The sequence below is a fragment of the Aythya ferina genome, assembly GCF_964211825.1.
Source record: "Aythya ferina genome assembly, chromosome: 4".
Classification (NCBI taxonomy): Eukaryota; Metazoa; Chordata; class Aves; order Anseriformes; family Anatidae; genus Aythya; species Aythya ferina.
The window spans coordinates 72,785,862-73,031,676 of NC_140300.1; the positions used below are offsets into that span (position 1 = coordinate 72,785,862).

At 40.6% G+C, this 245,815-nt stretch overlaps 9 protein-coding genes and 2 long non-coding RNA genes across 17 annotated transcripts; 6 read left to right on the top strand and 5 right to left on the bottom strand.

Moving 5' to 3' along the window:
* Positions 1–13,169: 13,169 nt before the first annotated feature.
* On the bottom strand, positions 13,170–18,522 carry LOC311436689. Its single transcript, XR_014693030.1, has 3 exons — positions 18,213–18,522; positions 16,515–16,600; positions 13,170–14,443 (listed from the first exon to the last, which is right to left on the bottom strand). It is a non-coding gene; the product is annotated as an uncharacterized lncRNA (long non-coding RNA).
* A 1,138-nt stretch (positions 18,523–19,660) lies between these two features.
* On the top strand, positions 19,661–63,347 carry SEC24B (SEC24 homolog B, COPII coat complex component). 3 transcript variants are annotated; one of them, XM_084517249.1, is made up of 25 exons: positions 19,661–19,897; positions 24,634–24,975; positions 25,102–25,341; positions 31,861–32,046; positions 36,968–37,072; positions 40,958–41,038; positions 43,477–43,661; positions 45,175–45,359; positions 46,509–46,611; positions 47,495–47,621; positions 48,197–48,306; positions 49,300–49,412; positions 50,527–50,645; positions 50,998–51,053; positions 51,367–51,573; positions 52,182–52,305; positions 52,939–53,097; positions 53,569–53,742; positions 54,390–54,500; positions 55,226–55,401; positions 57,029–57,166; positions 58,084–58,188; positions 59,245–59,337; positions 60,999–61,102; positions 61,739–63,347. In XM_084517249.1, the coding sequence occupies exons 1-25, from the start codon at positions 19,774–19,776 to the stop codon at positions 61,851–61,853; spliced, it is 3,582 nt and encodes a 1,193-aa protein (XP_084373375.1). In that variant the 5' UTR covers positions 19,661–19,773; the 3' UTR covers positions 61,854–63,347. The 3 variants fall into 3 exon arrangements, with proteins under 3 accessions (XP_084373375.1, XP_084373373.1, XP_084373374.1); XM_084517247.1 differs by having other exon boundaries at positions 24,634–25,341; XM_084517248.1 differs by lacking the exon at positions 36,968–37,072 and having other exon boundaries at positions 24,634–25,341.
* Positions 63,348–69,853: 6,506 nt separating this feature from the next.
* MCUB (mitochondrial calcium uniporter dominant negative subunit beta) lies at positions 69,854–98,269 on the top strand. Of its 3 annotated transcripts, none has more exons than XM_084517251.1 (9): positions 84,368–85,130; positions 85,284–85,560; positions 90,565–90,643; positions 90,936–91,106; positions 94,487–94,591; positions 94,801–94,961; positions 95,779–95,982; positions 97,133–97,249; positions 98,067–98,269. In XM_084517251.1, exons 2-9 carry the CDS (start codon positions 85,471–85,473, stop codon positions 98,142–98,144), a joined length of 1,005 nt encoding a protein of 334 aa, XP_084373377.1. In that variant the 5' UTR covers positions 84,368–85,130; positions 85,284–85,470; the 3' UTR covers positions 98,145–98,269. The 3 variants fall into 3 exon arrangements, with proteins under 3 accessions (XP_084373379.1, XP_084373377.1, XP_084373378.1); XM_084517252.1 differs by having other exon boundaries at positions 84,368–84,641; XM_084517253.1 differs by lacking the exons at positions 84,368–85,130; positions 85,284–85,560 and adding an exon at positions 69,854–70,205.
* A 388-nt stretch (positions 98,270–98,657) lies between these two features.
* CASP6 (caspase 6) lies at positions 98,658–108,168 on the bottom strand. Its single transcript, XM_084517254.1, has 8 exons — positions 107,601–108,168; positions 106,019–106,060; positions 105,329–105,371; positions 103,799–103,945; positions 103,295–103,371; positions 102,690–102,865; positions 100,836–100,992; positions 98,658–100,207 (listed from the first exon to the last, which is right to left on the bottom strand). The coding sequence occupies exons 1-8, from the start codon at positions 107,605–107,607 to the stop codon at positions 99,969–99,971; spliced, it is 888 nt and encodes a 295-aa protein (XP_084373380.1). The 5' UTR covers positions 107,608–108,168; the 3' UTR covers positions 98,658–99,968.
* Positions 108,169–109,633: 1,465 nt separating this feature from the next.
* PLA2G12A (phospholipase A2 group XIIA) lies at positions 109,634–114,483 on the bottom strand. The gene is made up of 4 exons (XM_084517257.1): positions 114,227–114,483; positions 113,487–113,563; positions 112,241–112,406; positions 109,634–111,170 (listed from the first exon to the last, which is right to left on the bottom strand). The coding sequence occupies exons 1-4, from the start codon at positions 114,432–114,434 to the stop codon at positions 111,052–111,054; spliced, it is 570 nt and encodes a 189-aa protein (XP_084373383.1). The 5' UTR covers positions 114,435–114,483; the 3' UTR covers positions 109,634–111,051.
* A 2,134-nt stretch (positions 114,484–116,617) lies between these two features.
* Positions 116,618–129,344, bottom strand: CFI (complement factor I). Its single transcript, XM_084517250.1, has 12 exons — positions 129,210–129,344; positions 127,277–127,595; positions 126,160–126,298; positions 125,579–125,757; positions 124,503–124,613; positions 123,251–123,367; positions 122,045–122,083; positions 121,454–121,557; positions 120,683–120,798; positions 119,918–120,192; positions 118,555–118,656; positions 116,618–117,075 (listed from the first exon to the last, which is right to left on the bottom strand). Exons 1-12 carry the CDS (start codon positions 129,261–129,263, stop codon positions 116,858–116,860), a joined length of 1,773 nt encoding a protein of 590 aa, XP_084373376.1. The 5' UTR covers positions 129,264–129,344; the 3' UTR covers positions 116,618–116,857.
* A 291-nt stretch (positions 129,345–129,635) lies between these two features.
* GAR1 (GAR1 ribonucleoprotein) lies at positions 129,636–138,582 on the top strand. The gene is made up of 7 exons (XM_084517256.1): positions 129,636–129,749; positions 129,936–130,175; positions 130,256–130,410; positions 131,311–131,370; positions 131,749–131,884; positions 132,712–132,807; positions 133,144–138,582. The coding sequence occupies exons 2-7, from the start codon at positions 129,974–129,976 to the stop codon at positions 133,155–133,157; spliced, it is 663 nt and encodes a 220-aa protein (XP_084373382.1). The 5' UTR covers positions 129,636–129,749; positions 129,936–129,973; the 3' UTR covers positions 133,158–138,582.
* LOC311435830 lies at positions 131,789–136,003 on the bottom strand. The gene is made up of 3 exons (XR_014692426.1): positions 135,909–136,003; positions 132,494–132,636; positions 131,789–131,905 (listed from the first exon to the last, which is right to left on the bottom strand). It is a non-coding gene; the product is annotated as an uncharacterized lncRNA (long non-coding RNA).
* Positions 138,583–138,770: 188 nt separating the features above from the next.
* RRH (retinal pigment epithelium-derived rhodopsin homolog) lies at positions 138,771–150,545 on the top strand. Its single transcript, XM_084517258.1, has 7 exons — positions 138,771–138,948; positions 143,453–143,643; positions 144,808–144,907; positions 145,023–145,176; positions 145,624–145,792; positions 148,005–148,183; positions 148,966–150,545. Exons 1-7 carry the CDS (start codon positions 138,843–138,845, stop codon positions 149,069–149,071), a joined length of 1,005 nt encoding a protein of 334 aa, XP_084373384.1. The 5' UTR covers positions 138,771–138,842; the 3' UTR covers positions 149,072–150,545.
* A 274-nt stretch (positions 150,546–150,819) lies between these two features.
* LRIT3 (leucine rich repeat, Ig-like and transmembrane domains 3) lies at positions 150,820–162,877 on the top strand. The gene is made up of 4 exons (XM_084517747.1): positions 150,820–150,999; positions 152,212–152,690; positions 160,329–160,634; positions 161,661–162,877. Exons 1-4 carry the CDS (start codon positions 150,884–150,886, stop codon positions 162,752–162,754), a joined length of 1,995 nt encoding a protein of 664 aa, XP_084373873.1. The 5' UTR covers positions 150,820–150,883; the 3' UTR covers positions 162,755–162,877.
* A 17,858-nt stretch (positions 162,878–180,735) lies between these two features.
* On the top strand, positions 180,736–241,490 carry EGF (epidermal growth factor). Of its 3 annotated transcripts, XR_014692404.1 has the most exons (26): positions 180,736–181,350; positions 190,045–190,176; positions 193,495–193,694; positions 194,658–194,839; positions 197,842–198,072; positions 199,060–199,262; positions 204,126–204,251; positions 205,002–205,124; positions 207,845–207,967; positions 209,180–209,305; positions 210,956–211,092; positions 212,956–213,104; positions 214,737–214,841; positions 215,857–216,080; positions 219,074–219,241; positions 220,002–220,151; positions 221,218–221,367; positions 221,942–222,058; positions 223,039–223,164; positions 225,017–225,136; positions 227,055–227,205; positions 229,487–229,651; positions 233,186–233,288; positions 237,007–237,109; positions 238,652–239,194; positions 239,732–241,490. XR_014692404.1 is itself a non-coding variant. In XM_084517189.1 (25 exons), the coding sequence occupies exons 1-25, from the start codon at positions 181,224–181,226 to the stop codon at positions 238,873–238,875; spliced, it is 3,765 nt and encodes a 1,254-aa protein (XP_084373315.1). In that variant the 5' UTR covers positions 180,736–181,223; the 3' UTR covers positions 238,876–241,490. The 3 variants fall into 3 exon arrangements, 2 of the variants coding, with proteins under 2 accessions (XP_084373315.1, XP_084373316.1); XM_084517189.1 differs by having other exon boundaries at positions 238,652–241,490; XM_084517190.1 differs by having other exon boundaries at positions 238,655–241,489.
* The last annotated feature ends 4,325 nt before the right edge of the window (positions 241,491–245,815 follow it).

A 245,815-nucleotide genomic window follows, 5' to 3' on the forward strand; every position in this document is an offset into this window, starting at 1 on the left:
GATCCGGTAATGAAACACCGTAATGCACTTGCACACGGAAGCAGCCTCAAGGATACGGAGAGTACATTAGCCCCAAATCGTCTGGCCTTGGGCAGCCTAAATCTCAACCTCCCGGATGCTTTCATGTCTTGCATAAATGCAAAAAGTTGTGCTTCTCAGAGGTGCTCCACCTGCTCCTCACTCTACCTGATTTTACCTGTCATGGTTTACAAACAAACATCCTTCCACAAGCACACCGCATGAGTGTTCAGCACTGCTGTGTTACGCTGCAGTTATGTAAAGAAACTGCAGTGTGCCGGTTTGCAGGGATGAAGCTGTTTTGTAAGTGGATGCTCCAATAGGAAACATCTGTCCTTTATTTATGGGCACGCTTTAAGCCTTTAGAGCACTGATTCTCTGCTCCTTCCTCTCTCCTTTCTCATAGTGGCCTATTCTGTGCTTTGCCAACAATTTACAGCCTATTCTAGACGTTCTTCTCTAGTTTCCAGACCTGAAGTAAGCCACGATATTACTCAATACGCTGACATTTCTGATGCTTTGCATCTAAGGGAATGTCTGCTGATTTCTTTTCAGCTCAGACAAGATTAGTACGAAGTGAGCGAATTCCTCAGGACTCCGAGGTAGCCAGGTCACTCAGGCAGGGAATGATTTGGTATTACCATATCCCATTTGCAATGCTATCGTTACATGGTTGAGTTGCAGTTTCCATTATAAGCCTCATTTTCCGGGGTTTGTAGCTCATCCGTAGCTGGCCATTAAGGTTGTCAGCCCTGCAACGAATATTATTCTAAGACCTTGTTAGAAAATTGGCTTAGCTTGCCTTTTTTTTTTTTTTTTTTTTTTTTCGTTTCTTTTAAGAGATGAAGTATAAAAATAGATTTTAGATGTGGGTTGTGAAAATCTCAATAGATCGCAATGCCCTCACCAAAATATCACGGGTGCTTTGACGCACACCCTGGGCAAGCAGAGCTGCACAGACTGAAGCGTGGTTCCTGAATTCAGGTTAATTGAATATCTTGCTGCATCTTGTGTGCCACGCTGCTCCATCCCTGGCCTTCCAGCTCCTATTAGAGACGCTCCCTATATTTAGCTTTCTCACACTAACCCCATTCGGTCTGCCTGTTGGACTCGGGCTCACAGTCTTTATTTGGTTTAGTTTTGCTCAATTTCAAAGGCAGAAACGAGCTGGGTTAAAAGCTCTCAGCACATCTCCAAGGAATGTAAAATAAATTCCACGCTCAGATGGTAGTTCGGAGCATTATCATTGTTTACAGCTGTGAGTTTCATCCTCCCTCTGCTACCAAACTGTATTTGCTTGTCCACCTATGCCTCCACTGAGCAAAAGGGACGGGGAGCAGGAGGTACTTTTTGTTCATGTTGCCAAGGTTGAGGGAAGAACTGTGCTCATGCTCTTGCACAAGAAAGTCGTCAACTTCTAGGATCCCTACAGCTTTGTGAAACCTGTATACAAGAAATGTGAGCCATATTTTTGGATGCCTTTCATCTTTCCTCAGTCTCTGGGGTCCATCTTTTTCCCGCAGCTCTCAGACAATGTGTCTTCTGATGGATTTCTCTAATTGCTTGATCCATTGCTGAATTTCTGTTGTGTGGAAGGGTCATCTGATTCCCTCCTGAGCTTGCCAGAGCTCCACTGCAGCCACAGAAAATTTTCTTCGGATAGCGTGAATGTGGCAAGCTATCTGCATGCTGTTGGAAAAGACCTGCATCCATTTCTTTAGTGAATTCCATTTCATGGTTCGACTGTTAGATTACAGCCACTTCAGAGCTAGGACCTGCTTTTGACTTCTTTGCAAAATAGAGTGAACGCTTGTAACAAAGTCAAGGAAATGGCAAAGATTTTGATACACTGATAGCCTTGGCAATCACCTGTGGAAAACAAAAATTCAGAGGCATTCAAGTGGAATTCCCCTATAGCAGTACCATTCAAACAAGGGGCAGGACAGCCAGCTGGGGCAGTCAGGATTTAGTTGCCACTGCTAGGTCTGACAGGGATCACACACCAGAGCCCTCAATTTCATCTCCATTATTCACTCATGCTGTATTAACTCATTCCTATCATCTTTTACTGCTTTGGCTAACATATGTGGATATCATATTGCTTACTGCTTAGACGAGCTTGCTTCAGACCGCAATTGGAGGGAATTCAGAACAAAGGCAACAAAATGAGTTTGTCACTAACTCTTCCTGCAATGGCATGTCCAGGACTCGGGCATAATTAGTCCAGGATGCTGTAGAGGGAAGTCTTGCTGTCCCCCTGCTCCACATGCACAAGTAAATCACATTTCCTTAAGTAAACTCAAATACACAGTAGAAAACCGAAGCTTTCCCCCAAGTCTCCCTGTTGCTTGTTTAGTTTCTGAACTCTTAAGTTTTATTTCTTTTTGGAATGCCACTGCTAATGTAAAGGAAATTAAATATCAACATTTCTTTCAGCACTTTTTAATCATATGCTTTGTGGCTAGAACGTATGCCGTTAGTAAATGCATGTTAAACCTTGAGAAGACTGCATTGCAGCCCTGGGATTCCACGAAGCTAAAAGAAAATAACCAGTCATTGTCCCATTATTACTTTACAGCTACCTAGAGTGTTTGGAAACAGAAAATTAATCCTGATTAATGCGTTCCTCTGGTTTACTCTCAATGCAAGAATGAACTAACAAATTGAAAACTAAAGTAATTTTGACAGGAATTAAAGTTATTCCATCCAAATTTATACCTAAAGATGGTCAAAGCCACCTGTTAGAAGTGGAGCAAAACACAGTACCTCTAAACCCATCGCTTTCATAGCTTCACAGAACAAAAGCAGACCTGTCCCAGTGAGTCCAGCTCCCTGCAAATAAGAAATAGAAAATTCCTTCCAGCAGGTCTGCAGCTTCGACACATTTTGCTCTTGTTTGAACTTAAAACTGTGTAGACAGTAACCCTGCTTTAAAGGGAAACTGTGGTCCTAAAGGAAATAAGAATAGGGATGCCTCAAAAAGAGCAGCAGCACATATCAGAAAATTAAGCAATATCCTACTAATAACTTGTCCTTTAGTCTGTCCCTGACCAGAGCTCTGAGCAGCTCTTCTTCTCTGGGTGCATGTTAATCCAGCTCCTCAAACACCAGCTAACAATTTAACAAAGTGGGACACTGCCACAGACTTAATACGTCAGCAGAAACCCTTTAACGCTGCTGTCTTGTTGATGTTCACACCTGAGTCATGTTGGATGGGCTGTTTTACAACGGGGCGTGCAGTCCTACAAAAATTACCGTCTCTTTTAATTACCTGCAAAAATTACGCAGCAGCAAGGCTGGTGGGAACCTGCAACGTGCAGCGCAACACCTGAACTGAAAGAAACAGTGACAAAAAGGTTTTGCTAATTTAAGGTGTAAGTCTGCAGAAAAACAAAGATGCAAATAGTGAAGTAAACTTGGATTTGAGAATTTCTGGATGCAAACGACACCAGAACAGATTCTTAATGGGAGACCAGAGAGAAAAAATGTGAAAAAGCAACTAACAGGAGAAGTTGTACGGGCGTCTGGAAGACTAATTTTTTGGAAGGTAATTTCTTCCCCGATTTTCTTGCTAAACTCACCTATCCTCACAGAACCAAGTTAATACTTTTTTCACATGTATTACTGTACAAAACGTGTACTGCAAACAACACTGCTTTCCCACATACACCTAGTTATTAAGCAATTTGCACTTGAGGTGCAATTCCTATCGATGCTGAAACAAATTCCTCACATCTTACTAGTGATTTATTTATTTTTTTCTGGCTTTCAGGGGTTATGACAGCACTAGAATATAATGTACGAATATACCCCATATCAGCGCTAAACTCCGTTATCATGGGACTTATTACAGGTTGCTTTCCACACCTGCTTCTTCTCTTTAGTTATGATTTCAGGACCAAGTGCCAGTAGTCTGACTGTCAACCTTTCCATCGCAGGATCCCTTTAATACAGACTTCCCATCCGCCTTTAAAGCAAAGGCTGCACAATCCCCCCAACACTTAGTCTTAATGCCTCTGCACGACACTCATCACAAGGCAAGCAGCCCACTTATTTTTTGAACCTGGTGGAAGGCAGTTTACTTCTGCGTTTCAGGATATAAACCACTAAACCCAGCACCGCTGGACAAAACAGTAAAACTCTTCAAGGCCCCTGGGAAACTAATATCGGTGCATTCCCAACACTGACTCACGAGGAGAGTCCCAAAACAGAGGAGCCCAAGGCCAGCTGGTTAATTTTACTGAGGTTTGGTGCCTGGAAAACTACTGCAGGTCACCTCCACAGCTGGGAACTGAGGCAGTGAACTTCAGCTGCCCCCTGAGAGACCTACGGGCTCTGGCGGTGTACACATATTTCCCACGTGTCAAGCTGAGACCTCGGTGAGGTCTGGGCAAGCTTTGCTTCAAATCCTCACCCACACCAGAGAGCCCCATTTGAGTGCTCCCGCTCTAAAGCTTCAGACACATCTGCACTAAAAGCCACCCCGCAGGCTCACTAGGTGAATTGTGTTCCTCTGCTTTCCATCAAAGAAGGGGAGCAACTCCCAACAGTAACACAGAAGCCTACATATCCTCTAAAAGCATATTTTTCTTTCCGCTGCAACCGAGATACACTGCCTTCCCCGCTCTCTGTGCGAAGCCAAAATATATGTTATCAATTGGTTACAAGACCAAATTGAAATAGCCTTGCTTAGCAGAGCTTTGCTATTCTGCAGGATAAAGAATCCAAGAAGTATGGCTCAAAGGTGATAGAAGATAATTACTTTTCGGAAAAGAAGTTATAAACAAGCCGTCTGCTATCTGCAACACCTTATTTCCTCATTCACAGCTGAATCCTTCCTCACGAGAAAACTCAGAGGGGACTTTGCTACCATATTTATGGTGAAACCACAGTAAATCCAACAGGATATTCCACTCAAGGGAGAGATCCGGGGGGGGATGGTATAAATTGCCAGCAAAAGCAGAACTATTTCAGGGTGGTCTACTTAAAACTGACTTCTCTGCTTGTTGATTATGTTGTTGACGGTTGGCCAAGAATTTTTTAAGAAGTACCTAAAGTTAGCTCAAAAGATCATGCTTAGGAACGCAAATAAATGGCCCAAATTGCATACATTCTGTGCTCCAACAGCTCAGCAACTGCTTCAGCTATGAAGGAAGCATGCTACTTATTCGTCTCCCAAAACATTTTGAAAATCTCGGCCTTTGATTTTCAACCCACTGCAATGCAGCCTCTGTGTAATCAACAGTTCTTAATTGATTCCGGCAAGAAAATAAGCAAAACCCTGCCTACGAGACTGTAAAAGGCATAAAAGCAATCAGAGCAGTGAAGCTCGTTTCCCCAGCATGGCCAACCCAAGAGCAAGTTGCCAACATCCCCACTTTTTAGGTATCTGTCTGCCAAGGTCGGAGAGCCCGTTTCAACCCTGGGTATAAAAAGTCTAGCGTAGAGGATGTTAGCCTTGCTTGGCGGTGTCGTGTTGTTGAGGGACCTTGCCAGGAAGCAAGTGCGTGGAATTAGATAGCGAAGGAGAGACCGAAGGATCTGAAACACAAGTGGTGGGATCACAGTGGGGTAGCACTGAAGAAGCTGGCAGAGAACCAGAGAGCTGTTTGCAGGAACAGAGGAGAAAATTGCTACAAACCCTCGTCCTCATTCCACAAGAGCAGTTGGTAGCTGCTCACTATGCAGACTATAAAAGGAGAATGGGAACCGGCCACCTTCAGCCAGAAGAATGAATAAAATGCATTAAGTCTCCTGCATATGAAGAATCAGAAACCTATACAAATAAACTATTTCTGCAACAGGCACAGTGCCAGCAGCAACAGTCTGAGCTGCTAGTCTGCTCTGACAGCAATGAGAAATGGCAGCTACTCAGAAGACATCACCTTAAAATAATAACAGCAAAAAGCACCCCAAATCTGCATATGGCGCTCACTGTCTGGCTTTTTTTTTTTCCAAAACAGAAATACTTTGGCCATAGATAGATTAGTTTCTGGGTTTGGATTTTGAGTAATTGAAGGAATCAAGCAGTGATTTAAGAGGAGAGAGTGGATCACCCGAAGTCCATACACGGCTTGGCTGTGTTAGCGGAGCTTACAGCTCTTATCTCATCTCTCTTGATTTGAAAAAGACTAATCATCGGCACAGTGGGGTGCATGCAGAAAACCAAAAGGTCCAATTCTGCAGCTCTGCTGTTTGTAAAAGCCTGAAGTAACTCACATGGGTGAGTGGTCAGTAGAAAACCCATACGAGACAAGGATCTGACCCCTATCTGGAGAGTTTTAAGGCTGTTAAAAGGTCAGAGAAGCAGGACTACTATTAATTTTAACTGCACTTATAAGTCCAGATTCCCCCTTTTCCTGTGAGAATGTGTTCAGATGCACCAGTGTATTAAAAATAATGAAGAGAGCCCTAATAAATTCACACAAACTGAGCTGAACTTTGCAGTGGGGTGCAGTTAAAATAAACAGTGGAGAATGGGAGAGCAGAATGGCCAGAGCCTCCACTTAGCTGTTCTGGTTCCTTTCTCCCTCTTACATTTATTTCATTCCTTCCTTCAATCAGTCTATGTATTTTCCCTCTCCAAATTAATCACTAGGGAAAGAAATACTTTTTAGAAAGGTTAAAGTAGTGCTGGCATTCTCTGACAAGACAAAACAAAAGTGTCCAAACGCAGCTCCAAGAAGTTCTCAGCTGCTCCAGCGAGCACTGAAAACATCGGGATCTGCACATTAATGGGTTTTCCATTCCCCCAGTGCTAGCTTGAAATTAATTTCATACAAAAGACTTCATATAATAGCAGACCTGCTTGCAAGAGGAGCAATGTTGGCATCGCTCTCTATCTTTAGTCTCTTTCTCACTCTCTGTGACTGGAGATTGGTTGATCCAGATTCTTGTCCTGCTGAGTATGTCGCCCATTTTGATGCTCCTAGGAGCACTGCTAATCCTCCTTCCAAAGGAGGGCATACATTTCAGATTAACTTTTGTAAGAACTCGCCGTGAAATGCTCACGAGCAGCCAAGGGACTTTTCGGGCTTGACACTTGCAGATCAAATGTCCTATGGTTTGTTTGGTGAGACTGTCCTGAATGTTGTCCTGTCATTTATGGATCAAGCCAAAACATTTCATCATAACCTCTCACGTGCAAAGCTCCCGCCACTTCCTCCTTCAAATCCCTCCTTAAATGCGTTTCCTTTGAAAGGCTTCCAGTGTTCCCCTGCTCACCAACAACATCTGCACCCACTTTATGGTAAAGTAATAGCGGTGCCTTGTGCCTAACGGAGACTTTGTGCTGCCTGTGGCAGGGCCCACTCCTCCACTTGCTTGGGAAGCACACACATACCTTAAGACCATCCCCTTCCTTCCCCCTGAGAAGCCACCAGACACCGAAACAATGCAGGATCGGGTCCTGATGGCAGAGGAAAAAAGTCCCATATCCCTACTGGTTTCTCAGAGAAAACAAAACAAAACAAAACAAAACAAAAAAACAATTTCTATTACTCATAGAAATGTTTGGAAGCAGCACAGGTACACTTTTCTCACACAGGGGCTGTTTGCAAGTCTTATGAACAGAAATAGCAAAAAAGAAACTATTTCTTGTTAAGCTCCCTGCTCTACACACATACTTTTCCTGGTTGCTTAGGGCTCATCAGCATAGACTTTCCCATCGAGAATAAGTTTTTCAGCTTACCCAACTAAGTGCAAATAGTTACTTTATCCTTTCATTTATCCCCTTGTCTCCTCCCTGCACAGCACCATGGAAGTAGTGGGCTTATTGGCAAGGCTGACCCGGCGCTGTGCTGTAACACCTGATTGCTGCTGACCGATGGAAAAATATCAAATGTCTCATGCTGCACACGTGTCCCCTTCACCACGCCGATTTCCATCCTCCTTGGACCCTCAGCCCCTGCTCCCCACACACGTGCCCACCTTCCACGCTGCTGTTTCTGCCTTGGGCTGATGCCTGGATTCCTATCGCTGCTGCCATGCCCACCTTCAGCAGCAGCTACCAGTGGGATCTGGCTGCAAAAGTGGCAGCAGCAGCAGCAGAAGCAGTGGCTGAGGAATACATTTATTTTTTTTTTTCTAAAATGGTACCTTAAAAAATAAACACTTGCTTTAGGTTCACACTATAGTGTATGCATGGGGAGGGGGAAGCATAAACACCCAGGGAGTTGGGTCTGACTGGGAATTGAGCTACTTATTTATACGCTATTCTAGACTTAATTCTATGTATTTAGATAGCCAAATAAATGGCCTCTTTTTCTGCAAGGCTGAAAACTGCATTTACTAAATATGGAAATAGGGTATCTAAAAATAAACATGCAAGTATGAAGATATTAGCCTTATTCTATAAAATGGGGGCAAGAGAACTGCAGCAGCTTATATGTCCAAAATACCTCTAAAAAATATCCCTTCTCCCACCCGACCCTCAAGGAACCCAGAGCAAAACAAACCAAAAAAAAAAGTGTTCACAAAAATTCCCGCAGTTGAATGAACATGTCAAGAAAGGCACAGAGAAAAAATTGCTAGGGGTACGTGGGCTCCCTGTGGATGAATAGCCATTCACGTTGCCAAAGGGCAATAAAAATTCTGCATTGTTTTACTAATTTTCCCATTCTTCGTTTTATGGCCAAAATCATAATAAGAGAGCAAAAGACAATACTATCTAATGGCAAATGAACAATGCAAGCACTCCTGGAATCCTGAGCCGCTGCAGCGGGTGATAAAGCTACAGAGCATCTGGAGTTTGCTACAGCGACAAGCAAATATAAACACATAAATGAAGTTTACAGTTAATCTTCATATTTTTGGAAGTCCTTCAACACAGCTCCAGCAAAAGCTTTTTCAACACCTTAGATTCAAACTGGAATCACCATTAAACCTATCAGGTTTCTGCCCAGCCACAGGAAAAAATAAAAATAAAAAATGACTTGAATTCCCAGGAGTATTTCTAATTTCTCCGCTTAATTACATCCCTGAATTTTTATTTCATTTTATCCCGCAAGTTTTTTTCAATACACGTTTAAGTCATATAATTGAGCAGGCTAAACCCTTCCACACAGCGAAACACAGCTCTTTTTGTTACCCAAATCCCAGCAGTCAATATTCTAGATCAGAGAAGAAAATTCCTGGTTTAGTAATTTATATGAGACCAAAAGGCAATGCCTTTTCTTAAGTGCTAAAGTGGTCCTCCCGAATTACTGAAAACTGTGAGTTACTGTTTCACTCAACACAACAGTCTTGTACATATTTCTGTCTCAGATTTCCCCTCTAAATGCCTACAAAAAAAAAAAAAAAAAAAAAAAAAAAAAAAAAAAAAGTGCCGTGGCTCAGTGTGTGTTGAAGTATTTCTTCCTTCCTCTCGTCCTTTACCCGTGGCCCTATTCCATGTGCAGCAGCATCTCCTAGCGGTCACAGCGCCCCTGCTCAGTGGGACATGCCATCGGCAGGGGGATTGGTGTTTTCTGGCGCTTCATTCATTACGTTCCCATTTGTTTGTGCAGTAAAGACGGCATTAGATGGGGTCGGGCGTTGGAAATGATGACACGCGGCGGTATTTACCTTTGTTGCCTGAGTTATGAAGGCTCTGGCACTGTGTGGGTTTAATTCCTGCTCGCCAGCTGCGGAGGAAGGCAGGGAGAGCTTTGCCAAATGACCCTTTCCAAGGGTCCTTTGTGGGAAGGGTTCCTCCAAGCCTCAAATCAGATATCGGGTCTAAATCTGCACTAATTTATAGCAGGGTAATGCTACTGACTTCCTGGCTTTTATCAGCAGGCATGGAAAAGGTATCCACTTTCGGTGTCAGCAGTTTATAACGAAGACCTTACTCAGCTGAGCAAAGAAAAGTGCTCGTATGAAATTATAGAAGTACTGCGGCGAATTTCTGGATAGCCAGCAGTTTACAAAGAATCGGGGGAGTACTTCAACGCTTTCTGCGGGAAGGTGAGAGAGATGCAGAGGATTTCAGGACACTGAAGGCAGCAGAGAGATTACAGGCGCTGCTAACACCAGCTCTAATCTCCAGCTAGCAGGCTGGAGCTAGGCTCATCAGTGTGAGCAGAACCACGCACGGTGTTGCAACGCTCCCAGAAGGGACATAATCCTCTGAGCTGCTCAACGCCCACTGAATTCCCTTCGGCCACTGCCAGCACTGGGCACGGCACAAAAGGCCCGTGTTCAAGACACGATCGCTGTTCGGGGCAGCTTAGGCACCCGCTTAGCTCCTCTTGAAGTCAAGATTAAATGTCAGGCACATGCTTCAGCACTTCCCGGAGTCCATCACTTTGAAAGGAACTTGCCTCCCGAATTCATGCCTAACTCTGGTCATTAAAGCCATGCTTACGCTACCCCAACCTGTGCCTGAGCTTCAGTCTTGTTTTTTATTGGAGCTGGCTGAAGAACCTTAAAACACACCAAGTATTTCACCTGCAGTGGTAAAAAAAATATATATATATTAAAAAAAAGGCAGCAAAGTACCATCTAACTTGTGCTCTCATGTGGTTTCCCGTCTTCTGCATAGATAAGCCAGAGCATTTTTTTTTTTATTTTATTTTAATTTCATATGCATTTTGATCTCTGCTCCACTATAATTTCTCTGGCAAGGGAAAACATCCTGCAGCAGGAACCAAGCCAGTATTATTTATTTATTGAGCGCTCCCTGTGTGATTGACATTTACAATACACTCAGGGAGACGCAGGCCCTGTCTCAGGGGTCTGGCAGCCTGGAAAAACAATACAGCTCAGAGTCATTGGCCAGAAGATAAAAGTCAAACAAGCCAACCTCAAACAATTCACCATTTACATCTCAATGCTGCTTTTTTAGACAGATTAAGATAGAAAGAAAAACAGGATCGTGGGGAAAATGAAGATAGAGTGCTAAGTAGAAAAGGCAAAGAAAATGCTATTTTCACTGCATCCAGAAAGGCAAAGTTCACTTGAAGAACTAGGGGATCAAATCCTCAAAAGAACTGAATGATGATCCTTAATAGGTAAAATTTTTAAAAATGCATATGAAAATAACTGCACACATCTTCGGTCTGAAGTGAGAATTAGAAATGTGCTGAGCTCACGTGCTCGTGAAGTCCAGGACCAGCAGCACTTTCCGTATTCCCCTCTCCATCTCTCTCCCCTCAGGACTCCTCTGTTAACCTGTATTGTATCCTCCCAGGTAGGAGAATCCTGCTAGGCAAAACTAGGGAAGAAAAAGCTCTGATGTACTATGTGTAACTAGCATCCCTGGCAATGCTGCTTCAGTAAATATTAATTTGAATGTAGCACATCCTACTGGTTTGCCAATCATTCCACGCCAGCACTGGAGCTATACATGTATTGTACACTGCTTCTGACTTGCTATAAACTAATGGAAACATAAAAAAATCCAGCTTATTTTTTTAAAATTCTGAAAATAAATTATTAATTAACAACAAAAAAAAGTTTGTTCTTTTTTTTTTTTCTTTATAATGTTATTCTCTGACATCAGTGACTTCTTCTAATTAAAATCCACACAACCTACAGACACATAAAATGTGAATCTTGGGGATGGATTCATGTCCATGGTCAGCAGAATGCTTCTTGGTTATGGCTCCTGTAGATGGCAAATGTGAATGCCTGCCACTCTTTTTGGGGATCCCCCTGTGCTTGGCCAGCTCTCTTCATGCCTGTACTCAGGGAAGAGTAAAGTAAAATATTTGAGCACAGGCTTCTTAGGTACTCACAGGAAAAAGGTCCCTCGTATCTCTCCTTTCTCCACTTTGCATGAATTGGTTTTGGTTCTGTGGCACAACCCTGGCCTATAAAAAGCAAAGAGGAACTATAGAAGTTGTCACAGCTCTGGGGAAGCAACAGCGTGAAATTTTGTACAAGGAATGAGCTCTCAGCTTGAGGCCTTGGATCACATGGGGTTAATTTATCCCCTATAAATGCAATCCCCACTCTTACAAACAAATTGTGGGAAAGGTGCCTGTCCAGTTGATTTTTTTTCTCCATACTTTGCCCTCCCCACTTAGACTTACACATCCTCAGTCTAGAAGGTACTTAAAGACACCATTAGCTTTGGGCACATGTTTCTGAAGCAGAATACTGGTTTAAATATGAAAATAAGTACACGAAAATGGTTGTTTTGATCTCCTGGCCAAAAAGAAAATAATAATTTTGGGGGGAACAACTAGGTATGAAAATGTAAAAGGCTTTTTGACATCTAGGAGAAAAAGAAGGGTGACAGGGGCTGAAGCCAGTACGTATCATTCAGTTACATTTCAGGTGATACCCATACTTTCATCACCATCCCTTTATTTTTACATTCTACAAGTGTCCAAAGTGCTAAAGATAATATTTCTGAAACTGAAAACGTTTAATTAAACTCCCAAATGGTGTCAATAGAGAGCTGCCTTTTTTTCAGGTAGAAAATAATTCGCCAGCAATTGTTCATCTACTTCTGTAAGTGCCCCTGAACGGGGATCTCACCTGCAACTAAAGCAATTAAAGGCAGAGGTCCAAGGAGCCTATATATATATATATATATATATATAGGCTCATATATATAACTGAGGACTGAATTTAGTTGTGAGGAACAGTCAAGCATGTGAGCTTGCAGCTGTGTTCTTAACTTTTTTATTTAAATCTGTTTGCTTCAGGATAGATTGTGCTTGAACTTTAAGCACTGTTAAAGCAAGCAAGAGTGGAAATAAAGAAGCGCTGGTCCAGGTACAACCCTTGTAGGGGACGCAGCTCCAACAGCTCCTGAGGCAGAGGCGGTTCTGCAGATGATTTCAGCTGCAGCTTCTATCAAGACATAAACCGGCTGCACAGGCAGAGAGAAAAACCAGGAACTCCTCTCACTACAGGCCAAGAAGTGGCAGTGTCTGCTTCTCCTAAGTCACAGCAAACATCTAAAGAAAAATAGTTCACCTCATAAATTGTGTTACAGATCATGCTACTTGTTCTTTCGTAAACAAAATGCTTCCCCTTTGTCCCTGCAGGTGTGATCTGCTCCTGCACTATTTCCAGTGCAAAGTGAAACCACACCGTACAAGGTGCTCCTAAAAGATAAGATGGCAGAGACCTATTTTCAATTCGTTTTAAAGCAAAGGCATCACACCAGAAGTAAGTTGATCTTTACGTACAAAAAATTGCACCCTACATCAGAAAAATATGTAGACACAGGCACTTTATTCTTGAAAGAAAATCACTAAATTTTTGTGTTGCTGGGTGTTAAATGCTGCAGCATTTAGCAAAAGATGTGCTTAATGGAGGGGCTGACTCCCCTCCTTCCTGCTGAGGACAATTTGAAATTACAGTGCCACCACTTATTTCAACAAAAGTCAGTGGTGTAAAAATAAACAGTTAATCCCCAAACTACTAAACGAATAAATAGATTAGAAGGTAGCTGCTGGAAAGAAGCTACAGATAGGTGAAAAGACACAGTTCAAACAGCTAAAGTAAGACTGAGACTGGTAGGGCTGTCAGAATAACAATAAACACAGAAGGCTATTTTTAGATGGGCAGTTTACATGTCTGAAAAGATTAATACAAACATGTCCTTCTGTGTTAATACTACTAGTTGCTTGGAGATGAAACTATTACTGTTTAATTTCTTTTTTTTTTTTCATGTACATAATGTTACATGACTCACTTTCTATTACTGCAATCTGTAAGCTTTCTATTAATTACGTTTATTTCTTCTTCCACACAGTGAAAGGTACTCTCCTTGCTCCTCCCTTGGTTGAACGCAGTGCAGTACTACTCATTAAAATATCTAACCTTAAATAAGTAGTACTTGATGGGGTACTATAAATACACAACTGTAAAGGGAGAATGTGTTGCTTTCTGTTATGCCTTTGAGTAAAGTCTTTTCTTAGCAGCATGGAGTTTCAGGTGCCTCCTCATTGATAGTCCCACAGAAGAGGACAAGGCAGTAAGAGCAGAATCTAGCCCTGGTCAACCAGAGTCCGTAACATTTAACTGCCATGACATACGTCCCAACTATTGCCAAAACATCTTGTGAGAGGAATTTTTCAATTAGTTTCAGAGGGCAGCAGTCTCTTCAGATAAATATAGAGGCAATTTCAGCTTCTTATGTTGTTTCAAATGTACACAGAAAACCAGAGTTTCTAAAACGTTACTGCAAAGTCGTTGAGGTTTATGGCATTAAGCTGCTGATCCACAGCATGGTACTTTGAAGCTTTAATTGTGCTTGAATGGTTTAATTATCTTCTATTTTAGTTTGGATGGTTTGATCTGCAGTTCACATGAGCCTATCTCACTGCTCTCATTCACATGAGAAACCCTTTGAAGCCAAGGGTGTTACCATATGACTGAGCTCCTCAGGACCCACGGCGTACATACACAGCGGTGCCTGCGCAGTCATGTAATGTAGGGGAGGAACTTTGTCTTCTGGTTCAGGTCAGTAGATTTCTTAGTGCCCCTGCAAAGATACAGTGGGGAGCGGTGACTCAGACATCCAGACAAACAGAGAAACTATTTTTAGACATAGGTTCACCCGTTTGCACCACGTTGCTCTTTTAGATGTAATGGCAAGGTTAGCTTTGGGGGCAAGCTGCACATCTGGAGCCACCGGAGGAGGAAGGGAGCTGCAGTGGTTTAGATGAGTCATTGTTCCATCTTAATGGAAAAACCTATAAAAAACTGCCAGAGAGTAATAGATCTTTCAGAGGTTTATTAGTTTTACAGGTCTTATAAAAATTACCAGAAAAATATAAAACTTTAATAGCTGAAAACTCTAAAGGTTTCATGGGCTTAAGCTCAGTCTGTTTGAATTGAGGCATAGCTACACTTCTACAGCTGGGATGTGGCAAGCACACTAGCTGCAAAAAATCCCCCAGATTCTCTTGCTTTTGTTCAGCTTTCCTCTAAGGTCACACAAAACCTTCTATCTAGAGTTTTTCTTTGTACAAAATCTCATGAAAATATTTAGACCTCTGGTTATAGTTGACTTGTAGTAGGCTCTTCCTTAGCCACAGCTTGCCTGGTGATTTCTAATTATTAATGCCAGAGACAGAAGCGTGCAGCTGATGAAACCACTCAAGAGTATTACAAGTATAGCTACAGATATGTATGTTCACCTACACTGCATACTCAAGGGGCTTACCAGCCATAATTGCCAATTGGGAGTATTTATTCAGAATCCTAGAATCAGAGAATGGTTGGGGTTGAAAGAGACTTTAAAGATCATCCGATTCCAACCCCTCTGCCATGGGCAGGGACACCTCCACCAGACCACGTTGCCCAAAGCCCCAGCCAGCCCAGCCTTGAACACTTCCAGGGATGGGGCATCCACAGCTTCTCTGGGCAACATCTACAACTTCTCTGGACAGAAGTAAGAATGTAGGTCATGTTAAATAAGAATATATGTCATATTTCCTGATGTGAAGAGGTATCACAGAAATTATAGACCAGCCTGTAAACACAAGAGACCCGTCATTAGGTTACAAGAAGGAACTACTCTGACTTTTAGTCTTGTGACTTCTCAGACATAAACGATATAATACACAGCTATATTCAGCAATTATCAGATCAGCTGTAGCAGTTTGCAGAGCTCATAGCCTTGGTCCAGAGGAGAGTGAAATCATCTTTTCATGTCACTTATAGCCACCCTAGGATGATGACAATGTTGATGCCAATGGTGGCTGGAGCACTACCATCATGGTAGTGACAATTCCCTTTATCCTTTAGGTTTATTTGTAGGGACTGGTAAAGATGCTGTCTGTATAGAATGCACGTGTAAGGTTTTCCTGAGAGCTGGTGAAACCACAGTTGGGGAGATCCTGTTGTTCTAAGCCTTTTCCATCAGAGGTACAAATACCCCACGAAAAAGAAAAATAATCTAAAATTAAGCACAGCTCAGTCTTGTGTACCCAAATTGAATATGTCAAGTGCTGGAGGAAGACAGACAGAAGCCCTGCTCATTGCTGAGATAAAAAAATTCCTCTGATGTCCCTAGGTACCCTTAGAAGGGCAACGGCCAGGCAACCACATTCCTCCTGTGGCTGTAGACCATGCCCAACCACAAATCCAAGTGAAGGAAGATCTCTTCACAAAGAAGAACTGGAGATTAAAGAAGCAGCTACAGATTACAAACGAAGATTCTTTTCCCCTGCAGACCATCAGCCAAAGAGAGGGTGAGCAGCATTACTTGAATAATAAAGGAAATAAAACACACGGAAAGGAAATCTGCACGTGTAAGAAAGCTGAGTTGTGTCACAACTGATTTCTCTTTCTCTATTAGGTTTTAGATCTTCCAAAGATTTTTACTTAAAATGGAACATGATTACCCTGGGGCCTCTTATACTAATTATCCAGCTCCAAATGAAGTATAGCACATAACTCACCCAGTAGATCCAGGGATTTATCCTTCAGTCAGATGCAGAGGTCACCCAAACAGAGACACACTTTATATCAAGACTTACATCAAGATTTTTGATATGCCTTTTGCATTCTGGAAAGCAACTGTAGTATGGTGACTACAGGCAACTTACCCAGATACAACAATGGGAATGCAGCTGGGGACTTCTGACTGTGAAAACATAACGATTTTTCACTTTGCACTGAAGTGGCCCACTTCCTGTAAGAAAAGATAGGGAAGATAATTAGAAATGTATTAGTGAACTAGGGTGACCCACAGCTATATATTGTTGATGGAGATAATAAAAGCACCTAATTTTGGTATTCTGCTTCTGAAATGTATGGTAAACTGGAAGAGACTTGGCTTAGTTTTGCTAAAGGTCAAAATTATTTCTAACACAGCTTTAAATGATTTTTGTTCCCAGATTTTCCCCATTGCAAAAATAACTTTTGCTCTCTAGGCTTGGACATGTAAAGCCCCCTTTATCAGATTACAGGTAATGAGATACACTGTCATGTTTTCCTTCCCCAAACGCAAGTGACAGAAGGACCTTTTTGTGTCATTTCAAGACTTCCTGCACCAAAGGTCAAGAGAAATCTGTTAGCAATTAAGCCTCACCACCTGGCTGAAGAAAACACAATCCTTTTTTAACTCTGACATAAAATTTCCTAACAAAAATAGAATTATTCCAAGTAATATGTAAAGTTGCTTATGTCTGCAGAATCACATCTTGAAACAGTAGTTTACAGACTGGTGCATAATGATTGATATATTTCTATTGTTTTAAATGGAGGCTAAGAGTTGTATGGACATTCATATGCGTATTTAGGGAACTTCCGAGTAATACAAAGGAAAATGAGCCATGTGCACCTTGGAATAAAACCATTGACTGGTAGGAGCTACACTTTTTTTTTTTTTTTTCTCATTTTTGCACAAGTGGCTGCATGCGTTACGGCCATTTTCTCATTCCTCAGAACCATAAAGAATTTCTTACTGCTCTGAGCTTGTTACCAGACTAAGTGGAAGCCACGGCCTAGTTGAGCCAGCTCATGTGTTATTCCTTTCATGACAGCATTAACTGCACACATTAATACTCAGTTGTTGCTAACACATTCAGATTCATTATAAATGAGGAAAATGAAATTAATGGATTTGAGTTTATGGTGGATTTCCATTAGGGGCTTGTGTTCTAGCTGCCAACACATCTGGATTTCCTAGGAGTGAATGGGTTTAACCACCATGTAATTATTGTTTGTGGAAAATAATTAATTAACCATGCAAAAGGTTTTGTAAAAGCATTTAAAACAATGGGAAATTTTGCAGTTGCCTCTTCTTGCTTTTAGCACAATGATATTTTAGCCCAGTGATATATTTCCCTTTCTGTTTGAGCAGACATTGAAATATTAAAATAGGCACTGCAGTACTTTTCTCAGATTGTGATACAGGATATATTCACTGTCTCATGGTGCATTTAGGGAGTTAGAGAAATGAGTCTTTGGAGGGGGAAAACCTTTGTTAAAATACAGTCTCACATGTGCTGCATGCTGTGGCAAAGGACAGTAGTAGTATCATGAAGGATTCCTGCACCTTTTAAGATGGTATCGAGAATGAAAAAAATATATATACATATAGTTGTCCTTATTTCTGAATAATTTTGCTGTCATATATTTCATGCAAATATGTTTTGGGGATGGAGGATGGGTTCAAAAGAACTAGCTCCAAGAGTGGAATATGTCAATCCTATCACAACAACACAGCCCTGGCAGGGGCTCCAGCAGGTCACCTGCACCAAAGCTGGATGACAGCAGGACCCTCACCATGTTTGTCTTACCTGTTCAGAGCCCTCTAGTTATGGTAACGTCACACCACTCCCATGTCACCTAATCCTTCAGTATCTTCAGGTAATGTTTTTTCTTAATAGATCACCTGAACTTTGCTGCATGTTCAGCCCATTCTTGCCCTAGCTTATCAGGACGTGGTAAAGAAACTGTTTATTTCGCTAGCTTAAAGAAATTGTATCTTTCAGAGATGGATTTAGAGTCTCTCAGATGACTAATGGAGGCCTGCACAAGTATCTGGCACCTCTGCATAGTACCAGGGGGTGAGCAGGCTGAGACACTTGCAGATACAGTCAATCTCTCCAATACTTAGAGATGCACTGCATGCTTTGAACGAGTAACTGTAACAGGGCTGGATCATATGCTTAGCATATGGGCAAAGCAATTAACCACATATTTAATGACAGACACGCATAACTAGTAGGAAAAACAGCATGCAGCCAGGGAAGGAATTGGTAAAGTGTTTGTAGCAAGTAAAGGTGACTCAGTGTTGTCGGTCTTTATGACAGCTGCTACGATCACCAGTATGTATTTCTGCGCTTTCAACTTCCTTCCAAAATAAAGTACTTGAGCAGTGCACCCAGTAGTGCCTGGGAGAATGACAGGAGACTGGTTGTAGAGGAAGGCACACAGTCAAAATGAATACGGGCTGTGGATAACGCTGTACTGGAAGGAGGTCCTTTTCCAGCTGAACAGGGGTGGCTCAACAACACTTTTGTTTCTGTTTAGAGAATATAGAGCATAAGGTCTATATGGCGAGTGAAAAGCCTTGCCTCGTTATTCCTTGTCAAGGCCTTGATGAGGGAAAGCAAGATGAGGCTTTTCAGCCTTCTTGATGAGGAATAGTGTGGTGACATTTTTCAATTGTGTTGATGAGGAAGGACATCAAGGCCATGGAGCGTGTCCAGAGCAGGGCTCCGAAGCTGGTGAGGGGCCTGGAGCACAAGTCCAGTGAGGGGTGGCTGAGGGAGCTGGAGGGGTTTGGGCTGGGGAAGGGGAGGCTCAGGGGAGACCTCATTGCTCTCTGCAACTGCCCGAAAGGGAGATGTGGGGAGCTGGGGGTCGGCCTCTGCTCACAGATAACTACTGATAGGACCAGAGGGAATGGCCAGGGGAGGTTTAGGTTGGAAATGAGGAGACATTTCCTCTCAGAAAGAGCAGTCAGGCGTTGGGACGGGTTGCCCAGGGAGGTGGCGGAGTCCCCGTCCCTGGGGGTGCTCAAGGACAGGTTGGACGTGGTGCTTGGGGACACGGTTAGCGGGTGACACTGGTGGTAGGGGACGTTTGGACCAGCTGCTCCAGGAGACCTCGCTCTCCCTTCCCGAGGCCTTTCCCCCTCCCACAGCCGCCTCGCGGGGCACTCCCGCAGCCGGGGGAGGGCGGCGCCGCCATCGGGGCGCGGAGGCTCCGCCAGGGGCCGCTGTGGGCGGCGGCGGCGTTAGCGGCCGGCGGCGGGAGCGGCTCTCGGGCCCGGCTGCGAGCCCTGCCCGGTCCTCCCGGGGCCCTTGGGGGCGACCCCCGGCCGCTCTCCGGGGCTGGGCGCTGAGGGGAGCCATGTCCGCGCCTGCCGGGCTGCCGCCGCGGCCGCCCGCCGCCATGTACCCGGCCGGGCCCGCGGCTTCCCGGGAGGCCCCGGCGGCGGCGGCGGCTGAGGGCGGCGCTCCTCGCTGCCACAACGGTGAGGGGCCGGGGGGCTCGGGGGTCGCTTCGTGCGCCTCGGGTGTGGAAATTGGGGGGGGGTTTAGGGGAGGTTTTTGGGGGGTTGGAGGGGGAGGAGGGTCGGGGCCTTGGTGCTGTGGGGTCAGGGCGCCCGTGCGGCGGGGCTGGGGGGGGCTGTGGGTGGCGGCTGGGTGGTGGAGGTGAAATATTCACAATTCCCCAAAAAGCGGCTGGGCTTTCACGCTGAGCTCCTTCCTTTTAAGCCGTGGGGGGGCTGCGAAACCAGTTCTTTGTTAAGTTTTTAGACAGCCTGCCTCCGCTCCGTGCCCGCCTAACCCTGCTCAGGCCTCGTCGTATCCCTCACGGGGCTGGGGCTGCGGTGGGCTTTGGTCTTTTTTTGGGGCTTGACCTCCAAAATTTTCCGTCGTGGATGTTGTTCGTGTCCAAAAGGGGCTCCCTGCGTGCCCCAGAAGGAGGTTTTGCCTGCAGGTAGTGCAGGGGATGAAAAGGGAGGTAAGCACATAATGTAGGGAGAAACCAGTGCCTCGGCTGCGCTCTGCAAACTTGGGTATTGCAAAGCTGAAATCTCTCTGCATTGCTCACGAAATGCCAACTTACGTGGCTTTTAGTCAAAATACCACGCTGTCAGGACTCTGGTACAGCCTCCTCAGTGAACTGGAGGTATGTTGGACAGAAACAAACAGAAACTGACACTGCCTATTCCCCTTGTGTTTTTAACTGAATGAGGCAGTAATTTTGAAGGGCCATCATTAGGATCTATTATTTTAATTAGTTGGTTTTATGCTGCTGTCAATATTCTATCTTTTAAACCTTCTAGTAAACCATTTATTTACTGTGAATCCAATGTATGCTCTTTTTTTTTTTTTTTTTTTTTTTTTTTTTTTTAATTCTGAGAAGTTTTATAGTGTATAGTAATGGTCTTGCATTTTTATCATATAACGTGCTGGCTGTTCGGCTTACCTTTGCCTTCCGTGTTCATAAATCATTAGATATGTACCACGGTAGGCTAAGAAATCTGAATTTGTGATTTTGTGTGTTTTAACAACACTATTCCAAAGCTTTTAGATGAGTTTATCGGCCTTCTTCAAGTACTACTCTTGTGAAGTTGTAATACAGGATTCCTTTTTTTTTTTTTTCTTTTTTTAACAACTGTAATAGGGGGATTAGCAACAGAAAAAGAGTACTGGAGACTTCCATTATGTCACATAGAAGCTAAGTTTCACAAAGAAGGTAGTAATTGCTTTTGAAATTCCCTTTTACATCAGTATAAGGAAGGTTAAATGTAAGATACTTTAGTGAATACAACTATTTCTGTGTTGGCTGTAAAACAGATGGTTTTGGTTGTTTGGAGTGCGCTATACATGTTAGTTCCATAAAATCTAGATTTTTCAGATTAAACCTTTGAAGTTATGGGGATCTGACGAAAGAGAGGCTGCTTCTTACAGAAAGAAAGAAACTCGTTGCGTGTAGGTTGATATTTCCAAGGATGTTCAGCTTTGTATTTAATAGGATTTACCCAGTTCAGTGACCACATTCATTTGGGACCTTTGGGGACTTTAGTGTTAGTGTAAGTTTAAAAAAAAAAAAAAAGAGAGTATTCTTTTCCCTCTCCATGTCTTGGGTTTGATTCCACTTTTAAATTCAGTAATTTAAAAAGAAAGGGGTCCTTGCCTGGTATTTTGTTTGGCAGTCAGGGGCTCGTACCTGAATTCTTCTGAATTAAGTTTTGCAAGTTCATGAAAATTTTACTGTAGCGGTTTTACAGGTAGCTTTATACATAGTCAGAAAATGACTTGTTTCCGAATACCAGCATAATGAGATGTTGCTTGTTAAATTAGTGTTAAAAATGGTGTATTTTCCCTGTAGCCACTGAAGACTTCAGTGTTAATGGTGTAATGGATTGAAGTTTGTAACTCTGAAAGGTGAACTCTTTTGAATTCCCATGTTTCTTGAGACATTTTTTGACTATAGTGTTATCTACGAGTGCTTTGTAAGATTACAGTTAGTATCATCAGGATATTGATGATATCTGATACATTTCAAGATCATCATTTCAGTTATGAAGTCCTTTAGGACTGGTCTGCATCCCTCCTCCCAGGTTGGATCCTTTGGATAGTTTCAGTTTAATTTGATACCGGGGGTAGAGGTACAAAGTTCCTGAAAGCTTTGTGAAACTGGGAAGCTGACTGATGCCATCATGGAGCTGTTTGTGTAGCCATGGCACCTTTTATTTATTTTTTTCGTCCTATAGTGTTGTGGGTTTTTTCTCCTTAAAAAGTGATAAAGCTTTCAGGGTTCACCTGCTAATGTACGTGTACTTACACATTATAAGGTATTAATTTGTCTGTGGAAGGAGAGGTTCCTTGCTTTCCCCTGTGGAGATGGCATTTTAGCAGTGTGCTTTCTGTGTGCAGGTAAGTTTTTCAACTCCTCTTACAGAGTTTTCTGGAAGAGAGTTGTCAAGGAAGGTATGCTGCCTGAGACACCAGCACAGCTCGTGCAGTTCACCAGATCTCAAAATGACACCAAAAACATACCCACATTTCCAGCGCTGAAAACGGCCCAATTATCTAGTCATCATTAGCAGCTTCAGCTACTAATTGCACTGAGAAATTACTTTGTTCACGTTCTTCACGATGAAATGGACAAAAAACTCAGTGCAGATAATGGGAGTGATCTTTCCTCTGGAGTTGTAAAAACTTGCTTTGAAAGGACCGGGATTTTGAAATCTGAAAGATAGCTTTTCAAATGTCAGCTGTGTCTTTCTTAATGAGTTCTTGATGGGATTCATACTCTCTTGTGTCATTTTAAGCTCATAATGGATGTTAGGAATAGGAGTAAAGGCAACTTGGACATTGTGTAGCGTGGTAACTGGGATCTTGTACTGGTAATATAATCTCTCCTCATGGTATGTGTTTTTAAACCAGAGCTGGATACTGCAAGGCTTTACGAGATGATTTGATGTGCAGCCTTTTATTTAAAGTGAGGTGCTCCTAAACCAGTTTCTAAATTATACTTGCTCAGTTAGTTTATTCAGCATACCGTGCCATAGTAGCACAAATGCCCAGCCTCCTCAGCTAAAACAACTTTCCTTGCCACCTTTGACGTCGTAGCTGCTTACAGCAGCAAGCCGTGACAGACGTAAGTTATTTGTGTATTTTTCAGTTTGCTCTTTCAGACTTCCAAAAAGCAGGTTGAAAGTCTGCTAAAGGTCACGTAAGTGCAGCCTGGAGTTAGTTGTCAGTGAGTCACCAACTTGAAAATCATTCTCCCTTAAAGGAGAATAAGCTATGGAGCATTAGGAAGCAGCTCCCACTTTTTCAGAAGAGCGGTGAATCAGAAGCATAAAACTACGTGTGGCTCCAAATTGTTAGTACGTCTCTATTTCTTTATGTCTGTATTTTCTTAAGCTCCTTATGCTTATTCCCTAAAGGCCTTTCTGTCTCTCGGCCCAGCGGTCCAAGTTACTGTTGTTTGTTTGTTTGGTAGCCTTCTCTTCTGCTCAGTGTTCTGGGTTTGTCACTTAACAAAAAGTCACTTTTAATATTATCAGAGAACAATTTTGGACAGTGTGTTCCTTGCTTACAACGTTCTGTTAACAAATCATTATCAAAATTGCCTTGCAAGTTAATCACAGACCACCTGGATGTTACTTTGGGAACAGTGACTTCCCAGAATTTGATTCTTCAACAGAAGCACGTCCAGAAGTAATGCTTGTATTTTGTGATCGCAGTAAGTGCAGGGGGGCAAATCGACAGTTCGTTATTGGCACAGCTGCTGTTTGATGCGAGTGGCACGGTGTCGTGCTGCGGGTTTCTGTTCACTGAGAGCTGGAAAATAACACGGGCACACAGCGGGATGTAAGCAGTAGGGTGTGGTGAGTTTAAAAAAGGAAATGATCCAGGGAAACGCATGTACGGTTCACTGGAAAATAAAAACAGGGTGCAGGAAAAGAAATTGAGGGAGACTTGAAGATTTACCATTGATCAATTTGCATTAAAAAATAAAAATAAAAATAAAAAAGGACATACTTCATGTTTGGTCTCTAGCAAGCAAGTACTTGTTCTACCCTTGCAGGACCAGTATGTAATTAACCTCTAATGTTGCAGAGGCGGTTGCAGTGACAGCTGAGGTCAGTTTCTCTGATACAACTATCTCCCCTACCTGATGGAAGTATCAGGCAGTAAACATAAGTGCCTTGTCAGGTACCTGGTGGTTTCATAAAAATGATGTTTTTTTGTAAAAGCATAAAATAACATAAAGGAAAATAAATCCTCTAAAGCACTTTATCTTGGTCACCATATTGGGGAGTTGTAAAGACAATGTTGATGGACTGATGTGACTGCAGCTTTTCATTTTCACTTTCTGTAGGGTATATTGTTATTTTCAGACAATGAAATACCAGTTTGGTGCTTGACGTTGCTCAGTATTTGCTTAAATATTTTCCTAAAACCTTAAAATATTCAAAATAGAGCTGTGATGCATAGGATCCTGGCATGGAAAGCATCCGTTTTTCTGGTACTTTTGTGTGTATGCAAATTATTTCAAACACGGTATTTTACATGCATTATACTTGGTTTGTTCTTTTTGTTCTGTTGATGGACCTTGACCTCAAAGACAGGGAGGGAAATCAAGGAGAAAGCAGTTGTTTGTTAGTTGCAGTAGGTACGGAGTTCATTGGCACCACCAGCAGATGCACCTTGAATATACTGAGATGTTTTCTCTTCGTTCCAGGTCCTGTGCAGAGTCCGATGCAGTTCCCTGCTGCCTATGGCTCGCATCCTCCAAACTACAGCGCGCCCTCAGGACACTATTCCCAAGTGCCCAATAAAGCTGTTTCTCCCCACGTGGATAATCAGTACAGAGCTAGTTACCCCTCCAGCTACTACTATTCAGCACCAGCACAAAATGTTGTGGCCCCTTCGGTGGGTCCCAACGTGTTGAATACCAGAAAATCGCAGCAGTTCTACAACAAACCTCCCCATGCAGTGGGGCCGGCTGAAGGACCTGTCCAAGGAGCAATACCACCTGCACCCTACTTGCATACGAGTGCTCCGCAGTCATATTCAGCGTTTGGTAATCACTACAGCACTTCTGTCAGCTCCTCAGTGGCATCTCAGGGATTTCCCCTTAATTCTGATCATTACGCTATGCCCGTGGTTTCTAGTGCCGTGTACCCTAACGTTTCCTATCCTCCTGCAGCTACTGGCAGCGTGTATGGGCAGGCGTTTACTTCTCAGAGCCTACCTGCTGCCGGACAGTTCAAAGAGACAAATATGTTGTCTAGCCCGAGTACATCAGTACCTCATTCGCTTCAACAGCATGTTCCTGTGGGATATAACTCAACGTTATCGACCGTTTCATCTGCTCAGCCCGTTCAAGACAACCTCAGCAGGAATCTCACTGGATCAGTTGCTCAAGTAAACAACCAAATAAATACAGGTACAGTATTAGTTGAAAGATAGTGAACTTCCAGATGTGCCTGGGAAACATCAGAAATCACGGTTTTGTTGCTTTGTACTTATTCGGTATGTAAAATTTTGTATCACAAGTTTGAATTCTGTCTTTATTGATTTTTGAGGTGTTTCTCATTTGGTTATCACAGTCTTGACAACAGCAGCTAATTGTATCACTGACAGGTTCCATTAAATGATGCAGCAAAAGACCCTACTGGGCAGATGGTTTTAGGGTGTTGGTTTTTCTGGTTGGTTTGTGGTTGGTTTTTTTGGTTGTGTGTTTTTGCTTGTTGTGTATTTTTGCATTTTTAAGTTGGCTTGGAAGGCAAGTCTTCTGTGCTGTTTTGAAGGAAGGTGTAGATTCTTAGATACATCTATGGAAAATGTACTTTTTTTTTTTTTTCAATCTCTGTCTGAATTTTATTGTTAATTCAGGAGTTAAATTTGTTCATGTGTGAACATGTGTGTGTTCTTCTCTTCAGAAATTTTAGAAAAAGTGGAAGCCTAAATGGATTAGGGGGCAATGTTGCATTTTTTGCTTGGTTGATTGGTTATTTTTTTAATAAGCATTTGAATGAGACAGCCATTTAGGTGTTTTTAGATGATTTTTGTAAGCAACAGCACTATGATTTTGATGTGGATGCAGCAGTAGAGAATTGAGGTTGTGAGGGTGCCAGGTGCCAGACTGAGTCCTTGCAGGTAGCTGCAGCTTCTGCTGCTTTGTGGGAAAACTGACAACAGCTTTGAAGGGTAAGAAAGGTGGAAGGGATTAGAGATGTGGGAGGGCACACACAAGGGAACATTTTGCTCCTCATCTGTATTCTCCAAATAGTGCGTCCAAGCAAATTCTGGTTGTCTTACTATGCTGGTGTTGTGCAGTTCTTACTTGTAAGCTGTGCAAGACCAACAGTTTTTCTTTCTGATGAGACAGATGTTAGAGAATTATAGAATGTTTCTTTTTTTTTTATGCCAGTTATTTCAGATTATAGTTAAGCATTGGAATTGTTTCAGAGTCCTTGTAGCTGAGGTTTTCTAAGACCAAGGACTTATGAAAAACATGGTTTTGATGATGGTAAAGCTTTGACTGGGGAAACCAATAGAGCTTAAATCAAGTTCATACAGTACGTGTCAAGGTTGAATTCATTTTCAGTGTTGGTTGTTTTTTGTTACTGTTTTTTATTTATTTTTTTTTTCCCAAACTGTGATACAGAGTGGCATCCTTTAGCACAGTTTTAGAAGATGAAATAGTAGATTTGAACTCTGTCTTTATATAGTGTTGCAATTATATGGTTTTCCTTATTATTTCAAAAATGAAACAAAATACTGTTAAGAAGAGTAGAAGGGAGAGTTTTAAAAAGCTTCTGAAATTAATGGTATTTCAAGGCTGAGCATTAAAAAAAATATTTCATGGACTAAAGGTTTAAAAGTATGTCTGAAAAATGAACTGTGGGTACAGAATGTATAGCTGGACTTCGCGGAACGCAGGTATCCCTCTAGGCTATTGCAGGAGTTGTATGGAAAAGGTTTCTTGTTTGTTCAGAATCCTTCCAGAATAGTGAGATTTGCAGTGGTGATATGAAAACCATCTATTGGTTGTTCAGACTGTAAATGCTTTATTTAGAAGTCTTTCATTTAAGTGCATATTATTTCTCCTCCTTCTTGTTTGAAACCTTACTGTTTCATATCTTTTGTAGTAAGGAGCAGCTGTACTGAAGGTGAGGCAACATAGCTGGCCAGACTCTGAAGAACAGTCACGGATGCCTTACTCCTGAGCCATTCAGTGCACTTCTTAAGGGAGTGATTGAGTAAACACATGGCCTCGAGAAGAAGTAATAATTTCATGCTTAAATTTCCAAGAACTGATGATAGAACTGATTGTGGTAGTCGTGTGTAATAGGTACATGCTTCGTAGTTATGAAAACGAACACTAGTCCCCTGGTTTTGTTACACTTACTCAAACTCTTTTTGAGCTGGTAAAGCTCTGCGATAAGCATACCCCCTACCTTACTTATTTAAAACTGGGTTGTGGAACTGATTTATCTGGAGCCTAACTTCTTTCTTTTCAGCCTGAAATGATTTCCTGGTTCATGCTCAGCACACAAATGACTCTGGATTTGCTGACTGGGAGAGAGCAAATCAAGGTAGCAACCAGTAGGTAGACTGAAGGGAAAGTGGGGCTGTTTTCCTGGCAGCATTGGTGTGACAGGCTGGAAATCCTGCTCGAAGAGCAGCCTTGGTGCAGTTTCATAGGAATTTAAAGCCTGGATCAACGTGGTTGCATGCTTACGCTAGTACTTGACTGCTTTGTATGTCACTGTAGGCATCTGATCAGGTTGAATTGCCACATACAATTGATAAGATACAAATTTAATTCCAACTGCACAATTAGGATTCATAGAATACCAGCCTATCATGATTTAATTTTCCAGAATGACATCACTTACAAAGTCTGAGGCTAAACAGACTGCCTTTGACGAAGTCTGACCGTTTTTATGTGATTTTTTTTTCTTTTTAAGTGTAGAATTCAATATCTTTGGCTAAAATGCATTAATAATTCAATCGCTACAAAACCAGGCTAATAGAAGATGCCAAATGAATGTTTGGTCCTGATGTAGTTGCGTCACTTCTTGGGGCACTGATATACTTTCTGAATTTCCCACTGCAGTTTTACTGTTCTCAGGTGGAGTGCTTTGTATGGAATTTGAAGCATTAGCACCTTTTAAAACAAACAAACAAACAAACAAAAAAAACAGTAATCTTGAAAATGGCTTGCCATTTCTTGTACATCTTTGGAAAGAGTATGAATGTAACACATGAGGAATTCAAGGAAATTATGATGGTTTGTAAGAAGGAATGTTTCATCCTTCCTGCTGTTTATTCTCCAGGAGGGAAATGATGGAAAACGATTGCAGTCTGTTCTGTGCAAAGTTGCTTGAATGCTGTTTGATGTGTTGAAATTCCTAAGGATGCTTTCTAAAACTCTTCATGTAAAGAAATTTTTATTACCCTCTCCTACTCCTAGAATACTGAGAAGGCAGTTTGTTGTCACTGCTGCTGTGCTATGAAAGAGGACCCCTCGCAGTCCTTAAATTATAAATAAGTACGTTTTGGAAGGACTCAGGATGCTACCGACTTACTGTACTTTTTCAATACTAGTTTTGTGCAGTCAGTGAACGCTGAGAGCTCTCTGGGAGGAAAATGGGGCATGCTTTACAGAGAAGAATGGTGTGTTTTGGATAAAATAAATATTGAATAAAATCCCTGTGTTTACACAGGACTTGCCCAAGAAACTCAGGTTGGCATAACGTTATGAAATGTGGTAATTTCAGTGTTTTTATGCTTGAGTTAAAAAGTTGCAAGTGTTGTACTTCCAATCAGATTTTTAAATAAACCAGTTAAAGAGCGAGTGCAGGGCCTTTGAAAGCCCCAAATTTGCTGATGCCTGTTAAAATCAAACCACTGAGCTGTCTGTGTCATGTGCTGAGGGCACAGGAGATCTTGCTGCATTTCTAAAACTTTGTCAGCCACTGTCTGAGATCATTAAAGTATTTTCAGTCGAGCTTGCTGAAATTTCAGCGGAAGAAAAGAAGAAATGTAAGAAGAATGTTTGTCTGGAAGCTGGCCTGTTTTGATGAATACCAGCCAGTAAGAATAATTTTATTTGCTTTAGGGAGTGTAAATGAAGGAGGAAACAAATATTTGTGATTTTCTTCTTGCTGGTTTAAACTAGTTTCCTCTACCAAAAATGCCCTCGTCTAGTTTGAAATTCTGTATTTCAGCATAACAGTATTGGTATAAATCTATATGGAAACAGTGATGTCCTATGTAAATAACACACGCTGTATTACTTGGGCTTTTTGTTTTTCTAGGTCAGTAGCTTTGCTTATTGTTTTTTCCAGCTGTTTCAGCTGAAATTGGTACGTTCTGACTTCCTTGGTACTTTCCAGTCTGTGGATCCATGTGTTTTGTCAGCAAGAATGCACAAATTTTACTTGAGTCTCCCCCCACTCCTGAAGAGGGGGTGAGAGAGGACTCCTGAGGGTGCCTGCTGTGGATTTCTTTGCTTTATGGATCTTGTCAACTGTGCTGTGGGCAGGCAGCTTGAGCTGGAGACGCTTCCATTTCATGATCTCATGAACGTACTTGTACTTCCCTTCATGTCAGATCAGGGTCTCAAGTCCTCACTGCCCCACATCTGTAGGAATTCAGGGTACAATCCTGTAAATCCAGCAGCAGAGGTGTGGTAGGAAAAAGGGGAAGGGGCTGCAGTCAAGGTGTGCAGATAGGATGCTGCTGAAAACCAGGCTGCGGGGAACTGGTCAATATCTTGGTAGAAATTACATGCTATACTGGGGGGAGATAAATCAAGATCATGCATATAGCAACTCAGGATGGTTCTGCCATCTCTTCTTAAACACAAAGATATTACTATGATTTACTTTACTAGTTTAGATTTCAAGTTGGAAATGGAATGAAGACTTTTGGGGTAGTGCACAAGAAAAAAGGATTTACCTCTGATTTACAGAGCTCTGCCAGTATTTTCATCATTTCATCATTTCAGTCATTTGGTATTTTTCAGTCCAGGAGATTGTTCATGGTTGAAAGGCAGAAGGAAAAGTCAGTGCACATTGAAGGAGGAAGGGAATATGAGGGGAAATGTAGAAAATTCTGCCACGAAGTGGTTGTGTTTACAGCAGCCTGGCAAAGGTCTTGGCTTTATGTGCTTCTTGTGACAGCGATTGTCGGGGTGTGGCATGGGCTAATGGGGCTCGTCCTGGACAAGCTAATGGGAAACTTTAAACTGGTGGTCAGCCCAGTTCTGTCTTGATCTAGAATCCTAAATTGCATCATCCTAGATCGATCAGTACTTGTGTAACAGGGTGCAATCTTGTTACCGGCTAGACGGAGAAAAAACAAAAAACTGATAGAGCGTTTCCTATAACCGTAGATTGTCTGGTGAGATGAGTTACTAACAGTGCATTTCTAGAGATTAAATTTGTTCAAGTTTCCATTCTAATCCTTTGTATTTAGTTATGTATGGCTTCCCAGAGTTTTCTAGGGTTGCAAAATAAAGCTTAGCTTGTAATTTTGTGGGTTGGATTTCTGTAAGAAGAAAAAAAAAAAAATATCTTTTTGGTCAAAGTTCAAAAACATTTTCTTACAGTAACTCTGAAGGAGCCGTGTCATTTATAGGACGCTTTGGATAGCTTATGCTTGAGAATAGCAATCTCCTACTTGGCAAGGAAGTATTTCATCTTCGGCTAATCCAGGTGTAAACAGGTTTTGGCTGTGACACCAGCGTTTGTCATGCTCTGCAGCAGTACAGGTATCTACAGCTGCAATTATCACTCCATTGCCTTGGCGTGGAAAATACCCAAACTCTGTATGCAGCTCTCTGCTGCAGAAGCTGGGTAAAGGCACCTTTTGAAGGTAAGTTAGAAAAGCAGGAGGATCATCTTAAACCTGCTCTTTTTGCCCCTCTAAAGGAAGCCTCAACTTCCCCACAAAGTCCTTTTGAATGCCAGCTCCATTATTTAGGAGGAAGTCTGGGTCTGCACGCGCTGCTCAGCTGTGTGTGCAGAGGAAGCCAAGTTGCAATTGCACATGAATCCTCTGGTGAATTCGGTAACCTAAATTGGGACTCGGCAAATAAAAACATCTCAATCTCGTTGCTTAATTCCTGTGTGTTTGCTGAGTCACGTTGGTCGAATTATTTTCTTTCTATTCTTGTTTTTAACAGTTTGGTCCGTCGGTAGTTTGTAGAAAGGAGGAGTTTTTAAAAAGAATCGTCATACGATGATTTTTTCCAACTTATAAACAAGGAGAGACCCTCTTTAAAGCTAACTTAATTGAAGTTATATTGTCCTTATCTGATAGGAATTTTGACTGGACTGTGTTAAATCTCTCAAAGCACTAATCTGACTTTCTTTTTTTTTTTTTTTTAAGCAGATTATATCTAGTCCAGATGCTTAAAACACACCAGAAGTTCTGTGGCATACTCAGGGCTGATTGAAGCAGATTGCTTAGGATATGGGTCTCATAATTGAGTAACAAAATTGCAAAGCTCCTAGCCTGCAGGGGAGGCAGATTGCTGCTGTGCTACGCAGCTGCCTCGCAGGTTTCCTGCTGCTGGGAGGAGTATTGCTGGGGAGAGATCGTGCATGGGCTCTGTTCCTCTTACCTAGGAAGAGGAACCTGTGAAAGCATCGTGTTTTGGGGACAAAAATGGATTACTTCAGCTTCTGCTTGGTCTTTTAATGCTGCGTTGTGTCTTCCTTTTTTTTGCTGTTGAACAATCTGTTAATTTTAGTGGAGTTCTTTAAATTACAAACCTTTAATGTTAAAAAAAAGATAACCTCCTCTTTCCTATTTACTTACATGACAGCATCTCTCCGAAGTACTGCGTTCTTGTAGTCACTGTGAAACCAACATCACGTACAGTGGCTTGCATTGTGTGATTGCCTGTGCAGATACAAATGGTGTTTGTGCTTTCTTCCCTTTTCAGATGGCGTTGATCCTGTACAGCCTGTGCACTCCGCAAGCCAGAGCGTTCAGTTCACCAAGCCTGGGGTGGGAACATCTGCTTCCCCTGCTGTGATCTCCTCAGCAAGGACATCTGCTTCAGGACTTTCTCCACAGCCACGATCGTCCCCCTCTGTCACACAGTCACCTGAGTCAGCTCTTCAGGAAGGTACTAAAAGGGAATGGGAGGGTGTAATACAGACTTCTGCCCTGTTCCACGTGCACATGTGAATGCTGGAAGCTTTATTGCTCTTTTATGTTTGTCTGACAAGAGTACTGCTCTTGTGTCTTCGTCAGGCTCCTGAGAGCTCTCGTTTTGTAGGTCTGTTGTTCTGTCTTTTTCTTTTTAGCTCTTCTGTTTGATTTCCTAGCTGTACACTGTCTTTGGCTTGCCCACGTCTCTTCCTTACAAAGCCTTTCTCTCAGCACTCTTGTTTTTCTAAAAAGTTTCTCACTATTTTGACTTAGTAGAAGAAGGTCCTAAAAGGATTTTTTGTAATCAGTTTGTTGCAAAAGCAGACTTAAACTAGAAATAATGAAATTGTTGTCTTAATCCCTAGCTGCAAGCTCCTTTGGAAAGCTGCTGCAGGGTTTCTTGTTGGAGAACAGGGGGTTCTTACTGAGCTTCTTCCCATTCTCCCCTTGGTAGCCTGTTGACAAAGAATCAGTTGGGTCTTGAGCCTTCTTTTGCCATGTGAGTTTTGCCCTGATGTTTTGACTTGCCCTTTAGACTGTTAAATGTTTGTGTCTAGTATTCCAAATCTATTTTATTGCAGTGATTTCATTTTGATATGTTTTCTCTTGGGAACTTCAGGATTTAAAATCCTTTTGGAGACATAACTTAGTGTCTACTTGTGCCCTACACACTGATTTTTGTCCAGAGCAAGGTGGTATAGCTAGCCTTCAAAATAATTCTCAAAATCATTTTTGATAGTCACAGTATGCTTTTTATTCTTAACTTTCAAAGCCCCCTGTCATAAATGTCCTAATTTCTCCTTTTCCTCCATTTCTTTTTTTTTTCCAGTGAGTTAGGGACTGTAAAGAAATAATTTTTCTTGTGAATTGGTTCTGTTTATTTTACAAAAATAATTATTCATTGCTACCAAGACCTATGTACAGTGTACCATTTCAAGGAAAACAACTCAGTTTTTCTAATTGTGTTTGTTTCTTGCACAGTTTTATAGCTTGCTTTGGTACAGGGTAGAATTTAGTTGTTCCGCGGATGTGTTTGCTCGAATAAACTCTTGCTCAACTTCCAAAGAAACAGCAAAAATGCTTCAAATGACAAAATGGATTTTAGCTGTTAGATTGTGCTTGCCTTAATGTGCAGTATGTATGAAGATGAATGAGCATGCTTTACAACCAACCCTATAAATATGTGTCAGGAGCATAAAGCAAAGTCAACAAGAGTTGGAATCCATCTGGTTGCATTTAAATTAAACAATAATAAATCCGTATCTGTCATCACACGTGTCTCTGTACTTAGGTGATATTTTTAGAAAACATTAGAAAACTTTAAACTTTTTGCAATTGGATTCTTTTTAGGACTCTGAAGTACATGCTGTATTCTTGTAAAACTTCGTCAACAATTAAGTGTGATAAATTCATTTGCTGAAATTAACACCCTGAAAAATTGAACGCATCTGAATATTTCTCTGGGTTGTCAGAATTCCAGGTGTTTCTCAGTCAATGATGAAATAGACTGAATTTTTTAAAAATTTTGTCTTTTTTTAAGTCATGTTATGCAGTGGTGTTGCCTACATGGAAGCATTCTGGAAAAACAATTTGAATTGTTGGTTTGTTTGTTTTAAGCCCCGGTGTGAGCATTCTTATGCAGTATTAAAGTATTGTAATTATTTAGTTGGCTGAGTCCTAACAGAGGAGAAAAAAAAAAACACTTAAACTGTATTAAACCTGTTTCATTCACGTTCCTTCTATAAATATCCATATTGAGTTAATGCAGATAAAACCTATCCACTTGGAAATGACATCCTAGAGATGAACTTCGGAGTGCCTGTCTCCTATCAGGACCTTACAGACTTCTGTAGGATTTGTGATGATGAGAGGAGCTGTTGAGTAAATGAAAATGATGTAAAGCAAAGAGTTCAAGAGTGGAGAAAAGGAGGGTTCGTTTCGTAAAAATTACTGTTGGGAATAGAATAGTAGGGTGATTTTAATGTCATGGTATGTGCACTGGAAAATATGAGGGTTAATGAGTAGAGAGGCAGTTAAAGAGCTTTAGAATATAGTTTATTGTTGCATGTAGTTATTTCATTTTTGGTGGGGCTTCTATTATGAAACGTAGCCCACGTGAGTCTTTCGTGGTGAGTGATCGTTGCTTAAAATACCTAAATCCTTGGTTTATTTCAGACAAATGAGTCCTTAACACAGTTTGGCCTTTTGCTTTCTCCCACAGACGTTTACAGGTGTCTGTAAAATAAGGTGGGATAAAGCATCAGTGTGCTGTTGCTGTAATACAGGGGCACTACCAACAGGGTTGACAGCTGTTACAGTTTGTTTGTGGTTGCATTTTAAGCCAGATGTGTGAAGTAATCTCATTCAAAATAAATAATGATCTCAAAGTAAGCTTTCACACTTCTAAGAGTGGAAGATTTTAACAAGTTTTGGCTACTGTAAAAGATACCGAGCAGAACTGGGTGATTGGATCAGTGTGGTGGCATTTAAATTGCTGTGTTCAGCCCCCCATGGGTGTCCTTCGCTTGCTTTCTCCCATGTGCTATCCACTGGGGCTGTCTTTGGGCTGCGGACCAGGATGGGAGGCTTCCCCACCTCAGCCTGACTTTTAAAACTAGTTTATTTTTTGGCCAGATCAGCTCCCTGATTTGTTTGTCATTCCGGACAGTTGTGCTAGCAGGATGCTACAGTATCCTAAACGCAGAAATTGGGAGCACTGCTGGCAGCAAAAATAGATACACCCAAACTCCTCAGGCAGCTGAGAGTCAAACCAGTCCTGCCTCCAGACCTCATAATGGCACAGTTTGTCGTTACTTAATCCTGGCACTTGCATATTTTTATCGCTCGTCTGTATTTCTGACTTACGTCTACTTCATCTGTGACCAGTAACTGGAAAAGGCAGACTGTTAGCAATAGGGTTTTCTTTGCTTGCTTGTTTGTTTTACCAAAAAGCATTCCTCCAAAGGGGCGTAGCAGAATGGCTGGTTCACTCCTTTCCTTCCTTTGGCCTGTGCTTGGCACGTTTGCAGTGCTGTGCCCTTTCCAGGCACATTTACTTCTTCTTGCCCTGTTGATGTGCTGTGTCGGAGCTCTGTCTTTGCACTCACACTGGGCTGAGCTTCTTTCACTTGGGCTCTACATTTCTGTTACACTGCATCTCTTGTTATCCTGTTCTGCTCTGAATCTTTTTCCCATTACTTGCACGTTAATGGTTTTAAGTTGATTTTTCTCCTTCACCATAACACAGAATTCTCCTAGGCCTGAGAAAAAATGTGTTCTCTTCAGCTGGGGTCTGATTTGGGGTTGTTGTTTGTTTGTTTGCTTTTTCCAATCCTCTGTATTGAATGCATCCAGTGCCTTTTATAAAAGATGAGAATATGAAGCGGTCGAGTTAGTTCTGTGTGATAACAGCACAGAGAAACTGAAGTATTGTGCCTTGGTTGCCTTCATCATTGTGCCTTGTATTATGGAGAAACTTGACCGGAGTCACAGGAGCGATGTGCACCAGATGAAGTGAAATACTACCAGCCTCTCCTTCCTCTAAACTCTGTATCAAAGTTACGGCTTCCCAAAAATGTTGCAATAGGGTTTTGTTCGATTTTCTCTTTATCTCTGAACAGATGCTCTTCGCCTTGACTGCTGTTTTTCATAAGTGAAAGTAAAGCTGTCCTCTTGGGTTTATTCATAACCATTTTTTAAGAAGACAGGAAAATAACAGCATTTGTAGTCTGTGCATCACACAAAACAAAGATTGGTATAGCAGATATGTTTTGGGTCAGGGGAAGGTGAAATGCCACGGTGGTTTCAGATTATTTGAAGTAGCTACAACACTTCTGTAGTGCATTATAGTGTTAAAATAAAATTAGAAAAAAATACGTCAGAGTGATGCTGACACAGTGTTTCTACAGGGGAAAAAAAATCCAAACTCCTGTATTTTGAAGCCTTAAGATATTTTCTTGCAATCATGGCCCACTGGATTGCTGGGAGAGAAAGTGACATTTCTTCCGAGGATGTCTCTGCCTGACTGCAAACATGTATTAAAATCTTTTCTAACACTGCCCCACACCAAGAGAAGCTTGAGATCTCCTGGAAGTGTTAGGGCTGCACTAGTAATGTCACACGTTAATTATAAGCCATTGCTGTGTGCTTTACTCTGTTTAAAAATGGTATGTGTATGTGCTGCTTTTGTGTGTTGTTCATGTATGTGTTAAAATATATACATGGTTTGGAGGTGCCTGCGAGTTGTCGCCAGTGGGCAGTGTATTTAGGTGCTGAAATGTGTCTATGAGCGTGAATTTAGGCACCATTTTAAAATAACACTAAGTTTTCAGGTTCACCTGATGAAAATTTCACTGGATGTGTAGCTGGAGCGTGCATTTGTACCCGTAACACGCTGCAGCAGCAGTTTGTTTCATTGATCTCTGGCTGTGTTCAGAATTCCAAAGTGAATGCCTGCTGTCTTAGAAGGGCAGGGGTGCCAAGCAGAAGTTGAATGTCAATGTTTTAATAATGCAGTTTAAAGTTACCTGGGAAAGGACACATTTATCCATGCATATCACTTTATGAAAGTATTCCAGTGACCAAACTGATGCATACACATAGACTTTCTACATATGTTTTTAATAATTTACACACACACACAAACTTTCTGCTAACTTCTGTATGCTACTAATACTTAACTAGCCCACTAAAAACTGCTTCTGCCGTACATAGTTCACGTATGAACTATGGGTCTGGTGCTGTAGATGGTCAAGGGTTGTAGAATTAACTATCTGCATGTTGGGATTTTCTCTGGAATGGCTGGTTTCTCTCACTTTTAATGCAATGATTTGTGACTTTTGTTTTTCATCTTTCCTGTCTGTCTGACTCTGATGTTTGTGCTTTCCACTTCACAGGCATGCAGTATGGTGGATATGTTAATAATCAAGCTAGCTCTGCACCAGCTCCCTTGTCATCAAGTTCAGATGATGAGGAAGAGGATGAGGAGGATGAGGAAGCAGGTTGGCTTTAGCTTTACACCAGTATCTTGTTCTCTTCCTACTCAAGTTTTGTTCCATATTTCCATCCTCTGAAGTTACTTTTCCTCCGTAAAGGTAGAAAGTTGCTCTGACTCATCACATATCAAATTAACTAGAAATTTTCCAAATGTTACTAGTAGAGTAAACAAAAAGGGATTCAGCAGTGGCCATCAAATGTTTTGGTGTGTTTTTTCTGTCATATTAATATCAGACATTTTATGTGTCTCATCACATAATATTCACAACCTAAAAGACTCCCTGAGTTCTACCATTTCCATTTGCAGTAGGCTTTAAACTCTTAAGCAAATATACCAAGCCATAGAGGTACAGACTGATAATTGTTTGTTTTACAAATTAATCAACTACATACCATTTTTATCATTACATTAAACAGTGCTTACCTGGCTTCCCATTCTATATATGGAGAAGCCTTATAATTAAAGTAGTAAATACTGGAAGGTGATAAGTGTGTTTGTTTTAAGGCAGTGAATTCATTTGTGCTGCTTTTCTTCCTCCTCCTATGGCACATCTATGCAATTCAGGAAGATTAAGTTTTATCCTGCTTGCTTTGCAGGGAAATTAATAAGTGCATTTCATGTTTTTAAGAAGCAGTTTGTCCTGCTTGATTGAAATGTCATGTTCTTGGCTGCAAGGATTCTGTCTGTATTTGTCAAAATTTCCTGGTTTTAAAAACTAGCTTAGTGCCTCTTGCTACCTTAGTTTCTTGAGTCGTATTGGGGTTTTTGGTTTTTACTTCTGACTAATGCAAAACAAAGTTTGCTTTGGCAGTTTTGATGCAGCTGCCGTTTGGACCAGTTCTTCAGAATAGGTTAAAAGAACTGGGAGAGTTGTGTTTTTTTGGTCTCTTTCTTTTTTTCTTGCAGGGCTCCCTAGTGAGTTTTCTGCAGATAAGTATCTGTGTCTAATCTCATCCCAAGGCTTCTGTCAAAGGAGATGTCCAATTTTTGTCAGCTGCAACCTTTTTCTCCTTACATTGTTCCCTAAACTTACCAGAGACAGTTTTCATGCTTTCTGCCACCTGTATTTCTCAAGTTCTGTACTTCTGCTAAAGTCCTAGCCTTTGAGCTACTGTTGTAGTTGAATTTCTTATGCAAAAGAATGAAAGGGCACCCAGGCAGCCCATAAACTTCCTGGTTCATGCCCAATCACCAGGGGTGAATGTAAATCCTAACAGATTTCTAGCTCAGGATATGCAAGTGGTTTTATGAAGAACAGGTGTTGTACATCTGGTTGTCTGTTTACACAGCTCCTCAAAGCTTTTTTTTTTTTTTTTAGTAGTTACATCTCTGACTACATTGCAAAACAGTTGAACAAACTGTGTAAAAGTGTAAGTCATATTGATGTAAATAATTACATAATCCTAAAAGTATTTTATAAGCATTGTTTCTGTCTAGTCAGTTTTCTATTTTTTTTCCTTTTTAAACCTTTTCTTTCCCCTTTTTCCTAATGCGTTCTCTTGCTTGGTGCTTACAGTACTAAAGCAAATTGACAGCTGTTGTAGTTCAATTTAAGCATAGGACAACTGTTTCATTTTGTGGAAGTTCCTGTGTTTTTTGTCGAAGAAGAATCGGTGAGATTTCAGATATGTGTGGCCAGCTTAGTCTGAACCTAGTGTGCAGGAAACTGCAGAACTCATTGTTTTTGTAGACAACCAGATATTCACCAGGAGAAAAAGGAATGGGGCATAATGTAATTCTAGTAGGCATCAGTGCCTTAAGAAAATAGAATAACCATGAGAAGGAAAGGCCTTATGTGTAAGGTCTTCAGTAAGTATATAGGATGCTCAGTAAGAATTCTTGTTATTTCGTTAAGCAGACCTTTTTATATTTTGAAGTATCTGAAATTTTGCTTTGAATACAACTTATCTGTACGTTAAAAATTAGGCTTGTTTGTTTGTTCATTTTTTTAGTAGAAATACGACTAAGCTGATTAATTATAGCGTGTATTTGAAATATTTTCTACTTCTGCATATTTGCCAGATTGTGCTGGAACTCTTACCTGTTCCAGCAGGACTTGAAGTATATAATATTTCCTTTTTAGCAAGTCATTGTGTCATTAATATCTTGTTAGGGAAAAGAATAAACTAATTTTACATGGAGTTGTGTTAGAGATGGGTAAGATTTTATGAATACAATTTATTGTGGAGAAAACTGTACCCAGTGACACAATAGTTAAATCAGAAAGCTTGAACTAGTCTCAGCTATTCCAAGCTGTGCATATGTCCTTCTGGTATTTTTTGGACATGCAGAAAAATTCTTCTGGTCAGATGAAAACAATTAGTTGGAAACTCTTCAATCTTGATCTTGTTGACCTAGTAAAAATGTATTTTGGCTTTTCAGTAGAAGGACTTTCCAAACCTAGAAAAGCCATGTTCTTATTCATGATAGAGCTCACAATAATGAATCCTGTTTCTTTCACTTCATAGAATAAATAATAATAATAATAACTAAATAAATATTGCACTTACATTAATTTATAAAGCTCAAAACCAAAGGGAAATTTGAGGGTGTGGGGGATACAGGACTGGAAACTGATGTATAAGTTTCACAGTGTTATTATATATATGTGTGTTTCTGTTTTTTTAACGTAAAATCTATCGTTAATTTTTGGACCTGTTTTTCTATTTCTTACCTGAACGCTTTAAAGACAACATGCTCAAAAATATTCTATACAGTCATAACGTTGCCTTGATATTAATAATGTTTCCTAGATTTCAGTGATGTTATATTCACACAGCTGCAGGAGCATCTTTACTTGGAAACATCAGTTGAGGGGGGATTGAATCTCAAGTGTCTGGCCACTGAAGTGTTTCCCTTGAAATAGTTTTGGCTTCACAAAGGGATGTGTGGTCACGGTTGATCCTTCTGAGTAGAGCAGTGTCAGCATCTCTCCTCTGCGTCTGTTCTGCTCGTCTTGCCACAAAAGTTATTTTATTTTTTTTTCTAAATTCTGACGTATTATTTCATTTCTGTTAAATTTCATGACCTGTTTTTTGTTAAGGAGCACGTACGTTTCATCTCCTTGGTCCTTTTTCTTTGGAAATGTACATAAAATGGCACCAGTAGAAATATTTTAAAATATATTTTCATGTAATGTTTTACAGTCAGATATTCAGAATATGTGCATAGGGTGAACTACGAATTAAGCATCAGCAGTCCCTCCAGAACCAATCAGCATGTGCTCATCCATCTCCTCTATAATTTTGACTAGTTATTTTCATTACTGTAGCCCAGGTCCTTCTTATGTAGTTACTTTTGGCTGTACCAGACTTGCTCATTCCATTTCAGTAGAAATTAGCTTTATATCAAAACCAAAAGAAGCTCTGAATAACAACAGTAGAGAAAGGAAGAAAGAATTAAATGCATCCGTTTTGCCTGGAGTGGGAATGGTATGTGATTGTTCTGAAGACAACAGGAATCTTGTGTCGTGAAGGAAATCATGACAGAGACTAGTTTAACAATGTCATATGCTAATTCATTTCACATAGTCTAGAAACACGTGATAATTTATTAGATTTTTTTTGTTAGTTTCAAGGAACAACTTTTTTTCATTGCTTTTGTCCTCCCATTTTTCTTTCTTTTGATTTTTGGTGTATGTGTGTTTGCTTAATACCATGCTAATTGCTTGTCTCTCTTTTTTTTTTTTTTTTTTTTACCCTCTCCTTTTTGCAGTGATAATTGCTTTCAGGTCATAGGGCTGAAGTGGTCTTCCCTTTTTCTTTTCTCCCCAGATCTTTCTTCAGTTTCTTATATAATTTTTTTTGAAAATATCTTGGTCTTTCTTTAATTTTTTTTCAAAAATGTGCTGTTTCTGAGTCACCTAACTTTATTTTTTTTCCCTCCCTAGCAATTGATAGTTCTTCTACTACTAGCAGTGCCTCTCCTGTTCTGAACAATTACGATGCCCTGGAAGGAGGTGGCTATCCAGGTGAGCCGTTTGTTGTTGCATGTTGATTTCAAATGGCTTGTTTAAATTGACTTAAATGTTATGATTTTTTTCCTGATTTTGATGTCAATTATTATTAATTAAACAGTCTAGAGGAGTTGCCTTTCACCTACGTGTGGAAGGGTGCAAATCATCAGAGAGAACCAAGTTTGCTTTTTAAAATCTCATAGTTTTAACGCTAAAGTTGGACAAATAAATTAATAAAACCTCCCTGTATCCTAAGTCATACTTTCTGTTGTAATATTGAGGCTAGTGCTGAAAGTATGCTCTGTGTGAAAGCAGGTATCTTTCTCTAGGTTATGCTGTTTGCCTGATTGTGTTGGCATTAGTAGCTGATAATAGTTGACACACGCCACTGACGTTTTGAGAGACCAAAGATAACAGTTTGCAGAGATGCTTGGATCAGGTTATTTTTTTCTATTTTTTCTACATATAAAGAAAATGTGAAAAATATGGATGCTATGTCACTTATTTTTATCTCTAGAAATATCAGGAGTGTCAGGTTTATACTACATGATCTTACTACCAGACTAACAGTCTTGAAATCTCCTATTGGGAATAGGTGGCAAAGATTCTGTTCCTTGTAGGTATGTTAGTTAATATTCGAAATGATCGGATTAATTTTGGGCGTGTCTGCCTCTGGCATTGCTCTGACCTGGGAAAATGTCACAGTAGTTTGCGTAGGTGATGGGTTCCTCGTTGAAGTGAAGTCTGTCAAAATCTTGATGCCACTGTCCATATAGGGTCTAGCTCTTGCAAGTAAGGGCAGAAAAGGCATGGCTGCAGAATTATGAATTTTAATTTCTTAGCTACTAAGTAAGCTTCTTGGTCCTGCTGAAGGCATATTCTAAAAACAGCTTGTTCCTTTTGTTTTTCTTGAAGAGTAACGGGATCAGCTTTAAGAGATCCCCACCCCAACTGCCCAAGCCAAACCTAGTTTCTGAGAGGTTGGTTTCATGAGTGATCCACCTGCCACTCCCCTGCAGGTTTTACCAAGCCTGAATCCTTCTGAAACTTACCTCGTATTTGAAGGCATTCAATTCTTGAGTATCACAGAATCATCCAGGTTGGGAGAGACCTCCAAGATCAGAGTCTAACCTCTGACTTAACTCTAACAGTCCTCCACTAAACCATATGACTGATCTCTACATCTAAACGTCTTTTAAAGACCTCCAGGGATGGTGACTCCACCACTTCCCTGGGCAGCCCATTCCAGTGTCTAACAACCCTTTCAGTAAAGAAGTTTTTCCTAATATCCAACCTAAACCTCCCCTGGCGCAACTTTAGCCTGTTCCCCCTCGTCCTGTCACCAGGCACGTGGGAGAACAGACCAACCCCCACCTCGCTACAGCCTCCCTTGAGGTACCTATAGAGAGCGATAAGGTCGCCCCTGAGCCTCCTCTTCTCCAGGCTGAACAAGCCCAGCTCCCTCAGCCGCTCCTCGTAGGACTTGTTCTCCAGGCCCCTCACCAGCTTCGTCGCCCTTCTCTGCACCCGCTCAAGCACCTCGATGTCCTTCTTGTAGCGAGGGGCCCAAAACTGAACACAGTACTCGAGGTGCGGCCTCACCAGAGCTGAGTACAGGGGGACGATCACCTCCCTAGCCCTGCTGGTCACGCTGTTCCTAATACAAGCCAGGATGCCGTTGGCCTTCTTGGCCACCTGAGCACACTGCTGGCTCATATTCAGCCGACTGTCCACCATCACTCCCAGGTCCTTCTCTGCCTGGCAGCTCTCCAACCATTCCTCTCCCAGCCTGTAGCTCTGCTTGGGGTTATTGCGCCCCAGGTGCAGGAGTAGTTCTGTCTCTTTACAGCTGTTGAATTCTCTATGATTTGAGGACTATATGTTGCTTCAGTTTAATCTTTAACAACAGTGAGACCAAACTGTGCTGCAGGGATATACTTGAGTTACTTCAAGAAAAGAACGATTTCTACATTTAGAAAATAGTTCTTTCATGTCAACCTTATGTTTTAAAACTATCCATAAGTGGCTAGAGAGACTGAGCATGAATAGTCTCTTCTGCAATTTATGTCAAGGGCAAAACTTGGAATATAAGGTAGTTATAAGGGTGGAGTTGGACTTCTTATATATACATTTACTTTTCAGTTGCAATGGTTGTCTTTTTTTGAAAGCTGTGGGTTTGTTTTGCTTTGGTAGAACAACAACATTTTGAAGTTTATCTTAAGCATATAGGTCTATAGTTATCTTCCCAAGTATGTCCTCCTTATCAGCATCAGCTCCAGTACTCTTACTTGCTAATGGCTTACAATTTTTTATATAGTCAATAATAAGAAAATCTTGATGGATAATGCAAAAAATTATAAATGAAAAAAGTGTTGCTTGTTAAGCATTCGGGAGTTTACATAGAAACTAAGAAATAGAAAGTATATATCTGTGGGATTTTTTTGTCCTTCCAGAGACACGTTCTGTGACCAGCAGCCCAGTTCCTGCTCCAGCAACCCCCCAGACATCAAAAACTTCCAAGCCCTTTGGTTATGGATATCCAGCACTGCAGCCTGGCTACCAAAATACAGCGTCACCTACTCCTGTGCAGCAGCCCAGTAATCCAGGCCACCATCCTGGGTTTCAGCATTATCCACAGGTTCATATTTTTATTTTAAAAGTTACTTGATGAAGTAGTGAAAAGTCTTTTCAAGTGTTATTTTTACAGCTTCTGGACCAATAAATGCTGACTATAATGCTCATGTCATAGCACTAGTGTTAACTTCTTATTAGAAGGCTTCTGAAGTAAGATTTTAAGTGTATCTCCAAATAATCAGGCTTAGCCAGTTTGCTTCACCAGTTATTGATAGCAGCCACAGTTTTAAGGTTTATTGTTTTAAAGACCTGTCCTTTATTGATAGGAAACTGTGAAGAAGTGTCTTATGAAGTTCCTTATCACCTAGCACACGTTTGCTCATAGCAGTACCCCTGGTGTAGAAAACAAAACCTTCCATTTTTTATATCCTGCTCATTCAGAAATAAGGCCCAGCAAGCAAATCCATCAAAAGTACTGCTGTACATGATCAGAATTCCTTATTGATCTGAGTATAATACAATAAGGAAGTATGTAACAGTCAGAATTGAGGGCTTTCATTGCTATAAAGGTAATGTAAAATCTGACCAAGTATTTTTTTTTTTTCCAGTTGAAAGAAATTATTCTGTTCAACATAGCTTTGTCTACCTATTTCTGTCCTTTTTATTTTTCTGATTCCAGGGATAAATGGCACTAACTTGAGTACTGGCAGGTGTTAATTTGGAACACTTTACAGCTTAGCGATCTCTCTAACGCTGTGTTAATCATCTTTATTTATGATAGCATTCTTTGAATTCAAATACTGTGTATAATGAATCTGAAAGTGTTTTAAACTGACAACTCAAAGCTTAACCTAGTTTTGAGCTCCTAAGCTTGTAACAGCTTTGTAATGTTCTTTCATAGAACCAGCAAGGCTTATGATGAAGTCCAAGACCTCTCTTTTATTGAGGAGACATAATGAGAAGGAGGCATCTTAATTGCAGATTCCAACCACGTAGCAGGTGGATGATAGTGAAGATGCAGCTAAGTTGTTTTCCAGAGCGCGCTGTTAAAGAACAAAAAATTGCTAGGTGCAACAGGTGAAATTCCAGTTGGACTTAAAAAGTGCAAATTCCTCAGAGTGTGCTTTTTTTGCTGTGAAATCTTCTGTCCCTGGGGACTTTAAAAATTTGCCTCGTCAAGGCTACGAGCAACCTGATCTGACTTGGAAGGTAGCCTTGCATGAGCACTGCCAGCTCATGTCAAGCTCTTCATCCACCAGAACCCCCAGTCCTTCTCTGCAGAGCTGCTCTCAATGAATTCTTCTCCCAGTTTGTGCTTATGTCTGGAATTGCCCTAACCCAGATGCAACACCTGGTGTTTGGATTTGTTGAACCTCATGCAGTTCATATGGGCCCACTTCTCAAGCTTCTCCAGGTCCTTTGGGTGGCTTCCTTTCCTTCTGTTTTATCAACTGCACCACTCAGCTTGGTGTCATCTGCAAACTTGCTGAGGGTGCTCTCGATCCCACTGTCTATGTCATAAGTTCTATAAACGTGATTGTATATTTATGATTTGCAATGCTCTTGCTTTTTTTCAGCAATATCCAGGTGTGAACCAGCTGTCCTCTTCCTTAGGAGGGTTAAGTCTACAGCATTCTCAGCAGCCAGAAGGCTTGAGACCAGTAAACCTTACACAAGACAGGAATATTTTGCCTGTATCTTCAGTTCCAGCTCCTGTGCCTAACTTGAATTCCGATCTTAGGAAATTAAACTGCAGTCCAGAGTAAGTATAGTATGTCTAGAACTACGTTCAGTCACTATTAATTATTTAAACCATCAAAAAATGTGTAAACATGCTCCTAATTTGAAATGTTAAAGTTAATATAATCCTATTCATCTGAAAATAAGTAATCCTCTGCATCCTTATGCAAAACTTGAAGTTATCCATATGTCAGAATACTTTATATGCAGTGCGAGTATAGTTCACTTACTAAAAAATTAAGAAACCTGCTAAATCTTCATCCTGTTTTATCCATCTAAAAAAATCTGCTAATAAACACTTTCATGTTATGCAGTACATTTCATGGAATATTTTTATAATATTGCATAGGATTTTGTTCCAGAAAACTATGATGATCATGCCTTAATATACTAAATAAACTGTGAGTATGTTCTATCACCATCATACTGTAATTATGATGAATACTTTCACCTCTAATTATCATTAATCTGCTTTCCCAAGTCAAGTGCAGCTAGGTACAGTGAAAATTGCTCTCCCACAAAGATCTTAATTCTAACTAAAAAATAAATATCCGTTGCCCTGGATTAACTCAGGTGACTGCCATACTGACAGTGCATGGTCCCACCAGAAAACAAGGCACAGCTGGGTGCCTCAAAATCAATCTTAGGCATGGAACACTTTGGACCGTGCTATTGATGCCTTGGGTTTCTTTAGTGCCTTTTTTTTTTTTTTTTTTAGCTTGAAGTCAATCCTGCTCTTTACATACATGAATAAAAATAAAAGGCTATGACTCTTTCAGTATTTGAGCTTCTTTTCTACCATTTTCTTACATAAATTTTACTTTCTGAGAACTAGTAAATTTTGTATTTCTCCTTTAGTTCTTTACTTCATTAAAAAAAAATCCTCAGGATGAATAAAAGCTGTCATTTTAAATTGAGCATTGTACCTAAAGCAGTTTTTTCCTTTGTTTTAAGCTTGTTTTTCTGTATTTGCATTGCTGAAATTGGGGAAATTTTTTTTGATTCTTCAGGGGGATTTTTTAATCATTTTCCATACTTTTTGTGTATCTTTAAATCAGTTTAATTAAATATGTGGTTTCTTAAATGTCAAAGTTCTTTAAAATCAGGTGTTAATATGACGTTTTCAGCATCTTTTGAAAGTTTTCAACTAAGTGTTTTTATTTCTTTTCAGTTCATTTCGATGTACGCTGACAAATATTCCACAGACACAGGCTTTATTAAACAAAGCTAAGCTTCCACTGGGTTTGTTGCTACATCCCTTCAGAGACTTAACGGTAAAGTAGCTTACTTTTTAAAAAATATATATGTGCATCAAATATATATATATATATGTCCCATTTTGTTTTAGACAGAAAAAAATGTAATGAAGTATAATAGCTAAATTTAGCAATTCCAAAAAAAAAATTTTGCAAATTAAAAACGAGGCAAAAGAAAGCTTGCAATTGCTACCTCACTGCACTTTGTAAAGGCTTTGGACATGCCTGCCCTTACATTTGTTTTTTTTCTTGGAATGACTAGCCAAGATTTGCTTGCTAGTAGTTCTCTGAAGCTCTGAATTAAAGTTTTGATTGTTGGACTCAGAACTGTCATATACCTCTTAAAAAGGTGTTTACTTTGCTCTCTTGAAAAGAGGTGCTAATGGGACTGTTACTGGCATGATAATTGCTGTCAACAGAATCTGAGCACAATATCTGATTGAAGCCTTGTTCAGAACTCCTAATCCACTCTTTTCCATCTAGTTTGTTTATAATTATTTAAAAGGTGAATATCTATCTAGTGCAACCTTTTTTTTCCATATCCCGTGTGTTCTTTGACATGTAAGGTTTGCTGTCTAGCAATGTTAGTCAAACAGTCATCCTGTCTTTGATAATTTCTCTTACCATAGTAGCCATGTTATCATAACTGTGTAATTTGATTTCATTAAAGATTTTATTGCAATGAGGTTGGATTAAGATAATTTTAAGTATTACTTATAATTTTAAAGGGAATTTTTAATAGGCGTTGTTATTGCTACATGAAAATGGTCAAAAAAAGATAGAATGAAAGATGATTGAGGATCTAGGCTTTTGAAGCTTTTACGCACTGTGCAGTGCAGTGATGTTCTCTGTAAAATGTATTACATTCCTTTTGTTACAGTTTTCCTTTGTTTCTTTTTAGCAATTACCAGTAATAACATCAAGCACGATAGTGAGATGCAGATCCTGCAGGACATATATCAACCCTTTTGTTTCTTTCATTGATCAAAGGAGGTGGAAATGCAATCTGTGCTACAGAGTTAATGATGGTGAGTTTTGTAACAGAGGATGCTTGCATTAATATCTCTTTCAAGTATTTGCATCATAACCATCCATGGGGTACTCCAAGTGGATGCTAGTATACCTCTTAAAATGTTTTTTTAAATCTCTAGGTTTTAAGTCAGACATAGCATGCATTTCCTGAAGGAAAAGGTCTTTTTGCAATTCTGTGGGAGACAGAGAGGACGTAATCAAATTACACTGATTACTTCTGTAACAAAATGAACTTACTCCATCATCTGCTGTTGCAATATGCAAATGGTAGGATGATGACAGCTAATGTCTGCAATCTAAGCCAGATATTATCATAAGCAATCCAGATTGAAGCTCGTTGTGAAATACTCTTTGCATTTCTGTTTTAAATTTGGAGATACACTACTACTGAAAACAAAGCTTTTTTCTTTTCTAGCTATTTACCTTTGATGTTATGTGAGATACTTGAAATGTTATGTATCCTTAATCTTAATTATTTTTCTTTAATTAATTGCAACGTCTGCGTTACTTTAGATTCCATAATGGTTTTTGTTTGGTGGCAAACATAAATTTTGGAAACTTTTTTTTGTAGTTCCTGAAGAATTTATGTATAATCCTCTGACACGATCTTACGGAGAGCCACACAAACGTCCAGAGGTCCAAAATTCTACAGTGGAATTCATTGCTTCCTCTGACTACATGGTAAAAAAAAAAAAAAAAAAAAAAAAAAAAAAAAATCTAATGGGGATTTTCCACAAAATTGCACATTAATATAAATACATTTGAAATTAACATGGCATATTATTTCAGTGGTACATATTAATTTTCCCATGAAGTTTCTGTAAGACCATACAAAAGTTCATATTTGATTTTTGGCAAATGCATATATTGAGAGATTTGTCAGTTAAAGGCAATTACAATGTATGTAGCTGCCCTGTGCAGTTTAATGTTGTATAGTCTGTTTTGAGTCTGATGCAAGCTAGATTTTGGGTCTTTCCTACATTATTAAGAAGTTTTGAAAGACCGGTAGTGAAATAATAAAAGAATTAAGTTGGGTTCAATATTTTAGTTAGTGATCACACAAACATGATCCTAACTAGGAATCGACCTTTAATTGCTGTGGTAGTATCCTAGTTAGAAGGATAAACAAGGCTTGGAAAGAGGTCCTGTTCACAATGACACTATAATCACAGCAAAAATAAATTGTTCTCTTAAATTAGAATTGGAACAGGGTAGCCAAAATGTTTGGAAGTGAATAAATACAGCTTCTTACATGGTTGTAAAACGGTTGTAGGTAGAATATTGCAACTCAGATTAATGGATAGCGTTGTCCACATTCGGAAAGAATAGTCTTGAAGAGCATATTCTGTATCTGACATGAAAAACAACAACAACAAAAAAGCTGTTTGAGTTCACTGTTGGAAGGAGAGACTGAAATATCCGATTTCCACTCAGAAGCGTAACTTGTGCTTATTGCAAATGGGGTTTATTAACCACTGGGAATTGTGTTCAAATCTATTCACATGACTGTTAGTTGTTTAATTTCATTTTATTGCATGATGTGTAGTTTGTATTATTCTAAGTATTCCCTTTGCCCACTTCCCTTTCTAATGACTAAACACTTTTACTATTTCTTTTAATATGATTTTTGAATTATTTTACTTTATTTTTTGTTTGTTTGTTTTTACTTTGTAGCTTCGTCCTCCTCAGCCTGCGGTATATTTATTTGTTTTAGATGTCTCTCATAATGCAGTGGAGGCTGGATATTTGACAATACTCTGCAATTCATTGCTGGAAAACCTAGACAAGTAAGATTATAAATAACCTTTTCAAATTACCTAACAGGTGATTATGAACAATACTAACCTACAGTTTTGAAGAAAACTTGCATATAACATTTAAATGAGCTGTCTCTAAAGGACAGATGTTCTGTTGCATGAGATCCTGAAATGAAACTTACATATCTTAAAGCCAAGAACAATAATAATAATAAAATAAATAAAACAACCCAGCTGAGAGGCATCTTCCTTTTATGTGATTAAAGATGGATCTGCAAAGAATATTTAGCTGTAACTTGTAACAATGTGTTGATTCTACAAACATCTGAAGTGCTCTTTTATGTTTAAGAACAACAAAAATAATTAAATTACAGCAATTAAATTCATCAGGTTTTGTGTGCTGAAGCAGTTGAGGTGCTGCATGCTGGAATGCTGTGACCACTAGTGTGGACTACCCAGTTGAACTGTGTTGTCAGTTGGGTTTTTTAGTTCACTGTTACCTAGATCAACCAGTGCCACTTTCTGTATCTTCCTCATTTTTGCACTGGAACAATATGTGTGGGATTTTTGTTGGTGCTTTTATGTTGAGGATTGATAAACTTCACTATGGTCATGTCTTCTGGAAACTGATTTTTCATCCTGTAGAGGATAAAAAGAGGATGAAACTATGAAAATTATTTTCTAAAAAGTTGTGTTAGGAAATTTTCCTTTCTGATATCGACACCAGCATGTACATATAATTCTTCTCTTACATTTATTATACATCATTTTTTGTTCAGAGTATTACTGGTATTTCGTTAACAGATTTTCAGAAGCATTCTAATTTACTTTTTAGGAGAATTCATGAAATCTCATGCAAAGCCTACGCAAAAATCAGTATATCCAATTAACTTATATCCAGATGGCAAGAACCAACTTTTGCCTCTTACTTTTGTTGAAAGTCAAGGTTTTCAGCACTTCACAAGTCATATTTGCAGTCTACAAATTCTGGAAATCCCATTTAGTTTTTCTGTCTGTGTTTTTAATGCTATATATAAAAATATGGTCCACAGGATAACTAAATATTGCCTTGTAGAGACACTGGATTTTGGTTTAGAGAAATTCAGGGCTTAATGGTTTGGTTTGTTCTGTTTTAATGTTTTAGGCTGCCTGGAGACTCAAGAACAAGAATAGGGTTCATAACATTTGACAGCACTGTTCATTTTTACAACTTGCAAGAAGGTTTATCTCAGCCTCAGATGCTGATTGTTTCAGATATTGATGGTAAGTAACTACGTTTTTGAGAAGCTCCCTTTTTTTTTTTTTTAAATCCAATAGAAAGATTGTGTCTTACATGTTCTGGTATTAGGGTAATTTTATTAAAATGAGAGAGAATATACTTTTCAAAAATAGTCATATACTTTTTGCAGAATAGTTGGTGTTTTAACAAGAGAAATTCAAGTATTAATTTTTTATTTGAACAAAGCAAGCTTTGCTGAGACTGCTTTTTACTCTAATAGTTATCAGAAAAGTAGACCTTATTTAGTGACACTTATATCTATGGGAAATGAGCTGTTATGTTCTATTTGAATGTTATTTTTTATTTACTAAAGTGTTTTTTCCCTTTTCCCTACAGATATTTTCCTTCCTACACCAGATAGTTTACTTGTAAATCTCCATGAAAGCAAAGAGGTATGACTACTCAAAATAGATCACAACATTGAAGCAGTTAAATATTCAAAATAGATGTAAAAAAAACAAAACACTTAATTCAAGACTATATGTAATGTGTAATTCCAGTGTTACTTTTTAATGATAAAAATATTACACTTTGTTCAACATGTAGTATCCATGTAGTTTTAAAAGTTCTAACTGTTTTTCCCAATTTGTTTAAACTGAGCTGAGGTATTTAGTACTGATTTGGTCATGGCACTACAGCTTTTTAGAAATAGCAGAAAAACTTAAGATTGTAAATCTCATAAGAAACTTTCCATCTGTTTTGCAGCTGATAAAAGATCTGCTGAATGCATTCCCAAATATGTTCACCAATACACGAGAAACCCACAGCGCTTTGGGCCCTGCTCTTCAGGCTGCATTTAAACTGATGTCTCCAACTGGAGGTCGGATATCTGTGTTTCAAACACAGTTACCATCCTTGGGTGCAGGGCTTTTGCATTCCAGAGAAGATCCCAATCAAAGGTCAAGCACAAAGGTATAAAAATTTCATTAATTATTCATCTCAGGAGCCTAGGGACTGGACGTTTGAGCCTAGGGACTTGCATCATCTACAGACCAACTCTTGTTTTTTGTTTATAGCAATTCGCTAACTTTTAAATGTTCAGTGTCTGTGCATGTATGATCACTAATTCATACATGCGTGTGTTTCTCGACAGCAAAACCTTTTTTTCTTGACAGCGAGAAGAAACTGCAGGTATCTTTTGACTCAATTCATTATCAAACGAGGCTTTGAATATATATTTATCATGTATGTATGGAACTGTACACCTAAAGCACGATTTCTTATTATTTTTGGCGTTTTAAATGAAGTATCTAGTAAATGTTAGAGTTAACATGAATGTTTATTTGCATGAGGGTGTAAACCTTTTCCAAGGGAGTATTATACCTGCTTGTAAAGATGATCTAAAAGAATGTACAATGTGAAGTAATTTCTGCAGGTATTTTGAAATGCCTATAAAATTTTGCTTAAATGAAACTTGCTTATGATACTTTGCTATTGAATGGTAAATCTGTTGTTCCTTAAATTCTTATGGAAGCACAATCACTGTTTTAATTCTTTCTCATGTAACTTTTTCACCAAAGGTGGTCCAACATCTTGGTCCAGCTACGGATTTTTATAAGAAGTTGGCATTGGACTGTTCAGGCCAACAGATTGCTGTGGATTTGTTTCTCTTAAGTTCGCAATATTCTGATCTAGCTTCTCTTGGTAAGGAGTGCCTAATATATGTATTTATTCCTCCCAAAGTGTTGTCTGTCTTTGAAAAGCACGGGCTACTTCAGAAATTCTTTGATCTTGTAAGTCTTTATGCACTCTTGTAAATGCAGCTAATACTGCATAGGAATTGACTTTGAAGTTGATATCAGTGAAGAGCAGGTGTATTGGATTGGTGGTATCAAAGACAATTTATTTTGAGATTTCAGTTTTAAACGAGAATGTTCTCTTCTGCTCAAGAATAGAAAACAGGTAGATGGCAGGAAACAAATGAAGTTTAATCATAGGAGGAGAACGCAATTCTCACCTCTGAGTATAAATAGGATTTGTCTCTGCACGCACACTTAGTTTTATGCCTACATCATTAAATATTCTTGCAACCACTCTGTGCTACCCTTGGCAGCTAAGACAGGTTATTGAAGTAAGTGTATATTGAGGTAACTGTGTCTTGGAGTGACTTCTTAATGTCTTCAGTGGCCTGAGTCAAGGCCAGCTCTTGTCGTCTTACAGATGCAGTTCATATCAGGAAAAAGGTCAATATAGATGTGACTTGAAGAACATTGTACCCAATCTTTATGTCCTGACCTCATGGTTTACCTTCTAACAACATCTTTTCTTCCTTCACAGCTTGCATGTCCAAATACTCTGCTGGGTGCATCTATTATTATCCATCTTTTCATCATATCCATAATCCTGCTCAGGCTGAGAAGTTGCAAAAAGACCTTAAAAGATACCTTACGAGGAAGATTGGTTTTGAGGCAGTTATGCGCATAAGATGCACAAAAGGTATATTTTAAACACTCTTACAAATGGGAAAACAGATGTAAACATGTTAACTGTCATTTTGAATGTGCTTAGGCTTCAACAAGATTACATTTCAGTCTGTTTCTTTCACTGAAGAATCAGATTTTTGTCACCTTTACATCAGTATGTGCCATTAGCTTTTGCTATTTGGATATTAGTTTTTTTTGTTATATTTTGTTTCGGTTTTTAGTTAGGACTGCACCATTTCATTTCAACCAAGTTGAAATGTGTAGTGTAAGAACATTGTTCAGTTTGGAGCATTCAAAATTGAATATGAAATGTATGGGATCACTCTGAAAGGTGTGATGATTTCTATAACTGATTCTGCTTAATATTTGGGATAAATATTTTTAACTATATTTTTAAAACATAAGGACTGTGGACTTTAATTACTGAAGGAAGTTTTTCATGCTGTTACAACCTCATGGTCTGAATTATTTCATCTGCTTCTAGGTCTTTCTATCCACACTTTTCATGGGAACTTTTTTGTACGATCTACTGATTTATTGTCCCTTGCCAATGTCAATCCTGATGCTGGATTTGCAGTACAAATGTCCATTGAGGAAAGTCTCGCTGACACATCCTTGGTTTGTTTTCAAACAGCTCTTTTGTATACTTCCAGCAAAGGTAAATGCATTCAAATGAATTGAACACTGTTTTTGTTTGGTTTGTTTTTAAGGTAATGTTTGTATAGCTATTTGCGCAGCCTTCTGTTGAACTTCATAACTTTGGGGAATCTTGTCAAAGTTAGGGAACCTGTTTGGCCATTAGTCACATAATATAAAACTTCGTAAGCTCTATTTTGATGGAAAAATTGTATTTATCTCAATTTTACGTAATCTTGTTCAACAACTTGACTTAAAAGGCATATCATTGTTATAAGCAGTAACATATTTTGCACTTAATTTATCCAGAATCACAGAGCTATGAAAGTGGTGGATGCTACCAGGGGGGCATAAAGAATAGCAGCTACTTTCTGTTGTGGAGGATGCCACAAATTTTAGACTGTACTTCATCTGTACAGTCAAAAAAGCTTTGTGTGGACATTATAAAGTAGTTCATGTTATGAACCTGTGTTCGTTACTCAGTTGAATACTTGAGAGCTTTTCAGAATTTGAGACAGGAGTGAGAAATGGTGTTACAGCAAACGCGTGACTGGTGTGTTTTCACCAAGAGTGCTTCTTGGACAAGAGAAGATGCACTGTAATGACTGAATTTGGATACCTCTTCCTACCAAGCAGTACTGTGTGATGATTTCTACGTATTTTTATTAGGTGAACGCCGAATTCGAGTGCACACACTTTGCTTGCCTGTAGTAAATTCGTTGGCTGATGTATATGCAGGAGCAGATGTACAAGCAGTTGTATGCCTCTTAGCAAACATGGGTGAGTTTCAAATGTCTTTTCACATGTTCTCTTTTAAAGTAGCAAATGAAGCCTGGCTGTTCATTTTCCTGTTAGTTTTTGTGTGCTTTAAAAATAAAAACGGAGATGGGGAGTACTGCTGACATCTCCACTTTCTGTGTTAGTTCTCTGTGCTTTCAACCTGCCGTTGCTAGATTGAGGATTCTTGCTTACTCCCTACGCAAGGGCCACAAGCAGAGGTTTCATAGATTGATCTCTGTTTGTGAATGTTATGGCTCCATGCAGGATTTTAGTGTGTGCCTTGTTGTATATGAGTAGTCAAATGAATTACAAGAAAAGAACAGTATTTCTGTATCTTGTCTCAAATGCGCATTCAGTCCAGCAGGTGGCTTCCTCCAACCAAAAGATTTGCAGCTTTTTCTTAGCAGAGAAAGATGGAACTGAAGTTGCACAAACTGTTACGCCGTGGAAATGATGAGAGAACATTATTTTGGATTTTTTGTCACAAGAATTGTTGCAAATCATCTTGGATGTACAATAGCAAATAGTTTAATCAACAGCTAACCTACTTGCATAATACTTAAAACATGATGTGTACGTAGTCTCGGGTTCATACTACAGCTTAAATCAAGTGATAAAACTTCTACTTTTATTTTTTTTAAGCATTGTAAAAGGAAGCTTCTGTATGGAAAATGGAACGAATGAGGTCAACTCTACTAACCTTTTCTATTCTTCTAATCCAACAGCGGTGGATCGCTCAGTTTCATCTAGTCTTTCAGATGCAAGAGATGCCTTAGTTAATGCTGTGGTAGACTCTTTGTCAGCGTATATGTCAACTGCCTCAAATCTGCAGCAGTCCATGCTGATAGCACCAAATTCCCTCAAGCTGTTTCCATTGTATGTTTTGGCTCTTCTCAAACAGGTATGTGTAAGCTAGTAGCAGTGACGTTTGATTCATTGTTCCATTGGAGGAATTGAGCTTTCCTCCTTGATCCTTTCCTATAATTATCGAAATAGAGTTTTCCTTTTTGAAATTCCAGGACAGAAACAAAAAATGACCAAGCTTATTTTAACTGATGAGTGCCTGAATATTTTTTGTTCTGTTTTGTTTTTACTTGAATTTTTAAAATATATTTTGTTACTTGATTTTAAGTGAAAATCATAATGTATATTGTAGCAGCAATTCTTAGATTCTTTTGGCAACTAATTAAAGTTGCCTGGGGGGGTTGTTGTAAGGCTCTTATTAGTACTTAATTTTATTTTGTGAAGAAAAATCATACGGTTTTCAGTGCACGTATTTGTGTTTTCAGGTACTAAGAAGGAACATTTAAATTCCATGGAAATGAAATGAAACATATTAAAGTGAATAGTTTAAAAGTGAATAGTTTAAAGTTCATATAAAAGTAGTTACTGCTTTTTGATTTTCTTTAATATCTTTTGTGTTAACAAAAGTCATACTTAAGTATAATGAGAGTTTACTGCAGGATTTTATCTTCAATAAATCTCATAGCTTCAAGACATTTAGTACTTGACAGTTGAGTGTTTATTTTTTCTTATTATAAACAAAGATTTATGTAAACTCTGTAAGAAATATGATCCTGATCATTTATTTTCATTTGGCTTTGTGATGATTTCAGTGTCTAATATACTGATCAGGACTTCTTAGCAGTCATGTAAGTAAAGCAAGTAATAGGGGGGAAAAAACAACCATGTTTAGTATCAGGAGAATCTGGGTAAAAGATAGCTTAGAGTAAGAGCTGCTGGGAAAATAAGTAATTTATAGAGGTTTTACCTTTATTAACAATACTAAGAAACTAAAACTGGAAAAAGAGGACTTGCATACACAACTTTGGTGGAGAGGTGAATTTGCACATTAGTTGTAGGAATATTCTCCATCAATCAGAAGATGGTGCTTTCTCCATTGTGTTGTTACCGAGAGAATAGTCTTACTGGCTCCTTCTAGGGGAGAGCTGAAAAATTCAATAGGATGGAGAGTTACGAAATAAATCTTTATTCTGTGAGAGCCTGGTTTCTGCTATAAGATACGGAAATATATTTTCATCCCAGAGCTTTTCCTTACCATTTCATCTCTGCTAATATAAAATCAGATTCCATCTTACTATCCACTTGAGTATCGTTTTTGAACCCTGCTGGGCTCTCATCTTCCTGTGTCATTGTGTCAGTGAATTTCAAAGGCCAGTACCACTCATAAAGCATGAAAACGTGTAGTGCTGGTCCCACCCCATTAACGTTTTACACAAAGTGGGGGATTTTTGTAAATCTTTCTTCTTTTTCATCAGTAAGAAGGGAGAATGGATAAAGTTTTATAAGGTATTCAATTTGTATTTAATTAGGAATTTTTCTAGCACAGCGCACGTTTTTATAATAAATTGGGATTTTCTGATGTATCTAGGTAAGATGCATGTCTTTACAGAAGCTTTGTTATCTTTAACTGACAATCCTCCAAAATAAGAAATACACTGTTCAGGTGTGACGTAAAATATAGGTTTCATGATTAACAATATATATATATTTTTTTTTTTTAACAGAAAGCCTTTAGAACAGGCACTAGTACACGTTTGGATGATCGTGTGTATGCGATGTGCCAGATTAAGAGTCAGCCTCTCATTCACTTGATGAAAATGATACATCCCAACTTGTACAGAATAGACAAGCTAACTGACGAGGTAATGTACGAAGCCTGTTTTGTAATATTTTCTAGTTTTAATAGTGTCGCTTAATGTGCTGCAGTAATTAATTTGTGTATATACACACACACACATATATATATTTATATGCAGGTACGATAGTATGTTATGAAGAGATCTGTTTTTTTTTTCACCTTCTTTCAGTGATCACAATAATTTCATGTTTTTCAATAATATAAAGAAAGCAGAGAAGGTTGTATGCCTTAGATGGCTATCCAGTGGTTTTGTGTGTTAGAACTCTCAGTGGGAAATGGATAAAATTTGGTAGAGAATACTAGGTATTGTATATTGAAACCAGATAAAGTTGCATGAAATAACAAACTTTCAGTGGTTCCTCTGACTGATGTGAATGAAGCAATTATACTTCAAGATTGTCATGATCAGACTGAGGAAGTACTTTTTTACAAAACGAGTTTTTATTAGTAAGCCCTTCATGAAGGGAGGCAGCCTATGAAATGGATGTGTTTATTTCTAATAGTAAGAAGTAAGACTAGATACAAGAAGTAAGACTTAATGGTCATTTAGTTTATTTCTGTTATCCAAGAGGGGAGGCAGTCTTGTCACAGCCTGCTTTAATCTGAAATTATGCTGCGAATTTCTTGGTGGTGGTTTGTTTTGTTTTCTTCAGCATTGCTCTAACCAGATTGTTTGATCAGATCAATTTTAGTGCTGTGTAGCCATTCCCATATATAAGTTTGAAAGTGTTTTTAAACAAATTGGTTGATCTAAGTGAACGTTTTAGATTTAACATGGCACTTTATTATATGAGAATTCTCAAATCATTTGTAGAGATTACCAGTGTTTTTCTTCCTATTTTATCACACCTGCTTAAGACAAAAATACCAAATTACAATTTATTATCATTACACTATTATTGACTGTTGTTTTCTTTACAGAGTACGATACATGTAAATGACAGAGTTGTTCCTCAGCCTCCTCTTCAGAAGCTATCTGCAGAGAAGTTGACAAGAGAAGGAGCTTTTCTTATGGATTGTGGTTCAGTAAGTGACCAGTTTTGCACATTCCTGTTTTTAAAAAATAAAATAATGCTGAATTGTTGAAAGCAGCCAACTCAACCTTAGCTGTATAATGAATCAGCATCCTAAGTAACCTGGGAATAGTCTGTGTTCCAGTAAAAAGCTTTCATATTTTTGATCTGTGGAAAATCTCTAATCAAGATTGCACATTAAGGTTTCAGAGGTTCATTTTTTTCATGCTAGACAAATTGAAATATGCCAAGAGTTCATATCAAGCTTTTTTTGTTTTTTTTTCTGGAAGTAATGGATTTCCATTTTTGAAAATTTCCTTTTAACGGTTCTTAAATTGCATGTACTATAATCTGTCGATAACAACGCACTTGTCATTGAGGGAGGAACTTTTTCAGTTACACATAAATGTAAGTAGTCTTATGCCACGTGAGCCATATACCATAAGAGTTGCAAGAGTTTGTAGAGAGTGAATAAAACCTGTAAATGCAGTTTAAGTTAATCATAGGAATTACCCTAAAAACACTTAATGGGTTATAACGTTATGCTACTCTAATAATGCAATAAAATACAGTGCTGTAATGGCACTGTAGAAGGAAAGTGCATTGAAGTTCAGGTGCTGAGTGTGAATATCAAATCAGTTTCTGTCTTCAGATGTCCAAAATAATTATTTTAATGGGGTTTGGTAATTAGTGCTTTACTATAGATTGTTGAGATTGGATGTCGGTGTGCAGTAACTGACAGTGGTGTGACTTTATAAAAATCTAGGTTTTGTATTTTAGGAGGTAATATACATTAATTGTACCAATATAGACATGTCCTGCGTCCTTTCAGTATTTGTGTTTTAACTGGGTTTTGGACATTTTAATCATCTTTTTTCCACATGGTACCAATTGTTACTAAGTCGATGTACAAATAATGAATATAGAGATGTGAATTGCAACTGGAGCTCTCAGGTGATTAATTTGCATGACTGGTGTTTCCTGGTAATATTCCAATTTCATTACTATCTGTCTCTTTCTCTAAAACGTATGCAAGGCCTTTACTAAAAATGATTCTGACATCTTACAGGCTTTTTATATTTGGATTGGAAAAAACTGTGATAACAACTTCATAAAAGATGTCCTTGGATACCCAAACTATGCCTCAGTACCACAGAAAATGGTAGGCGTTTTAATCACCTGTACTGCATAACGCTTACATTTGGAAGCTATTTTTAATCTATTTTTTTCTGAATTGTCAGTTTTTAATTATGTAACTGTGAATTTTTTTTTTTAATGGACACAATCTAACTTCTTGCCAGCTTTATAGAAAACATAAGTTGTCAGTTTTAAGGAAAGAATATAAATGTGTTCACTGAATGTCAAAAAAATGTTCAATAATATAATTGGTTTGGGTTTTTGTTTGTTTGTTTTGAAATGCATTTGGGCCTACAAAAATATTGTGAAGTTGTGTAGATCACGTCTTGATTCATTTCTTTCACAAACAGTAGTTGTTAAGATTGAAGGGTTTTTTGTTGTTACGATTTTTTGAAATCTTACATGCAGTGAACGTGGTGTTATATTACCAGTTCTATGATATTTGGGGGTAGGTCTGTATGTGAAGGGTAATGTAAAGGTCTGTATGTCAAGTAAAGCTAGGATTTGTTCAGCTTCCAGGCTCAAGGCTGGACAAACAAAATGCTTTTAGCTATTAGAACATTGAAGACCCTTCAATATGTGTTTCAGCATAGAAATTTTTACGTTGTAACCTGTGTCTATGATCTATGGGAAGCGAAGCAGCAAATAGAGAGGACTCTCTCTTCTGTGGGGAGCGGTTCCAAGATACCAACAACTGGGGGATAAGGATGAACCCTGTTGAGATACTCTAGAAGAGTTCTGAATTGAATGGTTATATTCAGATAGTACCAAAAATGTGTGAGGCACTGTGGAAACATAGGAAGATACAAAGGGAAAAAGCAAAAGAGAAGCAGTACTTCTGAGAATAGGTCAGAAAGAGTGGTGAGCTTTAACACTACTATAAAATTGGACTGCTTGTTCAAGGTTTTGTATTTTGCTTGTATTACCAAGATAGAATTTTTCCCTCTGATCTACCAGTGGTATTATTAATTGACAGTATTTTCAGGAAAAAAAGAACTTTAATAAACAAAGGATGGCTTTTTTTTTTTTGAGATGTTAAATAGCATTTATTGTAATGAAAAATTAGAGAAAAAAGTAACATACAAAGTTGCCATCTTTTGCTTTTAAATTATATTCCCCATTCATTTACTACAACGGCAGTAACACAAAAAAATCCTTCCTGTTATAGATCTGTGTTAAATTATTTCAACCCTGGAGTTGATATATTTAGTTCAGTGAATGCCTCAAACAAGCGTTTTCGTGGTGGTGGATTATTTTTTAAGCTCATTCCCCAACCAAATAATCCCTTATCTTTGCGTTGAATTTTGCTTACAGTTCAAATTTTGTTTCTTCGCGTTTCATTTTTTCAGTGGTGCAAAAGACAACACATAGGAACTTGATTGATGGGGAAAGAAGGCAGGAAAACTGTGAAAGCGGCATTTTAAAAAGATTACTGTTTACGTGAGCTCACTTTGCAAAATCTTTTGCACGTAAAAGGCAGTTTTAGATAAAGGTGTACTACCTGTAAAACAGATATTATAGAATTGTATTTTAATCTGAAGAAAAAATGTATATATCTAGTACGTGGTAATTCCATAATAGAAATTGTGGTTATTCTGGCATTGGGCCATGTCATGAGTATGAGGATCTGTTCTTTAAAATAGTTCTGATATTAAAAGATCATTTCTTTCCATTACCTTCAACCAGACACAGCTTCCTGAGGTAGTTGCACTTTCTTCAGAAAGGACGCGGTCATTCATAGCCTGGCTGAGGGACAATAGACCTTTAAGCCCAGTTCTTCAAGTAATAAAGTAAGTATTTCTGTTAGATACTGAGTGATTATTGGCAAGGTGTACTTACAGTTTCTAACTGACACTGAAAAGTGGGGGTGTCTAGCTGAGAAGAAACCAAATACCATCTCCTCTACACTTGGTAGAGTGCTGTTATCTAAAACCCCTTTGCAATGGAGGTCTGTATATTCTGTTGTCAAATGAGGAAAAAAGGAAGAAAAAACATTCAAATTCTGTATACATAGATGTAATTTCTTCTGGGTTCAATCAATAATTGGGATTTAATATAACACATTTAATATAACGCATATAACATAACAATGAATTCAGAATTCATTGCCGTCAGCATATTTGCTTACATCTAAACACTAGATCACTTTTATGCTTCAGTTCTTGAGCTTCTACAAGATACTTTAAATGCTATTTCACCTATCTTTCTTCCATGTTACACTTGTTATGAAGATGCTGCTGTTTGATAGTCTTCACAGACTCCAGGATTTTTTTCTTAACTTTGGGTTATTTGTACTATAGTATCTTGGGACTGAATGTAGACTTCAAAACACAATAAGCATTTCATTAGAATTTATGCCTTTACTTGAATTTACAGCTTATCTCTTGCTAAATGACTAAAATACGTTCCTCCATCTATTCTTTCAGAGACGAGAATCCTGCCAAGACAGAGTTTTTTCAGCATTTAATTGAAGATCGGACAGAAGCAGCTTTCTCTTATTATGAATTCTTACTTCATATTCAACAGCAGATTTGTAAATGAGCAAGGAGTAAACTAGAAGAAGAATCCTGACTCCAGATAGAAGCATTGGCTGAGAGAAGTACATGGAAAGTTACAAAAGTGGATGTTTGTTCTTCACAATATACAGTAATCGGCGCTGGTTGGGAAACTTTACAGCTAAAGGAGGAGATGTATACATTTCCAGAAGAGTTTTGCAGATTTACTTCAGTCTAAAAGTGCTAGGGATGATGAAGCTGTTTTCAGTAGTAAACTTTCAATTGGTTTATCCACGTTTCCAGTAGTGCAGCGGTATGGTGCTCTGTTTATTGCAAGCTGGTGATTCTATGTAGCTATGTGGGATGATATTTCTTACTGAAATGTACAATTAGGTAAAGCCTTTTTTTCTTACGTTTGTTATGGTAGCCCTTCAAGATTCAAATTCTTAACAGACATGTCAAAGGGCAGTGCTGTATGTTGGTTGTTTATATGAATTTCTTCTTAAAAGGAATGATTCATATTTAGTAAAGACTTCAGCAAATTCCCTTTGAAAGTTGTAGAATTTCACTAAAGTAAATGAATTGTAGAAATAAAATATATAATGTACATAAGTATTACATTTGTAAAGAAAATGTAAAAATGTAACTAAAAAAAAAAAAAAAGAGACTTAGCTCAGTGTGCTGAATTGTTGAGTGCTCAATGATGAATTGTTTCAGTCCCAAGCTAGACAGTGAAGTTGACTATTAAAACATGCTTAAAAAAATCCATGTAGAAGGAACACAGCTTCTTGTTCTGTTTAATTTGTAGGTGGATTTATTTATGATTGGCTTACTAATTAAAAATATTTTGCTTTATCATGTGTTTTTATATTTATGCAAATACTATCTTTTTGCAACTGAACTATATATTGAAGAGAACATGTTTACCACTTCATTTTGCAAACCTCTGGAAGGGAGGAAAAAACATTGCACTCTCTGAAATGAGCTATCAATACAATACAATAAAGTTCCTAGAACCCTCCTTATGTATTATCCTAACGAAGACATATCTGCTAACCTTGTTTTACATTTTGTAAACTGCTGTAGTCTTGGTCCAGGTTTTCTGTAACTTTTGTCTGCTGTTTAGAGTAAGCATGGGTAATCACTCAATCTAACTTGACGATATGATTTCTGCTGTGATCTGAAGGGGGGAAAAAAAAAGGTGAAGAGGGGTGTAAAAATGAATTAGCTTGCAACAAGGGAAGGAAAGGCTTTAAAATACAAAATTTCAAAATGCGGTCACACATTCACGTTCGTACATCTTTCCAAAACCTTGTTCTTGGTAATGTTTTAGTAACTTAATTGTGAAGTTTCAGATGGATTTAGCTCAGACTTGGAAACTTTGTTGTGAAATTGGGATGGTTTTGTTTCAGTTTTTTTTTTTTTTTTTTAGAAGCACATTAGAAATAATTAACAAATTATAGTCACTCATACATAGTACTTTCTGTTCGTTTGTTTGATGAAATATAACTAAAATGATTAAATACCCAAAAGTAAATAATAATTAGTATGATTACATTTTATTTTAAGGTAGTCTTGAGAATGTTACCATGTTACGTAACTGCCATATCCCCTGAAAACAGAACTTGAGTAGTGGAGAAAAAATGTTCTAGCTATGGTTTGGAAATGCTTTAAAAAAGTTACCCTAGTTAAATTGTTCAAGTGGTGTTAGTCTGCATGTTAGCATCAACTCATTGTTTGGGGAAAATATGATTTACATGTGTGTGGTCCTTAACTAAATGTCCTTAAGTTGCCTAAAAGAAACTTACCTAAAAGAAATTACTTGAGATTTTTTTTTTCCATTTAGTAAATTATCATGTAATAAATGTCTGAGGTGATGTTGAATGTTGTCCCTAAATCAGACCACCAGGATTTTGGTACTGATATGCTTGTTCGTAGATGGCTTCACAGTGGGTGAAAGCTACACGCTGCTGAAGACTGGGGCATCTCAAAAATTATTTGTAATTGCAAAGATGAGAAGAGCGTGTTACAATTTAAGTGCCCCATGACTTGTGAGCTTGGTATTGAATACCTAGGAACATCCTATTCCATGATTAATTGCCATGTGTTCTGTAAAACCATTATTTAAAGCTTTATTCTTCTATCATTTTTTGTATATGAAAAATTATAACAAGTACAGCAAGAGCTATTTGTTCAGTAAAACCCTAACACAGCACAGAATCTAGGGGTTTTGTTGTTGTTGTGACTTATTTAAATTAGTTAGTGGAGCACATGCACTTCCTGACGGATCTTTGTTATCAAATTCAAGACAACAGTCCCATAGAAATATTTGAATTGAAACATCTTTGGATTTAGCACGTTGATTTTAGTGTTTTGAACAACAGAGTATCTGTAGGTATGGAAGTAGCATCTGAAAGATGGCTTCACTTACAATGGCTTGGATCACACTGTACTGAAGGTGCGTGCCAGAAAATGAATCCCCGTGAAGACTCACACTGGGAAACTTGAAAGATTTTTGCCCACTGGATAATATTTTGGTGAGGAGATAAGAGGTAAGCTTTTGTATCTTTTTAAAGTGTTGAACTGTCCCTTGAGGTTCTCTGACTGTTTTAGGGATTGATTTTTTTTTTTTCCCCAAAAAGCTTTCAACTCTGCCATATGAATCACGCCTGTTTCATGAGAAGTTCAAAATCAGCTAGGGGAAAGATATACGAGCCCTGGCTAAGTAAGTCTTTTGGGGAATTGATTCAAATTCTCTACATTTTAAATACAGCTGGCATCCCTTTCCATTTCTTAGTTGTAAAAGCCACATTGTTTACATCTTTTAACGTCAAAGGAATATGTGAACTGCTGATGGAGAAATTACAGTCCAGGAGGCTCTCAGAGTAGTAAAGACATGTAATGTAGCTCCCGGAGAACCAGTAGTAAACATAATTGTGTATTAAACTTTCACATACATCAGAAATAAGCCTATTTGTTAATTTTGATGTAGAGCTTCATATCTCTGGGGAAAAAAAAAAAAAAAAAGATGAGTGGGCGCAGTTGACTTTGGCTTTCTGTACATTTTGACAGATACTGAAAAGATGTTTTTCAGTCATTAGTGGTGGTGTTTTTTTAACAAGCCAAAATGAACTGTCAGTAATCCTGACAGTCAAAAGCTCTTTAGTAATTTCAAATACGAAATATTACTTTGGTGTTGAGCCCAAACACATTTCAAAAACTCCATTTAAAAAAAAAAAAAAAAAAAAAAAAAAAAAAAAACTTTCCAGGATAGTGGGACAGACCTGGATTTTTTTTTAGGGGTGTACTTACAACCTCAATCATTGATTTCAGTAGTTGGTGTTAACTCATGTATGAAGGACTTGCAAGATCTTGAGTAAAATTTTTGACCGTGTTTTGTCTCAGTGCTGTCTTCTGATCTTGGACTGGCTGCAATCCTGCAAAAGCTTGGTGGCCAGTTTCAGTGAGTGACTGAAACAAGAAGGTTTGGAGGCCTGAGGCTCTCGCTGGCAGTCTTTGTCTTGCTCGCATAGAAAATTCTCTACCAAATTCTTTATTTTGGAGGAGGAGAAGTGGCTTTTTTTTTTTCTTTTTTTTTTCTTTTTTTAATTAATAGCATAGGTCATTGATTTGCATTCCTGCTGCTCATCCAAGAAAGTTCTTTATAGATACGGGTAGAGGAAACTGGAAACATACGGCGTAGAGGCCAGAGACCTCCCCGTGGTGGTACTTGCATGGTGTGAGCAGTGCAGGAGCTGAGAGCTGATTTCAAGTAAAATGAGTTTATGCTGAAGCCTATCCTGAATTTTTGAGGAGTGGCAGCAGCCAGCCTAGTTTAGAGAAGCCATCTTCTTCCTCATGCTGCATTTCTAACAGACTTACCTGTGGTTTCATTCCCTGTGCAAAAGCTGTGAGGTCGCACAAAAGATTACCTAGTCCCTGAAAGAGGTCATGAGCGCAGGACCTTGTAGGTCTGTTCTCTCATGCTGGGAGCAAGCAGTGAAGGTAGAGATACTGGGCATTAGCAGGCTCCAGTGCTTTAATACCTCAAACAACAGACCAGAACTCAAACAATTGCTTCAGATCTCCCAGCTGATGCATGGTGTAGATTTTGCTCAAGAAAAAATGAATTTATTGAATATCTCAAGTGTATCAGTTTCTATGTCAAGAATTACTGCAGTGACTTTAAGTGCAATTCTTCAGATTTTAATGCGTTATTTTTCTGATGTGTTGTTTAAAAAAAAAAAAAAAAGTGGGGTCTACATATGCTATCGTGTTTCAGGTTTTCATAAATGAGGTAGAATATGATCACTTTTGCAGAATTACAAAGGTTAAGTTCCAACTAAAAGCCTGCTGGACCCAGGTAATTCTGAGATTTAGTGTAACACTTTCTTCTTTTTTTTTTTTTTTTTTTTTTTTTGGTACAGTGGTATTGGGAATTTTAAATGCAAGGGGAGAGAGAGCCTATGATGATTTATTGATGTATTTATCTGCCAGTTCCCTACAATTAAAAACAGAGCGGCCTTACTTGCCTTTAATTCAATTGACACTGTTGTAGTCAAATGCAGGAGGCTGGAAAGTTTGGCTGCAACTACTGCAAGTAACTGGAATTTGAGGTCTCTTGAGAATATTTGCTTGCAAATTACTGATGATTCATTTGCACAGCAAAATCCAAAGGCATCCTGTGGGGTTGTGTCTCGCAAGCGAGTTCTCGCATGGGTAGTGCTGCATACAAGAGATTGTTACAAGAGCAACGAAAATTCAAACAAACACATTATCGATGATTCTTCAATTTTTACTCCAACCTCGAATTCTGATGGATTACAGATTATCTGCTTGCAGGGCCTTTGTCTTTCCTTTACAATTTTAATAACAAGAAAAAAAAAAGCATTAAAATATTTCACCTATTTTTTTTTTTAATTTTCTTCTGAAGATCTTTAGCAGAAATGATAACTTTTATTGGAGATGCCTAATTAGGAATAGCAACCATACACAAGATTGAGTGGTTGCATGCTTCTGTAAGAGAGAAATTGGAGAGGGGAGGTGGCAAAACTTCTGGAAACACTTCAAAATTTGTACAAAAAAAAAAAAAAGAGCTTCAGTATCGTTTCTCTTGTACCAATTTACCTTTCTGATTTCTGTTGTATGTTTTCTAAAAGTACTGGGTATTTGATTTTCAGTTGTCAAGAGAACACCACCCCCAGAGACATCCGCAAATGCAGATTTCACATTACACCCTTCATCATTAACAGAAAAGCACCAGTTCAAAAATTACATATTTTTTGACTGTTTCCAGTAGGAAAGAAGTTGATTTTTTTTCTCTGTTGGACAATAAAGTAGTGTAATTTTTTTTTCTTGCATTTTATCTCTTTGCCACATGTGTAGGAAGCCCCCCCCCTTGTGAGACACAGGCTTTGTGACTTTCTTGAGTGACGAGTTTACTGTCACAACAATCCTCAAGCATTAGGAAGAGTTGGTGATGATTTACCACCTTAGTAATCTGTTAGCCATAGAAAATGTCATTCTTATCAACTGTTTGAAAAAGAGTTTGTTTGTTTGTTTGTTTGTTTGTTTTTTAATTGTGTTAGAAAATCATTGAAGGGGAAAAATAACATCTAGGAATATGCTGTCGTTTGTTACTAACTTTTCGAGATACCGTGCTTTCAAAAAGCTTGACCCATTGTAAATCCTAACTTTTATGAATACAAAATGTTACTAAAAACTGAAGCTGAAGCAGACAAAAACCTAAATGTGTCCTGATTCTCTGTAGTTAAGGGTTCTTCTCTGTTCCTTGGCTCTTGTGCACCTGAATGTTCTGCCTTTGTTCTGAGCAGAGCTTAGGAGAAGCCAGGAGCAGGACTGGGCCCCCTGCTCTGTGTCGATTCTTGTGCTGTGAGCTGGGGGCACCTGGAGATGCCAGCCTGCCCCTGATGCACTGGTACCTTGTCCTCTTATTAATTTGCTTTTCTAGGGCTTTCACTTTTTCAGTTTAAATTTTTGATGGTGCTCCTCAGATCCATGAAGTGATTCCCATAAAGATGGGATATTGCTGCCCTTTCCCCTATTCTATTCTTTGTCATCCTAATGCGTTGTTACGGTGAACTTTGAACAGTGCTACCTTGGTCTTTTAATAAGTGTGTGTTATAAAATATAAGTTGTTATATGGCTTCTGGGAGAACTTTAAGAACAAAAAGTGAATTATCTCCTTAGTGGTGGTTTCTTAGGTAGCAGGAACAATGCTTTGGCTTCTTCCTAAAGCAATACTTTTGGAGTTTATGACTTTATTATAAAAAAAATAAAAAGTAAAACCTTGCAGACAGTGTGTGTGTGTGGTGGAAAGGGACTAGGCCAGGCCTGCAGGACTCGGCGGAGCAAGAGTTAGGACTTCCATGAAGGATAATGTCAAAGGGAGGGATAATTCCTACCCCAAAAAGACCATTGCCACTGTTAGTGCCTGCAGCATAAGGGGCTGAAACTTCAGCCACTGAAATTGTACCGAAATTGTTAATCATTCTGTAGGAATTCACGCTTCCAGCTCAGCAAAAATGGATTACAATGAGAAAAAAGCAGCCACCGAGGCACAGTACAGCACCTCAGCAGAGGAGGGAAGAGCAATGACCAGATGCAACAAGCTCCTCGCAGGCATGACTCAGGTCCCAGCGAAGTGCTCCCCTGCTGTTTGGACAGCCTGGCAGCTCTGTAGTAAGAGCATAATTTATGATCCTCCCTCCGCCCAGTCGAAGCACTTCCTATTCCTGGAGTAAGAATTTCTCTCTGTAATAAAAGTCCGGCTCTCTTCCCCTCTGGCAGCACGCCTTCCAGCAGCCTGGTTAGCAAATCCTACCTCTCTGACACACCGCTCCATAAGAAATACGGAGCTTTGGTCTGTCCTGGGTGAGCTGGGGAGGTGTCTCACCTCGCTCCTCTCCTAGAGCAGGAGGATTAGTAAACTGACATGTTGCAACGAGCTGCTCCTCTGTGTTTTGAAGAGATCTTTGCTCTCTGTGCCCTGGGAGGGAACATAATTCTCCCTGGAGAAAAAAATATAAAAAAAAATCAGTCTGTCTTTGCACCAAATGATGGCCACGGTCTTGTTACCATGCCCAGAAAGAAGCAAAAGGGTTTTATGTGCTCCCCTCTTCACAGAAACATAGGAGTCCAGGTTTCATCCCTGTGACTATGTGGAAAATTCAGGCTATTTAATAATGGCTCGGGGCCAAGCAGTAGGATTTGTTTTTTGGGAGGTGCATCGGCTCACTTTATTCCATTCTGCTATATTTTCTTTCATCCTAAAAGCTGACCCCCACTTGAATAGCCTGCAGGTCCAGACTTTGTTTTAGTGGTTGTACTAAAGCAACTTTGCTATTTGCTCCATTTTATACCCGTTTTTATGGTATCTGTGACTAGTGATGTTTCACTTGTATATATGCGTGTGTGTATATGTGTATATATATATATGCAATGTTCGAGTGTGAACAGAGAAACACAAGGATGATATTTATGTAGACCTATCCTTGTCAGGTGTTAATGACATGTGGTAGTTTAGAACTGAAGTATTGAGCAGATACCTTTATGAGGTGTAAGATGAAAAAAGCAAAGTTACAGCCAACAGATAATTTTTAATGGAGGAAACTAAAAGATGCAAAACGCGTTGCTGGGAGGACTAAGCAGAAGTTACCTCATGAAGCAATCTGAAATGTGAGAAATGTAAACAGAGGGTAGGATTTTTGAAGAGGCAAAGTCCTCGTTTTAAACAGGGTCGTGACACAAGCCCTAGCTGCTAAAATGTGCTGTTGGCTCTCTTGGCCCGTGGAAAAGACACACGGCTTATTTCCTAGAGCCCCAAAAAGGCTGACATGCACATTTTTCCTCCCCGAGCTGGGGACATGAACGAAGTGGGGGCTTTGGTGACAGAGCTGTGAGACGCTGATGTGGATGGAGCAAGTAGCTGCCAACAATTTCCTGTAGATAGAAGTCTCTGGGAAATAATGAACTTCGCCGGGGCTTGCTTCGGCGTCTGCCTGCTCCTCGCTGGGGCAGCAGAGAGCACTCATCCCGCTGAAACAGCCTCAAAAACAGGCAGGGCGCGGGCTAAACCCTACAGCACCCCAAACCCACAGGGTGCAGGGGTTGTGGCAGGAGCTCCCTCAGCGAGGAGCCGCCCTCCTCCTCCTCCTCCTCCTCCCCGGCGGGAAGGGGAAGGGCGCCGAGCCCCACCGCCGCCCAGCCCCGGCGGCAACGCCCACGGCGGAGCTGGAAGAAGAAGAAGACGAAGAGGAGGAGGAGGAGGAGGAGGAGAAGGAGGAAGGCTCTGGCGATGCTGGGGCGGGCGCTGCGGAGCGCCGAGCGGCGTCGCCGGCTGCTGGCGGGGGGCTTGGCGCCCCTGCCCGCGCCTCAGGTGAGCGGGGCGGGCGGGCGGCGGGCACGGGCTGAGCTTCCCCCGCCTCTCTCCTGCCTCCCCCCCGGCCCTCAGGGGCTCGGACGGGGGATTTGGGGCGCTGGGGGGGCCCAGGGAGGGTCGAGCCGGTGGTGGTTGCTTGGTGGGAGCGGTGCTGCCCGGTCCCGGCCAGGCGTTGTGGTGGAAGTTGGCAGCGCGAAGGGCTGGGGGCTGTGGCTCGCTGGGCTCGGGCAGCCCCAGCAGGTAGGGGAAAGCCAGGAAAATAAAAGTTTGCTGCGACTTCACAGCTCAGAAACCTATCTGCAGGATCCCATAGCCTTAACCTGCCCCTGCTCCGCTAACCTGAATGGCTGCCCTCGGGTTTGGCACGCGTGGTTATGAGGGCGCTGAAGGAAGGAAATTAAAATAATTTAATTTTATGCCTCCTGCATCGCCTACAGCTCAAACACAGAGTGCTAAAAACGTCAGAGAGGGCATTTACGCTGCCATTCAGCACGCTCTGGCGTTACACAGCCAGTGCATCACCCCCGAACTTCCCCGGGGTACCGCTTTGCAGGGCAGCTTCATGCTTTTCGAGGGCTCCAAAATGAGGCTGAAAGCTGGAGAAGATGCACCAAAAAGGAGAGGAGGAGGAGGAGGAAAAGTGCTTGTTTTGGCACTCCTGCCAGCATAGGAAGGAGCAGAAAAGCGAAGAGCTCTGTGACTTACCGGGGTGGAACTTGACATCGACGTGATTCAGGAATTAAATTTGTATGCTGCTTTTCTAGGCTAGGGAGAGGGTGTGGTAGCGTCGAGGAAAACTCTAATTTGGAAAAAAAAAATGTTAAATAGGAAATCTTGTTCGTTCCTAAAGTAGAAGTGTTGGGAATGTATTAATATAGCCTGCTTTTCATATGTGCAGTCCTGAGTTCCAACTTTTCTACAGAGCCATTAGCATGATAGATGACGAAGCACGTTTACTGACTTTGCCCCTTCCTGTTTTCATCTTTGGGTGCCTTTCAGATTTGTGAATATGTCTCTGCAGAACAGTTAAGGCACTTAAAAAAAACTGTGTTAGTATAAAAATTAAATGGATGGCCTGTAGTTGTAACTTCAAGCTAATGGAAAAATGTTAGTGTGCTTGTTTAGCACTTTGGATGTTGATGTCGAGCAGAACGTCAGATCGTGTACATCGTGTCCAGTGCAAACGCTGGTGTGACCATTTGATATATTTCCCCCTGTGCTTTTTCTGAGGGGTTATATTTGCTCATGTGCATTGCTAGTTCTCCTGTTCATCATAATCATTCAGTTGAAGAAGTGTTTTGCCTCCAGATCTGGAAGGAGAGGTTGGAGCTCCTGTGGTCAGCTCGGGAGAGCAGAGCTTGGTTGCTTGTTGCCTTCGCCCTCGATGTGTGCCGGTGCCATCTGTGGCCCCATGACCCATAACAGGGATTGTGCCCCCATGATGGGGATCGGTTTGCCCAGATACCTGCTGGTGGCACCAGCTGGGGGTTTCCACTTGCAGAGCTGGAGGTGATGCTCCTCACAGGGCTGGTCCTCACGTGCTGCCGAGGTGGGTGCTCAGCTGGTACCGTGCTGACAAGCAGGTGTGTAAGTACACGGCGTGTCTGTGTGCTCTGGTTTTGACGAATAAATAAGCTGCCCTGGGGACAAATGAACCACTTTAGAGTGCCGGATTTACTGTAATTTTTCTGTAAAAGCAGGGGTTCTTATCCTAAAGAGCGGGATCCCCCATTGTCGTCTTCTCAGCTCAGTACTTAAACAAAATCCACACCTCCTCTGACAGCTCCGATTAGCTGCTCTGCTTTCAGAGCAATGTTTGTGCGAATTCCACTTAATTTTATAAAGTTGAATTTTCGGTTGCGTGGTTTGATTTGAGTACACGGCTTTTTTATCTTTCTGAGAAGCGTTGGGTGTTTATCCAGGCATGTAGTTCTTCCAGCGAAGTGCGGCGTGTCGTTGTGTTCCTTGGGCAGCCCTCGGTGTTACTACCCATAATATTATTCCCAGCAGGACGTGGTTTGTTTTGGTGGAGTCCCAGATTTGTCATGCTGCAGTTATTTGGTACGTGGTGAGGCCCAGGGGTTGCCAGCTGTTTCGCTTCCCACTTGGCTTGCAGGTTTTAACTCCCGCTGCTCGTGCTGTGCTCAGAGAAACACGCAGAGGCCACAGCTCTCGGCGAGGAAGGGTGCCTCTCACCACGCCACGACGGAGAGTGGATGTGTTAACACAGGATCGAGCTTGAAATTGCCATTTTTCCTTGTCTTTTCATGAACAATTCAAGCCAGACAACATTGCAGGGGCTGATTTATTTACTTTTTTTTTTTTTTTCTTTTTAAGCTGATCTAGTTAGACTCGGCACCGCAGGGAAGCTAAAATTGTGTTGCTTTTTGTGGCCGTTCCTATGCACGAGGCTCGCAGTTCAGTTCGTGCAGTGGGGACCTGCAGCAGGCTGCCTGCAGCACCGGGGATGCTCTGCAGGGAGATGCAGCCTGTGCTGGGCAGTTCCTCCTGGCTTAAAACCAGGTTCATTCGCAAACGCATCTGTGAGAAGTGTTGGGCATTTGCTTCCTTCCCGAGTTAGGATATTGTCCGTGCTTGTTGCTGAGGAAAAATTTCTTCCTAGTGGCAAACTGCAGCCGGTTGGAGAGCCATTGTGCTTATTTATCTGCAAAAAAGCAGGCCAGGGAGCTTTTTGTTCTTGTTTTGTCAGTTCCCAGCGCCATCCGTATCTGTCAAAAATGTTTCTTTTAATGCGTTCAGCTGATAAGTTTGTCGACTGCCCCATTCTTCAGACTGGGTCTAACATTTTCCTGGTCTTCCTTTTAATAACTTTTAGTTGTCCTTGTTTACCCCCAGATTACCATAACACTTCGAGCATTAAACATTTCCAGTTTGTCCTTAGGTTTTAGGCAGCATTGGGAGAAATGCTCTAGATGTGTCCAAACAGCCACGGGATGATTTGAAATGTCCCTTTCCTTTTTTCCCCATGTTTTTCCTTTTACCCCTTCTCATTTGCTCTGTTGGGATCTGTCAGACGCTCTGCCAAGGCAGCCACCCCGGGGCATCACAGGCAGCTACCGCAGTGGATTTATCATTGACTGCGCTGTGCGGCTGAGTACCTCACTGCAGTGTGGTTCAAGTCCTTGCTGTGTATTTGCAGCCTACGCAGGCCCTTTGGAAATCGAGGTATAACTGAAGCCAAGAACGGGAATAATTTGTGGCTGCAGGGCGTATCTTCCCCTGTCTTTCCTCCCCTTTCAACAACAAAAGTTTGCGTCGTGATCCAAACCTGGCTTTCTGGTCAGAAGCCGTGTGCTTGTGCTGGAGGAGAACACACAACCCACCGAGCTGTGTATGGAAGGAAGCTCCCACGTGTGAACTGGTAAACAGGAGAGATTTATAACACGTATGTAGGGAGGTACACGTCTGGATCGTGGAAATTCATCATCCTTTGTATGTAGGTACTCATGTACGGTTTGTAGTTACTCATGTATGGGTGCTGCCATAAATCCCAGCAGTGCAGGACCCGTGTGTGAATTCTCACCCCTTGTGGGGTGAGGAACACCCGAGGCCGGTGCTGTTCCTTCTGGCACCCCGAGCACGGCTTTGCTGTCAGGTTTTCCTGTACGGGGAAACAAACTGATGCTGAACCTCTGGAGGATGTCTGAGAAAATTGCTCTGCAAATGTCTGGGGTGCTCTGGAGGTTTACCACAAATCACCGCTGAAACACTGAGGACTTAATGCTGTTTACAAAACCCGTGTGTGTTTTAGGAGTATCACTCGCTTGTAATAGTGCTTGTTTTGCTTTTGCTGCTCTGGTGTGTTTGTTTTTTTTTTTAATTTGTTTTAAAGCTTAAAGGTCAAAAAGTGAGAGCCTGTTCCAGAGCTCGTAATATCTTCCCGTGAAGGGAAATGAGAGAAAGGGGAATTAGCGGGACGGCCAGGCTCGATGCAGTCCCACTTTCTCCAGCATCTCTTTTTGCCCTGGCGGCGTGCTTGCATGTCTGCAGCAGAGGTGAACTTCTCCTTAGGGTTTTCATTGGCAGGAAGGCTGTTGCAGGTGGGTGAGAAGGCAGCAAGCTCTTCTGAGCCTGGAGGAGGGTCGCTGTCACTTCGGGGCCTCCTTGGAGTACGGTGTCGATGATGAGAGCTCTCTGCTAAGGGCATCTAGCACCAGCTGTCGCTCCGGGTTGCTTGCTTCTCTCTTTTGCTCTTTTCCAGAAAGGTGAAAGGAGGGAGAGGTTCTCTGCGTGTGCCTTGTCTTCAGCCAGGACGCTGGTAAAGACCTCGGCGATGAGGTTTTCAAGGGGAAGAGGTGGCTTTGTTGTGAGATCAGTTCTGCCAGGCTTACGGCTGCTCACCGTGTCCCGGGCTGAAGCGACGAGCCCAGTGTCGATTAATTTCAGCTCTTTGTTCTCTGAACTTGCGTAGGGAGGCCGGGAAGAGGGCGGTTTCCAGCCCTGCCTGTTCCGTGCTCTGACCTTCTCCGTCCTCAGCTGACCCGTGTGTCCTGGCTCATCCTGAAATTGCATCCAGTGCAGGTGCTGCGTGCTGTCCCCGATGCGCTTGGTGTTTGCCAGAGCAGCTCTGCCTTAAGTCCTGCTTGTAACTGAGCCGCTTTACGAGGGCTTTGGAGCCCGATGGCTGTGAGGATAGACGGCCATACAGGGCACGCCTGACCCAAAGTCCACGATCCCCAAGTGCTGGGAAATTACAGATTTAGGCTCTTGAAGGTCAGGTCCATCAGTAGCAGAGTAAATCCCTCACGTTAGAGTGGCAGTATGTGCTGTAACGCTAGAGCTGAAGGCAGCAATAGGAGTTAAAGTGGACGTGGCTGGCTGCTTGCCTGCTGAAGATTAAACCCTTTTTGGTCCATAAACCAATTCTTCACCAGGCTCGTGCTCTGTGAGGACGTGGCACCCGTCAGCAGGCTGGGCAGGCGTGGATAAACAGCTTTGGGCTTGTGTGATGGTGGCCGGAGGGCACGACCTCTGCTGCTGGTGAGGAAACGTTTAGTCCTCCCCCAGACTGAAACCAGAAAAAGTTGTTCACTGTGAAAACAGGAAACTTCGGCTTTTGAGACCGGTGTTTATCGTGACGAGCACAGTCAGAGCGTCTTCAAAAGGGCAGAAACACTGAGTGCATTATGCACAGGCAAGATCATAACTTACTTTTTTTTTTTTTTTTCCTTCAGAGAAACAATTTCGAAGCAATTATCTTCGCATTTACCGTCTGGTCATTTTAGATCAAAATGACTTCAGTCTTCACGTTCTGGTCAGATGGAGAGGGAATAAATTAACTGCATATGAGAGATGTGTTGTCAGTTTGCAGTGCAGGCAGCGATTTTATCCTCTCACCACCTCCCTGCTGTTGCTTAAGAGTAGAGCGAGAGACCACGAGGTCGATTTGGAGATCACAAAAGCATCTTTAAATGTATTTGCCCGAGTGGAGGAGAAATTGCATTACTCTTCTGGCAAACCAAATGCTGTGTGTCGGAAGGAAATCAGTTGGGTCAGACTGCTCTCCTCTGGGTTGTTCTCCGTGGGGGGAATGCTCACCTACCTGTTGTGTGTCACCTGCTGTACCACAGTGTTCACAGAATAACATTGCCATGGTTTTTGCAAGTTTTTTTTTTGTTTGTTTTTTGTTTCTGAGACCTGTCCCATTCTCGGTACCTTCTCATGTTGCTTGATGTCCTTCGCTTGCTTCTTGAACCTGGGTGCTGAAGGTTTGCTGCTGAAGGCTGGGTGCTGAAGGTTTTCCTTGCCCAGAAGTGGGGCCAAGGTTTTGGCTAGCCTGGTGTACGTGGTTGAACAGGCGTGTTTGTGAACGGGCAAATTTTAAGTTAATTGCAGTAAGTGAAGATGGATTAAACCGCCCGAAAAATGGTAGGAGATGACAAAGCTGCTGTGTAACCGCAGGGTAGCTCAGTTTCCTTTTCTGCAGATCCTGTTTCTGCCTTGCCCAGAAGAAGGAAAGAAGATGAAGGTGAAGGGAGAGATTGCAAAGAGTGAAAGGAAAACACAGCTACAACAACAGCAGCCTGGTGGAGGTGGATGAAACACACCTGTAATAGAAATGTAATGCCTGAAGGTGGGAGTTTACTGCACCAGGAGCACAACAAATGCTATGTGAGGAGCTGAAGTCACGATCTGGCTGTGCCCAAGGACAGTAACTCTGAATCCACTGAGCACTGCTGGTCAATGGTTTTGACTCCCACTAAGAGCACGACTCCCACTAAGATTTTTAACTAAAAGCAGCAAGTCTGCTAAATCTGGGCTGGGAGGGGACTGGGACTGAGGCGCAGCAGCCTGTGGTCCCGAGCAATCTGTTTGCTGCTGCTGCCAGAACCGAGAGTAAGTGCATCTCACCCGCCCTGGCCACGAGTGTGACAGGAGGCACTGCTTCGAGCATCAGGGATCCTTCGTGAGGAGCTTCTGTGTGAGGTAACCCCTGGGATTAAACCCCCCGTGGTGCCTGTGTTAGGTGTGAGCTTTATTTTAGTTCACACCTTCCTGCTTGGTCTCTCATGCTGCTGGTTGGATCCCGGATCCGTGTTTGTGCATCCTCCAAGGCTGTTTTTAAGTGAACCCCGAGCTATCCAGGCATCACGGTGCCCATGCTCGTGGCACGCATTTTGGCAGCGTGTGATATTCCTACATGTATGATGATCGGGGATATTCCTAGCTGTAGTGCAGCAGGTAGCTGCACGAAGCAGCATAATAAGGTAGATGCTATCAGGAGTTATTACCAGCCTGGAACAAAAAGCTTCACGTTGATCATTCATACGCTGATTATCTTGGATGCTGCGTAGCACTTAGAAGTCAAGCCCTTAGGTACTGCTCCTGGCTTTTATGGTTTTCCTCCTGGTTTCTAGGGTTTGGAGGAAGCTCTGTGTCAGTGAGCGAGCCTGCTGTGTAGTCCTGCAACTCGAGGGGCTGAGCGTTACGAAAATACTTGGGGCTTTGTGGCAGCTGTCAGACGGGCAGGAAAAACCCAAGTTGAGGAAAATATGCTTGAACCCCGGCAGCACGTACTCGGAGGGAGGGAAATGTTGAACAAAACTGCTTATTCAAAGGTGATGGTGAAAGAACAGAAGTGCTGGACCATCGTGTTGAGCCCAAACTCTCCGTATTTAGCGAGCAGTTTGTGTGCATGGGTCCTGGCTTGTAGCACTGTGCTCTGCTCCGTACAACACCTTCTCTGGGGTCTTTATCTTCCCTCCTAAGTGCAGAGCTGTTCAGGCCATCCCTGTTAGTTTAAATCACTGTTTTGGAGCCTTGATGCCTCTGCTTAAACGTGAGTAGTTGGCAGGTTGCTTCGGAGACTCCGGCTGCAGCAGGTAGACATGGAAGAAGGCAGGTATTGAACTGGACTTCAATTGTGTGATTCCTAGGGGAAGTAAAATGCAGACATGGGGAAAACAAGTACAGAGCCTGATCAGCCTCTTGTGCTCTGCAGAGCCACAGAACAAGTGATAAAAGAGCTTTTTCAGTATGCTCATGAATCCGTAGCAAATGCTCACTCGTGGAGCTGGCACGCTACAAAAGCAGATTGCAGCAAAATATGTTGGTGTCAAAGAGATTGAGATTGCTCTTTTCCTTGTGTTTTTCTCCCGTGATGGCACATTGTAAACATCGTTCTGTGTCTGTATTACTCACTTGTTGCTAATTAGATACTTTTTTCTTCATTTGCTAGGGTGTTAGTAAGCCGATTCAGATGTTCTTCAGCACTCCAGGAAAACTCTCTCCAGTCAGAGGGGTGTTTGGTGTAAGCTGCTGCAGCTCCCTCAAGGCGCTGTTTTCTCAAGGAGCTGCAGATTTTCTCATCTGAGAGATACAGGAGTCCTTTTACTGTGTGTTTGTAGGGAACTTAGCTCAACCTTCTTGAGTATTTTGTGTGTATGTGTTTTCATAAGGTCACAACTTGCCAAAAACATCAGGTACTTACTTTCTACACAAAATGCAGTGGCTCTCTGTATCTGCCTTCCATCGTTACTTGAGGTGCATTTGGGTTGTGTTTTTTTCCAGGCTTTCATAGCCAAGGAGATGTGACATTGTTTCCTGAGAACTGAGATTCATGTCCTGTAGATAAGCAATTCCTGAGATATGAAAAAAAATAGCACAGGAATTTGGAAAGTGCGCCCATCTGTGGGTGGCTGATGGGTCTGATTGAGTTCTGGGACTGGGAGTTTGGTTTTTACCTTGGTCAGATGTGTTGACCAAAGTTAAAGGTTGACTTGGCTGAATGCAGAAGGCGTTGTCTCGGAGGAGGAGGAGTGTCAGCACCAAACTTTTGAGTTTTGTCAGCTACAAAGATCGGAGTTTCTTCAAAACTGAAGGGAAGTCAGCTTTTTGATGCCAATGAAGTAGATGAAGGTCCTAATTTCGCCCAGGTTGCAATGGAAAATGGAGTCTCGAGCTTTGTTTTAAACCTTTTCCAGCTACGAGCCCTGTTATTTACTGGTTGTGCTCAGGATTTTTTGCTTCGTGTTCTGGTTGCAGCTGCAGAATGCCCGTCCTTGCCGTGAGCGTGGCTGTCAGGCTGCAGCTCCCTGTAATGATGAGGGGTCAGAGGTGCTGTAATCCCTGCCCTGCGGAGCTGTGGGTGCTGCCAGGACTCGGGGGCATCCTCTGGGAGCTGCAGAAATCTGGGCTGCTCTGGGCTTGCTGCCAGCCTTCGCCCATAGCCCCAGGGGCCTGGAGTTGGATGACTTTTTCCGTGCCTGTTCCTCCCTGCCCTGCTCTATATCTGGCTGATCCGAAGCTGCAAAATGTCACCCCTCTGTCTCCTCCAAGTAATTTTGAAGAATTGTTCTCCCTCTCAGCTCGCAGAAAGAGCAAATTTTTTTTTTTTTTTTCCTGACGTGGGGAGCTGAAATTCCTGGAGCAACAAGAGCAGAGCAAACAAACATCCAGGCGATGCCTTATCCGAACAGACAGGAGGAGGAACTGGAATTCACCTTGGATTAAACTCTGTTTTAGTCTTCTGGCAGGATCTGTGTGCATCCAGTTGGGAGAATATACCTGCGTTGCTGAATAAGATACGCTACCTGCTTCAGCCCTGTGGGGAAGATCAAAGCATGATGCCAAAGCATAGTTAAGGAGAACGAAGCTGAGGAATAGGCTGACATTATTCCAGTGGTTAATTATTTACCTGCAGCGGGCTGCTCTCAGTCTCCTTTTTCTGCACCCATCAGCATCGTAAGGTAATAAACCACGCAGAGATCACGTGTCTCTGGGGAAGGGGTTGCAAAGGGCCCTGCTTCTTGAGCAAGGACAATTAATGGCTCCTTTAAAAAAAAAAAAAAAAAGGAAAAAGAAAGAAAGGAAGCCAAATATATTGAATATTTCTTGAGAGTCTCCAGAAAACAAAGTTTCTGCTTGAGCTGCACAGCGTGAGAGAGTTTGCTGCCTTTGAGCTCGCTTCTGTGAACGTGAGGATGGGAGCTGGCTGTATTGGGGTGGCTGGTAAAGTGGACGTGAATGTAGTGGTTTGATGGGGTCGGATTTTGCTGCTTAAATTAAACAGCAAGTCCTCTTTAGCCTGCTGTTTGCAAAAAAAAAAAAAAAAAAAAAAAAAACAGTTTTTAAGCCCATTCTCCCAGTGATGGTTTGTGTTCGTGTTACATCGGTGGGTGCAGAGACCAGGCAAGGGCTTCTCTCCTTGTGGTTAACTGCTTTTGCACCATGGCTATGGGTTTGACAGCTTGTTTTGGCGTTGTCACAGCATTTTCACCCCTGAAAAGAAAGGTTTTAATAATGAGGACACTGTGTGAATATGCTGGGGTGCTGGGAAAGACCAGTGTCCTTTCGGGTTGTGTGTGGGGGAGGAATTGTGTCAGGGGACAGGGGGATAAGAGCGCTCACACGGCAGTACCTGAAATAGTCAATTTGCTTTCAGGCTTCTTGGTACCATCAAGATCCCGATGATTGAAGGGAACTCACAGGCGGTGTAAAATGGTTGGAAGCTGCAGAGATTCATTTGTTAGGAATCACGTAGGGATTAAATAGACATAACTGGCCGAAGCAGTGGCCTGAGTTATCAACGGGGTTGATAAATCTCACAAACGTGAGAGGTGAAAGCACAGCAGATAGAAAGGAGCTGCCTTTTGTGGTTTCAGTGCCGTGCCTTCTTCTGGACATGTGGTCTGCTGCACAGACAGCAAATCGGACAGCACTGCAAGCAAACACACACAAAAATAAAACCACCAAGGTGCTTTGATCAAAACAGAACTGAATCAACACAATTATACAGATTTCTTAATATATATATATAATAGATTTAAAATGAAGACAGATGGACAGTCCAAAATGTAATGATTTTGTGAGCTGTTAGTATTTTTCTCTGCTGGGGTGAAGCTGAGGTGCTGGCACGAGGAAGCACACGGTGCTGTTTCATAGGTGCTGCAGACACGGCGCACGGGGTTTGTTCTTTGCTCCCCCACAGGCTTTGTGTGTTACCTTTCTGAGCCTTTCCAGCTGCGGTGCTGTTTGCTTTCTCCTCATCTGGATAAAGGATGTAGTTGTTCTGCCCTGCCTGCAGCGGGTGTCTGGGGATCAGAGACAGAGACGCTCAATTAGCCTGAGAAGAGACTTCTAATCAAATTATCTCTAAGTGCTCTAAAGACTAAAAACACGTTTCCTGCCTCCAACCATTCATCTTTTCCAAAAACATTTAAAAAAAAAAAAAAAAAAAAAAAGGCTTTTGGCAGCCTCAGTGCCTTGTGGTTGAGCCCTGCCAGCTGCTGGGTGCGGGGACGAGCTGTCTGCCGGCTGTGCCTGAGCACCCAGCAGCTGACGGCGAAACAGGAGGCACAGAGACACCGAGCATTCACCCCGTTTCCTCCTGAGGATGCAAACTGTGAGTGCAGATAGATGCCTTAATAAAAATTCGGTCTCTCACTTGTGTTTTTCAAGGGTTTTGGAGCGCCCAGGCTTGTCATCTGACCCCCGTTTCAGTGGAAGCCTGGCTGATTTTCCTTGCAGAGTAAGTCTTTGCCTGCCACTATGCAGTGTCCATCTCAAAAAAAGCAGCTGAATACGTTTCTTGCCCCACTGCAGTAGCTTTAATTTCCTTTCTGTCCCATTAGTGCTGCTTCTGTGCTGTTAGAATAAAATGAAAACCAATGAAAGAAGCAAAAGGTAGAGTGTTTGGGGAGAAAGCTCGGGTTCGGAGGACTCGGATGCGTCTTGGGAGAGAGGAGCAGGCCGTCGGTGCGCCCTGTGGCCTGCAGATGGTGGTTGGCTTTGCTGTGCTCAGGTGTTAGTCAAGTTCCTGGATCTGTGCGTGTCCCAGCCCTCTAAATCTGTGTCTGCAAATCTTCATTTGAGCCTTTTGGATATTTGGCCTGAGCCTTCTGGAAACTGGTATGTAGTCAGCTAGGCCAGAGACTCTCTTTTTAGGAAAAAGGCTGATTTTTCCTTTCAGAGGACACTCGACTTCTACTTACTTGTTGTGTCTATTTTGCTTTTCTGATCTGATCTAAGATGTACAGGTTCCCGTAGGTGACTTCTTCAAGACTCAAGGAAATGCTGTGGAGCACCTGAGGCTGCCTGGGCGAGCCGCAGGAGCAGTGTGGCTGCAGAGCAGCCCTCCCAGCAGAGGTTCCTCGAACCCTTTCTGCCCTTCTCCTGGTGGATCTGTCCCTCTCTGCTGCACGAAGCTCCTGCAGCACCGCTGGTTGTGCTTGTTACGGAAGGTCTGCCTAAAAACAGTAAAACACAGACGAGATCTTAGGGGTGGTTAAAAGGCAAATTGGGAGTCAGGGGAGGGTGTCACCATGGGCACAGTGGCACTGGTGCTGGAGGTGAGATTGAGGCACGTGGTAGTGTGCCTGAGAAGTGTGCGAGACTTGCACTGTGCACTTAATGCCATTGAATTTAATGTTTTAATAACGATGCTGGAACAAACATAGCACATCAAGCACAACTTAAACAACACCAATACATAACTGCGTCCGGCGAGAGTAAATACCTGACATCTTCGATGCCAGCTGTGTAGAGCGTGAGGCAGAAGCCAGATGGATGAATTTGAGCTGGAGGATTAATAGTTGTGCAATGAATTTGCTGCATACGAAGCTGCCTTCCAGCCAAAAGCACTAGGCTCTTGATATTACAACTCATCTCTTGATGATGATGATGATGATGATGATGATGATGATTATTATTCTCACCTACTAAACTCCCATGTAAAGCTACTGGAAATGCAGGAGGAAGGAGCAAGGAATAATAGCACGGTGGAGACGGTGGCTGGTGGAGAAGTGTGAGGCTTCAGCATCTCTTTTGGATGGGTGAGACCGGGCAGCCCCTGCCCAGGGAGCTGACGGTAGCTGCCTGGGTACCTGTGTGAGCTTTTTCCCTTGCTGCTTGGCTGCTGTTTGGGGAGGTGAGGCTGGAAGGCAAGCAGTAAGGCTCTGCAAGCAATGAACACGCTTGTTTGGCAGCAAAACAGGGATGGATCGTGTTGAATAAGCCCCAAATAATGTCACCGTTCCTTACCAGAAGAAAATCTTGAAGTGAATTGGGAGTTGGCTGAGCCCTGTCCATGTGGTTTTCAGGGTTTCATTGACCTGCCAGTTAATGTGAAACTCTGGCTACAAAGGCTTCTTTGATTCGCTGCTTTAATCCTCGAGAGATAACACTTAGTGTTTGACGTAGCCTGGCTGTCCACGGAGGAAAAAATTGAGTCCTGGGTCCCTTAAAGTCAGTAAGTGGTTTTACTTCCGACGCCACTTCGCCTACGTGTGAATGATGAACTGGGAAACAAAAGTGAGCTCTGTTTAAAAACGGCGCTGAGAGACTTCAGAGACTTCACTGATTGCTGGGGAACCGCCTGCAGCTGTCGGCGTAGGATTTCAGACCAGAAAGGCAAGGAAGTCACTCAGTCGCTCGCTGTTTGGCAAAGGCTCTGGGTTCTGCCTGGTGTGCAAGGAAGCAGGTGATCATTCATCCTGTAACGGGGGCATGGCAGAGCAGGCTGGCTTGACCAAGGGGAGAAATAAATAAGCGGTTTTCTCCTGATTGCAGGGAATCTGTAAGCAATTACGTTTGTGCTGTATGAAACCTTCTGCTATTTCATCTGTGATTTATATTCCCGGAGCCGATTCTCCTGGTAAAATGCACTTGAAAAATTGTCTTCCTCCTTTCTGCAGAAGATGCTATAACCCGTTTAAAATCCTGATGCTTGACAAACCTGCGGTAGGAACCAATAAAGCCTAATGGAGCTACTGATACACTGATGGGTAATCGCTACTAAATTCTACCTGTCATATTCATAAATAAGATGTCAGCGAAGTGGGAATCCCGCAGTACCTGAGCTCAGTGCTGCCGTGTGTTTCGGGGGGCTGAAGGAGCGTTTCGGGCAGGCATCTCGCTGCGTTGTGCAGGCAAACTGTGCTGATGTGCTGTGATGCATCGCGTGCAATTCTTTCTAGTAAAAAATGAAAAATGAAAGCTCGTAACAGAGCTCTCTGCCGTCCTCATGTGTGTAATGCTCTGCTGCTTGGCTGATCGAACCAGGCATTTGATTATACTCAGTTTTTATTACTGCAGAGGCTCGAGTTAAGCTTTCCCTGTGGTTGTTTACACGAACTTCAATCCGCGTGTATCCGCGATAGCGCGTTTGGGTGCTAACTCAACAAATTAATTCGCCTGCTTGTTGCCTGTTGAGCTTTCAACCTTTAATAAAAAGTAAGTTTTATCTGTGGCATTTCGAACGGAGGAGAATTAATTCAGGTAACGCTGGCGGTGCTCCGTCACTCAGCCACAGCCAGAGGCACCCGTGGGTCTCTCCTGAACTCACCGAGGTGCTGCTGGCCAGAGGGGTTCGTGCCCAGAGCTCTCATCGTCTGGCACCCCCCTGTGCTCCTCAGCTAGCTGTTAGTGCATTGAGCACGTCACCTGCTGTATCCTTTTGGAAACGTAAATCTCAAACGTCTTTGAAGAGTATTATCAGCAAAAGGCTGAAGGTGGCTCATTGCTTCTCAGAGGGGACGGCTGGGGGAGAAGGAGGGGAAGGAAAAAAAAGAAAAAGAAGAAACAGGATTGTTGTCCTGCGTGCTTTCCTTATACTTCCTTACATGCAAACATTTCTACTCTCCTACGAAGCTGAATATACAGAATATTATCGGTGAGGTTATCCAGTATAGCAGTCATCCAGATTTGACATCTCCATGTATGACCTGTAGCACAAAACCAGATCGTTTCTTCTGGAGAAAGTTCTTAAAATATCTTACTTTTTACAGTAACCTTGAGGATATTCTTTTTTCTAGATAGGTCCCTTTTTGGATTAAAGGAGGGGGGTTTGGAAGTGGACATCAATCCAGCTTGGAGGAGGATGTAACACCTCACACCGATATAAAAGCACGATGCACAAACATATGCTGTTGGCTTCATTCCTCGTCCCATGCTGTAACGAAGCGACCACTGCAGGTGATGGATGTCGCCCAGATCCCTCCAAGTGCCCACACAGAAATCTTGAGGCCTGATGGCTACAGCTGACAAAAAGGAGAAACGGGGTCCCTATTTGTTTTAGGGACTAGGAATAACTTTAAATTCAGTTCAGGGAGCCTGCTGGCCGCAGCGGCCCCGTGCCTCCGTGGCAGCTTGGTGTAGGTGTGTGGGGCTGGAGGAGAGATGCTGCCTCTCCATCACTGCTTTGAGCATCTGGGGATAAGCTGTTCATGCTGGAACAACAACATCTGAGAGGTGCCGATGCTTTGGTGGGCCTGGGGAGAAGGGCAGGAGCCTTCGGCTGCTGCTTTCCCTGCCTGTTGCCCCAGCCCTTCAAATAAATGTCCTGAGTGAATTCGCAGAGGAAGAGGAAGCCGGGCAGCTCCTAATTGCCTGGAGTTGAAAGGCTGCGGGGTGAAGAGCGAGCAGCTAGCCTGCAGATTTGCTTACACCCCCCCTGAGGGCATGGTGAGTGCATCCGAACACGCCATGCAGGGCACACGGGGGCTTTGATCTTCTCTTACTGGGTTTAATTGTTTTTCTTAGGATAATAAGCTTTAGAAAAAGCCTCCGGAGATCTCTACTACAAACGTGTCTTTGTTCTCTTTGCCTGCTCTGCAGAAAGGCTGTGAAGGCGCAGGCTTCTTGTCCACAGCCCAGACTTTGAAGGGTGGACAGGTGTCAGCGGCGTGGAAGCTGGCAGCATCAGCAAAGCCACAGCCTTTTGGTGCATTTAGATGAGAAGTCTTCTCCCGTCACCGTTCCAGAAGCTGAGATTTCCACGAGAAAGATAGAAAAGGAAGCAAAAATGTCTTTCCTTGACATCTGGCAGCACTTCGGCGTGTCCCTTGGGGCAGTGGCAAGGTTGGAAACCTCAGTCCACGAGTATTTGATAGTGGTAGGTCCTTGGAGAGAAGTCCTCATATATTACCATTGTGGCTTTCGTCTCTTTTTTTTTTTTTTTTCCCTGCTGCCAGGATCTAAGAAATGGCAGCTTTACAGTTCCTGACAAAACTTGTTGAAGTTTCTTATTAGTTATATTCTTAAGTTCTCTGGTTTCTGGCTGTGGATGTTCTTACAGTGGCTGCCTCAGACATTTTCTGACGTTGCCCATCCGAAGCTATGGGAAGGAGAAGGAGCAGCCCTCTGCTTCCTTGCCTTGCTATGCCATTGTTTTCTCTGGTTAATTTTTAACGAGGTTAAAAAGTGTATTAAGCACTCCCTGCGAGTAATTTGAGCGTCCACAGCGGAGTAACAGGATACAGGGCTGGAAAATAAACTAACCACTGAGCTCCTCTGGGGAATTACTCTTACAGTCGCCTGTTATGAAGGATGTAAATCTTTGCACGTGCGTATTAATACCAACCACTGACAGAGAAAGGCTTTCGATTTGCTCTAACCTGTCAGTTCTTCCCTCCCTGCCTATTTTTCATCAACTGATCAAAAGAAAATTGTAGTGTCCCTTTGGAAAGCTACCTCTTTACAGCTGCCTGCCCGAAGTCTTTGGGCTCACCTAACTGCAGACCTTTAAAAAAAGTGGATGAAGGAGCGGAGGTATGGGTGTTTGTTATAAAGACGTCTTTTTATGGTCTGTTGTGTTTAAATAACTATATAGACAAGGAAATGCTGCTGCAGGCTGCGTGCTGCTTGGCTGCATCTGCGGGATTTTAACAGGAGCACGAGTTTAACTGATGGGAAACGCTCTTCAAGAGGTAACTAAATAAAATTTAGCTGCTGACGCGTAAGAAGAGTGCAATAAATTATTTTTACGAATGGAAAGAGCAGCTCTCTTTTCTCATTTTTATTTTTTTTTCCTGTGTGCCACAACCTGTCCAGTGCCTTCAATCCCGAAAACCCTTTAAGAGAAAAATGAGAGTTGGCTGCAACTCTGGTAAACCTCTCAGTGTGTAAATCTGGCTCCACATCCTTCTGTTACTTCTCTTTTTTTACCTCGTTTCAGCTGAAATATAGACGAGCTTTTTCCTGGCTGGCAATTTGAAGCATTACTGTTTCTCCTGGAGCTGAGTTGGAGCATTTTTTTGGATGGAGATATGGAAACAGCTCTGTGCATTAAGATACTCTGCAGGATCTTTGTAGGAAGAGATGCAGCAAGCCCACTTCCTTTTCTCATGGGATCTATTATAAGCATATTTTTGAAAGCAAAGTCCCTCTTGGTACCCTTAAATACTGCAGCATTTCCCAGGCCAGGATTTTGGAAGCACGGCAGCAGAGCAGAGATGCGTTACGTGGGACAAATGACAAACCCGGTCTGTGCTGACGAATTAATCTTCGGACCTGGAGTGGTGCTGGCGAACAGACGGCAAAGCTCTCGGATGTGGAGGCCTCTGGGTTACATTTTCAAACTTGGATTTGCCCTGAGGAAGGGCTTAAAAACACTCAGGGACTTCGCAATGAGCTGCGGGAGGTCCCTGGTAAGGCTGAGTCAGAGGAAAATGAGGATATTTGTCATCATTTTTATTTATTTATTTTTTAATTTAGGAAGGAGAAGTACATCCTGAGTACTCCCACGTGTCAGAAGTGCCATCCCAGGGTGAGACGCAGCCTAGCACAGCAGGGTTAGCCCAGAATCTGCGCTGTCTCCTGACGGGGCTCTGCTTGGCCTGAAGCCTTGCAGGGGACACAGCTGAATCTCAGCAACGTGCCTCGGAGCTGCCGGCTGTGCTGAAGCCGTTGTTGCACGAAGAGCTGCGACCAGCAGAGAAGCAATGTAAGCAAGGGGGCAAATCACTGAAAAGTTGAAGAGAGGGAGAGAGAAGTTGTTTTTGCAGCTCAGTCGAGCGCTTGCAAAATGATGGTAGGAGGCTGCTAGGGCTCCTGACACCTCGTTTTCCTGCCTGTGTGATTGCTTACAAGCACGGCACAGAAATCTAGCGGTCGGTATCTCCAAACCAGGCGGTGGTGACTCATTTTAAAAAGGGAAATACATTCTGTGCAGTTATTGCAAACCCGGGCTGAATACAGATTCGTTTTTGGTAGTCGTGGTTGTTCGAGATCTGCCAGCCCAGCGGACTGTGACGGCACCTGCTTTTTTCCTCCTTTCACTTGGTTTTTAACCTTTCTGGAGATAGTTTGGTCTCAGATGGCAGACTGCTACTCGGTGATGAATTAATTGCTCAGTTTGTTTCTCTTACAGTCAGGCTGGAGCCGAGACCATCCAATATGCAGAGAGAGACCTTCCGGGTGCCTTTATATTAGAGATGAAGAAAAAAATCTACATACAAGCCAATGCAGAAGATAAAAGCAGCTATCTGTAGTATGTCTCCCCACTGAACAGTGCCTAACGTGGCTTTTGTCCCCTCCTGGCTCAGACAAGGAGGCAGCAGCTGGAGCGGTGCCTTCGCTGCGCTCCCCATCGAGTCCCACCTTGCCCCTTCTGAGCCCCAGGATTCATCCTCAGGCATCGCAGCTGGTGATTTCCCCCAGGATTTTTCTCTCCCCTCCTGCCCAGGGTAAAACCGTAGCGCTGGGTTGCTGTTGGAAGCCTCGCTGCGAGAGAGGTTTTAATTCCTGTGTGTTTTAATGCAGCATAATTAAAATAAAGGGTGAAAAGCTGATGCTTAGGGGAGCAGCGCGCCGTGTTAGTGTGCTTGTCTCTTTCTTATCATTGCCTTGGAGAGCAGGAAATGAGAATATGGGAGACCACAGCACTGATAATAGCAGGCTGTGGCAATATTTCTTTCCCTAAAGGCTGCCTTGAGGCACTGCCGACCCCACCTCGTGCTGCAAGGAGCAGGAATTGCCTGGCAGCAAGGAGCAGCTTTGGGCAGATAAGCGGGGGCCTGAGCCCTGTGGGAGTAGTACCCCATTTTTGCTGTTGAAATAACAACAGTACCCTATCTTCACAGGTTTATACAAGTGAAGAAAACAGATTTAAATACGTAGTTGTTGGCTGGCTGCATTTTGGTTCAGAGTTTTTCATAATCTTTTGGCAAGAGAAGCCGAAATGGAATAAATCAAATGGTGTTCTCAGAAAGTCCACTGGTGGCATATATATATATATATATATATATATATATATATATATATATATAATTCCTTTTGCAAGGTAACTTTTTCATGCGAAAAATGCTCTTTTTGTTCTTGCTTTCCCTACCTGCGTTGCAGTTTTATGCAGAAGTTACGGGTTGTGTCTGCCTATGCAGTGCTGGGGGAGGTCGGAGGCTTTCCTGCTCCCTCCTGTAGTGGGGGTGACATTAGCTCCGTGCGTAAAACTGGTCACACAGAAATTTGAGCTTGAGTTTTGCAGCAGCAGCCACCCAGCCTCGTAAAAGGTTGCTCACCGGATCAGCTCATTTCAGAAAACGGGATGTAGGTAGGTAGGTTGGGTGGTTTGCCACTCAAAAATAGCGGGTTTTGTTTGATTTTTTTTTTTTTTGTTGTTTCAAATGATGTGCTTGTTGGTTTGTTTTTGTAGTGCAAAGGTATTGCTGTCCTCGTCTCTTCCCCCACTCTGTTTCTGGCTGCTCAGCTTGGTGCTGCTGCTGCTGTGCCTGAAGCTGTGCTGTTAGCCCTGCAGCGAGCTCGGGGCATGGCTGTTCCTGCTGCCAGCAGTGCTGCTGCAGGCGGTGGTGCCGTGGTCCCGTAGCACGGAGCCTTCCTCCCTGTGGCTGCCCTGACAGCTGCATCGATGCCTTTCCAGTGGCACAGCAGCTGCTTGACAAGGGCACGGCGATTTTGCTGTGGGGGACAGGCGCAGGATTTAATAACTCCGCTGAAACCAGAGACTTAAATCTGGAGGCTTAGGGAGAAGGTTAATTCAGCCCCTCGTGCTGCCCCGTTCATCTACCGAGTGCTTGCAGAGAGAGTTCGTTACCAGGAGCTCAGTTCGACGCCTCTGCTCCGTGGCTTTTGCTTTTCTTCACAAATTCTGGTTTTACTGGGTAGCCTGCGTTAACAGACAGTTTAAAAAAGAAGAAAAACTTCTGTATATAAAGAAATATATATATAAAGATGCTTTCAATGGATCATGAGTGGTAAATGTTAAAGTCTACGGAATAATAGGATTAAATACCTTAACAGATCTCATTTTGATAAACCGAATTGAACATATTAAATATTTGTAATTTAATACGTTTATGTTAGTAGCGAAATATGTTAAAATACATATTGATTGTTGAAGGCATTGTCTCCTCCATAAACAAAATAGATGCCCCAATGCAGAGCAAAATAAATGAACTAACCTTTGGATACAGGCAGGCTGCAGGTCAGTGTCTGGGGAGGGCTGGGCAACAGGCATCTAGACTGTGATGGCAAAGTTGCATGTCAAGTGTCTGTGTCATAAAAACAAACCCAAACCTGTAAATATCCCCTGTAAGAAACAAGTGACACACCTTTACAGCTGGATGGGAGGCTGCTGAGTATCACCAGGGGCTGTTTTAACCTGCCTGCTTCAGGGTCTCCTGTGTAAAACAGATCAAATCCTGAATGGCTTCTCCTTGCTGGTAGGCTGCAGGTTTCTAAATTTGTGTGTTTGTGTAATTGCCTCCCCCAAATGGAGCCTGGTGGTAAGTACGTGTGTGCTCTGTTGCAGGGAAACTCGTCTACTTGGGTGAGGAAATGACCGCATTACAGCGTGTGGTGTAGCTTTTTGGCCCTCTTGGGCTGCTAACCCGTGTGTGTGTTTAACAATACCCTTGTGTCTAAGGTATTTTGCTATTTCGTCAAGGTTTCTGACTGCCTTTGTTGCCTGAAGGTTACATCACACAAATTTCTCAGTGTTGGGCATCCCCGGAGTGGTTTAGCGTGGTTCAGTTGATTTATTCCTGAAAAGTGCTTCCCGGAGGAATGCCGGGTCCTGGTCATCTCCGGGCTGGGTGCTGCCTTTGCCCAGACCCTCCTTGTACCCAAACCTTTCTGAAACGTGCTCCCTGTGTTTGTGCAGCAGGTGCAGCTCTGGAGGCAAACCAGGACCTGGGCACGCCGGGAAGGAGCCCTCTACAGCACGCTGGTGCCATCTGATGGTAAGGCTCCCGGCGGGGTCTTGGGCAGCTTCCCCAGGACAAGGGTGCGTGTCTCCATCAGCTAAGGGGAGAGAGAGATGCAAGCATGCATCTCACGAGGCTCGATGGTGTGAGATGAGGTTAGGGGCTTGTCATACGTATGTTCCAGAGGACATCGTACTGCGTGCATTAAGGAGATGCAGAACGTAATGCTTGGTTTTCTTTATTCATCCTGTACTTCAGAAACAACGTTTAACTTAAGCTGCAACTTCCAATATGTTTTTTTTCACTCTGTTTGTTGTTCTTCTCCCAGAAGTGACTATTAATTACAGGCATGGTCTTCCCGTGATAACGCTGACGTTGCCCACCAGAAGGGAACGCTGCCAGTTCGCTGTGAAACCCATGGTAGCGACCGTGGGGGCATTCCTGAAAGATGTACAGAGAGAAGATAAAGGAATTGTGAAAGCAGAAGTCTTCACAACAGGTATCTCCCATTCCTGCCTGTCTTCAGTTGATTTAAAAAGGAATTCATTCATTTTGTACTTCTCACTTGAAACGATTTCAGTCCTCCAGCAGGTTTAGCATCGTTGCTGCTGGGATGGTTCTTGAAAACTTCCAAGGTTTGCTGGTGTTTCAAATTCAGTGTCGGAGTCTTTTTAGAAAGGCTGATTTAAAATGCAGAATTGGACATATTATAACCTCCCCAGTAGTTTCCTAGTTTCCTCTATTATCATTTTTTTCTGATAGCTTCTCTTTGTCCTGCTGTTTCTGAACAAATGAGTCTCTTCTGGTTTCCTTGGGATCTGTTTCTGTCCTTGTTCTCTGTGGCTGTTCTGAGAGGCAACCAGTCTGGCTCCTAAGGACGATGCCTGCCCGTTGTTCCCTGTTCTCTGGAGCTGGAAGAATCTGTTTCCCCTACTGCAAATTTGAACTCGTATGTAAAATGTATTAGGAGCTAAGCAACCAGATAATGTGTGCAGTGATAAAGGGCAGCTTTTTTGAAACTCAGAGAGGTTTCATTAATCAGCTGGAGTACCATATTTCAGGGCCCTTGGGCTTGAAAGGAAAAGGCTATACTCACATGTTAGCATTGATGTGATTTTTCTGCTTGTAGCGTGTTATAATACCAGAAATAACCAAAAATGGTTATTTCTGGAGAGGTGTGCAGCCCTTTAACTAAAAGCATCTGTTTCCTCACACCCAACTCCCCACTACCCCTCAAAAAAAGATGGCCTATCCCTATTAAAAGATTTATTTTCCGTCAGATAACACGCAGAAGAAGGGATGGGGTCAGGGCAGGTTGTCCAAAGGTTCAGAACTGTGTGCACTTTTAACGTGCCCTTTCTTCCTGGCTGATAGTGCAGGGAGCTGCAGGGACTGAAAACAGATTGATGCTTCTAGATTAGGAAGCCATGGGTCTTGGAGAAGCTGTTTTGGTTGTGTTTGGAAGTTGACTTAGTAAAGCAGAAGAATATCACACAGAACAACGTGTTTGCATTCTCTAGATCAGTGGAGGTGTGACCTGTGTGGATCCCAGTGCGTGCGTGAGCTTCATGTATGCCACAGCTTGTGCGTGGTTTTGATTTTATGTTCTACCTGCTGGATAGAAAAAGTAGAAAATTCTCTTTAAAAAGATAACTTTCTGAGGCTGTCCTGTATTTTCAGAAGGCACTGTGACAAATCATCACTGTCAGCAGCTGGCTTTTGCCTTAACGGGCAAGTTTTCACTGAAAATGATGCCTCAGGGGGTTGAAGCAGGGCTAACCAGGAACATGCTCCAGCAAACAGTCGCCTCTCAGTACTGCTGTCTCTGCAGCAGCATCCATGAAATAAGTGTCTGTGACTCACTGATGAATCCCATCCTTCAGTGGTATGTCAGGAAGGCTCCACGTTAACTTCTCATTCTGCTTCAGTGCAAACTTCAGTCGGTTGTGAGGCACAATTCGGGCTGTTTTCACCCAGTGTCATCTGTTTAAACCCCCAGCTTTGGAGTAAAAAACCCATCTGCTTTGATTAAAACTGTTTTTCAGAAAACAACTCTACTCTGTGTTTTCAAGTGAATTGTAAAGGAAGAGATCGGCTCAGATGTTTAATTCATTAGGAAACTGATACTGTAAAGAGAAACAGTTGGTCAAGTGTTCAGAGTTGAATTTAAACATTTATTACCAAAGAAAAATCATGAAGGTTTGATTTAAGGCAGACACTTTTCTGTGTCATTTAGCCATTAAATGAAGCCCGGCCTCAAACACAAGCATTAGCGCTGTCCTTGATGGCCCACTGTCGTTGTCAGCAGATCTGCAAAATTTCTGTAGACAAAAAATATCCTTTTGTCCACATTTGAACACCTGTGCTCGGTGTAGGAATGCCCGTATGGAATTTTCTGAAACTACACAAGCCCTCCTCCCCAAACTTTCCTGCTTTTCAGCTCATGAAAGGTTGGCCAGGTTAATTAATGTGTGTTGTATCAGATCCAGCACAAAGAGCCTGTCTGGCATTTTTTTCCAAAGGATTTTTTTTGCTTAAATGTCACTTGATAAATGTCACCTTAATTTACATGCAAATGAGGTTCCATGTTCTGTTACACCGTTTAAAAAGAAAGGGAGGGGGGCAGAATATGTGGCTGGGCACGTTAACATTTCAGATTTTGGACTGAAAGCGAGAGTCTTCCAGGTTTGCTTTCTTACCCACGTCAGGTGGGTCGGGGAGTCAGACAGTGCAGCAGCTCGTGGAGCTCAGCAGCCTCCATCTCAGCAGCTGGGGCCAGGCCGCAGAGTTACAGTGAATAAATAATTGGAAAAACAAACAAACAAACACACAAAATACAGACAAAAACAGCCAACCATGACAAGTTTTTGCAGACAAAAACCTTCGTCGGATTTTGTAGCCTGATGATAATTCATCTCCAGAATAAAGCCTCTGCTTTCTGCTCCTGCGCACCCCTCTGCAGGGGTAGGGGAAGATGCCACACGTAGGGAGAGGTTTTAAATCCCCTCTGCCCTTTCTTGTTGAATGTCAGGTAGGAAGGGATCCATCTCTCACGTGGATGCAACCTGTTGTTCAAGACACCCCAGGTCTACCAGAGTGTGAATTTTGCTAGGTCGGCTGTGCGGGGAGTGCCAATATTAGTCAGAGCCATAACACAAGAGAACACAACATGCCTGTTTGTATTAGGGGCGGTATCACTACACTTCTATCCATTTTTATATTTTTTATATATTTACATTCAATGAGGCTTTTAAAAGTAAACCCTGAGCCTCCTTTTCTAAAGGCTTGCTCAGATATGCATTATGAAATATCTCATGAGAGACACTTTTTTCATTAATGACCACTACATATGTTTTTATTATTATTTATTATAATAAATAATAAATTTATTTATTATTTAGTATTTGTTGAGTGGGAGTTGCTTGGGGAAATAACTTTTTTTCTTTTTTTTTTCCAAAATTTCCTGCATGCTTCAGGTCCTTGGCTGTGTGCGTGTTTGTGTTTTGAAGGTCTGCAGCCAGATGCGGTCTCCTTTATCCAAGCAGTGCAAATAGAGATGCTGATATTGCAGAGCATGGTGAAATTAAATGTGAGAGATGTGTGTAACACAGAGGGACAGTCGCACTGGGGTAAAACACTGAAGAATACCTAGTGAAATAGTAGGAAAAGTAGCAGTAAAACCTAGTGACACTGAGAGAACTGCAAAGTCCGAATGCTACCTGTAGAGAAGGCATTAGGCACACACTCAGTATTAATGTGTTCCTCCTTACTGTTTAGTATCAGTTACTGGGTAATAATGGCAATCATTAGTAAAAATCAGCTAAGGTTTAAGATTATTTTCAGTGGGAATGCTTTATGGCATAACTCTTTCATCCGCAGATGGTAGCAAGGTTTCTGATGCAACCTTGATGGAGGTCTTACTGAGGAATGACTTTAAGCTTCTTATCAACAGCACAGCGTACAGCGTGTCACCTCCTGTAAAAGGTAAGAGCCGTGCTTAATGACTCTGATTATCTCACTTCATCTAGTGAGAGTCGTGGGAAATCTCAGACAAGTGGAAGCTCTCAGGAGAAAGCAATTTCTCTGTGGTTTTGTACCATTGGATGGTCCTGCTTTGGGGGTTGAGGTGGGGGGAGAGAACGGAGAGGGGCAGATTCTTGAAATGTTTCATATGACAAACACTTTCCCTTCAGATAAGCTGAGTAGTGAGCATGCTACTGAAATGGAAGATGTCAAATCCTTGATTCACAGACTGTTCGTGGCTCTGCATTTAGAAGATCACCAGATCAGGAAGGAGAGAGAATTGCTGCAGAAACTGGACCATCTGAAGGAACAGCTGATGCCTCTTGAACAGGTTGGAAGAAGAGGGTGGGGGGTTGTTAATTTATTTATTTATTTATTATTACAAAAGCATTTCCTCGTATCAAGAGTAAGTCCTGTGATAGAAGAAGATCGGCGTGAAAGGCTAGGGTGTGTCTTCTGTGTTTGTCATGCAAACAAAGTCAATTCAAATAATTTTCAGTTCAGTTTTTTTTCCCTCTGGCTTTCTGTGTGTTCTCTGGGTAGAAACCACAACACCTGGACACATGGCTAGCATTGGGATTGAGCATCCACTTTGCTGGCTGAGTTCTGAGTTCATTACAGAAAAAAAAAACAGAAAAATGGTGAGGTGAAAATCATCTGTGGTTTAGGATAGGGTTTTCTGTGTCACCAAGGCATCAAGGCAGATTGTATGGACTAATGGTTGCTGTAATCCAAGAGGAGAAAGTATAAATGTTGATCTGAGGCAGGTTATGGTAACCAAACTTGAGCTGAGGAAGCCAGAAAGAGCCTGACAGGACGGGCAGAAACTTTTCCTGGGCTTCAGACCTGCTGTGTGAGGACCAGCCTCAGCATCAACCAGAGCTGCCTTGAATGATAAATGGAAATCCAGCAGATGTAAATCTCTAGTAGCGGGGAGGGGAGATTTAACAGCAGCATCTGTTGGTGCACAGCAGCCAGGAGGTCTGGTTGCCCTTGGATTTCAGTCCTTGTCTTACTTGGCAGGTTAAGTCAGTAAAAGGAGAGTACTGAAAAGGGATCCAGCCCAGCAGGAGTAAATACAGTGCAACTGGCGAGCAGCTCCTCAACTACTGCTTGTTTGAACAGGGTCCTGTATTTCTTCTCCCTAGATGAAAGCCAAAATCATGGACAGTGCAGACGCAAAGACCTCCAGGCTTCTGTGGGTTGGCTTAGCTCTGATGTCAACACAAGGCGGAGCGCTGGCATGGCTCACGTGGTGGGTCTACTCCTGGGACATCATGGAGCCAGTCACGTACTTCATCACTTACGGGAGTGCCATGGCTTTCTATGCCTACTTTGTTCTTACTAAGCAGGTGAGTCCTCCTCCTGGAAGTGTCTGGAGTATTGTGAAGAAGAACTGATTCTGAAAATCATCATGTTTTGGGCTCCGATGAAAACATAGTTTGGTACGAAGCCAAGCCATAAGATGAGGGCTTGTTTGGTTTCTGATGGGATCTGAAGTCAAGCCAGGTGCTGTTACACGTGCACTGCAGAGCACCTGTTGAGCAGAACTACTGCTGCCTGTAGGACTTCATAACCTGAGGAATGAGAAGGGATGAATGAAATCTACCTTTTATTTTAGATCTTGGTAGACCATTTTCACTAGTAAGTGGCACCTGGCTTGTAGCTGTAAAGGGAGAGCAGCTAGTAGTGCTGTGCCAGCTCATGAGCACTGCCTTACAGCTGGCCAGGAAGCAAGGCACTGAACAGTAACAACGAAAAATACAAAACACAACAGATGTTAACTGAGCTGCGCAGTACAGGCAAGTCCTGAAACCCTGTAAGACTTGGTTTCTTTTTCCTGTTGTAGCTCTGTACTTTACTCCCAAAGTGGACATCTGGATGTCTGACTGTGATACAAAACTCTGTTTACTAAAGAGTTATGTGGAAGAATAACTACTGCTTCCTTCCACAATACCAGGGGATCCACAGACCTCATGAGATGTCAGCTTCTTTTAGTGAAAAGGGAAGATGTGTCAATTCTTATGACCAGCTGTCTCTGAATTTTACTCCTCACTGATTTTTAAAAAGGGCTGAGGTATTCCTACTTCATGTATGTAGATATACATAAATCTCTAAATACAGAGATTACCACTTGGCTTTTCAGAACAGCTGTTGGCACCTTTTCTTGAGGTGGAAAGTCTTGGAGAAATAACTGTTGAACTTTCTCTGCCTCCTTGGAAAGCCGTGTCCATTCACTCCAGTGGCTTCAGTCATGAAGATCAAGCTGTTATTATGATAGAGAATTCCTCTAGACGTGATAAAAATGATTTCTACCACGTGTCTTAAAAAGGCTGCTAGGGGCACACCTCTACATGTACCTCTTAACAGTACATGGATTGTGTGTGCAGCTGTGCACACACCTGTTGAACTGGATAAACCTTCCTGAAACAGGCTGAACTTTTCTGACCTCTACTGTTTTTTCTTGCTAACCTCCTACCTGTGCCCCTCTTTCTTCACCAGGACTACCTTTACCCTGATGTTAAGGACAGGCAGTTCCTCCACTACTTCTACCGGAAATCCAAAGCCAAGCATTTCAATGTGGAACAGTACAACAAACTAAAAGAAGACGTAGCAGAGGTAATTAAACGCAGTCCTTAAAGAATGTAGTAGCCTCTGGGTTAAGACTTTTCCAGTAAACTCTCAGCTAACAGAAATTGACCTCAAGGTTTGTTGCATTCATTGCTTATCAACCAGTCTGAGCTGTTTAACCATCCAGCGCTTGCCACTGACGTGTAGGCTGCTTCAGTGCGTCAGCAGAAAGGGAGACTGCACGAGTGAAAGTTCAAAAACGTTAGTTTCTGAGCCCTGCACACCTGCTCTTTCCATACTTAACTATATTGCATTCCCAGCAGTTCTAATAGAATATTAGAATTCTAATAGAGTTCAGCATTTGACAGCTTAATGCTACTCCTCTGGTAAAAGATTTCCATCTGGTCTCCTGTATTGTAGAAAAGGTGGTGCGTGTGCTTGGGAGAAACAATTTGGTCTTCGTGAAAAAAAGAAAAAAGAAAAAAAAAAAAAAGCAGATCCTACTCCTCAATTCTTATTTTCCCATCCCATCTCTGACCCAGCGTTCAGTGTGCCATTAAAGAAAATTGAAACTACCCCTAATTTTAGTTCAAGACCTGTGGTTAATGGCATTGTTTCATGAGTCGAAGTTGGCAGAAGGCTAGGTAGTCCAATACTTTTTCAACAGACTGCGAGTATGAGTTTTGTAATTGTAATTTCAGGAAAATAATCCTTTGGGGAGGGTGAGGGGAAGGTGGTGTAACAAGGCATACCCTGCTCTCTGGAGACGGGCTGAGTGACCCCAGTGTTTGTAATTGTTCAGCATCCTCCATTTGATTCATCTGGTTTCTTGCACAAGACCAATGCCTTCTTTCTCGTGCTGCAGGCAGAAGAATCCCTGAGGCGTCTACGCCAACCTCTGCACCTGAGACTTCCGATCCAGGAAATTACTAACAAGGACTGACGTTGTTTTGGTATACGTTAGAATTGTCCTTTCAAACCTGATGTGAACGTTTAGTTACTGTATAGAAACTGGATATTTTTGACCACTATAGTTTTGAAAATTACAATAAATATCTATAAAAATGATTTGTCAGTTGATGGCTTTGTTTTGTTTTCCTTTGTCTTTATTTGCTCTATGTTTTCATTTCCTTAAGGAAGTTGCTGAAGAAAAGTTCTTCAGATATTTGTCAAATCCCTTCAGTAAAATGGAGGTATTCTGCTTCCTGGTAAAAATGACAGGGATGTTTTTTAGAATGAGGGCTGTCTTTTTAGGACCATGACTGTAGCACAGCACTAGCTTAGTAAATAAGTAACTCTTGTATTAAGTATTACTGATTTGCTTTCTCTTTCCTTTTCACTAGCTCTGTTCTCTGATTTTGTTTGTATAACACCACTGGTGGAGGTTAGACTTGTATCCAAAGTAAGCTGTTTGTTTTAGTCAATGTTGCTGGAAAAGTGACATAAATCAAACTAATTTACTGTAAAATTATTTGTTTTATTGTTGTTTTTTATTGACAGGACTTATCAAAACATTCACACATACATGATTTATACAAAGCTTCAAAATAGCCCTATTAAGCCTACATATCCATGACTCAGAACACAGTATGCAGAAGGACTTAAGTAAAGCAGAGCAAGTAAGTCAATTATTTTATACCCAGGAAAGTGGATTAGGCCACTTCGCTCAGCTTGAGCTCTCCATCACGCCCCCGAGTTGAGCACGTGTACCAATAATGTAAAAACTAATTAAAAAAAAATAAATGATAATTTGCTTCCATTATGTATGGAAGTACTTGGTTATGCACAGGATTGAAATTACTGATGCTGCAGTTGCAGCAACCTGAAACATCTCATGGTGACAAACGTGCTGTCGGTTCTGTATGCAAAGGGACAGTTACAGCCGAGCTCTGGAGCTGAGGGGAGGCAGAGGCTGATCCGACACCACGGCCTGAAGTATACAGGTGCGTACACATTGTAATTTACAGAGCTGCTAAAGATATCCAGCAGAGTTGTAAGCGACCCTGGACCCTATAAATGATTTGCTTTGAGATCTATACGAGATGAGCTTTCACCACCATGGAGTGTATTTGTACCCGAAGTTGTGGTCTCACTTCCCTACTGCTTGCTTTACTCCTTGCAAAGCACCAGCAAGCTTTAATTTTAGCACAAATGTAAGTGATGTGCAAGCAAAAGAAGCACTTCATTTGCATTAATAATGAGTTGCACTCAAGGAATTAAGGTCCTTTTTAGTGTTGAGAGAAAAGTGAAACAAAAAAAAGTCTTAAAAAATCATCCTCGATAAATCAATAAAAACTGTAAGGCGGATACAACCGCACACAGATTTAAAAAAAGATGTCTTACAAATATATTCCCTGTAAACAGTGCTCTTTGAGCAATAAAAGTTAACCTAACGCAGTATTTAAAAAGGTTTGGAAATAGTAAAAAATGTGCCATAACAGTAAAAACGTGCCATAATTAGAAAGCAAGCAAGCAAAAATCTTACTTTTTTCTTTAAAAGTTATCTACAGTACCAATTCCAATGAAATATGAGCACCTTTTAATCTGTGCACCAGTCGACTTTTCCCATTTTCCCTGAGAGGCACAGAGCTGTAATACTATCTTTAAAATCACTTTAAGAATTTAGAAACGATTGCATATACCAACTATAAGGTTTGATCTCAGTGTTTTTGCAAATAATTGTATAGAATATTTGTCTCCTGATCTAAGGTAGTGTTTTCCTCACTCCTACAGCCAGTATTAAAGACTGGCATTGTTAATCAACAACCTACTTAGATTTTGGATGAAAATACAATTTTTTAGTTAACATTGAGGCAAAACAAGGAATCTGTTTTTTTCCTATAGCATTGATGTCCTTGCACACATCCACTTTGCGATGCGATACTTTCCTGTTAACCACAGTAAGAAGCTCTGTGAACTCCAAGGAAGAGCCGTGCTTCCTCAGCGCCTCACACAAATCCTGAATGTACCAGGAGCCATTTATGGTTTCACGGTGAGAAAAGTAACCTGTTGTAGAACATAAAATGATACTCGGTTTTAAGTAGCCATTAAACATTAACCCAATAAACATTAACAAGTTACTCCTTGCTATCCCATTAAGTGTAATCATTGAGATTAATAAGGGGTGTAAATCTTATCGTGTCAATTATGCAATTTTTCTAGAAACTGTAGACAGGAAATGTCCTTGAGATCACTTAAGTGCTTAGCCAAGTGGAGTGTGGTTCAGGGACGGGTAGCTCATTGTCCACAGGACTGTATCTGCGAGTTGCAAGAGAGCAGATGGGACCGAGGACAAAGATCTGTGGTGGACAGGGGAAGACAGTCATACTGCAGGGAAACTAAAAAGCCACCAGCATACCACAGTCTTAGAGAAAAGGGAAATGCTTGCTGTCAGCAGACAGCTCAGCAACAAGGCTACGATGAGAACGCCTCTGCTTGGCAAATTAACGGCAATTTTGATGGTTTGTTTTTACTTTTTCCTTAACATATGGGGCTCCTTCTCAGACAGACGTCACTTATCAGATATGCAAAACAGATGACCTGGAACTGTAGTCGTTTTGGCTGCAGAATGAGGAAGTGTTCAAGCTTGTTATTGAAGTACCAGACGCACCCATGTAAAATATTAGAACTTTACCTTGTGCCACAGAATAGCACATGAGAAAGTCTGCGCCAGCAGGCAGGGTGTAGACACCAGCTGCATCCACCTCAGTCTCATTAACAATGGCTTCTTCTCTGCCGTCTACTGTATCCTGAACAATAACTGGATCGTCGTGTTTATCACCTCGACATGCCTGGTGGAGAGAGAAGGGTCATTCTGCTTTCACCTCCGTGAAGATCACTTTTGTTACTACGATGCTTTTAAGTCGAGGGGACACCTATTCAGTATGTTCCAAGTTAACCGTGACTGTGGATCCATAAAGACCCATTTCGATCTCTAGCAATTAAAATCTCGGTGATGAAGCCCCACTAAAAGCTCTGAGATGACCACGGAATCATTGAGATTGGATGGGGGATCTCTTGAGTTCATCTCACCCAAGCCTCTTAGCTCAAGCAGGATCAGCTAAAGCAAGTTGTCCAGGACAGGACTATACCCAGCTGGCTTCTGAGCATCTCCAAGGATGGCGGGAAGCTCTACAACCTCTCTGGGTGACATCTTCTGCTGTTTGACCACCCCACATATTTATTTATTTCTAAACTAAAATTTCTGTGTTGAGATGGGGTTCTGTGCATTTTTTGTGCCCGCTGCCTTGTTTTGTCACTGTGCACTGCTGAAAAGAGTCTGGCTTCCTTTTCTTCCTTCCCTCCCATCAGGTATTTATACACACTGATAAGATCCCCCCAAATCTTCTCTTCTTTAGGCTGAACGATCTCAGCCTCTCCTCGTATGAGAGAGACCTCCAGCTCCCAAACCATCCTCACAACCCTGCACTAGACTTGCTCATCTAGAGAATGGATCACCTCACCTAACCTTTTGCCTGCACAAGCATTGAATAAATGCTCTGAAGCACAGCCATCATCATACACTGTCTAGCTGTTAGTTGCAGGATTATTTTTTTTGGTGAGAAGTCAGTAAATTAACCCGGTATTATCAGTGTTGCAGAAAAAGCTATACAGGGAGAATAAGAAGGTAAGAACACCCTTAAAAGGTACAAAGCAGGTAACAGGCATTAGTTAAGAGACATCATGTAAGAGGAACGTGAAAATTTTCTTTCCTTTACAGTGATGAAGTTCTGTCCTTGCTGTTTTCTCTGTGATTTCCGAAGGTAAATGTTACACTGATTGTTCTTTTTGCTGAAAAAAGAACTCAGTTTATGAACTGAACTAAGTTGATTTGCTTTTTGATTAGTGTATTTTATAAATGTTTCCAAGTACTACTTGTAATATGAAATATGCATATAGTTTCCATCTGTGGCATCAGATTTAAAAAAAAAAAAGCTAGATGAGTCCTAATGAAAAAATTATTATCGATATAGTGATTTTTGTAGCAGCCTTGTGCTTATGTCAGCTTTCATTTGAAAAAAAGGTAATTCTTAAAATTACTCTATGAACAACTAAAGTACAGTCTGATTCTCATTTGAGTTTGCTAGTTGTAACCTGGATAAGGACAGGCTGAAGCCCCAAGTCACTTGGTTTGACCCCATAGCTGACTGCTGCAGACAGGAAGCTGGACCACAGGCCTCCTGAGATCCCTTCCAACTTGCACTATCCCTTGAATGAAGAAGTGAAACAGGAGATTACAAATGGGTTTTATTTGACTGCTTAACACCAGCAGTATTTCTGATCCAATAAAGCCTTAAATTGATTCTTTAAATTCAAATTAAATTCAAATTCAATTTAAAAGAGATGCTGAGTATTGATCGTGGAATGAAAAAAAAAAATAAAAAGGAAACTCTCTCTTATGTAAAGACTATTTCAGGAAAAAACGATTTGTCTATTACAAGAAGATGACACGGGTCAGCGTCAACTCCATTGAATTCAGAAACCTTACCTGAATGATAAATATCTTCGGCTTTCCTACCAGACTCGGGCACTTGTCTCCCCTGAACATGTTTGTGATTGTCTCAATTTTGATTTGGCCATCGTATGCATAAACGTGATCATTCTCACCGTGACTCAAGTATACGCAAACAAAGCAGTCAGCATCGCTGTGGTCATCCTGAGAGGCTGAAATATCAAACAGTGTTTAGAGGACTAAAAAGTAATCTTCAGGTGTAAAAAACATGGCACATTTGTATCCTATGATTTAATCTCAGATCAATCGTTTTTCAAACGAACCCTACTTTCAGATAGTGCAATACTGCAGAGATGTGAAGGTAAAATAATTACACATGGCTGAAGAGTAAGGCCACTGAAAGTAAAAAGAACATTAATAACTTCTAGCTGCAAGTTAACTTCTTTCAGCTCTTAGCAACTTTGTTGGTTCTGCCAAAGATCACTTATATTGCAATAAAAGTGTCTTCAGTCTAACACTTTATGTCCCTTTACTGTTAAGCGATTCCACTTGTGCACAAAAAGTATTTTAAGCTAGATGAACATAATGAATGGAAGAAAAATTCTGCTACAAATAGACATAACCAATATATAGTCTCCTACCTTCACGAACTTTCTGCAGCACATCACCTGCTCTCAGGTTCTCAAAATCCCTGACTTCAAATCCAAGGTCTGTCAAGCTGTTGTTAAAACACATAAGCATTTGTAAAAAAAAAAAAAAAAAAAAAAAACTTTTCACAAATTATATGTCAGTTCCTACCAATTCAACTGCTTTCACTGTGAGAGAACGAATACTCATGTTTGCGTGTTATTTATGGAAAAAAAAGAAAGTGAACTTGATGTTGGTCTCAAACGCGTGTCCAGTGCAGGTGTAGTACCTAATGTTACTTTGAAGACCCTCTCAAGTCACAGGACTTGTGTCAGCAGTTTCTGTGACTAAGAGGAACGTCCCTTGAAGCTTTTTTTATTATGTTTTTCTTTGCTGAGGTCGCATAGGTGCTTATGTCCGCAAAATATTTTCTTCTGTTCTTAAACATAAGATTTAGGTAACTGCTTATTTCTGAAGTTTACTTTTTTAAGCTTTGGTGGAGAAACCAAGTTTCTTACCTGCGTTTCAGATTGTTTCTGTCCGCAGAAGTCCCACGTCTTTCTGGCAGCATTAACTGCCAATAAAAGTGTTCATGATTGAAGATCAGTGCAACTCCTCTTCTTCGATGGGTCATTTTGTATTGCTCTGCAGGGTCATACGTTTGTCTGTTGCCAGGGATGGAAAATTTTCTTGATGAGTGAGTTAGTGGCTACCTGAATTCCCTTCCTGTATTCCTGCTGGCTGAGACTTTTGTAATTGACTAGAGACTTCGAGAATCCAATTTCAGAAATGCAAGCTGTGTAATATTATAGAAAGAACCTAAACCATTAGGTCTTTCTGAAAACCTTGGGCACATTAAAAAGTTCAGTAAAAACTAGCACTGGGTAGGTTAAAGGCTCTATCAGGTAGTGTTGAACAGTTTCTCTACAATTTATTTGCATTTACAGTTTTCAGGAGGCTGTCGTGTTAGTAACACAGTAAGGCATATAAGAGAGCTTCAGATTTGGCTCCAGTTCTCCACACTATATGTTTAGCTAAACATTATTTTAGCATAGTTAGATGGTACATATGTATTTATTTGGAATTCTAACTGTGTGAGGTTTGCTTCAAGATCTAAATAAACCGAGTGCTGCATCATAAGCCATAGACTATGTAGTGTACAGTGGCTGACGAGGTGGTATACACGCTGTTTGCAAGAGGAGAATGAGTTGGTAGTATTTACCCTTCCAAAATAAAGGCTCAGATGATACAAATGTTCATCTAAGTGTTTAGCAATGAAGCAACAATGCACTAAAGCTGAGAGACAGTGCTGGTACAAGCACAAACAATCAACCTAGCTTCTAGGTTGAAACAAATAAATAGAGTTCGGAGCAGCGTTCGATTTTATTGTTTTATGAGCACACACAACATAGGTGTCTGTGACAGCATGCTATGGACTGTACGCCTGGACCCAAAAGGTCCCTTCCAAGCTTTGGCATGGATGTATTTAGAGGGACAAAGCATACAATCTTGCTGCTTCTGTTGACAAGAGGCGGTGGTGCAGGGCAACAGAAGCTAAAGCACTTTTGGTGATAGCCCTGGCAACAGATAAGGCCAGTGATACAGGTGTACAGAATGACACTCCAGGTCATGCTGCCCTAGAACTGTCTGTAGGCAGAGCTTTAATATTTGGCATGTTACTGCTTATTTCCTGCTATGTTCAGTAGTGGTGCAATTTGTGGAAGAAGTTCAGAACACCTGCCTGCAGAAGTTACTTAAAGATCACAGTTTATTCCAAAATGCTTTTGTTTCACTGCAGAGTGACCGAAGTGTTTCATTAAGTATTTCTACCTCTCCACTTTATTATGAGCACCTGGTTAATAAAAATTTTTGTAAGATCTGTGGCAGAACTTAAGAATAGTTCTGCATCTCATGTAGTTAAAACTAGGAACATATTCTATAAATGGGTAGGGTTGAATGAATAATCCATTCACACTCTTAATAAAAAGTAGGCAACTCTCAACTGACTTCAGTGGGTCATTTCTCTATCATTGCCATCATAACTTTACCTTTTATCAAGCGCATCTACTTCGGTGATGTTCTGATTTCTGTCTGTTAGAGAGATTTAAAAAAAAAATCAGTAAGAGCAACAATTTTAAACTGTGCATCCAGCCATAAAGTTTAGCTGTTAGCGTGAACCAAAAGCTCATTCACGCATCAGCTGAGAAGGCATGCAGTTTAACAGCTTCATTAGCATTTGTACCCCAAAATTTTGCAGGCTGCTCTTAAAATTCTGACCCCAACAGTCTGAATTTTAGGCGGTCAAGATGTGAATGTTTTATATCTAGCTATCTATCTTTATAGCTATGTATTCATGTTTGGTTTTGTTTTGTTTCAGTGGTGCTGTTGATGCAGAACTGAGTGTTCTCTTTGAGGTTGGGACGCAGCATATCGGTCACAGAAGGCAGTATAACCATACATAAAGCTAACAACAGCTGAAAAGATGCAAGATTGGTACCTTTTCTTCTGCCAAGCTATATAGATATATGGATCTCCAGTAGAAGAATGCAAATAAAGGTAACGCTGTGGAAACAACAGGGAACATGCACATGTTGGGAGGCTGTAAAACTGAAGACCTGCAGATGTTTAGGCCAAAATATTTAATCTTTTTGCTTAAACATCTCTGTAGGCTATAAAATCACAGCTCCTTCTACTACCACTGGAGACTAACTACCCCATTATGAAAGCTATATACTGACCTGTGGTGGTTAATGTAGATCTGCTATCCAACTGAACATGGCCTGCAATTAAGACAGAAAAAATACATGGTCACACACACACGTGCATATATTACAAACTATTTTGTATACATGATACTAGTTGTTTTTTTTTCCCTGTTTTTTTTGCATCTGACTAAAGTTTTTTGCAAAGTGAACTAACATATGTATGCACTGATAGAGAAGAAAAGTTGATAAAGACATTAGAAAAAACTTGCAGAAATCTAGAACTGACTTTGGAAAGCCCCTATGTTGAACTCCACAGCAAAGGAGACTGGGGCACAGCTCAACGCGAGTCAGCATTACTATTTACTTTAAGCATTGCTATTTACATATAAACTTCCCCTTTGTAAATATTGATTATGCTTGCAAGTGTTGGGTTTTAGAAATATCACCAGTGACCCAATGCAGAAGGAGCTATTTCAGTTTGCTTGAAACAACACCTAGGTCAGATTAACGACAGAAATACTGAGTAATAAGTATAGATAAAGTGTAGCAACAGTACCTGTGGTTTTGTTTATAATATGAGCCAGAGAGCTGTATGTTTAAATTGACGTCATATTTTCGCTTGTGTACCTGAGATCTGTCTGAAGCTTTTGCCTCAACTTAAATGGGGGGGGAGCTAAAGACCCTAACAGACCTTAAAAATGTTACAGTCAAACTTTTAGACAAAAAATGCTGACATACAGATATAAAAAGACCACAGAATGCCTGGGCCAAAGGAAATGAGAGAAGGATGTTTGACTTGTTCTTTTAGTTCCGTTTAGTCGGTTAGCCTTGAGCTTCTTATTGCTGCTGCCACTCTGCAGCTTCACTCAAGTAAATACTACTTAAATACATATATATATGAAAAACTTTCTGCTTGTCTCATGCAGGCTCATTCTAAAAGTTGTTTGTTCTCAATGGGTCTACTCATTTTAAATCTTGTGGACTGTTTCAGGGGAATCCAAAACCAGGTGGGCACTGAATTCACCCTGGGACCTGACAGCACGTTTTCCTGGCTACATTTTAATCTCATAACATTTCAAAGAGACACTTGGAAAGGCACAAAGACTCTACAGCACGCCTGATGGCATCTTGGGGAACACAACACACACTGAAAATGCAACCAAGGAAGAACCAGCATGTTGTACCCCAAGGGGAGCTTTGCCTCCTGCTACCAAAAGGAGAATGCCACAGGCTACAAATTTAAAACATCCAGTGCAAGGTTTTATTATGTGCAGCAAAACGATAGTGCCTTTGTTTAAAGCCTAGAAAGTGTGGAGTATTCCCAAAGAGGGGGGCACCCAGAGGAGCACCCTTCACCCTGAGGGGCGCAGCCCCCTCCTGCTGCCTGTCCCCCCGCACCCGCCCCGGCCCTTCAGGTGCCCGGCTTCAGCCGCAGGGCTCAACACCTAAGCCCGAGCAGTGCAGGCAGGAACCTTTCACGGCAAGCCTCGTCTCACCGAAACCGAGAGCTCCCCTCCATGAGGCTCGGGCCCCTCTCCCGGCTCACCCCGGTCCCCCCCCCAGAAGCCGCTTTAGGGCCCCGGGGCGGGCGGGCGCCATTCCGCCTCCTACCTACCCGACATGGCGGCCGCCTCCGAAGGACGCGGGAGGGGGGGGGAGAAGGAAGGAGAAACCTTCAGCCTGCCCCCGGAGCCCCGAGGATGAACGGGAGGAATGGCTTCCTCGGGATGGAGCCCGGAGTCTGCTGAGACGTCCCCTTCGGCGCCGGGGAGGCTCTCAGGACCGTGCGAGGGGTCCCCCTAAAGGCGCGGGCTGCTTCCTTCGCCTTGAGGCGCCCGACATGCGCCCTCCTCGGGGCGCCCGGGCGTGAGGGGAGCCCTGAGGGGTTAGGTTGGAGTTGGGTTTGTAACCCCGGATTGTTGGTGCAGCAAATCGCCCTGGGTCGTGGCTGAGGAGAGAGCCAAGGGGCTGACAGAGCCTGCCTGGGTACCTCCACAAACGCCCATCTTGTCAGCCCCTTCCTTCTGGGCACCCATCACCGGGTGGTGACAGAGCCGGGATGGTATGGGGACAAAACCAGCCTTCTGTAGCAGAGTTTAGGAGATTTGTAATGCTGTGGGTCTGAATTCACTGACCCTAGGGTATTCTTAGGCTTCTGGAGATCAGCGCTGCTACAGGCACCGAAGGAGGTAGGTGTAAGCGTGAACAAGCTCCTAGGGATCCATGCTGCTACAGGAGGCAAATTCAAAGGGGGATTTGGGGTATTTTTACCTTGTCGGGCTTGTTTTACACAGGTTTGTTCCATGAATAACATGGTTTAGACGACGTGTCTCCCTTTTGGTGGAGCTAGGGGTGTTTTTAACTGCCTTTGCTTATTTTTCCCTTGTTTGGACTTGTCATCCTCAAGCTGCTGTAGTCAGCTAAATCAAGATAGAATTGTTTAAAATGGTTTTGTGTGCACTTCAGTCAAAACAGGATGCTATTTTATAACAACATCTTTCTTACACTGTGAAACATTTAGTCTCTTAGCAAGCAGATTCACTTCTTTTTCAAACTGCAGCCCCCAGACCCCTCAGCTCCCAGCAGAGCTGCCCCTAAGCCCCCAGCTGCAGTAACTGTGTATGAAGGAGCAAACAGAGAGCCTACATTTTGGGCTCTGAAACAGTTCTGTTCAGCAGTTTGCATTCACGTCAGCCATATTCCTTAGCCCTGCAGTTAGCTTAGATCTCAAGAAGCCCATTTTAAGTAAACATTTTTTTTTTCCACTTTGTTTTGCTAGTGGCTAAGATCATACTCAGTCAGCCATTGCGTTCAGCTGAGTCACCAGTAATTTGAGCACACATAGGAAGACGGAGGTAATGTTTGACTCTGGCATGCATCTCCAGCTTATTTTAATATGTTTTTGTTATACCTGCACGTACATGTTTAGAAAGTCTTGGATTGTTGCAGTAGCTCCACTCTAAGTGGGTATTTTTTATTTATTTATTTATTCAGAAAGCATTGTGGAGGTATCAAAACTGCAGATTGAAGAAGGTTGTTAGATTTTGGACGTGCTAGTCCTGCTCAAGTCATCCAGACAGGCAAAAGAGCCTGAGGGACGTATTAAAACCTGTAAAAAATAAAAAAAAATAAATCACAGAGACATTTAAAAATAGTGCTATTGCCTACATGAAAGCACACAGTAACGAGCCAAATGACAAAACTGCAATATATATATATTTAAGTTGTTAAATCACATGAGGGTGATATCTAGGTTTCCCTTTGGCATTGTAACCTGTAATATGTTTCATATAATTTGCAGGAAACTATGAAATGCTTTCATGGTATATTTGCAGGTTAATACAGAAGGGAACAAAGCCCAGCACTTTCCAACAGTTTTTTCTTCTATGTTCATAGAAGCACATAGTTGAAGCTCACTTTTACCTGGCTTACCTAGTTGAACTATGATATTATTCTGCACTCACTGTGATAATGCATCATAGTTTTAATTTTAAGCAATGAGAGTAATTCAGACTCATTTCAATTCCATGACAGAATAAATTTCACCAAATTTGGAGGAACCACGAGTTCTTCAAACACAGCTTTGTAAAACTTGGCAGTAGCATGTCTCTTGCAGCATTACGTAGTAGTCACAAACACAAAAGCATGGCCAAAGAACTTGAACTTTATTCTGAGGCACTTATATTGCATCACGTACAGTAAGCTCTAGTGAAATACAAAAAAAAAAAAAAAAAAGCAAAAACATATAAAAGCACTTCCAGAAAGAAATCACAATCCACAAGTCAGGTAAATTTTAGGCTTTCTACACAGTCTCTGTTCCCTGTTCACCGATGCAGTATCATGATTTTCAGTCATCTTCAGTGGATTTCTAAGGCAAAACAGAGCAGGAGGATGGGATCCAATGCAGAAGTTAACGGAGGTCTGACAACTGGAGATTAGCAACAAAAGATCAGGATGGAGGACAAATCCCAAATACAGACATCTGATGATTTCAGCTAGAGACGCCACAGAAGAAATTGATGACAGAAATAAAGGCTCAGATGTTTGTCAGCCTCACAGAGGTCATGGGAATACACGACAGAAATACAAGCTCAAATTTCTGCCAGTGTCACAGCAGGCATTTTAAATAAAAAGGTTTGTTGGACATGCTGACCCTATCCATGGAACCTTCTTCTAGTTTTCAATCAGAACTAACTAAATGAAAGCAAAGATGAACACAGTAACCAAGTGGTGCCACAAAACAAATAAAAATCAACCTCTTTGAACAATATATCCTTTCTATGAATATAATACACAACACGTTTTATTTGGAAAATAAACACTTGAATCATTTTTAAAATTATGTAACATTACAAATACATTCCAGCAGGTTCTCAAATCAGAAGTATATCCTTAGGTCACAAACTGTTCATTTTAGCAGTCAAGCCTTAGAAGGATCAACTTATTTGATCTGAAAAGTGCTGCAAAAGTAAGTTTGATACAGAATCAGGTAGAAATATATAGTGCAGATATATACCCTTGCTTAGGGCGCTTTTTTTTTGTTGTTTTAAAACAAACCCACAGGACAGAACACATCCGAAAGAACTGAAGGCAGTTGTACCAAAAGCATGGAAGTGTTGGCTATGCAAGATGCCATATTAACTCACACAAAACACTTTTTCCTGATAGATCTTATCAGAAGCATCAACTATGAGGAAACCTAACATTTGACCTACATTAAAAATCACCTGAGAATTCAACTCTTCTGTGCCTCTGATTTACTCACTGTGCATTTTTATTTTAATTTAAAATAGCACTGATGTTTTACAATAGCATACCCTCCGTGTACATCCACCAAAGGAATCGAATTTCAGTTTCCACACTTCTAGTGTAAAGGGAAAGATAACGAAGACTTGATAATTTTTTTTTTAAACATGAGGAAGAATATCACAGTAACTTTCAAACCAGTATATTCACATCAGCATTTAATGTATTACTTGCTGGAAAGTGTAAAGCTTTAGCCAAAGTCTTGCTTCATTCCAGCTGAGTCTTTTACTTCATTCTGAACCATAAGATGTCCGTGTCTTTCAGAGATCTGTCTTATCCTCATACCGACACATACAGGCAGCTCTCTGGCTGTCCAGGTATGGCTTACATCCTAAATGTATAACTGCATCAAACAACAGCTGGACAGTCGATTCACAAGCTGTAAACAAACAAAAGTTAAGTGAGAAGCGGTCTTTAGATAGAATATGAAACTATTAAACATGACTCTGGTAAACTGAGAAGGATTTTAAAAAGCAATCTGTTCTGGGCATAGCAAACCAAAGACTGAGAGTGTCAAACAAAGAGTGTCAAACCAAAGACTGAACCAATACAGAATCATTAACGTTGTGACTGAAGATTTTACTTATGCCAATGAAAACAAGCAAGAAAGTTCATGGAATATGGTAGGTTACCAGTGTTAGAAACATCATTTAGTTCTGGCAAGGTAAAAGAACTGTTTTATCCTTCGCTTTTTGCATCCCAATTTATGCAAAGGTTGCTACCTTTAACAGCAACTCAACAGAACCGAGCAAACATTCGTCAGTTTTGACACAAAGCACTAACATGACAACTCCTTTGCAGTTGTGTGGATCTGAGAAGTTCAAACAGAGGCTTGTTCTAAAAACTGATTGCTCTCAGTGGGACTACTTACTGTAAAAGTGCCATTGTCCACGTTAAGTGTGGTTATGTCATGCACTGATCAGATGCAGGCCAACAAGCAGAAAGAAGCCAATCATAGGATTATGGGCTGTTCAGGAAAAACCTAAAATGCACGCACTAAGGGACAGCGTCAACTGCTTCCGCTGTAACAATGTATTATTCTAGTATCTTATTTCATAAAAGGAGACAATTCAGTATTGTCCCACTGTTTACTAGCAATGACGTGTAGTAGACGTTTAGAACTCAGCCAGCAAAACAGTGAATATTGAGCTACACCACAGCAAATGCAACAATTACAGTTATACTTGTGTTTTGATCAGGTTGTATTCCCGGCTAGCTACTCATACACAGGAATGATTATTTTTTCTCCATTTTCCCCTGATCATTTTCCTATGCTGTGTCATTGCTCAGCTGTACGAGTGTCTGGGCTGCATGACAGAGGGGCCGAACAAGGCATCTTTCAGCAATAGCTTCAGCTTAAGAAAACGTGGCGTTGCTGTGCTGCACAAAGAGTCTTTGCCAAACAAGCTCAGCTAAAGTCAGAAAAACAAAGGCATTTTTCAGGCTTACCCTGCACGCTCTCTGATATTCCAAGTGTTTTCTGCACATCTCTGCAAATTTTGGAGAGGCAGGACTGAAATTCCTCATCACAGTCATTTTTTTTATTGCCACAAGTATCGTAACATCTGTCGTGGTGGTTGCAGCACTTTGTCATCGAAGGGATCCCAATGTCAAACTGTGAAGAAAATCACATTGGTGGTACAATTAAGGCTGGAATCTTGAGATATTACATAAGAAAGATGTGGGCTATGAATCTGATAGAATATGAAAGTTAGAAATTAAGAACTAATGCAACCTATCCAGCTGTCATTCAGTTATCTCTGTAGTTTGTTGTTCACCACGAGTAAGCTGTGCTGGCTTGACCCCGGCCAGCAGCCAAACACTTACACAGCTGCCTGCTTAACCCCTGCCCCCTCGCAGGACAGGGGAGAGAATAGGAAATGCAGAGGCAAGACAACACATAGTTCTAGATAACAGTTTAATAGGTGACCAAAAGAGGGGAAAAAAAAAACAAAGCAGGCTGATGCCTAGCCTGTCCCTGAGCAACAGCCACCTTGGAAGGTAATTCCTTCCTCTTGCTCCCTTCTTTTTTCACTACGCCAGTTTTCCTGCTGAACACGATGCCGTACGGTACGGAATATCCCTTCTGAGTCAGCTGTCCCGGCTGTGTCCCCTCCCAGCTTCCTGCCCAGCTGGGCAGAGAGGGGAAAAAAGAGAAAGCCGTAATGCTGTGCAAGCATTGCTCAGCAAGAGACAGAACCAGTGGCGTGTTACCTATCGATGCTGTTGTAGCCCCACAACCCAAACACTGCGTGATGCAGGCTGCTGTGAAGGAAGTTAACTCCATCCCAGTCAGACCCAGTACAACCCAGATTTTCTTTAAAGGAAAACGGATTAGCATTGGTAAGGTGGGAGCCAAAACCTCCACTCTCACAGGGCTACTGTTCAGTTGTTCAGTGCCTTCAGGACTGTGAGAATGAAACGTTATCGGTTAAAAAATGAGAAGTTAATCATCATCACTATTTTATCCCTACAATATTTATGATGTTGATGAACATGTTTACGTTTTGTTCATTTATAATCCTACTATTTCCCACGTGCTGTTACCAAAGCACGTGCTGGAGCTGATAAAGGCAGGGATGCAGTGCATGGCTGATGGCTCACCCTTGGGATATGGGAGGCAGAAAACACCCGCATCAAGGAAAGTCCACGTGTGAAAATCCACACGCACAAAGAAACCCCAAAATGGACTCACCTGAACCCCAAACAGAGGGGATCCACAGCCATTTGGTGGCGAAGGTTTATACCCGTAGCGAGGAAAGGGCTTTGATCCTGCAAAAGGTGATTTATAATGCCTCAAATATGTTTTTTCCACAGAATTTTAGTGCCGTCAAAACTCACCGCGGCCATCTGCTGGGCTTGAGACGGCTGCATTTTTGGTGTAAGTATGTATTCAAGCACCAGAATATCACCAAGTCTTCCCAAATTGCAGTTTGGGAGCACTGAGCACTTTGTCAGCAAGGGGGGGAGAAGGCACCTGAGCAAATATTCGCTTTAGTTTCCATGTTAAAACAAAAATAATTTTGAGTCACCACAGTCGATGCACGACTTGTGTGCGATGCACGGGATTATATTTAAAAGGAAGGGCTCTCTGAAGCATTAATGAGCTTTAAGGTGCTCCACGCTTTGTACACAGCCAGCACCGCCGATCCTAAGGGTTAAACGACAACCAGGGACCCAAACGGACCCAACAACCCTCAGCGCCCGGGCGTTTGCACCCCCACAGCCCGCTGAAGCCCCGTCCCCCCGGCAGGGCGCAGCCCTGGCGTCCCGACCCAATCCGGATCGCAATCCGGATCCCAATCCGGAGCCGGGAGGCGACCCTTCACCTCCTTTCGCTGCCTCGCACCAACGAGGGAGGCGAGGGCACGGCCGCGGCGCGGCGCTCCCCGTCAGCGCCCAGGGGCGGCCATGTCCCCCCCGCGCCCCCCTCACCGTCGCTGCACTTGTAGTGGCACAGCCCGTCCTCGCCGCCCAGCAGCTCCAGGGCGGCGTTGAGGTACACGTCGATCTTGTGCACCCCGTTGCGGATCGTCTTCAGCGTCAGCCGCCAGTCGGGGGTCCGCGGAGCCTCCTGGCTCGCACCCGGCCAGGCGCAAGCCAGCAGCAGCGGCAGCAGCAGCAGCAGCGAGGCGCCGGCCATGCCCGGGGCCGGCCGCTCGCCTCCAGCCCCCGCCGCCCGCCCGCCGCCATCGGCTCGCCGGGCGCCGCCCCGAGCCCGCCTCTGGGGAGGCGCTGCCAAGGCTGAGGCGGCGACACCAAACCTGAAGGGACACCTCCAAACCTGAAGGGACGCCCCCAAATCTGAGGGGACGCCCCCAAACCTGAAGGGACGGCTCAAAACCTGAGGGGATGCCCCAAAAGCTGAGGGGGTGGCGGGGTAGGGGTGACCGTGCCTCAGCGCTGAGCGCTGGGGCTGTGGCGCAGAAAAGCGACTCAAACGAGGCTGCTATATTTATATATTTATATATCTATATATCTATATTTCAATCCTACGTGCTCCTCAGAGGGGGTGAAGTGGAGCCGTGTGGGAGCTGGTTTAGTTTTTGTAGGGAAATCTTTGTTTTAAGGTGGCGTGGGATTGGCCCCGAGTGTGCCAGCAGCAGGATCTCGGGAGAAAAGTAACTGTGGTGAAAAACGGGAGGTGGAGGGAAAGCACTCCAGATAGAGCGGGGAGATACACGGTAAATACTGTTTTTTCTTTGCAACCTCTTTGGATTTAGTATTAACCAGAGGTAACTGAAGAAAGAGGTGGAAAAAGTTGAAGTATGCTAAGTCAAACAATAGAGGGAGCTCTTCCTACACCTGTCCTGCAAACAGCCTTTCCCTGTGATTACTTCATAAAGACCGTGGTTCAGCAAAGTATTTACAAGGAAGGAATATGCTTAAATGCTTTCCTAAATAGGAAGCTTTGTTAGGGGCAGATAAGAGAAGTAATTAATACCCTTAACTTCAGCTGTTGGTGACTGACAGGGTCCTTACTTGATAAATTCATGCTGATTTTTTCTACGAGACAGTGGAAGATAAAGAAAAGTCAGGGAAAACGTAAAACTTCTGTCTGAAGCAGACAGCAGTGAATTATTAAAAAGCATAACCATCACCAGCAAAAAATGCGATAAAACACACAAAAAGCACCTCCCTCCCCCCATCAACAGCTTGTGTGAACAAATGCTATTGATTCAATGGGATAATTCGTTGAGAGAGATAAAGTAAAAGAGGTATTAAAACTCCTGTAAATTAGAATCCAGTGAAACATGTTACAAAACTCGTTACAGGACTGAGATGGTCCTGAAGTCATTTAACAGTTCTGTGTTGAAACTACCAATCCAAAAAACAAATTCTGGCCCTTTTAAGAGTGCAGTGCCAGCATCTCTTCTGGTTGATTCACAGCCTTGCCCACCTTCTGCATAATTCTTTTTGTGGATAACCCGTGCTGAATGTCTCAGCTTTCGTGTCAGTCAATGCAGTGGCACAATTCCCCCTGGCTGCATCGTACAGGATCTGGCCCTTGTAAGGATGTGGTTTGGTGTTTTTGTTTGTTTGTTTTTCACATTATTGTTTCATGCTTCGGTATATTGCTGTAGGAAGCTTGTGCTAATCTGAGAAACTTTTTTTTTTTTTTTTTTTTTCTGGGTTTGAGTATTCATTTTAAGCTAAGGTCTGTAACTTGTTTGTGTAGAATTAAATCCGTATGCATAACATACAGACTTTTTATGTATTTGTATTGTTTTATAAATATGTACACAAGAAAACCCTATATGATGTCAAGAGTTTGTCAGATGTTGGAAATACACATACACAGGCAACCTAAGACAGTAAAGACACTTTTTATTTAGTTTATGAAGTCTTGAATTTCCTCTGTTCTTTGTGACTGGCTGTGGTTAAATTAATACAAAAATTGCCCTAAGCTAGATGATCAGACACAGAGTACTAACTACATTAAAAATTGTCTGTGTTTTTAGCTGAAAGAACTACCACCAGAGTAATCTTTGAGTAACAAAAACATCACGATCATATTCAATCCGTCAGTTAACAGGGGCTCTGAAGTCTGATTGCTCAGTAAGCCTACAGAATTGCCTGCCAAGCAGAGCAGCATCCTGAGGGTTTCTAATGACCTAGGCCTTGAGATGATGGAATTCCTTTCAAGTTCTGTGCTTGCTGTCCTTTCTGCGATGCTTGCATATTGCTGCTGCAGTTGTTTCCCAAGCACTGCTTTCACTATGGTTGTCCATTTAAAATACATAAATGAGCAACAACTGCAGCTGAAATATAATGTGAAGCATGGAGAGAGGAAAAAAATAATGACAAGAAGACAGACAATTCAAGTTCCCTGCAGTAAGCATGCTTTTATTTGAGAATTTTGCTGTGAAGTCATGTCACCATAAAATTCTTTTCCTACAGGCTTCTGCAAAATTGTGGTATTCACAGAGAATTAAGCATTTTCGAAACAGATTATTTCAAGATTTGTACTCATAGGTGCTAAGGTACATGGCTGCTGATTGTAAAAAAGGCCTAGTGTTCATTATCGCGTGGATGACAACGAGGAAGTATTTCGTTTCCTGAGCTTCAGATATTGTACCGTGAAATGAGACTCCTTGTCACGTGATGGCTAATCCAGTCGTAATAGCTGGCGACTTTGGTGTAGACACCGGGGTGACCAGCCTCCCCGCAGTTTTCACCCCAGCTCACAACACCCCAGACATACGCCACGTTTTCTGCATCAAAGCAGACCAAGGGTCCTCCTGAATCCCCTTTGCAGCTGTCTATGGAGCCATCGTAAGTACCTGGAGCAAAAAAAAGGAAACAAAACCAAAAGTTCATATACAAGCGAGCACACAAAGGAATGCACAGGAGTTTTTTTAGGTCTGTGTCACTGCCTGACAGATATTTGCCACAAATGGTCACCAGTACTGGAGGTTCCTAACCTTTTTGGTCTATTACTTCTTATTTCTTTTCTTTGTAATTGTGACTGGCCTAAATATTCATTTGCTTGGACATCAGTGATATGTTTTGTGGTTTACCCTGTGCAATAGAGAAGAATTCAGCCATACTGCATATTATATCATTAGAAGAAGCGCATAAAAAGTGGAGGAAAGCTAGAACAAAATAGCAAAAAGATTTGTAGGCTGATTCCTATGGAAATTAAGCTATCATGATGTGTGCATGCTGAGGGGTCTGCCGTTGGTGTCCTCTCTACCCAGTAATTCACTGGCCAGTTTCATCTGAGCTACACGGAGAGGTAGGAGCCTCAAAATTCATCGCTGTACAGGCTTTGTGGAAAGAGGTGGGCAGGCCAAGGAGAAACGTGAATGATGGGACGGGAGGGAGCGCAACTCTCTTCAACTGAGTCCCTGTTGTAACAACAAACAAAATGTAACATCTTTCTCGAACCTCTACATTGCCAAGAAAGAGCCTTGTGAACGTTTGAGAGTTGGAATGACTAATCCTATAAAGCTAGATTTTGTTGCCCTTACTCAGTTGAATTAATAACTTGTATAACTAGCTCCAGTGGATACCAGTCCTTAATTCCAAAGTTTGCAGCCGCGTCAGCCTCATGCTGCATTTATAAAAACTAGATATAAATGCCAAATCATTTTTTTTTTCTTGGTAAGTAGTTTGTTTAAATATTGCCTTTACTTTCAGAGTTAAACAACAGTTGAAACTATCTGTCCTGTCAGTTGAATGCTCATCGCTCTTTTAGAAGTGTATTTGGTGATACCTTTTGTTACTTGAGAAGCAAAAACGTGTTCTCAAAATGCTTATTTTAGTACTAGGAATGACAACTGGTTTCCTGGCCAGACTAATCTTGGTTTGAGAAGTTTATAGGATTTTTCCTGGGGTGCAGTTTGCAGGTAGCAAATGTCCAAGCAGATCATTGGTCATATCCCAGTCAACAGAACTACAAATGTCCTCCAGGAAAGGCACTTGCTTAAAGATGTTCCTGGATCAGACTAAAATAAAGGTAGGAAGAAGTTTGGTGGGCTGCAAAGTGCTTGTGTATTTAGAAAACACAACTCCAACTGCAAGCTGAAATTTGCCCACAAGGACCAAAACCTGGCATACTGTCATCAAAACTGTTTCTGTGTAGCTATGGAGCAGCGCTGCAGGTAGGCAGCAGTGGCTAGCGTTTTGCTAGTGGTGACACAGTGGCATTTGGTTTATTGTATCTTCCAAGTCTAAAAGATTTCCCAGCCAGTCACATCAGACCTAGAAAACTGTGGGTTTGATAGCAAAGAAATTATAGTAAGAAAGCTCATGCTTGCCTGCACATGCCATTTTCTTAAAAAATCGTCCTGGATACATTTCAGAACAATTGTGAAATAAATTAACATTGCCCCACTTGAGCACATACTGCTTGGTATAACCTAGAAAAGAAAAGAAAAACCTTTTCTAAGTTAAAAATGATAAATGCATGGGCCATTTAATATCATAAGTTGAAAGTTACATATTTGCTTACCTATTGAATATAACCTTACCTATTATAGACCAGGTATGTTAAACAGCCACTAACACTCACCCCATACGTCATGCAGTACCTTGGCCATGTGTATCCAAATAAAAGCAGCGTGGTTTAATTGCAGCATTAAATACAGTAGTTTCATTTTGTTGTATTTTTACCCTTTCCCTTTTCTTGTCCTCATTTTTTTTCCCATGTTTTCCATATCAAGGTTTCCATACACCAGGAAACCAGTACATTGTTTTCTACGAACTGGAGAAATGCCTCCAATCCTCCTTGTCACCTTTTTTCCCAATTCTACTCATTCTTTTTGAGAAGAGGGGCCCAGACTTTGAAGATAGAGGTGAACAATACATTCCACGGTTAAGGACATTCTCTGTTTTGTTCTCTGTCCGTTTGCTCATAATTCCCAGCTCTGTGTTTGCTTTATGGACTGCTACCAAGTTTGGACAGAAGAAGCCCCACAAAGAGCATGTGGCAGCTCTGACACCGGGCTGCAATCGTTCTGTGACATGAGACAAATCTTCGAAAGTGCGACTGCATTGCAGTGCTCCATCCCCGTGCAGCCCTCTTGGAACTTGTACACGGCTAAGATGTGCTCGGATGTGCCAGGTTTTATAATTGCTGGGATCCGGGGACGGGGCAGTGGCTGTGGGCCATGTGTTCAATGCCGTTACCAGCTCTCCACAGCTAAGGTAAACCTGAGATCCGTGATTTCAGCCACCTCTGGGTGCCTACAAGGTACCAAAATGCTCTCATCTCCTTTGAGCAGTGTGTAGGGGATCAGCACAGCAGTTTCCTTGCTATGTGCATGTCCTCCAGATGCTGCCATCTGACTCCTGCCATCCCGCTCCTGCTCCCACGCTCCCTGCTCCACTCCCGACACCAGTGTATGTGCTGCCAGGGGTCAGCCTGCTCAGGGAACTGAGCGTTTCTTTTGGTCAGGGCAGTTCTCAAACAGAGGTGTTCTCCACAGCAATTTACTTAATAGTTGAGGCAAGAGAGGAAGCAGTGCAGAACGGAGAACAAAGTGGCAGCCCGGTGCCAAAGCACGACCGCTGCTCTCTGTGCTCAGCCTCCCGCAAGCATTTTCAAAATGAAAGCTGACCACGCTTTGAAAGACGGTGATAAAAGTAATACGTTCTGGTGGTAAGCGCTAAATCCAATACCTTTCTCAAGTCCCCATCCAGAAACTTTGCATTTATCACCCGTGTTGAACATATACTCTGACCAGGGAATGCAGGCAGGCGTGCTGTATTTCAGGGAGCATTCTCCTGTCCCGTGACCTTTCAGCTCCATCAGAGCGATGTCGTTTTCATACGTTGCAGCATTGTAATTCTCGTGGATTATCAGCTGCTTTAGCCTGTAGGTGTCTGTCTCTTTGTCGTACCGTATTGTATCCAACAGTCCAATCCAGACACGGTACAGGTGAACTCGAGTTGCTCTGGAAAAGAAACGATGAAATAAAATATGTTTTGGTACCTAGCCCAGGCACTGTGTGCTTCATTGAGCCATAAACTTTTGCGTTTTATCAAAGTTTTTGTAGAATAAAAATTCATATTGCGTACAGATAGTTTCTTTCTGGACTTGATGTCCAGGTTTTCCTGAAGTGTAGCAAACGCAAGGCTGATGACACTTACTGCTGAGTACTGCAGCTAATACAGGACAAAACCCCTAAAGGCCATCCTCTGTGTTTAGTGCTGTCTCGTTAAACTCATCAGTGCTTTTTCATCTTTCTACTCACAGCCAAAATTCTCTTTCTCTGAATCTGTAATGTGAATTTCTCTGCCAGTAATGTGAGCGAGCCGCTGTCTTCAGTTGTTTTATTCAATAGGCAAACAGGAATTAGCAAACAAGCAGCTGAGAAGGGCAATAATGCCCAAATTAATCTTTCTACCTTGCAAAGAAATCATTTCCCAGGTTGTTGTTTTTACCTGACACAGTGTGCAGCAGTCAGAACCCAACAGCCACCAATATAAACCCCTCCACAGTACACTGTTGCACCTTCAGTGCCAGTTTCTTTAATTGCCACTTGCCAAGGGAATTCACCCTATTCAAACAACAAAAACCCAAATAATGTGAAATTATAATTGTACTATTTTTCATGCATTAAGGGAAAAACAATCCTTTGTATCACCTCATCTCCTTGACTAAAGCTGACTGTAAATTCAAAATCTGCTGTTGAGAAATTGCCCATAAATTGGGCTCTACACAATATACAGGGTATAATTGAATAGGATATAGTATAGGATATAAAGGGTGCATATTCTAAATTACAGCAGTTTTGCTCAACCTTCTGACTTTGTGCAATGCCTCCCTCCCCCCAGCTTTCTACCATGAAATTCCTAGTCAGAGGAACAGAGGTAGCATCTGATCTGGTACAATCGGGTACTTTTTTTTCATTTGTCTGTATTCTGTTTTGTAAGAATTGTCATTTTTAGCTACATTTTTAAATATTTTGCTGGATGCTGTAATGCTCCTTTTTGCAACCTGGCATTTTACGTTATAAATTGTGCTCCTCTTCGCATTCATTCAGTGCAGCGCCAGTACTGCTGCAAAACATGAAGCCAGTGTTGTTGCCGATTTTGTTATTTCTACATATTTTAACAGAAGGATAATAATACCCATTTAATGTGATACTGAATGAATGCAGATGAGCACATATTTGTTAAGGTTTGCTTGTTGTTTTGTTTGTTTGTTTTTACCTTGCTTGCAATTTCTCCACCTACGATTCTTTTCCGTCGAGTTAACGTGTGATTAACAACACCACAGTGTATTTGGGGAAGAAAGGTCTTTGTCAGTTTTCTTTCTTTAACAAAAAGGAAAAATGTGTCTCAGAATTCAGGCATTCATTCTCTGTTTGGAGACAGGTTTATCTTTGTTTTGAAATCACAAGTGCTGTGAGTATGCGAGTAGCTGAAGCAGCAGGAAAGCAAAGACCAAAAATTTCAGCATCTTTTTTTGCTTAGAAAATTGCTTATGTCTTAACATCACATTGTTTCTTTTTATTTTCCACTGTTGCTAGTGTTCAGGAAAAGAGAATTAAAGCAGTTCCCATAGATTTGCTTGGGGTTTACCTCTGTCAGCTGCCAAAACATGCAGATGTGGATCCTCGGCCAGGATAAATTATTATGGCATTCTTGAAATTAGTGGAAAGTGAGGCAAATGGTAAGCCCCTGAGTGTGTACTCCTAAATCATCAAGTCCACATATCTGAGTGTTCTGGATTCGGCCAGCTGGCTGGTAGCTAGCAAGCCACTAATAAGCAGGTTTGGGAGGTTTTGGTGAGTTACTTACCTGTATCCATACTGTAATATTCAACACGCTTTGCTTTGCCTGTGGTGGAATAATAAAAGACTAAAAATGTTTGCAAATATTTAAAATTGCTCTGTTACTTAAATGTAGGTTTGTGTGCCAAAATGCTGGTACACTTTTAAAATGTGTAGGTGTGCACTATTTCACATGGACAAAAACGTTGTTCAAGCACAGTGCCTGCTGTTTTCCTTACTAGGCACTCTTTGGCTGCCACAGCCTACAAGTGACCTACATCCAGCAGACAGACACTTGTTTATAACTATATGAAATCTACTCTTATTTTCTAGCCTTCTGCAAAGGAACCCTGTGAAATGGCCTTTCTTTTCTAATCTCTAAAGCGATAGCCCATTCTCCTCCACCAGGAAACACCAGACATTCCTCCTCCTGCCCCATCAACTTTTTGGAGCTTTGTGAAGCCCAAAGGAGCGTTAGATAAAAGGATTATTTTTTTTTTCTTTCTGATTTAGATGCTGCTTCTGTATTCTGTGTACCCCCTTTAATAGAGTAAAGGAGATTACTGAACACGAGAGGTAAATTAAATGCTTCCCCTATCTGGTTTGCCAGCTTTTATTCAAACAAAATGCCCACTGAATTCAGTTCCTAAATAGGGGCTGAGGATTGGGTCTGCTCTCATGTTACTGACGAGTGTTTACCTTTCGAGTTCAGTTTACCTATTACCATGTACCAAAAATGTTTACTTTTTGGCTTTAGACTTTGTCTCTTAGCAGAGCAAGGAAAAACATCTAAGTTCAAAACAAAATCCTTTCGATGGTGAGGAGAACAGCACAGAAGAATCAGTGTATTAACTGTTCGTTACATGTGAGGAAGATATTCCTGCCAACTCTGTCTACATTGTCTTCAGAAATATGAGATATCAGTTTGATAGATGGCCAAATGAGCAAAAACCATAATCTTTATATAAGCTTTATATCTCCTAAAATGTCACCTGTTTCTTATTTCCTTTAGTTTTCTCGCCATTCTATTCTAGAAGGAAGGCAAGGAAAAGTACCTAACCTTCTCTTAGTCTCCTAGTATGTAGAGCATACTGTAACATCAGAAAGACTAATTTTCGCATGCGTTTCGATTTTGCTAATTGTTAAATAATTTAATAATACGCATTGTGTAGTCTCTAGGTGTAACTTAGCACAATGAAAGGAAAAGCAACAAAAACATGTCTCAAATGGAAACCTGAGCACAAAGCTTGAGCTTCATCCTCTCCTGTGAGGCAGTCGACTTCTTTGTTACAGACATTCTTGCTTGGAATACAGATATTTGACCGACAGTGGAAACTGCTGTTCCTGCATTCTGTAATATAGGAGAATTCCAACTTAAAATGTGAACACAATATAATATCCATGTTATGGGGGACTTGGCTGTTCATAAACAGATTGTGAAAGCAGGCTCTGTACGTGTGAAATGAAATGAATACTTGGCTCTCCTCATTTTACTATCTTGATGTTTGTTTTACGACTTAAAAACAAAAGTCTCTCTACAAGTTCAGTACTGTAGGTGTCACTCCTTACCAGTTTCACCCCCATGTGCCTACACTCAACCTCAGCCAAAGGACCTCCAGTTTTACCAGCATTATGGATCATCTCAGATGAGGAATTTGTGATGCTTGGGTCAAAGTTCCCTCCAAAATCAGAGGCCCAGTTAGGCTTTTGACTGAATGGTATACATGTAGCACTAGGAATTGAGTCCTATTTTGAAATTCCTGGCTTTAGTAACTTATTTCTTCTAAAATTCTTCTTCCTTTTCTAAAATCCATACAGCTGAGACGGAACTATTTTGGTCAAATGGAATTTGAATAAATGTCCTCTAAATATACGAAGCCACAGGTACTTACTTTTATTTCCAAAATTCCTGTCACTATGTTTTCATGACTACCAGATTAAATGTACTGACAACGGTAAAACTACAACATCAAGATTATTTAGTGATGGTATTTGTAGCCTGCATTACAGTTTGGCACCTGAAACCCAGCTTCTGAATGTTTTCTCCTGCATTCAGATTATGCCAGATCTGCTTCTAATAAAAGCTGTTACAGCGGGAATTGCAGGTGCTGAAAGAATGACACGCACATGGAGGTGTTCATGAACAAGCTATGCAATGGGAACCGTTCACACACATTCTGTGGATAATCTTGTATTAGTGAGAAATTTAAGAAAGATCTTACTTTGGTTTAGAGGTAGCTCATTGGAAACAAACAAACATTTTTGATTAATTACTATTAATTTTGCCTTCCAGAAAATACATTTCATTCTATTTAACACAGCTCTTCCTTTTTTTTTATGTATTTTTCTATTCAGAAATTATGGTCTGGTTGCCTTAATGTAATGACTTTGCAAAGGATATTTTATTGTTACATCACTCTAAGTATTCTTTGGGTGTGGTTTTCTGCTGAGATGATTTTCCAATAGCTAAGAAAGGCAATTATTACCTTTACAGCACAGTTCATCGCTTAGGTCTCCACAGTCATTGATTCCGTCACAGGTTTTGCTCAAAGAAATGCACTTGGCGTTTGCACAAGTAAACTCATCAGCTGAACATTCTGTGCAGCAGGATGAAAGCAAAGTTAGTGTGGAAATGCCTGTAGGTTCACAACTGCCAAGGAAATTCTCAGCTTACACGTTTTATTCATTCAATAGTTTGGCCTGTCAACAGTTGGCGTTGTGGGACCTGGTAATGTACAGAGGAGTCCTTTTTTTATCCTTTTCATTGCCTCCTCTTCAAACTTTCAATGTGACCACTTATTTTCCACCTCCATATTTCAGTAGCCTGGCAGAAGTGAACTTTATTTCTTGTAGACAGGGATTAAATAAGAGGCTCGAACCCCCTGTAAATGATCTATGTGATTAAGGTGATGCGTGTTCCCCCTCTTGAAGGAACTCATCAAGAGTCTCCAAGCTGCTTCTGTGGCACAATTAAAAGCTGAGACAAATCATAGCTCTTGGGCTGACTGATGCTTATCAATGCCAAAGAAGTCACACTACAGGGACAGGAAAGCTGTTAGAGGTCAGAACAAAGACTCGATTCCTGCTTGTAGCAGTGAGAAACCGAGGAGCCCCAGATGTACCAGGAAGACACGAGCAGTTCAGTTCCAGTCCCACTTGTCTGGCTACATAGGACTGACATCCTAATTGATCTCCCTGATAGACCAAGCAAAGAGGAGGTCATCACCTGTCTCCTGACGAGTTAACCTGAGAGAGGCAAGATTTGCAGGGTATAATATACCTCAGTGCCTTTGGAAAGGATGGGGGAACAACCAGAACCATAGGTGAAATATGTCCACTTTGGGGCATCATCTGCTGAATATCCTAGGAGCAGCAGTGAATTATTTTCCAAGGTCACGAACTCAAGACTGCCTCAGTTATCTTAAATGTTGCAAAGGATTATTTAAAAAGGTTTCATTGCAGGTTTGCGGTGGCTGACAGTTCAACAAAATAGATCCTAAACACAAATACTTAAAATAACATGAAGAACCTTAAATACATTTTAAACCCCGAACCTACTAACCTCGGAGAGCTTTCTGGCACTGGAGTCTAACAAATCCATCACTACTACTCCTCAGTTTCCTCTTTATAAAACATTCGGCAAGACTTGTCTCTAGGCCCTTGCAAGTTATTCGGAAACAGTGTGACGCATTTAAGGTGTATTCTGTGATGTTGAAGACGGTATTGTAATACTCAGCACCTCTGTGAAGAGAGAAATAACAAGTTCTGTAATTTCACAATGGATTAGCCACTGCTTTTATGGTTTAGAATTTATATGATTTTCCCAATAGCTAAGGAAAAAAAGGAAGCATCCTGCATGGGACACCAAAACCAATGGATACTGAGGAAGCTCGGGGCACTGCAAGATTGGCATTATTTTAAAAGTAAGATACTTTCGGCTTGAATAGTTGCTATTTGTGATAAAATAGAGAAATCTGTAGTTTAGCTTTCACTCTCAGGTGTCAATTTAAGAAGGTTTATTGTAGCCAATACATGCTTTCTGATTTTTTTGCCTTAACAGCTGGCTGTGACTGACCCTTATATAAGCATCACTACTTTCTCAAATCCATTGTGGTTACTGAGAGAGAAATTCCCCAAACTTACAATTCAAAGCCAAGGTGCCTGCAGGCCACATTTGCTTCATTCATAGTCCACTTATTGCCACATACAAACAGGTTCTCCATACTCACAGGTTTTACTTGAAGCAAACTTGAATTCTTATGCTCCGAGATTTTAAATGTTTCTACAAAAAAAAAATAAAATCCAAAAAATCCCAAATAAAATTATCTTACATAGATGTATTTAGTGGAAAGACCACACAGGAATCAATGAGACATAAAGTATCCAGTAGCCACCCAAAGTTCAGGTGGGAAGACCAGTAGGTTGGGACTCAGGAGCTTGATTCTTGATTTTTCTGAGGGCAGACTTTATGACTTTAAGCCTGTCACTTTTTCAAAATATACCAGTTTCAGGAGAAATGAGGATAATGGGTTGTGCCATGTAGGAGTATTGGAGCTCTGCTGAGGAGAGGTTGCGTCTTAGTCTAAGGCTTTCATCAGAGAACTTTTTGATAAGCTGCCCCTCCTGCCAGCAGGAGAGGTGGGGCTGGAAGATGGGTAGGAACGGTGCCTGCTGCTGCTGGCATTTGCAGAACCCTTTTTCTATGGACTTAGGCAGAGGCTGAGCTGACAAGGTCAGGGGCTGAAAAGCAGCTTGATGCAGCTTGCCAATCTACAGATCTGCTGGTTTGTAGGGGAACATCTTTCTGTTCTGATGAAATCTGCAGAGTGAAGACTGAGGTGACAGTGCCTTACTTTCTGCCCAGGTACCCCAGCCTGACCTCAGCAGCAGGACTCTGTTCCTCGGACTCTTCCTCCTCAAAATATACCCTCTCTGCTCGTGTGCTCTGCAGGCCCTCTCCCTCCATGCCTCCCACCATGCTCAGCACCCCCACTCGGAGCCTTTGAGCTCTTTTTCCTTTGTCTATTTCTTCCTACTTGATGATTTGAGCAAGCTACCAGCAGCAGCGTAACCTGGGCCTCTCAATCTCTTTATTTTTAAGGAAATCACCAGGTACCGTCAATTTTCAGGACTTGTCACTTCCTGTTTCGTATTTTTACTAGTGCAAGGAAATGAACAAGTTTTCTGAGCTGTGAAAAAGAGCAAAGCATCCCCTTGGCCAACAATGCCTGCTACATTTGGGAAGAGGAGATATTGGTACCTGTAGGCACGCAGCTGCCCTTGTTCAGAAACTTAGCTTCGGGACGTTGGCACTCGTAGCTCTTGAGGTGGCAGTACGTGCTGAACTGCCTTCCGTTGGTGGAACAAACCGAAGTGCCATTCTTCGGGCACTGGTAGGGAAGCTTACAGAGGCATTTTCCATCCACACAGCGTTCCCATGGGTGACAAAAAACTTTCGCACAGGACTTGTGCGTGTATTTGTTGCTTACGCATTCTTCTATGAGGTAAGTGTCCTGCCCAACTGGCTCAGCAGGCCCAACCTGTGGAAATGGCTCTTCTGTAGAGTAAGGTGTTGGGTTCTGCAAGGCACAAAATAAATAAAAAAAAACAGTGAACAGGACTAGGAATCGCACCAACATTTCTGCAGCCCCCCTACCGACATCAACAAAGCGTTTGTTTGTAAACCTTTCCCTATCTTATGAGCAAAGAAATGCTCAATATTCATTATCTCCTTGTCTTGGTGACCTCATCTTTCTCAGTTTTTCTTCCTTTTTTGGATCATTCTGCTGGTGCGACCTTCACTTCTGCTCATCTCCCACAATCTTTATTTTCCTTACTCTTCAAACATTGGCTGAAGCACCCAACAGATGAAAAACATTTTAAGCCAGTAGTTTACAACACACAACAACGTGATTGTAAACAGCTTAAAACATCAGGGGACTTAAACACCAGGAAAATAAATTTTAAAAAAGTAGCAACTTGATTTTTTTGAGACCTTTTCACTGGTCCAGTTGGCTTTGAGTTTAACTACCACCTATAAATATTTAGGAACTACTTAGAAGCGAATAAAGAAGTCTGAAATTAATTATTTGTTTCACGGCAAGACTGCTGAAGCAGTAAGTGTAAGTATTGTCAAGAAATGTGAAAAATAAGTGCTCCTCCTTATCAGTTCCCTTCCTCTATCTTGCAGAGCAGTGGATTTGTGGTGGGGTTGTTCCTGGACAGCAAGCATGGATCCTGATCCTCCATCTGGCTGCCTATGGGAGCCATTGCTGGCCACGTGCTTTTGCTTACTAAGATCTATGAGTAGGAAGAATGTTGAAACTTGAAAAACGCATGGATGGACTTTGCATAAATGTGGGAGAGAACGCCAGTCGTCAAATGGGATTTATCAGCTTTCGCTGTGTCCACCGAATCGATAGAGCCGAAGTTTAAAGTTCTCATGAAGAAATCCTGGCCTGAGTAAAGTCAGCGGGGATGTTGCTGGGGCAGAAATTAATCCTCCCCCCACTGCCCACCCGCCTTTAATGACTGTATAACCTCAATGCATTCTTCCTGCTCTCCTCGGGTGAGTAGAATCCAACGTGTTCTTGCTGGATTCCCATGGCAAACAGATCTGGCTTGGCACAGCTCCCGTATCGCACTAGGCGTTTCTCCTGGGTCCCGAGTGAATGGCCACCCAAAAGCGTTGCTTTCTACCTTTGGGGTTTCTCTGAAAGGCTCAGGGGTTGCTGAACATGGAGCCCACCCGGACTTCAGGACAGACTGCTGCTGGAAGCGGTTCCCCAGCACAACCTCAGGCATTACAACACGCGGCGTTAACACCGTGCAAGTTAAAGCCGTGGTCTCATTCCTCCCAAAAAGGGGGAAGAGGGGAAATCGCTGCACCTTTGTGTGGCCAGCCATGCCTGCAGATTGGCTTTGGGATGGGTTCACGGTTAAAACCTTTTCCAGCAGCCTGCTGGCGTAAACCCTGGTGGGATCAACATGCGAAAGAACAAGACGCAGATACACAGATCAGGCTGGAAATAAAGGTATGAAACACAAAAAAAATGTGAAAGGAAACCTTATAACAACCCAGCTGGCTTTGTCTTCATAGCAATGGCCTCCTGACTGCTCTGTGAGTGCCACGGAATGGGGTTAATGAGGTTAATGAGGTTAATGAAGCTAATGGTCCCCCAGCAGACCCTTACCTGGGCTCCACAGCCCCAGAGGAGGCAGAAGCACGCCACCAAAAGCCCCCTCATGGCCCAGCTTCCCCCCGGAGGAGCCCTGCGGGTGCTGCCGCTCGCCCCCGGAGCAGCTCCCTGTCTAATTTTTAACCACCAGCCCCGTTCCTCGTTTATTTACTCATTTATTTGTTCATTCATTCATTTATTTATTTATTTTGGAAAGCGGCGCATGGGGGAGAAAGTGGGGGGGGAGCCTTAACCATTAACCCAGGGCCCCGTCCTGCCCACGCGGCTCGGTTTGGGTCGTTTTTACATAAGAAAACGCAAAAAAAAAAATTAAAAAAAAAATTAAAAAAAAAAAAAAGGGGGGGGGGGGGAACAACTCCAGGGGAGCCCCCCTCCCATTTCGCGACGCTGTCGCGCGGCCCCGGCTCTCTGCTTTACGGCAGGCGGCGCGCTCGGCGGCCCGCCCTCGCAACGCCTCGCAGCGCCCGCGTGGGGCTGCCGTTACGGCCGGTAAAGACCTTAGGGCCGGTGGGGACCGGCAAAACCGCCCCTGAGGTGAGAGGGGAGACGGCCCTGAGGGAGGCTGGGCGCGGTGGAGGGGCTGCGGGTGGCTGCTGCCGCCTCGCGTCTGTCCCGCGTGGTTTTAGCCGGGGTGGGGGCGGCAGCCAGCACGCGGGGCCGCCGGTGCTGGCCTCTGTTTGTGCTCTGATCCGTAATAAATGCCTTCTGCTCCTTCACCAGGTGGTGCCCTGCCGTCGCCGTTCAGGAGGAGGTAGAGGATGGCTTTCCGCGGGAGAGGAGGAAGAGGTGGCGGAGGAGGAGGAGGAGGAGGAGGAAGAGGAGGCGGCTTTAATCGCGGAGGAGGCGGCGGCGACAGAGGGGGCTTTAACCGCGGTGGGCGAGGGGGCTTCGGCCGGGGAGGCGGCCGAGGAGGCTTCAACAGAGGTGGATACGACCAGGGGCCTCCAGAAACGGTAGTTTGTAAGTTACACGGAGAGATTTTATCCCTTTAACGTAAAGGGGCTATTCGAGATCATCAGCTTGTTTGTCGTTTATTGCAGTGTTGGGAGAGTTCATGCATCCGTGTGAAGATGACCTCGTTTGTAAGTGTAAAACAGAAGAGAACAGGGTGCCTTACTTCAACGCGCCCGTGTACCTGGATAATAAGGAGCAGATTGGCAAAGTGGATGAAATCTTTGGGCAGCTAACAGATTTTGTATCCTTCAAAAGTATGTGTGACGTGGTGTTTGCTTTTTTAAGGGCTGATTGACCGTTCAAGAGGTTTGATGCAGAATTTGGAAACTGTTCATTTTCCTGTCCCTCTCTAAATGGGGACTAAACACACAGGTTTAAAACCTTCTCACAGTCTGAGTGTATTAACTTACAGGTTTGCTTTCTGCATCAGAATTGAATTTCAGAAACTTGTTTTCCTGTTACAGTGTACGAAGAAATAAAAAGGGAGCTAGAGTGCGTTTTGCAGCTCCTTGGTTCTCCATTTAATCTTGAGTTTTACTGAGCAGAGTTGGCCAGCAGCGGCTCATGGTCTTTGGAAGTACACAAAAATGCCCTTACATGTTGAAGAGCCACAGGATAAGGACAGGGTTGCCTGTGGAGCTGCACAGTGTCCACCACATCCTTGTAGGATAAGGATGAGCTTGTGGTTGGGTTGAGCAGCCCCTGCTGCCTCATCTCATCCCCCAGCCAGGCAGTCATACAAGCCAGCACAGCGCTAGCAAAGGCCCTGCAGCATCTCTGCTGTTCCAGATACACCCTGTGGTCACCCTGGAGCTATAGAGATAGGTACTGGCCAAGCAGATTTGTTTCTTTACAATTACATTTTTATATACTCTTTTCACCAGTATGTTCTTTTTTATGCCTCAATAAGTGGAAGAAAAACAAATTTACTACAAAATACGGTGTTTGTAACTATGAAAAAAAGTAGAAATGGTCTCTACAGGTCTTTCAGTTATAACTATAATTTGTGGTAGTGATGTTTAGTTTCTTCTGTAAAATGCTAATTTATATGTTGTCTGAAATGTCTAAATTCTATTGTGTGATAATCAAAAGTGCTATTCAAATGTTCTATTCCTGGTGTGTTCCTTAATGAAACTCACAGTATTTTTCAGTGAAATTGTCTGAGAACATGAAAGCTTCTTCTTTTAAAAAAATGCAAAAGGTTAGCCAACCTCAATAACACAATTCTTGTGTATGTTATCAGTTAGATATGTCATCAGTTAAATAATACTTTATTAAAAGTTTTTATTGACTTTTAAAGCTATAGGTACGTAGAAAATGTTCATTTACTCATCCTTCTCAATTTTGCACCTTTTATGCTCTTCCCTCCTAAAGAACAAAAAAGGAAGATAGATGTAATGAATGAAAGGCATAAAATACAAATATCACCTATATTTTAATAATTTCCTAACATTTTATTATTCTAACAATGGGTTAAGATCAGACTGTGAGCGTTTGTAAAAGAAGAGAGATAGGGCACTTAAAGAAGTGCCCTTTAACCTCAGTATTCTCAAAGCCTAAAGTAACTCTTTTCCTGCAGTTTTACATTGATCCAGCAAAGCTGCTCCCCCTTCAGAGGTTTTTGCCAAGGCCTCCTGGAGAAAAAGGTGCTCCCCGCGGAGGTGGTAGAGGAGGACGTGGTGGTGGACGTGGAGGAGGAAGAGGCGGAGGCAGAGGTGAGATCCCAAAAATGAAAGCTGCAGAACATTTGCTTGTTTGCTTTTGGTAAAATTACAGTTAAATAGTTGAATAAACAGTTGTGTTCATTAAAGAGAAACATTATGCATTTTTCTGTTTGATAGCTCAGTGGAGGAGATAGTGACACCTTTCCATAGGCAGGAGGTTGTTTTTTGTAGCTAGCTAAGTAATCGCTTCAAAATGCAGGAAAGAGAGTACACTGATACATAATGAAGAGAGAAAGCATGAGCACGAATCAACTTGTGGTAAACGATAGTGGATTATACCCACACAAACCAGCAAAAGCTGCATTCGTAATATACTCTAAAAATCTAGTTTGGGCAAAATACTTGAAATGCAGTGTTTTGAGAGAAGAGGTGAAGATACGGTAGATCTCATCCTTCTCTGCTTGTTGATCATGATCTGTAGTGTACTCCTCAGTTTATGCTGGAATTAAGCATTTTCTCTTATATTAGATTTTTTTCTCTTTCCTCCCCACCCTGCCCCCTTGTGTGCAGGGAGGCACATATACTTCAAAATTCTTTGATCTATTGATTTCACATATCACAGTTGTGGTTAACTTTTTTTTCGTGACAGCCAACGATTACCTTGGAGTTTCATTAGCGTGTTTAGAATTCTAGACACTGGATACTCAACAACACCTAAAATGCTGCAGATCTTCCTTCGAAGAGAAGGTACCAGGATGACACAGTTAACCATTTCTGGTTGGGTTTGGTTTTCTTTTCAGAAGCTGTAAATGAAGTAAATTGTTACACTTCTTAGGAGCGTGTAAATTCTTTATGTTTAATTTCTTTCCTCTCTTCAGGAGGAAGAGGTGGAGGAAGAGGAGGAGGATTCAGAGGAGGTGGAGGAAGAGGAGGAGGATTCAGAGGAGGAAGAGGTGGTGGAGGAGGCTTTCGGGGTAAGTGTGCAGTTCTTATATTTCCATAATAAGAAAAGCTCCCAATTTATAAACTTTTAAATATTAAACATATTTTTATTTCATATCGGTGTTCATAGTTTTATACAAAAAGGTTGCTGTGCATCACAGTAGCTAGCTTAAACCAAAGCTCAGTATTCTGTGTTTTTTTGATGCTTTGTAAAAACCATGCTAGTTTCTGCATGAAAAAGGACTATAAGTTGAAGAGTTAACAATGAAGAATTATTTCACCAATTCATATAGATTTGTGTATCATTTATTTGCTTTAAAAGCATTGAGGTTGCGAATTATTCAGTCTATTTTTCTTTCTTAAAATAGGGAGAGGATATTAAGAACAGAACAACGATTATCTTCCTGCTGTCTTACCGTATCATCTACAGAGGTGAAAAGCAAGAAAAAAAATCCTAAAGGATCCTGAAAATTTCTTTTTATAAAGAACTTGAAACTATGAAATGACCATTATTGTTAACGACTATTTTTCAACATGGGAAGAACTGAAGCTTGCTTCGAATATCCTTCAACATTTTAAACTAAGCCAAGATTCAATGTTATTCTTAAACTGTTTGCTTCTGACAAATGACTTAGCCAATGCTTGACTTCGTGTCGGAGTCTGGAGTAAACAATCATTTGAAATCTTTTTTAGAAAAAGAAACACCGAGCAGGTTCACCACATGCACCTTTGTCAGTATGAACCTGTTACCATGTGTGATTGATCCCTTGTTCTTATCCCCTTTTTACATGGAGTCTTCTGGCTTGCTCTAAAATGGACGTGCCTTTTAAATAACCATAGTGAACTATTTTTTACCAACTTAAAAATGTTATGTCTACAGACTTTTTTTTTTATGCGTAGTAACATATATGAGAAAAGGAAGATGGCAAAGAGTATTTTATGGGTTTTTATGTATGGATCTCAATGAAAGCCAAAGGCATTAAGACCTGTTCTTCTCAGAAGATACTGTCTAATGAACAAAACAAGGTTAATTCTATTCTTGTCACCTAATTGTATCTAATTACACCAATACTAAACGTGCTAAGGGTTTTTAACTGTCCTCACCTTCTTAGCCTGTTTCTCTCGAGGTTTTGATGTTCCAGTGCTCTGAGGTCGCGGAGGTGTGAGATTAAATAGCCCATCGCAGGGCTCCTCTGCATGCTGTGCTTTCAGTTAAGCATTGCTTTAAAAAGCCTTGAAAAAGGCTGCACAAGCCTTCAGTACAGATTTGGTCTTTTTAATCGGATGTATTGTGGGGGGTGTTGAAAAGCTAATAACTGTGTTTTCTTAGAGCATGTAGAAGCACCCTGATTCTCTCTATCCTTAGCTTTGGAAATTGAATATGAATAGGGAAGTAGAATCTTCCTCCCTGGATTTCATTTGGAGTGGGGAGTGTTGGCAGACCCTCATAGCAAGCATTTTTGAAAAGATGTCTGTAGAATAATCTAGGTGAAAAATACTTTGAGCACCATGCACAGGGTGGAAAGGAGTACATTTTGAAATTGAACATGCTGTTGCACTTCCCAATAATGAACACAGTTGCAGGAAAATGAGTTCTAATAGCCTTTGTCAGTGCCAGAACTGGGCAAGACTCCTAGTTTTGAACCATCTCTGAAACAAAACTTGAAACAAGCTAGGAAGAAAGCTTCAAGGATTCAGTTACGCAGTCTGAACGCATGCTATGTAGGATAACAAAAAAAATGCTTTTCAGTAAAAGCAAAAATACAGTGAAACTTCTGCTAGGTCTGCTTTTATAAGAAGAATTGGAGTCTACTATTCAACCACAGCACAATTGGGAAGTAATAACAACAAAATAGTCAGTATCCCTTACTACAGACCTAATTTTAATTGGGTCAATTAAATACAGACTTTTAAAGGTATTTAGACTGCTGTTACCATGTGTTGCCAGGCCTAAGCAACTTAGGGCTCTGACTTGAGGCGTGGTAGAATTAGAATTGCCCTTTATCCAGACGAAATCTTGTAGCTATTGGAAGCTCTCTCTGGGATACGACGTTGCAACTCAATGATACTGCCTCATGGATACTGCCTGCTCTCAGCCGGCTGCTGCTGTCACCTTCCAGTTGCATTGATGCGGCAGCTGGGGAAGTGCCAGTACTGCAGCACAGGGCACGAGGCATGTGCTTCGACTCACAGCAGGTGGAGCAGTGAGTCGTGCTCAAGTCTGAAGCCGTGTTGCAAGGCAGAAGAAGACTTTCATGTCAGAGGGTAAAGAGCAATGTTAGCCATTGTAGTTCCAGAGGAAAGATCGGGCTCTGATTGCAGAGAAGTGGATTACCTGCCTTACACCTGTAGGCTAGGTTGGATGGGATAAACACACATCCAGAGAGAATTCGTAATCTTAAATCTTTGCGGAGGTTTTAGGACATTCAAATGCTGATGGAAGAATATCCTTAGCAATCGGGTGTGAAATGAGCTGCCGGATGAGGAAGCAGTGTCTGGATTCCTGTGTTGATTTCTGCTGTGTGTCATACCTGTCTTTTTTACAAGGTGCTGGGTAAGAATGTATTTAGTCTGGCAGGGCCCATCCAGTCCCAAGTCTGCCTTGCCACCTCTGTGCTATGGCACCTGATCCCACCTACCCACTGAGCAGTTGCTAATTGTACTAGAGGAAAAAAAAAATATTACTGTCTGTAAAATGTCATTTCTTGTCTGCAATGTGATGCTGAAATGAACTAAAATACAGGGTCCATGATTTTATATGACTCCTTTCCCCTTCTGAGCCTTTTGTTCCAGTCCTGTCTGTGGTTCTGTCGCTGTGCTCCTGATCCCAGTGTGCAAAGTGTTTGGGTTTTATATTTGTGCAAATCACACTGCAGTCTGAAAGTGGGTGCGGGGAGGGGTGGCTTAATGGTGCTGAAGGCTTTCAGTGACAGTTTGGTGCTCCTTAGATTTCTCCTCCCCAGCAGCAGCCTCGGGGGCAAATGTTCGGGCCACCTGGAGAGCCTCCTGAGTGTCCCTTGCTTTGGCAGCGAGGTAGGACTGCAGAATTCCTCTGAAGCTCAGGAGCAGCTTCAGCACGCCCCGAAAACTTGGCTTCCCCGCCCAGGACCCTCGCAGTAGCGGTGTCCCCTACCTGTGTCCTTGCGTCCTCATCTGTGCCTGCACCTGCTGGCTGGGGCAGCGCATCCGATAACCGAGCCCTGCTCTCCGAACGCGGTTGCAAGTGAGCGTGTTAGTCACTGCAGCATTTGACCCAGGCAGAAGGTTTAACTTTCAGCTGACTGGCAGCTGCTGAATCACTGGGATCAGATTGCTTAAGGTATCTTGAACCTGTTGGCTGTGCCGCACTCGACTTCTGGTTTTATATACGTATAATTTTAACGTGGGATCTAAATTTTTGCTGAACAGAATAACACACGAAGTGTATAGTAAAGCTTCCTAGCTATTAAGACTGAGCGTCTCTAAAAGTCATATCTGGAAGGATGTTTCTCTCCTTGTCTCTTCTGTAGTTGCTGTGGAAGGATCATTTGATACAGCTCACAGATTTATGTTACTTTGACAGAAATTTGACAAAGTCCAGAAGATAACTGGGATGTTTTAACCCAGGGCTGCAGCACTGGCTGTTGTAGAACAGAACGATTCCCTCTAGCACTCACAAGAAGCCGTGGCCATCTTCCTGAGGCAGTACTTGACAGTCACTTTTACAGTGGTGCAGAGTTACTTTCAGTAGTGCCAAGTATTGTCTTGGCAAGAAAAGGTGTACTGGAAAATGGATGGTTAATGGATCAAGCATGACAAGTAAAAAGGTTTTTGGAGTCCCTTACATATTTCAGGGTGTTTTGTTCAGCCAGCTAAAAGTCTTTTGCTTACAGACTCAAACTTTTCTAATCAGCAGTTTAAATCTAGAGACTTTGTGTGGGAAGTAAAAATATGATTTATTACATTGTTTGCCTTCAGTTTTGAACCATTTAAATGTTTATAGAAGTAAGATTAAAGGGAAGCACTGCCTTATACAGCCCTCTAGTGTTGATACACCTAATAAACATGAGATAATTTCTTAATGCAAACAGAAAATTTCTCTACTCTTACTACCTGTGGATTAAAATATGCTTTTGAATACTTTATATGTAACCGAAATGTTTGCAACTTGCTAAGCCCTGTAATGAGTCTTGCATTGCCCCGTATCTGTACAGGTGTCTACAAATTGAAGAATCGACTCAAATAGAAATTGCATTTTGTTCCTACTGATCTGGGCCAATTAGAATGGAAAAGCTCTATCGTTTGAGGTTATTTGTATATTTTAATAGTGAATTCCTCTATATTTTGGCTTTGTTTTATAAACTGTTACTTTTAGGTAATGTCTTTAATTTTGACCGTTTTCCTCTCAGTTCCTGTTACGTTAATATCAGCCGAATTTAAGCAGAGATGGAAACAGGATGGACTGCACATATTAGAAACTCTGATTTTAACCAACAGGTGTGTATAAAATCTGCATGGTCTCATTAACTCTGCTACCCGAGTCCGGAATCCGATCTGAATACGAACAGAGATGCTTTGCTTTTTGAGGCAGTCAGCATTGCAAGCTCCAAGTTCTGTGGAAGTTTTGAGCTTAGAGATGCTTTTGTAAACCTTGCCAAAGTTTCAGGGGAGGAGAGTGAAGGTATAAAATTTTCATTATGCTTTTATCTTTCATGGCAGGACAATGGGGCGCTAGGGAAGTAGCTTCGTTGCTGAACAGGTCATTTCCCCTTTCGATCCGCTCCCACCCTGATCCTGCCTAGTTCGTTTCTGACAGGAAAAATAGTGTATTGATACGATTACCCTGGGAAATAAGAGTGCATGAAGGTAGTTCTGTGCCATTGACACCTTTGCTGGTAGACCTGTGACTTGTGATCTTCTGTAGCAATGACAACAAATTGTCACGACTGCCTAAGTTTTAGATCAACGTTTACTTACCTTTGGATTGAAGTAGCCGAAAGACAGAGGATGTCTGCTTTGGAAAGCTGAGGAGTGGGAGGGAAAGCTTTAGGGGTGTTTCACAGGTTAGAGATGAGTAGCACTGGTTGGTTGTCCTTGTGACTTTTATCCCCGCTATAAGAACAGAACTGTAAAGAGGAGAGCTGGAGGTAAACAGCTTTGATTGCTGAGACTGATGCTGCATATAAGCTCTGGGCAAGGGTTTGTTGCAGCTAATATTTGCACAGGGTTTTGCACAAGGCCTTGAGCATCTCGCTGGTGTGCTGGTGCCTCATCACCGAAGAGAAGAAGAAAATCTCCCACTGCTCAACCTTTTGGAAAATGTCTAATTATTTTCTGCTTAGGAAAACTTGCCCAAGCCTACCTGTGTGTGTCTGGGAGAGGAAGTGTCTTCAGGGTTGTAAGGCGCGTTTAACACCTGTTCTCTGCAGACCCGGCTGCTTGAAAAATATAAAAATTGAATTTTCTGAAAGTCACGTTTTGCTTTAGGAAATACTGGGCTGTTCTTGGGGGTGTTGTCAGTCTGAGTGTTTAAATCAAACCAAGAGTCCTGAAGAGGAGAAAGTAGGTCTTTATGTATTTGAAGGGATGGACTTCAGAATAAACACACCACGCTTTTTAAAGAAATCGCCATTTGTGCTTTTCTGCTGTGTGCTCTCTGGTGACTGGAAGTATTTCCGAGCCAGGCTGATGACCAACTGACCCAAGTCAATTTTTACTGAGGTTTCTGAAGCATTGCACAAGAGGTTTGAAGCAAAAAGTCTGGGGGCATGTGACACTTAATCTCTTTAGCAGTAAGAATAAAGTTTAAGTATCCTGTTGGAAACGTACGCAGTTCTGTGCTGTTCTTTGTTTTAATTAACGAGCTTTTCTCCTGCATAGATTGGGAGCGTAAACTTCTTTGCACTTTAGTCCAATTAAATCATTCTTGGAGGCTGTCAGTGGTGGGGCAGCTCTCCCCCGCCTCTTTTTTTTAATTGTTCAGTGAGTCTGTTGGATAACGAAAGAATTTGCCTGACAGGGCTTTGTAGCGTTTCCTCGTCTTGATGAGCGCTTGCAGAGGACAGAGGACAAGTCTCTTTTGTCCAAAATGCATTGGAATGATTCATCCGGTTCCTCACAAAGTGACAATGAAGCTCATTCAGCCTTTACACAGACTGAGCACAACATAGTTGCAGCTTACTTAATAACAGCAGGTATGGGCACGGGCAAATAACTTTATTTTTTTAAAATAGAACTAGATTTGAATGCTCATTCTGTGTAGTAGCAGCAATGGTATGTCATTTTTGTGTTACACACCTCTGATTGCTTTTATCCGTAGTTTTCTGACAATAATTGGGCTGAACAAAATGTGCAGAAACATAAGTTTTCTGGTCGGTGTTTGAAGGCAGTGTTGTGTGTTGAAAAATACATTTTGTTGATATGTAATTATAGAAGAGTGAGAATTAACTTCTGCCAGCTTGCAAAAGAGATAAAAATAGGACATAGCTGTCACATCTTGCATTTTTCTGTGATGTGCTTGAAGCTATCTTGAGATTTCTCTTGGGCCACATGTTCACGGTCATATACGTGTAGTCTGAGCATGTGAGGGGTGTCTCTTGGGGGGATGTAAGGGGAAGGGTTGGAATGTGACTGGGAGGGAGGGAGCTGGTCATTAATCAGGGAAGAGCAGACTCCACCTGCAGCTGTATTTTTCATTGATGACACGTTGGAAAAAGCCCACTGGAAGGCTTGACATTTTGTGTTGTCTATGACTGCAATGGCCTCTGGCTAAACCTGAATGATTATGGATTTTTTTTTTGAAAACATTCTTATTGTTATAGCTGCAACTGTTTCAGTGATGTTTTTTTGAACCCTTGACTGCTGTAGCAAAGAAATATCATCCTGACCAAATGCTGAAACCTACAGTGTTTTTGAAAACAGGCCTTCTGTATTTTTATTATGTAAAATTAAATTTATAAATACTTTAATTATAGACTGTATTGCATCGTACATTTTCTACATTTTAATGGCCTTTTGAATTACTTTAAAATATTAATGTACTTGGGGTTTATATGAAATAGTACTGATGATGGTCACATTTTATTTAGCATATCTGTTTGAAGTGGGAAGTATCAAAGCCCTGGTCTCATAAAGAGAATGTTTTTGAATGCAAAGGCAGTAGGTATTTTCAGATTTTTACAGAAATTGGTAGAGTAGTTACACAGCTCACTAGACCTGTTGAGAAGCTGTGGAGATGGACGGTGGTGAAGTATTGGAAGACTCGATACACTCTGCAGTGCTACCATACTATTTGCAGGTAACTGGCTCTGTTAGCTGCTGCAGATACGTAGGATACTTGGTTATATTTTAATTACAATGGATTACACCGAATGTAACGAGGTGGTCTTTTCAGGTAGATTGACCATCTGGTGTTAACGATAAAACCTATTGCACTGTTAGCAGTGGGGTTAGCAGTTATGGAAATTAAATGCCTTTAAAAAGTAAACAAAAAAAACCCACCTTGGGCTTATTTCGTATTATAACTGGGGAATCTAATAAGTCTTTTGGCTGTGACTTGACCTTTGCTTTCTTTGTGAGGAATGTTTTTGACAGTAAGGTCTATAGCATCTTTGAAAGTCTGATTGTTTGCTTTTCGAATGCCTTACCATGGCAAATCTCACATCTGGAAAATGTGTTAATAAGGAGGTGTCCAAGAAAAAAGAATGAAGGACAGGTACAGTGTTGCTTTTTAAAAGGCTTGAACATTTCTTTCTTTGACAAGTAATTGCTTTGTTTTCTGAGAAAGAAGTCATTGCTAGGTACCGCAGTCTGCGGTGGTCAGCGTACTAATTTTAGTGACGACAGCAGGCATGCTCAGCCCGCAGGAAGAAGCCATGTGGTTATCTTCCACCTTGTAATGGTGAAGTGCTCTGGTGTCATTTTTAAATGCTAACTGGAAAAGTAAATTCCACGTCACACGTGGACCTAACCTAACCTACTTCATTTTGATGCTACTACCCACATGTCCTGCTGCGCTGTTGGGGCTTGTATTTGCATGCAGTCTACCTTTAGTTTTCATTGCTTCACTGGGAAGAGGAACAATAACAGAATTTTCTGTCCCTGATCAAGTCATATATGAGGTTTTTATCTGCATATTGAAAAAATCACAAGATTTAATGGGAAAAATATGGGAATAGTTGTCTAGCCCTAAGATATTTCACAGGCCAAATGGCAGCATCTGCATGCTGCTTCTGAATCCAATGAGTTTGTCGTGGCTGACAATATCAGGTTACTAAAAGTCTTGGGCTCGCTCTGTGCTCTCTGCCCTCTAAGAAGCGAGCTCTCGTTAACTGCTGCCTGGAGAAACTTGGTTCTTCTATTTGACCTCTTTCTCAGAGGGGAAAAAAGCCAGCTGTTGCATATACATGTGTTTTCTTGCTTTGTTTGAGATTGAATCTTTTTTCTAGATTTTTTTCCTTGTGTTTTTCTTCTGAAGATTATGCTCTGAAGCACTAAATGTGTCTAGCAGGATCCTTCCTTCACCTCAAGTCTATGAGTTTACAGTTCTGTTGTATCCCTGATTTCATTCTTGGGAGATGTAAAATCTGTTAAAGCATGTCTTGTAAGAAGCCTGTACTGTTTTGTAAACTTTTGAGTCGTGTTCTTCCTATCTCCCAGGAGACAACGCTACCTGTCAGCAGAGAACTGGCAGAGCTGGCATTGGAGGTGCTGCTTGATTCACATCTGGTCCCTAGCTTCCTGCTTTTGTTCATTTTAGGGGCTGATGGCATCACAGTGTTCCTAAAATGTGTGAAATACAATAGGTGATGGCATCTGTGTGGCTGTGCACCTCCAGCATCACCTGTAACGTTAGTTTTATGTAGGCAGAGGACTTCTACCTGAGAAAAGACATGCTTGTTTTTTTTTTTAAAAAAAAAAAAAGAATGGAAAAGAGAAATAGCTGAGAATTAATTATAATTTTTCCACTTTTAATTTTAAAATCAAATCAACTGAATCTCTTAAATGAGCTTCTTTTAAGAATGAGCTTCCTTTAAGGGTGGGCAACAACTGAAAGAAGATGGGTGTGCTCTTCAGAGTTGGAGAGGAGGTGAGGGTGTGAAACTCTTACCCTGTGCCTGTCACGGGACCTGTGAGAGCAGTGCAGACCTTATTTCACTCCTGAGGGCAAAGGTTGGGTTTCACTCTGCCGGGTAGCCTGCTGTTTTGATTTCACCGAGCCCGATTGTGTGTACTTCTCTATGTCTGCTAGGCTGTACAGCTGTGGGAATATGGATGAAAAGTTAAAATCCTGTGTAGAGCCAGATGCTGTGATTTTGTTTTCTTGCACTATATCCAGGGTGACAGCTATTCACTCAAGCTCCTTTCAGAATTACCCCTCCAGTTCTGTAAAGCTGAAAAGTACAGTGTTTTGCTTCAGGGGTGAAATGTTTTAACAAAAAATAAAATAAAATAAAATAAAATTCTGAGGGGCATTTCCATGGATACTGTGTTGTTTGACTTTTACCAACGTAACATTCTTCTCTGCACTTGTAATGTAAGGTGCTCAAGTTATACAAGTGTTTGTAAGTTTAGTATTTGGTTCAGTGATATTATGACTGCTGTATGAGACAAGGAAATCTATGAGCAACTTACAAATTCCTGTTACTATTTACATTTTTTTTTTTTATGGCCAGTTTTCTTGAACATTCTGGAATTCTGCTTCTCTGAGAATAAGGTTTATGAGTCTTTCTCTGGTGAAGTGCAAAATGGTATTTGTAACCTTATTAGCTCTTATTATTGTTATTAGTGATGGGCTGGTAAAACTCTACAGGATAGTCATTTGCTCTGAATGTTTCTCAGTCTATAGAGAATTAAAAAAAAAAAAAAAAAAAAAAAAACACCCCATTTTGTGGGATTGCCATGTTAACTTATTTCAAGGGCCAAGCAGTAGGATTTGGCTAGAATAGGGAGGAAGAGACAGAGAAAAGAAGAATGTGGGCTTCTCAATGTAGGTCACTAGGATTAGAAAAAGCTTGGAGGAGGGTGTAGATGCTAGCTTTAGTACTGTATTTCTTTATTATTATTCTTAGGCAGCACAAGAAATTGCCAGTAGACAAATAGTAGTCTTTGGGCACAGTCCAACTGCTCAGTGCCACCTGTGTTGCACCTTTCTGAAGAATTTAATTGTAAAAGCACTTAAATTAGGGATTGGAGAATGCTTATTTTTAACTTTCTGGGGCACATGGAGCTTGGTTTCTGGAGTCCTAGTTCTGCGAAGAAAGCGGAGGTCAAACCTGTGCCAGAAAGGAAAGAAACAAGGTAACAAGACCAAGCCCTGCCGTAAAGGTTTACAATTACAGGGAATAGTGAGGCAGGAGGGTGTTCACAAGCTGGACTTGTGCCATGGTTGTGATGCAGCCCTAGAGCTTGGAGCTGGTCGGGTGAAGAAAACAGCTCTGATGCAGGCCCAGCTAGGCCGCTGCGGCAGGCCACAAGAATCATCCATGTTGCTTGATGAGGCTTAGCAATCATGTGGCTTGCAAGTTAATAAAAAAAGCTTTTCTCTCTTTCAGGTATCTTTCTGCTTTGCAAAACTGTGCCTGACCAAATATAAAACTTGTTTAGGACTTAAATATTGCAATAGGCTGCCTTTTCTTTTGTAAGTGCATTGCTGGCTTGCCTTCATCTTTTGTAAAGTTTCTATTTCTGTTTCTACAGGAGTGATAAGCATTTTCAGTAACATTGTTGTGCTAGGGATCTTTGTTAAGTACAAAGAACTTCGGACAGCAACCAATGCAATTATTATCAACTTGGCTTTTACTGACATTGGCGTCAGTGGCATTGGCTACCCCATGTCAGCTGCCTCAGATCTTCATGGAAGCTGGAAATTTGGACATACTGGATGCCAGGTATTGTAATTCAGGCAGGGAGAAAGTTTTGAGCACTTCAACACAAACTGAGAAATGAATAATAGCTCTACTTGATAGTAGTTCCTTTAAGAGGTGGAGATGCAAAATTTGACTCTTGACCTGCAGCTAATGTTATGTGAAATGAACAATTTCTGCATGTTGGATCTGGTTTTAATTCCATTCCAAAATTATAATTTCAAGCCTGAAAACGTTGACGTGTAACCTTACATTTATCATCCAGAGATATTTTAAAATAGCTTTAAAAAAATCTTAGGACATGAAGTCCTGAAATGAAGAAGGTTGTAGTTTGACTCATTTGACTGAGCTGGTTGTTAAGACTTTGGATATGGCTGCTGTTTTGGTGGTGAGCATGACAGACCTTAATGGGTTTTGCTTAACAAACACATCTTTCTCAGGATGGGACTAGGGATTTCCCAGGTGTAGGCCTGTAAGGCTATTAAAGGGCTCCATTAAAGATCTGGCTTAGTTTTAATAGCTATCTATTTTTTAAAAGTTCAGACTAACTGACAAATTGTGCTTCTCTAGCAGAGAGTGCCATTTGCTCACCGTGTATTGTGATTTAAGTCTACTTTTAAACAGGCTGTTGGGCTTAAGTGCTCAGAAAAATTAGTAGTAATATGAAGGTATATGCTGAAAATGTGATTTGAAAAAAATATTAACAGCACTATATATTTTTGGCCTGCATATAATAGGTATTTATAGCAATCTGACATCACCTGCCTGGGTATCCAATAATTTCAAGCTCAAAATTCTTTAACATTCTTTAACAGGAAGCCTTACTTTTAATATCCTTGGATCAAGACTCACAGTGGGTTGACGTTGATGTGAAATCTCACTTCCAAAGCTTTGGGAGTTCTTGAGGTCATATGAAGCACAACCCATGTCAACATAAACCAGATGAAACCTTCTTTAGGAATTCTGATGAGCAAATAGGAAGGTTGCTTATGAAACATTTAGTTTTAAATGAGCTACCTCTACATTGCCTGCATTGAATTAGTTCATTCTGTACTCTTGTTTACAGAAGAGAACGCTGTCTGAATATAATGTATCATAGTGCTTTAGATTCAGTTCACAAATTTATGTTTGTACCTTTGAAAGATTTCTCAGAAAGGATATGTTGCTTATTTATTTTTTAAATTTCAGATCTATGCTGCCTTAAATATCTTTTTTGGGATGGCGAGTATTGGTTTGCTCACTGTTGTTGCAGTTGACCGTTACCTGACAATCTGCAGGCCTGATATAGGTACTGTATTTTTAGTCAAAAATCACTCACTCGCGGGCTTCTATGAACTAAGACTCAAACTGTATCATTTTATTGTGCGTGACAACAGTTTGTGATTGTATGTGTTCCTTTGCAGGAAGAAGAATGACTACCCGTACCTATGCTACCCTGATCCTTGCTGCTTGGATAAATGCCGTCTTTTGGGCTTCCATGCCCACTGTAGGATGGGCTGGCTATGCTCCAGATCCAACTGGAGCAACATGCACAGTCAATTGGAGGAAAAATGATGCGTAAGGTTCCTTCTCACCCTTTCTTTTAAATTCCTTCTTATTGAGGGTTCAGATTGTTTAATTTACTACTGTATTAAAAAAAAAAAAAAAACAAAAAAAACAACAAATAAACAAAAACACACACACACACAAAAAACCTTCTTGCTAAAGCATGAATCTAATTTATAAAAGTAATTTAAAAGCAATGGAAATAATCTAGAGCAACTCCAGAAAATAAGTTAAAATAAGAAAATGAGCCGTGCTTGAAAACTGCAAGACTTGTAGCTGCTAATAAAAACAAAAAACAAAACAAAACAAAACAAAAAAAAACAAAACTAAAGAAATTTTTCTTAATTCTGTAAAAGCTTATTTTGAACTTCATAATGAAATCAAAATATCATATTATTCAGTAACCTTTCACGGATGGATATTTGCAAGTTACTGTGTTTTGTTTTTCTGTCTTATCAGGTCCTTTGTTTCCTACACAATGAGTGTAATTGCTGTTAATTTTGTTGTACCCTTAACAGTCATGTTTTACTGTTATTACAATGTTTCCCGGACAATGAAAAAGTACACCAGCACTAACTGCCTGGAGAGCATCAACACGGATTGGTCTGACCAAGTAGATGTAACAAAGGTATGGTAAAAGAGAGCATGTTTCATTTTAAGCATGTTTTTTTGCCCCAGAGTTCTGAGGGCAAAGGAACACTGCAGCCTCTTAAGCATTTCTGTTTCCTACATTCTCTCTTTTCCTTCTTTCTTACCAAATATTAACTGAAATTTAGCCTTGGTGAAAACTGGTTTGACTTACACCACTAGATTCCTTACTCTTGGTGTAATACTCCTCCTGGACAAAAATAGCTACTTCGAAGGCTGGGAGCCATGTGAATTTGCCCTGCTGCTGTCCTCTGTCACTGCAGAAAATTGTACCTCAGAGATGTCCTAGGAGGATTCTCTAAGATAGTTTTACTCTTTTTGACTGCGCAGTCTTTAGGCTCTCTGCCAGGTTCACAGGTGTAACTGGTCAGAAATGGATTGGTCAACGCTGATTTACACTTATGGCCTACAAATGAAAGCACATTTCTAAGCTCCCAAGCTGTGCAATTCCCCTTGTTCTTTTCAGTCTGTTGAGCTTATCTCTTTCTTAGGTAAAGAGTAGCAAATGTGATTTATGGCATAGAATGATACATCCTGCCTGGAAAGTTAACATTCTTTTAACATTTAAGAGTCCTTGAGAAATCTTTAAGTACGCTGGCTCCTTTGGTTTTGTGTAAATATACGGTTTATGGTTGGAGACAAGAAAAAAAAAGAATAAAAAAAAAAAGCCAGAAATTAGGAGTAGACTGAAAAGAATGTCCTTAATGTTAAAAACTTAACATTCCTTGGAAAATGTTCTCATTGATAAATTATGGAAAAAAAAAATTGACAAGTAGTACTTACGAACATCTCACATTTCTGAAGAAGTTTCAAAATGCTTTAAACTGAGGATTCAGTTATAAGTTTACACTGACATTTGTGAAGAAGATGCATTTTTCATGCTTTACCATTGACCATGAGTTACATTAAATAAATAAATAAAAAGACTAAATAAAATAAAATAAAAAGACTGAAGCTTTGGAGTTCAGCATTATCCTTCTTTGGAGCTGGATTGCTTTTTTTTTCACAATTTGGGATCTTTTAAGCTTTCTGTGCACCAAACTCTTCTAAATGAAAGTGTTCTTTCATGTGAGAGTCGCTATTCTTTTGTAATTATCTGTAGATATTGTGTTTGTGTTTAAACAGGAATCTTCTGTGGAGAGAGTCACAGCTTACTTGTTGGTGATACTCTAGAACAGCTTGCACAAAATAGTTGTTTATTTCTTGTTTCTCATTCTCCCTCACTGATGGCCAGAATATGGGTGTAGGTAAACAAAGCTAGGGCATCCTGTGCATACAAAGAGCCCTGCTGTTTTGTTTGGTTTCCTGGTGATTTGTTTTGTCATCTTGATTAATTTGTGATTTCCATTCCAGTTTCTGTTACTGATTTATGTCCCTGACAAAAGCCAGAGAATCAAGTGTTCCAGTTGATTCCACTCTTGTCCACTTGTGCTCTCCAGAATGAGCAAAATGTTGTATTCTGACCTCTTTTTCTTGATGTGTATCTCAGGTCTGTTTTGAAGGGGAACCTATCATTCTGGCAGAGCCTTTTATCTTCAGGAAACAACTTGTGATGTTCTCTCTAGCAAGGTTAGAAAGTAAATTTCAGGGTACCTACACCTGAACAGAAAACAGAGGTAGTGGTTGGAAAGTGGTTAAATGAGGGTGATTTATGCAAAAGTTGGTAGCTTCGGTGACTTAGATAATGTTGATTACTTGATCATTTTTAAACGTGGCGTTTTATTTTCATAGATACCTACCCACTGGTGGATATTGGGGCGCACCTCTTTCCAGATATATATGAGAATGGTACAATGGTACAAGGGTACAGTTACTGTAACATGTATTTTGGAGTAGAGGATTTGCTGGTATCATGCAGTGCATTGCCACCTCTGAAGTTGTGGCCGTAATTCATGTGTGAAGTCTTCTGTGTCCCTTTAATTTTTTTGATGGATGAATTTACATAATCATTAATGCTAACAATGAAGAAAAATTGTATGTAACAAAACAACAGTGTGGCAAAATACAGCATAATGTGCACTTAAATCCCCAAAGTGAGATTTTATTATATGTCAAAATTTGTCAGATGTGCTTATTTACATGTCATTATTTGGTTCTGGATAGCTGCATTTTCACACAGGTACACATACTTTTGTAGTTAGGTTGTAAGGTCTTAATATTCAGGTTAAGTGTGTATTCCTCTTGTTTTACAGATGTCTGTTGTGATGATTGTAATGTTCTTGGTGGCGTGGTCTCCCTATTCCATTGTGTGTTTATGGTCTTCTTTTGGAGACCCAAAGAAAATTTCTCCTGCAATGGCCATCATAGCTCCTCTATTTGCAAAATCTTCCACGTTCTACAATCCATGCATTTATGTCATTGCAAACAAAAAGTAAGTGATCCTAAGTTAATAATGGTCTATTTCATTATTTTAGCATACCATGTAGCCATAGAAAGATCATCTGTAAAACACAACAGATTGGTGAAGAGGTGAAAGGGTAAGCTGCTGTTGATTTACCAAAGATGACCTTTTGTACGGGAAAGTCTAAAAAGAAATTGTTTGGATCAGCATCAGAAGATAATAATTGATACAGATTTTTGAGAATGCATCATTGAAGATTTTGTACAGTCATTTTGACCACAACTCCTTGTGGTTTCTCAGAGGGACTCATTGTGGAAGTTGGGTTCATCAGCAGTAGACTCCTTATTTTAAGGATTATGGTCAAAAATTGTAACATCTCAGTGATGTACAACTTCTAAGGAGTTCCTTTCTTGGTTTGGGATGTGCCCCATGGTGATTGATTAGGATGGATTGACACTTTCCATTAAAGTGAATAAGTTAAGCCTATTCTGCTGTTCTGAGCAAGTATATCAAATGCTCTAACTAAGCCATTGCACCCAAGTGGGAACTGGGTTTTGCAAGAAGGCGTCCTTCCTTTCTGTACTACCAGCCTACAAGCAGAGCTTGTGACCTCTTTCTAGGTTATCTGGTCTGATTCTGCTGAACCAAATAAATTACATCATCTTTTTTCCTCAATTTGTAAGTTTTCCTTAGTTGTAGCTATACCCAGTCCTGGGATAAGCAAAAGCTACTTAAGGCCATCTTATCCACTTTTTATTTGTGCTTGTTTCTCCAGCTAATGACCTTTCTGATTTCCCTTTTGTCCTTTGCAGGTTTCGGAGGGCAATCCTGGCAATGGTGCGGTGTCAAACAAGACAAGAGATAACTATAAACAATGCCTTGCCTATGAGTGTATCACAAAGTGCACTGACATCGTAAAACTCATTTCATTTGTCTGCATAGATTATGTGGAATCGAGTCAAATCCGGGTTATAATTAATCTTCTGGAACATCCGTTTGCCTCTTTCATCCATTGGTTTTCTGTTAATAAAATTTTAAAGTGTTTTTTTAGATAGATTAAAAATAATAATAATTAAAAAGAACAAAACAAAGCACTAAGACTTTAGTTATCAAGAATTAGGCTTATTGGTCTGTTATTTCTGGCCCAAACAAAAAAGGCCAGTGAAGTGTTCAGTGTGACTCTTACAGGGTTGGACAAGGTGACTTTGGGCAGAGAGAAACTGAAGCAAGAAGTGCTTAGGTTCAGTAGCATAGGTTTTGCACCTCTAATTCCTCTTGCAAATGACTTTCTCTCAGCTTCCCTTGAAAGTTTCCAGATTTGAATTGCTGTGGATTCTCCATATATGTATTTATTTCTATACCAAGTATCTGTATTGACAAGCATTGCAAAGTTTTGTTTTTGTGAACATGTTAAGTTTATCAGGATATCTATCTAAACCTGATGTCAGCTTTCAGGATTTTGAAAGAGTTTAATGACATTTCATGGATTTTTGAAATTTTGTCTCAGAGAATCAAATGAATTTGTGGGAATTGAAAATGGAAAATGAATTTGTACTGCTTGTGACTGCATAGCAAATCCTGAAAATGAGACAAAATGCACTCTTAAGCTTGACACTCAGATGGCACATAAAACTGAATAAATCTGTACGGTGATTTCTAAAATTTCTAAGTCAATCTCATGATTGTATAAGTCTGTTTTATATTTTTCAAAAAAAATACCTTGCACAGTGAGAGCAATGAATTTATTCAGGATGACTGTGTATAGAGTTATTTATGGATGGGTATTACATGCATTCTTGATGATTCTCAGGTTTTGAGAATAAATATCTTCTCAATGGCCAATCCAAAGTCTGTGATCCTTCAGACAAGTCTCAGCCACTCTGACTTTATGCAGCTAGAATTAGTTTCCCAGGTTCTTGTTCTTCTAAGAGCTCTAGTGTCTGTCTGATGAAGTGCCACGTTAAGTGATATGGTCATTCTGGAAAGCTAAATATTCAATTAATTAATTTGCATCAAATATAGAAAAACAAAATCCAATGACATTATTTTTTTGAGGCCTCCAAAAATGGTGGGGAAATGAAACTTTTTAGAAAGTGTATTTTAAACCTGACCACATGAGATTTAACTTCACAGGACTTTTGAGTACAATTTGCACTAACAGGTGATTCATTTTTATCACTTTATTTTGATATTATTATATATGCATACACTTAAGTGTGGCTTTGAAATGTGTAACCATTATTTAAAATATATGTGTGTTGTGAAAATCCATCTCTACAAGATCTTTAGGAAGTTCTACAATCTAAGCTTCCTTTTAATTTGTACTTTTTAGTATTAAAATAAATGTCATGTGATATCCTCTTGCTGTACTAGCTTTCTTCCTGGAACCTTGTGGCACCTGTATGGACAGTAACTCCTCCAGAAGGAGTAAAGGAGTATTTTACGTACTAACCCTGCAACCACAACTGCATATTAAAATAGCCTTGAAACATGTCACGTATAATCTGAAATGGAGTGCCTTCTTCTGACATGGTAACGAACAAGCAGGTTCAACTGATCCCTTTCAGGATACGTTTGAAGGTTAAGCAACTTCAGATCTCAGCTAATCTGATGTAATCTGCTGTTACTAAATGGATGTCTACATTCACATTTCTAGCACACTGCACATGAGTGCATAGGAATAAAGTTTTCAAAAATTTTTTTGTGTGTCAGTTCTGCTGGGAAGAAGCCATGTATCTGTTTTTTTACTTACACCTCATAATGAGCTTTCTTGAAGAAGCATGTGGTTTTTGTCCTTCACAATGCACTTGCATTTACCATGGCCGAAGTGATGGCACTGGAACAAGGTATGCATTTTATTATCTGTTATACAAGGCAAAAGGATTGAGGACACTGGAAATAACATTCTCTTGTACACTGCAAATTACAGTTTAGCATAGTTACTTAGAAATAATGGCATAATTTATTTTAGTGTTACATGGCTCCTGAATAGATCCTGAATAGGAGCAGATGGTCATTATGCTTTGTTTTAATGGCTTTGTTTTTAACAGCTAGCTACTCTAAATCTTCAGCTTTTGCACAAGGCAATTTTTTTTTTTCTGCTCCTTGATTTTCCTACTCCTTTAATGTCCTTTCTATTTCTGCAAAACTGTTTGTCTACTGTAAAGTGATTCTGGTTTAAATAACTACAGTAGATTCTTCTTTTCTTAATCTGCAGGAAAATCATGTAACTGGGTAATGAAGAATTAGGTTAATTTGATGATGTTGTCATGTCAATTTTGTGAGATACTGTTCCACCTATTTATTGTCACAACATATCTAGTATAAAGCTGCAGGAGAAGAAAGTAAAATAGAAGAAGAATATAGAGGAAAAGGTGGAGAAAATTAAAGATAGATTCTCGTCCCGTCAAGAAACCTTTAAACTAATTGTGTGCACACAACATACCTAAGAGGAAGGGAAACATCCTGACTCTTGAAGATTCTGAGAAATCTCATTTCACTGAAATCATGGGAACAGAACATCCTTAGAAACTCTGAAAAGCAGGTTGTTTCTATTAAGACACCAGAAATACAGCTAGAAATCTCTCATTTAGAGAAATATGCTAACATTCTCAATTTTTGGTCTATTCTGAAAGGTAAAGGAAGGTATGCAAATACTTTGAGTGTTCACCATGTGGAAAAACTAGTATTGAATAATCTTAATTTTAGTAAAATATGCCAAGTAGCTCCCACTTGAGGTACATACATGTATTATTCCTTACATAATTTCTTCTACTTTTCAGTTGCCAGTGAAATGATAGAAGATGGTGCTTATGCGGTTTAGAATAAGACAAATCTTGATTTCATATAGAAGTATCATTGCTATTTATATTCATTTTTCTCTTTAGAAAATCCACATTTGTCATCTTAAATTTTAAATGCAGACTGTTCTTGATTAGTCACTTCTTATTCTGCCGGTAGTGTTGCAGAAATTAATAGCACTTGCATTTAAATCAGAAATAAATTTTGTGGTAAAGAAATGCAGAACCCTCTTTCTTATTTCTGTTGTACAATGCTAGGTCTGTGCTCTGCAATGACCCTGACATGTTTGAGATCCCCGTGAATGTTCCTGTGGACACTGTAAAACTTCGAATAGAAAAAACTGTCATACGAAGGATCCCGACCGAAGCCTTTTACTACCTAGTAGATCTCAAGTACCTGTGGGTAACTTACAACTGCGTGGCCAACATCGATATCAGCAGCTTCTACAACTTGAAGCAGCTGCATGAGCTACGGCTGGACGGTAATCTGCTCTCGACTTTCCCCTGGGAATCTCTGGCAGAGATGCCCAACCTGCGGACTCTTGACTTGCACAACAACAAATTGACCAGCATCCCGGCCGATGCTGGCAGGTACCTGAGGAACCTCACCTACCTGGACATATCCAGCAACAGGCTGACCACCTTGCCGTCAGACCTGATGGACGTTTGGCCCCCCTTCTCAGAAGCTGTCCCCCGCAAGAGCACGGATGTTCTGCAGACCCAGAGGGTCATTTTGGGTATGGTAAAGAGCCCGTCTCGTTCCTTCTTAACATGCTCCTAAATGTTATGCAGCAAGGGGACCCACATGAGATTCAGGAGGGTTTTAATCCAGGTCATCCTTCTGGTTTGCTCTGCAATTAGTTTATTTTCTGCTGGTGACAGAAAATTTTAAAACGAATTTTAAAACACTTGCAGCTGTTTTTTCCAGTGGCTCACAAGCCAAATGAGTAGCTAGAGTCAATGTATATATGAAATTCTGTCCTGAAACACAGTGCTGCAGAGAGTGGTGGTTTGAGAGAGGGCAGCTCTGCGCTTCCCATGACTTGTGTTGGCTTTGAATTGCTTGCTCTAAAGCTGGCTGATTATCCTCAAGTTTTGCCAGTTTATGTTGTGAATACAAGAGGAAAAACAGGACTCTAGTGCATTCCACTTCACAGTACTTTCTGTAGTATTTAAGGTGAGGGTTTAAGAATAGTTTGGCCAGACTGTCATGGTTCATAATTTTATTCCATCTCTAGTTTCTAGTAGACCACCCCATCAGTTTTTTTTTTTTTTTTTTTTTTTTTTTTTTTTTTTTTTGTGGCATTGTGCTCTATCTTACACTTTCTGCTCATTTCCTAGCCTTTCAGGTAACCCTTTTCTCTTCAGTTTTAGAGCATGGCTGGATGAGGTCCATCAATAGCTTTCTTTTTCTGTCTTGTAAGTGCATGTTTTGGCATTTTTGTAGTGTAGTGTAGCAGGCAGAAGGGAAAACCAGCGCCAGGTAATAGCTGGCACCCCACAGACTAACTGCAGGAGTGCTGGACCCATGGGTAGAGGTCTGCCCTGCCCTGTGCTGCCCAGTAGTCCCACCTTCTTGATCTGAAGCCGATACTCAGCAGAAACTGTAACTTGAAGCTCTTTTCCAGACAAGATTGTATGTAATTAACTCAATAGAAGCATGTGGGCTGAACAGGTTCCCCACATACATGGAACTGTAGATCTGCAGCGTTGAAAGGATCTTGGTTTATGCAGTTTTTTTTGTTTGTTTTTTTTTTTGTTTGTTTGTTTGTTTGTTTTTTTTTTAAAAAAGGCTGTAAGTCCAACTTGGTGTCCCTGTCCCCACACTGAAGGCTAAAGGAGGCAATAGCTTCGAAGCTGACTGTGCTGGATCTAATCCTCCTGATGATCTATATCCTCATGTGGGAGTCCCAGAGGTTATTCAGCTGCCTTTTCTTACGTAGCTCTCGCTGCTGCTGCTGCTACTACTAAATAAATAAATAAATATATAAAACAAACAAACAAAACACAATAAACCACACACTCTCCTCCCCTTGCCTGCCTGTCCTCCCCCTCTGCCCACACATCTGCAGGCTCTGTTTGTGCGCACACTTTGCCAGCTCCCTTTAGTCCTGGCAACCCCTCTGGTACAAGCACTGCCTTTTCCAGAGACTTAGGGTGCAACCTTTGGATCATTTTCCTTTATGAACTGCAACTGGGCACAGCTCCGCAGAGAGGAATGCGTGCCAGGCACAAACTGAGCCTTGCTTCTCCTTTTTTAATATTACACTCAGAGGGAGGCTCTGCGCAGTCGTCATAGATTTGGATCTGAGACTATGGTTTGGTGGTACTTCCATTGTCCGTGCGCTGAGTCAGCCTACCTCAGGCAAGCTGTGGATAACTTGGTGGTGGTGTATAGCCTTCATATGCCTGCTTCTCAGTGCAGACATACAGAGCTTGCTGTGTAAGAAACGCTGTAGTGAATAAAAAAAAAAAATTCCCCTCCTCTGGAGATTAGAAAGTGTGTAATGCTTTCAATGTTGCTGGTTATTTTGACAAGTTTAGTCTCGACTAGGTGTAAGTTTTATTATCTATATTAATAGATAATAGTTTTCAATGATGCAGTTATGCCACTCACACCCATAGCCAGAGGCTCATCCTTAGGTTGTTGTTGATGGACAGTTATAGAGGAGTCAGTTTTTTGGAATGTAATGTTGGAAAAAAAAACAACGAGAAGGTTGCCCTGGGAGTCGAGGTGTCTCTGTAATGCTCCAGCCCTAGGAGATGTTGGCTGAGAACAACTGGAGCAAGGTGTGACGTGGCTTCCTCTCCGACACCCCTCACACCTCTGCAGGACTGCTGGAGGCTGAGGGAGGAGGGTCATACCCCACAGATGCTCCTTCCCCCCTCTGAAGTGGAGGCAAGGATCACAAGCACGCAATTAGGAAGGATTTCAAAAAGGCCTCTGTCCTGCTGGGGTGCAGATCCAGGTGAGCTGAGCTCTTGCTAACCTTTGGCCAAGCCAGTGCTGTTCTCCAAGCCTGCCGGCAGACCACTCCAGAGCCTTCTCTGGTAACCTCATCCAGTGCTTATCTAGCAGCACAGTGAGAAAGTTTCTCTTAATATCCAACCCCAATCTCCCTTACTGCAAACTAAGCTGATTACCTCTTGTCCTACATGAGATGGGCATGCAGAAAAACGAATTGCCTTCTCTTATGGTAACCTTTCAGGTATTTTCCATTCCCATTTGCCTTTTCCTTTCTCAGCTAGTCTCACCGTTTCTATCAGCTGTTTCTTGTCGACAACTGTGAGATTTTTCATTTCTTACCATATTTACTGATTCCCTCTAGACTCTTTTTTAAAACTTTCTCTTAAAAACGCAATGCCCACAATTGCACACAGCACTCATTTTGGTGCTCAGGAGTGGTGCTCTGTGGGAGCGTTCGGTCTGGCCCGTGTACCTACCAGGAATGGTAACTGCAGCCAGAGCTCTGCTAGAAGCTGGAACCCAGAGCAAATAAATGCTGCTTTTGTCTAGTCAGGAAAACAACAGTCAGATTCTGCTTAGTGCAAGCAGTTATGGCTTGAACTAGCTCCTCTCCTACTTCTGGCAAAATAAGATTGTCACTTGCATTTAATTAACAGCATCATCAACTGCAAAGCCCCCAAACTCATTTGTGCATACGTATTTTATAACACCAGGAGGCAATTTTATCTGTAATGTCTTGACTGAGCATCAAGATTTGCATGTAAGAGAAAGTTTATGTTCCCCTGTGTGCACTTCGAGGCCTCTTGGAGAAGCCATGGGCTGTTTTTGCCTGGTGACTGGCAAATTAGCACCTCCTTGTGCCAGTTCCTAACCTCTGCACTTCAGGGTGGTTCGATTGCCCCTCAGTGTGGGCACCGTGCTGTGAGGAAGGGGCTCGAGGAGTGATTCCTGGCCCCGTGGCTGGGTGGTTCTCTCTGGCTCTCATCCTTAGGGCTGGCTCTGGTTTTAAAGCTGGTTGGCTCTTCCATGTTTTGTAGGAATTGCCCCTTGGTTTTCTGTGGGCCTGATGGGATGTTTTGGTGTCTCTGAAATGTAAGGGGGTGGTAGTAGTGTCTTTTTCTCAGCTCAGACTGGCTGAAGTAAAGCATGAATGGCATTGCAAACCACAGAGCCGTGCCCTTGTACTATGACACAGCACCTGTGTTACAGGCCTGACGTGCGCCTGCCAGTCCAGCATAGTTTGAAGGCTCAAAGCCTGCTGGGCTTGCACTGGGAGAACGAGCAGGATGGAGGGAGCCGTTCTGGATGTGGTCTCACCCATGCTCCCTTCAGGCAGCAGTCCCCAGAGCACGCTCAGTTCCTGGTCTCATCTTGGAGATCGCCCTTTGGAAGAATTCAAAACAAAGCTGTGGAATGAGCTGACAATAAACAGTGGAAACGATCAAGGGAGCCGAGTGTGAGTTCATCTGGCCCTCTCTCGGTTAGCACTGGCGCTATAAGCTAATTCTTTGATCCAAATCACAGCTAAGTTTCAGCATTGGCTGCTGTACAGAGATTGATATTTCTGGCGTGAATGATAGTAGCAGCGTTTTCCATATGGAAAATTACATCTAGTGAGTCACTGGGAGGAGCGGAGGGGTCCAGGATTTGACAGAGCAGCAGTTAGATGAAATCTTGCCTCTGTTATGTGTAGAGGTGCCAAAAATTGGGAACTCAGCAGGTCCATCAGGATCCCACTGGTTATGCTGGGCTATGGGGTAGATGCCACTCTTCCCAAAATGAAGCAATTCCCTAGCAATTACAGTGTGTTGGATGCACTGGGACACAGTGAGAGGAGTGGGATTTACTGGTTGGAACCATGGATCAAAAATTCTGTAGCTTCAGCTAGAGGATAGCCTTGGGTAGGTTGGCCCAAGCTGTGGTGAATGTTTCCATTGGCCAAAAACGCAGATATTTCATGTACTCCCATTTTGCAGCAACCGAAACACAGTCTATTGTACGAGCTATGGTCTGAGACTGGTTACTGATTTACAAAGGAAATTTTGCTCATAGCTGTTTCAAATGCTAAAGTCCATATTGACACAGCGTGGGGAAATCCTGCTTACTGAGAAGACCACAAAAATACGCGTGCAGCCACATGTATAGACACATACTTGCCCCTGTACAAGCAAGCATACATATAAATCTGGGAGCAAATTTAAAGTATGCTAAACCTAGATTAAAGGAAGGTTGTATTTATTTTTTTTTTAGTAGATTGATTTATGATCCTTATTTGATGTTAACATACATTGCGTTGGTATATTGCAATGCAGAAATATTTATCAACGCTTGCTTTGCCTTGGTTAATATTTCTTACTCAGGTCAGTAAGCTGCCTTAATATTTCTGCAAAAGAAGCCAGAATTTATAAATACTTGGTGTTCTAACAGATACACATGCTGCTGGGGACTTATAGTTATTTTTATAGTCTCTTCTTAGAATTCCCTCAGGGAAATAATTTCCTATTTCATTTCTTTATTAGAGCACCCAAATTTTTTCCCATTTTCTTCAACTTTTGCCTTTCTGTAACCTTTTCTTTATTCTTTCATGTGTTCTTTCTCACTTCTACCACCTTGTAAACACAAGCTGTGAAGTTTACGTTCCCATTTGTTTTCCCTTCAATAGCTAGCTGAAGTGTAAGCAAAATCAGTGTTTTATCCTTGCTTCCAAGTCAGTCATGCTTTTATCTTTTTATTTTGGGAATTTACACAATTCGATGACTTACAATGGCTGTGTATGTTTTACAGCAGATAACGTGTATACTGCCAGGTATTGGCAAGACACAAATAAATAGAAGGAATGAGCCATGGAGGCAAGGAAGGAACTCCAGTGGCTGTTGTGTATTATATATTTATATATGTCCTGCTTCTTCAGCCAGTTCCAGCGGGCAACATGATGGATGGGGAGATGAGACGACTAGCTTGAAATAGCTCTTTCTTTGCACCGAAACACAAAAGTAGTGTCTCCTCTGGGATGACAGCTTTCTTTGTCCACTGAAACCAGGCTTTCAAATGATCTGAGATGATCAAACCTGTATCTTAGACTAAACGCCCACCTATTCTAATGGCTTTGCTTTGCCATGCCTTCTATTTTGCCTGTTTCTGTTACTCTGTTTAGATTGCAGAAGCTTTGATTCTCCTCTTAGACACTGGGAGAACACGAAAGCCATGTATTTATAGCTTTGAAAGATCTTTCAGCACTGCATTAGTATTAGAAGCAATAATAATAATAAAATCCTTTCCTGTAGCAAAGCATGTAGGCGACAGAAGGGTAGCAGAAGAAATATTTTTAGTATCATTCACTGGAAGGGAAAGCCTGCTGCCTTGCATGTGAGATGCGATTCCCTACCAGTGCTGCAGATCAGTCCTGATTAATGCCGTGGACCTACATTTTCCTGCCCTGCCATCCACTTGTAGCCCAGCAGCCCCATGCTTCTGTCCTTTCCAGGCAGTACCAAGGATGTACAGGAGAGTTCCTGTGCTTTTCCCATGTATTTGTTACAGAGGACTCTCAGTTGAGTCCTTGTTTCTGGGGGATCTTGTCTCCCTTCTCATACCTTAAGGGGAGTTTCATTTTCAAATGCACTTGGTGATGAAAATTGGCCCCTAATAAGTAAGTGAGAATGAAAAAATGTTATCTCTAGCTTACAAACTAAAGCTCCCCTAACGTAAAAGATGAGCACAAATAGCTACGCGCATATGCTTGATTGAAAATAATTGATGTGCTTAGACATATGGAAGACATTCGGATGAGATCTCTTTTGCTTGTGAATGTTTGACATTCACAGAAAATCAGTTGTATATTTTGGAGATTATTCTCTTACTTTTTTTTTTTTTTTAAAGAAAAGTGGTTGCTGATACAGTTTTCTTGATTTCTCCTTCTCCGTTCCTGAAAGCAGTAGGTGGTGAATAGATGGATGTAAAATCTCCTGTGTCTGGAAGGGGTGAAATTGGATTGTGACGTCAAAGTCATGGAATCCCTTCAGGTCAGGTCTTGTTTTAAAGAGCGGGGATTAATTGGGGTTTACCACTGCTTTAACCAATCACTGCCGTGATGCTTAAAATAAACTAATCTTGGTCAGGTGATAGAAGGAACTGCTAGTTAATTATTCATGTCCTCTTTCATCAGTAGGTTTCTTCCACAATGAAAAGCAGAGTTTTCCCGTTAGCTGAATTGATAATTCCTAGAAATACCCTGAACAATATTGGCAAGTGTTTCAGTTTTCTCTTTGTTTTGAATTATTTACTGTGACTTGTCTCTTGCACCAATCAGTAAATTCAGTAGCAAAAGGCTCTTGCATACCATCCCTCATTTCAGTCTGTAAGTTCTGCTTATTGTTAATGCTAGAATAAAATGAAGAAGTTATGCCCAAAAGCAGAAATCAAATGAGAAAATAATTGAACTCCTGCGTGAGACACTGGGTGGAGTTCTACCTGGTAAATTGGGTGTTGCTCTCTTGAGGTCAACGTAGCCAAGTAGTGGACACCAGCTGAGGCTTTGGACATATTTCTCAGAAATAGCTACCCTGTTTTGCCATGATAACTTCATCAAGAGGGGAAGTCTCCTGTTCATAGATGTTGGAACTAAGAGGCAAATGTTATAGCCTATAACAGAAGAAAGGGATTGTTCTTGTATGCCATCACAAAAATGTTATAGCTGCCAACTTTTTCCAGGGTCCTTCCTATTTTCCTCTGTTCTCCTATTTTTTTTGAATGTATGTCAGAGACTGTCCTAAACTAAAACCAGTTTTCTAGAATATCAGTATGCTTCAGAGTCAGATAAGAATGTTATTGGCCTAAAGCTTTTTCTTCTTAGCCCATATCCTTTTTTTCAAAGGGCAAATATATCCGTGTAAGCCCTAAACCCTTAAATCATCATGTTCTCTGCAAGCATGGAAGAAAGGGCCTGAGAAGATCAAACTGTAAGAGCCCAAAGAGGCATTAAGAGCAGAGGGGAATGACAAGGTGCAACAGCCTGAGAAGCTCCCTCTTCAGAAGCTGCAGGCAGGTGAAAATGTATCATCAGTCTTAAGACGTCTTTTCAAAGTGCTTTTTTTCCTAGAAAAATAGGAAAGTTAAGCAAAGGTAGTGCCATTTTATTACTACGCTCCTGTAAATTTATGTGAATAAAAGGTTTAGCTTAATAAACATCTGTAATCTTTTTCATATCTGCAAAATGTGCCCCACTAGCTTATGAAAAAAAAAAAGAAAAATTGAAAAAGATTGATTCAGAACAGGCTTATGTCTCTCCTTGATTATACTTGGTGATAGTCGTGTGTCATACTATAATCACAATATTCAGATATTGCCTAACAACAATTTCGGTTTTTGTTTTTGTTTTTGTTTTTTTCCACTCCCCTTCTTCCTTCAGGTTTGCAGGACAACCCATGGTTTTGTGACTGTCGCATTTCAAAGCTAATTGAATTTTCCAAAATTGTGGACACCTCAATTGTCCTTCTTGATCCACTGGTTTCATGTAGCGGACCTGAGAACCTGGCAGGGATCTTGTTCCAGAGAGCAGAGTTAGAGCAGTGTCTTAAGCCATCCGTGATGACATCGGCAACAAAAATCACCTCCCCGCTGGGAAGCAATGTTCTGCTACGCTGCGATGCAACCGGGTACCCAACGCCGCAGCTTACGTGGACTAGGTCAGACAATATACCAGTGAACTATACAGGTATAATAGCTCTTTTATAGGAATAGCCATTTTATAGGAAATGGGAGAGCCTGAAGTTATTAGGTTGCTTGTACTCTGAGATTGTTATCTTAAGTGACAGCGGACCAGGTATCACACCATACTGGCAATTCTTTGTCTGGGTCCAACAGACTGTTCTGATTCTGGTTGTGGTCTGTAATAACAGCAGTTTGTGTTGGGAAGAAATGGGTGAAGGCGGGGAGAATAAGGGAAAATAGAGGTTGGGATAGCTGGGTACCAATTCAGAAGCTGAAAAGCAGAGAGGAACATTCGTTACTGAAATCTTCTTTTTGGTTCAAAATGTTCATGATGATAAAAAAAATAAAATAAAAAAAAATAGTGAGGCTGTAACTGAGCTACTTAAAACACAGAACTGTAAATGTGGGATTTCCCATAAACAAGTTTTCTACGTTATTTGCAAATATTTATTGCTTATTCACAGTGCCTACCTGGAATGCTAATGAGGCTGTGATTGTCTAATACCATTCGTGCTGTGATGTACTGTGGTGGATTTATGCAGTAACAAACAGAAAAGTTTCTTGTTACGGCAAAGTAGTTAGCAGTTATCTTAACTCTTCGTTCTGAAGAGGGTAGTAGTCCAAAGTATTGAATTATCTTATGACAGAGGTAACTTCCCAAAATTCTTTAAATAGTTAGTGTGCTCAGTGTTGCTTGTATTTACTCAGTGAGACTTGTATTTCATAGTTAATTGGCTTCAAGTCATTTTGAATTCTCCTTATTTGTATTTCTTTTATTTAATAAAACTGCTTACTCTCTTGTAATTCCTCCTGACATTCTATTCCATTCTGACCTAAACTGAGCACTTTTCTGCAAGAATATAATATGGCAGGGAGTTCCATAGTTAGTGTAAATTTGTTGATTTTTTAAAAATGTTTAATATATATGATTCCTTCTGGTAGAAATAATTAATAGAAAAAAAATAGTTGAATAATGTTTACTTTTTTCTTTATCTCCCTTTTTATAATGTTTTACTCTGTTTTTCTACAGTAATTCAAGAAACACCTGGAGAGGGTATCAGATGGTCCATAATAAGCTTGACAGGGATTTCATACAAGGATGCAGGAGAATACAGATGTAAGGCGAAGAACTTGGCAGGAATGTCAGAAGCTGCCGTCACTGTCACAGTGGTTGGTGTAGTTACCACAACTGTGTCGCCACAGAAATACGGAAGGAAGCAGGAGGCAGAGAGACAGAATGCCACAGTGGGGGAATCCAAGAAGGGACCTGAGAGAACCACCACACCTCTTCTCACCACGCTAACCACCACAGCACTGATTACCACTGAAAGATCAACGAGTGCCAGGGTTACCGACAAGAAGCAATCCAGGCCCGTGGTTGATGGAAAGAAAATTTCGAAGGCAGTGACAAGTGGAAGCAAAAAGCAGAGTGGGGAGATGAGCAAGAAAGGCGAGGAGACAAAGCAGATCGAGGAGGCAAGTGAAAAAGGTGAAGAGAAGGCAGCAGCTATGGCTGAGCAAAATGTTACTGTGAAGAACCTAAAAGTGATCAGTGAAACAGATGAAAGAGTGACCCTAACTTGGAAAATTGTCAATGACTCAAGCAACGCTGCAGTGACTGTGTTATATTCAAAGTATGGTGATAAAGACATGTTGCCTCTGAGCACGGATCCTAGTAAAAACAAAGTCACAATTGAAGGTTTGCAACCTAGTACTCAGTATATGGCATGCGTCTCACCCAAAGGAGTGCCACCTACAAAAGAGCAGTGCATTATTTTCACTACTGATAGGTTAAATGATGAAAGCACATCTCAGTTTCCTATTTTGATATTGGCCAGCAGTGCAGCATGCGTGGTTGTTTTACCTTTGATAATTTTCTTACTCTACAAAGTTTTAAAACTCCGTGTGAAACCCAAAACTGCTAAGGAAGCTGACCTTGCAAAAGAGACCTATGTAAAGTTTGAAACTCTCTCTCTCAAGCCTCGAGCAGTGAATGCAGGAGGGGAGCTCTGGGCACGAAGGTACACCGATGAATCAGAAAGACTTCTCCTCTGTTCTAGGTCAAGCATGGATTCTCAAATGACTTTCAAAAGTGAAGGCTCTAGATCTGAGTACCTCTGTTGAACACGGGTGCGGATGGAGGGGGTAAAATTAGTCCAAAGTGATGATACTGCATCTGGAAGTGGGTTGGTGCCAGGTGGTAGTCAGAACATGCCATCTGATATCACGGACTCTACTGGATGGATAGAGGGGTGGGCAAGAGGGGGAACAGAAGGAAAATGTTGCCTAATGATTTTTCTTTTTTGTTTGTGACTTTGGATGCGGAGGAATGACATTTTTTGAAAGATGAGTACAGCATGAAATGTTTACTTAGTTAAAGATATTCTATTTCATTGTTTCATTAAAATATTGTTCTGTTTTCTCTCATTTCACTGTATGATGTGCTCATTTGAATCAAATATTAATCACAACTTTCATAAAAACTATGCATTTTGAAATAATAGGAAAACAGCTCAAAGAACTTTGAGGTTGAAGCTTTGTTTAAAAACGCCATGCAGCTCTGTGCAGTACATTGAATCGGAAGTGATTTTGGGCTAATCAAGACTGAAAGTAGGTAGCCGCAGTTCATGAACTTTTGGGAGTTTTGATACATACATCATATCGTCATTTTGGAGATGCTGTGGTGAAGGAGCTTCTTTTAGTATTCTGAAGCTCAAGTAAGCTATCATTATGAGTGACTCTAGGAGAGATACTAGATATTAATTGTGTGAATTTACGGTAAATGATCTTGTTGCAAAATCTCAGCCTTAGAATTTACTTGTATGCAGATGGCTATATACAGCAATTTCAGAAATTTCTGTTGAGAAAATGTTGTGACATTGTGTAATACAAGACAGACTGTTACATGGCTGTATGTTATGTAGATATTGCACAGTATTACATACTACACTGTAGTATTACAGTGTCCTTTGAGATAGAGTAGAATGATGTCGTCAGGTCATGTTGAACGTGTAGCAAAGTTTAACAAGCATAATAAAAGTTAATTATGAGCATGCTTCCCAATCTTTAGAAAATCCAGTGTTAATATTGATGATGATAATGAATACAGAATTGCCTGTTACTGATAATAACGGACTGTCTATTCTGAGGCTGCTTTTTCAATGCCTGAAGTAAATAACAGGATTTTGTTATTTTAGGTTTGGGTATTATGGCCAGAAGTATGTGTGAGCCAGGAACCGCGGTATTTCCTAAAAATGAAAATTGTACTCTTTTCTTGGATTTTTTATACCTAGAAGAACTGTTTATTTTGCTTGGAAATTGGGCATTCCCTTTTTCCAGAGGGAGAAATATTGTTTTAAAGCTGAAAACCAAAGCTTAGTTAGTTAACTTCAAAATATCATTTGTTGGTATCATTGAATATCATATGTTGGTATCATTGATTTAGGATTAATTTTTGCCTGTTGGAATATTGGAGAGCATGACTTGTAAGGCATAGTTTCATGAGGGAAAAAAAAAAAATCCATAAACCCATGGCAGAAAATAAACACACTCAAAAATCTCTATAACATCTACATGTTTGTGCTCAGTAGTCAAGGGTAATAGAATGAGCATCTGAGACCATGGGATATGCAAAGGAAGAAGGTATGGTATTTGAAAGTGCAAAATTAGTTTGTGTGCCCTTTTAGGATTAACCTAGATGTTTCATTCTGTGTTATTAGTATGTGTGTTTAAAAAGTGATCTATCTGTTTTTTTTTTTTTTTTTTTTCCTTCTGCATAATTTTGATTGCAACAAAAACCTTTTTAGTTTTCTGAGTGAAGTATTTTGACATCGGCACTTTTCTTGAAATTAGGGATTTTTTTTTAAGGGAAAATAAATTCTTCTTGTGTCAAAAACGTAGTTTAGTTTATCACAAACAGTTTTTCAGACAAATTTTAAACAGGAGATCTGAAGTGTTAACCTGAAGTGTTACACTATTTGCCTTCTATTCTCCATATAAATAGTATAGTTGGTAGTTGTTGCTGAAGGTGTTCCCCATTAAAAACACTGTGTCATAAATAGGAGCAATTATATTTACTTTTTAAATTTCTAGAGAATATTTGATTTCAGGTTTTAAAACTTTGCAAGAAACTTGAATCTAATTCTGGAGTTCAAAAATGCCATCACCTGTTTTTTAGATGGTGTGTATCAATATATCAGACTGAGGCAGTGCAAAGCTCATTTGAGAGAGCTCATTTGGTTTGAGAGTTCAGTTGGTTTGACTAATCCTTGTGGAATTAATATGTGCTGAAGTTAAGAGTGGATCTCTGTGGCCACATGTGCTATCAGTATATCAAAGATGGAATATATCATAGAAGGCACGTTCTTTCAATAGAACACCATATACATTATTTTTTCCACAGTCCTTGAGACAACGGAGTTAAATAACCTGGATGTGCTTCTGTACCTCATGTCAAAACAGCACTTCAGCTGGGGAATTTTGATAAAAATTGAGTACTTAATAAAGATACGCACCCTGCATTACCCAGAATTGGTGTAATTGAAGAGCTGAAGAAATACTTCTGGTAACATGCAAATGTTTATATTATAAGTTCTTAAGATTCATAGAACCATTATGAGACAGATTTTTTGTTACCCATGATCAATTTGTGTAATGTCTTTTGAAATGCAATACTGACTGATGCATCATGATGAATAGTTGAGGATCATAATCTATGCTTGGCTGGTAGGAATAACTGGAGAGGCATTGACCAATGGTTATCTATCGCCTTTCATATATTTTTGCACTTTATTAGCTCAGTTCATTCTGTGTTTCACTAAAAAGGCTAGATCTTTTTTTTTTTTTATACGTTACCTGCAATGGGTGTGTCAAAATTGGATGGTTAATCAAATAACTGAGCTGAATTCTGAATAGACCCCATTTTTACTGAAAATTTCAGCGGGTCTCAGCACTTAGAGTTGACCACAATCCTGTCTTCAATGTGCACTTACTAAGCCAAACTTTAGGCACATCTCGTTTAGTCCTTGCTGTTGCTTGCAATCGATTCTGCATTTGTATTCCTTGCACTATTGTAAGATTCTCATGCTTTTTTTCCTAATCTCCCACCCAAGAAAACTCTTTCATGTATACTGTGAAAACGTAATGGCAAAACAATTCAGACTTGGGCTGTTTATAATAGATTAAACAGAGGACACTTTAAACTCATTACCTTTTCAAAGAAGTAATTAAAAAGGTAGTTGTTTTGATGTGAAAATAAAGCATTGCTTTTATATATGACCGTGTACTTGTCTGACCCTTCCTTCTTCATTTGTATCTTTAGACTGTATACTATGAGGGTAGCTGTTAAGTATAAGAGGAAGTCGGAGAAGAAATGAGAGAAAATACAAAAAGAAGACTGAGAAACTTGGAGGTGTAATACACTAAGGAATGCTGGTACCATGTATTACAAACTCTTGCTTGCAGTTCTGCTACATACACGGCAAGGGTGTGTGGATATCTGCAGACAGGTAACGATAAAAATACGATGAGGATTCTGCCTGCATATTATGAGTGGAGCTCCATATACACACACAGTTCTGACAAGGTGGGGACAGCTATAAAATTGTAGCATGCAACAAGGGCACTGCGAAATTTAAAGAATTTACTTGAAGCTGGTAAAGCTGGTATTAAAGCCTGTGTCCCAGTGAAAGTTGTGAGAGCTTCTTGAAGTGTATTGCCTATCAACTGAAAAGGGGAGAGTAATTTATGCCTTTTTTTTTTTTTTTTCTTTTCCCCTCAACAAAGAGGGGTATGCATCAGTAGCAATTCTGGCTGGGGTACGAATCCTAGATATGATGTACCACAATAGTCTGTTGTGATCTATGATTTTCTTTTAAAATTCAACCCATTTGTTAGACTTGTGGCTAGAAGGTAGACCAATTTGAATTTCCTCCATGGGCACAGATGAAATGTCAAAACAAACCCTTTTTAGTTATCTAATTGGTTGTGGACTGCTGACGTGGATACCTTCTCTCACAGAATGCATTCCGCTATTTTAGGTGTTCAAGGCAGCTGCAGAAGCTCCAGGCTAGTGCTGTCACTTTCTTTTGCTGAAAAGTAAAGTTTTCAGTAGAATAAATGTTTTCAATTTTCTCTTTAAATCAGTGAGAAAAAAAAAAAACGCAACACCACCCTTGAATTTCAGAAGATCAGAATTTGTGTCAGAATGGAGGCATGATTGTCTCATTTTTTATAGAATATTTTTTACACATCTCAGAGGCTCCCTTGCTAAACAATGGCAAATCCAAGCTGAAATATCAGTCTGAAACAGTGAATGGCAAGGAGAGAAGCCTCTCTAGAATGCTGTGTACTTTTCTTATCAACATTCAGTATGGGATTTTATTCAATCGGTAGTGCAGAAAGCAACTGTGAACAAAAAGATATTGTCTTTCCCAAGACCGCATAAAAAAAAAAAAAAAAAGATATATTTAATGAAATAACATCCCAATCTTGTGTTTAGAAAAGAATGTGAAATTGCTCCAACTACTGCAGGAAGTTTAGTAGCACTTGTCAGGTGTGTATGTTTAATATATTTGGTCTAACTTAAAGTCTGGTATTTTTGAAATACACTTGACTGACTTAAGAGTGTTATGGAAGGAGCTGACTGTACAAACAACTGTAACCTCTCATAACAGTGGAATACCAGTTTACCCACAATGTGGTAATTAACACGTTTTGTAGAAGACACTCTGACAAGAAAATATTTTATTCTGGAAGTGATGAGTAATAAAAGATTTGGCACATCTTTTTAAGGAGGGGTGAAAGGAATTTGCTAGTGGCATAGGGTTTTTGTTTTTCTTTTAATGGAAAGGTGACTGAGAGGACTTGGTAAAATATTTCATGTCCAGAGAAGACTAGAATGGAATGTTTTTGTCTCTCTTAATACAGGAGAGGAAGGACTTTATGCATGTGTGGATTGAGAGCAGGAACAGAGAGTATTCTAGTGTTGCCTGGTTCAGAGCTGAAGTAGTTTCTTCTGAGGCCTCTGCTACTGGCTGTTGGTACCTGGGATGTGCTACTGGACTAGATGGAAAGTAAGAACAATCCAAAATGACAGTTACTAGTAGATTCAGTGCAACTATGCTGTAAATTCAATGGCTTGCTTATTCAGTAATCCAAACAAGTGTTTCATTGGTATGTTTTTAGTTTTTCCATTCCATTTAAACAGGCAGTTGTAGAAATCCTATGGAGTCTTCACACAGCTGTTTCTCTAATAATTCAAAAGGTAAATTCGTAAACAATCTCAAAATCATGTTTTTGCTTAACTCTCTCATGTTTATTCTCCCAGTTTAATATTGTTTTGGTAAACAGGACCAAAACAATATGTGCAGTCTGCTTTGTAATATTTTCCAGTCTCTGAAACAATTATACCTTTGTTGAAGAAAAGGGAAATTAAGTCCAATACTGCTAAGTGCATTTTTCTGTAAGAATCTGATTTAATTATTGACGCTCAAGTCTAATGCCTTGGGCTGATCGGATCAACTTCTGAGTCATGTGTCCTGAATTTTATGCTGCTAAAATGTGGCCAAGCATTTGAGCCTCCAAAAATAACCCATACCAATTATATTTTTTTGTTTCATAGCCCAGTCTCTTGTGGTTAAGATCATGTGGAAGTTTAAATCATGGAGGGAGAAAGAGGTCAATATGAGAGTACGGTAAACAACCAGCTAAAGGCATGGCAAATTAAATTCAGAATAATATCACTCTTTCCTGAAATTATCTCAAATTTTATCTTTATTCAACCTTCTATAGAGTATTCCATGTTAGACTAATCCTGCAGTGTACTGCTAGCTTCAGATTACACATGAATGACATTGTGGGTGTTTTTGCAGAGCACGCTCTTAGGTCTTGAGAAACCTGTTCTGTTTTCTCACTGATTGATTTAGAAAAGGAAAATACTTTGGCATTTCTTGTTCTTTCACATGAAAGTGATGTGGTGGAGCGATTTCCTTCCTTCTGAAGCAGGAGGGTGAACACCGGAATTGTAACACTCCTGCTTGTTCTGGAACTCAAACTTCATGGCTAAGAATCACTTGCACCTTGCGGTTGCAGTGCTTGCTGCCCTGTCTGCATTGCATCAATATGCACAAAACACTCAATTCCTAGAGGTCTTTGCCAATCATTCTGAATTATACTAAAAAGAAAAAAAAGCTCATATTTTAGGCTGATCGAGCCAAATTATTTCTCAACATCAGGAAATAATTTCCCTAGAGGGGTACAGGCACATTTTTCTTCACAAAAGTGTTGCTTTTTTGTTCCTTAGCTTGCTTGAGCATTCTTTACGCTTTGACCAAGGAGCAGACATTCTCTTTGGATAGGGTAATCATCAGCAGAAACAATGCAAGCCACGTTTTTCACAAGCCAGAAAAATAACGTTCTTTGTTTTGGTCAGGCACAATGATTGAATAGACATTGTCCAAAATCTACACGAACTATTTCTTTATAACAGGGAATTCATGAGGAGAGGTCTGGAAGGAGAGCTAATAAAATTCTTTGTCTCTTGATAGAAAAAAGTGACATTTTCCAGTGTATCCAACAATGACTTATTTCTATAGATTGCCTCAATGTGAAGTGTTTCAAAGAAAAGTTTGGCTTGTCACAAACTGAATAAAGTTTTCAGTATCGTATTAATTAAGATTTGCGTAGAAGTGAAGTGTGTGAATCAAATGATATTGGAGAAGAAAAGTTGATTCTTAAAGCTCTCTGGCCTTCATAAAGAAATGAATAGGCATGAATTTTTTTTCAAGGGTTGATCAGCATTGTGATGCCAAAAAAAACCAAGGAAAACCACCAAAAACAGAGTAATGGTTAAATGATTACTTTTTTTTTTTTTTTTTTTTTTTTTTTAATAAAAGACTGGAAAGGCCCAGAATCAGTACATAAACCTTTGGAAAGGAGCTCAGCACAAGCAGAACACACAAACAATAGTTTTGGTGGCTGGGATATGAAACAAGAATTTATGATATAGATACTTACGTGCAAGTCTGCCCTGGAAGAGAGCATTAAACTGGCAACCTGATCAAACAGATCCTTAGCAAAAGGGCTGTGCTGAAGGAGAATGCATGAGTAGCAAATTAAAAATTCCTATAGGAAACACAGAAGTGAAATCAAGTAGAAAATAAAAACACCCTGCTGAAGAGCACTCAGTTCTCTGTGTGGAAATACTTAATATGTCAGTCTTTTGGCTTATAACATTGCAGGCAAGAACTGCAAGGAGGACGAATACTGAGAATGAGCCAGTTCCAATAAAAGGATCCTCTGTGGAGCTGAAAGAAATTTGGTATAGGGGACAAAAGACAGTTGTCTTATACAAGACCTGTGCAGTACATTTAATATTAAATCAGCAGGTGAGGTGACTGCTTTGTAGAAGCAGTCTTTCCTTGTGGAAGGGAGAGCCCTAAACTTGGGCTGAAGGAAAGAAAGAAGTTGGCTACTTGAATCTGATGAAGCTACATAGCCAAAGATCTGTGTGATTGACATCTTTGCCATCAAAGGAGCCTAGCAGAACTAAGACAAATGAGATGGACCACACATTAAGTTAGAACAGCTAGGACAGTATTCAACAGCAACTGCCAGCCAGACAGACAGCTGGAGTGAAAGTGGACAGCGCTGCCTGAAAGATTTTCAGTCTTACTGAGGCTGAAATTGCTTCAGCATTCTTACTGAAACAGAGTAGAGAAATAAACTATCAAGGTGATGTACTTCTAAAGGACCTCTTAGAGTCAAAGCGTATCCTTTTGTATATTCTCATCCTGCGCACTGATAGGAATTCTTGTCAGGGTGAATTCACCAAACTTTTACTTTAGGAACCCTGTTACAGTTTGGATAACTTGTGATTCATCAAAAGGGCAGGGGGACAGGCCTGGAGGAAGTTGAAGTCAAATATCGCCACCTAAAAATATATCTGAAGTGGTGAAGTTTCTTCCTCTGATGAATATTTGGAGTAAATTCCACAAAAGGCCATGCTCTTTTTGAACTGTGTGATGCCGACCTTGCGTGGGCTGGGGATAAAACAGAGGAAGGGGTTCTGAAAAGATGCTCTAAATAACTTATTGACCACATCCTGGGAACTGGCATTTGATGATATTTGTAAGCCCACAGCCATTTCAGCTGATGCCAATAGTTCGTGGAGCAGTATTCCAGTTACAGTGAGACGAATCCCTTTGCACATTGTTTCAGGCAGCATTCAAACACCAAAAATAAATACACACAAATAAGGAGAGTGCCTGCTGAGATGTTGGGCCATGGGAGATTCAGAGGATGCTTCCACGTCTCGATAATTTCAGCATTGTGACAAGTAGATCACAAGCCACTTGCTGCAATGATGGAATAGCAATAGTTAGACAAAATACTCCTTACTAATGGGTTTAAAACCCATCTCAGAAAATGATGATACCAGGAAAGTCTCCAAGTATCACTGACCATCTATTAAGGAGGCTGTAGATGACCAAGATTTTTCACGTGATAAGGGAGCCTGTGCAAATGCAACTGAATGTTGTGTTTTTACCTTGCTGTAAAAATCTGATGTGTGAAAATAATCACTGATATTTACAGACAAATAAAATTATTCACATTTTTATGAGCTGGTCTAGGTACTTACCAGGAACCTGTGTTCTGCCTGGTGTTTGTACAAAAGCATGGAGCTCTTTGTTTGTCTGCAGTTCCACCATCCTCAGAGGTCAGCAGCTTCTGAGAAACACTTGGGGCACTGCCACAAAGCTGCTACTCACAGAGTTTGACATGTCCATTGCCTAAGTAATGAGGCTGCAGAAAGGTAAAGCAACTGCCATTTACAGCGTACCATACCGTTTCCTTCTCTGGCATTGGCTGACTGCATTTTCTAGTTTTGTGGAAATTCTGCTTCTCAGTAACAGAGCTGTTCCAGGGGATCTTAGAAAAGCAGTTGCTCAGGGTTCAGCATTCAAATCTGAAGAGTATTGCTTCAAACCCTTACCACTTTGCCTGAGCACTGGTAGCCAAAGACTTTGCTGCATCAGAAAGACTTGTTTTCATTTTCTAAGCTAGTAAAAGTTGGCCACTTTACTTCAAGGAATAGACCAGCATGTTATTTAGGAGAAGTCGCCACAAATTTGGAGGTAAGTTTTCATCCTAAATTAATCTATATTAACGTGTAAAGCTGAGACGTGGTAGTCTTCTATTTGTGTGTTTGTCTGAATTTGACCATGCACTTAATCTGATGGGTCCTGGTGAAATCACTGTGAAGTGAAATATTAATGTTACCATTTATTCCTCTCGGGTGCAGCTGTAGCAAGTGCTCTTAACAGCCATGCAGCCGTACAGGCTTTTAAACTTAAACATTTATGATGCTTTCCTCTTTTGAATCTTTCTCCACTTAAGAGATCTTCATCTTCTGACAAAAGCATTAGTAATAGCGGAGTACCTGATCCACACAATGCTATGACTTGAAGAGTTTTTAACGATTGATCATTTCTCAAGGTGTAATTGCTTTGCCGTGTAACTGAACAGTGTCTGTCGGTGGTAGCAGAAGACAAGGAGCTTTGATATTGATTGCTGGTTAACGTGTGTTGCTGGGACCTCTCTTGGGTACAAGCTTGAGAAAAGAAAAGTCCGTTTCATACGCTCGCACAGTGGCAATGTGTTTGGGACAGGTGTAAAATTACATAACCTGAAAATCATATCCACAGACTTAATCAAAAGCTCCTTTTATTTTACCTTTAATCTTGCTAATATTTTGTGAAATATGTATTAATATTTATGTTATTTCTGAGTACCAGGGTTGCGGTACATTATACAGGTCTAAAAAATACTTCAGTGGCTGATGGAGACCATACAGTTAAGATATTCTCTTACCCAAGGCCCTGCTCTCTTTTGATTTCTGTGGGAGGAAAAAGGAAATGAGCTTATTTAGAGCTGTGTGGATGTTTTAGATGAGAAACTGCCCCTTCTGTAAAGTATGTTTAATCCAATGGGATTTTAATGCAGTCTATGGGGAGTTTGATATTGACTTCGGTTAGCTCAGGATCAGTTTCTCCTCAGTGTCTGGAAGCAAAGTGCTGTCACCCTGGGTATTTAATCCTGGAACGTGAAGATGAGCCTGTGATCCAAGAACATTTGAGGAGAGTCCCCGCCCTTGGTCCGCATATTTTGCAGCACTGAGCAGCTAGGAGCACTGAGAATTTATGCAGGAATCAGCCTCTCTAACTTCTATGCCAACATCCGTAAGGTAGGTCCTTCTATAGGTCCGTCTAGAGATATGTAGATGGTATTACAATTTTACTGCTTGGCACAGGTATTTTAGGTATTTAAGCTTCTTCATGTGATGCATTCTGCCTTGCCCATCAGCCCAGTTATAAATAAGGCAGCCAAACGCAAGGGCACAAATGGAGAGGTTTCTTTAGCGTTGGGAAACACATGCAAACTCTCAGAATAGAATTCCCGTGCCCCTCTCTCCTTACTAGAGTCTTGTTTCTGGCACCTACGGCTAATTTTCAATACTCTGCCCAAGGGGTACATCAAACCTTTTCATACAGGCGTTACTGAGAAGGACTGGGTGGGTACTTCATTTTGTAATTTTGTCCTAATGCCCAGTTGACCTTAACTGCAGTAGGATTTTAATATCATGGAGAGTGGCCCTAAAGCTCTTTAGTTTTTAATAAAGATGCTATAACAAATTGGGGTAGATCTTTAAAATGGAGATTTTGCATTAACTACTCTATTCATTATAATTGTGTTTTCAGTTTGGTAACTTGTGAAATGATTTCAGAGAGTGAAGCGTTTTTTGGTGTCATGTATAAGGCAATGAGTCTCAGAAACACTCCCTTATTACTTTCTGCAAGCCATTGTATTGCTACTGATGTGGCATGCTAGCTCTAGTAAAATCACAGAGGGCTTCTCTGGGCTTATCTCTTAGCACTAACAGGAATTTTATTATAATAAAACAACTTTGCACTTTGAGAAATAGAAGTTTCTGCAATAGTGTGATGGTTTTCAGTAGAAATGAAGTATAAGCAGTTACCTCTCTCCTGTGAGGAGGAGTATTTTTTCGTACTTTTCTATATAGAAATAGACTTTCATTTGTGTTAAGAGTAACAAATACGTGATATTTAGAAGTTTTCAGTACTTTGCAACAAAACTTGGGAAGATGGTTATTTCTTTATTTCTGATTCAAAAAACATACCAAAACAAATTATTTTTTTTTCTTCTGTTTGATGACCTAATTTGTTCTGTTTGTGATCTTAGCAGTAATAAACAATTACTTTACAATTTCAAATACTACTTTACATGCCAGGATCTCAGGGTATTTTATAACAACTATTAAATTACAAATATCCTTCCTTCAAGCAAAAGAGAAGCATAGATCCTTTTTACTACAAAAGGGGATTAGTGAAGCACAGAAATCATACTCAGTATGCTGAGAGCACTCAGGAAAGCAGTGGCAGGGATGTTGATGGGATGAAGGAATCTTGCAATACCCTGCACACGTGGTCACAGCAGGCACAGTTTGTCTGTACATGCACAGACATTTTAATTTGCAAAGTCTAACTGTGCATGATTGTACCATCGCTTTTTGTGGCTTGCTAGCTGACAGCCTAGCGTAAGTCAAAGGCTACCCCAGCCAATACGTGCTGGCAGCTATGAAGGAGGTAGCTGTATCTTTCAGCAGCCTGTTTGCTCACTCTTCAGCTAGGCAGACATTGCTCGTTGCCATGCTGCTGAGTAGACGTTTTGTAAGAATGTATGTGATTGTTAGTGAACACTTTGCTTGCAGTCCTGTTTGCTGGTTCTGCAATCACCGGTACGCCAGGCTGTTGCAAAATTATTTTCCCCGGTCCTTAATGCTTAACCCAGTGTTCAGTGGTCTCAGTCCCTAAGACCAACCCTCTCCTAGGTTGTGCCATTTTTCTTCAAAAATGATTTTATTGGGAATAATGCTCTCTCTGACTCCAACAGGTTCTTTCGGGGGATTTCTGAGGAGCAGCAGAGTTTTGCAGGACACAGGCGGCTAAGCAATCGATACTAAAATAATTTTTCCCCCTTTTCTGAAATAACCCTTTACTCAAGTCTGAGCTGGAGCCTCTGTGTTCACAATCCTACCAGCAAGACAGGATCTGCTTCTGGGGAATGGACAACCACTATCTGAAACTTTAATATAATGTGGGCTATTGCTTGCGCTCAGTGCCCCTGCCTTTTTTTTCCCCACTGCTCTTCTCTCTGTCTCTCTCTCTAGGTGGAGAACTGACAGCTGTGGCCTCGAGCAGGGTGTGTTTGGTAGCTGCAGGATTTGGATGCCAAGTTCTGGGATATCATTCGCTCGGCGGCATTTGGGTCAGCGATAGGCTCTGGCGCTGTGCTCCCCGCAGCTGCGAGGCTCGCTCTGAGGTGGTGTCGGGTCAGGCTGCCTCCTCCACAGCACAGCCCCATGCAGATCACTTGCCTCTTTCTCTACCAACTTCTTCCTCATATGGTATAAGAAATCCACATGCGGGGCTCTTATGGCCACTGTGAGTAGGGTCTGACATAAATATATATATATGTTTTTTTTTTGCTTTAAATCTTCAGAGTGTCTTTTAAATTTTGCCACCCTGTAAATGCCATTGTATCAAGAGCTAACATTCAGCAGGCTCTGGGCAAATTCCTTGGGAGATTCTGCTACTCAAATATTTATTAATTAGGACATATTTGCTTCTGGAGATCTCCTGAGATGTTCCATGAACAGCAGGGAAATGAACGTTCCCAGCAGTTAGCAGTGTGTTTGATTACACCTGCTCCTGGACACCCACCAATTCAATGACTATCCCCTCTGGCACCAACTGAATGGCCAAACACAGGAAAATGTTAAATTTTTATAAAGGGAACATCATTTGCAGTGTGCTCAGGAAGTTACCTCGTTCAGGCTAACCATGCTTGAGGCAAAGAGCTTCTAAGTCTGGCAGCAACAGGGAGCATCCTGCAGTCTGCTCACAGGAGCTCAGTGCCAGGCACTGAGTGCATCTCTGGTAATTCCAGTCTCTTGAGTTCATCTCAGGTGCTTTTGCTGTGGAAGGCTGGGTATAGCACTGCCTGTTTCTGCTTCTGTTTATTATCCGTCTTGTTGGATCCTGCCTTTGTGTCAGCGGTGTGCAAATGCAAGCTTATACAGCTGTATGTTTATTCAGGCACACCAAACAGAAGTGAAGGTGAAGTTGAGCTAATCTAACAAAGAAAGTGGATTAGATTGGTAAATTGCAGTGATTTTATTCCACATAGCCAGCGGGGCAGCTATAAAACAAATGTATAAACTGTTCCCTGGTGTATTTGCTAAAAAACAGCAAGATCACAAGAGGAGTGAACCAGCTGAAAAAGTCTGTAATGTGGATATGAAAGCTGACTGAAATAGTCTTTTTAATTATTCATCTTGACAGCCAAGAACTCATGGGATAAAAAGAGGAGGCAAAAGTAGCAATATTTCTGATAGATAGGCTTCAGAATAAGAACCTACAGGCTGATATTTATAATCCTGGTCTCTTAATGCTATCACTGGAAACCTTAAGTGCTCAGCAGCTCTGAAAATCAGCGCCAGATTTCAGTGAGTGCCTTTGTTTTGAGAGTTCTGCTGGAGTGCCTGCTCTAATGCATGCATGAAAAATCATTTTGCTGTGGGTGAACTCTCTCTGGGATGGAAAGTAGCTGTGAAGCAGAAAACATGGGGAGGATACATTTTTTTTGGCCGTGATAGTGAAGTAATGCCATACCTATTACTAAGATCTAAGATCTTTTAAGTGTTCTTACAAAAAGCTGCATAGACCTTATTCATGTTAACTAATGACTTGCTTTATCTTCAGTTTTCTCTCCACTTCAGAGAGCCAAATGACTCTTTCAACATGCTATTTTAACCACTCCTTTGTGTCTGCTAACATAGAGGCCTAATGTAGTCATCTAACATTGATAAATGTCATAAGTCAGTAATGTGCTATGTGGCTTCCCCAGAATGTTTCGCTGTTGTTCTTTCTGTCTGGATGCGAGAGAGAGCATATTTAACTTTCTTTCTGGATCCTTCTGTGGATGCCAGTGTGGTCTATCTGGTGAAATGAATATTCACAGCACAGCAGCTGGTGAAAGGTGCCTGTCAAAACGTTAAATGTAAAAGGGCTTTAAAAAGATAGTATTGGTTATAGTAAACAGTAAAGTTTCAGTGAGCCTTTTTTTTTTTGTCTTTTCCTTAAGATCAGATTGTAGCTGGAAAATGTGTAACCCTAGCAGAAAAGATGTGGAATTCTAACTGCCAAAAAATCCAGTGGGTATTTGTTGTAATTTCTGCTGTGAAATAAATTGAGACAACTGGAAAGAGATTACCTACAATAGCACTTGGTTTTCGTAATGCTTTCATGGTTAAAACCCTGCTCTTCTATTAATTTTGCTAATAAATTAAATTAAAACGTTCTGCCAGCCAAATATCATCTCCAAATTGTTGAAGAGAACAATGAGTGACATGCTTGAGGCCAAAAAAAGAATGGCCGTCATACCTCGGGAGGAGATTTCAGGCATTCCTGGCTTTTAGAGATCACTAGAATATGCTGCTCTCTCCCACTGGGCCTCCCTCCCGCCCTGCTTGACAGGCACTTTAACGTTTCCTAATGTTCCTTTTGTCAGAATTATGCACCATGTAGGCTCAACCTGCTGAAATGGTGTTAGCAGTACTGGATGGGGCACTACCATGTCAGAGGAAGGAGGGTGGTCAGGGCAGGCAATCCCCAAACTGACACCAAGGTCAGGCTTAGGTAAGCGCAAGGCACGGCTGACAAAAATGTGGGACGTTATTTTTATTTGTTTCTGCACCTTTTTCCTTCCTGAAGGCTGTCAGAAATCCCCAATGTCATTAAAAGTAGCCTGTGTCTATCAGCTCCTGCTGTGGGGGAGATACCCCTGCCGAAGGAGTCTATGTCTGTGGGTGCTGTGACCAGAGCTGGCGGATTCCCTGGGGCCATTGGGACAGATATGGGGTCTGGTTTTGTGGGGATCCGAGTGTCCCTCTCTGCTCTGCCCTCTTGGTGTAAGGAATAGCCCCTACACGTTTCCTATGCGATTTCAGTGAACTCTCGCATAGAATCGTTAACCTGTATTGGCGGTAATTGGTATTGTGATGGCTATAAAATATAATTTTAACCAGATCAGAATATGCCTGAGGCCAGGATCAAACTTCTAGAGGCTGACAGGAAAAGAAGCTCAAGTGCTGACAAGCTAGCATAATGTCTAGTAAGCAAGAATAAAAGCCAATATATGATTCAAACAATGTGCTAATTAAGACAATATAGATACTGAAAGCCCTGGAAAACTGAGGGAGGGCTCCGTTTCCTTCACAGCTTTGGAACAGCCAGAACATACCGTCCTTGAACTCGGGAACAGCAGCTTTTTGCCAAGGTAGGGGACAAGACCCTCTCCAGTAGGATCGCTAGCTGGTCTTTACCAGCTTTGTTAAAGCAAACCCACCAAAGCTGGATGAAACAGTGGAAAGTCCAAAAGAAAGGAAGAAAAGAGCATTTGCTTATTGTTAGTTCATCAGTCACCAAGTCAGCAGGCCAAATTAAAGTCACTTCTTTGCATTTGATGTACTGGGACAGATGATTATAAGATCATTTGGGCTTGTTGTGTGTTGAGTCTCTCACAAGAGACACTACCCTGTTATTTCAGTCTAATTTATTGTATGAATGCTAAGCTGAAATAAACTTCTGTAGTTAATGCCTGTAGGTGGGCACAATAGCTTGCTTTATTATACCATATTTGAAACGACTTCTTCATTGATGAATGACTTCAGGTGTGAAGGAATCATTGCATGTGGCCTGCTAAACCACTTGGTGAGAAATGGTATGTTTGAAAAGTTTAGCTGTGGTACAGCTGGATGGATTTCATACTTTGGAGAGAAGTTTCTGGTTCGATCTAAGGGGAGGTGGTCAGCTCTATCTACTTTCAAGTAAATTATGCACATCTTCAGGCCTGGATCATATCACACAGTGGGTCTGGGGGTTAGGTTTGGTCAGAGGCACATTCGGCTCATGAAGGTTAAAAAACCAGCTTCCCGTCTTAAGAGTTTTTTTCTGCCTGTTTTTAAACCATTCCTTTATTTCTAGGATGGTGAAGTCTATGACTTTATAAACCAATCTTCATCTGACTATAGAGAAGGGGTCTCTTCCAGAAAAGCTCACCATGGTATTGATGTGTCAGACAGTTCTCTCTTCACTGTTATTTAGAGGAAAAAAAAATAAAATAAAATAAAATAAAAAAATAATAATAAAAAAAAAAAGAGCAGTTCTGGGCCATGCTTTTGACCATGATTTAAGTAAAGGCAAAAAGAGGAAGTGGATGGGGGGAGGAGGGAAGACTCTAGGAGATGTTTGGAAAAGACAAGACATGTAAATGAGAAACTAAGAATGTGAGAGCTTCTGGAGTAACACAGAAATTGCTTCTGGGTTTTAATACGAAAGGGAGATCTTTGTCTCTTTCAGTGCATTTGCCTGGAAGAGGTCAGAGCTGTGCCGGGACTCGCAAACACTCTGCTGGTGGTTACTCACAAAGAAGTGAGACATTCCTTCTGAGCTGTCCAGGTTGCGTGCTCCCAGCTTGAACACTGAAGAAAATCATGTTGGGAGGAGCCAATTTAGCAAACTAGACTCAAGTGGCATGTCCATGGTTCCTGGGCAGGATCCTGTAATCCTAGATGGGATGGCACTGCTGCACTTTCCCGTTGGTTGCCCTTTTGTATTCCAGAGAACTATTTGGAGAAGCAAATATTGTTTGGCATGAGTCTGGCTCTGCATAATTTACATTACTATTATTGGATTTTATAGCACGCAGAATAGAGACTCAGTTCTGAGCACAGTATATGAAAACGTGGCTTCCATTTGTCAGTCCGGGTTTAATTAGTTGCATTAGCTGCAGCAGTGAAGATCGAGCAAACAGAAAGTGGCTACACACAGACCCAAGCCATCAAGAAACAGTTTCTTTTAGTGGAGAGCGGCCCAGTTTATAATCAGGTTTCGTGCTTCTTATTTTCTGTCAGTGCAAGTCTGGACTCTTATCGATTCAGACCAGTATGGGGGGGGAAATTCTCAGGGAGGGAGTTTGCACAGCTGCAGGTTACTCTCTGTACTGTCTGATGCTGCTGTTCCCGGCTGTGATATTAGCATTTATCCTAGTGCAATACTGTGGAAATAATTAATAATAATAATAATAATAATAATAATAATAATAATAATAGAAGCAAGAGAACCAAAATGCATCACAGTAGTTAGTGCAACAAAGCCCAGTGGAGTCAACTACATAAACACCTGCTTAAATCTCAGCACATTCAAAATTGGGCTAATTACTTGCATTAGTGCCTGCTTTGGGGGACTGATGCTCCTGGAATTTCTCTAGTGTATACATATTAGCAAAACAGGTGTAAAAAAGCATTACACCACAGCAGTAGCCTCCTACAACATTGATGTCCCCATACAGATGACTGGGCTGTGGGTGGAAGTTGCAGGCTCATAACAAGTCACCTTGGTCTCTGGCAGCAGGTATTTTCCTGGAACTGCAGAAAGGCCAAATTCAGACCTGAGAGAGGTGGCTGCAACTTCTTTGATATCAGAATCACAGACATGTACCCTAGATCTGAATTTGACCTTAAGACAATTTGTATTTCCCATTACTGGAGAAACTGGAAGGATTATTTTGTTTTCCTTTTTGCATAGAATGTTTTAAAGACAACACTTGTTTCTGGTGGTAAAACACAAGATGATATTAAAATCAGTGCAATCAGATGATATTAAAATCAGTCATGATTGAACAGGCAAAGTATAAATTAGGCTGCAGTCCATGAGAAATAAAACTTAGCTGTCACGCTGTAGGTACTTCTCAAGCATGAGGGGCTGCCTTTCTAAATAGACTGTATTTATTATGGGTGGCTGGGTATCAGCATTCTGGCTCGGTTCCCTGTAGTAAGGAACTGACCACATTACTATTTGCAAACACAGGGTTCACTCAAGTGGTACTAAAAAGAGAAGAGGTGGGGCAAGCAGAGCTTTAAAAAGCAAAGAGGAGTCCGTCCGAGCTGGTACGTAAAAAGCAACTGCATTTTGGAGGACGGTACCTGGAGATCTCACTCCCTGTACTTCACTGAGAGCAGCGGTGAAGTTTTCTAAATTCTTTGCTTTTAAGATTTAAACAGCAGCTTTGCTTGTTGGGAGGAAAATCACAGTGATCCTTGCGAGTGTTGCTTTTAAGCTGTGTTAAATTTGTGGCAAGAGTGTCAGGCATTTCATACTTGGCTTCCAAAAAAAGAAAAAAAAAAAGAAACAAGAGAGAGAGAGAGAGAAAACGACGTGTGTGGGGAAGAAATCTCCCAGGAATTTCTTCAAGGTTGTAGTCAGACACAGTAAGGACTAAAGTGACAAGAAAAGCAAGGCAAAGATAAAACTTGGTATTGTGATAAGATGTCTGAGTGTAAAGCGGGAGATTGCAGAAACCTTTTGGGATTACACATGTTCATTTTGTCCTGGATATGACTGCGTACAAGCTAGTTCTTCTCTAGTGACAGTTTAAAAAAAACCTCAAGATTATGTTTCTCTTCCTTGTTGCTTTTTTGCCAGTGGTTTTTAAAATTGGTTTTGTCAGCCTCTCAGCTCTGCAGCACTGGAACTGTCCTAATGGATACAGATTAAAGACTGAAAACTCTGCCTGTATAGGTAAGTAGCTGACCATTCACAGATAAGAAAACAGCATTTGTATTCTCTTAATTGAATTTCATAATTGTTTTATTTTTTTTGTGTCTTATTTAACCAGACTGCTTGTGTGTTGTACTGGCAGAATTGATAAAGCAACTTTTCAGTATCCCTTGCTTCTCATAATGAACAGAACTCATTTTGTTTAGTTTGTTATTCAAAAATCAGTTGCTTGTGTGTCGGTTTTACTATCAGAAGGCAGGATAAAGATTTATATGATCATTAAGAGATCTGAACTGAATGCTAGTCACTAAAATTCCTTTCCATAACTTTAGTGTGTCTTTATTTTTGACACATCCACACATGTATTTGTGCCTTTATATGTGTATAATTTGTGCATGGGTGTATTTTATATTTCTATATTTATAAAGAAAGAGTACTTTTAAATATTTTTATATGTATATTGGGATATGCTTCAATGTGGGCTTGATAATTTTAAAAACTACTTGTTCTGTGCTCATACAGGTAGGTGTAGATGTGTGCTAATGTATAATGAGGTCTCATACAATACGTGAAACACTGATGTGTTTGATACAGTAGTGCTAAAATCTGAGTGAAGTGATGTTATTATTGGTATAATGATCCTCCAGTGACTCAGAACATGTGAAATGCAGATCTTATTCTTTACCAAGTGTAAGACAAAGCATGACAGAACCTTTCTGTTCACCCTGCTACCTTGAAGGCCAATTTTTTTGTATTTATTTATTTATTTAGAAAGCCAGGGCCAGTGAAGTTGTGAGCTTTTGGGGCAGGAGATGAGGAAATTCCCTGGAAGCCTAGCAAACAGACCTAATACTTGGAGTCAATGCTTTTGCCTTAGTTGCTTGGGCTTCAGAGGCCCTGACTCAGTTCTTGACATGATTCCAGTGATTTAATAACAGGTGCCTCCTCTGTGTACTCTGCCAAGAAATACCAGCTTGTAAGCAGAAAATAGAAGTATGCGTGTTAAATGCCCTCGTATTGAGAGAGGAGGAGCTAGGCATTTTTTGTGTACAAATGACAAACCTGACCAAAGGTTTGTCAGAGAGCCAAACACACCTAGGGTACTTCAATGCTGATGCTTGAATTCAAATGAGGAACACCCTCCTGAAACAAATCTCTGTACTGCTGCCTGTTACTAATGCTTGTGTTAACATTATGGAGTAGTCTCAGAGTGCATGGACTGGGTTCCCTTTAGACCAACATAAACCAGAAGGTGTACCCTAGGAGAGCATCTATTCCCATGGCTGTTGATAGCCATTTGGTCCACAGGACCGGGCTAGACCTGGTTCTCCATAACCCTACACTGAAACATATGCAGTCTGTATGCCAGATCCTCAACAATTGTTGCACTTTACAGAGCCTTTCTATAGGTCCATGGTATTTGCTGATATGAACCTGGTTTCCATGAACTAATTAGGATGTACATTAGTTATGACTTCTACATTATTGGGTTGCCCAGTTGACACCTCATGTATAATAGGACAGTCCTCCTGAAATGAAGTATATTGGTTGGCTTTTTCTGTGGGTCAAAATGAACTCTAAATATTTAATTTCAAAGAGCTACAGGATTATTATTATTTTTTAAATTCAGTTGATTTAACTTGCAAATTAATGTGCAAGTTAATGTCTTCCATTAATGGAGACAAATTTTGTTGAAAATTAGATATTTCATTTGCTCTACTAGTCTTGGGGGGGATTCTAGGTAAAGCACCAAAACTTGAAGGGACAGTAACTCAGCAAACTGTGTAAGAAATAGTAATAGGAGTAGTCTTTTGAGTAAGAGCTGACATTGCTATGAGCTACTTTGTGTAACATATAATAAATGAAAAATGAGGTGTGCTAAGGTATCTTTTTATTAGAGATTTGCAAGGGATTAAGAAAAGGTTTGAAATGAAATATCAAACTTAAGGGATACTTTGATGGCATGGATTTCCCCTCTTTCTTCTGTGTGCTTGATGTTCAAGTTCCCTTCTGACCAGAAGACCGGACGTATGATATTCTAGTTCATTAATTACGTGAGATGGAGGGTGTGCAGTGGAAGCAAGTGGTAGGAAGCTGGGGGCAGGCTTTGAAGGTAATAGTGGGGATAAAAGTGGTGAGTGGGAGACATGACTCATACTACTGAACTGTGAACAATGACAGCAAGCTGAACTGTGGCTTGGCGACCATTCTCGGTGAGCTGTAATAAGTATACCAATTGTAAAGTGCTCTGTGTCGTCCGTGACCGTGGTGGCATCCTGCCAGCCCTAAGGGCTACCCTCAACTGAGAAGGTGCCTGCTCCCTGAAAGAGAGCTGTTACAAGCAACACTTGCTGTGAAGTGTTTTCCTACCTTTTCTAGATTTGTTTTTCCATACTACCACTACAGAAGAAGGCCAAGGCTTTGCTCTTCTTACGTTGTTAAATATCTTGCTTCTTAATTAGTTCCTTTTATTTCTAGGGGTATTCAAAGATCAAAGGCCTTCTCATCCTGTGGAAGGATAGTGAAATCCAACCCTAAATGTTTCACATAATTTTATATAGTTATTTTAAGAGAGATTATTTGAATCCTGACTTGGTATGCCAAGAGAGGAAAGGCCTTGAGGGGGGGGAGAGGGGCACGTAGCCCAGAACAGCACAGTTTATAAGAGACAAAGTTTGGGAGAACAGATCATGAGGTCAAAATAAGGCTAGTCTGGTGCATGAGCATATCCATTTATCTAAAATTTATGATACTATTGGAAGCATTTCTGCAATTCTTGACATTGTCATCTTGATTTAATCATTTATTTTAAGCTGATATAAAGACTAGGGACTCAGTTACCATTCAATGACTTATCTTCCCTAGACTCTAGTGAAAATAGGACCTTCTACCTCTAAAAGAAAAATAGTCTTGGCCACACAGTTGTTCTTCCTACAAGGTAAAGATGCATCCACAGTTGATACTGGGACAGCTTCTGTTTCTAAACTGTTTGACCATCTAAGCATAAATGGTACACCAGGGGACGGGTCTTATGCCTGTTGGAAGTAGTTGATTGTCCCTTCCTGATGTACTGCTTTAACAACACTATATTTGTACTGGTATAAATACCAGTATATATATAAATATACTTCATTCATGGTATATAGATGCTTTCCTTACTTGAAACAAAAAAAAAAAAAAAAAAAAAAAAAAAAAAAAATCCCCAGATGGCAATGTTTATCTGAAGACACCCATAGAGCAGCCCCTCGCATTACTGATTTTAGATTAGACACTAGTGCCTGTTAGTCCTGGGCTACCCAAGGTAAATATATTATTTTCTGAATACTGAAAGGCAATATATAAAAACACTGCATCTTGTCTTCAAGGCTGACTTTAAGTATCCCTTTTGTAAGCTTTCATGGTGAAGAAAGATAGTTATTTAAAATTCAGAAAACAAAATTGTAAAAAACAAACAAACACAACCCACATTAGTAAAGTTGTACCTAACCATAGATCCTTAAATTTTGCAGGTCTCTGCTAACTTCTGACATAATCTGATCAGCCCTTGTCACTTCTTCAGGGCTAGCATGCTACACGTTCCTACAAAGCTAAAGGCTGCAATTGAAGGTGACAACTGCAGCTAAGATCTACTCTTCTAGTCAGATGCTTCTTTCTGTGTCTCAAGCTTTCCTCCTTTCTTTCTTGCTGTTCACCACTCTCCTGTCATAGGACACTGGTTTTATGGAATATTAAATTATTCATATTTGTATTACATCTTTAATTTCACCTTAGTTAGCCAAGTCCTGGTTTTAGTTTGCTTCATACAGCCTTCTGAAGACACACTGCTAAGACCTCTTAAGTTGTATTCTGAAGAATACGAAATGTCAAAACCTTGCTGATTCACAGCTACCCTTTCCCTCCTAGTATTGCATAAAGAGCAATAAGAGCCAGTGAAATGAGGAGCTGTGTTGTCTACCCCTGTCATGACATAGCTTTAGGGATAATCCTTTTGAAACCCCACTGTAACCCTGTTTTTCAGAAGAGCTGCAGTCGAGGCACGTCTGCTTGCTTGTTTTCAGTAGTTGTCTTCCAGCTAGCTCACTTCGTATTCCATTGCCTTGGGGAAAAGAGGGTTGAAAATATTGTTACCAAATAACAGAAGGGAATTCTTCAACACGGGTCTGAGCCCAAAGGCCAATTCATGAGAAGATTCCCACTGAATTCTCTGGAAATTGGATCCAGCTGAATGTGGACAAATACTATCCTTAGCTGTAAAAAATTGCATCAAAATAGAAAGGGGGTAAATATGTCACAAGAAATGACAGAAATGGCATCATACTACACATGAAGTTTAATTGTGAAGTGGGCTGAGGAGTAGACTCCAGGGCCAGTGACTAATACTACAAGACTCATCAATGTTTTTCTCATTGGAAATGAAAAAATGTCTTTTTCAGTGGAAAATAGCAGATATTAATCTTATGTTCTGTTTTGAGCAAAACCCATCTACTTTCTAGTATTTAATATGAAACCTGCTGGAGCTGGATGACAATATTTGCTGATGCCTTTTGAAAAGGGACAGATAACAGCATCATGAAATTCATCTTTGAAAGGCAAGCCAATAACACTATGTTGAAAGGTGAACTACATGATCTGGGAAGTAGAGGTCCACTAGAACTACATTTTTTTTTTCAAATTTTTGCCTTGGATATGATTGAGTAATTACTGATTTATGCATGCAATTTATTTATAAGGTAAAACAACAGCAACAACAACAACAAAAAAGTGTATTTTTTTTCCCATTCTAGTGGCCAAACTCTTGAGATCTGAGTTCAGAAAGGTAGAAAACTAATGATATCATAGTACTTTGGGATCTTTTTTCCATTTTCCTTCAAAATGTTTACAAATGGTTTCTGAATTTGAATTCAACTCTAAATTTGATTCTGCTTTATGCAGAATGGAAGAGTTAAGGAGCTGATAAACACCTTATTGCATGCATATTATATTTCTTACCACAGTATAGAAACACTCCACAGCCTCTACCCTAGCAAAAACCAAGAGTGATTAGGTTGTACTTTAAATCTCATTTAAGAACTTGGGAGCAGAGATACTGAGCTGTGCTATTTCTATCTCATTGTGACCAGTTGGTAGCCAGAGCATCTTTTTCCATTTCTGTCTCTCTTCTTTTGTGTGAGCTGTCTGTCATTAACAGAATAGATGGAAGGGGTGGGCTGCTTTCTTTGTAACCCAGCTGAACTTTCGTGTTCAACCTTGTTGAAAAGATTATGGTGGTGGCTGGGTATAGCAGATTGAGTTCATTCCCAGTACAACTCCACAGGAACCACGTTTGAGTGAGGTTGTTTGAGTGTGTGTATCTGCGTGTGTATATTTTATGTATATAATCTATGTGTTCGGGGCCAAATGAAAGGCGGCCTCTGGCTCCCAGTGGTTTCTCTGTGTCCCTGCCAGGCATACTAATGCTTCACCTTCTGCAATCAGAGCATTTCTCAGGACTCTCAACAAAGTGGCATATTTGTATGCAAAGTCATTGAGGGCTGCCAACATCATGATGACATGATTCATCGTTTTTGCTGATTCTCAAGGCATTTTCTGCATAAAGAAGCCTTTGAGAACTGAGCAGAACCTCATTCTTCCTTTCAGAACTGGCTGTCAGGGCACTGCAGACAGCTTTTGTGTTCCCTAAGCCGATTTCTTTCACAGGGTAAAGTTCCCACTGGGGGAAGTGGTTGCCAGGAGACATAAAACAGCCACAGCAGGATGCGACTGTGTGCCTCGCTTTGGCACAAAGAGTGCATGCAGGTGAAAGCATTGCTACTATTGCTACTTTCACCTGATGGATGGTTTTATGGTCAAGTTCTCCTAAGGCTTTTTTTTTTTTTTTTTTTTTTTGGCCTTCACAAAATGTTAGTTTTGTAGACTCATATAGCCTAATGCTGGAAAAGCCCTCCCTGTAAATCACAGGCCATTGCCCAGTTACCTTGGTACATAGCTCAGTAACTTGTGCTTGGTTAAAACATGTCTCCCCATTCTGGCTTTGCCTGGAGACCATCCACTGATGGTTTTCACAACTTCACAGTTTTTCTTGGTAGCTAGTTCCCTTAGTGAATCACATTTTGTGTTAAATGTGAATTAAATTTCTAAATTGATTTCCCTGGCTTCAGTGCTCAGCCATCAGTCCTTGTTAAGTCTTTCCTGCAGAAGATTAAAGTGAACAAGCCCTCTCCCAAATTTGTTTTTGATAAACCAAACAGAGATATTTGTGTCTCACTGAAAAGAGATTTTTCTTACCCTCAAATCATGCTTTTTATTCTTATTGTATCCACTTTCTAATTTTTCAAGATTCTTTAACAAACTGTTTCTGAGAAATAGGAGCATTCCAATATAGTCTGACCACTGCCATATACAGAAGTAAAATTATTTCCCCACTGTCATTCATTTCTCCTGTGTGTATATGTATCTTGATTTGACTTTTCTTGTCCTGTAACTTGCTAAGCAGTCAGATGTTTGTCTAGAATGAATGCAAATCCTCTTTAGAGTAAGCAGCCTTCCAGATACAATCTGCAGGTCAGGCCTATCTTTTTATTCTTATTTAATGTACTCTTTATTGTGACTGAATAATAGTTCTTTCATTGGTGCTTCACATTGCTTTCTCAAATAACTTCTGTCTTTAATAATCTTACATCTACACCATTGCCTTTAGCACCCATAATTGTGATTTCCTCAAAGGAGTAACATCAGCTTTATTTAACAGGCCGCTATTGCCATAAAAGTTATATTGACTGACATGAATTATATTATAGCCTTCATCAGCTGAGTCTTGCCCTTGTTCATCCAGCTTGGTCACCAGTTATTCCATTCAAAAACCAGTGCGTCAGGGCGAGATGCGAGCCGTGTTCATGCCCATAGACTCCTTCACATCTCTGTTAACACTGACAGCAGCTGTGACAATGAGCTGAGGTAACCAAAGCACTCCTGTATAAGCTATCAAAGAGCTCTTTGGTTTTAATGACATCCAGGCAATGTCAGCTAGGAGTGGCTGATTTTAAACTGGCAAGCTAGAACTCCGGGTTTCTGTAGCCCATTGGCAAACTTCTAAACCATTCAAACTTTTCTGGAGGGCATTTGGAGGAGTTACTCCTTTAATCCATGGAGAATGGCATGTGCAGCCCTAGTATGTGTGGGAAAATATGCTCCTGAAAGCTGATTGTGTGAAGAAGATTGTGGTTTAGAATTAAAGTGCTGTACGGAATTAAGTTGTTGGAAGTGCTTCTGCTTTACCTTCGTATTCTGATCAACAAAAATCAGTTGGACGTGGTGTGATTACATCTTGTATGTTGCCACATTGTTTTGTTAAGTGCTATTATTTACATATTGTTAAATTACTGTTGTTATCTGCTATATGGAACATACATTGTAGAAAAACTCTGAAAATGCCACAGAAACATTCCCTAAACTGTACAGATACATTAAATGGTTGTAAAACATCCACAATCTTTAACAACTTTGATATAAGTCTTCACCAGGAATGAAGACAAAAAATATTCTAAGCTATACTTAGAATAAGTCAATACATATATGTAGTTCTCATAACGATCTGGTGTCATCTAGTGACTTAATCAAATGTGTTTCTTGAAAAGAATTCATTTTGGTTCCTTTTTTCCTGTATGTACAAATGCAGATTTATGCTAATGACAAAACCCATAAGTAAAGCCACTGACATCAAATAGATCCTGGGCAGGGGAGAAGCTGCTCCTCGGAGCATCCTTCACAGTGGTTGTCCAAGAAATACACAAGGGTATGGTACTCCAGATGCCAAGAACCTCAGGAAGCTACTATCAGATCCATTCGATTTCAGTTGGATGTGAAGTTTCTTTAAGCCTTCCAGGCCAGCCATCTGTGGTGCTGAGTACTGCCAAAGGAGTCAACTTCTTTCTCCCTTAGTGTAAAATGTGCTCCTCAATGGTGACATTTTTTGGAAAATGAAGTCCTTCCTTATCATATTTATTGTCTCAAACTCTAATAAAACACCATAAATACATCAAATATCTTCTAAGTTCCAAAGGCTTTAGCTTAATCTATCAGTTAAAAGTCAAATTTCTAATTTTTTTTTTTTTTTTTTGCTATTTGTTTGCTGCCTTGGTCTTACTGCTCTCAGAATGTAGCGGTATTCTTTTATTAATTTATTTACTGTTTTGAATGTGTTTTTGAAACTTAAACAAAAGAACTCAGAAATGAGCTCAAGGTGGAGCTCAGTGTTGTGGCAGTCTGTTTGCAGCTTTGCTGTTTTGCAAAATTTGGTAATTATTTGCAAAAATGTTATTGTGGAAAGAGGGATAACAATAGAAGGAAGCAGCTGCAGGCAGCATTTGCATAGGAAAGGATAATGCAAATAACAAAAATTGTGTACGAGATAAGTCTGTTTCCCATGTTTGGGCAATCAGAGACCATTTGTATAGAGTGTCCAGACACTAGGGAGAACGGTAATTTCTAAAAAAAAATTATATATAATAACTGTGCATGTGACAACAAGCAATGCAAATAATCCTGAGACCAATGCATAAAGTAATACAGATATTCTCCTTTCCTCTTTTAATGATGAGAACTTACATTTTCTAACCAGATGGTTATCAGCTTTCTATGCCAATGGTATTCCTTCTGTTTACTTTGTACTGTTTTTGCTCATCAAGTTGTCCTTATTTGTTCAAAACCACTTTTCAGATATTGATGAATGCCTTGAAGGTGGTTTGGGAACCTGTGGCCAAACCTGTATCAATGTGCCAGGGTCCTATATCTGCTCCTGTTTGCCTGGCTACACCTTGGATATTGACAAACGGTCTTGCTATGCAAATGGTAAGGTCATTTTCTTTTTGGCATTTAAAACAGAGCTTTAGAGTCTTAGATTCATTTAGCAGTTGGCATTATATTTTGAAGTGAGCCATGCCTGTCTGGTCCCAACTCACAATGGTGGGAAGAAGAATGAACAAACAAAACAAAACCAAATGAAGACTTCTTATTCAGTAAAGCTATTCTCTCTCTGTGCTCAAAACTGAAATCTCTGAAGTCAAAACTGAAGTCCTTACTACTTCCAGGAACAGAGGGCAATGCATAAGGTTTTGCTACTGTTGCCTCTTTTGGGTTGTTGGCGTTGATGCCTGTCTAGTGTATTTAGGTTAGGGACAGTGCTGTGAAATATTAGGCAGGAAGCTCTTATTTTTGATTTGGTCCATAGGAAATAATCACAATAAACATGGGTGCTCCTCTGAGGCCTTTCCTATTGTCCCAAAAGTTTAAATTGATTTTTGAACACATAAGCTGCATCCAAATTTTATAAGCTTCTAGCCCTTCTGAGGGGAAAACATCCATAGTTATGGTCTCTGAATAACCTTAATTCTGTCCTCCACTGATGCTACTCATAGAAAAAAGATCTAGTTAGATTTTATTAATTGTTTTAACCTTATATTACATCTAGAATACGAGGTGGGTAACCTTATATTACATCTAGAATATGAGGTGGGAGTGCTTTGAAGTTCACCTCTCCATTTTGGTTTCCTGAATGTCTGGTTTTGGTTCCTGTCTGGATATGCTAAAACTTTTTTTCTGGTCCAGGAGTTCAGGTTTTCTTTTTCTGACTAGTGTTTACCTGGAACTCTCCCTAATGTGGAGATGGGATATGGCAGGACAGATTTTTGACCCAAGGAGATGAACTAGAGTCCCTCTGTGTGTAGCCTTCGGAACCATGTACAACAATCAGAAGTATTCAGTGCAGCTCCCAAATTTTCACCAACACAGTTACCTCAGTCAGCTCCTCGAATCACTCAGTGCTAGCAAAGTATGACTTTTTTTTTTCAGTCCTGCCTAAACTATAGTTACTTAGTTCTTTAAATATTTTTTTTTTTTTTTTTTTTTTTTTAAGAATGTTTTCTAAATATTTCTGCTCAGTTATCTAGTTATCTTTCAAAGCACAATCCTATTTTATACATTATTGGAGGTTTTCAACTTTTTTTTTTTTTTTTTTTTAAAGTTATTACTAATCTTTATAGCACCAGAAGTGATGGATTGGGAGCTACCGTGATGGATAAGGAACGCTGTCCTTATGCTATGTATAAATCTTTCTGTTGGAGGTATACAAAGTGCTATGTCCTTTAAAGACTGGAAGATCTTTTATGCAGGTGTTGTTTATCTGATCATTAAACCCCTGATAAAATTAAGTCCCAGATCTGGCTAGCCCCTCTGCAGTCAGATTTGTTCAGTCCTCATTCACAGGCTCCTGGTGGGAAATTCAGAGAGCAGAAAGGGAAAAAAACAAAGTATAAAATTGTTCTTGGTCAACTAATTGGCAAAAATGCTGGCAGTACAGCTGTCAGATTCCTGAGATAAATCAACCTTGCTACACTTCACCATTCATTTACGTAAAACAAGTCTTCGTAGTTTAAATATTCTCACATGGGGTTGCTCAGAACAAATAGCAGCAGAAAAAGGGAGACACTAACATCCCAGAAGCAGCTGTTATAACTGGGTAATACCTTGAAAACTCCAAATGAACACCAGTGTATTAGTATAGAAATCAGAAAGCTGATCACTGTCCTTGTGAATAGCAGTAAATCACATCCTGGGTGCTTGTCAGAACTTGCTGTTCTCCAGAGAAATCAAACTTGGTCCCTTTCCTCTGCTGTGAAGTGGGTTGCTTCAAAGAACCTTGCAACCATGGTGAAGGTACGGCACCTGCCTAAAATTTGTAGAAATGGTGTCAGCTGAGTTTAATGTTTCATGTTAACAATGAAGGTACTTAGTTAAAAGGTTGCAAAACTGATTCATAAAATGAGTTTAGTTATCAAAAGTATATGTGCAAGGAAATTGATTTCAGGGTCATCAAGGATGCAGGCTATCCCTGGTAAGCAGAGAGTTACTTCTGCATTCCTGGAAAATCAATTCAACAAGTGATTAGATAAGTTTTAAAGCTGTCATTCTGTTGGATCTATATTAATAATTGTATTTCAAAGTTGCCTGACTACAGCATTTTTTGTGTGCCTTGATCTGTTGTTTCAGGCAACCAGGTTATAATTCCCCACAATTACCAACATAATGGGACTTTCTTCTTTGAAAGTGGTTTTAGTGGTAAATTAAAGACTGAGCTGTGTGTTCTGAGATATAATATTAGAAAAGACTAAAATGTGGCTGGCTACCCAAAAACTCCTTTCCTCTGCTACACACCATATAGTTATCCACGATATTCAAGTTACCTAAACAAAAAACATTCTGTTTTGGAAATGCAGTTAAGTTTCCCTGGATGATCTTAACCCTGTCCTGTGGTGATACCCTAAAAAATAACAAATAATATGATAAAATTGGTTTAGTGTAATCTGCAGCCCCACCAACCAATATAACCCACTAACTCCTTCCATAGTTACCACCTGGTTTTAAGGCCATGTTAAGGCTGTTTGGCCCATCCTAGTTGCTCATCCCTCCAACCTGAATTTGATTTATAGTGTTTGGGTCATAAATAGATTGATTTTTTCATTTTAAAATATTTCATGTTAACTTACTGATATGTCTATACCTTTCAGTCAGTGTGAATACAATTTTTGTTTGTAATGAGTTGTTGCTGTTGAGCTGTAGGAGTTTCAAGTAAGGATCTTTTGCTTTCCTCCATCCCTCTATGTCACAAGAAACCTCCACAGTTTGTAGCTTCTTCCTTTGCCCTACCTTGGGATCTTCAGTTTCCCTGTTTGGACAGTTAATGTGAGACTCCAGCCCATCTCTCTGTGAAAAGTTCCTGCTACGGAGCAATAGTTGGAATTGGTCTTCATCTTGGAGATACATCCATGGCATAATTTTTCCACCATCTGCTGGCATGCATGTGATGGTTCTTCTGGCCTCTGACTAGGCTATAGGGTTTGGAATTAGTGGTAATAACTTTTTTTCTGCAGTCTCAGTTACATTACTCGTATTTTTGACCTAAAAAATTCTCAGCAATAAATGTGAAGGGACCACTATGTTTACATCATATTGACACTCGGTGATGTGTTTGGAAAGTCATCATTAAATATGGGAGAAATGGTTAGATCCTGAACTTTGCCTAGTATAATACTGATGAGAATTTAATGTAATGTAGCAGAAGCACAACTTCTATCTATTATTTATTTATTTATTTATTTTTCTCCACACCAGACCCTGTACCATTCCTACTTTTCAGCCATGGAAGTGCCATCTTTAGAATTGACACTGAAGGGACCAATCACGAAAGATTGGTGGCTGATGCTGGTCCATCAACGCTTATGGATTTTCATTATACAGAAGAGAAAGTGTATTGGGTAGACTCAGAAAGACGACTTCTGCAAAGAATTCACCTCACTGGCGCAAAGCGAGAGGTAAAGTTATCAGTTCTCTGAAATTTTCCGAGCTACTGGGCATAAAACCCTGTAAAGAAACTGCCTGCTCTGTAGGTACAGTTTTGGAGTTCCTGTTCATTGGTTGTCACTTCAGACTAATTAAACAGGTTTTGGTGTTGTAATAGTTCTAGTCCTGAGTCTATGCTGTTTTACTCACATTCACAATACACGTAGTGTTTTCCGTGGATCAAATGAAGGGGAAGATATTGAGACAAACCCAAGCTTTGAAGACAATAAAACTTCTATTAGGTTTAAATTAATTGTTATGGAAATTTGTCTTCCAGATTACTGTAACTCAAACTGGCACAAATGGCATGAGTGGAATGTGCTTGAAATCCTACTCTTTTTTTCTCCAATCTTTTAATGGTTTCTATGGTTGCATAAATGCTTCTTTTAGTACTGCATCTTTTGTTCAGAAAAAACTGTGCAGTTCATTGCCTCTGGCTGATTAAAAGGGAAGACAGGCTGTTGCTGCACTTTAGTGCTGTGAGAGCCTTCTTTTGTTGGAGAGAGTTTTCAAGTGTTGTTGTACCCATGTGGAGTCTTAACTGATATATTTGATGCTGATTTTTAAGAATCAGGGTCCAGCACAAGTGTGTTAGGTTTTCCCCCATCTGTAACAGTGCAGGTCTGGGTACTTCCTAGTTTGTGAAATGCAGGAAGAAGTTGTAGCTAAAAGATCAGTCCAGTATGTCACTGATGGAGAACAGTTTTCCCTTTTTTAGGGAGTTACATGGTTCAGAAGGGGTATGTATAAGTGCAAAGACCAAATGAAAGTGATTAAAGAATAAGAAAGAGAAATAACTACAGGTCCGAGAGAAAATGAAGCAGGCAGTGGAATGAGATGGGAAGCCTCAGTCTAGCACAGTAGTCCCTATACTGAAAGTCAAGCTTAGATTAGTACATATGCTTCTTGCAAACTTGCTTTTTGCTTGTTTACAGAGACTGTGTTACATAGACAAAGGCATTTCAGGTTTTGCTATTGACTGGATAAATCAAGACATCCTCTGGGCCAACAGACAGAAATCAACCATAGAAGCGACAGACATGAATGGGAAGAAACGCAGAGTTATTCTAAGAAATGTTGGTCGTCCCACAAAGATTACCATTGATGCAGAGCAAAGGTAATTTTAACTAGGTTAGTAATTTCATGAAAATGGTCTCAAAATATGTTAAGTAATATGATTATTGTTTCTAAGGTTACTCTGTGCAGTGTGTTACCTGTATTCCAATACCTCCTTGACCATTGACAAAGTAGGCTAAAATATTAACAAGTTATGAGAGAACCAGAGAAATGTGTGAGAAAAGCCCACAGAAGTCTAATGCAGAATCTATACCTATTGGTCATCAGGGAGAATTTTGCTAGTGAGGACAGCTGAGGGAAAAGAAGCAGTGCTGGTCATTTCTCAATGAGAGGAAAGTTTCAGGGCAACAGAAACAAGAACTGGAGCACCAGAGGCTATGATGCCTGCAAATGCTGGGAGTCCCTTGTGCTCCAAATGTGGCATGCTTAGAATGTTATTTAGTGTATTTTCAGGAAAAACAAAGTTCCTATTTCCTTTGTTCCTCAGTAGCTCTGAATATTGATTCTGATTCTAGAGTTGCTGTTTTGTGTTATCAGTAATTTGACCTTCATAAAGATGCTTCTTTCAGCTTCAAGCCATTTGCAGTGACAACCATGGCTAAATAAGAGTTTTTGCATCCTCAGAAGTTATTAATATGAATGTTCACAGTGGTCTCTCCATGCTAATTTCTCTTGACATGTAAATCTCTTCAAGTCTGTGAAAATAAAAGACTTTGAAATGCTATGGTACAACAAAATCACATTTTTGTTGCCACTTTTAACTTGCAGTAAGCTTGTTCTGCACTGTGTAAAAGTATTTTAATATTAAGACGTGTATTTTCATATTGCATTTATACATAAAATAGTTTTCTGATGATAGTAATATTAGTAGTATTCATTGGAGTCTTGTCATTTGGGTAGGCTTTAAAGACCTGAACATCAGCCTTTACATATATACACATTATTGATTTGCTTTTAATATAGTACTTACCAGTTTTGGAAATATTCACAGGTCCTTAATCTCACTGTCAAATGCCACAGAAAGACCTGTTACAAATAGCATTATAAGAGTGTATTTGCTGAACTCATGCAGAAGTTTGTGGAGACTCAAGTGCGTATATTCACCTAGGTGTGATTGACCAAGCACTGAAGCTGTACTTATGTGCTTACTAAAAGACCAGTAAGCCAGTAGTGAACTGTAAAGAAAGTAGGCTCCAAGGAGTCTAACATCATTTTTATGTCATAGTGCACTTTGCCTGTATGCAAACTCTAGTGGCTCTATTTTTAATGTGAAGTGAATTTAAAAGATAAAAAGCAGAAGTTTTATCCAGCAGGTATAAACGTACACTAAATCTGATGACAACAGTGTCTTCCCTAAAATATGTGCAACTCTTAAGTAATGAAGGTCAATATGATACACCCTAATAACAGTTTTTCTCAAAGAATGGGTCTGTATAAGATTATTAGCAGTGATAAGATTATTTTGCTACTAATAATGCAACTATAGCTGTAAGATTTATATATATATATATAGAGAGAGAGAGAGAATGGTGTTTAGGAATGCTGTAAAGTTAGGATTCAAAATAAAGGGAAAGAGAGGGCAAAGAAGATAAATGCTGGCAATTACTCAAGCTGGTTTCTAATCTTTTTTCTTCTGTCTTTCTGTTTGTTTATACCATTTTATGTCCACATGCTGACTTGCAAAAGATGTGCACAGAGACTACAGCCACCTTTGTTTCTTAGTTTCATTATTAATAAAAAGTGAATCCTAGCATTTATCCAACCTTCCCGATCACTGAGATTTCTTAAATAGCAGGTGTTATAGAAATGTAACTAGATATTATTGAAGTGCTTAAAAATGGCAGTAGAAAATTGGACTGTTCTTGTGGCCAAATGTTTTTTCCTATACATTAATAATAGATGATAATTGTAGGCTATGTAGAAGTGAGGAAAAGCCATGGACAAGGACTGATTCTTCCTACTTGTTTAGTATAGTCCCTTACCGGTGAGATCTAATCCTTTTTTTGGCCTTATAACAATAGTTTAAATAAACATAGAAAAACTGAATTTATGGCACACTGGTTCATACACATAAATCTTTTAATTTTGTGAAGACAAGGCAAAATCATAAAGCTTCATGGAGTTTTTGTGCAAAAGTATAAGAGACTAAAGCAAATAATCTAAACCCAAACCTTAAAAAATAAAATATATGATAACGATGGATAACCTGCCATGTTGGAAGGAAGAACTCTTGCTAACCTTAGTCACATCAGTAAATCTGGGTTCTGATCCACAAATAACCTGAGCTATAAGTAGCTTCAGTGCATAACTGATTTGGGTATTGGAGCTGTATTTTGACTGTCTTAATTTAATGACAGCATAGTCTGGCTGCTATAACCAGCAGGAAGGTAGAAAGAAATGAAAACAATAATAGACATGGTATTTTTAAGTTAAGTACCACTGCGTGACATGTTGGACTAGAGTTTCTGGAGATGGATTCCTCCCCAGAGGCAGAGGGCAATGCATAGCTGCCTCAAAGACGTGCCTTTTCCTAAGTTTGCAGGAGCCCCCTGCAGATCTGAGAGGTTATTCCAGTTTCCTTCACTGACTGCATGGCTGAACAAAGCAGAGAGAGAGACAATAGCACTTCATGGTTAAGCTGGGCTGATTCCTGCTTGACCTACATGAGATAAATTTCAAGTATCTCATTGCTTCCTGAACGGAGTCACAGAGTCCCTGATAGAAACTTGTTTGTTAAAACAAGAAAACAACTGTAGCAAAATTGTAGTGGTAACTGTACTTCCATTAAACAGACAATGCTTTGTTGTCAGAAACGTTTCCATTCTTAATAGAGTTATGTTAAGGGAGAGGTATATGGGGTTTTCCTGAAATAGGTCAATGTGTGTTGAGAAAGCCTTTTGCTTTATGATTAGTTTTGGTTATGGGAGCTCTGTGGTAAGACTGAAAAATGCTGTATACAGGAGCAACTAAATAAGGAATGTGTAGCAGTGATCACTGATCTTGTAAACATATACATATATTTTTTCCCAAACATGCCTGCAGGTTGTTATTTTGGTCATCTGATGGCACTGTTTCCAGTATATACCGAGCATCTCTTAATGGAAGTGATGTGAGAAATATTTTAAGAACAACAGAAAAGATAAAGACCATCTCACTAGACTTGGTTAACATAAGGCTCTATTGGATCCAGCATGACCATGGGAAGGAGATTTCCCATATTGGATCGTGTGACTATGATGGGGGAGCTGTTCATTTGCTTCAGAGTTCTGGCCGGTGAGTTTTTCTGAGTTTGTCAGAAATAAAACGCTCATTTCCTTGGTATCCAAATAAAAAGAAGACTTTTATTTTTCCATTTTATAGCACCATGAGGAGTACAAAGTGTAGCAGAAATGACATGTAACTGTAGATCTAAAACTGCAGACTTGAAAATGGAAAAAAGACACTGTTGCAGGGATAATACTGCCACTCCATACTCCATCTTCTAAGCTTTTAGCAAATGATAACCACTTAATCCTCAGAAATCCTCTCTAAATGTTTATTAGTGGCCTTTTTCTGCAGATAGAGAAGCCAAAAGCAGAGAGATTAAATGATTTGTCCAAGGTCACAGTAGGTCAGCTCAGGTGTCTGAGCTGTGCTCAAGAGCCTGAGCTCCACCAGGTCTTCCCTATCCTTCCCTAAGCCTGTTGTCCTCCTCAGCTGCTGGTCAGGGAGGCTTGGAGAATGCCCGGTGCTCAGGCTCTCCAGTAAACGTCAGCAGATGTGGTGAAAATGCCCTATACAACCTTCGTGTACCCCTCTGCTCCCCATTGCCTGGCTGACCGCGCTCCTGATGGGAGGGATGCCCATCAAAGAGGGCACTGAAAACTGAGAAACAGGGGGGACTTACCTGGCCTAAATCCTTCAACAAAGCAGGTGACCATTTTAGTTGCTGGGTTCAACAGGCTGCAGGGTGATACCTAGGCTTTCTGTGTCAGTTGGGTCAGTCTGGAACACCAGTTCATGTAACTGGTGAGAAGTGCCCACCATTTTGCAGGTGTTTCTTGCGAATCTGCAGGATTCTGGGCTCTGGGGCTGTCTCTGGCACTTCATCTGACTTTCATATATGTAATTCATATAAGATGACATAAGATATATATATAGGAATACAAATAAAAGGTATTGACAGCAAATTGACTGAACTCAATGGCCAGAAAATGTATAGTGAGTAAATAGATGGGGATAGGTAATGTGCCATCTCATGTTGTTTTCTTTCTGTTGTAGACATCAGTTGCTTGGTATGTCTCTCTTTGCTGACCACCTGTACTATTCAGAGTTGAAATCTGGTATGATATGGAGAGCCAACAAGTATACTGGAAAAGTTGTAGTCACAATTAGCCTGAAACCATCATTTTTTCCACCAGTGGAGATAAAAGTGGTGCATCCATTTCAACAGCCAGGTGCAAGAACAGATCTTCAGGATTTTGGTAAGTAAACTGCAATGATACAGCTATATTTGTGAGAATAATAATGTAATGCACTCTGATCTTTTACAGTAATATTTTATTTTCAGCAAAATGTGTGCTGAGCATGAACTACTCATGACATTAATCTGAATACATGTGTAGATAAATGTGTTTTTCTCCTTGTCTTTTCTTTTTTATTCATTTTTCCTCACAAATGTTTTTATACTTTGCTAGTAAATGCACAGAGAATACAGCTTTTTTTTTTTTTTTTTTTCTTTCTTTAGATTTTTTATGCAGATTTGATCTTCATCAAATGTCTATTCAAATGTCTATTCTCTTCTGGAAGTTTTAATGCACTGCACATCTAAATACCTCTGATTGATTATTATGGCACTGAAGTTTTTTAAGAAGTATGTGGTGTGCCCTGCAAGTGATAGTGTGAAAGTCTCAGCTTCACTTTGAAAAGACTGGATTAAGAGTCATCCTGTTTAAAACAGACCTGAAGTTTCCATAGTAACTATCAAATGAGAGCCTTAGGTGTCTTTAACTGCTATCGGTTGCAGCCTACACTGTGAGGTGTCCATGTCACTGCATTTCACTGTGGGTTCAGATGGTGAAAGTACTTGGCTATGGATAGCTTACCCTGCTTGAGTATTCCTGCTGAGGCAGTAGGAAGTGGGAGGTGCCCAGGGAAAATAATGTCTTGTTCTCTGGTCTCTGAAAAGCAGATGTAGAGTATTATTGATTTAATTGAACAGCCTTTGTCACCCGTTTTGCTTTGACATGAAGAATTGAGCAAACAGAAGGCAGACATCTGGGAGTGTAAAGCAATGATTGCAGAACTCCAAAGTGAAAAGAGTCTTGGGTTGCCAGAGGTAGAGGTGGTATAAAAACATTAGAAGAAAGCAGTGCATGTTTGTATGAGCAAAAATGAAACTGTGTATGTCTTGCTTGAACAATTTCTAAATATCTACCATATAATAGGCTTCACCTTCCTTCATGCCAGCTGACAGCTTTATATGATACTATGCTGTATCTCCTTCCTCAAGTTTGATCCGAGTGGGAAAATCAAATCTTTAAGGGAACTTTCCCTTTCAAATGCTTTGTTTGCAGTGCAAAGATCTGTTGACATGAAGAATAAAAAGTGCTCTTGGAAATCAAACTTTTGCTTGTAAATGCAGGGAGCTTTCATTCAGAGACAATACCTATTCTGTGCTTCATTGGAGGAAAACAGTCATCTTGTCAAACTAAAGCACTTTCTTCAACTTACACCCTTGGTGCTCTCCCACAGAGAAACTAGGAAAGGGTGCGCATGGTGACGCCCACACAAGGCTTAGGGTTGTTGCAAATAGATTTGGAAGGCCCCGCGTAGTCTCAGGAAACCCCCTCGGGTGTTGCCTGTCACCATATTTACAATTACAGGAAGATGGGGAGGGAGAAACAGTGACCAAGAAAGGTAATTCATGATAGCAGTCTCCTGAACCTCAGGGTCATGTTTCATATATTCTCTCCATGAGAGTATGTGTTGTATTGCTCTTTGACTATGGGCACTTAGCTTTTATTCTTCTCCCAGAGGATTAACTCCCCTCTTTCCTCCAGAACGTGCTGCTTTCCAGTGTTTCTCTTTCCACTGGAAAGAGGTGTTCCCCACTTTTCTTTAATAATTTAATTACTAGTGTTTTTAAATGCCTTGCATTATTTAGCCCCATATTTCTAACATGTTTTACAAAGTATGACAGTAATTGTTTTCAGCAGTAGTTCTTTTTTATTCCAAGTACCTTCTTGTAAAAATGTCTGGGAAGTGATGGAGTAGAAAGAAGCTTAACGGGCTGAATCCAGATGAACCTTTTGGACTTTGCATGTACATTACTTGGCTTATCCAGTGCAAGAACTGGGATAAAAGAAGGACTAATGAGCCTGGAGTACAAGTGAGATTTATAGCTGATCTTACAACAGAGAAACTTGGAGATAAAAGCATACCTCAACTAATTGGATGCTCTGTACAAGCTAAGAAAGTGTATGTTTCACTGTAGTGTCAGCTGTGAATTATAAGGCCTTCTTTAAAACAGATAAAAAGTGAGCCCCTTCAGATAAAAAGGGAACTGACAAGAAGTGCTCAACTGACAGGACTTGATTTTTGACAGGAGTTTGGATTATTTACTTTACTACTTAAATTCCTCGTGTTCTCTCTTCCCTTTTTCTCTCAAAAGGCTTTCCTGAATTGATCAGGGCCAATAAATAGATAGAAGAGCATTAATTCTGCTACAGGTTTTCTATAACCCAATATAACTTTGGTATGGCAATATCTGGAAGATGGTCTTCAATTTACCTCAAGTCTCTTCAATAACTAACCCTAGATTTGAAGTCAGTATGTGTATTTATAAATGCCTACTGGAATACTCTTCTCACTTTTATTAATGGCTCACAAGACACCTAAATTACCTTACAATCTAAAAGCCTGCCTCTAGATTTTTTTTTAAGCTTTCTCTGACAGGGTAAAATTAAGAGGAAATGACATTCAGAACACTCAGGATAATATTGTTTTGTTTTGTTTTGTTTTGTTTTGTTTTGTTTTATTTTATTTTATTTTATTTTATTTTATTTTATTTTATTTTATTTTTAACATAAGGAATTACATTGTGTTTCTTTCCAGTATGAGATACTGGTATCAGACTATCATTTGAAAATACCCATTTCCATTTAAAAAAGGTGATGGAGTGGGTGGTAGTGGAGAAAATGTTTCATAGTGGCTGTTCTTCCAGAAAAGATTATCTGAAAGCTTTGGTCAATAACTTAGTCACTGTTCACTTCTAGTTTTGAGATGTGATAGTTTCTTTCTTCTTTTTCCCTTCCCCTTTCCTTCCTTTTTTTTTCTTTATTTTTTTCTCTCTCTCTTTTTTTTTTTTTCTTTTTTTTTTTTTTTCCTTCTTTTTCTGACATACTGCTTTGGCAATACTGAGGTCTAAAATTATTGTGTTAAAGAATATCTTTCTGAGATTTCTTAGATTGCAAAATTGTGTGCTGTGGTATTTCTATTGTAACATCCAGGTTTATTAGGTCTCATTAGACCAATAATGGTACAAGTAAGGAACAAGAAAACATACTGGTGATAAGCATAAGATGATCTTGGTGCTCGTTTGTATTGTTTTGAGGTTGCATGTACTTGCACTGCTGCCTCTGTAATGAGTTCTGTATTTGAAAGTCAGACACCCCGCCATGGTATATGCTTAATTTGGCTACAACAGGGACAAAGATTAAGGGTCCAGTAACATAGATTCAAAACTGGTTCTACAAAAAGAGAAGCAAAGCTAAAACTACATAAAATTCAAGTCTCTGATAGCCTAACATGCTTAGTGACACAGATAATATCCATCTAATCATCCATTCATTATTTTTCATTCAATTTTGTTAGAGAAAAGTCAATCGGTTTCATCTAAATAAGTCCAATGTTGATGCTCTCTGCTGAAATTGTCTCAAAATTATGTCTAGGAAATTATTGCACTCTTCTGTAGATGTGATCTGTCATTCCAACAAATGGCCAGCATTTTCTCCTCTGCGGCTAGCAGAAGACTAAGCACCGAACTCATACATTATGTTGCTTTCTGTCTCTTAGAGGGTAAAGTGGAAATAGTACAAGAAATTTGTTTGCATAAAAATGTTGTCCCTGCCTGTATGAGCCTATGATTTCTTTTGTTACACACACAGCAGAGGGCAAATACAGAGTTGTGTGTGGGTGGCTGCATACCCACGTCCAGTAGCAACAGTTCATCTATTCTTAGCTTGGAAAAGGGGCAAGCAACCCCAGAAGAAGATTAGGAAGATTAAAACAAAAATAATAGTTTGTGAGACTAAAATAAAGACTGTGAGTGTTGCATATCTATGAAAGCACCAGCTGTGAAAGACAGCCAAGCAGAGACACATGGCTCTTCCAGTCCTTCCCATGGAGGATGTTTCAGTACCTATTTGCCTTATTCTATGAAGCAAGAAAAGCAGGAAGGCTTCTGAAAACCTACTGAGTGCTCTTTTCTGCTTCCTCTGAAGAAACTTTGTACATAGCTTTTAGGGCATCAGAAACATTTTGAATTTTAAATTTGACTACAAGATTTATGAGGTGCACATTTCTAACAGTCAGGAACCCAGGATCCATTTCAGTACAAAGATTCTCTAGGCTGTACTAATAATTTTAAAATGAAAAATATGGTCATTGTCATCTATCCAGGCTTTTGTTTTGTTTGCTTGATTTTGGTTGTTGTTGTTGTTGTTTTTCTTTTCTTTCTTTCTTTCTTTCTTTCTTTCTTTCTTTCTTTCTTTCTTTCTTTCTTTCTTTCTTTTTTTTTTTTCTTTTTTTTTTTTTTTTTTTAAGTAATGTAAGACCTAAGCCCTGATTTGTCCTAATTTCCAGACTTTTTCTTTCTCCCCTCATTTTTTTCTTTTTGTGTGCTCTGTCTTCTTTCTGAGTGCTTTACAGAGCCTGATAGCACAGAATATTGTTCATGACTGGCTGCATATGAAGCCTGCTACACAGGTTTTTCCCTTTCATAGCCACTAACGTTACTCACCCAAACCAAGCCATCCCCTGCTCCAAGGCTCTTTCCAGATCTGCCTGTGCTGATGTGGAGCAAGAAATGACCTTTCATAAAAACCTACTCTTATTCCTACACGTACTTTAATTTTATAGTGACATTTTGGCCTGATTTTACCAATCAAGATTAATAGAGATTGTTTTCTAATAATAAGTTCCTCAGGTTGAGCAAATAGCTGTTGAGAAGGAGAGGACATGTCACTGCATCTTTGGTCAAAGTAGTTCCTCCTTGAGCAGAAGATTGACATGATAAGAACTCCATTTTATTTAAATTTACATTTACATTACATTTGTGCTTCCAGAAAGAGGAGTCTGTGATATGACAAAAGAAAAGTGCAGAAGAAGAACCTGCAGGCCAGACTCGAGGACTCATCGGTGTAAATGTTCTAGTGGCTTTATTTTAAGTCGAAATAAGCAGTATTGTGAAGGTAATATATGGATCTACTGTCAGCTTTATTCCATCAGACAAAAATTTTATTCTGTTCTTCTACTTTATTTATTCCTATCTTGAGAAACACTGAGAGGTCTTAAAAATTGCAGTTGGTGTAAATTTTTAATGGGTATAAATGGTTTAATGGGTATAAATGATTTAATCTGGATTGCTTTAATCAAAATTTAATACTATTATTATAGTTACAACTTTTAGAAGCATCTTTTTCACTACAGAACCAGATTTGAAAAGATGCAGAGACATGAAAATTACGAGTTTATAGCATTTAAAACAACCATCCACTTCAGGATTTTTTCTCAGGAATTTAGCCAGTATTGTTTTCTGAAAGGAAGCTTCTAATCCACTTCTGTGGATTTGAGAATTTTACTTAAGTCACACTGGAGCCTTTAAAAAAAAATATTGTCTGAATAAAGTGTCTAATGTGGATTTTTGGAGTGTGCACAGGATTTAACTGGCATTGGATTCTCTATAGGATGGTATACTTTGCTTCTGGCTACCTGTGCTGGACTCGTACGTAATGAATAGGTTACTTGGGATTTTTTTGAAGCTTATTTGAATGAGGTCTGCAAAGTTGATTTTTTTTGGCATTTGCTACTGTCAATATATTTTGTAAAATGAATGGATAAAACAGTCTGGAAGACTGCTAGTTTGCTTCATTAATCCAGTTCCCTGATGCTGGTTGATGACCTTATTCTGACACAGCACATGTTTTATTTTTTTTTCTCAGATATCAATGAATGTGGCTTCTGGAATCATGGCTGTACTTTGGGCTGTGTGAACATCCCTGGTTCCTATTACTGCACCTGCCCCAGAGGTTTTGTTCTGCTGCCTGATAGGAAAACATGTCACGGTAAGTAGCAGTGATGCAAAACCATCTCCAGTATGATATTGGAGATGGTTCTCATATAACACCAAAACCTCTGCAAGTTTTGTGTGTTGCATTGCTCCCTTCCAATCCCTTATTATGTAAGTAGGATCAGCTTAAACCAAGTGAACCAAAGACAGATGGCAAGTTTAAGAAAGTGTAAGTCATACATAAGTAATCAAGTGTGAGCCTCTTGGGGAGCAAAAAGGAGTCAGGTTTAATGCATCCATGTGTCTGGTTCTACATGCCTGCATGCAGTCCTCATGTTGAATTACAGGCCTATGTTTTATGGTGTTTGGGGAGTTGTTTGCCAGCTAGCACCCTCGCCTCTGGGAAACTTGCACTCTGTCAAGGTTTGTCTGTACAGTGACATGGCTTGTGCACTGACTTTTCAGCAGCAGCAAAAGTTAGCAGCACAACTTATTCTGGTATAATATTGAAACATGATACGTGGAGCAAAGAATACAGACTGTCATTTTCTTGATCATCGAGTCATTAGAGATAACTCGACAGTAGACCATTTGGAGATGCTGATAATGGGTGATAATTTGATTAGTCACATACAAGTAATGAAAAATCTGATTATGGTATGAATGCACTTGTAAGTAGGTATCTTATGGGCCTTAAACCCCAGACTAGAGAGACCTCTCTGCTCAGATTCAGCTCTGTGGCACATTCCAGGTGCATAAGCAATTACATCATTTTAAATGCAGTCTCTGAATTTGGCTCACTGTCTAACCTGCATAATGATTTGCATAGTCTCTGAATGAGCAGCTTACAGCATCAACTTTTTTCTTTTCAGATCAGGGTTGATAACTTTGCTATGTGCATGAAATCAATAAAATTAAATGCATAAGCAAGTTTACAATGAGCAAGACACATCACAGTGTTTATTCTGGGTGGCAGCTGTACTTTGGGAGTTTTTTTTCTTTTTCTTTTTTTTTTTTTTTTAATCAATTAAAATGTGTATTAAAAATATACTTGAGAGAACTTACCCATATAACATAAGTGTTTATAAACTAGGAGGCTGTCTAAACCTGGACAAATGTAGAAAAACAAAATGCAGAGAACATAGACAATTCAAAGGAAAAAACAAAGATCTGTGTTTGAGCAAGCTTCAAGGACCATGTTTTAGTCATAGTAAGAGTCAGAGGTTAAAAGTTTTGTTCTTTCATCAATTTTTGTTTGAAACCTCGAGGAGGCACTTCTCTTGCTCTGTTAAGGAGGATCCAGGAGCAGGATTTAGCGGCCTAAGCATGGGTGTCCAGGGTGTGGGAGACAGCTGCACAAGGCAGCCAGATGTGACAAGGACCTATAGGAGACCTGCAGCCAGAGGCTGTCGGGTGGTGGGATACCCCTCTGTGTCCAAAACACCACTTAGACGCTGTGCAACTTAGTCCTATTCTGGATGACTAGATGAACCATCTGCCTACATTTTGGGTGCCTCAAATCAGATAGAAAATAATGTTTTTCTAACACAGGCTAGGGATGCAGCATGGACAGTATAACTCCATAACTACTGTAGCACAAGGCAGATATGTCACCATCAACGTACCTTAAGAGAGAGAGAGATGCAAGGTGAGAAGTCCACGTGCTGACCAGATATTGATGCTTTGTCCCCCAAGTCCTGTACGAAGCTTTTCATCCAAAGCCACAAGCTCTGGTCAGACAGAAACAAACAGTCCATTGAGATCAGTTTCTTCACCCCCTTCACCGTGTTTAAAGGATTAGAGCAACCAGGTTCAGAGTGCAGCTGCCTGGGAGAAGGCAACAGCTACAAACCATTTAAGTTGGTGTATGCAGCTGATTCAAAAAAGCAGCCGTGGGAAACCTGCGTTTATTCCAGTCTGCCAGGGGGTGCTGCCGTATGGTTCTGCAGGGCACACAAGGAGATGCAGCACTGCAGGGCAGAAGGTAGAAGGAGGATATCCTATAGAATTGCATAAAAGAGAAATATAATAATAATAATGATAATAATAATAATAAACCTTAAAAAAGTGTTAACACTACAACTATTATAATAGAAAGTAAAAGGAGACTCTTCCTAGGTCCATGGATGGTTTTGCCCCTATAGCCTCAAAAATTACCACTAAGGAACATGGTTGTATTTCTGGAAGGTTCATCTCCTATTTTTATTGGTTTTTATCTCAGTCACCCTGGGAGAAGTAGGAAAGTAGTTTTTCCTTATTGTCTTTCCATTTAGCACATATTCTTTAAGTCTACCTTCCTTATAATTTTGGATGAAATGTAAAAATAAAAGTTTTGTAAATTATTTCTATTTTGATAACGCTCCCTCATAAAAATTTGGAAAATTTAAAGCTGATCATTATAATGACTTCATGACCCAGCAACAATTTCAGATTTTTCCTTTGCTGTAATTAATAGAGGGTGAACAAAGAAAGGAGGAAAAAAATACCATCAAACAAAAACAAAACAAAACAAAAAAAAAACAGCAAAGAAACAAAAACCCAGAAGAAAAAAAACAAACAAAAAACAAAAACAAAAAACAGAACTGTTGTTCTCTCTGCTATCAGTTTTTCTTTCTTTCTTTCTTTCTTTCTCTCTCTCTCTCTCTCTCTCTCTCTCTTTCTCATATATAAGAAAGTGTATATATGAAAGTGTTAAGAAGTCTTTTAATTTTTTTTGGTGAGGAGTAGTAAAAATGTTTCATTTCTGATTTTTTTCCCCTCTTTACATTACTGTAGAGCTAATTTCCTGTGTAAGTAATGACACTGAATGTAGCCACGGTTGCCTTCAGACATCTAAAGGGCCTGTTTGCTTTTGTCCTGAAGGATCTATACTCAAAGTGGATGGCAAAACATGCACGGGTAAGTATTTAACATTTTTCTAGCTGTAGTGACTGCCAAACTCTGTTTGTTCTTGGCACTGAGAGCCAGAAGTAAATGATGGCATTTTATACTCATTTTGCACAGCTGTAAATGATTGTACAAGATAGGAGGCAATGGAATGTCAGGCTCTTTAAGTGCTGAGATGTGCAATATTCATCTTCATTTTTAATAGATGTTTCTTAGCAACAGCATCCAATATTTACAAGCCAAATTCTTTTGTAGTTTGCACAGACCAAGGCATCTCCCAGATGTTTGTTGCAGAAAAAATCTACCATTTATATTTGAGAGGAATCATAGGACAGATGATACAAAATTAAGGCTTGGGTATAAGCTGAAGACGACTTTATCAACATCACGAAACCCAGGTTCTGACTCACTCTAACTTGCAGCAATTTCATGTAATTACCCACAAATGGAATTTTTGCAGCCAGAGCATTTGGAGCAGTTCCACCTACTCATCTGTCATTCCACATTCCAGCAAGCTTTCCAAATTCAGGAAGCTGTAGGTTTTCAGTTGTATTTCTTCAATCTGTGGATCATGACAGCTCCATTGATGCCAGCCTTATGCCTTGACAAATCCCCTTCCCCTTTTACAACCCATACATGCTTTGGACTGCACTGTATACCTGGATTCAGTCAGTGTTGCTGTTTCACTGGGGACGCTCCACTGCGTAAGTTCAGGTTGGCATTGCACAGCCCCAGGAAGAAAGAATTTCATTTCATACAAAATCTTGGCTTGTTGTATTAGAAAGCCACTGTATTTCATCATTTCGGCATCCTATCCTAATCAACTTCTGGGGAAGAATAGCATTGCCTGGCTGCTGCTTTGCATGGAGTGCAGTCTCTGATAGAATTTTTGTTTTACATTGGAAGAGATTTCCATGGGACAAAGAGTTATCTGGGAGAATCAACACATGGAAGACCTGGTCATATATTCCACTTTCCCTGCATTCTCAGCTTTTGTTATGAATTTTCTGTAAAGGCTCTGGATGAAGCTGAAATTAATTTGCTTTCATGTCACTAGACTTCTGCTTTCAACACGAGACCTTTCAAGAAACCTCTTGGTCACTGAGAGGCTTTACACTGTAGAAATCCTAACCAGAGTGGATCATTTTCTTGCTTATGCTTATGATTTTGTTGTATTTTTTTCTTAGGATGGCAAAGTTAAAATTTTCAAATGCTCTGTTTAAGGTTGCACATCTCCAGATAACGGTGGCTGTAGTCAGATATGTTCTTCTTTAAGCCCATCCTCCTGGGAGTGTGCTTGCTTTCCTGGATATAAGCTTCAGGGAGACAGAAAGCACTGCACTGCCATAGGTCAGTATCTTGATATGCCTATATGTTACTACCATAAAAGCAAAAACATTTCAGAGGATTTCAAAGTGGGTAGCATAACCAGGATGCATTTTTGTACCAGTTCTAGGTTCCTTTGTGAAACTTGGGAAGTATTTTTTTTGGAAAAATAACCTGTTTTAGAAATGTGTTAGAACAAACACCGTAAGTATACAACTCAGTCTCCCTCACACGAGGTTCTGTCCATTATCCAACTTCTGCATTTCACTTTGGGCTCTTGTACAGCAGGGGTGTATCTTCAGTAGTCAAGTGGTTGTGCATTCAGATAAATGTGGGTGTAATTTCTGCCCAGTGACAAAAAGCTGGGGTTGAAGTGTCTACATTCAGAGAACAGGACAGGGAATAGGCTGTTGAAGTACCTTCCCTATAAGGATATTTCTCTCCCATTGACCCCAGAAAACCCAAGTCTTTAATATCCATGTCTGAATTCCAGACCCATCAGTTCCTTCTGAGATAAGGTCAGACCCTGGTGAGCACCAAGATATATGCAATTTCAGGAGAGAGAGGATGAAAAGAGAAGCTCGTGATTTGTTTTAGCAATAGGAGAAAAAATTTATTTGTTGGGAGACAGCAATTTTCTTGCTTTTAATGCAAAAAGGCTTCTCACAGACAATAGATGGGTGTTCTTGCATTTATGGTGATGCTGTGAAATGCAAAGGGATGGCTGTCTTGATGCTAATTCCCTAAGTGTGCCATGCAGCAGAGATAGAGACTGCCTTTATCACAAATTTTGAGGATGATCTTGGGCAAGACACTTGTTCTGAAAGCCTGTTCACACATTTTTCTTTGTCAGAGGCAAGCAGGATATAGGGCAAGGGTATAGGGCGTTTCTTCTTGCTTCTGTTCCCCTTTTGTCTTCTACTGTTACCTGCTTACAATGCTAGCTTTCTGAGTTGAGAACACTTATGTTATATTTATACTGGGTACAATTAATCCCAAACTTGCCTTTAGCTTAGTTATAAGAACAGAAAAAATGTTCTCTTGGGAAATAGTTTTAGACTGCCAAATTAACAAATTAAAGTGATGCATGAGGTTATCTCAGATCTGTGTGAGATTTAAATCTAGGATCCAAAGGTGATAAATCTAATACAATAATATAAAATACTACCAAATTCATTTTGTCCTTCTCTGTTATATGCTTAAGACATTTATCTGGCATTGGAGATGGGAAGATGGCTTAAAGTCTGAATTTTACTTTCAGGCTTTTAAATCTTCTTTTTGTTTCTTTGTTACATAAATCGCATCTTGGTTTGTGTGGTTATTTACAGTTTCACAGAGTCAAAGCTTCCATTAGCTTGCTTGGGGTTTGCCTCCGGTATTTACTATAGTTAAATGAGGATGAAATTAATTTGATCTGAAAAAATGTTCATGGTTATACAGAACAGAAAAAAAAATATGAAATAGGAAAGAAACAAACAAAAAAGCAGCATCCAGAATTTTCCTTCTTCAGTAATTAAGACATTGCTGATTATATTATTAAAGCGGCAAAAAGAACATGGAGTAGCTGTCTGCAGTAGCTGTCACTCCCACTCAGAGTATCCCTGTGTAGCGATGCAGAACAGAGATGACTTTGAACCTGGTGAGGCTAATGCATGTGCAAATTTTCACCAACAGGCCCCAGGCCGTTCCTGCTGTTTGCAAATGGCCAAGATATCCGCCGGATCAGTTTTGATGGAATGGATTACACAAGTTTACTTGACTGGCAGATGGGAATAGTCTTAGCTCTGGATTCTGACCCAGTGGAAAATAAGGTAAGGTATTAAAAATGAGAGGATTTTGAAGTGTTGCAAGGACAAATGGATTGGGCTTTCGTATGCCTTAACCTTTCTGCTGTCAGTGATCCAGATTACACGTTGTGCTGCGTGTTGCTCTTTTGCCTGTGCAGGAGCACTGCTGGTACACGATACCAAACACTAGCTGAAGGGTTTCATCCTTTGCTTGCTAATTTAATGTGCTTTGTACATTGACATGGCTAATTCACAGGAAATTAGGATTTCTATATTCATGCATGACTTAAGTTTTGTGTGATTGATTGTTTCTGCCTTAGGATTTCAGTACTGTTTCCTGGAAATATACTGTTTGTTTTTCCATCGGGTAGCTGTAAAAACAACAGTGCATTTTGTTCTGTACAGCTCCTTGCCACAATCTCTGCTAAACCTAGATGCAATCATAACAAGAATTACATCCTTATGTCCCAACACTACTGAACAAATCTGCTGAACACTTGCTGGGTTTATTGTTCTTATGAAACGTATTCCTCATATTACAAGATATTCCTGTTGGAAAGAGGAGTCTTCTCTGCAGAAAGAGCTCTTTGAATGTGTGGCCACTTCCCAGTGCCATGCACTCTGCCTGCAGAGTTTGGAAGAAGAGCTCAGCTAAACTTTGCTAAACTTTATGTGGCAGATAGTCATTTTTTCCAATGGTGAGATTCATTTACACTGTAAAAGTGATTTAAAAAAAAAAAAAAAAAAAAAAGGTACCGGGTGGTAAAGTGAAAGGCAATGAGGAGCTCAGTTAAGCTGCTGGAAATGTCTCAAGGCCTGGGTGGACACAGCTAAGCACATGGGAATGTCACCAGATCCACGTTACAGGAGGATCATTTCAGGCTCTGCTGGAACATGGCCACTTGCCCCTGAAATAGGGCCCTGCTGGGGAGCTCGCAGTTGTTCTGCACTGTACTGAGTGTGAAAAAAACACTGCGGTGGCAGGGGAAGTGCACATTTGTTGCCCTGTGAGGTCTGCAGTGTGGAGGTGAGGGAATCCAGCAGTCCTGTCCTGGCAGTGCAGGGTCGAGGTTCAAGGTAAACTTGCTCTGCAAAGCTCTGTTGCTCCCATGGTAGTTAACTTAGCTGGTTTAAGGCAAGAGACTTCTCTACTGCTTCCTTTGGCCTCATGTTTTCTCTTTGCTTGTTACTATTTGCAAAGAAAGCCTCAGCATGGTTTTGTATGTGGTTCTGCTGTACAGTGTTTGGAACCCTCTGGATATCAAATACAGGACAAATTTACTTTTTTTCTCACTGGAAAATGTGAAACTAGTTCTCCCCCAGTAGAAATCTTTTATTTTAACCCAAACCTGAGAAGGCTCCTCTGGAATAGTTGGGGCTTTACAGAATCAACACCTGGTAAGAAATGCAGATATACGCCGCCTGAAAGAGACAAAACAGAAGCACACTATATGACTCCCTTTCCCCTTCCACCTCCCTAACACACATACAGTACTATTCCCTCCTCTGACTCCCTTTTTCAAAAGAGCAGGCAGTGAAATGGTAACACGCTTCCTTTGGCTGCTCCTGCTTTTGCTTTCTCAGTGGTTCTTCATGTGAGGTAGCTGCTCACTACAACAAAACCATAGGATATTTAAGGGACTGTATGTAGGGCAGCCAGGATTTAGAGCTAAGCACAAGCAGCCTGTAGAAGTCATCCTGGCTGAAGGATATATGCCCTTTATTTGATCAGGGATCACAGGTTACCCATGCAGCTTTTCATGAATAAGCAGTTCAGGGAACTTCCAAGATGAAAAAGTTCTTTCAGAAGAGGAAATATGAGACAAGGAAAATAAAGCAGAAAGTGCTTTGGGAACTAATCATACATCACCTGTTATTTCTTCACAGATTTACTTTGCCCACACTGCCTTGAAGTGGATAGAACGAGCTGATCTGGATGGCTCAAATCGTGAAAAAGTTATTCAAGAAGCTGTAGATATACCCGAAGGCCTTGCTGTTGACTGGATTAACCGTAAATTGTATTGGACAGACAGAGGGTACAAGCTCCACTGTGCATTTATGTCAAAGCATGCCATAAGATATTTGGAATAAATGACTGGTGATGCAGGAATAGCTGAGATATCAAACTAAATTCAGTAACGCTTCACATTCTGACTGGATAGCTCTAATCTCCAGTGTATACAGTTGGAAGGCTCTCTAAAACTGAAATGCTGGAAGTTCACTTTGTCTGCTATTGTATTTTTATCTTTATCTTTCCAAGGAGCAAGAGTTTAGACTCAGCTGCAAGGAATCTAAAGCATGTACTGTATATATACATGTATGTATGTGCAGATGCATGTGAATGTGTGTATACTCTCAGACATACACACTGTGTGTCTGAGTGTATATATATATAGATAGATAGATAGATAGATATATTATATATACATATATACTACGAGTATTATTGCACTGAGTACATCTTGGGCAGAAGTCAACATTGTTTACAGCCAAACTCATGCCCCTTAAAGCTGATGGAGAGTCCTTGTCAATTATCTCTTATTAAAGGGGAATGACCACTGACAGACAGTATGACTTCATGTTTCAGTCGGTACCTAAACTTACATGTGGAGAGAGAGAACCAAAATTCACCTTTGATGAAAAGGCAGAGTCAGATAAGGACATGCAGTGATGACTCCTTGAAGAGCAGTCATGATGCTTCAGTATAACCCATATTTTATCAGTTAATAAAAGGTGATTTTAAAAGTCCCGAGTGCCTTCCCTCTCCTTGTTAGAGGTGCTGCTAGGCCATTTCCTTGCTGTTAGGTACAAACTTCTCTGCATGGTCATACTCCCATATAAAAGTGAAATGGGAAATTGTGCTGCTCACCTCCATAGGACAAGAGCCAAGGAAGGAGCCATGAATCTGTATCTGCCACTTTTCTTTTCACTCTCTGGGTTTGCTTGTTTGTATTACACATATATAGAAAATGTGTGTGCGCGTGTATATGTGTATGTAAATTTCTCCTTCCATCCTCATGTGGATTTTCTTGACATGGAAAGCTATAGGCTAGCTTTCAGGTAGAGGCTGATATTTATTCAGCAAGGTGAATTTTCTAGCAATGAGCCTATACAGTTTTCTGAAAAAAAAAAAAAAAAATGGATTGGGGAACAGGCAACATAGGTTCTGTATTTGACTGCTGTAGATTAGATGAGTGATCATAAGGACCTTTGCTTCATTCCTCCCTGTAAAATAGATATGCTATGTAAATTGTCTGGAGATTTCTGGATGAAAAATGCTATTGAAAACAAAAATTCTTTACACATTTGATAATGCTATTTAGTTAGGAGCTGGTTTTGTTCTTGACTCCCTTTAAAGCTTAGATTAATCTATTAGTGATCATACTTCCAACTCATTATTTGCCCAAAATAGGAGAACTTCAGGTCCTTGGTAGAATAGCAGGTATTTTATCATCATGCCCTGGACCAGATAATGAAGCTGTAACATGAATTACTTGTAGATAAAACAACTGGACACTCCACAGCAGCAGGATTACTTACTGTCTTTGCAAAATTATTTATTATAGTTTTGTGCTAAATTAAAGCAATGCAAAAACTTAGTACATTCTGCCTGAGAAGGTAATTAAAAAGATATCAGGGAGGACCTAACAGTGCTCTGTGTGTTGCAGGAAGGCATGCATTGAAAGGAGCAATTTGAATGGAATGCAAAGAAAAATGATCATCTGGGAGGATATCTCCCAGCCCCGAGGGATTGCCGTTCACCCATTTGTGAAGTAAGGAGTGATAAACGTGTTTAATTGTGTAATACTTAGGGAGGTTTCTTCAAAATGAGCACACCAGCCTTGCCCTTTTGGCAGACAAAAAATGCATTAAGCCTCAGGTTCAGACAGTGGAGTAATACGAACTGCAGTGCTTTATTGCTAGTTTTTTGTTGTGGTCTGGGACATGTTCATTTCCCATATAGATTTAAAAAAATATCAGAATGGAAACAGAGAAGGAAACATCACTAAAACCTCCTTTATTAGAGTGTTAATGGCAAAAGCAGCAACAATGTCCGTAACAGTAAAGTTCATACTAAAGAGGAATCTGAGACAGATGCAAGACTATCAAGAATACTGATCCCTGCACTGGCTACAGCAAAATTACTTCTGTAAACAAAGCTAAGCAAATCTATGGGTGTCCCTGTAAACCTGACAAAGACATCGAATGCCTTGGAAGGCTGGAATCCAAAATTCAAAATTCAAAAGCAATTTGTGGTTTTGGCTATCTATGATTTGAGCTGCTATCTTGTGTTGTTCCTTGAAAAATATTCAGTGGGATTCAGCATTCCTTGTGTAATACTGATGACTCTAGAGGGAGACCATGAGAAATGGGATTTTATTAAAATAAGAGGTGAGACTTGTTACTGGTTTCTTTTTTAAAAACAAAAAAAAACCACCTGAGGACTATTGTTTGCTTTCCATAGGTGGTGGGTAACTTGGGTTGTGTTTGTGCATTGCTGTCATTTAGCCAAACAGCTGGCTAATGCAAGTCCTGTATGAGGACTTGGTAGAAAGTGTGAGTTGTTTTTCAAAGGCTTTGTGCCGACGAACATAGTGGGGATTCTGCATAAGTTATGGCAAATTTTAAAAGATCAGAAGCTAATATATTTGCTGGAAGCACATACCTTTTCTCCTATGCCTCAGGCCTGCATTGTGCTGTTCTGATCTTCCTGCTTTGAAAGAACTCAGTGGAGCAGATGACAAATATTTCCTTACTGATTTCTTGTGTGCATTTTGTTTTCTAAAGGAGATTATTCTGGACTGAAATGGGGGTCCGTCCCCGGATTGACAGCTCTTCATTAGAAGGCAGCGATCGTCGAGTTATAGCTGGCACTGGGCTAGCATCTCCCAGTGGGATAACTCTTGACTACTTAGCCAACAAGTTGTACTGGTGTGATGCTAAGCTGTCGGTGGTTGAAAGTGCAAACCTGGATGGTTCTGATCGTCGAATTCTTGCACAGAATGATGTAGGTGAGGCTTTGAGGTTGATAATTACCTACTGCCCTTGTCGGTATGCCTGTGTGTGTGCTAATGTGACTCTGCACGTGAATTACCCATCACTGGCTGTGCTTGCAACCCTGTGTTAAGGTTAATGGCATTACTTTATTTTCCATTCTGTCACCCAGATGACTTTTGCATATTCATTTTAGCAAAAGAACACCTTTCTAACACTCTCTGCTTTTACAAATCAGCCACTTAGCATTTATTATACAGAGATTTCCTCTGCCTTCACCAGAGAAGTAAAAAGAAGGAAAAAATTAAAAACGTGTTTTGCTTGTTCCATGCATGACTGCCTAGTTTAATTCAGTTTTTGCAGTGTTTATTATGCCAGCGAGTTATATTGACGTAAACTGGAAGAGAATTGATCTTGGCCGTTAAGGTCCTTGAGCAAAGAACCTGCATCTGCACAGTGCTGAACACTGGAACGATTCTAAATACACAATAGGCATTGAATGGAAAAGTGATTTATGCAATATGCTGGTAGTTGTTATTGCTGATATTGCTATTGTTTGACATGTAATTGTGTTTTTTTGGAGCAAGAAAACAGAAGTATTAGCAATGAAGAACTGATGTTGTATCGCATTTTAAGTAAAACATGTTTAAGGATCTCATACATAGTAAATTAATTTCTGGAGTGGTTAATTCCTTTTTGTGTCTGACATCTCTTTGGGGACCAGACTTGTTTTGTAGGTGTACTTACAAAACATGGGCAGAATGAGGACTCTTGGCTCAATATCATGACTGGCATGGGTAGAGACTTCACAGTTCCTGTTAAGCTGATGCTGTTCTAGGCTCTGCTCTGTGAAGGACTGTGTTCATCTCCCAAGCCAGATGCCCCCTCACTTGTTTGCAGGTGTGCAGAGTGAGATTTTGGAGGGATTATGGAGTGTTCTGCAGTCCATAAGACATTGAGAGCCCTGAGCAGTGACTTGACACACTCCTCTTCCGCTGCTGCACATGCTCTGGTGTACACTCTGCCTTGCAGCTGACCTGTGAGGAGGACCTGGAAGCCTGCTGAATGTTTCACTTTGTTTAGGAATAGGACAGTGTCTTATGGGGAGAGAACAGAGAAGGAGAGCTAGGAGCGCTGGAGAACCACAGGGTACGGGAAAGGTGTAGGTTTTGGACAGTGATACATGGATGACTGGAGGTGGGAGAAAAGGACATCGATGCCTGTATGGAAAGGAGTGAAAGAGAAGAAGTGAAAACCAGCAGGGGAGTGAGTTTAGAGAGGCAGAGAGACTTGATACCCTGAAGTTATGCTAAAGTTGTTAGTGAGACCAGAATTCAGCTTGTGTTCTCTGACAGCTTTACCCTGGAAGAAGGGAAAGCAGCACCTGTTCATACACACACTGCTGTAGCACCAATTTTACTACACCAGCTCCCTCTAGTGCCCCTGTACTGAGAATTCATTCAGTATAACTACATGCAAAATAAGATTAGTTCTGTTCTTCTCCTAACCCCATTTTTAGCTATAAGTAAAACAGCTTGTAAGCACTCGTCCAAGGCATTAAACAACACAACCATTCTTTTTATTTATGTAATGGCTCGGGTTTGCATTGTTTTGGAAAGGATTCTGCTTGCATGTGACTATTAACTCTCCTGTTCCTTCTATTCCATTAATGACATTGCACTTTTTTTTTTTTTTTTTTTTTTTTTTTTTTTTTAATCCTTAATATATTTATAAGTGGAGAGTTTAAGGAATTCCTGGTCAAAATGGGGTGTTTTTTGTTGGTAGTGCAAGCTATAGATCCTCTGAATGTGAATGAATGTTTGGACGGAGACAATGTGTAGATCTTGGACTAGTTGCTCAAATTTAATGAAGAGCTAAGAACCATGACCAGTAACCAAGCACAGTTCCGTGGAGGTGGCGAAGTGCTAGCAGAATAAAAATATGCTCTTAAACTTAATACTTAAGAACATTTAAATAATGTCTTAGAACTTTTCTTATGTAGGATTGTGGTATTTTATCTCATTTGTGGTTTATTTAAAATATACCAACGCATACCATTTCTCCAAGGTTCTAATTTATCAATTTAATTTGTTTTGTTTATTAGCTCTGTTTTTTTGTTTTGTTTTGTTGTTTTGTTTTGTCTTTCTAAAAACTAATACCTTTTAGGGTCTCACATTTATTACTGAGGTTAAATATCATCTAGTTGACACCTACATCCAAATATAAAAGCACTAATCATACCATCATGTGTCTAAAAGACATCTGTAGATTTCTAGTGCAGATAATGTTAGGTTACCAAGGAAAAATTGCTGTACTCTGTACTTGGGGCCTAAACAGGTGTCTAGATTCCCTTAGTAATTAATGAAAAGTAAAGAAGCTTCCCAAATGATCTGTTGCATCCTATGATTTGTATCAGCTGCTGCTGTTAGCTAGCTGACAGTGGCTAACAAGTCACAGCCTACTGCTGCTAGTGGGCTGAAGTAAGGAAAATGAATTTCCCTCTTGAATTTTGCTCTGTGATGAATTGGCTAGTGAACGTGCATGGTTATGTGTATGTGTGGACCTCTGTCTTGCCCTTGCGCGTGCTCTTGGCACTTGCAGAGAAGACATACTGGCATACTGGCTACCTGAAAGCTGCCCGTGGAGACATGTACATCAGCAGCTCTGAGCTGGGCCACTTGTTGGCAGAAGAGGGAGGCACTCCACTTCTGAAAGAACATCCCCAATGCTACTTCAAGAAATTATGTCTGAAATAGAAGCATGCTGTGGGTTTGGTTTGGTTGGAGGTCACCAGCAGTCTAGAGAATGGACTGAGCCAGGCAGGTATTGCAGTCTCCTCTGCTAAGAGCATGAGTGATGCCCATGGTCCTTCATTCATGGATGCTTATTCCACCCCATGAGACATCAAAGTAGAGAAGCCACTGTGATAGAAGTAGATACTGATTTTATTTACGTGGTTTCTTATGTGTGTTCTACAGATGTGGAAATGAAGAATCTTATTTCTTTGTAGGCCGCCCCTTTGATGTAGCAGTGTTTGAGGATCACCTTTGGTTTTCTGACTGGGCTAGGCCATCACTAATGAGAGTGGACAAGAAGACCGGCCAAAACAGGGTACGTCTTCGAGGCAGCATGCTGAGACCCTCATCAATGGTTGTAGTTCATCCTTTGGCGAAACCAGGTATACTGCAAAAATTAAGCAGTCATTCCCTTCCAGCCTCCTCTTGTTCACTGATGTCAATAGAATAGATGTTCTCTTGTCCTTGGGAAGACAATAATTTTTTAGAAAGTGGTTCTTTAAAAGCTTCACGTAGCTCTGCCAGCATTCACTGAAAGCCTCACCTGGGCATAAGTCCAGGAATACAAAATGATTTTGTGTATTTATAATCATGCTCAAGAATGTACACTGACCAATTTCCACAGGCCTACCACAGTCTTGTAATTCCTATTTATCCTACTTTACTAGCACCCCTCTCATGCATGAATAATAACAAATGACATAGGGAAAGATTTTTGTAAGATACATTAATTTGGGCCAAATTATTTGATTTTCTGTTGGAAACAATCTCCCAGTAAGCAGAAAAAAATCAAGTAATTCAATAGACCATGACAGAGAGAAGGTAATCATGGGCTCCCTATGTCCTTGTAATGTTCTTTCAGGGAATGCTAGGACTCTAAAAATTAAAGGAGGGATAAATAAGGAAATTAAAAAATAAATAAATAAATAAAAAGTGATACATTTATTAGATGAAGGGTATGCAAATCTGCTTTCCTGACAGAGGGTAGGTTATAACATTTATACCTGATTATACACATCTATTTTTAATTAAAAAACAAATAAACTAGAAAACTTCTAGTTTTTGTCAGTCCTTATTGTTTTTCCAAATGCTCCAACTTGACTGAAGAATCCACTTGTTAAATTTCCTGTTTTTCTGTGCTAGGGACAAATCCTTGCCTTTATCAGAATGGAGGTTGTGATCAGATCTGTGAAAACAATTTTGGAGTTGTCCATTGCATGTGCCATCCAGGATTTGTGAAAACTCAAGATGGAAAAACCTGTCGTGCACTGGATGCTTCCAACACAACAGCAGGTACAATCCTCCACTTCCAGACAAAGGTCCCTTTAAGGACCCTGGCAGATAACACTGAAAAATATTCACCTTGTTCTACAAAATGAATGACAGCTTCTCTGAAGAATTATAATATTATGTATTTTCCTTTACAGGCATTAGTTTCACACTGCTGCTTACCTTCTTTTTCTTTCCCTCCTTTCTTTTTTTCCTTTTTTTTTTTTTTTTTTTTTTTTTTCATCTCGAGCCTGAGTTGTTCAAGCTCTTTGACATAACTTTCCTATGCATAGATAGTGTCACTTTCATATCCTTGATTGGGATGTCATAATTAGAACAATGTCTGACTTTTACAAGAAACTTCACAAGCTCGGCTAGTAAAACAGACAGCTAATTGATATGATATGGCTCAGGTGTACGTCACTTGAGTTTGGATGTACATACTACAGGAAGAAGAGTAGAGCATTCGATGAAGTGATAAAGCTTGTGTGAGGGTAGAAATTGCTTTACTCTTCCTATGTAGATCTGTCGGAATGAACCACCCCTTCCAACTCTGTCTTTGTACTTCTGTGTTTTTGAACCACAGCCCTGGGCTCACAACTGGCAGCTCTGCTTCTGCTGTCCACCTCTGTCTCCTTCCTGTTGCCAACAGCTGATGCACTGGTTGTTGTCTGAACATACCGCTCCTTCCTGAGGGACTATTGCATCCAAGATGCTTTTTCATGAATGCTTTAGTGTGTTCACCAGAAGTAAATAGAACAAATCTCCTGTGAGAAGCACTGGGGTGTTGTTCTGGGGCAATACCATGTAGTCTGACTATTTCATTTTTCCCTTGACACTGTCAGTGAGAGAGATGCCTGCAGGGCTGACGTGAGTTGCCTTCCTTTTCCTTTGCATTTGAGAAAACCCACCCGTGAGTGTTTTCAGGAATAATTTGAAGCCAGAAACAGGCTAGGCTGGGAGGAAACTTTTTTATTTTAAAATGAAACCACTGTGATTACTGGAAAGTAGATCATAGAGTCACTGAAAATCAAAATGTTCGTTCAGTAGATTTAAATAGTCTGTGTCTTCTTTTTCTTGTCTTTTTCAGGAAGTATCTCTGTGCAGAAGGAGGCAGGGCCAGTGCCAACACCAGAGACCCTGCTCCAGAACACACGAGGCAATGCAATTTTCAAGGATATTGACAGTGGGGAAAAGAAGAAAACCAACATTTTGTTGATGGCTGAAATCATGATATCAGGTAGAGTCTGATGATTTCCTTCCTTCAAATAGAAATTGTAGGTCTCAAAGGAAAAAAGGCTCAATGTCAAGACTGATGGCATTCATTTTACTCCTCTTACAACTTTGGTCTATGTAATTGTGCCAGGTAGAACTGTGTTTGTTTGTTTGTTCCCGTGTTGCTTTGCTTTGTCAACAAAACTTGTTATTATTATCCAGGCCTAAAGAACAAACATTTCTATCCTATAAAAACATGTGAAAGTCTCTCCTTTACAAGTATGTTAAATTCCTCTGAAAAAAAAAATGCAATAAAACCTTTTGAATTCTACATATGTTCAATGACACTAACTCATAAAATTGTACAATAGGTTTTGCATACAATATTCAGAAATCCCAATACTAAATGACACTTCAACTCCGTCTATCCAGACAAAGACAACAGCCTGATGATTGTAGTGGTTTGTCATCATTAACCCTGGAGAGCTATACTTCAAACTAAGACCCTATGCTCTGTTTTTTTTTTATTGATTTTTTTTTTTTTTAATATAGTACCTTCTTTGCTCTGTACAAATACATTTTTTATCTTTGTGCTATAGATCAAGATGACTGCACTGCACTGGAATGTGATGACAATGCACAGTGTGTTTTGCTAGAAGATGGTGCTGTGTGCCAGTGTTTGAAAGGATTTACCAGGAAGGGCAAATCATGTTATGGTAATGAAAAACATAAATAAAACCTTCAGGAAAAATGTAAAAGTGGGAAGAGAAAGAAAATCTATCTTTTTTTCACATTGGCAGCTTTGCTTCATGAGCCATCACAGAAAGGTCAACAGGATTGCTTGTTTTGAAAGGGATGATGAGCAGAGAGCATGTGAGATGAAATGGCTGATTATCACATGGCTTATTTTCCCTTGAGTCATAAGCATTAATCTTATTAATATTAATGAGCAATAATGGGATAATAGAAATAAAAGCATAAAGTATTTATTTGTAAAAATTGTCTTATTATAAATGCTCAGTCCGTAGACCTGATAGTTGATATATAATTTAGAAGTAAGTACTAGGGAATCTTTTAAAGTTAGTACTCCTGCTGTAATAATTATATAAAAGGGCTGCCTTTTTTTTTTTTTTTTTTACTAGCACTTGGAAGAGACTTTAACAATCAGACAGCCCTTTGCTTGGAGTGGTCTTTAAAATAACTTTTTGTTAACATAACATTTACATACAGCGTGAATGGAAACACTTTGTTTTCTCATAGTAATGACCAAGAGAGAAACGCATAAGAAAGAACAATTTACACTTTGGTGGCTAAGCATCAAGACTCACAGGAGTATATGTTGGCATGGAAAGGGGGTTAAAAAAGGAAGGTGGAAGGTGGAATTGGTGTAAATTTTATTTTCCGTGAGCTGTGGTACTTTTTTTTTCCTTTTCTTTTCTTTTTTTTTGAACTCCTATTCTTGCTCAGTATGAAATTTGTCTCTGAGTAGGGTTTAAGATGAGAAGGATGTAAGACTGATTTTGAATAGGATAGTTCCCTTCAAACAGGGGGTACTTCTAATTCTAGGTGTTTTTTGTTGTTGTTTTCTGGTTTATTTCTAGTGATTTTTTAAATTATTATTATTATTTTAGAAACCAAATAACTTTTGTTTCTTTTTAGTGATTTGTCTGATGGTTTCATGTGTCCCTTTTCACAGATATTGATGAGTGTGCTGCGAATACGGACCGCTGCAATCGAAACGTGTCAGGCTGTATCAATACAGAAGGGGGCTATGTCTGCAAATGCCTGGAGGGCTACACGGGAGACGGGCTCCATTGCTACGGTATGGGAGTGTGTGAGGGCTGTGCTGCCTCTGGGAGGCTGTGGCAGGAGGAATGAACAAGAAACACAGCTCATGATTTGGGCTAGATCTGCATCAAGCCGTGGAGCTGACTCGTGTCCACGATGATCTGTTCTGTCTCTTTTTGAAATATTGGTAAGGGCAGGGATCCTTACAGTGGCTCCCCCAGACAGCTGACATTTAGCATTTCTTTCTTTTTGATCCTCTCCTTCCTGTCTGAAGTGTGGCAACCTCAGCAACTGATCAATATTCCGAGCCTCTATTTGTCAGTGGATACTTTCTCTCCATGTTTGCCCTCTTTTTAGTAGCTACAGCAGGAGAGAGAGGATGAGTAAAGAGGAGGAGGGAAATGGAGGTGAACCAGTAGAGCTTTATTGGAAATCGTTGCCATGAATATAAACGAAAGCAGGTATTGAGTGTGTCATAATACTCATCAAATAATTACAGGTTGGTTTAATAGGCATGAGGTTCAGGGTGTTGACACTTACAGCTTGAGTACATTTAGAGTCTTGTTAATAATTCGACCTGCTGATTCTCCCATCCAGCTCTAATGCCAGGTCTTCAGTTCATTCCCTATGTTTCTTATTTTTTAATCCGTTTTAGCAGCAAATGTGAAGGAACAGGAATCTTTTTTTTTCCTCCAATATTTGAGTAGCACGGTATGTTCAGAGCTTCGTAAGAGTCTTGACTTCTCTTTTGTCCTTTTCTTTTTTCTTTCTCCTTTATAGCCCAATTCAAAGCCTGTAAAATTTGACCCAATACTTACATAGTCTTTGCTGGACTTTGGTTCTTCAATGCAGACAAGAATGACTGAAAAATTAAGTCCGATATTATTATGGGCACAATGTTGGAAGTGTCAAAGACAGGGGGTCTGCCTCCAGAGGTCAGAGACAAGTCTTTGGGGATGTTCGGGAGTGCAGACAGAAGTCACAACCTCCTATTGCTGTCCCAACGATCTACAAGGCATGTCCCCAGGCAGCTGTGGGCTCTCACTGTCTGTGGTTTATAGATGATCAGCTAGAATGATTGTGGTACATACCACTATTACTGAAAACCAATCCATTATCTTTAACTCCGGGATATGGTCAGATATGTTTTAACAGCATTTTAGGAATGATGAGATTTGGCTGTGATGTAAACAAAACTGAAACTATTTTTGCATTTGGTGAATTGGAATGTGCTGTAAAAACCAAAAACTGATGTGTAAGGGGTTTTGTACTTCAGTTTTAGATGCCTGCTAGCATGAACAGTGTCTATAAATTTATTGGTACATCCAGAGATGGCACAGGATGAACTCATTTTGTGTTTCATCATTTTTTTTAATTTTTTTTTTTGGAATATACTTCAACAGTTTTGTTCCTCTGGTTTTATTTTTTAAAGTGCTTTGAATTTTTTGTGCTGTTTTGAGCTGGATCCTAAAATCCTCCTGTTCTCTTAATGCAAGAATGCCAACTGACTGTACTCTAGTACACATCCAGGGTGCATGTTGTGACTAGAAATGTCAGGAGAATGCAGATGATTCACAAGTGAATCTTCTCTTCAACTCCTCTGTACCCATTATATTTTATGGTGTGGCTTCTCCTTGCCCTCTCCCTACAGACAGCTTTTGCAGCAGTGCAGCATGTTCTGAGAGGCTTGGTAGGCTGTGATCACTTGGTGTAGAAAACATGCTGGTTACTCTTCTGTTACAATTTCTACCAAATGTGCAGAGGGAAGGTCTATGGTATTTTTCCCCTCTGCCAGGAGGCTGCAATGCAGCTGCTGCTGCTGCCACCCTTTTAAGCGATGCTCTGAGGTGTTTCGTTCTTCTAACTGCAGACTGTTTGGGTGACAGATATTGATGAGTGCAAGATGGGAACCCACACCTGTGGAGAGAACAGAACCTGCACAAATACAGAAGGAAACTTCACTTGCTCCTGTGCTAATGACGCTTCTGGAACTACCACGGGTTGTGGTGAGTAAATGGAGTGAGCAATTAAAATAAAGTGGATCTTAGCTAAGATCTGTGCCCTCAGCTGAATTGTTATACTGGGAAATTAAAGAAAGACCGCGTAGTGACATACCGGGCAGCTTGTGAATGAATTCAACATTACCTTAGGAGGTTGTTTTCCAAGCAGCTGTTCTGAGGTGGGTTAATGAGACTGGATCTGAGTTTAGTTTGGAAATGTCTACGTTAAGTTTCAGTGCTAATTTATACAGTCTAAATGTAGTGACACATCTATCTAATGGCCTTTAAAATCAAGAGCAGAAGTAAATGCTCCTTGGGGAGGATGTTTTGGCGCTGATTTCGGGCTGTGTCATTCTTCAAACTTGGACCACACATAATTTAAGTCCCATTTCATTCCTCAGAATAAGCTAGTCCTCAGATCCAGTAGCTAATTTTTCAGAGTGTCTCTGAAATGCTTCAGAAAATCTGGTTGCTAATACAATGAAGGGAGCAGCTGAAGCTTCAGTACTCATAATATCTGGCCCCTGTTTCAGTGCCTCACTGTGACAGCAGCGTTCTCTGAAAATTCGGAGCCGTGACACATCATCTTCCTCTGTGTCAGCCCTCGTCATCAGGGTGAATTTTACTCCAGATCAAGTGACTGTCTGATGACAGAAGGACACTGTATGATTGTCACAGATATTTTTCTGCAGAAAAACAGAGGGAAATTATGCCTTTTTAAAGTAGAACATCTATCAGGATCCTCACCCTCCTTCTCAGTCATTTAAGCTTTCAGTAGTTTCAAGTGTCACTCAGGAAATGATGATTTTAAATGATGTATGACTTGGAAGTAATGCCTTATAGATCCCTCAGCTGTAAATATGATCCTAGACATCTTTGTGTGTGCTAGCACACTGTTTTAGTTCTTTGCCTAGTAAGCTCTTTTAGCAGTCTGAAATTTTCCTTGCAGAATGCAGAACACTTCAGGCTTCACTGAAATCACTCAGTCCTTTCCAGTTTGGGCTCTTTGCCCTGACAGTTTTCCTGCAAATGACATTTTAAAAAACAAATGTCATTAAAGGTCATGTTGCAATAAAACTGGTGTGAGTCATAAAACTGATCCCATAAATGTGTGGGAGCGATTAGGTTTATTGCTGCTAAGCCACACTGCTAGAAATTCTTTGCCATGTAGATGCGGGGTTCTGGCCTGCCGATTTGGTAGGCAAAAAAGTGCTCCTGCTCTATAAAGGCATCTCTGCAATGCAGGTCATGTTGTGCAGAGATATCAGGGCTACCTGTAAAACTAGCTTGTTTGGATGTTTTTGTAGGCGACAGTGTGTGCAATTCAGAGCAGGCTGCACAGAAGCCTTTGAGGAATTGGGTCAATGGAGTGCTCTGGTTGCCAATGAAGCTGTTACCTGTACCTTTAAACAAGCTAGATCAAAAATGTGGTCTGCACTCATGCACAGGTGCAGTCAGCTGGGTGGCAGAAGAACAGAAACATCTGTGCAAAAATGTCCGTTGGCACGTGAAAACTTTTCAGGCCAGGATCCAGATGCAAGAAGTGCAGTCACCCTTCACCTGTGCATCTGACTCTGACACCTTGTGAATGGTAGAGAGTTACTGTACCCTAAAATTGCTTATGTTGCAGAAATAATCCAATTATAAGCAACTAGACAGTCAGTATAGTTTCATTTTCCAGAGCTGTACTCACACATCTAAATAAACTGAACACAGTTAACCTCTGTGTTTTTCATTGTGTATCTAGAATCAACCATATTTACTATTTTAATCTAAAAACCTGTGTACTGAAATTTGATAAAAAAATTAGAAATTAGAAATTCTTACCTACTTTCCTATCTTGGACTGCTGGAAATCTTTCACAAGATCACATTGCCAATGCAGCAAACAGTTTGAGATGTCCTTGTGAAATCCTGTGTTTCAGAATCTACTTTGTCCCCTACTGCTGTCAGCAATGAATACTCTACACACCCTGTGCAAGGTGATTCCATGGGATGCCCTCCTTCCTATGATTCATACTGCCTCCATGGTGGAGTGTGCAATTATGTTTCTGACCTACAAGACTATGCCTGCAAGTAAGTACAGAATTTTATATTGTCTGTGCTGATGAATGGTGTCCTTAGGGCACAGTTGAGTGGAAGCAATGAAGTGCTTGTCCATAAATTTTCCGTTCATCACCCCCTGCTGGTAATTATCATTAGACTTTGGTCTTTTCTGTAAGCGATCACTCCATTCACACCCAATGCAATTGATAGTAAGATTGGATTTGTTTCCAGAACACTTGATTCTTTGCTTTGGAAATGGGAGGTAAATTGTTAAATTACTTAGGGCTCATAGCATTATAGGTTCCTGCTCTCTCTCTCTCCTGCATGCCTCATGCTAACTTACTCCTCCCTGTTGGCCTTGCTGCTCATTTATATATATTATATTGTTATTTATGTGTCACCTGCTGAAGCACTCAGTGGGGTGGAAGAGGACACCACTGTCCTGTCTTTTCTGTCTGGGAGCAGGAAGGTGAAATCTGGTGTTAGCATTTTCCCTTACAGTTTGAAGAGTCTTTCTCCCTGGCAGAAAGTGCATAATACTGATGGTCCTCTTGAAAGCAGGGAGAATGGCAATTAGATCTGAAAAAGATTTCCTTCCTCCTGAGGATGTTTTGTGAAGCCTAATTCCCTGATCCTTGAATGTAGTTACTGATAAAAGCAAAGAAAATCTTATGTTTCAGAAAATCAGCCTTCGGCTGGTCAATGTCACAGCCTAAAGCCATGGGGTAATCATTTCTTCAAAGCCATTGTTGCTGGAATTTAACTGATTATATCTCAATATTTGTTACACATTTCTTCAAAATCCAGCATAAGTGCTGTGTTTACAGTGGGACAAATCCAGTGGCTGCCCCCTTCCCTGGGGTCTGACCGGGTATGTGAGGACCTGTATAGGGGATTTTCTGTGCTAGGGAAACCTTCCTTTGTGGCTCTTGTGTGAGGAGAGTGAGCTTGGTGGGGAGACGAGAAGTCCTTCATCACAATTCCCCCAGACCCACCTTGTTGTTCCAGGCCATTCCTGCAAGCATCATCAAATCTGAGGCTTGTATTTAATTGATTATAATTGTTATTATTTATTAATGTGAGTGGTTTCCCCTGCCCACAGACCTCTGTACCCACAGGAATAAGTGGCGAGCATATTTTTATGTGCATGCAAAGTAGATGCTTTGTGCTGTGGACTTGCTAAGATCAACACAGCCATTGTAGGAGGTCGTATGGCTTATGTTTATTTCTGGCATGTGTTGTGCTTTTTTTTAGAATAAATTGTAGAGTCATTAAAAGCTATTTTTTTTTCCTCATTGAGTTCCTCATACTGAAACTGCAGAGTCTACCACTGCAGAACTTTTAAATTAGGGTCTATCCATGTTTTCTAAATTTTGTTAAGTGTTAGTCCATAATAAGAACCCAAATTTCCATATTTTTCAGTACTGGAAGTGGAAGCTGTTAAATAAATTAAAGCCTAACCTTGCTTAGCTGTGATCTGCCAGAGAGATTTGTGTTGAACTATCTGATTCCTCACGGTGTGCACTAGATGGCAGCATTCATTCGTGTAGGCTGTGATATATTAAAATAGCAGAAGGAAGTCATGGCAAAACTTTGTTTTTCACACATTTTCACACATTGCCAAGTGTATTAATTAATCAATAGTTTTATGTGGTTTTTCTTGCGTTTTTTTTTTTTTTTTTTTTTTTGTTTGCTTGTTTGTTTGTTTTTTCACTTTATAGTCATTTTGATACATGGGTTTCATGCCCTGAAATTATATTTTAGTGTTGGATTTTTACAGTGTTAAGAAAAACAAAAAAACTGAGAGAAGTAATTTGTAATAAAACTAAATTTTGAAGATATTTCTAACCCATACATTGTTCCTCTTAGTAAGGATTCAGATTAAAATTTGTTTCCTTTAACCAAATCACTCTCAAAAAGTTGATAAATTGTATTTTGTCTCATTGAAAGAAACGGGAACCTTGCTGCTGGAAAGGGTTAAATAGAAAACCTGATGGAAACAGTCTGTGGATTTGTTCTTTTTTTTTTTTTTTTTAATGCTTTATCTACTGATATCTGGGAAGTATAATCTCACTGTATAATTCTGTAGAGTGCTTCAATAGATTTACATTTTAAAAGCATTTAATAGTGAATTTTACAGGATTTGGCAGACATTCCGTGAATGCCATTTTGCCTTTACCCCCAGACAAATTTAACGAGATATTTCCATAGGGGTTGCCAATGACAAATGAATACTCAAGGTGACTGCGGCGATGATTTGGGTTATTTTCTCTGCTGCCAGTTACAAAGTGCCCGTGCTTCCTTTTGGCAGCTGTGTGACGGGCTACGTAGGGGAGCGATGCCAGTTCAGCGACCTGGAGTGGTGGGAGCAGCAGCATGCCGAGAGGGTGAAGGTGCGGAACATCACCATCGCCGTGTGCGTAGCAGTGCTGGTCCTGCTGCTCCTGCTGGGGACCCTGGCCGCCTACTGCTTCAGGTACTGCTCCCAGACACGTGCTGGGAATGCGTGGCAGAGGGACCGAGGTGCTGTCACAGGTGGTTCATGGAGGAGAACATGTGCTGTCCCTCAGCCGGTGGAAATTGCCATCACATCCTCGCTCCTCTTTTGCTTTTCTGTAATGGGGTCTGTGAATAATTCACAAATTTTCTGGCTTGTCCCTTCCCTGCAGTACTCACATGGATGTTAGAGTGACATGTGCCTGAGGAGAAGAATAGACCTGATTAGGTTTGAAGAGGAGCCATAATTTGTATTGATGAGAGAGTTAAAGAGCATGCTATTTACTTAGCTTCCCTTAAGAGAGCTAGATGTCTGAAACTGTTGTGGTAGGGCTTTGCTCTTCTCTGCTAGCTATTATCATCAGTTTTGTTTTACAACCCTTTCAGAGTAGAACTGTACCTGAATGTTTCTTTGCAAGGGAGAAAAGCAGAGCATTACCCTTCCAGTAGCACACTTCTACATGTACAGTGATGTCTGCAGCAATGAATGTGAAAGCAGTTTTCCTGGTAGTAGAAAGTAAAATCAGGGATGTGAGTGTAAGGCACATCTGTTGTAAGAGTACTCCCTGGCATTTTCCATGGCTGTAATGAATTGTGCAGGTTTGAGATTCTTCTCATGGCAAAAAGAATGCCCGTAGTCACTATTTAAGAACCCAGCCTGATGTGAAATTAAATGTTGTTGATGTCCCTTGGACTGGAAAGTATTCAGCATTTAATAAGTTAGTCTTTTGGCCATGACCTTGGCAGACAACTGTTCCCAGAGGCTCTTGTTTAAATGTATGTTTTTATTTAGCAAGTAACAAAGTAAACAAACAAAAAGCCAGAGAGCAGCCAAATTTACAGTTTCCTGCTGCATGCCTACCTGCCTTCCATATGTGGAGGTTTTGGTTGTGGTTTAGACTAATTTTAACATTAGAATCTCCTAGTCATAAAACGTTAAACTGAAAAAGAAGTTAGCTATGAAAGCTAATACTTTCCACTCTTATTTAATGGGTCCTAGCATATTTAGCCCATAAAAGTAGATAAGCTGTTACTTTTCTGGTTTTCTACTAGCTAATGGTAGAGCTCAAGAGTTAAAGCTAAGTGCAAGCTGGTTTGTTCTCATGACCCGGGATTCAGAAGCTAATCACTGGAATGATATATGTGGAATAGACAGATCATGAGACTCTTGTGTTTCCCATATTTGTCTTTTGAACTGCCATGGAAAATAGCCACAGTATGTTGGGTTTTAAGGTGTGAAGATATTCATTCTCTTCCCTTCCTCTCTCTTTTGTCATTTCTCCCTGATTTACTTTTCTTTCTTGCCAAATGCTTTTGATCAATATAACTATTTACCTCAACAACAAGTTTTCAATTACATGCTCGACTGCATTTGTACTGCAGCTATTACTCTCCTAACTAGATCAAAATGAAACCACTGATCTAAAATCCCTATTTAACCAGAGTCTGGAAACCAATATTTGGCTTGAAATCACTCTGCTGCTTTCCCCCCGCCATGATCTACTGTATTTTGAAATGTACCAATTAAGCCTATAACAATCCTGTTCCTTCCCCTGCAAGATGCAGGCTCCTATCTCCTTCTAACTGGAGGAAATGACGTTGGTGAGCTACACCTACCTATTCGAAAGCTGCATGAACTGGAGGCCAAGGGTACCAGAGTGTTGTGTTTGTTCAGTGGCTGTGGCCTGCTGAAGGGCATTGTGTTAATCTTCACGTCAGGTTTACACAGTCTGAATGTACAATATGCCACGTTTCCTTTCTTACTTGGGATGGAGGGAAGCAATTTCTCTTCCAACAAAACAACAACAACAAAAAAAAACACAACACCCTGAACCACAGATTTAACACCCAGAAATTGGCTGAGGTCATGCAAAAATTAGCAGTAGAGCTGGGATTAGGATTGAGAAATTCTTGGCCTGTTGCCCGCATTCAGTCAACCGGATTTTACCGCGGCCTCCCGCTTGTGCTCATGGAGACCCCTGTGCCCGCCGTGTCAACCTGGCATCTGCTGTTCTGCGTGCTCTGAAGTAAGCCCTGGAATTAGAAGGATCCTCTGGGGCAGGGCATCCTGCTGAGGACAGTGCCTATGTGCTGCGTGGGGGGTTTTAACCATTGAGTAACGGGCTGGAGTTGGGTTTTGTCAGTGCTCTGAGCTGCAGTACCGAGGGGGCATATCCAGGTGAGGGTTAAAACACAAACAGGAGACATGCTGCAGTGCCAGGAAGGCCAAAATGGAGTAACTTAACCTTATGGCTCAGCGTTCTGTTCTGGGGACTTATCCTCAGATCTGACACCTACCTGATTTTGTGTCATCAGTCCCAGTCTTACGCTCTGCTGGGAACCATGAGAATCGTTCTTTCTGGTTGAAGGCATAGGCAGGAGTGTGTTATAGAGATTCTGGGGAGAAAATCCATGGAGCAGACAGGTCTTTCTTATTTCTTACAGAAGCCAAATCTTGTTTCTGTTGGCTTTTCTCTAAGGGAATAAGATATGATAATTATGGCATGATATATATTCCCAGTTAGTGTATGACTGTGGCGCAGGAATAAAAGGAAAATTCCTATTTTCTTAGATAGATGTCGATTGAATTTCATTTAAAATAGATCAAGTAAAAGAAAGTTATAACTTGACACTTCTGGAATTTGAAGAGTGAAACATTACTTTTGTTATCTGATGTCTAGGAGATGAATAATTGTGTGTGTGATGTCAGTAAAAATGTACTGATTTGAATCTCAAGAAGTGTAAATGAGCTCTTTTTCTTATGACTGTGTTTTCTGTGTAGGGGCCTAGATCGGATTTTAATACTGCCTTACAAGTGATCACTGTTTAACTTCAAAAGTAACAGATTTTGATTTTATGGAACCAGCCACTTGGAGCTAACTATTCACAGCCTTTTTCCAATTCAAGATTGAACTCTGGCTTTATTTCCCCCTTGTTTGAGCTAATTGCATTAGTCATGCATTTTTATTTTTTTTTTTTTCGAGGAAATATCTTAGTTACAAGCTTTTTGAGGACTTCTATTTATCTATTTCATAGTATTTTCTAAAGTTGTCTTTTGCAAATGATGCAGCTGAATGCAGAAGTGATTTTATAATTGTAATTACCAAATGATGTACAAAAATACAGTCACATTTTTATTTCTGAGCTTCACCCACACTATTCATTGTATTGGTAAACTTAAATCTTTGTAAGGGGAATGTATTATAGAGTGAATAATATAAGAAAATAGAAGGGGTTATTTAAAATTAAATTTAATTATTTTCTTTTCCTAATGAATGACCCTTTACAAATGGCACATTAAAACAAGTATTCACTTCTTACTGACTTCTATTTCTGGCAAGCTGTTTGTTTTAACCACTGTGCTGTAATTAACACTAATACAGCCTTTCAGAGGAATGAAAGAAAAGAAAATGTATGTCCCCTCTGTAAATACCTACAGAATGAAGTGTGAAAAGAAGCAGCATCTGTTCCTCCTGAAGTGAAATAATTTGTTTCAGCTTTTGTTCTGTTGCAGAAGTCAAAACTTGTATAAGAAGAATCTCTACGCAGAAGCGATAAGAGATGCCAGCAGCCACACTGACAATGAGAACGTGACACTTACTTGCAACAAGTCTCGGGTAAGTATATTAATGTGGAGTGGAAAGGGAAGTAGGAAGGATCAAAGAGCGTTAGGGATCCACTTGAGATTATCCATCAAATAATTCACATCTTAAATACATTAAATAAGTGCTAGAGTCATCAAGTGCTTTGCTGTGAACCCTAGTTCATCTTACCTCATTGTTATCCCTCAAAGTTCACAGCTGCCTGGATGTATTGCACCCATTAGCTGGTGTTATTGTTAGCTTTGAACACAACAGTTGGGGAACTGTGTTCTAAATTAAGGAAATGGCAATGTGATGACATGGCATATCACAGAGTTATTTTCACAGGAAAGTGTGCCCTCTGTATAAAAGGTTTCTTGGAAGCCAAGTGCTGTGTGTGCTACCTGAGATGCCGAACTTTATTTTTGAGGGTGGATGCAATTAAATATCTTGGTATTAGAAGCTGCTGCCTTGTAAAGAGAACCTATCGGGATGTTATCAGGAAGTTTGAGAGGGAATTTAAAATACTAATTGTGCACTGGTGTAGGTAGAAGAGCCATCATGATCTGCTTGCTCTGGCCTGTTTCTATTGTCAGTTTTGAATTTGCATTAGAGATTTTGGCCCCATGAGATCTGATCAAGGGACTTGATTTTCACTGGCATTAAAATGTCATTATGCTGCTTGGTGACTGCAGTTGGAACCTGAAGTCAGCAAAAAGGACGTAGTGAGCATCTGTGGCTACTTCTGTGCCCAGACTGAAGCTGCTCTGTCAGAATGGCACTGCTTACCCTGAGATCGTCTGTACACTCGCATCATGCAGCACTGAATAAGCTGCTGTAATGCAGGTGTCACTGTACATGTCTAAGTAGCATCATATAAGCTCTCCAAAATAAGCACAGTTACGTCAGTGGAACGGACTTCTGGAAAAGTCTATACTTGCACAGGATTGGAGTTAAACTCCAGTGATGCACCTACCTTTTTACTGTGGTAACTGCATGCACATTTTTCTAGCATGGGTATTACTGCAAGGATTTAAAGCCTTTCACAACCAACCATAGCTGGAAGGGTACAAAAACCATGCAGAATAGTCAGGGTTGCAAAAGAATTTGGCTTTATACATTTACTTTAATGATAATGGATACTTTAGCTTTAAATCTAGATTTTATTCATCTATGCTTAAAGTTCAACTCTGCTCCAGATCTTTGGGTCCAGAAAGGGATGAATTTGCTCTGCTTGGGGGTGGCTGTTTGAGGGGCTGAATATCATGGAATATCCATAGTGCAAATTGAGCATTTTTAAATCAACCAGAAGAATGCCTCTCAGATGGTTTAGATTGAGTATCTGGCAGGATTTGTGAGTGGGTAGCTGCTGAAACACACTATTAGACATGTGCAGGGAATACTGAATTGACTTGACCCCAGATATAACATGAAATAGTTCCACTGATGGTCTGCCACATGGTCTTGTGGACCTTTTATTACTAGCTGCTGACCTGGCCAGCACTTGTTCCTCCAGATAGTAAGCAGCAAATGTGCTGAATCTTAGCGATGCCATCATTTGTTCACAGCAGAGGCAAAAAACATGGTTTGCAAAATATCTGTGGCTGGCAAAAATCAGAAACATTTGTTGGGACTGAGAACAGCTTGTTGCCTGGGAGCAGTGCTCTAGGAGGCCTGCAGCTCATCACTTCTGTCCCCACCTGCTGGTGTCCCCACAGTTAATGCTAGTCGTTAATGACATTTTTGCTGAATATAGGACTAATTAGACAGCTAAGCAATGGACTGAGTCAACAAAAACAAATCCTACCTACTCATCTATTACACACTCGGGTTGAATTTCACCACGCATTCTTCTACTGGGAGACATCAAATACATTAATAAAGTAATTCATTGCAAATGGCTTGTTGCAGACTGGAAGAGGAAATCAGTGACCCTTTGCTAATTATTGCTTCTCACACAGTAATGGATTCCTGTGGTTTCATGCATGTGATTTTCTCTGTGCTGATGCAGCCATGAGTGTTAAGTTCACTGGGGCTTCATTCATGCATGCACTCAAGTTAGAAACTGTAGAGCTGCCAAAAAGCAGCAGGAAGTTGTCTACTACTGTTCACTTTAAGTGGAGATTACTGGGGAGCTTTGTGATGGAAAAAAAAAAAAAAAAAAAAAAAAGAAAAAGAAAAAGAATATAACATCATACTACATTGGGGCAGAAAACTGTAGCTCCTCAACTCTTACGGTACTTGTGTAGGTCTTTGGGTGCTATTGATGTACACAGCATTAATAATTGTAATGAAGGATTTCATACAGGACTGGGTGAAGTAACTGGAAAGAGCTCATTAAATTCTCTCCTTTTGTAACCTGTAGTATGCTTGCTCATTTGTGTAGCTAGGGAGAAGTGCAAAGACTTCTTTATAATGCCCATCTAGGCTGATGTAGAGGATAATGAATTTTACCCTATTGCACACACCAAACGCCAGGTATCATGATACCAAAAGAATACCTACAATTTGCCCAAAGGTCATTCACTTTTTAATTTATTTCTATTTTGCCAAAGGAAGCTACATTTGGGTAAGAGTATGTGTGGGTATTTTTCTCACATTTGTGTTAGAAATCTGTAAGCAAGGCTAGGCTTGTCCCAGGAATACAGAAACCTTGGTAAACTTTTGCACATGCCTGGATGCACATGCCTCAACCATTGGGAAGTGGTTGAATCACCATCCCTGGAGGTCTTTAAAAGACATTTAGATGTAGAGCTCAGTGATATGGTTTAGTGGAGGACTTGTTAGTGTTAGGTCAGAGGTTGGACTCGGTGATCTTGGAGGTCTCTTCCAACCTAGATGATTCTGTGGATTTTGAGGCTGTTCTGAGAGTTGTCACTCAGCAAGTGTTGAGGTTTGCATAGTCAAAGATGTTTTGCAGAACTGTGTGTAGCTGGATCTCCTCTGAGGGTCTGCCACATGTAGGCTAGCAGTTGTAAGCATACAGATTTTATGCAAATGAACTGATACGTAAATATTCACAGCTGTTATATGTGTGGCCTGTTCATACCATTCCCCGGTTCTCCACCTAGACCATGAATCTGCCAACAATCTTCTGTTGGAACATCTTACTTACGGACATTTTCTCTTCTTCCTTGTGTTTGCTCTTTAAATGCCCCCTTTTAACTATTCCTTAGCTGGGTTTCTCTGTTCCCCTCTATCCTATTTCAGCACATTGCTTTCCTCTTTTCTTCTCTGCTCTTTTCAGCACAGTCCCCCAGAGGGTGCTGGCTTCAAGGCATGGTGTAGCTTGTCTCCCACTGTCACCATGGGACGATGGAATTACACCCCTCAGGTGCTGCTCAGATCTGGGAAAGGGAAGCTTGCTTCCTTCCCCGTGTCTGGCAGGGTTTCCTGCTGTCTGGTTATGGGCCTCTTTAATGCTTTAAAAGTGGCCCAGATACTGTGGAGAGGGTTGGTTTTCATGTACTTTTCTTCTTGCATCTGGAAAGGTTGATTTGCAATGCAAGAGTGTGGGTGCTTCTTTACTAGGCTGGGACTGCACGCTTCCCAAAAAAAGACTAGGGCTGTCATCAACTGCAATGTTTAATTATCTGCAGGGGAAGGGTCATCCCAGAAGCCAGGATGACCTTTTTCCCCCTCCTGTGGTTGGAGTGTGTGGCCCTTCCAGTCTGCCTCTTGGGTTTCAGAAAACTGGTTCATTTTATATTAATTTGGGCTCTCTGTGTTTTGTGCATATTGTACATATTTGCAGTTTGCGGTTGTCAAGGAGTGTAACAGTCCTCCGGAGACTAAAGCGGTTGATCTAATTGAGTGTGAGACAGCAGACCCTCATCCTGCCTGTCCTTCAGAATATGGTGAGTAGGATTTCCTTCCCTATTATATCTCCCCTTACCTTTGCACCAGAAGCAGTGGTGGCTAGTCCAGGAGACAGGGAAACCAAAGGATACCACTGGCTTGTTTAGAGCTCTGTGCAACGCAAGAACCATGTCTGCATTGCTGTGAAGAGACCATTCAATCCTTCACTTTGCAGCTTATTCATGAGAAATTACAGTACAACAGTGCTTTCACAAACATAAGGAGCCAGATGCTTCTCATGATAGCACTAATATCATGTTTTTGTGTTTTTGTAAAACTTCATAGTTTCTTTCTTTTCTTTTTTTTTTTTCTTTTTTTTTTTTTTTTTTTCTTCATAGCAATGAGTTATGTGCATCATACTGATTGGAAAAGTGTGTCCCTGAGAAGATATACTTTGACAGTCCTTATGCATTCAGGCAGGAAAACTATCAGGGTGTGAAGAGTCCAGACCTTTTGCCTTGTAGAAGCAACAGCAATTCTGCTTTTTCATTTTTTTTGTGTGTTAAACAAGATGTTTGACTGCCTGGGGAGTGTTTGGTGCTTAAACAAAGAAGAGATGAGTGAAGGAGATATTCCTCCCACCATTGATGCAAAGTCAGCAGGCAGCACAGAACACACAACAGGTTTCCCTGGCCCACAGGTTACCAGCTGGATCACTCTGAGTTTTAGCAAATCCTGCCTTGTATAGAGGCAGCTGAATTTCCTAATGGCTCACATGGTGAGAAGTGATGGGGAAAGACTGATATCCTTTAGCAATTTGTCTTTAATGTGTTTACTGCCTGTTCTCAGAAGTTACCAGACAGCCTGGTTTGCATCGGCCATTTAGAAATACCCAAAGACAAATGTTTAAGGATATTGAAATGGGCAGGCATCTTGCAAGATTTTCATAATTGCCCATCCTGTCCTTAGATATATGTTGAATCAGTTTATTCATCAGCAGAAAACATGCCTCACGTTTACTTGGTTGAACTAATACTGTGAACATGTGCAGAACCGTATTGCCCAGTGAAAGAAGCCTGATGTTTCCCATTAGGAGACTCTGTTCTCATTTATAGGTTTATCAGATGCAGCTTTTGGAAGAGAAATTTCCCCTGACAGGTGTCTTTTTTTTTTTTTTTTTCCCCTAATTGAAAATTTTAGTGAAAGTGGTTCAACTGCCTTAGAGAACAAGACTGGTAGATAATCTGACATCTTTTCTAAGATGTCAGTGAATAATTCTAAGACCTTTGACTTTGGAGCAGGGAATTTAATTTCACCAGGCAGGTGGTCTTCCTGTCTCGGGCATGCCTTTTTCTTGTTCTTAGGTGTTAGAATAGAAAAACATGACATTTTCCTTGGACAAGTCACTTCTTAAAATCTGAAGCAAGTTCTGTACTGTCTCTTTCTTTCCTTTTGACATAAGCTGTTTTTGTAATTTTCTGTGTTTGATGCCTTGCTTCCTTTCATAGCTTTCCTCTCAAAGCTGTCATTAACTTTCCTTTAGCCTAGTTGTTGTGAAGCTTCCCAGATGGCTTTCAATAACATATATCCATTTTGTTCAGCAGAAGAACAGCCTATAACATATGACAAAGCGGCAGAGACTTTGGCAGAAGAGGAGAAAGAACAAGGCTGCCGACAAGAGGTTCCTGGTGGTGAGAAATCATTTCAGCCCCCGGGAGCAGAGAACAGTCCCCCCCAGGCTCCTTGGGGAGCCCACCCCAAGCCCCTGACGGGAAGGGAGCCCTGCCTGCCTGCCCCAGCCAGCCTGCTGATGCAGCCGGACTAGAAGAAGCTTGGGCTGAGCAGGAATAAGAGGAAGGATGAAGTCAGTGGAGAATGGGAACTTGCAAAGCACTGAAGCAACCCTCATTTTTTACTTCAAGCTATGCACTAAAAAAAAGAAAAGGAAACAAAAAACACCGAACAGAGCAGGGAAGATCTTGCCACTCCTTGCCTGCCATCTCTGCTTGGAAGAATTGCTGTGAGCAATGCATTAACCACCACTACTCTACAAGTATCACTTTAAGGGTCAACACTGCGAATTTCATCAACTGGCAGCTAAAACGACACTGAGGGAAAACAGACCAGTGGGTGGTTTGTTAGAGGTAAACATTTTCTAAAGGAGTTTATTGCAAGTGATAGTCTTTACACATAGATGAGTCCAAAAAACTGTCCAGAAAGTGGGTCATAAGGGACAACTGCAGAGCAACTGGAATGGAAGACGATGCAGGAAAATGAGTTCAAATGAATCTTTTTGTTAAAATACTGTTCATGGGCACTACAAGCCTCTCCCCAGCACTGCTGTCAGGCCAATGTAACATCTGGGACTTCAATGGGGTTGTTCTTGTAACTGAAGTTCTTCTGTAACTGAGCACCAGATGTGGGCCTGTGTTTCTCAGATTTGGTGGGTTGGAAGATTGTTTATAAGCTCATGGTATTAATGATAGTCCCATCTATAGCAATTTAGGTGATTCCTCCATTCAATTTTCCACTCTACACCATTTCTTTGGAGGATCACGTGGTTGTTGCTGGACAGGGACAGCAGGCCTCAGTCTGCTTTCAGCCCTATGAGGCAGCATGTGCTGGAGCTTTCTTTGCCTCACAGAACTGTGGCTGGCAGCAAAATTTGTCTCTCTATATAGGACTTAGTGTGGCAGAAGAAGTCCAGCCAGTTCCTGTTCCAAAAGAACACGAGAAGTGGGACAAACGAACAAAATGCCCCCTCAGTTTGGACTGACATCCACGTCACTGATTTGCGCTGCCTCAAAATCCATGGGATCGATTGGAAAACAACACCCATTTTTCTTGAGACTGACTTTCTAACAGCTACGGTTCCCTTCCAGTTATTTGTTAAGAAAAACTAACTTGCTTATAAAGCTCTGTCATATACAGAGTTGTAGCTTAGTTGTGTATCATCTCAAGTGATTTTCACCACTGGTCTTGAACTTCTGAGGCTGTTTTCAGAATGTTTTGGAAGATATCTGGAAATCAGCTATGTTACTATTAATGTTTTCATTGTAGGGGATGTTCTCTGTGTGTGAAGTCTACTGCTATAACTATTGGACACCTTCTCTAAGCTCCACTACAGTGCCCACTACTAGCGCTCCTCATAATTCGTTAGCTGGATAATAGTTGTTAATGGTATTCATCTGTGTGTTTAAGATCCTGCTGTTTGTTTTTGGAGTTCCACCAGGAAGGTGTGATGTGTTGTAGGTTGGTTGCTAGCTCTGTATGCCAGTGATGGAAAAGAGTGTTACAAGGTTCTTATCTCTTGTCCAAAATAGTTGCATGCTTGAGTAACTTTGTGGAGTTAAATCTTGTAATCATAGAATGACAGAATGGTTTGGGTAGGAAGGGGCCTTAAAGGTCACCTAATTCCAACCCCCCTGCCATGGGCAGAGACACCTTCCACTAGACCACGTTGCTCAGAGACCCATCCAGCCTGGCCTTGAACACTTCCAGGGATGAATTCTGATTTGTGCTGATGAAAGCAATAAAAACACTGAGCCTGAGGTGTCTGAATTACAGAAATTGTAAGGCCTTGATTTGTACATAGGATAGCAATTAAGGATAGTTGTTTATCCTTCTAAAATGATCTTTCTGTGGGTAGTTTTGAATTACTAAGTCAGTTCTGAATTCAGACTGAACTTCTAAAATAAGCATTTCCAAAGGGTGGTTGGAGTTAGCAGTAAGGAAGACACAAGCTCTTATGTAAATGGAGAATGTCCATGAGAAGTGAAGTGATTGAGGAGAGTCAACCTACTAGATTGTGCTCAGAAGAGGGCAACCACTGGACTGGACCATTAGTATTTAGTAGACTGGATTTTGAGTTAAGCATAGTTTTGTTTCATTAACATTGTTAAAAGCATCTAGGCTGGGTTCCCTCATCTTCCACAGTCCATCAGGGATCTTGTGCATGTTGGTGGGAAGAGAGTCCAGCTATAAAGGCGCTGATTCAGTAAATCAGTTTATTTTTATGAGAGATAGACAGTAAAATGATTTTTATCCCTGCACTTTGATTATCTCTGGTGAAATATGTTTCTGTGCTTAAAATCAAAGTGCCGTGTTGAATGACAGTTAACATTTAGTTGGATGTTTCCCTGATCAAAGAAAATAAAGATTTTTAACTTTGAATCTTGTCTAAACAAAGATGTTTCAGACTCCTTACAAATTAGTTTTATATTCTGCCCCTTGTTTTGTTTACTTTGCTTTCTTTCACTCTAAGGATCAAATTTTAAATTTGATAGTGTTCTTTAGAGAATGAGATAAGAAAATCAAAATGACATGTTTTAATAATTAGGGTGTTATGAGTTTTAAATGTTTCCTATTTAGTGTCTCAGCACTAAACTCAAAATAATCTTTAATGTTAAAACCTTGAGATGATATTTCAACATAAATATAATATATTTGGTTTATTTGTATGTTTATAAAACTGTTGATTTATAAAAATAATAATAAAGAAAGATGCTTGGTGTCCCTCTTGTTTTAAAAGAAGTGTGTACAAAACTCCTCAGTTAAACCATGTCATGCTTGTCGATAGCTCCATTGGTTTCATCCAGCCACAGTGTCATGTGTTGGTACAGCACATGCAGGTATCATGTTTTTTTCCTTCACCACTTAAAGGATCTTTACAAATGAGGATAATCTTCTGCAGCTCACAGTTAGATCTCTGCTTAAATATGGTAAGTTTTTACTTATGACTTTAGTTATACTATTCCATAAACAAGTAGAAGCCATATATTCATTTTTGTGTGCATTGAAATGGCTCTCTTATGAATGTTGCTACTTGTTTGTCTAGAAATATTACTGATGGTTTCACAGTATGTTTTCAAACTGGCCTCCAAGGTTTAATTCTCAGGCTTGACATGGAAGTCAGATGAAATCAAATGGTAGAATGCTAGAGGTACCTTTTTTGGTTAAACTTTTTGTTTGTTTGTTTGTTTTTAATGTCATCTCAAAAACTTTTAAATTGTTAGACTTTCTGGGTATGTAGCAAACTTAGTATTGACCTCAAATTCTGTTGGTGGACTCTGACTTTTAAAAATGAAATTAATGTGTGTTATAATAAGCTGCAAAAGAGGAATTTAGAAACAGTGGGAAAAACCTTGACAAGCCCAAAGTGAGAAAACTATTAGGCAATTCTGGAGGGCAGGGGAGAAAATGAGTTTGCTTAGTTTAGTAAATCCTGACTTTATTGAACTTGACATTTCAATTTTCCAAAGCCAGATTTTCATCATAAATGAATGAGGAATGATTCATTCATATTCATAATGGGCAAAGGCAATGCGATGGTTCCCAGTCATGGGAATGTATGACGCATCCCACTTTAAGTCCTTATTTGCAATCACTTGCAACTTGCAGAACGTTATCTTTTCAAGCAAAATTTTTCCACCCTGGGAGTCTATTTCAGGATGGAAGTATTTCAGAAAAATTCTATGAAAAAAGTACGTACTGGTTCAGAATGGGATTAAGGAAAACCTCTGCCTTGCTAATATATTTTGTGGTTTTGTCTTATTGGGAGTAATTTTATCTCATGTTATTTTGGGGTGATGCCTACACTGTTCAGTTAGTCTTCAGGACACACTTGGTGTTATTGCTTTGCTGCCTGATAACTTGCCATCTTTATCTCTGTGCTTGTGAAAAGAAAAGAGGTTAGTGGCATTAGAAGCCTCCCCCAGAGCCCCAGGAATGCACCCCAAACACAATCTGGAAGGATGATAGCCTAAGTTGGCTCACGTTCCTCTGTGATCTTTTATAGAGACTGCTGTTTAATGCTAGTTTTGATGTGGACCAGGAACAGCCAACTTTGTGAATACCATTCATCATGGGATTAACTTTCAGGCATTCCTCAGTACCGAGGTGGACTAGATTCAGGCCGGTGAAAAGCCTTACTCCCTCCTGGCCAGCCATAGGGGCCATCAACATCCTGCAATTTAAAGGCTTTGGACCTTGACTTTTGAAGCAAATGTTGCAGTAATAATCTTAAAAGATGCAAAAACCCTTTTGTACTGGGACTCTGGCTGCTATGACAATGTTCTTCTCAAGCCTAGATGCTACAACCAAAATGTCTTCTGCCTACTCTCTTTCAGGAGGGGATGGTTCTGACTCTTTCATTCTACTAGATACAAACAGGAGCTAAACCAAAGACCAGGAGGAATTTCTATGCTTCATAGATCAGGACCCTGAAGTCCGGTAGCAGCTTTTCTACCAGGTAAGAAGTTGAAATAAGTCTGAGGTGAATCTTAAGAACCCCTGAGTCCCAGATCCTTGTCTGTGCTTGCACCAACTGCCACATGCCACTGATAGCTTTCCAGGCATCCAACTTCAAATTACATGCCTTCCAGGAGCTTTGTTTTGTAGATGGTCTTGTCCATGTTACTGCTAATCTGGCTGTCAGTCTGGCCCTCACCATACGCCTGGTATGGGTTATAGGATCTACCCATACCAGATCTGTCTACCATCCAGTTTTCAGTCCATGTAGCTGTATTGGCCTCACCCACATGGCCTTTATCCAAACCAGTTTGTAATGGTTTTAAAAAGAGAGTCAAAGACACCATGCAAAGGAATTTCTCACTTTTATGTGAGCAGCTACTAGAAACAGAGCAGCTGGAGTCCTGGACTAGTCCCCTAGGTATTAATATGATGCAAACAATGAAAAGAATACTTAATAATTTATAGAAGAATTAGCTACTCGTGCCCATTTAGAGAAGAGAGTTATTTAAAAAAAATCAGGTTAATAGCTTTGTAGTTTCATGACCTAGCAATTTTTGTGCAGCTCTGGGCTTTTTATTGATTAAAGCCAACAAGTTTTATGTGCTGTATTCATCCTCCATAACTTTGTGCACATTTTAATGGACATGATCTTTGTTTATATTGATTGCACAAAATAATGTTTGAGAGTGCTGTAACAAAGGGAGAGAATGCACCGTTGATATTTCATTAACAGTAGTTAATCATTATGTAAGAGTACTGAAAGTGTGCTAGATGTAAATTTATTGTTGTTGTGTTTTTTTCTACCACCCAGGAAAGAAATAGTGAGTGAATTATTATTGCTCTGATCCTCTATAGACGTTTGCAGGTGGTAATCAGGGATGCTGCTTAGGAAGTGTAACCTAAAATAATCTTGTTGCAGTGCAACTCAATTAAAACTATTTAGACTAAGATTTTACAAAAGTTTTGCTGTTTGTTTGCAAAAGGAATTTGGGCCCATTTCTGTGCAGCCTTTGTGCACTGTGTGCCTGTAAACAGTAAAAGTTAAGAAGAAACATGTATTTTAAATGGCTCTTGAAAGGTAACCATTTAAGAAAGCAATCAATAAACTAAATATAGCCAGATGCTGAACATCTCACTGGAGACTGAAAACGCTAATAATTATGGGAGATTCAAGGATCCCTACAGTATTTGTATGAAATAATAATAGAGTTCAAACTTATTTCCGCTGACCTTAGTGTTGCTCATTAAAGGTTTTAGCAGAGACCTGGATACAGTCGCATTTGAGCGAGGTGTTTGGAATTAAAATACAGATAAAAGGAAAAAGGTTAATCCAGGTCAAGGGAACAGACCAAAACTGGGATTGCATAAGATTATAGTATCTTTCCTCGTTTCTCCAATGGTCAACATCAGTTGGTTTTAAGTAACACTCTTCTCTGCAAAATCTCCTAAATGGGAGGCTAAACATAGTATTAACTGTCCATTCTTTGGCTTTGTCAGTATCCTTAATTGCTATACAATCATTTTTGACCTCGAAGAGAATTTTGCTTGCCTGAACCCAGAAATGTGCTAAACGTCACCTCCAGGGGACTCAGGTATGTAACAAGGCAGCCCCTACTGCTTATTCTGTGCTTTAATCCTAATAGTTCTTTTCTCCTTTCTCAAACTTAATAATGTTCATCACTTGTAGGAAGTGAGTACATCAAAAAGCTATGAGCTCAGTTTTGTAATAGCAAATGAACCATGACCCCAGAACTGAACACTACCAACTGCTGAGGAAGTTGGAATTGGATCTGGTCTGCCTTGTGGCTGGATGTAATAATAAAACAAAACTAAGGTCTTTGTCCAGCCCGTGGCTCCCTACTCTTCTGCATCCCATGTAACATTTCCTCAAAATGTAAATTCAGAGCTTTGTGGTTGAGGATACTGCTGCATTAAAGAGCAGTAGTGAGTAATCAGGAGCACGTGGTTCTCTTCCTCACTTCACTACTCATGGGGGAGCATCAGAAAAAACACTCAACAGGTCCTTGCACATTGCTACTTGGGGGAGAAAAAAAAAAAAAAAAAAAGAGAGACCAAAAGAGAGACAGAGAAAGGAACATAAAAATTCTTACCTATATCCTATTAGTTCTTACTGTGACATGGTTTTTCATCACTGGAAGAGATTCCCATAGAAGGGCTATTCTAATAAACAAATCTAACATTGAATTGAGATTTACATTTCTTGCTGCTTCAGAACCAGATTAAGACCCAGCTCAAGTGGGCATTGCTTTAACATTGTTAATGTTGACTCATTTTATATCTGAATCTATCCCCACTCTCACATTATTATACAAACAGGGTGGCTACTGTGCATCCTAACTCACTCCATGTTTTATTTGAATGATATTAACTAATCTTGGTAAAACACAGCCCTTTGTCTCGAGCCTATTCACTGTACTTTCCAACTCATACCCTAAGCCAGTGAAACTGTGCTAACCTTTTGTGAATTCACCCTCTGTTTATGTGTGTAATGC

Coding starts and splice junctions, on each gene's coding strand:
- LRIT3 (XM_084517747.1), top strand. CDS start 150,884: ATGTATCTGTTTTTTTACTTACACCTCATAATGAGCTTTCTTGAAGAA. Junction 151,000..152,211: donor AGTGATGGCACTGGAACAAG/GTATGCATTTTA, acceptor GTACAATGCTAG/GTCTGTGCTCTGCAATGACC. Junction 152,691..160,328: donor GACCCAGAGGGTCATTTTGG/GTATGGTAAAGA, acceptor TTCTTCCTTCAG/GTTTGCAGGACAACCCATGG.
- PLA2G12A (XM_084517257.1), bottom strand. CDS start 114,434: ATGGCCGGCGCCTCGCTGCTGCTGCTGCTGCCGCTGCTGCTGGCTTGC. Junction 113,564..114,226: donor CCACTACAAGTGCAGCGACG/GTGAGGGGGGCG, acceptor CACCTTTTGCAG/GATCAAAGCCCTTTCCTCGC. Junction 112,407..113,486: donor CCCCTCTGTTTGGGGTTCAG/GTGAGTCCATTT, acceptor TTTTCTTCACAG/TTTGACATTGGGATCCCTTC.
- GAR1 (XM_084517256.1), top strand. CDS start 129,974: ATGGCTTTCCGCGGGAGAGGAGGAAGAGGTGGCGGAGGAGGAGGAGGA. Junction 130,411..131,310: donor TTGGGCAGCTAACAGATTTT/GTATCCTTCAAA, acceptor TGAAACTCACAG/TATTTTTCAGTGAAATTGTC. Junction 131,885..132,711: donor AGGAAGAGGCGGAGGCAGAG/GTGAGATCCCAA, acceptor TCCTCTCTTCAG/GAGGAAGAGGTGGAGGAAGA.
- MCUB (XM_084517251.1), top strand. CDS start 85,471: ATGTCTTTCCTTGACATCTGGCAGCACTTCGGCGTGTCCCTTGGGGCA. Junction 90,644..90,935: donor CACGCTGGTGCCATCTGATG/GTAAGGCTCCCG, acceptor TTCTTCTCCCAG/AAGTGACTATTAATTACAGG. Junction 97,250..98,066: donor TAAAAGAAGACGTAGCAGAG/GTAATTAAACGC, acceptor CTCGTGCTGCAG/GCAGAAGAATCCCTGAGGCG.
- EGF (XM_084517189.1), top strand. CDS start 181,224: ATGTTTCTCTTCCTTGTTGCTTTTTTGCCAGTGGTTTTTAAAATTGGT. Junction 190,177..193,494: donor ACGGTCTTGCTATGCAAATG/GTAAGGTCATTT, acceptor TCTCCACACCAG/ACCCTGTACCATTCCTACTT. Junction 223,165..225,016: donor AGACGGGCTCCATTGCTACG/GTATGGGAGTGT, acceptor TTTGGGTGACAG/ATATTGATGAGTGCAAGATG.
- CASP6 (XM_084517254.1), bottom strand. Junction 103,946..105,328: donor GTAGATGCGCTTGATAAAAG/GTAAAGTTATGA, acceptor CCCTGGCAACAG/ACAAACGTATGACCCTGCAG. Junction 100,993..102,689: donor CGAAGATATTTATCATTCAG/GTAAGGTTTCTG, acceptor TCTCTCCACCAG/GCATGTCGAGGTGATAAACA.
- CFI (XM_084517250.1), bottom strand. CDS start 129,263: ATGAGGGGGCTTTTGGTGGCGTGCTTCTGCCTCCTCTGGGGCTGTGGA. Junction 125,758..126,159: donor AGGCACCTTGGCTTTGAATT/GTAAGTTTGGGG, acceptor CTCTCTTCACAG/AGGTGCTGAGTATTACAATA. Junction 117,076..118,554: donor TAAGAAAATGGCATGTGCAG/GCAAGCATGAGC, acceptor TTTTTGCTCCAG/GTACTTACGATGGCTCCATA.
- RRH (XM_084517258.1), top strand. CDS start 138,843: ATGCATTGGAATGATTCATCCGGTTCCTCACAAAGTGACAATGAAGCT. Junction 145,793..148,004: donor ACCAAGTAGATGTAACAAAG/GTATGGTAAAAG, acceptor CTTGTTTTACAG/ATGTCTGTTGTGATGATTGT. Junction 148,184..148,965: donor TATGTCATTGCAAACAAAAA/GTAAGTGATCCT, acceptor TGTCCTTTGCAG/GTTTCGGAGGGCAATCCTGG.
- SEC24B (XM_084517247.1), top strand. CDS start 19,774: ATGTCCGCGCCTGCCGGGCTGCCGCCGCGGCCGCCCGCCGCCATGTAC. Junction 25,342..31,860: donor AAACAACCAAATAAATACAG/GTACAGTATTAG, acceptor TTCCCTTTTCAG/ATGGCGTTGATCCTGTACAG. Junction 53,743..54,389: donor TTTGTATACTTCCAGCAAAG/GTAAATGCATTC, acceptor TATTTTTATTAG/GTGAACGCCGAATTCGAGTG.